The sequence below is a fragment of the Ischnura elegans genome, chromosome 1, assembly GCF_921293095.1.
Source record: "Ischnura elegans chromosome 1, ioIscEleg1.1, whole genome shotgun sequence".
NCBI lineage: Eukaryota > Metazoa > Arthropoda > Insecta > Odonata > Coenagrionidae > Ischnura > Ischnura elegans.
The window spans coordinates 33,671,726-33,960,083 of NC_060246.1; the positions used below are offsets into that span (position 1 = coordinate 33,671,726).

General features: G+C 37.4%; 13 protein-coding genes and 2 long non-coding RNA genes across 17 annotated transcripts; 7 read left to right on the forward strand and 8 right to left on the reverse strand.

Annotated features, from left to right (window-relative positions):
* Positions 1-469: 469 nt before the first annotated feature.
* On the forward strand, positions 470-1,462 carry LOC124174098 (U6 snRNA-associated Sm-like protein LSm2). Its single transcript, XM_046553233.1, has 4 exons — positions 470-658; positions 764-831; positions 935-1,025; positions 1,108-1,462. The coding sequence occupies exons 1-4, from the start codon at positions 656-658 to the stop codon at positions 1,234-1,236; spliced, it is 291 nt and encodes a 96-aa protein (XP_046409189.1). The 5' UTR covers positions 470-655; the 3' UTR covers positions 1,237-1,462.
* A 4,045-nt stretch (positions 1,463-5,507) lies between these two features.
* LOC124158548 (ribosome biogenesis protein SLX9 homolog) lies at positions 5,508-11,827 on the reverse strand. The gene is made up of 3 exons (XM_046533702.1): positions 11,128-11,827; positions 10,845-11,046; positions 5,508-5,642 (listed from the first exon to the last, which is right to left on the reverse strand). Exons 1-3 carry the CDS (start codon positions 11,414-11,416, stop codon positions 5,519-5,521), a joined length of 615 nt encoding a protein of 204 aa, XP_046389658.1. The 5' UTR covers positions 11,417-11,827; the 3' UTR covers positions 5,508-5,518.
* Positions 11,828-12,215: 388 nt separating this feature from the next.
* LOC124158545 (proteasome subunit beta type-1) lies at positions 12,216-19,174 on the forward strand. The gene is made up of 4 exons (XM_046533689.1): positions 12,216-12,453; positions 12,524-12,713; positions 18,584-18,820; positions 18,909-19,174. Exons 1-4 carry the CDS (start codon positions 12,356-12,358, stop codon positions 19,092-19,094), a joined length of 711 nt encoding a protein of 236 aa, XP_046389645.1. The 5' UTR covers positions 12,216-12,355; the 3' UTR covers positions 19,095-19,174.
* A 6,404-nt stretch (positions 19,175-25,578) lies between these two features.
* On the forward strand, positions 25,579-26,963 carry LOC124158563. Its single transcript, XR_006864837.1, has 2 exons — positions 25,579-25,935; positions 26,179-26,963. It is a non-coding gene; the product is annotated as an uncharacterized LOC124158563 (long non-coding RNA).
* A 332-nt stretch (positions 26,964-27,295) lies between these two features.
* On the reverse strand, positions 27,296-28,737 carry LOC124158556 (endothelial differentiation-related factor 1). Its single transcript, XM_046533710.1, has 5 exons — positions 28,561-28,737; positions 28,305-28,356; positions 27,995-28,155; positions 27,704-27,797; positions 27,296-27,614 (listed from the first exon to the last, which is right to left on the reverse strand). The coding sequence occupies exons 1-5, from the start codon at positions 28,636-28,638 to the stop codon at positions 27,550-27,552; spliced, it is 450 nt and encodes a 149-aa protein (XP_046389666.1). The 5' UTR covers positions 28,639-28,737; the 3' UTR covers positions 27,296-27,549.
* Positions 28,738-32,138: 3,401 nt separating this feature from the next.
* On the forward strand, positions 32,139-32,982 carry LOC124174109. The gene is made up of 2 exons (XR_006868863.1): positions 32,139-32,261; positions 32,398-32,982. It is a non-coding gene; the product is annotated as an uncharacterized LOC124174109 (long non-coding RNA).
* Positions 32,983-39,265: 6,283 nt separating this feature from the next.
* LOC124158570 (zinc finger protein on ecdysone puffs) lies at positions 39,266-77,836 on the reverse strand. The gene is made up of 15 exons (XM_046533730.1): positions 77,736-77,836; positions 76,829-77,154; positions 70,622-70,831; positions 69,584-69,873; positions 68,911-68,995; positions 65,207-65,299; positions 65,024-65,125; positions 64,796-64,939; positions 64,376-64,477; positions 64,199-64,280; positions 58,842-59,045; positions 52,553-52,692; positions 46,315-46,398; positions 40,278-40,611; positions 39,266-40,191 (listed from the first exon to the last, which is right to left on the reverse strand). The coding sequence occupies exons 2-15, from the start codon at positions 77,150-77,152 to the stop codon at positions 39,992-39,994; spliced, it is 2,394 nt and encodes a 797-aa protein (XP_046389686.1). The 5' UTR covers positions 77,153-77,154; positions 77,736-77,836; the 3' UTR covers positions 39,266-39,991.
* A 2,779-nt stretch (positions 77,837-80,615) lies between these two features.
* Positions 80,616-137,257, reverse strand: LOC124158577 (TATA-binding protein-associated factor 172). The gene is made up of 30 exons (XM_046533741.1): positions 137,033-137,257; positions 136,784-136,866; positions 136,428-136,669; positions 134,250-134,396; positions 129,255-129,424; positions 126,263-126,547; positions 125,478-125,636; positions 123,273-123,408; positions 122,933-123,069; positions 120,825-121,210; positions 119,967-120,192; positions 116,070-116,968; positions 112,966-113,218; positions 111,353-111,502; positions 111,061-111,177; positions 106,787-107,056; positions 103,159-103,426; positions 101,887-102,176; positions 100,636-100,773; positions 100,380-100,531; positions 99,696-99,837; positions 99,027-99,234; positions 92,728-92,828; positions 92,503-92,649; positions 89,338-89,486; positions 86,723-86,863; positions 84,728-84,890; positions 83,901-84,037; positions 81,426-81,507; positions 80,616-81,323 (listed from the first exon to the last, which is right to left on the reverse strand). Exons 2-30 carry the CDS (start codon positions 136,792-136,794, stop codon positions 81,114-81,116), a joined length of 5,916 nt encoding a protein of 1,971 aa, XP_046389697.1. The 5' UTR covers positions 136,795-136,866; positions 137,033-137,257; the 3' UTR covers positions 80,616-81,113.
* Positions 137,258-137,386: 129 nt separating this feature from the next.
* On the forward strand, positions 137,387-145,973 carry LOC124158612 (nucleolar protein 12). Its single transcript, XM_046533785.1, has 4 exons — positions 137,387-137,830; positions 137,901-138,006; positions 142,132-142,293; positions 145,607-145,973. Exons 1-4 carry the CDS (start codon positions 137,742-137,744, stop codon positions 145,847-145,849), a joined length of 600 nt encoding a protein of 199 aa, XP_046389741.1. The 5' UTR covers positions 137,387-137,741; the 3' UTR covers positions 145,850-145,973.
* Positions 145,433-162,961, reverse strand: LOC124158603 (endonuclease III-like protein 1). Its single transcript, XM_046533774.1, has 4 exons — positions 162,491-162,961; positions 162,239-162,409; positions 158,384-158,543; positions 145,433-146,297 (listed from the first exon to the last, which is right to left on the reverse strand). Exons 1-4 carry the CDS (start codon positions 162,905-162,907, stop codon positions 146,032-146,034), a joined length of 1,014 nt encoding a protein of 337 aa, XP_046389730.1. The 5' UTR covers positions 162,908-162,961; the 3' UTR covers positions 145,433-146,031.
* Positions 162,962-163,034: 73 nt separating this feature from the next.
* On the forward strand, positions 163,035-173,833 carry LOC124158598 (SAC3 domain-containing protein 1). The gene is made up of 7 exons (XM_046533762.1): positions 163,035-163,369; positions 163,455-163,646; positions 167,305-167,466; positions 167,550-167,765; positions 169,176-169,313; positions 169,407-169,596; positions 173,272-173,833. The coding sequence occupies exons 1-7, from the start codon at positions 163,296-163,298 to the stop codon at positions 173,350-173,352; spliced, it is 1,053 nt and encodes a 350-aa protein (XP_046389718.1). The 5' UTR covers positions 163,035-163,295; the 3' UTR covers positions 173,353-173,833.
* LOC124158588 (angiotensin-converting enzyme-like) lies at positions 173,479-197,931 on the reverse strand. The gene is made up of 11 exons (XM_046533750.1): positions 197,482-197,931; positions 181,428-181,536; positions 179,462-179,605; positions 178,787-178,978; positions 178,522-178,619; positions 178,242-178,411; positions 177,369-177,633; positions 176,250-176,353; positions 175,618-175,716; positions 175,128-175,265; positions 173,479-174,138 (listed from the first exon to the last, which is right to left on the reverse strand). The coding sequence occupies exons 1-11, from the start codon at positions 197,836-197,838 to the stop codon at positions 173,775-173,777; spliced, it is 2,040 nt and encodes a 679-aa protein (XP_046389706.1). The 5' UTR covers positions 197,839-197,931; the 3' UTR covers positions 173,479-173,774.
* Positions 197,932-215,716: 17,785 nt separating this feature from the next.
* On the forward strand, positions 215,717-223,155 carry LOC124158621 (probable ribosome production factor 1). Its single transcript, XM_046533798.1, has 7 exons — positions 215,717-215,897; positions 215,981-216,141; positions 216,402-216,626; positions 218,377-218,530; positions 220,537-220,619; positions 222,565-222,746; positions 222,894-223,155. Exons 2-7 carry the CDS (start codon positions 216,028-216,030, stop codon positions 223,066-223,068), a joined length of 933 nt encoding a protein of 310 aa, XP_046389754.1. The 5' UTR covers positions 215,717-215,897; positions 215,981-216,027; the 3' UTR covers positions 223,069-223,155.
* A 1,077-nt stretch (positions 223,156-224,232) lies between these two features.
* Positions 224,233-229,583, reverse strand: LOC124158627 (putative methyltransferase C9orf114). Its single transcript, XM_046533812.1, has 3 exons — positions 229,212-229,583; positions 228,865-229,097; positions 224,233-224,973 (listed from the first exon to the last, which is right to left on the reverse strand). The coding sequence occupies exons 1-3, from the start codon at positions 229,518-229,520 to the stop codon at positions 224,361-224,363; spliced, it is 1,155 nt and encodes a 384-aa protein (XP_046389768.1). The 5' UTR covers positions 229,521-229,583; the 3' UTR covers positions 224,233-224,360.
* Positions 229,584-233,554: 3,971 nt separating this feature from the next.
* LOC124158632 (mitochondrial glycine transporter-like) lies at positions 233,555-241,638 on the reverse strand. 3 transcript variants are annotated; one of them, XM_046533843.1, is made up of 8 exons: positions 241,177-241,638; positions 240,966-241,084; positions 240,798-240,885; positions 240,528-240,713; positions 238,313-238,481; positions 236,744-236,914; positions 234,242-234,334; positions 233,555-233,853 (listed from the first exon to the last, which is right to left on the reverse strand). In XM_046533843.1, the coding sequence occupies exons 1-7, from the start codon at positions 241,225-241,227 to the stop codon at positions 234,282-234,284; spliced, it is 837 nt and encodes a 278-aa protein (XP_046389799.1). In that variant the 5' UTR covers positions 241,228-241,638; the 3' UTR covers positions 233,555-233,853; positions 234,242-234,281. The 3 variants fall into 3 exon arrangements, with proteins under 3 accessions (XP_046389799.1, XP_046389789.1, XP_046389780.1); XM_046533833.1 differs by having other exon boundaries at positions 236,748-236,914; positions 240,798-240,882; positions 241,177-241,631; XM_046533824.1 differs by having other exon boundaries at positions 236,748-236,914; positions 241,177-241,631.
* Positions 241,639-288,358: the final 46,720 nt, after the last annotated feature.

Genomic DNA, 288,358 nt, shown 5'->3' on the forward strand with positions numbered 1-288,358 from the left:
GAAAAACTGCAAGTACAATGAAAAACATATTGAAATATAAGGAATACAAGACACCATAAATTTTCAAAACATGAGAAAAGGTTAGCTAATCACAGGTTGAAATCAAAATGGAATAATGAAGGAAACAGAATTACTCACACTTTCATCACCAAATACATTTCATACCCACGCAATTTAGCAATAACCAAGATCATTGAGACTCGTATCCTTCATCGAACACATTCCAAAATCGTAAGGGACACTGTAAGCAATAAAAAAAGTCTGCAGTTAACACTAATGACTATCAATAAGCCTCAATATCACGTTTGTTTACAGCGAGATTCAATATGGCAGCCCCCAGTTCGTTACTGCTCAGAAAAACAGGCTACACCAGCGCCTCTATGTTGGGTAGGCCGTTGGACCACTGGGGCTCCGGAAAAATCAAAACAAAAGAGGTTTTCCATACGATATATCGCAGTTTTGTCGCCCCCTTGGTTGGAGGCAGTTGGAGGAGTCCTGAGAAGGCGGAACTTCGTGGAGTGAATGTCAAGAGAAGGTTCTTGGTGAAAAGTTTTTGTTTGAAATCGGTTTACCTTGCCATTAAGACAAAAGAATATTTTTGCTATTGAAGTAATTGGTGTTTATAAATCTTGCGAAGAATTCTACTGGAATAGCCATGGTTAGTCCGCGAAGTCTTTGACAGCCTTCGTTCTCCCAGTTGTTTTAAAACTTCTCATAATTGCAAGTGACTAATTAAATTTACGTTATTATTTTTGCTTTGCAGCTTTTCTATTCTTTTTTCAAATCATTGGTAGGCAAGGAAGTGGTGGTGGAGCTAAAGAATGAATTAAGGTAACCACTACTCTTAGCCCTAATGTGATATGTATTTAATGTTGCATGTACCTTTATTTCTGCCGGAACGGTTTTTTAATGTACTATATTTGCTTTGATTCAGTATTTGTGGAACCCTTTACGCTGTCGATCAGTATTTGAACATAAAACTTACGGATGTTAGCGTCACAGACCCAGACAAATATCCTCATATGGTTAGTATTTGCACCATAGCGAAATTCAGTGGGGTTTGACTTTAAAATTAATTTTTAATAAACTTTTCCATTTTTCTTCCAGCTCTCGGTGAAGAATTGTTTCATTAGGGGCTCCGTCGTGAGATATGTGCAACTTCCAGCCGATGATGTAGACACTCAGCTTCTGCAGGATACGGCTCGTAAAGATGCGGCCACGGCTGTACGAACCTGAGATAGCAGCATTAGTGTCTTGCTTATTCATGTGCACTGTTATATCCCAGTAATAATATGCTGCGCGTGTGAGGCCGTCTCACATAGTTGTAACTGGTTGTGAGTTAATGGGTCTCATTCATCCATTCTTGTTTATATGAGATGAATCTGTCGATTTACTTTCCATGAAAGGATTTTTTTTATGTTGATGAATATTTTCAGTTTCTAATAAATTTCAAACGATTTAATTGTTAGATTTTGTTGATGGCACTACGTCATGTATAAAGAGAGCCAACTTTGGCTTAATCTGATGGACATATAATTCATGGTAAGTTAAAACTTAACATCAATCTTTCCACAAACAATTGCGAGTAAGTTTTAATTTACTTTGCTCTACCTCAACATTAAGAACACATCCATTGTAATTCTTTGCTAAAACTTCCGCAGGTGCTCAACATTATGAATAAAAACTTTTGGGCTATGTCGCCGCGTCAATTCTTGGGTAGCCCCAACGTTTCCCGACTGATGCTGGTCGCTTTCTTAAAGGAGAATCCCTTGAGAAAGCGACCAGCTATTAAATTGGGGCCACCCAAGAATTGACGCGGCGACATGGCCCAAAGGTTTTTATTGATAACTACCATTGTACTACAACAGCCATGGGATTGTTATTCCTCACCATAAAAAAATAAAGACATTGCTGCTGACCAAAGGTCACTGTAATTGTAGGTCTACTCAAACCATCCCAGAGTGCCAATGGGTTACTGTAACTGCAGAAAGAGCCACCTCTCCATTTACGATTTAAAGACCAAGATTACTTTTTTCTCATTGAAAATGTTGATTACCCCTCATCTTGAGGGCAGACTAAGTTACAGAGTAACTGCAGAAAGTTTCACTTAGTTGCCCTGGTGTACCTACACGTCTGATAATTGCATGTTTATCTATTAATTTTCTCAGATAGCATTTCATAACAACACTTGATCCATTAATAAATCAATGAAGTGCATAAACAACAATAATACTGAATATTGTAACACCAACATAAACTTTCCTTTGGGCTGCATCCTTGTCACAGTGGAAAAGCTTATTGCCCATTCCAATGACCCTGGTTCCAATGAGCTGCACTGGTGGGAGTGATTCTCAATCTGGTAAGGGTATACATGCCAGGTAGATAGAAGGGTAAAAACAGTGAAAGCCATTCCATGTGGTGGTGTGATGCTGCTGGAGTCAATGTGGGAAGCCAAAGGTGAAGAAGACAGAAATGAATGTTAGAAGTTAAAACAATGACGAGGGCGGGTAAGCTAAAAAATATAGAGAGAAAGAGATAGGAGTATATATTGGTGGGGAAGAAAGTCAGAATATTTGAACATGGAGGTCTCTACAAAATGGTATGATGAGAATTTCAGAATGGTGTGAAAAACTGGCACAGCTCCCTTGTGGCAGATGCAGAACACAATCAAGTGCTTATGCAGAGCAATGTAGGGTTTGAAATTGGCTCTAGGTTTCCATGGTGCTCGATTCTAGATCTGTCAATCTTCCAAGTTTTCCCTGGTTGGTTGTCTGAGGTTGACGGCAGTTTCACCAGGATTCTCCAGGCATCTATATTTGTGATCTAAAGGCCTGTTTACATGGTACATTAACACGTTCGGGTTAATGTCTAAATGTATGAACACCAAAATGCACCATATAACCACCCAACTTGAGCGAATGCATGCACAGAAAATAGAACCTGTTCTAATTTGGTTCATGCATTCGTACATGTTCCGGTCCACAAAAATCATTCACGCAAACGTACATTAGCTCGTACGTGTTAATCTATCGTGTAAACAGGCCTTAAGTCTCTTGACATCTAACTATGTTTCTATCAACCGGGAAAGAATTTGTTAAAACATATGTTTGGGGTATGTGCACCTGGAGCATGCATAGGCATAAGCACTCACCATGTGCTTACTCCTCATCTCGACAAATGAACCTCTTGAGTGTCACCATAGCCATAGGCGGATCCAGGGGGGGGGCACGTGCCCCCCCCAGACCCTCAAAAATATGCAAGATTTTTAATACGGTCCCATTATCATTGCATTCGTTTTGTATTGCGAGGTATCCTTGTGCCCCACCCAGAACAAAATCCTGGATACGGCCTTGCTTGTGACCCTCCCAGAAAAAAATCCTGGATCCGCCCCTGACCATAGCTCTGTGAAAATGTATTGTGTTCATTCAGTGAGTAACGTGGAGACACCACATTTGGTTTTTATTTTTGAAAATTTGCATGGCATTACCTTTGAACAAGGAGGGAAACTTCTTACTTCTGGGTTTCAAGATAGGGACACATTGCTTAATGGCAGCATACAGGAAGACCTCACCTTCTTCAGGTGGGAGATATGAACATACAAACCAGGGAGTGGTTAATGTCCTCTTAGCAGACCCTTAAGGCCGTTTTGCACGGTACATGGAATTGCACAATGTGACGTACGTGCGAAGGCGCAATCAAAATTGCTTAGTGTAAATCGGTGAATTGCTAGAACACATGCGTGGATGCGAGACGGCAAAATAGCCCATTCTAATTTCATTCATGCATTTGCTCAATTCCACGCCATTTAAGAAATTAATGCAGCTCTAACCTGCGGAATTCCGTGCCCTGTGACCAACAGACAGATTCTACCACAATTATTAGCTAAGCTATGATTTATTTCTGTACAGCATGTGAGGGAAAATTTTGCATTTTTTTATCATGTTTGCAACCCTACTGTATGAATTTTGTGTATAGCCGATGGTTAAAATTTTGTGTATGAGTACAATTTCATGTGCTTAAACTTCCTACCAAATTTCAAGCAAGTCTGAGACGATCAGGTTGGGAGCTGTGATGATTTGGCATGGAATGACCCAGAGAATATCTGAAATTGCCAAATTTAGGCACTATATTTACTTTTAAGAGGAAACAAATGGACCACAAGTATATTTGGCCTGGTGCCAAGACAATGAACGAGGTCATTCATTTAGAAAGGACTATGCTGAACAGCTTTCATTGTTTTCATCGCATTGCTCTTGAGACTTTACAAAGTCGTGCTTCTATACTGACTCGCCTATGCAATTTCCACCTATTCTGCCCATGTTTGAATTATGACAATAGGCGAGGGTATTAAAGTATCATATAAGAAAGATTTTGCTTGACTCCCTCCTGATAATCTCACGTGAGAGTGTTCAAAATGTGCATTTACAGTGTAAATACATTAATAAACCCTTCATTTTGTAGGATTTATTAAAAAAAAAACAATTTGTTTAATTATTTTTATTTGAGATTAGTTAAGACTAGTCTTCAAGATTGCTAAGATAGTTGTCTAGAATCACACTTTACACTGTTTCTTGCGCAAAAAATTAAGTGAAACTTGCCAGGACACCCTCTATCCCACACATTAGATTAGGTGAGAATCAGCTTGACTCCGTCCTCCCCTAAATACAGTCCGGCCGTCGAGAGTTGTCCGATGACAGTTCAAAAGGAGGGGCGGAGAACCCTGCGCCTGCACGGTTTGCAGCCAATTGCTGTCCCCCAAACGCACCTCATACCCTCGCCCAGTCATACAACGTTGTCTCATGGATATGAAGCTCTGAAACAAGCCTGAGCCACCAAAACAAGCCCTTTCTGCGAATCGCCAAAACAAAGGAATCTTCCTTTGGGTCCTTCACGCTCGTCGTCCCTTCTGGTTCCTTTCTTAAGGGAACCCTTTTGTTTATGTGTGGTGTGGGCGTTTCCATTTCTTACCTGGCAACCTTGCCCCCTACTCCCTCTAGCTGTCATCGGACAACTCTCGGCGGCCGGACTGTACCTGATGTAATTAATGGATGCCCCCAAAGTACGAGCGATGCAGCGGTCCACTCAGGTTACTCCTCTGGGCTGGAAGAGGGTCGTCTGCTGCTGCCGCCGAAAATGTATTTGGTGCCCACTTTGTCTCTAAAAGTAGTTGATTACTACTTTAAAAGTCAACTTATCCCAGGCCAAGGCAATTAACGATCTATCAACTTTGCAAAGGGTTCGTACAAGAAAGAGTGCATCCAGTCACCAGATTTCTGAACCTACAGGCCTCGACAGTTCTGTAACCGAAACTACTAGACTCGACATTCATGATAGTACTCAAAGCCAACTTGAGTCGAGTACCATTGACTCGACTTGAATTTTCGAGTACTTGCACACCCCCAGCAAAATTAGACATGATATACACTTCCATTCCATTGGATATCCGCAACATTACCTTGTTTTTTGCCGTTTTTATTAAGATGGTACTCTAATATAACAAAATGAAATATAAGTGAGGTCATTTATTTTCTTCAGACATAATTTTCACATGATGAATTATATTCTTATTAACCATTTCCAATGGATTTTCTTGAAATTTAGGGTTTCTCATTAAGCTTCTGAATGTTGCAATATTGGCAAGCCTGAAAAGAAAAAAAATCATAGAGTAGACTGATACATAGTAACTTAGCATTATTTGTTGAGATAAATGGGACAAACCTTCACATAAAATTGTAAAGATAAGCACAAATAAAATATATGAGATTAAAAAATATATGTTCATTCATTTTAGGTAAGAAAATAGAGACTATTAAATATTTAACAATTAATGAACTTAGCATTTCACACTCTTATAAAATAAGCATAATACATAAGAATATGTACTACAATACTTCACAATGTGATACAGTCAATCCGGCTAGAATCAGACACTAGATTAATTATTTATGCATAGGTAGGCATAGTTACAAGTTAAAATATATCATTAAATTTCTTCTTAAATATCGAGCATTAGGCAATGGCTAGTAACTCAGCGAAGTGGCCCTTTGTAGAGAACCATTGGGCACCAAACAATTATGTGCTAACAATTTAATTGACTCCTTTAATAACAAATCTCAATGTAAATCAGATAAACAGAAGAACACTAATGTAATTATTACGTCAATTTGCCAGACAATTAACAGTAAAGACCTAGAGGTGATCAAATCAGATAAAGGCAATAGTACCGTGATCATTGATAGGGAAGATTGCGTGGACAAGTGCCTCTTCTTTCATCCGTGAGAATTCATTCTTGATTGAACACAGTGACCCCATGAAAGTGTTCCAAAAAGAAGTGAAAGAAGCCATCAACGCGTGCCCTGGCATACTCACTCATTGTTATAAACATCACTTGTTACAAATGAATCCAAGGTTATATGGGCTCCCAAAAATCCATAAAACAAATATTCCCATATGACCAGTGGTTTTCGGCGTTGGATCACCAGTACATAAACTTTTGCATAGGATTAATCAACTCTATCGCCTGCTCACAAAGTTTACCCCTAAATTCAGCATATAAAACTATAGTACTTGTCGAAAAAATTAAACTTATCAAGATACCTAGGAATGCCAAACTAATTTCCTTTGACGTAAAAAAACCTTTTCACTTCCATACCCGTGAAGGAAGCCTTAGAAATGGCCATAAATATCCTTAATGATTCACAAGCAAACCCAGTTGCCATACAAGAATTGTCCATTCTTTTGAAGGTATGTGTAAAACAAAATTATGTACTTTCTTTTTAACAATGTATTTTATCAACAAGACAAAGGCCTATCAATTAGGTCTCCTCTTTCCCCATTGCTCACCCAAGTGTTTATGGACAATTTTGAAAGGAAACTTTTTAACTCAATGACTCACTTGTAAAAAACGTATTTTACTGGTTTTTGATATGTTAACGATATTTTATGTTGCTGGACCGGAAACCATCGGCAAGCCAATAATTTTTTAAACCTTTTCAACCAAGTCATAAAAATATTGATTTCACTATGGAGAAACCTACAGACGGAAGGTTAAGTTTGTTTAGATTTACAACTATCTTTATCCAGGGAAAAACACATGTTTAATATCTTTGGAAAACCGACATCTGCAGATATGGTCATCCCGTCTGATTCGTGCCATACTTTCAGTCACAAAATGGCAGCATTCCACTCAATGATTAATAGACTTGTGAACATTCCTCTTTCATGGGAGTCCTTTGCTAAAGAACTGAACCACATCCACCACATTGCCTCGGTTAACAGTTACCATGCGTATCTGATTGAGAGGATACTACGGAATTCACGTATGAAGAAGGCCATCAGAGAAATCACAGACCTTAAGCCAACCTCAAATATCAAGAAGTGGGTGAAACTACCATATGCAGGCAAAGAGTCTTACAAAGTATCTAAGTGCTTCCAGAGAGACCGATTCAAATTCTGTTTTTATTCCCCAGTGACACTAAAAACATTATTTGACAAATCGTTAGACAAATTGGACCATCTTTCAAGATCCAGCATTTATGAAATCAGCTGTGACTCAACATATGTAGGTCAAACAGGCTGGAATTTCAAAGCATGGGCAGTGGAACATAAAAGATGTTTTGAAAAGAAAGATACTAAGTCCCAGTTAGCCACTTATCTCATCAAAAAAAGCCATTCGTGCAATTTCAACCCAAAAATATTGACCTTCAAAGAAAAAGGACGTCGGCTAGATGCACTTTATCTACATCTACATAATACACCGCAAGCCGCCTAAAAGGAGTGTGGCAGGGGGTGTTAGGACACCAGCCGTTTACTCAGAAAAAATGAACTGCTCAAACGAAGTTGGGACTAGCGTTTATTAAAGTCCTTTTTGGTTAGGGGGAAAAACGAATTCCCATATCTATCCGTTCGGCAAAATATCTCTCTTAATTTGTCGCTTCTATCGGACCTGGAAATATAGTGAGGCTCTAATATTATGTTCCCTGTTTCGCTCTTACAGATATCCATTCTCAATTGTTCAAGCAATCTAAGCCAAGCACACAGCCTCTGAGTCTCAAGCGGCTCCCAGTCGAATTTGCTTAACATCTGAGTAACGCTGTCTGCATGCCCGTAGCGGTTTTTGACGAACCTCACAGCCTTCCTTTGTGTTTTGTTCAGTTCGTGGATTAAGTCTTCCTGCACCGGATACCATATGCTCGCTGCATATTCAAGGTGTGGTCGGACAAGTGTGAAATAGCACCTTTCTTTTACTTTCTCATCCGAAAATCTTCTCACAATACGGTTGACGAATCCTAATTTTTTAGTACTATGCTGCAAATATTCCTTATACGTGTTCCCCATGACAGGTTCAAGGTTATCGTAACTCCGAGGTACTTCCCTTTGTCTGAAGCTCTCTCGCATATGACCAAAAGGATTTTGGATTTTCTTCGAGCAATTCACTGAGCACTTTTTACTTGAACTTTCACTTTGCAGTTCACATTGACCATTGTGCAGCAACTTTCTTTAGCTTCAAGTTCCTTCAATTTTTTACATAATATAATGGACTTTCTGTACACATTGTATAGTTTTCTCTGTTTCCTAAGTTCCCTTCTGACATCGTTGTTGTACCAGCATGGTTCCTTATTATTATATTTCAGTTTTTGTGGAATATATTCGTTGATTTCTTGGTGCAGAATATCTAACAAGTGTTTCGACATCTGTGCTTTTGTCCTTTGTACATATGAATCTTTTGTAGGAGTCATTAAGCATCTTGCCAAATTTATTGAAGTTAAGTGGGATATCACCAGGAGAAAACTTAAAGAAAAGATTATCAATAACATCGAGTTCCTAAGTCATTCCCCGCTGTTAGCCCTCCCCTAAAACCTTCAACCGAATCCCAATTCCTTACTTTTCCCAACCGCCTCCTCACTCCCTTCCCCCAACCCCACTCCCATTTCTGCCAACCCAAAACCTTACCCCTCCTTTGTGTATATATAAGACTTCCCGACTGAAACCTTGCATTTGTACCTGATTATAGCGAAGATGATTCGCTGAAACGTGTCGTACGCTAATAAATACTGTGGAAATACACAAAGTTTTTCATTTATCATTATGATTTGTGCATACGTAACCTTCGACCAACTTCTGTCATGCAGTTCAGAAACTACAAATATGCTACATACTTTATGTAATCAGAATAGTGCTTGTTTCCTGCTTCATATATTAGAAAATAGAAATTGACCTGTATTATTACAGGAATACTCCAATACAATGTGTAAGTATTTTGGGAGCAAATTATCAAGTTTAGTTTCAATCTTTATGCGGCAGGCTGCTTTGCCTATTCATTTGCTATTACACAGAGCATAGTTTTCTTAAACAAGCACAAATGCATAAGATTGTACTGGTAGCAATAGTAAATTAATGTGAGTGACATACCAATGTGTGTACAACATAAAATAACCAGTTGGAGAACATTGAAAATAGAGGAATAATAAATCCCATTCCTGCTAAAAATACTTCAACTAACTCTTTAATTCCTGAATTTATCTTCTTCACCCAAAAGCAAATAAAACTCTAAAAACATAAAATTTTATTGGCAATTAGAAAATAATAAGTTTTCATTAGTTGCTTTATTAACAAAATACAAAGTATAAAAAGATCATATGAAAAATAAATAAGAACAAAGGCTCATGTGGTCCAATGAGCCCAGAAAGGTACATATTTATTAGAGATAAAAAATATATGCTCAACTTCAGTGATGATGCACGAGAAAAGTTTTTTTTTGTTACAAGGGAAGAGTCTCAAGTAGTCCTAGAATTGTTCAAACTTTTAAAGGGCACAGTGGAGAATGAGACAGAGAACAAGATCAAATGCCTCTGTACAGATAATGGAGGTGAATATGTGGGTCATACACCAGAGGGGGAGTTAAGGATATGTGGGATTAAACATGAAACTACAATATCATATAATTCCGAGAAGAATGGATGTGCTGAAAGAAAAAACAGAACCATCATAGATAAAGCTAGGTGCATGCTCTCTGGCTGCAATTTACCAGAATATTATTAGTTAGAAGCCCGTAGAGCAGGTGTATAAATGAAAAACAGAGCACCATCCGGAGCAATCGCAACTGCATTACCTTAGGAGAGATAGTCTGAACGAAATATTGAACTTAGTCATCTAAAAGTATTTGGAAGTTTAGCCTATGCTTGTGAGGCTAAAGAGCAAAGAAAGAAGCTGGATGCCACATCCAAAAAGAATTACTTAGTTGGCTATTGTGTATTTATTGGCTGACCCTGACTTAGTGGGAATAATAATCAAAGAATGTAATGTATAGTCTGAATTTAATATAATGGATGCCAATTCCCTTGGAAAGAACTGTATTAAAATACTTGATAGTGATACTGTACATGTATACAATGATAACCAGTTTGCAATAAAAAATGAAAATTTCAGAGACACCAAGGAAATGTAAAGCAAATAGAGGTTAGCATTGTCAATAGGATAGTTGCTAAAGAAAAAAATAATAGTAGATTACATGCCAACAACAAATATTGCAATATGGCAATTGTGATTACAAAGGACTAAACAATGATAAGGATTGAAACTGCATCAATCAATTGAATACTGTGGCTCGTGGAAGCACCTCATTGAATTGAGGGGTGAAGGTGTTGTACTTGTAACCTAAGTTAAGAAATAAATGGCAACAGTAAGTTTTGGCAACCGCTATTGCCTAGTTTTTCTCTGAGCTGAAAGGTGTTCTCATTCTTCCATAAAAATTGTACTGTTCCGAATCCCTAAAAACCTAAATCACAACATAAAAGTTAGCATACCATTCATACTTCTATTCATCATAACATTTAGAAACTCACATCTCATTCTTTCGTCCTGTAGCCTTAGGAGTACTTCGCTTCTTTCGGCATTTTTCTCGGATAATTTCTTCATTAACAGAGCTAGGAATACTAAAATCGGGCAAAGCATCAAGGAGAGGCTTCATATCACCGGTTATAACAGTCTTTTGACGTTTGGCTGCCAATTTTTCCTCCTTTTTCGCGCTGTAGAATGCATCTATCTCTGAAAATTAAACAGAAGTTGAACATATTAACACAAATCTTTTTAGAGATTCCAAATTTTAGGCATAAAACTAGGGCTCACTTTTCATAAATGTTGCGTGTCGTAATTTTCGCTTCAACTTCTTCGCCACTGGGGTATCCGACTTAGCGCTCTTCCAAGACCGAACACTTTTTATATCGACTTCCTCAGATGGAAGTTTAATTTCATCAAGTGAAATACTAATTCCCGAAAAAATAGAATCAGATATAGTGGGTAAGGGCAATTCCGACTCTTCGTTGACATTCAGCGATGATGCAGATTCGACAGCTCGGTCTTTCCCCCCTACCGCTTTCAAGTGAAATTTTCTCCTCTCCCTTTTTAGACGACCCATCAGGAAAATATTTTAAGCACAAGCTCCTATCACCTATAGTCTCCCACGCGCTGTGATTAAAACACAACACACCAATACTAACAAGTGACCCTTTCAAGAATAAAACTATACATCCATCACTACAGGCGTTTCTTCTTAAATGCTTCACATCGCACCAGTGCACCGTGTTACTCTTGTTACGAACGATAACGGCTGATTACAACAAAGGCTAGTTTGTGTTAGATTTCCCTAGAGATCCTCAGAAATGCAACGCTTGAGTTTATAGTACCTAGATTAATGATTAATTTTGTCCCCACACTAACGAAAGAACCTCAATATTTCTATAATAGCTCTAGATTTTCTATCTCCTCGAACGGTAAACACATGGGAAGTCTACATGCATTCCACGATGCATTCCTATGCAAGGAGTGATTCAAAAGACCACATTTCCTTCCGTTGCAGTTCTCTAGATGTCTAGATTGCTTTAGATCCTACAGATTGCTACAGATGTCCTCAACGTTCTCCTAAGCCCCTGGTGCACAGACTAAACATTACCAAATATGTTTCGCGTGCCGTATCCATTCATGTCATATTTGAAAATTATTTTATGGATAATAATGAAGTTTAAGCTCTTTCTTGAAAAAAATAAGACTATTCTATATTCTTAATAACCACATTGACCACATTTAAAAGATCTCATCGATAGCGTAGTGATCGCCATCGTGTTTAAGAAACGGCAGCGGAATAAGTGGGCATTAACCGTTGAAGAACACATTTGACGGTTGAGTATCTTTTGTATACATTCCTGGTCGTGACAGTTGTGAATCGCGTTCCGGTCGAGCTTGTTCCGCCATTGTTTTGTTGCATATTGTGCATTTAGAAGAGTCATCCAAGTCACTGAATTCTAGAGGGACAACGAAGAGATTTTTCTTTCACTTTACCGTTGATCGTGAAGCTGAAATGGCTGTCTATGATGTTAACAATCGTACGCTCCCTGATTATCACACCGTTGCGGGCCCAAAACAATCATATTTCAGCCCATACGCCGATAATGGAGGGTGAGGAACGGATTTGTGGTTATGTTTCACGAAAAATGGACATGGATTTAAATTCTTTTCTTCCCTCTAGGAGTATAGTTGCTGTTGCTGGCGACGATTATGCTATCATTGGATGTGACACTCGCCTCAGTAGCGGATTTTCAATTTATACCCGTGAGCAATCTAAATTGTTTCGCCTCTCGGCAAACACTGTTTTGGGTTGCTCGGGATGTTGGTGTGACACCTTAACTCTCACCCGTGTTCTTGAAGCCCGATTAAAGGTAATATATTGTTCTCCGTCATTTTGAGTTGATATTTACTGTTACGTTTTACTTTCGCCATTCCAGCCTAGTGGTATATTTGATGAGCCTTTACATCGCCCACGGTGTGCATAATCAACCTTTTTACCCTGGTAATTTGTACTGTCGTCGTTATCTCTTCCCTATTCGTAAAAATTATTGCTCTCTACTGGCATGATGGATCTAAAGAGACCCTCTAACCTGAAAGTTTAAGGATTAGCATGCCTCATCAAGATCATGGCATACATGCAACAGACTTAGTTATCAGTGCAATCCCTAAATGCCTAGTTACATGGTAAATTAACGCGTACTAGTTCATGTCTAAATGTATGTACGCTAAAGTGCTCCGTGTAACTACCCAACTTGCATGAATGCTTGAGTAGAAAATATAACCTGTTCTAATTCTATCCATGCATTCGGACACGTTCCGTTTCAGTGAAATAGTTCATGAATCCACAAATTAACTTGTATGTGTTAATATGCCGTGTAAGCAACCCTTAACAAGTGTCAGTAGTGCAGTGCTACCCACGGGGTAAATGCATGGCGCAATATGCAATTGGGGGAGATAGGCTCCCATGAAACAGAAAACCAAGTGTCTTACCTTGTGTGCTATACCCACTAATTCAATTCTGTATTGTAGGCTCAGCTTGAATCTAAACCAACTCATTATGTCAGCGTTCAGTATCGGTTGTACTGTTTAATCTATTTCTATGTCATTTAGGAAGACAAATTTGTATTGTTGATCATAATATCTCTGATCAAAATTTCACTGCCTGGGCGCTTGAACTTTATCCATGGATGTGATTATTATATTGTATTTGTCATTGCGTATCAATGATATATCAGACTTAAGAAATGAATTAGTTTTATTGATTACTACCCACACAATGCACTGCCCATTAAATATATAGTTACACAAGTTGTAAAGTTTATGCAAACAAACACCCTTTAAAATTGACTACTAATTAGGGATGGTCAGATCTGATACCTCAGATCCAAAGTAGCGGAAACATCGGATCTGGATCCAAAATTTTAAATAATAGCTTCAGTAAAAGCAATCATAAGGGTGGAAAGAGTTCCCATTCTCTCTTCGATTGCGCCGTCGCATGTGATTCTTGTCCTACTCATGAACTGGTTTGTTTGAAAGCTCTTGCAGAAGTTACGTAGCAGAATTTAGGTTGTGGAAAATAAAAAAGGCAAAATACGACTGGCACATAGATTGAACAATCATAGGGGGAATCTCAGCGTTGTAGGTTAATAACCTCGTCAAAAGTAACTACTGATTTGTGAATGAAAAACTTTGCTGTTTCTACAATTTAAGTTTCTACAAATTGTAGAAACAGCAAAGTTTTTCATTCACAAATCAGTAAGATGGATTTCTACAACATGAAGGCCTCTACTATTCAGTGCATCAAAAGTAACTACGTCGCAGATTTCAGAAAACTGCCCTTAGCCGTTCATCAGTCCGTGCCTTTGTTATTTTTTTTTGTTTCCGAAATCACACGGGCATTAATCATTGTCTTTTAGGTAAAATATCAAATTACAAGAGAATAATTGAAGCGTGTTTCATCGCTACCCCGTCTCACCAACTACCTGCTTCAATTCGCAGTTTCTAGACGACTAATGTTAAGTGAGTGACTTTCTGGGCCCGGAGATGTCTCGATAGCTTCGACAATTAGATGACAAGCATGAGATTTAAAAAAGAATTAGAACGAACGCGACGCATTCCTGATGATATATCTGTTTATTTTTCAGCTCTAATTGATTGCCACTAAGTTTTCTATTCACAATTAGACTACTAATATGCAACATTGTCCTAACAGCACAATTTTCAAAGAAACAAGTGCAGCATTAACCCCTCAAACAAGTAGAGACGGATTGCAAACGCCAACTGCATATGCCACGTAGCGTGCCCAGCTTCGCTTTGAAGGCAACGATGTCACTGAAGCACGACCGGACTTGTTCGTCCTTGACTCCCTCATTTGTAGCCTCGTTGCATGAAATACGGAGGGAGTGCACTCCTTCCCTTCCACCTCTCCTTTACGTGATGCTGCGGCCCACCCCTTCCTCATGCTGAGTGGTCGAGTACCTCGTTGCAATTGTTGTTCCGGCTCAGAAAATCAATGATCCGAATCCGAAAAAAATCCTTTGCCATTTTGTAATACAAATACAGTGATTCGTGGTCACAAGGAGCTAACGTCTGGAATGGGGGTTAATGTTATCACGAATTATTTTGATTATTTCTAAAAACTTTCGAGGAGGATCTAAAGCACTGCTTAGACTGTTATACACGCTGTTTTCTGGTGACATCCTTAGCCCCACATCAGTCCTAACGTTTACAAGAATATGCCAATTTGCCTCAATGCCTCCTCAGTCCTATCAGTTGCCTCAACTCTCGGTTGGCCTCTGCTAATCCCTGGATTAATTTTCAACCATTGTTGGCTTCGGTAATCAATTCCGAAACTAAATTTCATTAAATTGAGTGTTGTTTGTCACCCTCTCCTCTAACCCTGCCGACATTATAATTTGATTTTCTGACCCTCCCCGAAACCCCACACCGTCCAGCTCTAATTTAGAGATTTTCTCCTCAGTTCAGAGGAGATCGATCCTGTTCATCCAGCATCCTGAATATGCACTGTTTTTAATGTTTGGCCACCAAAATTTATCCAATCCCGCCTGTTTCGTCACTTCTCGACCAAGTCCACTTAAATCTCCATTTCCTCCTTGTCATGTTGATATTCCCTATTCATCCTGTCTAATGCTAAAATATATCCCCGGGTATAACCCTGCCTAACATCCCCTTCCATCCTACCCCTTACTTCATCGAAAATAAGTCTAATCCTTTTATATTCATCTTTCATGGCGCTCAGATCAAAATTTATTACTACCATCCAGGAATGTTCAATTAATATTACATCCCACGGTCTTTCACACAAGATACAACTTGCTAATGGCATCACTTCTTGGCCCCTGATAGGGTCCAAACCACAACCCAACAAACACAACAGCCAAACCAAATAGTTTAGGGGTCCACCATATCCTCTTCTTCCGCCTTCCACCTTATCAGCACCTCCCGCGGGTGTAGATAATGGCAGTGAGAGGGTGCAAAAGGGGGGACCACGTACGGTGAGGGCAACTCGTGACGTCCTCTTCTTGGTCGTAACCTGTGAAGATAACGACAGAGTAGGGGAGGGGGGTCAGTGGGGATGACTTCTTCCGCCCCCAATGGAAAAGCAGTGTCGTCTTGATGAGGGGTGGGGGGCGGGCACCTCTTCTTTCTCTATGGCCACGATTTCCCCTCTCTCCACACCGCTGCCTCCTCCTCCTGTGCCTTGCGTGACCAGTGAATCTCCTCGGCTCTCCACTCACTCGTCCTCCCACTGCATGGGGGTGGTTTACAGCTGATGTCGGTTTTCGCAAAGAAATGTCACCTGGAAGAAATTTCCGTGGCCATCCACGGGGTCGATCAGCAATATTCTGTGCTTTAGGAGGGGGAAAAGGGCCATGATAAGTCTTAACACGACTTGTGTGGAAAATAAGGGTTTGAAATGGAAGTTCAAACAGTATATCGCACTTAGAAGTTACTTTCGACACACGATATGGGAGTTGCGCGGTCTATGAAACTTCTTTACTTGCCCCACTTTCAAGTAAGGGTCACTTAAGAATACGTAGTCACCTTCCTCACATTCCCTCACCTTACCCCTTCCCTTCACAGTTTCCCTCACCGCTAGGCGATCATTTCGGGCTCATTTTTTCCACATTCCCTTCAACGTCTCTCATAGCCCTGTCACACTAGGGTGTTCCTTCCCTGGGCTACTTGCCCTGAAACAATTGATAGGTGATGCCATCTGTTTTCCAAACACCAACTCGTGCGGAGTGAACCCCATGCTCTTGTGTTCACTCGTGTTATATGCCGTACTGCTGCTGCGGTGATAGCGGCGTGAAATGTCTCCTGCATAGAGAGTTGCGTTTTCTCCCCCACCCTACTGGGCAGGCCATTTAGGAAGACGTCTAAAGCCCTCTCATCATCCTCCGACCGCTAGGCTGCCGCTGCAGAAAAATCTTCCTCTTCCTGACACGTATGGCTATTTATGTCGCGGATGCGATCCATGAACTCTTCTATCTGTTCCACTGGGCCTATCTGTATGTTCGCAAACATCTTAAAATTTCCTATTCTTCACCCCCTGTTACCTCTCCAACAGCACCTTTTTTGCTTTGGAGTAGGTCAAGGCTTCCCCCACTCTTGTCTTTGCCCTCAGGAGATCCGCAGCCCCTCCGAGTGTGCCCGTGCTTAGCCTGTCTTCATCATCCCAGCCGCACAGCCTTCCCACCTGTTCTACTTGCAAGAACGCTACAACGTTTTCCCCTGTGACTCCCAAAAAACTTTCAACTGCCGATATCATTGAATATGATTTCCTCGAGTTCTCCCCTGTCCCAGTCATATCTATTGTACGGGCTCTAAAACTTGCATTTTCTTCTTTGAGGGCCTGTAGCTGCGTACAAAGCTCATCCATGGCCTCTTGGAGCTCACAACCTTTCCACAACCCGATAAACTAACGCGGCTTGCCATTGCCACTCACCTTTTCACGTCTGATATTACTGCACTTCCCAATGACATTCAGGATAGCCCACTTCTCGACACCAAATTTAAGCGCTAAGCTTAATAGAAAGGGCCAGGTTCGGAGAAAGAAGAGTGAGATGAGAAGTCTGACATCTGGTTTAACACCTTTAATTCACAGAGCAAAGGTACATTCTCTACCTTAGACACGAGACTCCCCGTGCATTCGCCCTCTAAGAATCTGCCTCTCATGTCGCGTCCGTATCGTCAGGGGCGCAGCGAAGAATTAAGACTAGGGGGGGTTTTAGGCAAAAATAATACTTAGGGGTGCGAGGGACTTGCATACCCGCCAGGGTAAGCAGGAGTTGCGAGGGCCCTCCTTTAGAAAAATTTTAAGAATAATGGTTCAAAATGGAGAGTTTTACGGCCTTCTGATGGGTATTTGATTAATCCTTACACTATTCTATTAGTAATACTGATCCAAATAAGTAAAATGGATAACTTAAAAATTTCTTTGAGCTCTGGGGGGGGGTTTTAACCCCCAAAACCCCCCCCTCGCTGCGCCACTGCGTCTCGTGACCCTCTCAGCATCTTCCTATTGGCTGGAAATGGCAGCATGATTTTGCATTTCATGTACCTTCCCACACCATGATGCTGCAATGTGTTAAACCGCATAGTGTGTTAGAGTCATACACAGAGACCAATCCCACGCGAGAGGTTGCAAGGTGTTAATCGGTGTAGGGTTTTAGAGACATGCACGAAGACAGATCCCACGCTAAGAGGATGCAAGGTGTAAGGGGTTTCAGATACTAGAGGAGAGTTGAGAATAGTTGAAGTAAAGAGAAGTATCCAAAAAATCTTAGGTGGGAGATGGGACAACTTATTTGGCCACATTATGAGACATGATGGCCTGATGAAAACAATTGTTGAATGACAGGTGGGAGGGAAGAAGGGCAAGGACTGCCCCAAGTGAGTTACGTAGGACAGGTCATGAGGGATGTAAAAGAGAAGAACTATATCACTATGAAAAGGCTAGCATGTACGAGAGAGGAATGGAGAGCTGCATCAAACCAATCGTAGGATTTTTAACATATGATGATGAAATGTTTAGGTGTTGAAGTGTATTGTTTTGGAATGAGTGGTAGAGTATTGTTCGGTTAGAAGTATATGTCAATAAATATATTGTGTTCTGAGAATATTCGTGCGATATTATTTCATTTTTTCATCCTCTGCTGCATCTCTCTATTTATATTTATCTTAGATTAAATACATATTTCATTTTAATATATTTCAGATGTATCTCCATGAGCATCACAAGCAGATGTCAACTCCAGCAGTTGCTCAGATGTTATCGACTATGCTGTACTACAAAAGGTTTTTTCCATACTATATTTCCAATATTTTGGCTGGATTGGATGTGGATGGCAAAGGCTGTGTTTATAGCTATGATCCAATTGGCCACTGTGAGCGTACCACTTACCGTGCTGGTGGTTCAGCTGGAGCACTCCTTCAACCATTATTAGACAATCAGGTGAGAAATTCAGATGCTGGATGGTGATAATATTTTACTTGAGTTTGACAATTTAAATTATGAATTTAACATTACCTTGCCTTTACAGATTGGTTTGAAGAATATGGAGAATGTTTCTAGTGATCCAATCCCTCTGGATAGAGCTTTAGCTGTCTTGAAGGATGTTTTTATATCTGCTGCAGAGAGAGATATTTACACTGGAGATAGCATTTTTATCAATATAATAACAAAAGATGGTATTAAGGAAGAGAAGTTCATGTTGAGACAGGATTAAAACCCTAATGATGTAACCTGATGTGTGAAAATGGAAGAATGTCATTTGTGCTTGTCTTAAAAAAAAATTTCTAAAGCTAATTGTTGTGTATGTGTTTTTCATATGATATCTATCTTCTTATCAATTGTGTTCTTGTGTTGGTTTAATTTTGATTTCACTCTTCTGAACTTTATGTTCAGTATTATTTTTCTTTGAAGGGTGATAAATAATATTTTTCTGCCTTTTCCTAGCAAGGCATGGTGCTAGGTTAAGCACCAAGTTAGGCATTGATCAAGAATTTCCTACAAATTTTTCTTATGCGTGTGTGGAATTTTATAAGGAAAGCATATGGGACCACCTTTTTAAGACAGGAAATTGAAGGGGCAGACATGATTTTGATATAATTTTTTCTGTCCTCTCCAAGGGATAGCTCTAGAGGTCTCACGAATGATTGTTTGCCACAGTCTTCTGTGTTTGCTTTTCCTCTTTTATTCATTTTTTCTGTAATAGGAAACTGATCAGAAATCTAAGAACTTTTGGAGTGCTGCATTTCACCTTCAGTGGAATAAGAACTGTAATTTTGAAGGGATAGGAAATTAATTGAAAAAGAAATGATAAAGTTATCCAGAAAAGGATAGTCTGTGCTCTCATTAAGTTAAATAGTGACTAAAATGGTGGATCTAGGACTGATTTATGATTCTGTTTACACACAATTTTTCATTAGGTTGAAGTGAATTGGAGAACAAATAAGACCTTAACTTCATCGCATAGGTAACGTCGTTATTCACAAGACCAAAAATTAATCTCACCCATGAGGAGGGAGTGCTTACATTCAGAAATTTGTGCCTGAAAGTATCTCTTTTATAATGTAGTCCTCACAAGTATCATTCTTACCGGCATTTTACGACTAAATTTCTTTCCTGCAAACAATATGAAATTCTTGGTACACAGTTAATTTTCTAGAGGTGTTAAACAAAAGATCCCGTCTCATTTTGAGCAAAAGAAAATTTAACAGTTCTGTTAAGTGTTGGGAGTATGACATCCTTTAGATATGTGAACAGGGTGTATTGACTTTGTGGAAAATGAATACTGCAGCATCAAGGAATACCCCTTAAGTATGCCCTGATGACCATGGACTCGAAATGTCAGCCGAGATGGAGTTGGAGAACCTGATCCAGTGGAAATCCCGAGTAACCTTCCACAATTCTATACGCCGGGAAAGCCTGCAATCATTCTACACCTTAAGTGTTACACATTATTTTCTAGCCCATCTGTGACCCAGGATTTAATTTTCTTGTTCTGGAAATTTTTCAAACCATAATAACATTTTATTCACTTGCACTTCATGAAATTAATTTTTTTGCTGGCTAAAAGTATCTAAACACGTAGGTTGCTTAAAATGTTTCAGAATTTGAAGAAAAAAGGTTAGGATCCTTTCCAGACAGGAACCTAGTCGAACCCATACTGGGACCTTTATTTTTAAATATATAGTTACCCTCACATTAAACAATACAAAAAACATGCTTATAGAAAAAATGTACCGTATAAGCTTGTGTAAGAGGCGCACCCCTATTTTGAGGATCGAAGCTATAAAGAAAAAAAATTTTGCGACTTTTTTTATCCTATCGTCCGGTGTTGCAGACGTATGCCTGGAATTTCGACAGTTATCGAAATGTCCTCTTTCAGTACTATTTGAAAAAGGAAATTTTGATAACTGCGGCGGCATAAGAGGGAGTAGAAAGAGTTCCGATCCTCTCTTTGCATACGCCATCGCTCTACGTTGCTTGCCCTACTCACGAACAATTTTGTTTAAAAGCTCTCGCAGGAGTATTGCAATAGAATTGCAGCCATGGAAAATTTTAAGCCAAAACACGACAGGCAAATGGCATGAGCTTTCCCAAGAGATTGAACAACAATCGGGGCAATCTCAGCGCCGTAGGTTAATAACCGCGTCGTAGATTTAAGGCCCCTTGCACACACACCGATTTTGGACGGCCGGTAAAATATCACCGGCAAAATGCCGGTTATCTGCCGGCTGTTGTCACTGTGGATCGCCGGCGCCGGCTCAAAAACTTAGCAACGTATCGTTTGAACGGTAAAAATCCGGCGTGTGTGCAAGCATCGCTTCGCCGGTAAAATATCGGCCAATATTTACCGACCGTCCAAAATCGGTGTGTGTGCAAGGGGCCTAACGGAACTACACTCGGCTCTCCATCAGCTAACGCCTCTGCCGTTTTTTTCCTTTCCGAGACTCCACAGGAAAATATCAAGTTACAGGGGAACAATGGAAACGTGTTTCATCCCTACCCCATTCCACCAACTGACCTTTTTCGGTCTACCAGGTTCAATTCCCCGAGTTTCTGGAGGTCAAATGCTACGTGAGTCACCTTCTGAGCTCGAGGATATCTCGATATCTTTCAGCAATTGTATAACACGCACGAGGTTCTAAAAAGAATTAGACCTAACGCGACGTATATCTTACAGCATTTAAGTTTTTTGAGCTCTAATTGATTGACACAAAGATTTATAGCTAAAATAAGGTTATTAATATTCAACATAGTCCAAACAGCACAATTTCGGAAGAAACAAGCGTAGCATAAGCGCATTCAAACAAGACGAGACGGACTGGAAACTCAGGCAACGCAAACTGCGTATATCACATTGCTACGCCTTCGCTTTAAAGGCAACGACGTCACATGCAAGATCGGACGTGTTCTTCCCTTTCTCCTTCGCTCGTAGCTTTAAATACGGAGGGGAGGGAGCCCTCTTCCCCTCGACCTCTCCATCAGCGCTCTTCACTTATAAGCATTTCCGATTTCTTCTATCCACCATTAAGTCCAACAGTGAGCACACTCGTTCGAATTTTTTCAACCGCAGGTTTTGACACCAATATTACTATATGCAGTATAAATGCCGCGGGATGCCCACTCGCGGCAATAAATTTAGCGCGCGCTCCGGAGCGAATCACCCCGCGCGATCTTTTCAATGTTCACCTCTGGGGTACCGACGTGACGGCGCGATGCTTGCAAAAAATTCAAACAGGAGCATTTTAAAAATACGTCACTAAGGGAGAAACTCCCTGCCTGCCGCTTGATTTTGACCCAGGGTTTCAGATGACTGACTCACGCTGAAAACCAAGGCCACTCAGTTCCCCTTGAACTTGCAACCGGTGAAGGGGAGGGGGGGAAGATAAGAAGTTTGTGTAAGAGGCGCACCCCCATTTTCGGCTGCAACATCTGGGAAAAAAGGTGCGCCTCTTACACGAGCTTATACGGTATACGTCAACTCAATGGTAATGGATAAAATGTAGGCAGGATGGATCAAGGAGACTCGGTGCACTAGGTTATTCTTTGAAGAACTGTCCCTGAAGGGCATTGAAAGCAATATTTTCTTATGAATGAAACCTATTTTGTAAATTCTACAGCCACTTTCATTCCATATTGAAATTGAATGATGTTAGAATGTGAAATTTTTTAAGCGTTTCATTATGACAGAATGGCTCTACCATATCTCCACTCAGTTGTCTATGAATTTTTAGTTCACAGCAAGTAGGCCATAGATTTAACTTATGAACATTATAGGGCATAACACTGGCTTAGGCAAGAGCAGGGGTTCGTAAGAGGTAAGGCAGCATATTTTATTGGAATTTTGAGAGGTGGTATGCATTTTGGTGATTTGAAAATAGTCCCATATGTTAGTACCTGCTAACAAATAGTTCAGATGCAGCTTAATACCAGAGTCAAAAGTCGCAACTGAATAGCTATGCATTTTCCTCCATGGGTATTGGTGTACATATCTTCTGATCCTAAGAATGCAAGGCACCTTAGGTCAAAAAGTTTAGTAGTACTGTTTCATTTGAAACTATACAGGATAATTCCAAGAGATGCATGAGGCCCTTGGAGCTTCTTCGCTGTACATGAAGTCAATTCACGTTGGCTCTGAATATTTGTTCAAGAGCAGAATTTAAAAAAAGTTGACTTCACAACTCCTTTTCATTGCAGGATATTCAGATGCATATAGAGGCACTGTACCAATAGTTCTACCGTTTTGTAATTTCAAGAAAACAAGGTTCATAGAATCCTGGAATACCTACCATGGTCTAAAACATTTTCATTTTTGTAGGTTATAGGAGAGGTGAATTTTCTGAATCAGTTTCAATAGCAATAAAATACAGAAAAAATCAGCCTAATTAAGCATCATTCCTTTCTGCCAAGTCACATTTCAGCCCCATTTTCCATACTTGCCTAAGTTGCTGGGGCAATTACCTTTTGTGTGGTTCCGTGGCAGAAATAGCAGTCATCAGAAAAAACATGCCTAATGTGACTTCTTCTCATGACCGACTTCAGAAGAAAACTCACTCATAGCAAAGATTATCATCAAAAAACAATTTCAGTCATTGCATTTTACTTCAATCAGGCATACTGATTAGATATTTGGTTTCTGCGAAGTTTCTCCATATGAGTCTCGGCTTTTGGGCATTCCTCTGCACTGAGTTGTCCATAGGTGACGACAGTTTCTCCAGCCATCCTGCTGGTGACTTCAGGTCAAAAGATTTGATGAAGAACTTCTGACCTGAAGATGCCAGCGTTAATAGTTACAAGCATTACTTGTTGAAATTACTTCCTATTAAAGTAATAACTTTGTTAATTTCGAATGATCAGTTTTGCTGATGAGTAACATCATACATTAAAGTAAGCAGTTTTATGGATGGAATAAGCTGAACCTTATTGTTTTAAAAAGGCAATTGTAAACATCCGTTATTTTTTCCTAGTTCTAAGTGTAAATTCTTAATTTTACAAAATAGATGCAGTCAAAACAGGGCTGTTAGTGAAAAGCATATGTGATAAATAATTTTTTTCACCATGGACACCATATTCGTCCCATTTTATTTTCTCATGTGTTTTAAAAAGTAGCAAGTATTAATGGAAATTTTTAAACAATTGAACTTTCTCTAAAAAAGTACATAAATGAAATTTAGTTTTACTTCTCACTGTTCAAAGAGTTACAATGTATGCTGTGTTGCATATCAAAGGAAAGAGCACATAACATACAGCAAAATGATACCTTTTTCAGCTCCCATGCTCACTTAAGCAGAGAGTTACGGGCAAGGTAAGTAATATTATGAGACAGGTCAATGTAAGTTTTCATGATGTGTCAACTCTGGGTGAATAATCTCCTTAACCTTTTCGCGCCGAGCTCCTTCGCGGGAAGTTGCTTTTGGCTCTACGAAGAGTTTGAGATTTTCTTTTTCGCCCCATACGGAGTTTTTTTTTCGGCTTGGGACTGACCAGGTAGTCGCTTCCTCCCCTTAATGACCTTGCCTAGCGGGGTCCCGGACCCTTTCCGTGGCAACTGAGCAAATATAATCCTCGACCCTTTTCCCGAAGGCAGCCCATCCCGGCGTACTTTTGCGGTCAGTTTATTGTTGCCAGTGCAATTTTAATTTTTTTAATTGTTACTGTTGCATTAAATGTCAGTTCATCAATGTATTCCTTTCATTTTGTAATGCCTGTAGAACTTTTAAACGAAGTTCTACGGTTATTTTTAGGATTTTCAGCAAAACGGCACTATATCATAGCCAAATGAGCTTTTCCGAGAAGAGTGAGGTTATCATCTTCCACGTACATATTTCAGCAGGAGAATACTTACACCAATGAGAGTACTTACAATATGAGAGTAATTACCTGGGTAGAGTAGTTCTTATTCCTGCAATGGTATGGAATGCTTCTCACAACATGTGTCTACGTAAAACATTCCCTATTGGTACATTAAATTTATGAATTTTTAGGATATGCATTAATCAGTATTTATAGCGAAATTTGTTTATAATACCTTCGTATTCAAAGGTTGGTAAGAGGTTATTAAAAATAGCCGCTGTAATTTTGGCTCACGACAAAGAACTGAAAGAATAAAATTTTATTACATTACGAGAGCTTTTTTTCATAGAAGTTAAATCGGATATTCTATTGAATTTCACCGCAAATGTACACTTAGAATGTAGCTAACAGAGTAACGTATATTTTTAGATGTAAATCATTACAATATCGCTCCTATAAACTTGCTAGTAAGTTATAAAAATAACAATTAAACATCTAACCTTAGCGTCTCCAAAAATTGTTCTAGGTGATGATCAACTCCGTTAATATGAACGCTAGAATTCCGTTTAAAATTTGGAACCAATCAGCAGAACATACAGAATGTAATTACTCGCATTGATTTTTAAAAAATGCAACATTTACGTTTTTAGTTATTCCACCTTATAAACAAATAAGTGACCATGAGCACCTTCCTTGAGTGGGACAATGAGAGCCGGAATGGGCCGAGGTAATCCCCACACGGACAATAGGAAAGGGTCAGACCTCTCGCGCCGAGGGACCCTAATGGTGGTTGGGACCCACTTGGCATGCTTGACGAAAAATTCAAGCCTTGAAAAGCCGGCCTTTCTTCTTTAGCATCAGAAAATTCAGGCCGTGAAATCACGCCCTGCGTAGGGAAGAGGTTAACTCCACAGACAGTTTTATAAAATAAGAAAAGTGTGGTATTTATAAGTTAACACGTAACACAGATGGTTGCAACTGTTTTCATGAGGGGCAAATAGGATAAAGTTTAGTGCAAGGTCAGGTGAGTATTTAATATTTTATTAATGCTTAAAGCAAATTTATTTTTTCAAATCAATTAATAGAAATTACGTCTCTGATATTAAAGAGGATATTTTAAATGTTATTACCAAAGGTGCAAAACTGGATTTTGTTGAAGATTATGAAATATGACCTGTTCAATGAACACCCACTAAATAAACTAATACCATAATAACGTTCTCCTCCATTCTGAGTCTCCGTCCCCCCATTAAATATTCAGCCATGTCCACCCCCAGCCCGTTGATTCATACCATCACACACTCCACCTCCACAACTCACGTTCCTACCTTTCTTAAATATTGGTATTCAATTGAATTGTCATGAGAAAAATTGTTGTATTACCTCAAGAAAATGACAAAGGAGTGTTGACTCAAAACCATATTAAGTCAGTGAAAAAACAAAGTGATCGACTTATTTAATTAACCAGCTCCTAGAGTAATTTGAGTTCTTGTCACACTTTTTTGCAGGCATTTTTCAAGTTTATGCAGCCATGTTACAAAATAGTTAGGAGATATAATTGAAACGGCATTTTTGTGAGCCTCAGCACGCCAACTATAAACAAAATTTGATTTAATTAGGAACAAGCCTTTTCATCTAGTGCAAGAAGCCATTTTAATGCTTTATAATACTTTTAAAATAATTCAAGTCTTCAGGCAAGATAGTTTGGAAGTATGTAATACACAATGTCATTTATAATATAAAGGTAACCCACACTTATAAAAAATATTTAGTGGCTCCCATTCCACTTTTAATATCACCATTGGGTAGTAGGAAGCTGTTGGGAATGAAATAACCACTTTTCTATTGAGATTGGCTAAACACAGCAATCAAAACATATGGAGGGAATTTCCCACAGAAGGTCTACATACAGCAATGTCAACAAGTAGGTGATTTCTATGCATATTCATACGTGCAAATTTTAAGTTGCTACGTAATCCAAGATATAAGGCCTGATTTATTCATCTTACATTTCCTTTTTCATCATATGTACAGCAGTTTGCTTCTTTACCAATTGAAGTAACCTAAGAATTGATATTCTATTAAGCTGATTGAAAAGAAATAGTCAATATCGAAATATCCTATTTCTTTCCCCACTCTAGACACTTGTGACTCTTCCTTGGACACATCTTGAATGTGCAATGTAACAGCTTAAAATTCAGAGACAATTTTCACCTCTATAGGACCATCAAATATCCATGGTAATTTAGCAACCTTGCATTGAAAATAAATTTCCTCAATGCTGAAGGGGCAAGTGGCTACAAAAAAATACTACCAATGACCATGATAATATTTCATGCAACATACAGATTAAACTAATTAGAATGAAATGTGCACTTAATATGGTATAAAAACAAGGCCAAAGGTGCATTTATGTATTTTAAAATCAAATATTAGTATACTTTCCAAATTACATAACAAGGATGTGTGAGGAACTGGTATTATGACTTCTCAAATCTTTCTCAATCCTCCTCCACATTAACAAGATTAAAAATATATATAGGAATGTTCATCACATACAAATGACATATTATGAATATCCATGACAAATACTATACATGGCTGTAAGTAAAAAATTGAAACATCTTTGCAATATTGAAGTGGAAATTTATTCATCTTTCAGTGACATTAGGATAAATTTTAACCAAAACTGAAGATAGCCACAAAAATCACGGTTCCTCAAATAAACACCTGGAAGATGATAAACCAATTCATTTCATCAACCAACACCTTCAGAAGTTATTTATTGATCGTAATAACATTTCTCTGAATCAATAAAAAAAAATTTCAAAATGCCCAAAAGAAAAGTGCAAGAATGCTTTGATAGCCCCCTGAGACAACTACTTGACTTTAGTCCCAGGGGGTTGCAAGGTAACACCTCTGTCTTTTCCCCGAAGCTTCATTCCTAAAAAATGAAATTAGTTCACATATAAGCACAAGGATATACACCCAAACGATGAAAGAAGCGACAAGAACTACATAAACACCACTCACCAATTGCTTTCTCTATTTTTCCAATGATATTCTGGTTAGGAATTGCTCGCCCGGCCTCATAATCATTAATCACTTGCGGCTTCTCATTCACCCGCTAGAAATGAAGTTATTATTTAAAAAGGTTGCCAACACATCACCCCTTTATATATATTTAAAACGACTAAAACCAATAATAACAGAGAATATGTACTAAACCAACGCACGTATTAATCAATACGATTATAGCGGTGACTGCAATATCACCACTTCCCTATATAATAAGATGACTTACGATTTGTTACTGACACTTACAGTGGCAAGGTCTTTCTGACTCCAACCCTTCGACTGACGGCCCTGCTGAATCAATTTCCCAACATCAAGAGTAACCTTATCATGCTTCAATTCCTCAGTTTCACGGTCTAGTTTAGCTGTATTTTTTGTCGTCTGGTGCTGCTTATTTTGACCAGCTCCCCCTGATGTCAAACGGAAGGATCAGTTTAATTACCAAATTATTTTGACTTCAAACATCTAGAAAGCCTTGGACAAAAGAAAAATACACACGAAAATATACATTCATTGTAATTAAGTCACAAATTTGCGGGTCAAGAAGGCTGATACCTACATTTCTGCTGCGTATCCACCTGCACACCTTGGCGTCGAGCAGCATTAATGGCCTACAAGTAAAGACAATAATTGTATGGCAACAAATATTTCAAATAACTCAGATTTCATAATTATGAATATCTGAAATACGGACATTATTATCGCACCACGACAATTACATAAATAACATTGAATATACGAAACCAACAACAAACCCAGGTGGAGGTAAGCGTTCAGGCAATATGCAACTCCAAAATATATTATGACCTCGCTACCTGCTCAGTTTTCATCGCCGAAGGCTTCGGAGGCCTTTTCCGAAGAATAGTGAACGTTTCTCTATCGGCGGCAGACATTTTACGGCAGACAGGCGCTCAAAATTTAGTAAATATTAACAGAAAACGGGACTCTTTACAAGCAAGGCTGGAGAAATATCGAGATATCGATTGTTAACAAAAGAGAAACGGCGAAATCGGACTAAACGAGAGGAAGCGGGTCATCCGAAGTGGTAAAGTCACGGCACATTGTTTACTCGATGGTCGTATTCAGCGGACACAGACCGATGAAAAGCTGTCCTACAAATTTTATGGTTCTTTAGTTGTTGAAAGTTCAGTGTTCTTATGGTCTGACAATTTGTTGTGACTGTGTATGACATAATTATGGGACCCGTGATCGCGGGGAGTGACTATAGTCACATAACAGCAGTATCAGGACAGTCTGCACTAGTTTTTACTGGACTTGGGTTTCGCTGAACGCCACCTATGCCTACACTGTGATATTTGGGGCGGTTGAGAAATACATAAATTATTTCTCAATTATACAGACTGAGGGAAATAAAAGTCATTTTAGTATGCGAGTTGACTACCAATCAAGAATCAATAGTTGGACAAAATTTTTATGTACTGAGATTAGGATACTTGACAAGCTTATACCAAGTAGTTGATTCCATGATCAACAATCTAAATGCGTCGATGGAAGTGGAAAAAGGGTAAAATCTGACAGTAAAATATAAAAATGAATTCATTACTTGGTATGACTTCATTATTTCCCTTACTTTCACACAAGCAAGCTGACTATATATTGTCTCGCAACTAATCTTTACGTCTGAACTCAATTTTTTTCCATTCCTGAGACCAAGGGTCATTTGAGTTATGCTTATAATAATAATAATATTTATTACGGGCAAAGGCCCATTTTACAAAATTGCAAAAAATTAAGATAAATATATAAACATAAAGTAATTACATTGGTTCATTCTTACATTAATATTTCCGTACACTTCATTGTTAAAAACAGTACATATAATGGTATCATTGAATGTCAACATTCAAATATATAAACATATAGCAGAGTACATTATTGGTTCATTCTTACTGTACTTCCTACACCTCATTCATAAAAACAGAAATGGTATCGCATTATGTTTGTCAACATTCAAATATATAACAATACAGTAGGTTCATTCTTGCAAAAAAGATTACCACATGCTTCATCTTAAAAAACCGTATCATGTACGTCAAAATACAAAATTTCGTAAACATAAAGAAAGTACATAGGTCCATTCTCACAATAATATTTCTGCATACTTATTCTTAAAAACAGAAACGGTATCATTATGTATATCAACATTAGTTATAATAGAATTGTACAACTGAAGCATCCTTATTATTGGGGAATGGAAAGTGAAATTTCTACTGCAGAATTTTATGTGGAATAACTTAGTGCACCTGGTGGATGGGTATCTGGTGTTAAAAGGTATTAATTCTAATAATGGTGGACAGTAAATGAAGTTATTGCATAATAGGGTAGTTTCCTTCATCAAAGAAAACGAAAGGCATTGATTGCGATTCGTTACCCACCATTAGTGTATTCATAATACACAAATAATTTGGTTTTTGAAATACCGGTTTAGACGAATGGCAAGAGTCAAATTGTATCCTCATTTGAAAAAGGCCAGATTGGCGCCCATGCGATGCCTCTCCACGTGACGTCACAGGGACCTAGTTTCTACACGAGAGGATAGGAGCTATACATTTTCTGAGGTTACCAATGCATGCATGAGGCACAGAGCTGAGGGAAACATGTCTTAATAATCACCTATTAAAACTGGCTAAGGTCGGAAAGTTTTCTTCGTTTGATAAGGTATTAATAAACCTTTTTTAAGCCAAGCGCTACCAGCTTGCAAGGTACTCAGCTACCCGCTAGCATCCTGCGTCCTATCAGCGCTCAGAGCCTCGATCAAGGTCACCTCACAAGGCGGGAGGGGGAACCAGAAATGAGTCGCACGGACTTTTTCCCATCATTCCTACTTACGCGTCGCGTTTCCGCGCGCTTGAAATTTTTCACTTTTCATTTAATCGCGAAAAATAGATATCGTCATTCAAAAATCTAATAGCGTGAAATAAGTACTCCAGGAGTAATAATCTTTCGATTTAGGTAATAAAAAAATAATAGGAAACCACCCTATTTGTACAAGAATATCAATTCTGAGAGCTGACGTCGGACATGTAATGGGTATAAATTCAGTATTTGCATTGTCTCAGTGTATGGCACATCATATGTAGGGAAACCAGCATAAAAATTTACAATTCTAAGAAATTTCTTTTAGACTCTTTCAATACTATCAACCTGATTTTTATAATTTGGGTTCCAGATAATGGAGTTATATTCTAAGATAGGACGAACTAATGATTCATACTAACTTTTTAACATTTGAATATCTTTAAATTCATTTGTAATTCTTGTAATAAGACCCAACATGCGAAAAGACTTTGTGACAACAGAAGAAATATGGTTACTGAAGGACAGTGATTCATGAATAAGAACTCCCAAGTCATTAATTACCATTTTTCTGGGTAGGTATAACTTCATCAAATCATAATTCAATTCATTGTTAAACCCTTTTACTGCCAGCTCATTTCAGGGGGAAGTGTGAAGACTGCCAAGGCTATTTTCCTTAATTTGCAATATTTCATATTTTAAATTATTTCAGCTATTTAATTTTATTATTATCTGCTCAGTGGCAATAAAAGGGTTAACATACATCTTAATCTTTGGTGGTATGATTGGATGTGTCATTTCGAGACATGCGATCCTAATTGCTTTATTCAAGGGGGATAGCAACACTATATTAGCATATTTGCAGTAATTTTAAGAATTTAGTTGTAGATGCTCAAGTTTAGTTGATGTTGTTTAGTTGTAGTTACAGAAAACCATATGATCACACATCCAATATTTCCAGCTATACCCTTAAAATGATGGAAAAAGTGATCCATACCATTTCCACCTTTCCTGAACTTCTTTGTAAAAAATGAACATGTCTTTAATTTTGCTGGAGGCACTGACATTTATTACCACTCCATGAAGGAAGCAACTGAAGTAGTCTTACCACCACTTACCCCAGGGTATTGGAGACCAAACTTGAAGTTATGTTAGCCATGAATGGTGAGGTAACTCAAGTAATCCATCGATTTTAAATTAAAATTTCATTATAATAAACCCCACTACTGATGCTAATGGGCAGAGTTCAGCTTTGCATGTTGAGGGGGCAGCAATCCTACCGGGGGTTTAGGATGTATCGAATACCATTAGCACAGGAGGATCTCCAGCAAATTTTTAAAAATAAGTAGCTGAAAATAGCATTTTGATGACTATCTAAGACTAAAATTTTTTGGCATTCCTTCAGGTTTCATACAAGTTACCATTTCATTTGGGGGGAGGGGGGGCAGATACATAATTAAAAATATTCCTGGACCCCAAGACACAATTTATTATTTGACAAAGCCTATAATATTTTTGAAAGAATGCACATATCATCCTAGGCTGAATAGAGAACAAAGAGATAGAAAAATGTAGGAACTTCAATGGAGATGGAGGGCAACACTGGGACCACACTTAGAAAAGAGTACTGATCCAAGGGCGTATTCAGGATCAAAACTTGGGTGGGGGAGGGAGCAAGCCATGGTTGTTCAAGTTGTAGGTAAGATTTAAGCATGGGAAAGGTGAATGAAATCAACATTTTAAGGAAACTGTGACAGCTCTTTATTAGTTTTTTAAATTATTTGCTTGAAAAAATATTATTTTCCTCGAAGACATCAGCGAATTTTGTTTCTAAGGAGCTGCCCCCTTCTGCCTCTCGCTGGGTACGCCTATGTACTGATCAATAGAAAAGCAGCTCCTACAAATGGTGGGAAAGAAAGGCTATAGCTGTGATTCAGCACACTTTTCTATGATCTGAAGATGCAAGCAGCAGTGCTCACAAAACTCATCATCCAGCAAACATCTTTGCAGGAGGAAACTTAAGATATTTATTTTAAAAATTCCATCGGGCCAGATTGCATAAAAGATTAAATCCCCCTTACCAGCTAAAACTCAGCTCATGCAGATGCTCCTCACCCAGCAGTATAACTCTTTTTGTATAATGGACACTGGAATTCTACTACTTGAATCGTTCCAAAGTCAATTATTTCACCCATATGATTAGATTGCAGATATTTTTATCCATAATGCACTGATTAAGGTAGGTTTATGTGGATTATGGCTCAAACTCAGCATAAGCCCGGTCAACAAGAGAATGGTAATAGTGAAGGCTTTCCCGGGGATCGAATGCTACCTCAAATGTATGTTAACATCTAACTCTCATGGCATTACTCTTTTGTTCCTTTTGTAGTCTTCACTCAATAAAATTGTAATTCAAATCACCTAATCATAATTTCAACCTTTCAAAGTCTAACTAAGCATCAATTACCTAAGTTCATATTTCAGTGGGTACTTCTCTTCAACCTTGGCAGTTGTTGCCTCCATAAAAATCACAAACTGTTCTTGAAATTACAACATATCCTTAATCACACCAATAAACTCATTCAATGCTTTCTTTAGATAAACTTGAGAACAATGCCCTAGGAAGTATTATGCCATCTAATATATGTACATAAATGCCATATGCATTGGTGCATCTATGTATAGTAAATAAATCAGTCATTCTTATTTGTAATAGTTTAAGGTTGGCCCTATTCCATGTCCTGCTAGTTAATGAATTTAAAATTTTGTAGATAAGATTCAGCAAGCATAAATTAGGAGGTAATCTAAAAACCATTGTGCCTTACACAATAACAGTATTTATGTTCTAACTATGAGCACTTAAGTAAAACCATATTAAAGTAATGAGTCTGATACAATCATCTTTGTGTGACAAAATATTTTTAGAAAAGTTAAGGAACCTTAATTTTTAAGCAAATTGATCAAGAAATGTCATAGTTAATTTTGGTTAGCCAGATACTGATACATTTATAAATATGTATGTTAATTTCACCAGTGATTATTATCTATACTCAACCTTGTGCAGAAAAACTCAAGATTTTGTGAACCACAACAAAACAGTTTTAATACTACATAGTGAAACTGTCGGTTCTACAAAAAGCCTATGTTAAATGCACAGCACATTTGAAAATATGAAATGGGAAAAAAAGAAATTTAAAGAAAGCAAAAAACCTGACATCAAAACTATTAAGAATGACATACATATTTGCAATGGGCATTTCTATTATTTGTCTTTCTTTCTCCTGTATCTTACATTAGATGGAAAGAATGGAAGATGGAAATTACCCAGAACAACTGGCAGCACACTGACTAATTTTGAGGAATCGAATCATACTCGTCATATTATTAGTGTCCTGACTGCGTCAACACCTTTGTCACATATGTAGTCCTGTGCACGGCTGCATCAAAGGGGGGTAGGGGACCGACAAACATGAGCCTCCGGCCAAAATAGATGTAAATCTCACAAACAGAATAAAACGGTGATGAATAAGGGGATTCGAAGTGAAGCTGGGTTGTTTTTTGGTTAACACTTAGTTGTCAACATTGACACAAATAAATGGAAAATTGTGTTACCTACTTGCACTTCCAGCTATTATGTTACCTTGAAACAGTGGGCTTTCCACCGCATGGGCCCTGGACCAGCCACATCTGAAATCCAGCCCTGTTCATATGGGGTGCAATTTTGAGGCGTTACAGAATATAACATTGTGAATCACAGGTAGTTGACTGTCCAAATAGGGAAAAGAATACGTAATTACCTTGATTGGTCAACAAGGGACAGGAGGGAACACAAAATAAATTATGCATGTAAACAAGAGAATAGATATCCCAAGTATCTGAAATAAGATATCTTCAGGTCATTTGCGACAGAACAAAATTTGCAATCCTATTTTTGCTTCCAAATAAGAAAAATGCTGTCCGCTTCCCTTAAAAAAAAACTCCATAGAGACAAACTTAAATGCCCTCCCCGGATCCTTTCTTGCTGAGGGTCTTAGGAAGTGGGTGTTCAAGCATTTATGGCAAATCACCCTTGGCCCTCCATCAGCCCGTGACTTTTTTTCGTTTCCGAAATCTCACAGACCATAAATCATTACCTTCTAAGGAAAATATTAAGTTAAAATTTAACAAGAGAACAATTTAAGTGTGTTTCATCTCTACCCCAACTCACCAACAGACCTTTTTCAGCTGTTTTCCCCAGTGAAAGCACTCTTCTGATCAGAAGTTGGTCTTTTTTTGAAATCCCATGAGTGGAATAGCCAGTTGCTTCAGGTGCAGGAGACTAGTAGTAGTTTTCGTATCGGACATGTCAATCACTTTCCACAAGTAATTCCAATCCTTGATCTCCAAACAACTTTAACCCTTCCGAAAAGCCCATGTTTGAAACCTGGTACATATTGAGATAAGCAGTTACATAAGAGGAGTTAAAAGTCACCCTGTATGACCAACACTCTTGAGTTAGTCATTTGGTGGGTGATTCCAGTAGTGAAGCCCAAAGCGTGAAGGGCCCCTTATCTGTGTGAGTCAAGGAGTTGTTGGAGATTGTTTATGAAGTAAATGCCAAGTGGCTATCCCAAAATCCTTTCTCCAAAATAGGGTTATTTATTTCATCAAAGAAAACGAAAGGCATTGATTGCGATTTGTTACCCACCATTAGTGTATTCATAATATACAAATTATTTGGTTTTAGAAATCCCAGTTTAGACGAATGGCAATGTTCAATTTTAACCTCATTTGAAAAAGGCCAGATTGGTGCCCATACGATACAACCCCACGTGACGTCGCAGGGACCAAGTTTCTATACGAGTAGATAGGAGTTTTACATCGTCTGAGATTACCAATGCATGCATGAGGCACAGAGCTCAGGGAAAGGTCTCTTAATAATCGCCTATTAAAACTGCCTATGGTCGGAAAGATTCCTTCATTTGAAAAGGTATTAATAATCCTTATTTAAGCCAAGCACTACCTGCTAGCAGGGTACTCAGCTACCTGCTAGCATCCTGCGTCATATCAGCACTCAAAGCCTCGCCCCAAGGTCACCTCACTTGGTGACAGCGGGAACCAGAACGACGTCACACGGGGTTTTCCCAGCATTCATACGTTGCTGTCGTATTTTCGCACGCTTGAAAATGTTCACTTTTCATTATATCGCAAAAAATAGATATCGTCATTTAAAAATCTAAAAGTGTGAAATTCGTACTCCAAGAGTAATAATCTTTTGATTTAGGCAATACAAAAATCATGGGAAACCACCCTCTTATAAGATTAGCTGCAACTACTAATATTAAATTTAAGAGTCAAATTCACAATCAGTCATTATTTACAGTAATGTATTCGAAGGATTACCTCAGATTCGGAGGATTTGATAATTATGCCAATACGTTAATGTTAGTAGTTGTGAGAATGACATGAAATTCGCAACCGGTGCACTTTGAAAAATATGGAGGGGTGAAATATTGATACTTGTCGGATTGTAAAAATTTGGTGCCTTTTTCCTTCCATTTACCAGTGGTATCATCAAGATAGCTTTAATGACTAATCTATCCTAGTGATTTGTGGGCAAAGAACTTTTTAAAATGTTTTAATTCTCGTTGAATTTTATATGGTTTTTCTCATTACTTGTACACAACAATATATCACGTCCATCAATGCCAACGAACCTTCCGAGAAATAATTTTGTGTTATATCGTGTCGTGAAATATGTTAGTGTAGCCTACATCCAGGTAACTGATCTATACGCTGGAAATAACATTAATCAAGAATGCATCTGCTCCTAAGAATTCTGGATTATCGATATTTTACTGTATTTTACAAAATAGGACAATGTGTGATTTGTATACATTTCAAATTTAACTTGGGGTTCAATAAGGAGATGGTAGATTTTAATACAAGGAGGAACACATTTTACAATAGCTTATGCTTTTAAATCTAATGCAACACAATTTATCGACTTATCAACTAATACCCACCTTAGCAGCAAAATAACTCAGCATCATCTACTTGAAAACCCTCAGTTGAGTTCAAACCTCCTTGGGCCATGAACTAAAACTACAGCCTCATTAAGTGTTAAAATAGGCTTATCGTTAAACATAGAAAAAATGGTCTCACTGAGCATCACTTGAGCATTGATTCTGTTTGAACACAGAGCAGTGTCTGATCTATGGACCTAAGGAGAATATAACCCCCTCCCCATTGGGTCGTAACACATTAGGTAAAATCGAATGAGAAGTATTAGGGGGTTACCACTTTGTACAACAGTGTTACGTTATGTTTACCATCTTTGACAAATTGAAACACAAATTAGCTCATAACTTATTTTCCACGCTTTCTTTTTTCCTTACACACTTTTGATACATTACAATCTAGTGGTAGATCCACATACACGCTAGATCCTATAGCCCCCCCTTGAGTATTCAATTTATACTAGATAGAATTGTAATCTTAGTTCCCTCCCCCCCCTTGTCCCTATCCTGGATACGCCAATGAGCATTAAATTGTTTGTAGATCAGTAGCATTATTTGGTACAGATGTGCGAATAGTAACCACGAATACTCAAATACCTCAAATACTAGAAAGTATTCGATATTCAAGATCTCTAATAATTATGCTGAAAGTAAAATCTCGAATACCTTGAATACTTTGAATTTCGTGCCATACACTGTCGCACACACATCATTGGTAGTTGACTGGGAAAAATGTAGAGAATTATAGTAGTTTAGTGCATGCAGCGCCATTTTAGGCAAGTTGACGAACTACATCAATTTCGTGGATTAGAGCGGTGAAAAGAGTTCGAAGTGGAGAACCGAAAATGATCAGGTAAAAAAATCCGAAAATACCCGGTTTCCCCCACAAGAAGAACCTCAGTGCCGTCGGATAGTAACTAAGTAGCACAATTCCCAAAATTTGCTACCCCCTCCATCCATCAGCCCTTGGCCCCTCCTCCGACGCTTTCCTCCTCTCCGAAATAAAACAAAAGGCCCCAGCTCGCGCAGGGTTCGTATTAGAAAGACCATAAATCAAAAGCTTCAAAAGAAAATATCAAGTTACATGAGAATAATAGAATCGTGTTTCACCCTTCCCTCTTTCTCCCCCACTGACCTTTTTCTGCCTACCTGATTCGAAGTTCCCCATTTCTGAACTCAACATCCTCGCAGCTGAGCTTCTCAGAAGTTGTTGCGGTATTTTTTTTCGAAAACATACGTCAAGTTACAATTTATGAGTTATGCTATAAATCTCTATTGTCAAAGTAACAGACGAAGGGATATTTTCTCAGGATATTTGGTTTCTCCATGATAGCTATTCGAATTCATCTGCTATCTTATGAGAACTTCCAAAGATGGACTGAAAATAATTGAAGAAGAAAATCCGGTGGAGAAGCGCGTGTATTTTGCAAAACGCCTCGGATTGTCTGCTAGCACTTGACAGTAGGAGTGGGGGTAAAGCGAGCTACCTGTTGAAAATAAGAAGTTGGATGAAGCCAAGTATCAGATGAGCGTGCCACTGAAATGGCATTTGGTAGATAGGAATGTATACATCAGACAGAAATCCATCGTAGCAGTGTAAATGCCGAGATGGCATGCAATCATTTTTTCGTGAGGTGGTGTGTCCCCTTAGGATATTTTAAAGAGATGTTAGTTGAATCAACTATATGCCCAAATTGTTTCCATAAAATTAAAATACTCCATTAATCAGCTAAATTCCTGTTTGAATCCTTTATAGGAAATCACAATTACTCGCCAAAATCTTGGCTTTACTGCTGCATACAACCTAGTCAAACATTCCTGCATTGCTTTTTTCGTCCAACCCCTTGAAAAAAAATAAATCGAGGTTCCACTGCATTCCTTCTTATTTATACATTCATAAGGTGAAATAGAAGAAAAAAGGTATGTTTAATATGCTTTGCGCAGTTCTAGTATTCGAGGTACTCGAAATTCAAGCTATGATTTAATATTCGAATTTGATATTAAAGTTCGAGAAATCTGCTATTCGACTCATCTCTATTATTTAGTACTCAAGTAAAATTCAATACATATGTACAGTCTTCAACAAAAATATGCCATGGGCCTTCTTCCTGGGGTACTGGCGAGAAATGAGGGGGGTATTTTCATAAAATGTAGCAACTAGGAAAAAAATAATATGCTATTTAATTACACATCCATATGCACTTTTTTAAATGGCTGAGTTTTAACTGGTTAATATTGACAAAATACTTTTACTTTTACTGAAATAAAATACATCAATGTAATGGAGTATAGCAAATTAAATAATGTACAACATAAGAGCCAATATATTGGCGTGCAGCATCAAAGGGATCAAACTAAGGAGAGTAATTATTGGCAAAAATGTAAAATACTATATCGTAACTCAACATCTGCTTAAAACCAGAGCTTTAGAGAAGAAATTGGCGAATACAATCAGGAAAAATTAATTTTACGGGAAAAGCGCAGACTGCAGGTAAATGCATGGATGATACACAAATTGACCAATAAAACTGACGCCATATCTCCTGGGAAAATACACGTTTCAGAGTGCAAGTGTCTCTCTCAATTACTACAGATAACTGGTTCTCTACTGATTAACTTATGATACATCGATGACACATTCATTACATTAAGGGATGATATTCATTAGAATGCCAAGATTCTAAGAATGATTTGAATAAATAAATTAGATATTCAAGCTAATTTATTGGCATATACAGATAATAAAGATTAAAACAAAATCAGTCAATCACATCAAATCAGCAATTATGAACATCTCATAAATGTTCAACGAATAAAATGAAGTGAGACAAGTACACTTGAAGAATATGCTCAAAATACATTGCAAAGATGCAAGGTAAAAATAAAAAATATTTTCAAAATTTACACCTAATTCTGGTGTAAAAAAAGTGAATACTTAAAATACCAAAGAATATGCAACATGAAGAAGCATAACACCCACTTGACCTGCTAGAGCTCTTAACTGTAAACATAAGGTTAGCTACACTACAGTAATTGAAACATTATGTCAGAAGCTTATTACAGATTGACACACTTCAAAATATGAGGTGTGACATAGATCAGGAATTCAACAACCTGGGCAAAATAAATGAGGCATAGATAATTGTGATTATAAAAAGACATTGTGTGTAGATATTTCTAGTGAATTCTTTCATATGACTGGCATTCTTGAATATGAAACTCTTATTTAGACAAATCTCTTACTCCAATAAATGACTTATGAATTGTATTGCTTCATAATACAGAAATGAATGTTAAACTTCAGAATAAGATTACATATCAGTTTCCTACCCTGAAATTACTGAATGACACTCAAAATGCTATAACATGGAAAGGATTTCTTAAAAAAAATAATGATTAAGAGGAGGTGCTTGCTTTCAGGTGGATAAAGTTACCTCCTCCTCCTGGTACGAGCCCTGAGACTAGCTCTGCGTGCAGTACCTCCCCTCGGGGAACCTCTACCCTTAGGAACAGGCTCCTCTTCCTCTTCATCTTCAGCCTCTACTTTCACTGTACGTTCAACCTTGACTTCCACACACTCCTGAACTTCTTGACTATCCTTCTCCAAATCAATTACTTCGGGCTCTGCAACTACATTAGTTAATAAACAATAGTTATGTTCTCCTCCGAAATGATTTTAGCCAACTCAAGTTAACTCTGACCTCATTTGTACATACCTTGTTCATCAGTTTCACCACCTTCAAGAAGCTCTTCCTCATCTAACTCTGTCTCTTTCACTTCAACAGGAGTTTCACCAACATCATCATCAGAGTCACCATCAGCCTCCAAAGGATCATACTTATCACTACCTTTGGATTTTTTCTCAGCCACAGCATCCTTCGATTCCACAGGAATTTCTGTTATTTCAGCCTCATCAATGGCTCCATTTTCAGTGCACAATTCCTCCTTGATAGAATTCACGGTACTTTCAGGTTGTGGTTCAGATTTGACTTCATCTGGAGTAGCTTGCAGCTTTGCACGTTTAGTATCAGCACCAACTTTACCACCTGACTGAAAAAACAAATATAAAATTTCTAATCAGCTCTCACAATATAAAACAGAGACTTGAGGTTTGTATTCATCAAAACTATCCTGAATTTTAACAGCCTGTCGACTGACAACATTGCCTTTACAACTTTAATACCTACAATAAAGAAATATCAAGCAATCCCTTTTCGTTAAAAAAAAAAATTTAAAACATATTGCTGCAAAGCCAATGGGTCACAACCACCCTCCATCATCACACGATCACAAATCACAAATTTAAGACTTTTCATTATTTAGCAGTATTCACTAATCAGAAAAATCAAAAGCTAGTTAATTAAGGAAAAATAACTTTAACCACACGAGAATATGGAAAATAAAGTTTGTACACACTGAGAAAATTTTAGGGGCAAGGAGAAAAATTAACTGTTTTAAGCTGGAAACTACCCTGAGAGCGAAAACCCACGAAAAATTGTAGATGCATAAATCAGGGATATTTCGAGTCTACAAGTAACTTAACCGATGGAAGTTCGATGCAGACCATGAATATACGCGATGTATACTACCAATGCTAACTGCCCCTGATGCTGGAGATTTGGCAACACAGGAGGCAGTCCGGCATGTTCCAGACAACGTTGTGTATTCTTGTGACTGTTAGCATGAGTTGCCAGCAGTTGTGAGAGCTTTGTTTGTGATGCCTGTAGGTTATATTCAATTTAAAGCAAAATGTCCGACGATAGAGGCTCGGAAGCCCTCATATTTTGTATTATTGATTATAATCTTGATATAATTCTGCCGGCCTAGGTGGCGGCGGGGTAACGTTCTCGCCTGCCAAACAAGAGGTCGCGGGTTCGAGTCCCGCCTGGGTAGGTTTCCCCGGTCCAGGGCATGGTCGTTTGTGTAAGTTTAATTGTTACATTTGTTGAACACCCCGGTGTAAAATGGCCAATGAGAGCTGTATCCGGTGGTTTGATAATAAAATAAAAATAAATAAAATAAATAAAATAATATCGGAGTAAGCGCTTAAAACATAAAACTGGAGCAGTTAAACCAAAAATTTATAAAATGTAAGTAATATTGTTGTAGGAGTCTGAGCCAAGGCCATTGAAGGTGGATACTTTGATTGTAAGTTGATGTTATCGACGGCACCTTATTCATTTATATAATTAGAACAATTTTGGTGCTTTCTAATGTCTGCTATGCTTTGATGTACAATAACATCAATTTCTTCATAGGTACCGGAAAATTCGTCGTTTAGGACTGCTTGTGCTTGTATTATAAGAAGAATACCAGTGAATTTTCCAGTGACTCAACTTTAAGTTGCTGCTTGGAGATTTCTACGAACATCTTTTGAGCCAAAATAGTGTTATTTTCTATGTGACAACTCCTATTAATGTACCGCTGGTAATCACAGAGCCAGTGGTTCAAATGCGCAAAGTTTGACAAGGTTGAGAAACATTGACTAAGAGTTGTAATTATGTGTTCCATCGTGACTGAATTGTAAACAGTGCTATTACACTATCGATAAATGTCTGACAATAATGTAAAAACTGTCAGTGGTGTGTTCACCTCCGTTGTTCACCATAGGTACGACATTTCATGATCAAGCTACAGTAAAAGCTCTTTACATCATAATAGAGGGGACCAAAATTTTGGCAGTTTGATGTTTGATGTATGGAGGTTCACTATAGAGAGGTTTCAGTGATAGGCACCATTTTTTCATATCCTTCGGAAATGAAAGACACTACTGTCTTTTAAACCATAGTATTTGTGTGTTTAAACAAACATGCATGCATCAGTGAACATATATTTATTATTTAATAATTACAGAAAGCGAAAAATTACAGCATATTCAGAGTGTATAAAAAAATAATAAACGTGAAACATTTATCGCTGAAAATGTCATTCAATGTACATACCGCAACTGCATTAATGGTCTCTAGTTGTCTTAATACGATTTGTGGAGGTAGTAAGGCCATCTTGGCGGTGTCTCCTTGGTATGATAAGTGGAGGTTTTTCGAGATAAAGAGGTTCACTATATAAAGGTTTGCCTATAAATTTACATGTAAATCTGACTGGACCATAAGGGTGGTATGAAGTATAGAGGTTTACGATTTAAAGAGGTTCACTACATAGAGGTTTTACTGTATCAAGATCAAAGCTGTGTGTGAACTAAGTGTCGAAACAGGGTCGGTACTTAGGTACTAGTACTCTCAAATCGTTATCATTGAATTTTTCTTAATTGCCAAGCACATTATTTTTCCTTGTAAAAGGGTCTAAATCTGTCTCTTTTTTCATCCAGAGATCCTCTACTTGCTGGCTTTACTGGATTTCCTCTCTTCCAAATACATATTTCCACAAGACAATTTTATGAAACTTGAATCAAAAGCAGCAAAGTTACACTACAAAAATCGTCTTATGAAGCCCTTGTTAAGGGGAAGAATGCAATACAGTAAACTCTTGATTTTACGAAGCAGGATTTTACGAAGTTTTCGATTATACGAAGTGATATTGCGGTCCCGGTGAAAAGCCTATGCTAAATACATGGCGCTATTCGATTATACGAAGTTTCGATTATACGAAATTTTTTGAATTTACGAACCTCGGCTCGGTCCCTAGGAACAAATGGCATTCGTTTATACGAACTACGGCGAAAAATTTGTCAACAAAACTAGTTACGCCGGCGTAAGTAGCTAAAAATCAGCGCTTCCAACTGTGGTCCATCAAAAGTGCGAAATCGTAAATGATAATGCAACTTTGGAGAGAAATGGGTCGCCAAAAACCTCACTGTGGGAATTTAGGGGGAGTAGGAGTACAGTTAAAATATCGCGGCTGACATTATACCACTATTTACGTGCCTGTTCGTAAACATAGCATCGACAATAATTCGTAGTTTAACATGCCAGGAAGGTCGCGCGGAGTATTTCGTACACCCCTAATTAACCCTTTGCACTGCTGTGAACGTACAACGAAGACTACTTGACTACTTTTCGCCGAAGCACTTCGAAGGGTCCCTAATCCGGGACCCTTTCCTCGACGAGCTCACCCTCGCTGGCCCCTGAAACTGGGCTATTTTTTAATGCATTACCTGACGCAACCCTGGGTTTCTAAGGGCAAAGGTGCCATGGGGGGAAAAAGAGTAAAGTGCGTGTTACTGTGGGGCTGTGCGTCAACCAAACGGGCACGGACAAAATAAGCCCGATGTCATTGGGAAATTTGAAAGGCCACGGTGCTTAAAGCATGTAAAATTGGAAGCCCTCCCCGTTTTTTACCATGCAAATAAAAACAGCTGGATGACCCGAGAAATTTTCCAGCAAACGGTTATACGTCTACAGAGAAAAATTGCTGGAGAGAACAGCAAAATTGTTTTAATAATGGATAATGCCACCGTTCATAAATACGTGGAAGATCTAAAATTGGCTAATGTTCGAGTCCTCTTTTCACCCCCGAACTCGACTAGCAAGTCCCAGCCCTTGGACCAAGGCATTATCCAAGATTTTAAAGTCCTGTACCGGAAGAAGCTTGAGCGGTATTACTTGCGATGGATCGGTATGTATACATTCATCTATTTTGCTCATGTGCGTTTGGATATCGATTTAGATATTTTTATTCATGATTATCATTCTTTCAAATCTATTTGCTACTTTTATAAATGGGAACAGAAATTAATAACATCCCGAAATGGACGTTGATTAATGCAATCCGCGCCATAATATCTTTTCGTGTATATATTGGCCTTTGTGAATGAACAACTTAAATATCTTAAGTATTGGGCTCTATTTACCGCCAATTTATATTTCAGGCTTCTCGTAATGAAGACGCACTTCCAAGTCTAACCATGAACTTTCTTCTCACGCGCTTCCCCGTTCTCCCATGCTGGGGTTCTGCCTTTCAAAAGCCTTTGTCCCTTCCCTCCTGCCGCCTTTGACTGATCTTGCTGACACCCACCTTACGCATCCCAAACCCCTCCTTCCCCAGCATTTCCCATTCACTCCCTCCCTAAGGTGACTGAGCTTGTGTGCGTCGCAAAAAAATACATACGGCCCCCAAAAGTAGACTGAGGCAGAGCTGAAGGCCATTTCCCCACCCTTCTTTGTCCTGCCCCCTTCACCAGTCCTTGTGATGACCACACTTCTTCCCTCAGGCAATCCCCATCCCACTCTTATTCACCCCACCCACTGGGAACGTTCCCCGATTGTGGAGAAGGGCATGGTTCATCTTTACCTGCGACGGGGGGAAGTTATTAACCGGAGAGAGGCGGAAGAAGTATCTTCCACTATCGGGAAAATGGTGCCGCGCTTATTATTGTCTCCCTTCTTCTCAGCTGACTTTTCAATTGAAATTAATTTCTTTGGTCTTTCCACACTATATTTATTTACGATTATGGCGCGACTATTTTTTAGTGCTAAAACTAAGAAAATCTTTTCTCTATGTCAATGATCCTTTGCCTAACTTTCAATACGGCGGAGAAAGGAACACGAAAACTAAATGAGGTGACGGTACAGGTTTTTGCGTGTCATTTTTTGGGAATTCACGCTAGCGAACCAATACTTAACCACGTTGAGAAATGATAAAACGTCTCTTGTAGGAAAACAATCAATGTGGATAATAACGTTTCTATCTATATTTCTCCGATACTGTAAGATGTTTCTCCTGTCGTTTTCCGGTTGGAACCTTGCTCCTGTCGGCATAAAAGGAGAGAAACATACTATATGAACAGGTCACCTCACACCCGGTATGAAGAATACAGTCCTGATGAAGAATTAAGTCTTTTATGGCAACGTCTGCGAAGATGATGGAACACAGTAGTCGGACGGAGAACTCAAACAGAATTTACTTCAAATATTCGCCAGAAGATAATCACATCCTACGTTATTTATGATCGTAATTGAATCTCAGTGAAAATAGAGCACATTCTGCTGAAAATACGAAGTAACTCGAAATATTAACTTACGAAGGTTATTTTGGAAACGGGCTAAGACCCTTGTTTTTCTTTTTTTCTCGTCACTGAGCGATAGAGGGCGACATAAATGGCGGTTAGGCCGGCTGCCGCTAAAATTCCGTGGGTGTCAGAAACAAATATCTATCTTTTGCATACTTAATAGTAGCTATTGGCTCCTAACCACAAATTAATTACTGTAAATTCTTATAATAAACATTGCAATTCATTCCTTGATTACGTTTTCTAAACTGGTCGGGAATTTCTTTAGCGATCGTTGATGTTGAAGTATGAACAAGAAATGGGAATTTTATGGTGGTATAATTATTTAACGATTTTTCACATCATAAATCGATAGCAAAAAGCCTTTTCTATGAATTATACCGAGAATAACCACCGAAAACATTTAAATAAGACCTCTAAAGACAAAAAACGGCGGAAGAAACAAAAGCGAAAATTTTTTTCGTGACTTATGAAAAAGGTTTGAATTTACGAAACTCGATTTTACGAAGTGCCAATTTTCCGGTCCCACTGACTTCGTAAAATCAAGAGTTTACTGTATTTAGCTGCAGGGAGTATTCATTGCAGAAACCTGAGATTACTCCCAGCACATTTATGTTAAAATTCACCACTGAACCAACAGGCATTATCAGAGCATACTAAAAAGAACTTTGGCAGATTTTATTATAGTTGCAGTAACTTAGTATGTGCTTGATACAACCAGAAAATTCAGGCAATTAATGCACTAAAATAATATATATATGTATAATTTTATATTAGAGAATACTTACCCTCTTTTCAGCCTGAGATTCATTGTTCTTCTTTTCATTTTCTTCTTTTGCTTCCTTCCTTTCCCTTGCTTCTGCAGCACGAGCCTGTAATTCAATCAAGAAATAAAAGGATATTAATTATTGTAGTAAGTCAACCCATTACACTTGTAAAATAAATTTCAAATTCAGTTATTTTCTGCTCCCATCTAGCTGTGCCCATGCTATCTTCAAAGGCCCAATACTCAAAACACTTCCAGCAGCCTTCCTAGCAGCGAGGCACTGGAGAGAATATGGAAGGGAGCAAGGGAAGAGCGCGTAAGATCATGAAAGTGTGTGTAGTCTTTTCTAGGCAGAAATGTACGAGCTAAGTTATTTTTGCAGTTAGTGTGTGTCTTGTCTTGTTTGGGTCTAATACTAATAACACAGCAGACTGGTTTGCGGGGTACTACTGAATTTTTACCGTTCTGCCATGTTTTTCAAGTTCTGTTGATGGAGAACCACACATTTTTGAGTACTGAATCCAAAAACTGTCTTATTTTTTTACCAGATTGAGTCAGAACTATTTTGAAATTTGCTACATGTTAATTGCTTAACTATCCTATATGGAAGAAAATAGAAAATATAAGATGCACAATTACATGTGGACTAATGTGTAAAATACAATGTAATGTGGACATGTATGATCTTAAGTTTTCCTGGTATAATAGCTGCAGAAAATTTTCTTGAGATTTCCACCGGTTGATGTTCTTCATGTCTCCCAATGTTTCGAGACACAACATTGCTGTTCATCCTCAGGGGATCTTCTGAGAGCCATTCTTCAAAATTTGACATGTGTATTTACACACCCCATCCATGAACAGGAATAACCTGATTGGTTCCTGTGTGTTGTGCTTTTCCCACCATTTTTGTTGCATATAAAGGATTTCATTATTGGTATCCAAGCATTGCTGATTTGGAAACCAGTCTCTCTGTTGATGTTGTTGCCGAGCAGTTTTGTCTCCTTCCATTGTATGGCATGATCCTCACATGTGCACTGCTGGGCACATGGCTACTGGGACTGCCTTGTAAAGGAAGCCACACAGATCCACATCAACCACATGCATGCATGAAATTTGTTCATCATGCAAGTAAGTCTCATTGCATAGGCAATTTTCGCACAAGCCCAAATATATAAGCCAAAACTTTCCTAGTACTACATAAACGTCATCAAATGCTAATTAAAAGTGATTGAATATCGCTTGAAGTCACATGGCCTAAAACGCCTTCTGACGTCACCGTACAGTACAGCATTCACTTCCCTAGGAGAGTAGAGCGATAGAGCCTTGATTGCAAGATATCGCAGCAAAAATCACCATTGAGCTTCATAGTAGTTCCTCAAAGGACAGATTGATTTAAGAAGGCACAATGCTATAGCTTACCTTCGGTCGACTCCCTAATCGCGGCTGATTTCCTGAATAAACAATGATTGCTTCGTCACTACTGTGATGTGTAGAGTGGAAGCAAGCAGGTAATTAACTATGCAATTAATAAAAATAATATTACCAACGTTTTAAAATATTTATTTATTAATTGCCCAGTAAGATTTAATAGATTAATTGCTGGTTGAAAATCTATCTTTTGATCAAGGGCGTACCCAGGATCAAAATAAGGGGAGGCAAGCCATGGTTGTTCAAGTTGTAACATTTAAGCATGGAAAAGGTGAACCAAAATAACATTTTAAGGGAACTATAACAGTGCTTTATTAGTTTTTAAAATAATTTTCTTGAAAAAAAAAATTTGATACATGTTTTAAACCAATATCATTTTTTGTGGGTTTAAAGAAAATTTGTTGAAAACATTCGCTTCAATCCAGTCCTGATTTTCTTTGAACACTTATATGATTTTTGCCTCTGAGGAGGGGGGGGAGGGGGGGGGGGGCAGCTGCCCCTTGCTGGGTATGCCCATGCTTATGTATTTACTTAGTAACCTATCAATCGGAACTTAGATACAATGGAACCGCATTAAAACGAGTACAGGCTATTGCGAGACCCCCGCCATTACAAGGGATAGCCAGCTGAAGCATTGTCAATTGACCTTAAGACTAGCATATAAAAGAAAATAGTTTTTACCAGGCCCTTTAGGTGTAGGCTCTCGCCATAGTGAGAGTTTCCATCCCCCGAATACCTTTACCAGGAGTCCCTAATCTCTGTTATTGCTGACGATCTGTTAGAAATGAAGTTAACATGGAGAGCTTAGTTTCAAATTCATGTAGTAAACTGTCATTTGATAAATAAACAGTTCATTTTTATGAAAATATTGTGACATTAACATTCGCAAATGCTAGATCTTATTTTGTTCCTCTGGCGGCATAAAGCAGTCGACAGCATACTCGCTATTCCGCGAGTTGCGTGAATAGAGAGCATTCGAAGGCAGACACAAACAACTGAAAACTCATGTAACTCGTGTAAACTCAGGCCAAACAAAGCATCAATTCGCTTTAGCAAGTGTTTATTTGAGCACCATGGGGTCTCATTTTATCGAGGTTGCACTGTAGTTTTCCCCAATCAGTCGGAGTTGAGATCTAAATAATCGTTAAAAGGCAATAAAAAAAGTATTTGCTAGACACAGAAATAAGTTTCAAGTACTACTTATGCTGCTTTATTCGAGTTCCTGTTCTGAACTGCAAAAACGAGCCAAAATTTTAGGTTTTGCGTCGACATCCAGCAAACGTTACGGGCATCACAATAGCAAATATTGAGTTTACCTTGGGTTTGGGACTGGCTTGGGATTACCCAATAGGATATTAGGAGGTGAATTTCACTTGATCATGCAAATATTTCATTTCATTAATTGGGAGTATTCGCTAAAGAGGAATTCATTCATTGGGGTTTCTCACTCCTGCGTTTACATTGGCAGTTGGCAGGACCAATAGCATTTGTTCGTTTAATGGAGATTTTCATTCAAAGGGTGTTCCTTAATTGGTTTTACTGTATCCATAACTTTCTGTGTTTATAATACCATATCATCAAAAGTATTATGAGGCCCAACTACATAATTTGGCAAAAAAATGAAAAATATATTCCAATAGTAAGTGGTCTTCTGTTGATCAGTCAGGAGGTGGAAATTAACGGATGACTTCATCAGAAGTTGGGGGAGAGTCACTATTGATCCTGAGGCTATGCAGCATGTAAATTGTGCTCCAAGCATATTTTGCAAGGCCCTTCAAAATCGACATCGACCCCTACTGTTATCAGTGAACACCTGTTCAGTACTGCAGGCAATATTTACGCCAAAAAAAGAATAGATTATTCTAGGGATGAGTCGATTCCAAATGTCGATTCTCGATTCCACCGATTCTCGGGAACGGAATCGGAATCGAGAATCGATCGCCTAAAGTCGATTCCGATTCCATCGATTCCAGGAGGATATATGTTTTGAGCATAGACTATAAGTTTGGGGCATAAAGGCTGCCACACACCTAAGCGGCCGCGGTGTCAGCCTTTCCCGCGCGGAGGATACGCCCGGCACGCGGGTGCTGCGACGAACATGCCTAAGAGGCCTCGGAAACATGAAAATGTCGGCAAGAGTGGCATTATGAATCACATTCGGAGAATTCATCTGGACCACCAATTTTAAAGTATAATAGATCGAAATATATTTTTTTTAATTTCGAATGGTATTGGAAGTCTGATGATAATAAAAACGTGCAGAGAGCGAGTTTTCCTGTGAAAATGTTTCTTATAAATACGCACTGAGAGCGGGTTTTTTATACATGTAACTTTTTTTAGACTCACACGCGTCTGCGTCAATAATAAAAAATTTAGACACATTCGCGTTTGTATAGCCCAGTTTCATCAATGCAACCCTTGAGAAAGTTGATACCTGCTTGGCATAAGCCGCCGCGGCCTCTGGGCAGACTCGGCAGGTTGCCTTCGGCCGCCACCGCGCACCCACCAGGCTGCTCTGGTATGTATAGACGCAATGAACGCTACATTATTGTTTAGCCACCGCGGCTACTGTTATTTTTAGGGATGGTCGGATCGGATACCTCGGACCCAAATATCTGCGGATATTGCCCTTCATCAGATCCAAAGTCGCGGAAGACATCGGATCTGGATCCGAAATTTTAAATAATAGCTTCAGTGAATGCAACGCCCCATCAGGGTGGAAAGAGTTCCGATTCCCTCTTCGAATGCGCCGTCGCATGCGATTCTTGTCCTACTCATGAACCGTTTTGTTTGAAAGCTCTCGCAGAGGTTACGAGTAGAATTTCAGCCGTGGCCAGGATTTTCAGCCAGAAAATAAAAAAGGCAAAATACGACTGGCACATAGTGTGACTCTTCCCAAGAGATTGAACAACCATCGGGGGAATCTCAGCGCCGTAGGATAATAACCACGTCAAAAGTAACTACGTCGCGGATTTCAGAAAACCACCTTCGGCCGTCCATCAGCCCGTGCCTCTATTGTTGTTTTTTCGTATCCAAAATCAAACGGATCATAAATCATTGTCTTCGAAGGAAAATATCAAATCACACGAAAACAATTGAAGCGTGTTTCATCCCTACCTCGTCCCACCAACTGACCTTTTTTGGCCTACCTGCTTCAATTCTCTGTTTCTAGACGAAAAATGCTGGGAGAGTGACTTCTGGGCCCGAAGATATCTTGATAGCTTCGACAATAAGATGACATGCACGAGATTTAAAAAAGAATTAGACCAAACGAGACGCATTCCTGACGATATTTCTGTTTATTTTTCAGCTCTAATTGAATGCCACTCAGTTTTCTATCTACAATTCTACAATTAGACTTTACTGATATGCAACATTGTCCAAACAGCACAATTTTCAAAGAAACAAGTGCAGCATTAACCCCTCAAACAATTAGAGACAGATTGGAAATGCCAACTACATATATCACATAGTGCGCCCGGCTTCGATTTGAAGGCAACGACGTCACTGAAGCAAAATCTGACTCCCAACCGAACCGTGTGTGTGCACTGTGGCGTAAATTATCGCGAAGATATGCTAAATCCACCTCACCATACTGAAGAATTTTTGGGTGAAACACAAGTCCGTATGCGATGAGAAAGTAAAATTCGGGGGAAACGTGCGTAAGGAAAATTTGAATTCAGTCGATGGCAGGGGGGTAGCCAGGAATTTTGTTAAGGGGGGGTCGAAAACCAGGGAGGAAAATTTTTAAACAACAGGGTACAAAGGAGAGGGTTTCAAACTAATTTTAACACCCTTCATAAAAGAAAAAAATTCATTTTGCAAAGATACATTTTTCTTTCATTTTTCATTTTTGTAAATTCATGATTTTTAAATATTTTGTTTCCTTTTATGAAGGAAAGTAATTGTGTTTTTATATTTTGGGGGGTCCTCTCGCTACGCCACTGGTCAGAGGTTCATCCTAAGATTTTTCCTATTTTCATTTCCAAACCCAAGGGTAACAGTTTAGGCCCTGAGTATGTAAAGATGTTTTTAAAAAACAACTTGAAATCCCATAAAATTATTTTTAATTTATAAAAATATTAAAATGTGTATGAAAATCTAAAAATCATTCCATTGATTGTATGTACCCAGAATAAACTTGAATAATGACTTTGTTTAATGACAGGAATTTGAAAATGCCTTTGGATTAAAAAATATCCGATTCAAAAGATCTGGCTCCAAAAATCCTGGATCCGTCCATCCCTAGTTATTTTATTCCATTCAATTCTCAAATTTTAATGATAGCAATGCTACCGATAAATTAAAATCCCACCTGTTAGAAGGAATAAGAATCGATGGAATCGGAATCGAGAATCGGGAATCGATTTGAAGGAATCGGAATTGGAATCGGAATCGAAAAAAAGTGGAATCGACTCATCCCTAGATTATTCCCAGAGAGGGTAAAAATGTTTAATTTTTTAAATCAAAACCTAGAGAAAGAACCAGTGGATGCCTGATGTTCAGTGACATATTGGTCATTCATCCATTCTTTCACAACTTCTTATCGAAACATTGCTACCAAGCAAATAAAATTATGGAGACAATCTTAAGTTTTATCTTACAGAGCTTTCCTGCTAATTAACATCTTCAGTCAAACTATTTTCATTCACTTTTTGGGGTTGTTCATTTAATTTTGCCATTCATCATCATTCATTCTTGAGTTCATCCTTGGTACTGAGTATTGCGAACAGAGAACATATGTGAGAGAACCGGACCAGTACCAAGAACAGAAAATATTCAAGAACTGACTCATCCTTAGCTCCAAGTAAAATAATTATAGTAGCTTTTACCTTGGCTTTCAAAAGGGCTGAGTAATTGCTGAAATGAGATAACGTCCTGCAGTGCAGCTGGAAAGCATGTTCTTCATGAAGAAAAAATCTTCGACATAGACGGCAGTAATAGCCATTCACTTGTTTTAGGAGTTTCTGACCTGCAATGATTGAATTGGTCAGCAGTTAGTACAAAGAAAACAAGAATAAACAATCAAAAACCTAGAAAGGCGAGCAAAAATTATTACAGAATGTAAAAAATTGTTCAACACTTTTCAAATCAATTTGTGTTAATTATGCAAACAGTAATTCCTTATAAAATACTAGAGAATTACATCAACAATTCATAACTCTCCTTACACATAACGTAAACAAAAATATAATATTTCACGGCATAAAGGCACACCAGATAGGGACAGCTATCAGTCTTGCTTTCTTGCACTTAAACTTCATTGAAATAGAAGTTTTTTGGATTTATCCCACAAAGAACTTCACTTGTACGCCATTATGGATATGTATATAGTTTCCTTGGCAAGAAAATACTCCCTCAAAGCTTCTACTTCATAATCAAGCGTTCATTATGTAACGACTGATTGTCACACAGCTGGGAGCTCTGCCACAGCGGCAGTGAGCATTGATGGAGTTGATGGCTTAGATAGCAGATAGCTCATTAACCCTTAACCGGTGATGCACTGTCTTGGAGACCACTGCGTTTTTAAAATTATGAATATTTTCAAAATTACGATTTTAAAATGTCTATAATTCTAGTAGCTTCACATTTTTGTATAATAAGGATCATATAATGATCATACAATATGGGGAAAATGTAGCCATTGATTCTACACTCACACTCTTAAAATTTCACGTTATCATTATTTATTTCTGTAAATTTGCAACTGAATTTGATTTGCAATCTGATAGACCTCATGTCACCAACTAGAAAAAATCACAATACATAATGCTGGAGGATACGATTAACACTAGAACTACCAATGGAGTCATTTTGACTCCTCGCGATTTTTTTGAAAAGCGTGCACTATTTTATTTTCTAGAATATTTTAATTGCTAAGCCTTATTTTGTGACAAAAATGAATAAAAGTCACGGAATTTCAGGTCAGAATCCGGAAAATTTTAGTCAGGACGGAGAAATAAAAATCGCGAGGAGGCAAAATGACTCCATCTAGTGTTAAAAAAGTAGCTAAAAAAATATGTAGTGATTTTGCGAGTACAAGGAGGCACTTTTAGATACACAACGTGGATATTTAAGTACTTGCACCCATGCCTCGCTTAGCACAATTTCGATACAGACAAAATTTGTTCCTCAGGGAAATATCGCAATGCAGTGCAGCCTGATCAAAAAATAAGGTAGAACCTCTACTACAAGGACCTTCGAAAACATGCCCTGATATTTTCATACATTGAAGAGAAATGATGCCTTAGTCAATCTGTGAAAAAATAATTGGGGGTCATCGGCCATTTAGAGCTAATAACTGGATTTGAAAATCGTGATATTCAGCTTAAAATTACATTGCTCTTCTGGCGGAACGCAGTTGTCTCTCATTTCAACATTTTATTTCACAAGATTTTCCCCGATTAGGCTACCTCATAAACAACTCATATGACGATCAAATAATCAGCGAATACAATGCATTTTTTTCAGGTTACCTTTTCGACCATTTAATGCAAATATTTATCATTGAAAAATGATGATGAGCCTCACTTCTGTTTTATAGCCGCCATATTGAAAAAAACTTGGCAACTATGCTCGAGGAGTAAACAAAAACATTGCCTCAAGTTAAGATTGCTGACGATTTGCTATACACAGAAATATGTAATTTATCAGTGCTGGTTGTTAAAGAAATTCCTACAAGCGCCCAAATTTTATTAAACATGCGAGTAATCATGACTGGAATATAATACATCTCTCGAAATTGTAGGCGTATATAAAAGTGAAAATAATAGAATTCATTGCGACAGTTTATCTGTTCTTCAGAATACTACTTCCAATTTTTTTACGTTTATTTAGAAAAACATGAATCGTTTTCAACTTGTAGAAAATAATTATTTAAATAGAGGTTCATTATCTGGTGCATTCTGTATTTCATTATCAATTTAATTGATATTAAAAGTCTAGAAAAGGTCCTCAGGTATATGCATGTACCACGAGACAAGCATATTGCAATTGGGTACCAACTATGTAGTGTTTGGAAATGCAACTTCGCGAACGTATTAATTAATCCAATATTCACCCTTGTAATTCTTTGAAAGTATAAAATAGAATAGAGTAGAGAGTACCTCTATTTTTCACTGTCCAACCAATCTACTTTGATATGTTTTCTAAAGGTCAAATTAGCATAATTTGAAAACGCAACAGTAAATACAACTATTCATGAAGTCATTGCAGGAGGATAAAAATTAGGATGTATACTTATACAATTGGTGACAGCCATAAGTGAGTCTTTAGAAGTTACAATGCCAGCCTTCCAAATTTACTGATACTTAGGTACTAGGAACAAGGATTATTTGATTATCCTGATACTAATGATTTGAATTGCATTTGGGTGATAAATGAAACATTAGTGACTAATTTTCACTAATCAACTCCTTATTAGTAGTATGGATGAGGCTATTAAATGGAAAATCTACAAAGAAATGAAAATTAAAGATATTTGTGTCAGTCATTCAACAGGGACTTCAATCTTCTTAAATCAAGGCATAAACATTTATTATTTTAACAATTATGGACACTTTATTTTGGGAAATATTGCAAAAATGTCTTAAGAAATTAAAAAACAGTAGATTATCGTATCTTTTAAGATTTGAACTTTTATTGCTACTGACGTGTTTTCATCCTCAAAAGCCAATGACAATGAGACCTAATTTAAGTAAGTTTGATGAAAGGATTTGAATTTTCATTTTTGTCTTCAATTCTATCATGTGCTAAAAACTAATACATTCATGAACCTGGATTAATATGGGATAGAGCAAATTAAATCTTAGCAAAGATAATAGATAACATTATCGACATCAAATGAATCTGAAGTTGACAATGATAAAATTGAAGATCAATCATGTTTTACAAAAAAAAACAGGGTTCCCACTCTACCTGAATAATGAAATTCACGGCTTTTTCCAGGTTTTCACGGTTATTTTTCAGGTTTTCACTGTTTTTTTCAGGTTTTCACGGTCTAAATTTCGCTAAATTCACGGTTCGTTAATATGCCAACAATAAGAAAATCACTGGCCGCATATCAACAGAAAATTAACGTACGCGACAAACGCCGTGGATTTTAACGCCGCAATGAAAAGTGATATCTGTTATGACATGATCTATCGTTTGAAAAATTCAGGGCTGACTAAAGGACTAGCCCAACCGCGCTCTTGCCTGGACGCCGAGTACCCTTCGGACCCTCTTCCGTCCGGACACCCGAGGTCCTTTTTTAATTCCTCGCCGAGAGATTGTTTTTTGAGCACGTTGCTATTACTGCACAGTAACCGAATTTCCCCCACCCCAATCTTTCTTATTTAACGGAAAATATTTTATTTAAATTGTTTATAGAATATAATAAATTGATTCTTTCTTATTTAACGGAAAATATTTTATGAAAATTGTTTATAGAACATAATAAATCGAAAAACAATTTCATACACCGTATTAGCACAAATCTAAGACGAACACGATTCTAAGACTACCCTCCTTTTTTGGAACTCCACTAGGGGAAAATGTTTTTTCCTAATGACGATACGATTATAAAATGAATGCGGAAAAACAATCAATGCTTTATTTTTTTGCTACGTTGCCTATGTCCCAGGAAACGCAGGATTTTGGCGAGTAATTAAGATATTCATTAAAGGTTTCAAACAATATTTTAGATAATAACAGGAATAGTAGCACTTTATCACGACACATAGGTCATATTGTTGATTCGACCCATATCTCTTTCAAAATTCTGAAGGAAAACGCCACCTCACTAAAAAAAATGTTTGCTCTCCACTCGGCATTTACACTGCTATTACGGATTTCAGTCTGATGTAAAAATTCTTATCCATCAAACACCATTTTCAGTACACTTATTCACGAGAGCAATGTTCATGTTGTGCCTAAAACAACCGCATTTGCCGGCACAGTGACTGGTTGTGAGATGGATGACGAACGCCAAAAATAGTCTATTACTTGAATTGTTCTTGTCTAATGAATATATTTTTAATATAATTGAGGTAGTGTGTAAAGCGTGAACAATGTTGCGTTAATCGTCAGTGGCACGCCCACCTGGATCTTCGCCTCCATATTTCTACTTGTTTTCTCCAGGTAGCTCACTTTACCCTCACCCCTACCGTCATGCGCTAGCGGACAACCCAAGGCGCTCTGCAATATTCACGTGCATCTAGCCCGGATTCTTTTCTTCGTGTTCAATTATTTTCAGTCCATCTCTTAAAGTTCTCAATAGTTTCTTCGGAGGGGCCAAGGTCCGAAGACGAATAAAATTAAACTAGTGAAAATGAAAACTGACTTTATTAAACCCACATGGAAAATACTCGGTGGTTCGAAGTCCAGCCACCCTGGAAAGTAGGGAACCACTCGTACGAGGTGAAGTTCGGAACTGATGCTATCGCGTACGGGGGTACGCAGAGCATACTGCAGAGGGCGAAGCGTGACCATATGACTGCGCCATGAAATTTTTTACCCTAAAGATACCCATTCTTTTATTCCTCATTACATCTGGTTAAGGAACTATAAATTACTGATACATGCAATGGATCACAACATGTTTTAGGTATAGTTATTTTGTTGTGATGGAAAATATGTGAACAGATTTGTTCTTAATCTTCACAGAAAATAATAGTTTTTATCGAATCTAGAATCTTAACTTGCTAACCACAGAAAAATTGCCTTCCTTTACATTTTAAAATTTTTCCCAAAACTGAGGTCTCAAAATTGGGGGGGGGGACTATATTCGGAGATATACGGTATCGGTGCAGGGGAAGAAAGTAGACTGTGACATCCATGGGCTAGTTTATAGGGGTTTGCTCCTTGACTTATAGGCAACCCTGTGAGATAGTGACTTCCTAGGTGGGCCAATATGATATCACGGCTTGTTTTGCCTGGAGTGTGTTCACCGAATAAACAGAGATTTTGCCATTAATTGGGAGTCTCACCCCAAACTTTAGCGTTCAAATCATTAAATATAGTTAGATAATGGTAAATCAAACAAAATACAGAAGCAATCGAGGAGAAAAACGGCGTTTTTGAACTTTAAAAATCCAGAACGTTTTTTCTGAATTACCCTATTTAGAGACTTTATGTTTGTGAATTTACTTTCTTTCAAAGTAAATATAAATTATTTGAGCTATCGCATGAGTTACTATGCTTACAAAGATTTTTTATATGATCTTGAAATTCCGCGGTGGTGCCAATGTTAAGATGGACGCCGTGCGCTCATATCATTCAAAGATTCATTCAAGCAAATTAGGACATGCTCAAAATTTCATTTGGGTGTGTTCCTTGAATGATGAGAGATGGGCAACATTGTGATTTCATAGGTGAGCCAAGATAACGCAGCTGCTCGTTTTCGTTCTACTGTGTTCACCGAAGGAACAGAGACTGTGTAATTAATTGGGACTCTCACCCCAAAGTTTAGCACTCAAATCATGAAATATACTTTAATAATTGTAAATTAAACAAAATATAGATGCAATTGAGGAGAAAAACGACGTTTTCATTCATTTAATATCCCAAATGTTCTTTCCCAAATTACCCACTTTAGGCAATTGATGTTTGTGAATTTATGTTATCTCAAAGTGCATATTAATTATTTGAGCTATTGCCTGGGTTACCTACTATGCTTCCTATGCTATCTAAGTTTTTATATACGATCTTAAAATTCCGAGGTGGATGCCAAAGGCAAGATGGATGCTGTGCACTCACTCACGGAAATCATTCGAGCAAAATAGAACAGGCCTGAAATTTCATACGAATGATCATTTGAATGCAGGAAATTTCCGTTATACACGGTGAATGATGGTCATTCGAATGATCTTTCAAAAGATCTTTCGCATGATCATTCACCGTGTAAAGCAGCCTTAACGCATGATTTTCCAGTACCAAAGAGCCCTCATCAAATACATTGTTTATTTTCATTCCTTCTATAAAAAAATTCTGATGATTCAGGTGTTTGAGTCTAATTTCTATTGCTATTGTAACTGTTAATCGGTTCTAGGACACTTGATGATGAAAAAATGGCTACGTTTACTATCTTCAAATTCCACTAATCCTAATCATTAAAAAAAAAACTCAAAATACAAGCCTTACCAACTGGGACATCAGGATTATATTTGAGCATCTTGTGAGGAGACTCCGCATTCTGAGGAGTTTCATTCTTATCAGCATCTCCATCATCTGCTTTTTCTTTATCTTCCCTTTCTTCTTTTGCCTTGCCTTTGTCAATTTCAACAATTTCTTCCTCTTCTTCTTCCCTGGTTCTCACAGGGATATCTTTTTCATCAAATTCATCATCTGCAAAGCAATTATTCAAATTACAGTACACATAGGTAAAGGTTTTATTCTGCAATAATTAATTAAAACACTTGATCATGCTAGAGCATTGCGATTCACATCTTAGAGACTTGGCTAACATACTTTCTCTCCTTTTTTTTGTATTTGCAACATATCATAAGAAAAGTATGGATATATTTCATACAATTTTTATAAATATGAAAATTCTGAATTTCTTCAGAACTTTGGCCAAAATCAAAATACAGCAGACTTCCGATTATTCGGCTGTGGTTTATCCACGTTGCGGATTATCCAAGGGTTCACTCTCCTTCGATGTTTTTAGCAATTTTTACAAAAATAAACTCGGACACAAAAGCACCAGGATATTGCATTTTAATGTAAGGTTACACTGGGCTTATTACAGTAAAACTTATATGTAGTGAGCCTCTTTACATCGTAAACCTCCATACTTCATACCACCCCTAAAGTCCCATCTGATTTAATGTAAATTTGTAGGCAAACCTTTATATAGTGAACCTCTTTATCTAGAAAAACCTCCACTTATCATACCAAGGAGACACTGCCAAGATGGCCTAAATACCTCCGCGAATCGTACCGAGACAACTAGAGACCATTAATGCAGCCCCGGTTACGTACATTGAATGACATTTTCAGCGATAAATGTTTTACGTTTATTATTTTTTTTATACACTTTTAATATGCTGTAATTTTCACGTTAACCATTAGTTATGGCCATTTTGTTCAATATGAGAGCATATCTAACAGTAAATTATAAAAAGGTATCCAACTATCCTAATAATTTTAAGTGACAGTTGAATTGAGAGAGATCACATTGTTTTCTCTCGAATCATGGTAAAAATCATGCAATAGCACTCGCTTTCTGTAATTATTAAATAATAAATATATGTTCACTGATGCATGCACGTTTGTTTAAACACATTAATACTATGGTTTAAAAGACAGTAGTGCCTTTCATTTCCGAAGGATATGAAAAAATGGTGCCTATCACTGAAACCTCTCTATTGTGAACCTCAATACATCTAATTGCCCAAATTTTGGTCCCCTCCATTACGATGTAAAGAGGTGTTACTGTATTAGCATTAGAATCTCCTTTGTAAAATGGGATTATTGTAGTTACTTGCTAAGAGGAATTTATCATGTTTACTAGGATGTCTGCTCTAGCATTGCAGACGACATTCTGCGGTGAGAAAAAAACTATTGATTAATTTTAGAAGAATTTTCGATGGTTAACCAATAATTAATTACGAAAAATGTTATCTATGATCTTTAGTTGTATATTTCATATCCCTAATGCGCAATTATACCCGTGGCCTCACGTATGGTTGAATACAGCCCAAGGGAACAGGAGAATTTGTCACACTCGGGCATGTTTAAGTAGTGACTAGTCAAGGTCAAACCAGAGAGGATGGGAATGGTAGAAATAAAGGCAGTGAGGGAAGGGTAAGTAGAGATAACATGAGTCATAGCCAGGCACTCGCCTGCGTAGACAATTTGCCTAAGTCCCGGTTTCCTATAACCACTGCTGCGCAATGGCATGAATGCGCACCCATTGCCCTCACGGGAGTTCCGTGTACCTTTTTTCCAAGCATTGCAGTGTGCAATCGTGCTCAGTGATCACGGATCCGAGACTTGCAGCAGTTGCATCCCAGGACACTTGTGCAAGACGCAACTACGCGTTGGGCCCTGACTGTAGTTTCCGGTGTCGCACAGTAGTTTCAAAGCATTTGTGCTAGCCACTTTTCTGAATCCATGATCTTGCACCACACGGTTTTCGGAAACCAGGTATTATACTGAGCAGTAGGAATGAGTACAATTACATTATTGATGCTAAACCAATCGAGATAGGGAAAAGAAAGCTCTTAATGATCCTGGAAAGCAATCTAAAATAACAGAAAATATGCGTAAATAATAATAGGGTAGTTTCCTTCATCAAAGAAAACGAAAGGCATTGATTGCGATTCGTTACCCACCATTAGTGTATTCAAAATATACAAATTATTTCGTTATAGAAATACCGGTTTAGACGAATGGCAATGGTCCGTTTTTATCCTCATTTGAAAAGGGCCAGATTGGCGCCCATGCGATGCCACTCCACGTGACGTCACAGGGACCTAGTTTCTAAACGAGAAGATAGGAGTTATACAACTGGCTAAGGTCGGAAAGTTTTCTTCGTTTCATAAGGTATTAATAACCCTTATTTAAGCCTAGCGCTACCAGTCAGCAGGGTACTCAGCTACCCGCTAGCAGCCTGCATCGTATCAGTGCTCAGCTTCGCCTCAAGGTCACTTCACAGGGCGGCAGCGGGAACCAGAAATACGTCGCACGGAGAGATTTCCAGACATTCATACTTGCGCGTCGCGTTTTCGCACGCTTGAAAATTTTCACTTTTCATTTAATCGCGAAAAATAGATATCGTCATTTAAAAATCTAAAAGCGTGAAATACGTACTCCAGGATTAGTAATCTTTCGATTTAGGCAATAAAAAAATAATAGGAAACCCTATTGTTTGATTTAATGAAATTTGGAAAATTACAAGAAATTTAGGTAAAAGTTTGCATTATTCGTGCCACCTCTCCCCACCATACGCCCAAACAATCGAGAGTTTGCGGTGGATGATTGATCAACATTGATCCTAACTGTCACCATCAAAATTATCCGAACTGTCACCATCAAAATTAAACTTTGTCTTTAAATGTATATTCTTCTTCACATCCTGATATTATTGAAAGTAAATGCAATGTATCAACAGTTGAACATATTTAGAAGTGTGTAGTTAATTCAAACACATTTTTCACATATCAAGAGGTTTTTTTACCCTTTCACATGTGTCAAGACAGCTAAAATTTCTCCAACCAACTGTTCGAGGAGTATTTAAAATGGCATAATAATGTCTACACGATTGAACAAAGCAGATGCCACCCCAAAGCAGACCTTTATGGTCCTGTGTATCATAAAAATTTTAACTTCTGGTTGCTTCTTCCTTCATCAATTTGCAGAGGAAGGTAATAGGTTCCAACCATAAACCAAATGTAAACTGTGTTCAAATGAAATTCCTTATCTGCGGTAGAATTGGGAGTGGTCAGAAAGAAAATGTCCACAATAATAGAACTTTCATGATAAAGACAGCGTATGTATAGCCAGAATGCAAAGACTTTTCGGTTTTACAGCATTCATAAAATAGTGGCTTACATTACGAAATAGCTCTGAGGTTTTCATTTTATTACCGTATAAGCGCGTGTAAGAGGCGCACCTTTTTTCCCAGACATTGCAGCCGAAAATGGGGGTGCGCCTCTTACACAAACTTTTATTCTCCCCCCCTCCCCTTCCCCGGTCGCAAGTCCAAGGGGAACTGAGTGGCCTTGATTTTCAGCGTGAGTCAGTCATCTGAAACCCTGGGTCAAAATCAAGCGGCAGGCAGGGGAGTTTCTCCCTTAGTGACGTATTTTTAAAATGCTCCTGTTTGAATTTCTTGCAAGCATCGCGCCGTCACGTCGGTACCTCAGAGGTGAACATACAAAAGATCGCGCGGGGTGATTCGCTCCGGAGCGCGCGCTAAATTTACAGCCGCGAGTGGGCATCCCGCGGCATTTATACTGCATATAGTAATCGGTTATCAAACGTAGAGAAACGCGTATTTTTGAAGGACATACCTGGTTAATAGTCAATATCTGACTTGCCGAGTAATTTCCATTACGCTGAGGGCCTGATTTTCCAAAAATCATCTTCGGACGCTAATATGAGGATTTTTGCAACTGGAAATTATATTGGAGTCAAAACCTGCGCTTTCAAAAATTCGAACGAGTGTGTTCATTGTTAGACTAAATTGTGGATGGAAGAAATCAGAAATGCTTATAAGTGAAGAGCGCGGAAGGAGAGGTCCAGGGGAAAGAGCGCGATCCCACCGTCTTCGAAGCAAGCAACGAAATACGGAGGGGAAGGAGCGCGCTCCCTCCCCTCCGTATCTCAAGCTACGAGGCTATGAGCGAAGGAGCACGGGAAGAACACGTCCGATCTTGCACGTGACGTAGTTGCCTTCAAAGCGAAGGGGCGAAGGCGCAGCAATGTGATATATGCAGTTAGCGTTGCCTAAGGTTTCCAGTCCGTCTCGTCTTGTTTGAGTGCGCTTATGCTACGCTTGTTTCTTCCGAAATTGTCCTGTTTGGACTATTTTGAATATTAGTAGCCTTGTTGTAACTATAAATCTTTGTGTCAATCAATTAGAGCTTAAAAAACTTAAATTCTGTCAGATATGCGTCGCGTTAGATCTCTTTCTTTTTTGAACCTCGTGCGTGTCATACAATTATTGAAAGCTATCGAGATATCTTCGGGCTCAGTAAATGACTCCCCCTTGCATTTGGCCTCCATAAACTGGGAGATCGATCAAGGTCAGTTGTGAGACGGGGTAGGGATGAAACACGTTTTCATTGTTCCCCTGTAACTTGATGTTTTCCTATTTTCCTGTGGGGTCTCGGAAAGGAAAAATAAACGGCAGAGGCATTGGCTGATGGAGGGCCGAGTGTGGTTCCGTTAAATCTACGACGTGGTTATTATCCTACGGCGCTGAGATTGCCCCGATTGTTGTCCAAGCTCTGGGGAAGGATCATGCTAAATGCCTGTCGTGTTTTGCCTTAAAATTTTCCACGGCTGCAATTTTATTGCAATACTCCTGCGAGAGCATTTAAACAAAATTGTTCGTGAGTAGGACAAGCATCGTAGAGCGACGGCGTATGCGAAGAGAGGATCGGAACTCTTTCTACTCCCTCTTATACCGCTATTACCGCCGCAGTTATCAAAATTTTCTCTTTCAATTAATATTGAAAGATTCAATTAATATTGAAAGAGGAAAATTCGATAACTGTCAAAATTCCAGGCGCACGTCTGCAACACCGCGCGATAGTATAAAAAAATGCCGCAAAATTTTTTCTTCATAGCTCCGATGCTCAAAATAGGGGTGCGCCTCTTACACGTGTGCGCCTCATACACAAGCTTATACGGTATCACATGCTGATGATTTTCCAAATTAGGTACAAATCACGTATATTACATAAATATTCCATGTTCAACTGACAAGAGTGATATTATAAAAAAATTAAATTAACGGAAACAATTAATTTTAGCTGAATTTGTCTTACCACCGAAATTCTCGGAGTTGACAAGATCTCCAAGATCAAAATCATCATCATCAGATCCCACCTTGCGACTCTCAGCAGCTTTCTGAAATATCAATATATAGAGTTAGCAAAAAAAGAAATTATCCATAGATGTTAAATGGAACTAGTTTCATAACTCACACATTAAATTATAATTACCTTGAGGTGATAAGGGGTTAACCTATGCTTATCCCACTCGACACGAGTGGCAAACTCTTTATTACAAGGTATGCACCTTGGATGCAAGAAAGCTTTCAATTTCTGGAAGAGAATCATAAGGATGAACCACATGCTTTCAAATGTCATTAAATACAATATAAAACCAATGTAAAATATTTAGATATTACATCACAGAAACAAAACATGTAAATTGTGCACATTATCATTTTTTTATAACAGCCCATTGCTTATTTTTAACATTGATTCTTTATTTCAAGATTTCATGGTTTATTTTACTGAAGTAGGTTTTTTTTCCAGCAAAATGTACCATTTTTCACACCAATGAGTTAGCAACGAATAAGGTTTTACTGTTCCTTCAATATTGATTTATTGTACGTAGAGGTAGATATAATATCTTACCTGATGGCGAACAGTTTTCCTGTGAACAAGGAGGTTTCCAAAAAACTGAAGGTCACACATCATGCAGTATTCTCGGCTTGTATTTATTTTCTTTCCTTGCCTTTTCATTCTTTCCAATTCAATCTCCCTCTGTTGCTCAGCAACCTGCATCAAGGTAGAAATGCCATGCAGTTAATAGGAAGGGACAAGAATATATTTTAAAAAACAGAAAAGCATACCACACCATACCTTAAGTTCATGCCTCATTAACTCAACTTTGATTCTATAGCTATCTTCCAGCTTAGTCATCATTAACTGATGAGCCCGGCCCTTTAGATGATTCTCAAAAGACTGAAATAAAGCATGCGAACAGTTACACCAAATATAAAAATTTCAGTATGAACTGAGCAAACAAAAATAGTTGCAACTTACATGCTCATCCCACATATGTTTCTGACAGACGTGACAAAACAGGAGAGACTGAGGAATCCCAATGAATTTTGATGCTCTTGGAGAGTCGTCACCCTTTTTGAACAGAATGCAATAGATTAGTGAAAATTTGAGAAAAGGAAAACTTCTATCACATATTTTAATGTCTGATCAGAAAAAATGAAACCACTTATAACAACATGAATGAAAACAGGAACTTCTCTGGTATATTTAGAAAAAATAATTTACCAATCAGAGCCATTTACTAGGGCAATTTCCTACATTTAATAGGACAACAAAAGGTTAGGGAATTACATATATAACTTCAGATGAGGTCATTACCCTCACTTTCTCGTCTTCTTTCTTCTGCAGTCATCATACTGCATGGGTCATACTGCATACTACATGCATACTGCCATAAATTCCCCCACCCCGGGTCTGTCTTTTAAACTGCTAGTACCTCACTCATCCCTTCTCATGCCCTAATTAAGAATACAAGGAAAATTGATAATTATAGGTGTCCTTACCATTGGTGAATTAGATTTCGTCCGTTGCAATTTAAATAACACATTCGGTTAGAGATTTAAGGCTACCACCATAAAGTCATTGGCCCAATGCAGGAAACTCTCGTTATTACGAAGTTTTTGGGACCAAAGAATCATTGGTAATGATGCCTCTTTTACTAAATATACTGAAAAAACCCACTGTATCTACAGTTCTTGTTTGTTCGCTCTTTAGGTACTGAAATAATCATCCTCTGTAATAGCCTAGGATGGTTATTTATGAAGAATGACAAAAATTTCCCACATGCAAAATAAGGCTAAGTTCATGAAAAATATACATAATAGAACTTATGCAAAAATAAATGAAATGTGACTGAAAGTTGACAATTTTTTTAGTAGGAGAGCAGATGCTAGCAGTAAAATAATACTTGTGATGCAGCAAAAATTTACAAAACTCAACTAATGTCATGTTAGCATTGGTGGGATTAGAGAATAGTCCACTTTGTGAGTATGTTATTGGGGGTAATTGAAGTAGTAATGGCAGAGATGACTCTTTTTATTGAGCTGCATTACCACTCACAGCACACTCCAAAGAGCCACTCGCACAGTGTGACTCAGCACAGCATTTCTGGGTTGTGGGGAGGGGGAAAGAGGGGAGTGGAAGAAAGGGAGGGATTTCTAAAAGAACATTTAAAATGCAACATTTCCTAGATCACAATGTGAAATATTTATTTTAAATCAATCACACATTGCATAATCACAATGCTTAACAACTGATATAACTAAGGAACCATTTCTTCTGATATGTTATATCTTTCATGGAAGACAGATAATATATATTCTGTGATAAGAGAAGATAACAATTTTAAAAATATTGTTGTATCAAAATATTCTCTCCGAAACTACATGATCATGTCAACAATTCATAATTCTTTTCCTTGATTAATCTCAGTCATTTGTTTTAGAACAAATTTTCATTTTTGTCTCTTTATTATTTCCATAAATATGTCATTGACGAAAACTTATTTACGAACATCTTCAGACATTTTTCTTTCACAATGCAAGGAAAATGCAGGAGACAGAATTACGACAAGGTGAAATCCTTCAGAGCAATTCCCAGAAATTGAATTACGAGAATCTTTCAAGCGTTGTAAAAAGGTGAGCAGTGGGCTACCTGTGAAAAGCAAAATGTGCTCCCTTTGACCAGCCGAACATGCCATGAGCCTCACACAGAAAATGTACATGGAGGGAGTAGTGAGCACTGTGAGTCTGACTTTGCCTTGCACAACACCAGCTCACAGTGTGCACAGAGGGAGTTGTGATTCACCAAAGAAGACACACCTCACAGGTCAATCTGCTGAGTCACGTATTTGAACTGACACATGGCAATGCCCATCACTAATATGAAGTGATATTTTACATTCAAAGACAAAAGTTACTTGGAAAATAAAAAATAAGGTTATTATCCCAAAGAAACTTTTTTAGACACTGATGTATTAAGGCACTCCTTCAAAGAAATCTGAAATTAGTTTCTAACTTCGCTTCTCTACATTGCCTCTGATGTAAAATGAAAGTCATTGTCAACGTTATAGCTTATCTGAATGTAACATACCTTATTTAGGGCAAACAAAACGCCATGTTTTATACGAGGAACAGCAGCAAAATTATTTCCATCTTAACTGCTTTCTGGGCACAGCGTATCCTCAGTCCCTGTCTCAGTGTATATCTCCTGTATCTGCATCATTTTTGCATTGTTCAAGATTATCATGAGAGATGTGAAAATCCCATAAGCGATAAATGCAATATTGACACGATGTACGTGAATAAGTGCGACATAGGTGTGATGACTTGACTCTTATGATATTTAAACAGCAAATTTGCCTATTCGATGGCAAAATTTGTAAATATAATGCCAAGTGCTGTTGAAATGCTCTGCCGACACTTACTGCTCATTGGCTGTGACTCAAACTACATGTGGGTGCAGGCAACCTCCACCAGCTCATTGTCGCACGCTTCCACCAGGAACTCGAAGGCACGAAATCGGCAAGTCCACCAACCTATGCAACAGTTGCAGGAAGACAGAAACTCTTCCCTCTCTTCCAAGGATTGGTGTTTTTTCTTCAAACTACCACCTTGACTACGGTTATTTAAACACTACCAAAGATTGTTAGCAATCTATATCTAGCAATAATGACATTTTGTGTTTTGCCTTTCTGCCATTTGCATTTGACATTGAATTGGGTTCCTTCATGGCATCATCATGCAGAGATTGTCATAAAAAATCTGCTCCTGGAAAGTATTCAGTTACATTTAACCTGTCGTATAACCGTCGTACGTGCCACCACCGAAAAAATGTTGTTGGCACCCACGTCTGTCTTAAACTCGCCGATCCGAAAACGCATCACCCTGTTCCTCCACCACCTGACTTACGTTGTTGGCATTTACACAAGGCAGAGCTTGCTGCCTTATGATTTTAGAATAGCATTGTGATGGAGAGCAATAATGGCAAAACTTCGGTGGAGCACAGCAGTGATAATGACGATGTAGATATGGCACAGGTCTGATGGTTTTGGGTGGCAGCACGTTACAGGAGGCCAGTCGACACCGCATTATTATTATTGCATATTGCTGCAAGTAGGCAATTACCTGGTGGCATCATTTGATTTACATACATGATGCATGAACCGGGACACAAGAGAGATCGTTCGGGTATCACCTCAAATGTGGAAGTCTCGCTGGAGACTTGCGTGAGTACTGCCGTGAGACATTGGCAGTGGCGTACCCAGGAATTTTGTTCAGGTTGGGGAGCGGGGGATGCTGCATGAAATCTTTACTTGCAATTACCTCTCAAACCCGGTCTTATGGGGAAGAGAGCCATGACACTTTTCCATATTTTTTGTACAGTTTCAGAAAATAACATCATCATTCAAATAACAACATCACTCTTGTAATCTCACCTTTTTAGAGCCATAATGCCTCATCTGAGATTTTTTAATTATGCTCAAGTGTAAATGCTATTCCCTGCCTAAGTGTGCAATGATGGTGAGTCCCACAAGGTTGAACTGTCCAAATTTAAAGGGTTGCCCTAGATTCTTGCAAAATTGGGTCTGTTACCTGAGATTTCAGAATTGGGACTTTAAGTCTAGGCTAATGTGGTTCATTTATCTGACCAGGGAGACACAAAATTTAACCCTAAGTACTTACTCTCATCTTTCCATCATCATCATCATCCATGGTTTCCATTTTCATGTCTTTTTCCTTCTTTGCCTTCTTCCCATCATCGTCAGCCCTGCAATTAAAGAATCCTTAAACCTGCGATCAAATAGGAATGAAATTCGCAAAAAGAAAATAAAAACTCCTAATACACCACCTAATCAAGTATAATGTTAAAGTATAAGTTGACGATGTAATACTCCCACACATGCATGTTGCTCAGGAACAACAGAGGATGACATTGATGTACCTTTGAAGAATTCCAACAACCATGTTTTTGAGAATACTTGTGAAAAGATAAAACATTTAAGTCTTTTGGAAGGAGTTTCAATCCTGAAACAATTTCATTGCTTCAACTGAAAACTCTTTCAGAAAGAGAATTCATAGAAAGTGAGGCAGTCTCTTTTCCATTCATGAGTAGCTTTTCTTATATGTAAATCATTCAAGAGGCATAATGGCAACTTGATTGTTAAAAATAGACATTCAAGATGGTATCCATTGTATAGAGGAGTTGAAAACAAAAAATTTCCCACATGTTATTTAAGCACAATGAAATCTGGATGTGTATTTGCGACCCACAGGAAAAGTTCAAGAGACATGGCGAAGCTGGAAGTGCTTCATGAACAAGGAGATACTGAAAGAAGGTAGGCCACATCTTTCTTACCTTTCACTTTGATCATCCTTTTTGGTCTTGTCCTCCTCACTAGGTTTACTTTCCTCCTGCTTAGATTCGTTGAGTGCAACAGGAGGAGAAGAAGATGGAGGTTCTTTATCCTCCTTCTTATCCGTCCTACTGGACTTTCCATCAGGGGTGCGGCCCTTGCCTACACCAGAATGCCAATTTCCCTGGCTGCCTGTCTGCTTTCTTTCAGGAGTTTGACCTCCCTTGGAGCCTTGATGCCGACTTTGAGTCGCATGATGAAGGTGAGATGAGTCACGACTACGATTACCCATCTGAGAGGTCCCCATCCAATGGGAAAGATGGGAAAGGTGAGATTGAAATTGAAAAACATAGCAAGTAAGTTGAATGCAGATTTGGAAGGGGATTCCCCCAACCATATGAAGGGTTATGGCTGGTAGTTTCTAGTGTTTCCCCTTATAATTGGCAGCAGTAAAGCCAATGACTTTTGGATGAGCACATCAGTGATTGTACAAGATGGAAGTTTAACATTGCAGCTTACAACAATTTCAGATGTGGTAGGGATCAAGATTAGGATAAATATTGATGCCATCACAGAAAAATAGAAGATACATTACGATTTAAGTCTAGAGAATATTTGAGAATGTGTGCCCTTGTGTATGTTCATAAGACTTCAGTTTTTGTATTCTTTGATGCCTAGTGAAAAATGACAAACTAATGCTCCAGGCGAAGATGAAAATTCATGATTTCAAGTGGTTACTTAGCAAATGTCAGTAAGCCGAACCTTAAAATCAAATTCGTGGACCTCATTTGATGACTTCAGTAGAGGAAAATTGAAATGAAACACCAACAGATCCTTCGATCAGGTGAAGGTATTCAAACAGAATAAGGAAATTTTGAAACAAAGTTAGCCAAATAGGCAGTGTTACTCTCTTAGCTAGCAAACATTTCCAAAATTTGATAAGTAAGATGACGGAAGTCCAATATTATTCAATTAAGTCCACAATCAGCACATCAAGCATTGGTTAATGTGAACAACAATAAGTTGTAAAAAAATCTAACCTTGGAATATGGCTCCTGTCGTCTATTATCCATACGCCGCCTCCTCTGAAGAGGTCCACCACCATCTTGATAACGACCCATTAAGGATGGGGCCATATGTTGCTGGTGATGATGATGTCCCTGCCCCATTCCCATACCCAACTGAGGTAAAGGAGAGGGGGATGATGACCCACCAAGTTGGCCAAGTGAGAAATTCAGTAAAGGAGCAACCTGAGCAATATAAAGAGCATATATTATACTTAGTTGGGTGGCAGAACCAATACACGAATTACTAAAGATCTTAACTGGAAACAATGTGTCGGTCTTTCATTACTAATGAAGTCATAATAAATACCATTTCTGACATAACACTCATACTTTGCATGATCAAACTCAACTGAGTCTGTTTCTCAAAGTTCATTAAAAGCTAGCTCCAAGTTATGAGTAAATTCATGCCAGCCGTGAGTTGTGCATTAGGAAATTCGATGTGATACGCATACATTGGTATGCGTATCATATCATTCTCGTATCTCGTTACTTCCACTGGTACAGGAAAAAGTAGATGAGCATGAAAGAGCCTATATGTTTGTCTGTCCGCTTTTCGTTTACATACGGCTGCACGGATTGCCGCCAAAGTTATTACTTAAATGCATCTCATGCTCCCAAACCCCATAGTGCTACTTTTGGTTGAGATATTGAGAAATTTAAGCACACATGCAGTGAACAGCACTCGCAAGCTCCTACAAAAGTATGTAACAGGTGACTTTAATCACAAGATGTGGAGCAATATTATGGATTGTTCTCTTTTAGCTTTGCAGCATCTTAATCCACAGGATCTTATTCCATCAAAAGCTGCAATGTTAAGGTAAGATGCTGCAATAGGTAGCTCTCAAAAGAGTCACAAGGTGATGAGAGCACTAGATTCTGCATGGGGATGCTGGAGGCTCTTAGAGTCTTGCATGGTACATGTGTCCTAGAATTACATTGTTATGTACTTTGTCTGGATTCCCATTAAATCACAATAACCAAACTCACAATTTCCTCACTTCCAGAAACTTTCCTGTACCCATTTCCGCATTAACGCTTACAGCAAAAAAATGAGATTCATTTCCATTACTTCCACACTGATAGTTGCATGACTCAACCCTAAAACTTTCCTTGACCAAGTGACATGGAGGAACATTCTTGAGCACATAAAAATCGGGCAACCTTAACATCAATGCCAAAATATAAGACTATAATACAAGGCATAGATTAACTCCACCTCATGCATTCCATTAATCAAGGTTGTGAGGAGCGACGAATAATGCCATGGCTTGAGAATTTGAGAGTGAAACATAATGCAATATTACCTGAAGACTTCATTGATAAAATAACCTGCCCGCTTGACATCCAGACACAAATAAGTTACCAGACTAATGCACAAAGGATAGCCAGAGACAAAGAAATATGGTAACTGTCTAATGAGCAAGAGTGCTCCGTAGCATTTATGTTTTAAGAGGCACAGAAAATTACTGAGAGCAAAATTCAAATCTTCCCACAAACTAAAATAAAACAAATTCTGGGCAATATAGAATCTAATAAGGCCACAGTACCATTTGATTACTTCGGAATAGTTTTCAAAGATTGCTGTGATGTCTCCAAGGTAGCGAAATTCTATTTTAATGGGAAAAATACACAGAGGAAAAATCATTCGCCTTGACCGGGATTGGAACCCGGATCCCTCGATTTCCGGCCGAGTGCTTCAGCCAGTTAAGCTACCGAGGCGTCATTCTCCCCTGTGGAAATTTCTATTTTAATATTCTAATGCTATTATTTGCTAATGCTAATGCTTTGGTGGTATGGTGTAGTGTTTATGAGGTTGACTTGATGTTGATGTTTTGAGGGAATTGATTGATGTTTTCAGGGAATTCCACTGAAAATGGATAATTATGCGATAAAAATATCCTCCTGACTGAAAATTGCAGTGAAAACAGTTCTTTCATTAGCTACATATTATTCGTTAAATTCCACTTTGAAAATTACATAACAATTTTGCACTCCAAACGATTCATCGCCACGTTTGCTGAGTAAGACATCAGAGTTAAGTAAACAATATGTTTACAACGTTTAAGTAGGCTAATTGCCCCAGTTTTAGAAAAACCTATGTCTCTCTGAGTACTTTTTTTCAAAGTACAGTATACTCTCGTTACTATGAAGTTCACGGGACTGAAAAACCGCAGGTTCGTAATAACGAAGTTCATATGAAATTTTCTTTTAGGAATATTCAGAAAAAAAATTTATGCGATTAAATTACATGCAAATATATAAAAACAAGAAAAATTAGCTTCAGTTTTTCAATAGAAGAATGCGGCATGACGCAATCGAGGGTTGATATCTTCCCGATTGTAAGTCCTCGATATATGAACTAGATGCGTTCAGAGATCTTGTTCATAAGTTGATAAACCTACAGTCCCACCGCCAAGAATTGTAGGATGACAGGCAGAATGGTCTAGGTCAGAGTAAGGGGCAAGGTTGCCAGGTAAGAAAGGGAAACCCCACGTCACTTGCAAACAAAAGGGCTATGTGAAGAAATGAGCCGGAAGGGACGTCGAGCGTGAAGGACCCAAAGGAAGAATCACTTGTTTTGGTGGATCAGGCTTATTCACACCTAAATTCAAAGCAGATTCAATGATACTTTGTTCAGATTGGGCCCAAAGTGCGAGTTCCTCTATGTCACACCGCGTGGCATCGGCCAAATCGAAACACGCCAAATTCTAAATTTGAAATTTTTGAATGCTCGTATCTCTGAAAGTATGTAAATCGAATGTGAGCAGGAGGAGGACTAACTGTACTTCCAATTTACGAGCGGTTGTGAGTGGGTAACCATTACTCCACAGGAATGAAGCTTATTATATGATGTTGCGTATACACTGAAGAAATAACCTTAATTTACGCTCTTCGGCACAGTATGCGAGAAGAACTTATACGTGGCACGTTCATTAACACTTAGCATAGTGTATATTCACCTAAATGCCGTTGCTTATTCATGTAATTTCGTAATAATGTTCAATTTGTGACCACCGGGACCAGGACTGAGGTTTGTAATTTCGTAAAAATGTTTCTTTTACTATAGCTTGGATAGGCCTTTTTGTCGGGACCAACAATTTGCTTTGTGATAACGAGAACTTCGTAATAACATTGTTCTTATTAACGAGAGTCTACTGTATAGTTTATTTTTTTCATAGCAGTAGATGCAAATTTCATCGTCAATCATGTGACAGATTGATATAGAATAATTGACAGGTTTAAACATACCGGAAGATGCAGCACGGTCTGGAAAAATAGGACATTACTTTTTCATCCCCCTCATCTACTGTGATTTCCATAGTATAATAGTTTGTTCTCACTTTATGTCCTGGTGTCACCTTGGCCCCAACAGTGTAAACGCTCAAATTACTTTTCAGCTGAATGTATCCAATGGCTGAATCACACTATGTCTCTCTTCTAGACCTAAGGAATGCTAAGTAAATCGACGTCAAATAAATTCTGTGATATTTCTCCAAAACATAGTTAAATGAGATACAGACCAAGCTCTAGATCACTAGCAAACGAGATAGCTGATTTCATTTGTCTGACCTTTTAATTTTGCAGCTTCTTAACTCCACGCCGATGGAATATTCATTGCCACAGAAGAAATCTGAGACCAATTTACCTTCGGAATGTTCCCAGAATGCACCTTTACGAAGTCAGAGTCAGCCATTGTGCAATAAGTAAACCGTAAATTCCTAAAAACTATTCAGAACTGTTCTCGACACCCCCTTCAAGTTATGAATCAGCATCGCTGCTATCACTTGTTATCGCCATGGAGCGAATATGCTTGCTCACATTCTGAAGTCACAGGCCGTTTTTGCAGGCAAAAGAATTTTGTAATTTTTGCAAACTTTGAAGCTCTGTAGCAACAATAATAATCAGAATTATAAAGTCATATTTTGCATATGCTAATTACTTAAACTTACCTATCAATACATGTAAAAAAAATTAGTATTTTAATTTTATGAAAGGAACCACTGACCTAATTAGACTAACTTTAATCCTATATAATCCGAGTTTCACTAGTTTATAGAGAACTTTTCAATTTATTTTCTCCCTGATAATCTCAGCAAGAATGTGACCAGATTGAAGGGTTCCATGGGGCAAAATGAAGCTAACTGATTCCAGGAATTCATCATGGATAGAAGTTAGATGATTGTATGATCCATACGATGAATCAACCATCACTAAAATTGATTAATAGGAATAGGAAGCATGAATTTCGCAATAGAAGAGTATCTCAGCAGCTTTTAATACAGCCAAATGTGGAGCTCAACTCCGTGATCAAATTAAAATTTTGACATTCTTACCAACAAGTTATTCCAAGCAAGAAATTATGACTTCCACTCCAAATTCAACCAAAACTTTGATTGACAAATCATGCAGAGGGTTAAAAAACAACAAGGTATATGGGTCAATACTAATGAATACAGTGGACGTTCTATCTCTGATGAGCATAACAAAATTGCTCACTCTTATTATATGGATGAAGACAATGATTGCTCTTCTTTAAGTCCTAATCAGTGAAATATGTTGCCTGTCAACTAGACAAACCAAAGCTATCATGAAAGGACAAAAAACTGAAATTAAGTTATGACTGAACAAATTCTACTCAATGGGGTCCAGTGGATAAATATTTAGCCAGTGGACCTTTTCAGGTGTATGACATCTTGAATTTTAAGCTCATATGTTACAGATTTTAATTAATTTTAACCTCTTAAATATAGAATCGTACCATTATAAGTTAGATAGCGGAATTAGAATTTCATTGGCCAAACTGCTCAGAAGCAGTGGCTGAATATGCCTGGCCTGCTCTTGTCTGTTCCATATATTTTGAGGAAATGGAGGTTCAATAGCTGAGAGTAGGTCATTCACTAGCCTAATTCAGGAGGCAATCAAAGTTACAAATAGCGAAAATACCTTCAATATAGAAGACAGCAAATAACTTAGAGCGGCAGGTAATTAAGGATAAATGGCGATAATGGGAATGGAACGAAGCAGACTATCAAGAAAAGATATCAGCGAGAAAGCAGGAAAAATATCCATGGCCAGAGGATACTTCCAGGGCAGAAGGGGAAAGGTTGTCTGAAAAACAACAATTACACAGCAAAAATTTCAAAGCAGAATGGAGCAGTCAACTACTCTTATCGAAGCCTCCAAGCCAACATTAGTTTTATCTTTACGGAACTTTCTTAGCAGAGTGGTTCCAGGAATGTGCTATAACTTCAGGTGTTGGGAGCCTAACGATGGCCATTCTGGCATTCCATGATTTATGAAGAAAATTTCAGTGGGCACTTCAAGTATTGAAGTCCAGGATTGCCCCAAGAAAGGTGTGTATCACCACAATATTAATGAAATAAAGAGGGAAGATGTTTCAGAGAATTTACTAGAAAATAATGAGGAGCAAGAAGTACTTCATTTCAACTTAACTGGGAAAAGGAGTTTGTTCTTCTAAATGAAGAAAATTCCAATCACTGGTAAAAAAATTAAGATTTCAATATTTACCCGCATGAGATGTGATAGAAAAGGAATTAAGAGTTTCGGTTTTAATTAAGAGAAGTTGTGTCATGACACATCATATGCTTTACTTGCAACTGAGAAAATTGAGGAAAACATGCCTACAGTGAATTTAAGATGAAAAGATTATAAATTTCTGATGGGACTGCATCTATTTCTAGAATAGATTTAAGGAGTATTGAAAGAGTCATAGGTGGTGGTTTAGATGAATTGGAAAAAGAGCCTTGTGACGGAATAGAAGGAATGGTCAATTTTTTTTCCTATTTAACAAGTTGAGAAATTTCAATTCTATGCTTTATTTATATTAATTCTATATTATCTATACTTAACACAATGAGTCCTCTTTGGAGCATATTAAATAATTCTTGCCTGATATCGAACTTCTAGTTTTGCCATAATATGAATTATTTCTTTTCAGACAAAAAAAAGCGTGATTGGGCGGGAGTTGCACCTGTACACGGCACTAACAGCTTTAACGTCAAAAATCTTCGCAGAGAATAACTGGTAATTGCAATTGCTGGACATAATAAATGCCAATTAATTATAGTCGGGAGAGAAAATTCATAAATACACAATGGAAATAAAAATTCATTGACAATGTGGGATTATGAAGCACTAAGTTGTGACAGAAATTTGTACCTGCTGTTGCTGCTGCTGCTGTTGCGATTGGGGTCGTAGAAGAGTAGACAACAAATTGCTTGCAATGGCAAGTTGAGCTTCATGTGTGGACAACTGGGAAAGAAGGCTGGATGCCTGAGGAACAGGAGTTGGGAGAAGTCCTCCCATACGGTTGGGGTTGGACTGTTGATGAGATGATCCACCTAGTCCAACACCACCACCCATGCCAATTCCACCACCCGGCACTAAACCACCTTCCCATGGGCTGACATGTCCTGAAGACCTTCCCCCAAAAGAGGGTCGATTAGTTCTGGGATTCCTCCTCATGCTGTGATGATGGGACATACCTGCAAGGCACATTAATGTTGTGAAATAAAAAGAAAATAATAGAAAATCTACCTGATACATTCTTACACAGTTAGATGACACTTAATCGACAATAATTCAGCTTAAACAAAGGGTAAAATTTCCCGACGACGGTTAACTGTAGATAGTTCCTAGTGCCAACGCCCAAGAATGAAATAGGGTCATATACCAGAATTTCACCCCGTCATGAAATTTCCTACATGAAATTGGAAGTCATGCGCTCTCTAAATTCACAAATTCGGTGAAATACATGACACTCGTAAGAAGTAATGGCACCGGCATCTTGACTTATAAGTGAACGTGTCAAGACATCGTTGTTCATTTCAACTGTCTCGAGAGGGATTAGAATTATTGCTCGAATAACTCACGATATGTTTTAACCACTGAGTTTTCTCAACCGTATTGTAAATTCATGGGTAAGACCACGCCGGTAAGGCAACGATGACGCTCTGACATGATGCCAAATAAACACAATTTATAAAATTCGAGACCTAATAAAGACTATTTCTCTAGTTAAGTGACAGATTGAGAATGTTTTCACTCCGGGCAGAAAACAACTTACCCCTACAGGATCACTTTCTGGTAAATACTATTACTTAGAGACAACAGTTTCCTCGCAAACGCTAAGGTTTTTCAAAATGGCTGACGCACGGTCAACGGTGCTTAGGTGCCGTGCTTGCGTAGGAAATTCTTCAGAGCGTTCAACAGATGGCACCACCAACACATCTATCGCGACGGAAAGCGTGGGCGATACGAAACGAGGTAGGTAACATAACCCCTGATGTAACTTCACTCCCATGTTCACTCCCTTGTCTCCTTCCCCCTTGGAGGAAGGATCCTCCATCTCACATGGTATTTATTACCATAGAGTATATATACAAGAGAGCTCAAGTTGGCTGTGCAATGACCAAAAGCTGATGCGAGTATTGAAACTCTAACTTCAGTATTATTTTGGGAAATTAAATGAAGAATACCAAATTAATACCCAAAATAAAACACATAAAACAAATGATGAAGGATTTTAAACAGAATTTTGCTACTGATCTAGGGGTCCATGTTCAGATCTAGGCAAAGCCTTCTTACTTCCCAACTAAATCCTCAAAGAGCGAGGTGACCAAGGGAAAGGAACAGCCCCCCAACCCTGAATGTGAGATATTCATCTGTCAGTGGCGAAGTCTCATAGGTGAGCTCTATATGCTCACCTATCCAAGCAGCAATGGATCCATATTTTATATATATATTTTTTAAATTATATATTCTTATCACACTGTGTATATCCATACTGTGTAAAGCAACTTATGACAACGTTATTATAATTCCAAAAAAATTTGATTCAAGCAATCTGAGTCTTTATTTAATTTCACCTCTCAGATATGGGAACGCTTCACGATAGTTATGGTAGCCAAGGGGGCCCTCTGCGATTGCTGACCAGCAAACCTGGCCAGACCGCCCCCAATTTTGAGGATGGGTGAAGGATATAAACATGGCAGCTTTGTTGATGGGGGGCATCAGGCTGAGCCTGACATTGTAAATCTACAAGAAGTGTACCGGAAAGAAGGGATCCACATGGTGCAAATAGTTGCAGAGACAAAAGTCTATGTAGTGGTGTCTTTTTTCCACAGATCTTTCTTTGTGTAGTAGGTGTGTCCCAGGATCACACATCCTTCCCCTCTCAAATGAGCCGCAAGTATTATTTTACTTACTTTACATTTATTCCCTGAGGCTCACAATTAGACATTTTACATACTTCCTTAAGGTAAAAAATATGCATCTCAAGTATCCTTTTTAGGTACCTAATACAGCTGCAAAAAACCTTTCAAATTACTTCTTGTTGAAAAAAGTGGCCCCAAACTATTTTTTACGAGTGCACTGCAGTTTCCACAAAATTTTTGCTATAGGGTATCCAAAGACTTCACCAGAACCTATTAATCAGTAGCCAAATACAACAGTCACCAGGCTACCCCGTTTCTAATGCTCAACCTAAGATTTTCTGTAGTAGTAATTTTAGAACATACACATTATTATTTGTTCATACTAAATTAAGGTATTAAACATACTAATAGCCATGACATCACTTCAATCAGCAGAAAAGAAAGTCCACATAATGTTTAATCAATTGGGTGGTTTCCTATTTTTTTAAATTGCCTATGGCTATGGAGTACGTATTTCATGCTTTTAGATTTAAAAAGACGATATCAAATTTTCACGATTAAATAAAAAGTGAAAATTTTCAAGCACGTGAAAATCAATAGCTAAGTAAGAATGCTGGGAAAAGCCCATGTGACGTCATTCTGGTTCCGGCTGGCGCTGGGTGAGGTCACCTTGGTGCGAGGCTATGAGCACTCCTCCGATGCAGGCTGCTAGCTTTGACCAACTTGACAGCTTTTTCAGTGTTACCAACTCCTAAAAAAATTCCCATAAATTCATGATTGATTTCTTTTTCGTGAACTTTAACTATATTTTAATGTTTATTCTGTTACCCGGGGCTGAGACGAATACAAAAATCCAAATATCATTGAAATCAGTACGTCCGTTCTCAAGTTATAAATAGTGTAACTAACATGATTTTCAACTTTGTTTTATACATATAGATTACAAGGATTACTCGAGTGAACTACATATTTAAGAGCTATGCCTGTGGAAAACCAGTTGATAGCCTGCCTCACTGGATCCTTTGGAAAGAAATTAACTAAATTTATCAAGGTTATTCCAATACATGAATATCTAATAATTCTTTACTTATTGATTGAATATGTGCTTCACTCTAAAACAGTGTGTTTTCATCTGTACATATAACAAATGGATACCATAGGTTAGCAACTTTTCATATTTTTCAACAGTTTAAAACCTATATTATGTAATAACATCACAAAAGTAAATAGGTATGTAGCAAATTTCCAGGAGTAACTTTAAACGTCATTGCTGATTAGAACATACTTCTTAAGGTCACATCTTCCAGCAGGAAGAAAAACAGTGAGGTTTTTGGTTGCAGAATTCATTCGAGTTTTCTTTCAAATGATTACCAACAGCCCTTATTGTCAATTATGGTTCATTTATTCTGCTTGAACTTGTGCCTGATTCGTAAAGCCTTTCAAAAAGTAGTATTTGCGGTCTTGAATACTGATGAAAGATTTGCAGAGTTTTTGTTTGTTCTCTTAACACTAGGTTAATTATATACCCAAGTCCTTGTCACTACCCACATCAATGCCAACAACTTTTCATCACAAAACCTCCTCCAACAATATTTTAGCCTACAAAGGGAAATGTAAAAAAAATGAAGAACAAATGTGGTTGAGTTGGAAGAATAGCTGAAATGACAAGGAAAGAACTGAATTATAACCAAGAGTCTTAAATAGAAAAAGCATAAGGATCAATTCAGCTTATTCCTAAGGATTATTAAGAATGAGCTTATATTATTAGGAAAGGAAAATAAAGGAAGTAGTAGGTTACTAATATTTATTTCAAAAACATCAGGGTAAAACAAATGAGTACCACTGGAACATTATGGGAAAATTGTCTAAAATCTAAACATAAAAAAGGAATACTGAAAAATCACAGAATGCACACCATCCCTACTGGTTTGATACACAATGGATGGCTGTGGTAATGCAACATTCACCAGGAACATGGTAGGGAAATGAGGAATAAAATTTCCTCAATTATAATGCTGAGAAGTGACGCCTTGAATGAGTGGAATTGAAAATAATACAGGGGATACTTGTTTTTTTTTTTAAATGAAATTAGCAGAGAAATCATTTATACCAAAGACAATTTATATCAAAAATATTTAAATGGTCTCACCATTTATGGAAAGGCAACACTCAAGGTTGCAATTTACAATAATAAAGTTAAGTTAAACTTTAATTAAAAAAACACAGGATTAAGTGAAATAATCTTGTTGATTATGTAATATAAACTGATGTTTTATGGATTTGTCTGGTTAATTTTTTCTCAATGATTCTATGAAAGATGACAAGTCATATTCTTCTTCATATTGCTTGTCTTCCCACAATTCAGGTAAACTGTCAAGTAAAGACTTAACATTTTGCCCACCAGAGTTGACTGAAAAATTTTTGTCATTCTGAGAGATATTTTTATATCTTTCATTTTCTTCGTTAGGTTTCCCCTTCAGCGAAAATAAATCAAGGAGCTGAAAAAAAATCCTCTCATGAGTCAATAATCCTTTTGTCAAATATGCAATAAATAACAAATTAGAATCAAAAAGGTCGATTTTGTAAAGCTCATTTCTCACCTGGTCAGTACCCATGGTTTCTATTGATGCATTTTCACTGCTGATAACTGTATTTGCTGTCAGCAACTTGAACTTCTGCAGCCTGGAAGAGAAAAAAAACTAATGTATACAATGCATTGCGAATGAACTCATCATCACCATTATTCAACAATCCTAGGTTTGGTTTGATTCGTTCCTTCAGATAATCTTACTACATATATAGGTGCATTTATTTTCCTTATATAATCCTTTGTCACATATTCTACAACTCTAATATTCTTTCATCGGCCTTTCTTCCATTCAGCTACCACTTCAATAACTGTATTCATCAGTACATCATGTATCAGTTCGTATCGACAATGGGGAACTTGCATGATTTGATTTTATTTAACAGGCGGACAGAAAATTATTTTCTGAATTCAACAAAGAAAACCACATGTAAATCTGATATTTCCTTAGTGAGATATTCAATGAGAAATATAATGAATTTTACAGCATGCCAAAAACTCCCTCACCCCCAAGCCACTGCTGAAAATGACGTCATCTTTGCCAACAAATCACATAAAGCAGTCCACCGCTGGGCTAACGGTGCATGAATACGGGTGATTCAAGCGTGCCTACTCAACCCAAAAGTGACTCCACCAATAATTCATAATTGAGTAGGTGATCACTGAATGGTATTCAGTTGATATTTCACATAAATAATGAGAAATACGCAGGTAAGATTGTTTAAATCCCTTGCCTTTGCAGTGCCCGCTCCATACATCCACTCAACTCCCTATAGTTGTAATTAGCCAGCGAGATGAGTTTGAGGTGTATGTATTGTTTAACATCTGGCAGTAGAAATACCTCAACCAAGGTGCTTGATAAACTATTTGTTAGTTTGCCTAAAAACGTAAGATGGAGAGGCCTGTGGCTCCGAGGCCAATCACAGAAATACGGGAGGGTTTTCAAAGAAAACTGCGATTCATCTGTGAAGATAATGTCAACGCAAAAATTGAAATATACGTAAATAATGTGAAAAGCCATCCAACTAGGGATATATCGTTAAAAATATTAAATATTTACTTATTACTATTTAAATGACTTTTTAACGCACAGTTTGGACCCGAATTGGTGGAATTTTCTCTCAGCCTGAAAGTTCAGTCTTGCGGGAAAGAAATAAAAATTTGCTTGCCCGATATTTTTTTGCAAATGAATTAACTATTTTTGGAAAGGCTGTTAACATGGCACTCGTCTCCATTTCTGAGTAATGCACAATGCTGACTTGTATTAACCTGAATAAGCAAAGTAAATTTGCTACAGAGATCGTTTCTGAGTAAGGGGATTTGAGTTACAAGTCTCTTGAAAACCTGATGAAGCTGTGATGAAATGCATTAAAAGGCATGAAACTGTTTAGAACTGTGTTGTAGTGATGGGCACTGTGCGAGTGAGTCAGTTCAGATGTGCGACTTGGCTGATTGAGCTGTGAGGTGAGACAGTCTTATTTGGTGAGTCGCGACTCCCTCCGCACATGACTCTCTCCGTACACACTGTACGCTGAAGTTGTGCGAGGGGAAGTCAGAAACCCAGATCTCACTACTCCCTTAGTGCACACTGCGCATGTTGGAGTCGTGAGCGGTGGGAGTTGCACATGCACACATGACTCCTGCATACATTGTGCGTATTAGAGTGTGAGGCTTATCGCATGTTTGGCGGGTCAAAGGGAGCACATCGTCACCTGTATATTACCTCCCTGACCACCTTCTCCTCCCTTCCCACCACTCTCCTCTTTCCCCCCAAATCCCACGAACGCTTTCGCACTCTGCAAGCGGTCATTGAAGGCGCTGTGAGCGGTGAGGCAGCTCACCAAAAAGAGTCGTTTATGCCATCACTACTGTGTTGAAATCCCAAGTTGCAAGGTTGGGGCTAGTGACTCTGTTGAAACTGAAACATATATAGCCGATGCATCTAAAGACGTGTTGGTATATTGTTCTTGAGGCCAATGCCAGCTATTTCCATCAGTAAATCTTTACCGTACGTACTTTCCAAAGACCCCTTGAATATTATCTACAAGTGTGTCAAGCAATAAATGTTTTGACCTAAACATAAGATTAGATGAAAATGGAATAAACAGAGTGGTACGATCAAAGTGAAAGTTAGGATTATTCGCGTTTTCTGATTATTCATGATGCCTCTCTCCATCATTAGCCCGGATAATCGGGAGTATGCTGTACCTAAAATTCAAACAAACCAAAGGGAATAATACAGAGGAATGGATACAGTGCCTAATTTCAATTCAGATTTTATTTAATATCTAATTGTCAGTGTAAGGATAATATCTAAGTGTGAAATGATCCGTATCTGTACAATATCTGTTCCCTCCACATTGTTTGACCCACAATGATTTTATCACAAAATAAAGAGGGCACTAACAATTAAAAAAAGAATGATAATTTGCTCTCATTAAGGAATTAAAAATATTTCATAAAATAAAATGAAAAACTCCTAACTTACCCCATTATTTTTTCTTCCAATGTTGACCTAGTGATTAGCCTGTAAACATTGACCACTTTCCTCTGGCCAATTCGGTGAGCTCTATCCATAGCCTGCAGATCTTTCATAGGATTCCAGTCATGCTCAACAAATATTACCTGAAGAACAAAAATCAGGAGATAATTAAATGAAGTAGATGATAAAACAGATTTTGGATAATAAACTTATTTCCTTTACATTTCGAATGAATCAATAATATGGGTAAGCAAAAGATTAGAAGGATGTATGTGATCTTCAACAAGAAAATGAGTTGTTATTAAGGAATAGGAAAGCAAAATCAAAACCAAAAATGTACATGAATCAAGTCTGTCTTAATGAATACAGTGAACCTCTCTACCTAGCTGATTGGCAGGAGTTCAAAATATTGGTTCAAGGAGGGCAGTTGTCCATTGCTTAACGATTCAAAAGCTCCAGCATATAACTAAATCGAGTTTCCTCATTCAGAGCGGTAGAGAATATGCTACATTTTCGTACATTCCAATGAATTCCCATGACGGGAAGAGTGAGAGAGACTATATTCACTCAAATATGGTATTAACAGATGCAGACAGGAAACAGTGTCAAGATGGTGAAAGTGGAATGTGTTGCTGGTTACATTAACTTGCCTCTATCATTTTAGTCTGGAATATAAGCAGCTACTGTGATCAGGACCATGAGTTCAAAATCTACAGCTTTTCATATTTTTTTTAAAGAAAGGTTTGTTCCCTATAGATTTTTCAGATATGTTTTAAAATCTGATCAACATGGATACAACCTTCAAGCTCACAGAAAATAATATTAGGACTTACTGTGTCAGCTCCAGTTAGGTTAAGTCCAAGACCTCCAACTTGGGTAGTGAGCAGCAGCACATCAATTGAAGGGTCTGAATTGAAGCGGGCTACAACAGAGTGGCGGACACCTGCTGGAATACTTCCATCCAATCTTAAATATGTCACAGTAGGCATGTGGGTCCTTAAAGTAAGAGCCAATGAAAAAGGCATATGAGATAATTAGTGGAAAATCAAAACAATAAATTCTGATTTTCGGTGCAAGAGTTTCACCCTCCTTCGATGTTTTCCATGAACTGCGTAAAAAAATACAATCAGACGCAAAAACACCAGGATTATCACATTTTAATGCAAGGATACATGAGGCTTGTTATATCGATTAGAATTCCCTTCGTAAAACCTGATAGTTTTCTTCAGCTGCTAAAATGGAATGTTTCACGTTTACTTAGATGACTGCCCTAGTATTGCCAAAGATGATGAGCAGCAGCAAAAAAACTCTTAATTGATTTTAGATTTCTTCAATGGATAGTCAATCATATATGTACTAAGAAAAATGTTATCTACGACCTTTACATGTAGGCATTTTTTATATTGGAAATGCTCAATTACTGCCGCAGCCTTGCATTCAGTTGAATACAGACCATGGGAACTGGAGATTTTGTAGCACTCAGGTATATTTATTCTGTAACCAGTCAAGGTCAAACAAGAGAAGAAGGGAGTAGTGGAAGTGAAGGCAGAGGGGAGTGGAAGCAGAGACAAAGGAAGTTGAGATCATGTGAGTCACTGCCAAGCACTCGCCAGCATAGACTGCTAGCTGGAGTATATGGAGCCAAGGGAATATGAGGACAATGACATGACTGCAGCTACAATGACCCATGCCAGGTGAAGAAAGCTCTCAACAAGTCCTTGAAGCAATTTAAAATACAAGGTTATGTTCATAAAAAATAATATGTACATTATTTCGGGTACAATATATTATATTATTATTAATACGTATTATTTATTATTATTATTTATAGTCGGATTCAAAAGTATTGCAACAAATGGAGCGGTGCCACTTTCGCCACAGTTTGGAAATCGAGATTCCGTATTTTCTATTGTACCAGTGGGAGGGAAATTTGAACAACATTCCCACTTCCCACAATATTTTTATAACAACATCGTTAAAGGGAAATGTATGCGGGATATGGGCAATATTTAATACCACATAAGTTATGCAGCTCCTGCAAGATAATAAATCTACGTCCAGGACATCAATTCACCTCCTTTCGTAAGTTGGCCGATCCTTCGAAGTATATTGTCTTACAATTAACGCTGAAGCTTTTCAATCAGCGATAGCGAACATGATATACATATAAAATATCCGCCGCAATATCACAGCAAATAATGCCACTGAGGGTTTAAATTCAGTTTGATTTAGTGACACTAGAAGACTGGTTCATTCCCTTTTTGTGCCCTAAAATTGAGAGCTGGAAAAATTGTGGCACAAATGATAGTGACAATAATATTCACAATATACAACCAAATTCTGGAAAAAAATCATTGAAATTCATGTGTGGTGGGGTCATGTGAATCCTGGACCCAAAATCTTTTAAGGAAGATTTTCTATAAATATGATTGATAAATTAAATTAAAGAAAAAGTAACTCAATTGCAGATGAGAAAAAAATACAGTAACAACTATCTACTAAAAAGGAAATAGGCAGGTTTATGGTGACCAAGTTCATCAATGCTGATGGTGACTTCATTAAAACTGCCCATAAACTTCACGACGTATGCAGGTCAGTGCATCAACACAGTTATAGATAACCAGCCACCACTGCCTATCACTACTATTTTTTTCAGTTATGGCTATGCTATAATTATGTATGCTAATTACAAAACATTGATGTAAAATGCCAAAGTAGTGATGTCTTCTGGGCATGAAAATAAACAACCTTTCTCCATTAATTAGAATATCAAAGCATTATTATTATTCCGCTCATAAACACAATTTTAACCATTAAAATCAACTTACTTGAACAGGTCATTTTCCAAAATATCCAACATAGCTTTCAGCTGGCAAAAAATGAGGGCTCGATGCTGGTTCACCACCAGGTCTCCTCCAGCAGCACCACTTCCAGGCACAACACCAATGCCACAGTCTTCCAATAATTGCCTATGGAAGTCAATTAAAAGTGAATATGATATTATTGAGATATTAGTCACTAAAAGTAATTTTTGAAGTTGAATAAATACATCATTTTGGAGTTCTAAAAATATTTATATAGTTTTTCCACAAACTGTAAGTGGTACAATCCCTGTGAAGAACAGTGTGGTCAAACTCACACTCAGTCATATGGAAACCTGCCTGCCGGTCCCGGTCAAGGCGAATCATTTTTTCTCTGTGGATCTTTCGCACGATTGTGCATTGCGGGTGACTCCCGAAAAAGTTATCACCGCGGGTAGTACCAGTATACTTTAAAATATGGAAACCTGATGTATTGTCTCAGTTGATTATAGAAGACTTTTGTTATTAATAAGCTTGCAAGACCAAAAATTTGGGGGGTTCACATTAATGAACTACCGATGAACGTATCTTTTCAGAAACACCAAAAACTATAGCCTTTTTAAGAAATAGCCATGAAATACACTGTAGTTTAGCACGATTTTGATGTTGCGATAATATTGATACAATCATAATTATAAATTTAGAATAATTTAAGGCTGATTGATATTATTGGCATTCAGAAAACCCACAATTATCGAAAATGAAAAGAAGACTTCATTGACTTGTCGTACCAAGAAAATACATAAATCAGTGGCAGTCAACGAAGTCTTCTTTCGAATATCAACTTCCACATAGTTGATCATGATAGTAATAATAATAATTTATTTATTTGCCAGACGACAAGTATTGTGCATACATTGTATATGGCACGTCATGAATACAAAATCAAGCTATATACAAAATGGCAGTTTAAATTCAAAGGCAGTTATAAAGATAAATATTCATCAACGGAGTAGAAACATTTGGATAATAAAAAGTTTTCACTCTTAGTTTTGAAAGTCGACAAACTTATAGGAGCTTTTAGGTTCTTCGGAAGCTTGTTGCCTTAGAGTCATTGTTCTAAAGCCACAGATAGCTTTCTTAGTACGTACAAATGGGACATGCAAGTCCCCCTGCTGCCTAGTACCCTGGTTATGAATATCCGAATTTAGCGCAAAGTCCTTAAAGTTTGACTTGGCATATAATAAAACAGAAAGTATGTAGACACAGGGAATAGGTAGCACGCGAAGACATTTAAACTAAGGGCGACATGGTGTTCTACATGGTTTGTTTGCAATCAAACATATAGCTCTTTTTTGGATACCATTGAACGAACCCAAAATTATATACCGTGAAATGCATCCCAATGCATGTAGAGTAAAAATCAAGCACTGCATCATTCCTCGACCAAATTTTCAGTACAGTCGAGCATCCTGCATCTGGCACCGACAGGACTGTCATTCCCTTCTCATTCACTCATTGCACATTGTTCGTCCTGTCCCTATTTACCCAGTCCCATTTCATCAGAAGCAAGGAAATATTTAGACACAGTTTCCCAGGTGCTCTCTTTCATGCAATCTAAGGTCAACCTCAGCATAGGAACTTTATTGAAGGGTGGGGCAGTCCTCTAGGCAATGAGATTTTTACATATGGCAAAAGAGCATGTTATTCCCCTTTATAATGGTATCACCAACAAATTTTTGACAGTGAATATTCGCTGCTTTTGATTTAGGTTGAGGAAAACTGTAATGAGAATATAGTTAAAGAGCAGGAAATTTTTCTATGTGAGAACTGGTAAAACCAGCAACTAGAGGATACCCTCACTAGGAATAAAAAAAAGAGATAAAGTAAGACCCATTCACTACGAAAAATAATAAGTGTTAGGAAGAACAAAAATACAAAATTAAATAATTAATAAATAAAATAAACAAAATAAAATAATAAAATAAATAAATTTACAATACAGCTATAAAATTTTGTGCTTCTGCCCTCCCATAAAATATCCTCAATATCATCCATCAAGATATTTTTTAACATATCCAGCTTCAGATTCACAGCTGTCACTAAATAGACTATAGCCCATTAGAAACCCATTTGTCCTCCGATAGATAGAAGAAAGCCAGTAGAAGAAGTCTTCCTTCACCACTAAAAATGACTAATGAGGCAATATTTATCATTCTAATATAATTATTTCTAAAGCTATCATTGAAATATTGATGCATTTACTTCTGGGTTAATATAAATGCATAAATAAGCCAATTCGTTCACTTTTTGCATCTTAATAACTGGGAAAAGAAGCAATTTTTGCTGGACATCGGGGATAATGAGTTTGTGCTATAATGAGTCATTTTCCACGGATCTTCAGAATTCTTAGTTATATACTTCTACTGTACTACATCTGACTCAATTATGCATAGTGATTGAAGCTGGAATAGTTGATTCAAATATTCAAAACCATTTTATCACAATGCATGATTATTGATGTAGAATAATGACTATTTAATGAACTCATTTGCAGTACATAATCACTACCGAATAACTGGATAAGCAATTCTAAGAGAAAGAAATGATAATGTACCATAGGCATCTTTCACACAACTTACATTAGGGCTGGTAATTTTGCAGCATGATGTACATCAGACAAATTACTCCCACTGCTTCTAAGCTGCTGAGTAATACGGTCATACTCAGGATGTTGTCGATTCAAAACCATTTTTGGATGATTGCAAACATTTTGTAGGTAACGAAGAGCCTAAAAATGAGTTGAACAGGATTGTTAAAGTTAACTCGTTAAATGAGATATAGTCGGTATTAATCATGATAATTTACAAAATACACACACAAAAATATCACAGTATTGATTGTTAACTTCAATCACTAACATTAATTTAAAAAATGATACCAATTAAAGATGAATCATCTCAGAGGCAGTCACATGTTTTGCATTAATCACAAAAACCAACTGCAATGATTGAAATGATTAAGGGTTACATGATAAGGATATCACAAAACAAATACTTACCTCACGTACATATAAAAAAACATAATGGAATTGATAAAAATATCCTTCCAAACACCTCTTAGCAATCATAAATCATTTAATAACATATACACAATTGACATAGAAAAAAAGGTGACAAAACGACCAAGTGATTGTCAATATTTAATCAAGAAATATAATAATGTGAAATAACTAATCATATGAAATCACAACTGAAGTCTAAGATGCACCTCAGTCACAATAAGAGAGAAGAGGGAGTTTAAAAGTAACTTTTTCATACATGTCAAATTAACTCTAAAAAGTATGATCTTAAGCAAAGTACAACAAGACGGCTAAATTAAACTAGATTAAATTTGCAGCAAGAAAGGTTGTCATCATTTTTCTGTAGTATTAATTGTTTAAAAGCTATAGAGGTTATAAAATGAGTTTAAAATGTATCCCAATTTTATTCAATGAACAATGGAGAACTTGCACATTTTTTGGAAAAAATAGCGGAGATAAAGGACGACGAATCTTGCACAACCCAAAAAACCAAAGGGCTAGATAACGCTCAGTTCTCGAGATAAAAATTCTCAAAGTTATCGAAATTCCAACGGCTCAAAAAACAGCATTTGAAAAGGGGAGTGGGTCTGCAGTCACAACTGCCGTTCTGAGGGCTCTGAGGCAGTTTTGCAGCGGCGGCCGCTGTTACAGCCGCTTTCTCGGGGACTCAGGACAGCATCAATGGGGAAAAGGAGGCCTCAATACCACACTGAGAGCTAACTATCTTAACTTTGCTTTTACAGGAACATCTGCGCTGCTTTGATTTCTACAACAGGAGGTTCTACTTTGTTGAATGATGGCATGACTGGTGAAATAATGCACTAATTCCACAATATTTTTTATATAATTTACACAACCAGGTTCGACGCTACCACATCAATCTCTCTTGGGAGGTAGTACCTTGAATAATAACTAGGTAATCTATTCGTGATTGAATTGAATGGCGTGGAATGAGGACACAATGCATTCATCTACATACTATCCCGCAAGCCACCTAAAAGGTGTGTGGCAGGGGGTGTTAGGACACCAGTCATTTGCTAATAAAAAGGATATGCTCTAACGAAATTACGACTGGCATTTATTGAGTCCTTTATGGTTTGGGGGAAAAAGGAATTCGCATATCTATCCATTCGGCAAAATATCTCTCTTAATTTATCGCTTCTGTCGGACCTGGAAATATAGTGGGGTTATAATATTATGTTCTTTGTGTCACTCTTGAGGATATCCATTCTCATTTGTTCAAACAATCTAAGCCTAGTGTGCAGCCTCCAAGTCTCCAGCGGCTCACAGCCTTATTTGATTAACATCTGGGTAATGCTGTCCGTACACCCGTATGTCAGGAAAAATTCTCAGCCACTTCCTATTTTCTTAATTCTAACTTTGAGAAAATGATTGAGTAGGGGATATGCATTTTTATTTGCAACTTATTGCAACTTATCTTACGACTGAAGGATGCATTACCTTGAAGACAATATCCATTCATTAGGGGTAAAGGATTCATATTTTTATCTCATGTTTTCCATTTAAAAAAATACAAATGAAAAAATTCAGAGTGTTAAAAAAACACTTTTTTAAATATTGACCCTTATAGTGCCAGAGGGCTGATTCATCGGCCTGAGGGGTGCCACGGGTCGATCTATCGGCTGTGTTTTTTTACACTCATGCCTTTTATTGTTTGTGCTTCATCTAGCTTTGGTAACTATTATTTAGTATCTGTAATGCTTTAACATACTTGTAAGTATTGGGAGTAAATAAAAAAAAAATAGTTTCTGTGCTTATTAGGCTTCATATAAATTTCTAAGTGTACACCTACAAATTTGCCAAAAAAGTCCAGGCATTCTTCAGCATACCCGGTGATATAGGCTGGCACTAAGAGGGTAAAGTCATTTAAACATTTTTGCACCTCTAAAATAGAAGGAACAGCAACTTTGTAAAGTTTTAAATGCCTATAGAAGTAATAGAAATAGTATAAATAAAATTTTGAAATTTATACCATTGCAAGGGTCTTTTAAAAATCTCTTTTTTTAAATTGTAAGTTTTTTCAATATCTTCATTTGTTAAGGAGATATTAACAAAAAAACTATTTGGCCTTTAATTGACCCCATTTGGGTCATGCGACCATGTAAAAGGCTAATAATTGGTGGGAAAGCATATATCTTCATGTGCCACATGGTGGTATTGGTCGGCTTTCAATCAGATCTGGGGCCGATTTCACCATCTTATTCTACAAGCCACTTTGATTTCATCACTGGGTACATTGAGCCACAATGAACAATCATATCTAATCAGCAAGCAAGTGAGCAATGTGAAATCACAACACAGATTTATTGGTGGTTTAGTGATCACCACAGAGCCAAAGGGAACAAAAAGTGTGAAGCAGTCATGCTGCATACCTTTGCATTCAGTGTGCTCTCTCCAAGTGATCATGGCACCATGAACACCTAATCATCTAATCACTAAGCGACATGCAATTAAATGTGCCCATTCATAACCTCCATGATTCCTTGCAACTGAGCACTTATAATTTCTGGGGAATTTTGAAGAAAAGAGATTTTTGGCCCCTAATTCATTTATTTCAGAGGCCAATATGGTCACATTCAATCCTGATACAAGTTTTACATATAATTTATATATTAGATTATAAACTTGAAAACGGCATAAAATCGAACTTGTGCAACTGCCTCTGAGATAATAAAAGCATACTAGCATAAAATAACATAATTACTTGGAAAATGTGAGTCCTCCCTGAAGAAGCTTTCTTAACACCTGCATTTCCTTCTGACAATGTTTCCTCCAAAGATTGATGAGCATGCGTTCTGGAGAAATCTTCATAGAGTTGAGTTTGTAATGGGCTGAGCTCACAATAGTAGTCCTGAAAATCATATCTTGAGTAAAATATCCTCTCTTTGATTTAATTTGTTACAGAATCTGACTAGCAATTTGTAAATACCTGAGTAATTTTAGGCGGAAGGTCTTGTAAAACATCTTCCTTCATCCGCCGTAGAAGGAAAGGGAGTACTTGTCGATGTAAGGCCTCCATAGCAAGAGCACCTTCAATTAAAATTGTATAATTAGATTCAGAGGTACTTGGTTAGATATGTCATTAAATATTTTTTCAGAGAGACAGACTTGATATCAACTGTAAGATAGGCTGATTACCTCAATAACAGTTTATCAATATTTTTAGATACTAAATTTCAATGCAAACATTATGCAATGGAATATTAAAAATGCACCAATAATAGTAATTTTCCTCTTCTGAATAACAAAGATTTATGGCAAATTAACCTGAAAGATTAATTGATTGAATTTGTTGATTTCACTTCACACATTATTCAGTCATGAGAACTTAATGTTGACAGTTAGAAACTAACTTTTGTTGTATTAAAATGGTTTTGAGAGATTTGTCGCAATATAATATGTATAAAAATATATATGTATAATGAAATACGGGGAGGGGTGTCGCCATCATACACCAACCCTCGTCTACCCCGTGGAGTGACCCATCAGCGACGTACTTCCCAAACCTACTTTCCCTTCCCTTACCCCCTCCCCCATTCCCCCCCCTTTCTCCACCTCCACTCTACCGCCCCTCCAACGCCGTCAAGGGTATAAATTCTATGTACTGATACTTGTAATTGCCAGATGATGATACGGTGTATCGAAACCGGTCACAAATATATTATATTTTGTGGAACAGCGAAGTCTTTTTCTTAATCTTTGTGCATCATGAAGGAGTTCCACCATGTTACACCAACCACCATCGCATTTAATTATGAAATTGTTAACCTGGACATAGCGAAAGCAGCACAAAAGAGGTTTTCAAACCACTTGTGGTACCTGAGTGAGGAGTTGTTGGCCTGGCATTCTTTGACGGATCCTTTTCTAGGTATGGAAAGGAAAACGTGATACTCCATATGAGGACATGTGAGGGAAAATATGATCCAACGAAGAAACATAAAGCAAATTCTATAAACATAAAGACATGACTAAGGTATCTATATCAAATTTTGTCACTACTAATTCGAGAAAGCATTGTACATTACATTGTAAATATGAATTCCAATCTTTGATGCGCACATGCGAGGATGGGATAAACATACAAGAACGATTTGCAAATTATTCGGGATCCTCGAGAGGTATATTATTGTGCAGAGAGTAAATTAGAGAGGCAGAGAGGTAAAACAAATTCAAGGTTTTAAGCCAGTCACGTAGAAGGAAGAGAGCTTTCAAAATTTATTACTAAGTGTGAATTTTCATTGTAGCACAACCCCTAACGTGCGCAAAGACACTTTAATTGCCATATATGGGATGTTAGTGAAAGATTAGAAGTACTCTGAAAATGTATTTTATTTTGGTTGATATCTACTGAAATTCATGACCAGCGTGAAAATAGATTGATCAATTGGATTGGAAATATTGTCATTACAATTAAATTCTTTCTAACGTAAGCACATTTCTTCAGAGGCTAGATCTTGCCAGTGCGGGCGAAGACTTTGTCGAGGGAGAGGATGGGGTGGAGGGGAAGTCTGTAGTAAGTGGTGCGGGCCGTACCTCAGCGGCGCCGCGGTGCGGGGTGGCACCCTGGGGGGGTGGATTGCATTACGATAGACGATATCTCATAAACGCTTAGAGATAGGTCAAAACAAACAGAAAATTGGCCCTATAGGGCTTTACTTTTACGTTTTACATAAGGATAGCACTTTTTCTGCTCCAAAAAACTCAATTGAGGGTCCTCAGTACTTAGGGCCCTGGGGGCACGGGTTGCCGTTAATTTAAAGTAACCAAATTTTAACATGTGAACATAAACTTCATTTGGATCATTTTGAGGCTAGGAAAACATAACTTTTTGCAATTCTGAAAAATAAGGGCCGGCCTACTGTACAAGGAATTTCAGTACTCTTGTTATTACAAAGTTGATGGGAGTAAAAAATGGAAGTTTCTTTTAGGAATCATAAAAAAAACCATTTCTTGTCAAAATTTCTTTTCCCTTCAATCTCCCTAACTTATAACCATGCTGCAAAATAGCTTCAGAGTCAATTGTGTAATATACGGGATTAAATTACATGCAAATGTATAAAAACAAGCACATTCGTTTCATTTTCCCAATAGCAGAATGCGGCATAACACAATTGAGGGTTGATATCTTCCTGAAGGCAGTAAGTCGTCGATATACAAACAAGATGTGTTCCAAGACCTTGCTCGTAACATGATAAACCTATGCAAGGTATCGAAGAGTGCAGTTATCCTGGAGAATGCAACACTGCATCACAGTTGTAAGTTAACACATGATTGTGACGAACTGATCTAGCTGAGCAAGCAATGCAGCTGGAGAGAAAAAAATCATTCTCCACGAGAAAGAAGAACAAGTGAAATGCTGAGTAGTTCCAGACTTCAAATCAGATTCAATGATATTTCATTCAGAATATGCCCAAAGTGCGAGTTCCTCTATGCCACACTGCATTGCATCGGCCAACTCGAAAGGTGCACAATTTGAAATTTTGGGCACGCTTGAATTTTTCAACTGTTCATATCTCTGAAATTTTGTAAATCAAATGCTCATAAGAAGAGGTCTACGTAGAGAAGTACGCCCAATTTACAAGGGGAAATAAGTGGACACCATGATTCTACATGAATGAAGCTTATTACATGATATTGCATGCATACTGAAATATATCCTACTGAAGAAAGAATCATAATTGATGCTTTTGGGCACAGTACTAGAGGAGAACTTAAACGTAGCATAGTGTATCCATCTAAATGCCGTTGCTTATTCGTGGAACTTCATAATAAAGTTTATTTTGTAACCCCTGGGACCAGGACTGACATTCGTAATTTCGTAATAACGTTTCTTATACTATAGATTTGATAGGCCTTTTCGTCAGGACCAACGATTTACTTCGTAACAACAAAGACTTCATAATTATGTTGTTCGTATTAACCAGAGTATAGTTTATTTTTTTATAAATAAGATAATAGTTATTTGTGTGCTTCATACTTAACTTGTTAACTTCTGTATTGCTATTTATTTGACTTGCCTTATTTTGTACACAAACCAACGGGGCTAATAAACATTATTATTATTGCTGATTTATTACTGAGGGACTACAACATGAATAATAATTTCATTTCCATCCCTAATGAGGAACTTGCATGGGTCGTAGATTGCTATAAAAACTATTTTGAATAAGTCAAATGGATACATTAGCTCGCAAAAATACCTTCAGTTTCTCCATTCAACATCAAAAGAAATAAAAAAAATTGCATTTAAAATCGACAAATATTTCTCTGAGCCGACCACTGCGCGAAGACACCCGAGCGTTGCCGAGGCCAGGCGTGACGTCATAGGTGCCTAAACAACCGTAGGGAGTAGGGAAATACGCCAAGCGCATGGTGTAAAATTTGTTTTGAGGGAGTATTTAGCCGCTCATCGTCACTTTATTTTGTTCTGTTATACTTGGGCAAGTTTTCCTATTGCTATTGTGCCTAGATTATTACTTGGGATATTAATAATGTGGCATCGGGATGATGAAGTACAAGCGTTTCACTTCGTATGTTTTAGTGATCAGAAAAATGGATGATAACGTTGCCACTCGTTCGAATAGTACACCTGAAATTCATCTACATCTACATAATACCCCGCAAGCGCCTAAAAGGCGTGTGGCATGGGGTGTTAGGACACCAGCCTTTTTTTAGGACACCAAAAATTGATGCCACGACCCTCATGGAATTTGTTAAGACAAATTATTGCTATACGTCGGCGGCAAATCGAGTTATAAAAGAAACTTGTAATACTGGAGGATAACGATCGCAAGCTGTGCTGTTGACATTAGAGTAAGCTGTGCTGTTGAATTTGGCAACGCCGAATTAACGGAGAAGGTAGTCCTATCCGTCCTACGGTACGAATTCACAGCAAAACAGTCTGCACACAATCCACATGTGAGATCGCGAATCGGTTCCGCTGCCAACACACACACAAGCTACAACATATTTTAATAATATAGGTAAATCCATAAACAATATACTAGCATATACCATAAAAATATAGTGGCAAATAGGCAAATACTCTTATCAAAAACTGGATGTCACTGTCACATTCTTATATTCATCACGTACAACTTACAATAACAGAACTCGTTATGATGAAAACAACTATTTATTCACTGATTTAAACCCTTAAATTAGCCCACACAAGTGACACAGGTGACTTTCCTCAACATTAGTAAACATCAAAATCGTTCTAATTACATACTTAAATGAATGATATGCCGTCGATAACATCAACTTACAATTAACGTATCCCCCTTCCAATGGCCGTGGCTCAGACTCCTACAACGATGTTATTTAGGTATTATAAAAATTTTGGTTTAACTGCTCCAGTTTTATATTTTATGCCCTTACTCAGATATTAATATTATAAATAATGCAAAATATGAGGGCTTCCAAGCCTCCATCGTCGGATATTTATCTTTAAATATAAAATAATCAACACGTCTAACAAACAAAGCTCTCACAACTGCTGGCAACTATTACAAACAATCACAACAATAGCTTCGCGTGATGTTTAGGCACCTTTGACGTCATCGAGGCTTCGTCGGCAGTGGCTTGGGGGGTGAGGGAGTTTTTCCCGCGCTTTGAAATTCGTTATATTTATCATTAAATATCTCGCGAAGGAAAACTCAGATATACATGCGGTTTTCTTTGTTGTATTCAGAAAATAATTTTCTGTCCGCCTGTGAAATAAAAAAATTCATGCAAGTTCCCCATTTCTACAACAGGGAACTTGCATACATTTCAGATATAATCAAGAGCCCCAAGACTATGTATTACATGTTTGCGTATCACGGTGAAAGTTTTTTTATATGTATTTTTTGATGTGGTTTGCAATATTTAATTCATCCAAGTTCAAGAGAATTTTCAAATACAAGAGAGAATTGTTAACCATCAAAAACTGGTCTTCTTGGCTGGCAGTCGAATGTCGTGATCCAAGTCGAGAAACAAGGGTTGAAATTTTTGTTCTACGGCAGCCGAATTATACAAAAATCAAAATACCAAAAAGTTATTTAGTAAAAGAAATATAGAAACAGTATTTATAATACAGTTATCTCTGCACACAAAACACACGGATATATCATTCCATTTAGTATAATCTTATTTTTCCATAATGCTTATCCCGACAGATGGCATGCATGCAGGCTTTTCTTTTTATTTTCTCCTTTGGAATGCAGACGAAAATTTTTCCGGAGACAGCAATACTCTCCTTTTGGATGCAACATTGCTCTTCCAAACCTGCAGCCACGACGTTACTGGGCTTGGATCTAATACTCCCACTGAATTTTGCATCACGGCATAAGATTAGTGGGGGTGGTATATTATAGCCTGCGAAACTCGGGAGACTTCCGGGAGTCATTTTCTAGTATATTATCTGAATTTTAAGTGGAAAAAGTACAAAGCGGTAATAAGTAATTACTGCAGTATATCAGCACACTGTCTATAAATAGTATGCAATTTCCATATTCATTTGAATTCCCACATTCATCTGATGTGTTCTACCACTAAAAAAGAAAAATGTTGAAAAAAAAATGAAACCACACTTCCTACGCTATAAGATAATGAGTAAGTCAAGAAAAACTGCAAAAAATTAGGCTGTAGAAGCCATAAATCCCATAAATGAGCAGCACTTAATACTTGTAGAAATGGTCCACCCGAGCCCGGCATGCACACGGAGCAGAAAGTGCTAAAGTAACAAATGAAATGTTGCACAGCATCATCACATTTCTTTAGGTTATTTCCATGTTATCACAGAGCAGAGTTGAATGTGAAATTTTCCTTATAACATGAGTTAATAAAGTTCTATAGCCAGTACTGTTTGATCATATTAATTTTTCTATCGAGTTTTAAAAAATCACTACTATTCTATTGTTACTCCATGTTTTAAAGGGAGTTTAGGGGAATTAATTATTTCATCAATAGAATTCGTGTACTCTCTAATGTGAAATAGTATAACAGAAACACATTTAATTCTATATTGTCCATAACAATAGGAAATGAATTTGATGATTAGAACTATGGTGCAGTGATTAGCAAGCTATTTGTGGGACTGAATGTCAGACAAATAATTAGGCCCATTTAAGTATATTTGTCTTAGCTTACCCATGGTAATCAGCTCAAATGATCTAATTTTAACATCCATTTAATAAAAATCCAAACACAAATTTTAATCTTAATCCAAAAAGAGAGAAATAATACCTGCTTCCTGTTCCTTGGGAGAACTCTTGGGATCCCGAGAAGCCAAAATAGGTTTGCTATAGCGAGCAGTGAATTGTTTCTCTGTGCCAAGAAATCCTGGCATCAAGAAATCAAATAATGACCAAAGCTCTAAAACATTATTTTGAATTGGAGTACCCGACAGTATGACACGGTGGCTGGCAACTAATTGCTTGATTGCCCTAGAAGACTGTAAAATGAAATATTAATTATCAAATATGTTTTTTCTCAGTAATGCAAAATTCTGACTAATATTCTTTCACTCTGCAAATACATAAAAGATATATCACTGCTCAATCCGTTAAATTGCTAATGATGTTAATAACACAATCCACTAAAAAGTGATAAATCTAAAATAGTATTGTCACCTGAAAAATACTGAGTGACATAGAAAAGATATCCTATAGCTGGTATTTGATTAGAATTCGACACATCCCCTTCAATTTTATGCTAGGTATAATATAAGTACCACATGGCACAAGTACGGGTGTAATTCTAATTTATACACGGTATAATCCAAGATGATAAAAGTGGGATCAAGAGATTATATTTGCATATATTGATTCCAGGTTAGGGAGCATAGATTATATCTATTGCACTAAATTTCGAGGGAGGCATGCATGATTCATACATTATGGCATACATATTTACCTTTGTTTTTCCATTTTTAATAATGTGTCCTTCATCCAATATACAGTAATTCCACTGAATGTCACCAAAGAATTCTATATCTTTTCTTACTATGTCATAAGATGCAACCACCAAGTTGTAACGATTCACTTTTGCTCTTAACCTGCATTATAAAAATTTAAATTTATAACAACCTTTTTGTTTTAAGCACATAAAATCAGTAACATTAACCAAGACAAAATGTCCCCATTAGACTTCATTTTTAATTATGGATCTCAATTTTAAATATGGCTTCTGATGGAAATTATAAAACATAAATACATTGTACAAAAGAGCTAAAAAAATGATTAAAATGCAAAAATAATGATTATCAATATTTCCACAAAATACAAAAAACAGAAGTAATGAGAAATGAAGGTTAGAATTAGTGGCAAGAGATTTTAGAAGCGAGGCCACAATGGACTGACCGACTATTAAGTTCTCTACCCCATGGTTACATATTATCCTTGGGTATCTCTGCATCATTAGAGAAAAACCTGAGGCATGCATTAATCTAATAACTATTGAAAACAAATGAAGGAAAAAATTATTGTAGTTAGTTAATCGAGAGAATAAGAATGAATCCACATACATAATAAGCAAATACTATATCTATACCTCAATAATTTTAAATGAATATCAAATAACAATAATATGTTAACTCACTTCTCTCGTTCAGAAGGAGGTCCTGTATAAGCCAATGGATTAAGATACTTCTTGGATACAAATTTTTCAACTTCATACACCCAATGACCAATTAATGTAGGTGGACAAATGACCAAGGAAGGCAAAGGAACTGAATCAATACTTTTAGTTTTCTGTAGAAAAAGAGTTCATAACATTATATGTCAGATATATCAAGATTTGACAATTAATTTTTATTTTAGAAAAATGAATTAAATTCAATTCTAAATTATTTTACCTTATATTCTTGTTCTCGGAGATAATGGTCACCAGCAAGCATGCAAATAGACTGTAGAGTTTTACCTAACCCCATGTCGTCACAGAGAATGCCATGGAGCCCATATTTGTTGAGGAATGCCAGCCAATTTACTCCAGCCTAAAATCATAAAATGCAATAACTTAAGATAAAAAGAAGTATAACATTCCCATATTGAAATTAAATACTTGAATCAAAATATTATTAAGGATGGCCTAACAAGCATAGAAATTTCAACTTACAACCTCATAACACTGTATCTGTGTTCATAACAACAAAGCTAACGCATACACTGATAGCAAATAGAAAAATGCAGAAATCAAAGGATTTTAAATGTTGCAGTGAAAACTCACCATAATGAATCAAGGCTGGAAAAATGATATTTAGTATTTCCTAGCTTTATTTTTACGCACATATAAGGAAATGCATAAACCTGACTTACATCAATGCATGCCCAAAAATAAAATGAACAATAACTTAAAAGATGCAAAGAAGCCATGTCCCCCAATTAGTTTTAATATAACCATGAAAATTCTCCTGATACCATACTAACACTCTTATATTAAATTGAATATAAACACATTAAAAATAGTATTTCAAAACATATTTTCAAATCAAAATTTCAGAGTAACAAATTCAATTATTTATTGCACTATAATAATTGGTAAGCTATGGATTGAATTCTGGGTCCACAATTTCAAGCAAATACTAAAATATTAAAATTATATGATGGACCTATGATGATACAATGATTATAAAGAATCTGCAGCATTTCTGTACCACAATACTTTTTGTGCCACTTGGACATGTTTTATTTCTTCAAGATTTAAAATTATAAATGGCATTTTAAAATGACAATTATGAATTGATTTTTACACTACATAAATAACAAATTGAATGAATAAAAATTGGTATGATTCTAAAAAAAATAAAGATTGGTAACATCTATAGTCATTCAACAGAAATTAAATTTTGTACATGATAAATTGCCATAAAATCTGCAATACATTTTAAAAGTAACTTCATGAATAAATTCTTCCATAACTGAGATAGTATTGCATGATTTATCACCTCACTCAAAAAATTTTATGATACGATTATTATCACCTACAGAAGAAAAACAAGGAATAATCAAAACAGCCTTCCAAATAATGTCTTCTTTACCTCGTGTCTCAATTTTTGTCGCAATAACAATTATGAAGGGTAAATAATGTGATACCATCAAACACTAACCTGTTGGTATGATCTAAGTTCAGCTTGAATAGGCACAGGAACATTATAATTTTCTATTACACTTGGATTAAAGAGCCGTTGTAAAAAGCTACGCTCTTTATCTCTATGAGCAAGTAGGTCAGCAGGGAATGACGAAATATCATCTTGCTCTTTTGAGCAATCTTTGACGGACTCTTTTGATGACTTAGGTTTATCATCTGGCACACCATCTAATGGCATCAGCTGGACTAGAGTAGCAAAAACATGTGTTGCAGTCATGCGGACTTGTTGATTAGGATCACTCATTCGTCCTAAAAAATAAAAATGACAATTATGCATCAAATGTCAAATAAATCAGTAAAAATACTTTATTAGCTTTTATAGAGACCCAAAAAATTGAAAGCTGTGACTAAACCAGTGGCTAAGCTTAAGGGTAATTTGAGGGATTGAGAATATCTGACATACTTTCAATAAAAAAATTAATTCAGCTTATAAGCTAAACCATTCATTCAGCTAATGTGTCTGAGAGAGGAAAGAAAATGAAATTTCACCAAAATTCCATTTGTATTGAAGTTTTGTAGAGACTTTTGCCAGCTAAAAAGTCTGTCTGCAAGTATGCTCTTCTATGGCCAATTGGAATATCTTCAAACATTCATCTGATGCCACACGCTTACATCAAACACAAGATTCACTGAAAGATTTGTCATTAGAATGATCAATGCTGATAGTGTACATATTGAAGGGCAATGAGCATATTAAAATGGACCCTGAAATTTTGAAAATTTTGTCATAGGAGAATAAAAACAGTAATTTAGATTTTTAAAGTATCATGAGTTAATTTACCATTTAAAATTCCTGAAATTCAACTAAATTTCACAAATAACAACTCATTTACAAACTTTAACAGTTTTAAGCTGCTACCACAGTAGTTTATGCAAAGTAAGGATATTTTAAAAATGAATGTATTTCATTTGGGGAAAAACATAACTCTTCACGTTTTATTTTGACATGTATGTTGGTGAAAATTTTCAGATCTACCACAATTGATAAAAGGTCACATTGCTGGACCAATGAATCCATAAATAAAGAAATAATGGAAAGTGGAATCAGAAAGAGATGATAACTAATCCCCCTCTGTCCTTCTGCTCTTAACCTTCAAATATATATGACTACAAAAGATAAGGCTGGTACAGAAGAGAGAATTACTTTAAGTTACCAGAAGCGAAATAGAATAAGAAAGAATATAGAATACCATTACAATAAATAAGGGTTACACATGAAGAAATTACTTACCCATTAGAGGAACAATTAGTAGCACCACATAAGGAACAACGTTGAATTGAAGAGCTTCCACTAAGCATGCAACTGCTTCCACAGCTCCCTCTCTGTGGCTATCACAATGCATGGCACCAAGGGAAGGCAACACCCTATTTACTAGGGCACTTACAACAGTTCCTGGAGCTAAACAAGCAAAAACTCCAATACATCGGGCTGCCATATGACGGACTGCTCTATATGGATGATGCAGTAGAAAACATAGATGGGGGAGAACTTCCAGAAGCTGATAATATGAAAGACAAATTTGATCACTATTAGAAACAGAGTAAGAAAAATATACGTAAAAAAATAACTAGCATGGATGTGCTCTAGTAAAATTTTTATTTCACAAAAATGTTACTTACGATCTCTACAGTATATTTATCTCATTTGCCTTTAATGATGATGATTTTTTTATTACAAAGCCATCTACACCCCACAACTACAAAATATTTTTTTTTTATGCAACCACATCACCGAGAAATGCATGAATATGAAATCATTATATTGACAACCATTCACATTGACGTTCCCAGAGGGAATTTTTCCAAGTCAATTGATATTATAATTCCCTTAAAATATCACCCACCAATTTCTTATCTTATTTAATTTTACTTCCCATTTTATACAGTGGAACCTCGAACTGTAGTTTTTCAGGGGGATGGATGAAAAAAACGATGAATGCGGGAAAACGATTGATGCGGGAATGTTTGTCCGGGTTGCCTATGTCCCAGGAAACGCTGGATTTTGGCGAATTATGATATTCATTAATCGATTCAAACAAGATTTTAGCTGATTACGGGAATATTATTACTTTATCGAAACACTTAGGTCATATTGTTGATTCGACTTATCTCTCTTTCAAATATCCTAAAGGAACAAGCCGCCTTGATAAAATATGTTTGCACTCCACTCGGAATTTTCACTACTATTATGCATTTCTATTTAATGTAAAAATTCTTATCCATCAAATGCCATTTCAAGTACACGTATTTACGAGAGAAATGTGCGTGTTATGCCTCAAACAACTGATTTCGCCGTCACAGTGATTGGTTATGAGATGGATCAAGAAGGCCAAAAATAGTTTATTATTTGAAATGTTCCTTTCTAGCAATTAAATTTTTAATATGATTGAGACAATGTGGCGTTAATCGTCAGCGGCACGCCCACCCGATCCTCGGCTTCATCCCACTTCTTGTTTTCACCAGGGATCGTGCTCTACCCCCACCCCTGCCGTCTTGTGCTACCGGACATACCGATACACCTCGAGGCGTTCTGCAGTATTCACGTATTTCTAGCCCGGATTCTTTTCTTCATCATCAATTAATTTCAGTCCATCTTTTAAAGTTCTCACTTGTGTCTTCGGAAGGGCCATGGTTCGAAGACGAATAAGAATAAAACTAATTAAAATGAAACCGGACTCCATTGAACCCACACGCAAAACACTCGATAGTTTTAAGTCAACCCACCCCGGAAAGTACGGAACCACTCATACAAGGTGAAGTTCAGCACTAATGCTTTCGCGTACGGCGTAAGCAGAGCTTACTGCAGAGGGTGAAGCATGACCATATGACTGCGCAATGAATTTTTTTATCCTATAGAGAAGGCAACTTACCCACTAATTTCTAACAATAAGTAGCGTAGCTCTAGATGAGCAGATGAATTCAGATTGCTAGTAGAGAGAAACAAAATATCCTGAGAAGACATCGCTTCGTTAGCAACTCAGACAAGTGAGACTTGTGGCATAACTCATAAATTGTAGCCAGACGCCCACATCAAAAAATCGCATCAACTGCCGTGAAGCTCACTATCAGCTGCGAGGATATCGATATTCGCCAGAAATCACCATCGTATTATTCCAAATATTTCCTTGCTTAAAATCCTTGAATAACGTTAGAATTACGTCGTGTTTGGTATCATTCTTTACTGAATTACGTGCACATCACTAATATCTCAATCTAATGAAAGTATAATACCAATAGGGTGGTTTCCTATTATTTTTTTATTGCCTAAATCGAAAGATTATTACTCCTGGAGTACGTATTTCACGCTTTTAGATTTTTAAATGACGATATCTATTTTTCGCGATCAAATGAAAAGTGAAAAATTTCAAGCGCGCGAAAACGCGACGCGTAAGTAGTAATGAAGGGAAAAAGTCCGTACGACGCATTTCTGGTTCCCCCTCCCGCCTGGTAGGTGACCTTGATCGAGGCTCTGAGCGCTGATAGGACGCAGGATGCTAACGGGTAGCTGAGTACCTTCCTGTCTGGTAGCGCATGGCTTAAAAAAGGTTTATTAATACCTTATCAAGCGAAGAAAACTTTCCGACCTTAGCCAGTTTTAATAGGTGATTATTAAGACATGTTTCCCTGAGCTCTGTGACTCATGCATGCATTGGTAGCCTCTGACGATGCATAACTCCTATCCTCTCGTGTAGAAACTAGGTCCCTGTGACGTCACGTGGAGTGGAATCGCATGGGCGCCAATCTGGCCTTTTTCAAATGAGGATAAAATTTGACCCTTGCCATTCGTCTAAACCGGTATTTCAAAAACCAAATAATTTGTGTATTATGAATACACTAATGGTGGGTAACGAATCGCCATCAATGCCTTTTGTTTTCTTTGATGAAGGAAAATACCCTATTACCGAAATTCATTTTTAGACACCTTTTGGGCTAATTGGTGATTCATGCAGCAGTTGACCTCCAGAAGTGGGGATCTTTGAAGCGAGTCGGCTAAAAAAAAGTCAGCGGTCGAGAAAGGGGGAGGCATGAAAAAGGTTTCTTCTGTTCTCGAGTAACTTGATATTTTCTTTTGAAGCTAAGGTCGTCGTAATACGATCCCTGCTCGAGCTGGGACCTTTTTTTATTTTGGAGAAAAGGAAAGCTTCAACCGGGGGGAGGTGAGTGTGAATGGAGGGGGATACCGGATCTTGGGAAATGCGCTAATGTAACTATCCCACGGCACTGTGCTTCTCCCTATCGCATTTCAATCTCCAGGGGAAGATTCAAACTATGTGTCTGTCGTTATTAGCCATAAATAACACGTTGTAAACACTTCGTCTCATTTTTATCAAACGATGAATGCGGGAAAATTATTCGATGGGACCAAGATCTTCAAACGATCAATGCGGGATAACGATACTTCGGGGAACGATAGATGCGGGAAAAAATTACATTGTCTTAATGGAACTTAATTTGGGACCAGGAGCGGCGAACGATGAATGCAGGAAAACGATCAATGCGGGAACGATAAATCGGGGTTCCACTGTAGCTGTTTTCAGAAAAATATTTTCTGACCCTCTTTGAGAAGCACAAATTAGATTGATGAATTTCTTTGTTGTTGGAGGTGACATTAAGAATTTTATTTTTTATTCACAGAAAAATGGCCTAAATTTTTAATATTTAAGAATCACCTAAGCATTAAAAAATTGTTGCAAATTGATTTTTATGGCATTAGATAAATATTACAGTACATACTATAATACATAAGTAATATACTATAATTTGGACTTGATATTATAAAATGAGTAATTTATAATTTAGTATTCATTACATTCAATGGAGAGACATAGACATGAACGTATTACAACTGTGAATCAAACCTTTCCACGAAGAGATGAATGAACTACAGGAGCAGTTATCTCAAGAACTTGCAGGTTGGAAACAATCTCAGATGCAGCAGAATCTGTAATCGTAGAAGGGGCTTCCCACACGAGATCACCTTCTGGTATTTTGACAGAGCACTTAAGCTGATCAACCATAAGACTCCATAATTTTGGCATTTTCTCAGGAAGCTCACTGCCAAAGTGGGAAGCAATGGATTTGAGAGCAAAAACAGCACCTCTTCTTTGTAACTTGTTTTGTTTGACTTCCTAAAGAAAACATGAATGGTTGAATATCACAATTTTGAATTAGATTACTTGCCTCCACAATAGAATACCAAATATGTATCTGAGACCACAATGAAAAAGAAGTTTGCCTCAGCTCTGGGACAATGGCAGCCAGAGAAAACTTTGTATCCCTTTAAGAATAAAGATCAAGCACAGTAAGTAAGAAAACGTTCCAAATTCCACTTTTAAAAAATAAGACAATATTAGAGTCTATATCTTTACTGAAATCCACCATCATAGGGGCTAAATTCATAATTTACTGTCAACCTCCTTATTGCAATGCTGGTAATGGGTGAGGCAGAGAATTTGAGTTCCAGTTGGGAGAGGACTTGGAATTTTGTTGGTTTGCCGTAAATACCAAACGTGTTTTCGCCATTTCAGATAGAAAGGGTCAAATCAAGAAAATTCAATTTTCCACACATATACAGAGCATGTCATCTTTAAACATCCCCTTAGCTCAAAGAAACATCTAATATAGCAGCCTTCCACAGCACAGCAGAGAGAGCATGAACATCCCTATGACCAAAGATGAAAACTGTATAGAAATAGCAATCATTAAGTCGATAGCAATAGCCAATGCTTACCTCAAACCAACTACATGAAGACTTCCATTAAGAAAAGGGAAGCAGCTATGACATGAATATTTTCAGTAAAACCAGAGGTAGCTCATTAATGGCAGAATATCAATTTAAAAGTAGGCATTGAGGTTAAACTTGCAGAGGTACTTCTTTTGCCTCAAGTAAGTTTGGTAATGGGGAAAAAAGACCCTCCGAGCACCTGAAGATAGTCACCATCCCTCCCTCCCCTACCTCACCCCAGACCAACAGTCAAGTTTAAAATTCCCAACCCACCTTCCACCCCCACCATCTCAAATGTTTGCGAGTGTGCAATTTTGTATTTATATTGGTATGGTTAATTTCTTGGTTTAGTCTTGATAATGCTGCAGTGCAGCGAAACATGTCGACTGTAGTTCAATAAATTTTTATGTGGAAAGTGCAAAATTAGAGATGGGTCGAATAGCAGATTTCTCGAACTCGAATATTGAATTCAAATATTAAATAATAGCTCGAATATTCGAATACCTCGAATACTAAACAATGAATTTGGGAATGTTTGACTAGATTGCCTATGCAGCAGGAAACCCAAGATTTTGGGGAGTAATTGTGATTTCCTTTAAAGGATTGAAACAAGAATTAAGCTGACAAATGGAATATTTTAATTTTATGGAAACAATTTGGGGATATAGTTGATTCAACTAACATCTTTCTCAAATATCCTAAGGGGCACACCACCACGCGAAAAAATGATTGCATGCCATCTCGGCATTTACACTGCTACGATGGATTTCTGTCTGATGTATACATTCTTATCTACCAAATGCCATTTCAGTGGCACGCCCAGCTGATACTCAGATTCATCCAACTTCTTATTTTCAATAGGTAGCTCGCTTTACTCCCACTCCTGCTGTCAAGTGCTAGCGGACAATCTTAGGCATTTTGCAAAATACACGTGCTTCTCCAATAGATTTTCTTCTTCTTCAATTATTTTCAGTCCATCTTTGGTAGTTCTCACAAGATAGCAGATGAATTCGAATTGGTAGCAGGGAGAAACCAAGTATCCTGAGAAAATATCCCTTCGTCTGTGACAATAGAGATTTATAGCATAAATCATAAATTGTAACTTGATACAGTAGATTCCGGTTAATTGGGACATATCGGGACTTGTGCACTCTGCCCCAATTAGGCGAACTATCCTGTATATGGGCATAAACAAACGTTCAAATGATAGAAAGAGGACTAAATAATTTTTATAATGCAACATAACTTTATTAAACTATTAACTTGATTAATAAATCAGCGAGTGTAGTTAATTTATTATGATTTTTAAGAATTAAAACAATTTAGTTAAAAATATTTTTCACAGCCTGGGGCGACGCTGAATGAATGTCTTTTACTAAGTCCTATTAAAGAAAAGTCCTATCCTCTTGCGGATAGTACAACAATAAGAGCTTTCAAAATAGGGCAACAATAGGAAAATTTGTGAAAAATAAGAGTAAATCAAAGGGGGAAAATATAAAAAAAATAGCATTCTGAAAACAAAAAATTTTAATTTCCTCGCGAGTATAGTCTATTTCGCCGACTCATGGCCCAATAAAGCGGCATGCTGTCCCAATTAAGCGGAGAATACGGTGGTATATTCCTCTATTGGGTTCCGTTCTTCAAGATCTGCCCCGATTAAGTGGCTGCCCCAAGTAACCGGTGAACCCAATAAATGGAATATGCTTTCGGAAAAAAATACCGCATCAACTTCCCAGAAGCTCAGCTGCAAGGATATCGAGTTTTGCCAAACTGCTAAGTCTCCATCTTATTTCTTCCTCTTTCCGACATTTATTGCCTGGCGTAAAATGCTTAAATAAAGTCAGAAATATGTCGTGTTTGGTCTTATTCTTTAAATTATGCGCACATTACTAATATTTCAATCCAATAAAGGTGTAATATCAATTGCCAAAAGTCATTTTTAGACACCTTTTGGGCCAATAGATGAGTCATGCAGCAGTTGACCTTCAGAAATGGGGCACTTCGAAGCAGGTAAGCAGAAAAAGGTCAGTGGGTGAGAAAAGGGGGGGGGGTGTGAGACACGTTTTTATTGTTCTCATGTAACTTGATATTTTTTTTTTAAGCTAAGGTCTTTGTAATAGGATCCCTGCACGAGCTGGGACCTTTTGTTTGATTTCGGAGAAGAGGAAATCGTCAGAGTTGGTGAGGCGAATGCTGAATAGAGGGGGATAGCGGATCGTGGGAAATGCGCCAACGTTGCTATCCCACGGCACTGAGTTTCTCCCTATGGTAGTTTCATCTCCCGGGGAAGATTCAAACTATGTGCCTGTCGTTATTAGCCACAATTGACACATAGTAAACACTTCGTCTCATTTTTGTCTAACGATGGATGCAGAAAAAGGTCAGTGAGGGAGAAAGAGGGAAGGGTGAAACACGATTCCATTATTTTCCTGTAACTTGATATTTTCTTTTGAAGCTTTTGCTTTATGGTCTTCGTGATACGAACACTGTGCGAGCTGGGGCCTTTTGTTTGATTTCGAAAAGGATGAAAGCATCTGAGTAGGGGCCGAGGGCTGATGGATGGAGGGGGAAACGGATTTTGGGAATTGTGTACGGTAGTTACTATCCCACGGCACTGAGGTTCTCCTGATGGGGGACACGGGATTTTTGGATTTTTCACCCGATCAATTTCGATTCCCCACGTCGAACTCTTTTCACCACTCTAACCCACGAATTTGATGTAGTTCGTCAACTTGCCTGCATGCACTTGCACTGCATGCACTAAAAGACTAGAGTTCTCTAAATTTTTCCGAGTCAACTACCAACGATGCACGTGCGACAATGTATGATGCGAAATTCAAAGTATTCGAGGCATTCGAGATAGCACCTTTAGCATAATTATTAGAGACCTCGAATATCGAATACTTTCTAGTATTCGAGTATTCGCGGACACTATCCGCACATCTCTAATCTATTATGAAGTTCAGATTTAATGGAATGTGTACGGGGCAAAAAATTTCATCCGAATGAAACTGAACTTGGTTGCTGAATCACAAAATCAATTGAGAGGAAGTTGCCATTTTGTATTTTACCTAGAAATTATATATTTTTTGGTGAGAATATCTTTCTACCTTCGAACTCCTAAGATTAGTTTTTTGGTTGGTAATGGCTGTGGGAGCCAACAAAATTCAGCCGGTCACCACTCATCCAACCCTTAACATCCCTCCACTCAAACATGCCAAGACAATAAGCTCCCTAGGTGGGAACTGAGAAATCTGACCGTCTCCACAACAATTTCTACATTTTAGAATATATCATATCATCAAATCATAGCTTTTATCACTACATATTTTCATCAACTATCCTACTCTACTCCAAATATCTGGTGGCTAAAATACCAGGAATCAACTGCACCAATGTATAACTTACCTCTTCATCAGTAGGCATTAAGTCCTCGACAGAAACATCATGAGGAATACTTGGTGGTCGTCCAGGTCCTCTCCCACCAGTAGAATTTGTACGTCGAAAAGCAGCACGCTCTGCAGACTAAATAACATGCACATATTCAAATAAAATTTCAAGATTAAATTGATATAATACTGTTAAATACAACAGACAAGAAATTTAGAGATACTACATCAGAAGATGAAACATGATTAAGTGCCGATAATTTTTAATGTCATTTGCAGTAAATGGCAACACATTTACTGTGGTAACTTACTCTCTGCTGATTGATGAGAGTTAAAATTCCACTGTACTTGTTTTCCAAACTAAAGTTGGTGGGTGTAGTGGTGCGACTACTTCTTCCACTTTCATCTCCCATACTTTCAATACCATTGCCAATACAACCACCTTCCCCTGGAGGACAAGGCTGAAAAGGATTAAGAAAATACTACATTATTTGCATTCTAATGATAGAGATAATTGCCATTTTTTCACCTGAATGCCACTGCTTAGTAATTTTTTTCTGATAAATTTGGCCACTAGGTCACTTTTAAATCAGTAAAATCTTTTCCTGCTAAGGTCTGGAGAATGAGGGATTTCTACCCTGGATTAATAGATTAACAGACTAAACATATTTTGATTATTACTATTTCAGAGAGGAGCCACATTTCCTTTTGTAACCACAAGTTGAGCAACACCCCTATCGCTGCTACTGCAGGAGGCATTGATATTACCATGTCTTACTTACAGGAAATACGATATTTTGGACTAAACCTAGCCAACCTACTTCCAAATTTTCCAACTCACCCCAATCATCTCCAAACATTACTATCAGTAAAAGCAAATGGCAGGGAAGGGGAGAGGTCACAAAGTATTGAGAGTGAGTGGGAGTTCCAGACTCAAAGTGGTAGGGTGAAAGTTGCTGAGGTAATCACGAGTTACAAGAGGTGTACCAGAGCTGAGGGGAGATTTAGTTGAGCATGCATGCATGAACACAAATGGTCATACTTATGTTCTTTAAGTGTAGCTGGTATCATCAGAACATTTATAGTTAAGGATGGGTCTTATACACTTTTTCTCAGTTTTGGTTTGACTTATCGATTTTAGTCCAGGTTTTTAATTTAGTACTTTAAGTAATTTTCTGTATTCAATATGTACACAGTATATAGGCTGCTAATCATGGTGAATGATCTCGCGAATGATAAAGCTGATAGATCATGCTCATGAAATCATTCGCCATGTATAATGGAGAAATTCACGAATGAACCATCATGCATATGATCATTCAGTGAAAATTAGAACACATTCTATTTTGCTCGCATGATCCCACGAATGATGACATGATCATTCACCATGTATGACGGCCTTAAGACGCAGTTAAGGTTAAACAAATATATGAATCATTATATACGAAATGAAGTGCCCGGCATTGTTTGTTTCCAACATAAATAATTGCTTCAGTAGGTAGCTTTAAATTTCATAATTCTGTAATTACATATATAAAACCTAATAATCAGGAAAAAATTTCATATTCCTAATTACAAAATGAATTTGATTTTTACAGAATTATATGTCACTAAGTTTTAGGTAGAATTTCTCTCTTTCGAGGTAACTTGTCACCAATTAACCAGAAATTTATAAAATTGATTGACATTGAAAAAATCTGTGTACTCCCTAGTTTAAGTTAGGGGAGAAATATTAATTAAAAAAATGAAAATAAGAGCATTTCAGTACATATGCAATCACTTGTTACGCTCTAACATTTTTTTCAATTAATTATTAATTATTTAAAGCAAAACCTGCCTAAAGTACATCAACTTGCCTCATTACCCACAAACCAATAACAAAAAAGCTAAAATTACAAAGAGAATACCATTAAAAGAGGATTACCATAATTTTTGGAGTGAACTCTGAATCAGAGCACAATAAAGTGCATAAATTGCTGATAATCTTTGGATTTGGGCACGGGTTTGAGCGTGACAAACACCTATCCACAAGATATGTTAAATGCAAAGCAGCTAATTCTTGCAGAAGATCATTGTCTTCTCGCTTGATGGCTTCCATTAATGGCTTAACTACTGGGTTTAGTTTTTCAGGAAGAACATTAAGCATTGTAACGGCCCCAGAAATAACTGCCTGAGTCCTAAAATAAAAGAAAAGTCTTTAGTCATATGAAAATACAGAAAAATCAAACACAGAATTAACAACCCAGGAATTAAATTTTCTGATATCATTATAAAAAGTGTAAACCAATCACTGATGAAAATATAGAAATCAATACCTGTATAAATTCCTTATGAAAAAAACATGAGATCATGAATTTCATTCACTGAATAAATGAGATTCATATCGTACTGCAAAAACCATTCAGTGCACTGTTTACCTTTTGTGGCTCCACTTTGTGGAACCACGATGAAGGAAAAGAAAATTCACTTTTAACATTACACAATGATACTTTATTACTGACTTTAGTTCAGCCACTGCTGCCATGACACCTTAATAATGACTTGAAAGTCAAAACCATGACCAATAATGAAGTGTCAGCATGGAGTATACCATGCAAATTATATTTTCCTAAACCATGAGGTGCCACAAGGTTGGTTTCCATATTAAATTAATGCTTCAGTAACTTTAAATTTTATGATTCTATAATTATATAAAATGTAATAAACAGGAAATAAATTAGCTCTCAAATGTAATACAAGGGTTGCACCAAAAGTAATGTTCCCAATGAGCTACAATGTTGAGGGAAGGTGCTAGGCTATATCCCACAACAGTGCCATGCGCAGTGGTTCCCCTACTCTTAGAGTCTGCATGTCTGCAATTCACTTTGTCGCTTAGTGTTGGCTTTGCAATCCTCAACAATGGAAGTGTCAATCCCCATTGCTGCCAAGTGTGACATTTGAGCAGTAATATGATTTCTCCATGCAAGGAAGTTTCCGCCCGTGGATATTCATCAGCAACTGCATGAGGATTATGGTGAAGAGTGCATATTCATTCAGTACGTCTGCATGGTGCAGGTCTAAATGGTGCAGAGCTTTTGCTGAGGGTCGCACTTAAGTTCACAATGAAGAATGGAGTGGAAGACTGCCAGTTTCGGATGTAATTGTCCAGAAGATCAACAGTGACCTGCTCAAAAATCATAGGTTCACAGTCCATGAACTTGTTGAATGCATTCCTGAAGCTTCTCACAGCACAATTAAAAGAACTTTTAACAGAAACGTTGGGTTATCGCAAGTTAGCAAGATTAATGCTTCAAGAGCGACGATGAAGTGCGAGCAAAGGTCACATGCTTCCTCAATGGGTTGGCGGGAGAATTCTTCAACTAGGGGATAGAAAAGCTGGAGCACTGTCTTCAGAAGTGTAAAAAAAATGGAGACTACACTGAAAAATAGGCAAAAGTTAAAGCTTTCCAACAATGGGTAAATAAATAACAATTAACATTGTTTTCTATTTTTAAGAAATATGGGAACCTTACCTTTGGTACAACCCTCATATAATTCTATTGCTAAGCCTGATAGTTACATGGCATTTTATATACTGATATAAAATAAAATTTTTACATGATATACTCCAATTGATAAAATGTCCTTGTTTCAGCCACAGAAAATTTATTTAAATAGCTAAAGCACCTATCATCCCAGAAACCCATAAATATAGACACAACAAATGAGTAATATTTCCCTTAGTAAAACCCTGAGGTGGTAATAAATTTACCAGTGGTCCATGATACAAAATTCTTTGGGGAAATATTTGAATTACTGACTGAAATTTTAATAATAACTTAAGCTTTTCCTTAAATTGTGGAACAACAATGATAAACTTGTCTGAAAAAACATAACAAATCAACAAAAAAACTCGGGATAAACAGGAATAAAATTTTATGATATCACTACACAATAAGTTACATCTAGTGCCAATGGCAATATGGCATGATATGAATGAAGATTTCTACCAGGCAAATTTTTTTTTCAAACATCGTATGTAGTAATGTCAGCCTGAAGAGTTTGCCCCCTCAGTTTTAAATTTCCCCTCGTTTTACACAAATTTTAGCAGGTTCTTGGTAAAATCTTGCACGAAAAATTTTTCTCTACTTCATTTCCTTGAATTAGCATTTTTTATTCACAGTACCTTTTCCATAAATAGCAGATCAATTTTCAATGATTTGACTCCATTCAAAAGTTTAGAATTGCTAAAGATGTCAAATTAATATATAAAAAATAATCCGAGTCGGTGGGTGTCATGGCCTGGTTGATTTGAAATGGAATGACCCTATAGTAATCATTGATAGACTGTAATATTTTACTGATGATGTTCACATTCATGTATGTGTTAGTGTATTGTATTTTTATAGAGTATGGTCAATGCAACTTTTTTATAGCTCTAAGAAAAATAAAGTGTTCAACTTAAGAATACTGCATGACACAAGTAACTTTGTACAGTCACGTGCATGGGTGTAAAGTTACATACATCAAGGATGAAATTGACCATGAAAAATTCATTCGACTTAGCCACGATATACAACATATGAGTATACATGAACAGGATATTATGGATACGCTATGAGTATATAATACTAGAATATTATGCATACTGTTTGAGGCAACAAGTGAAAAAGGCCATTAGGTGGTCTGAATTTCATAGGAAGATGAGTCTCCATGGCTGGCAACTGATTTTATTTTCCCTACCGGTTAATAATAAGTACATCATCATACTACTTGATGTTCCCAGAATTAAGATTTTTATATTACAATCCATACTTAAGAAAAAGGACCTCAACTTTTTCTTTCACCAGCCATCAGACTACTTACTCCGTCTTCAACAGCTGCTTGACTAAGACCCAAACCTATCCAAGAATCTTAAGAAAGAGGATTTCCTTTTGCCTTGGTATGAATTCTTGCATTCCACAGAAATTAAAAATCCAAAAACTTTTTTGTTATGGTAAAAAATGTTAGTACTAATGCACTACTACATTATTTTGGTTGAATACTTACGTGACACTAAGTGCCTTGAGATCAGAAGCAGTCTGAGATGCTGCAGTGCTGAGAGTTTTGCGTCTTTCTTCAAGACTTTCATTGACTTTAGGCTTAAGCTTATGACTTAGTAAAACTTGGTGTGTTGCAGGCCCACAGAGGCACTGAATTTGTTCCAAAGTAAGAACATCTGTATTGCCAACAGATGCCCCTCCATCACTTATCCCTACTATATTTAATGATGACATTGAGATTCCATAATGCCTGAGAGTAGCCAAAAAATCTTTAGCTTCTTGGACTAGGCGTGTGAATGATAATGCAATCTCATTAAAGTAAATTGACTCTTGTAAACACTGAAGAAGTCGAGACGAGAGAGACTGGGGACAAGGTGCTGGTGTACTAGGTGGAGGAAGTGATGGGGGGTGAGGCAGTTGCTCTAATCTAGCCCATTCTGCAACTACAAGGGCTGCCACTGTCCTCTGGATTGATGACAATGTCTCTAATGGGGCCAGAACAACCTTGGCATAATACTCAGTGGAATCATTCACAGATATAGCAGTCCCAGGTGCTGGTCTAGTGACATAGCAAGACAGTAACCCCAGCATGCGAGCAGCAGTGCAGCGAGCTCGAACTGCATTATTTTCTCTCACTGCTGGAGCAATAGTTTCATTGCCACCGAGAAAAAGTCTTAACTCAGATTTGATATTGGTGGATGAGTATCGAGTGATGGGAACACCAGTGCCTGTTCTTGAATGCCTCACTGATGTATGGTATGTTCTCACTGTACCGGATATCAGATGAGCAGAATCAAAGGGCAACTTGGATGGTTGCATAGCTAAACACAGCCATGTAGAAACATAAGGACATGCAGCAAGTAGGAGAGTTTCCACTTCACTTTTTGTCACCAGATTTCCCCACACCTGAAATAAAAATAGCGATGAAAGAACAAAGATCTTAAATTAAAAGGCTACTTTACTAAGCAAAAAAGTGCACGAGTAGATGAGGCCCAGTTAAATGAAGCTGTTAATCACTTAATACAATGACTTTTAGCCATACACCAGGGCTAAATGGAGCAGGGATGTCCACCAATCCAAAATGGTCTGACAATGGGAGCATCCAGGGGGAGTGAGCGTTCAAGAATGGAACCACAACAAACAACACTGAATTCACGACCTTCTGCATTATGTCATCCTAACATTCCTCATCAAATGAGGCAACATAGACTATTGACACGCCTCCAATAATGGGTTCTATTTTATCTGTACAAGCTATACAAAGCTGTAAAGAATACTCAAAATTATTCACTGGACACCCTGAATACTTAGGAGCTGATGCATTGAGAGCATAACTCTACTGCCATAGTGCTTCAGAGCTCAATGCCCACATCCACTAGTATCCGAGTAAGGTGGAATGTATGGAATCAAATGTCATATGTTGCAACCTCTTCCAATGAATATTGAGTTTTTAAATTCACTATATTTGGAAGCTCATTGAAATTAAAATTTCGATTATTTTAAAATGGCTGATGTGAGCTTAACTTTCCCTTCTGGCAGTTTGTCATTGTGCCTGCGATACATTTCAGGCAAATTTCTTGATGTAATGAAAATCTAGAGGTTAGCACGAGGGTTTCAAGTGAAAGACATGTGTTTTTGCCAATTGGAATGACGAAAATTGCAAACATACTTGTGTTGATGAGTATGTTAGTAATGGGTTTTGAGTGTTTGATAGAAAGTAAATTCTGCAACAGTTGGAAAGATTGAATCCATAATGGTTGTTATCTGCTGGAAGCACCTAGCCAATGCTCTAAGCAAAAGCAAGAAAAATTCCCAAAGAGTTCGACCTTCCACACAGCAGATTTGCTACTCTCTTCACAAAATAACAATTTAGATAGAAGTTAAATTACGATATAAAAGATGCATTTATTAAGGCAATATTATCCCTTGAAAAAAATAGAAGACCATGAGGCTTTCTCAAATATTATTGATAAGGCTGAGGTCAGCAAATGTTTTTTAGTTATAGGAAAATTCAATCACAAAAAGGGTAGCGAAGCCAAGTGGGCTGAGCACTTGTTTGATGATTGAGGGGCACCAGCTTCAATTACTGTATGAAGCCTTCAGGCTTACCAAATCAAAATCCTCAAAAGGGACAAGGCTCCCAGGCAAAGAAACTGGCCCCCAACCCTGAAGGTGTGATATTCACTGGCATGTGGCTCAGTCAGGGAGAGCTCTAACCATACCAATCCAAACCAACCTTTACATTAAATCACTATGGGAGTGATGTTGTACTGATGTCTATATGATCAAAGCCAAGTATACATTCACAAGTTAAAATTTAGTTAAGGAACTCCAAAAACCTCAAGTAATAAGGACTCAGAATTGAGCTTTTTGAGACTGAAAAATTACCATGTTTCTGAAAACCATGAAATAAATGAACTTGGGAACCAAATTTTTGATCATTCTGACCTAAGTCTTTATTTCTGTGAAACATCAGACCTACCACAATCACATCTAACCCCTTGAGTACAGTCCCACACTGCCATGATACGACTCACATCTTACTTCCACTTCTATAGATTTCCCCCTGCCAATGGAAGGGCAATTAGATCATTAAAATTTTCAATTTGCTCAGAGAAAAGGTTTTATTTAATGATTTCATTTACCGCCTTTGTCACCAACTGGATCTTCATATGGACTGTTTATACGAATTTATGGCCCTTTTTCACTGCTTTGTGAAGTTTTTAAGTAACCCAATTTAGGAGCCCTGGTAATCAAGAAGAAGTTTTCAGGTTGCTCACCAATTAAAATATCCATCAAATGAGACACCTCTGCTAATAGCAGCTTTTCCAATAATGGGATTCATTGAAAAATCATAGAGTTCTCATCAGAAGTATCACAGGAGCCATTTTATTTTAATCTTAATCTTCTTCAATATTCTATATCTTCTGATAATTTGTAAAATTAGCTTATGATCATCATTTGGTGCAAAAAATATGAAAAAATGGTAGTGACCAACATTGGTTGTGAGTGATATAGATAGTGACTGACGATCGACTATTTGTGATTGACTCACCTAAGCGAATAGCTATTGAAATCACTGAAATGACCAACATGGCCCATCACTTCCCATAAAGTCTTTATAAAGGTATCACCCAGGCCCATCTTCACATCCTTTATAGTACACACAAAAAAAAGTACGACACCTATCTTCATTCACTTAGAAAAACTCACTTTCAGACCTCAGTAAAGGCTGTTTTACACAATGAATGATCATTTTAATTAAATTAATTCGCCGTGACCACTTTACACAGTGAATGATTTGGGCAAATTCTGCGCAGAAACGATGCGCACTGGTGCAAAAATCGATAATGCATGTCAATTCTAATGATATCTCCACCTGTTTCTGATCAAATGATTTTATTTAGGGAATCCTCTACCCTCAACAAAGCATAATTGTTTTCACCAAATAACCATTGTTAGCCAGAACATTCTAAAACTCTAGCACATAGGGCATGTGAAAAAGCTTTGTATTTGTAGTTTTGATCCTGTAGTGTTTGCATCAAACTTGGTAACATTTTCTTCAATACTGTTCAGACCGCGACTTAGGTTCATAAGAATGAAAACTTTGCAAAAAAGTTGTTCGGATAATCGAGCCTACTTTAAATCCATTCTATTTTTCATTCAGAGATATCTTCTTTTATGATTCACAGTTTGTGTTAACAAAACACGAAAGAAAAGCTCATGAATTAAATGGATATGGCACCACGCATTTGAAAGACTAAAGGTAAATTTATAGCTAATTCTTCCTATGAACCAGAGGAAATAGGTATACAAGCCCATTATGAAAGTTTGGGCTGTAATGAGCATGGTAAAGCACTTATAAATTGTGAGGTTTATCAAAATAGCAAAGATTACCACTCACCTGTTCCACCATTTCAAGAATAATTTGGGATGGCTCAAGAAGAGCCCGTTCAAACACATGACGCAATGCCTCCTGTAACAGAGGTACATTCCACAATACTCGACTGTGTCCATTCACACCACCAGTAAGTGTGAACAAAGTCTGTAAAGTTGCCTTCCTGACAGACGAAGAACTGTGAGCTAAGAAAGGCCACAGGCGAGGGATGACATCAACTAGGGGCTGTGGACTGTAATAAACCAGATGGTTACTGGTATTAAGAAATAGCAAGAGCAGAATAGTGTTACAATAATAAGAAATAGAACCATTCAGACAATGTGTGCCCTACATCACATACAATTATTTTGAAAATATAAATGGCATTTGATGGCATAAAGTGGAATTCAAGCAACTCATTGCTCAGGCTTCCAGCCATGAGCTCTTTCTTTCCCTTCCAGCTCTCCATTCTACTTCTGACAGTGGTTCCTCGAAATTACATAAAATAAACAATTAAGAATGAAAATTCAAACCAATCCACTGAAATACTAGCTAAATATATGGAGAGTTTTTACATTTTCAATGAATTTTTGACTTTCTTCACAAAACAAATTGCTGACATACAATATAGACAGTTTGTTGCACCTTCATCTGCAATACAGTTAAATATACAGATGAAGAATTGCTTTGCCCCAATAGTATTAAAATGAAAGGTATTCACTGCGGTGACACGGTTTAAACAAATATAAATAAGAGAAAGACCTTGGAAAAACTTTCTATCATAATGTGATGACATCCAACTAGACACTTATAGGTAAAAAAATGGCTATATACAACACTCTGGTTAGGGGTATGTTAGCAATAGAATAAACACTCTTCAATTACCCTAAATGTTTCTCTGAATCAGGCAATGACAATAGGGCAGCAAGAAGTCCCATGAATGAATTGGAGGCTGCTGATGCCAAGTCACGAGAAGCATATACACATTCCTCCATCTCTCTATTTTCTCCACCTGCAGATAATTCATCCATTTCTTCTTCATCAGCTTCTCCTTCCTCCCCTTCATTCTCACCATGGCCACGAGCATGCTGAAGTAGTAAGTCCCACAGACATGACAAAGCCTCAGGTAATTTGTCAGGGAGTTCTGACATAATGGCTGGAGCAACTGGTATCAATGATGCAGCAGCAACAGCACCTACATCCTCAACTGGATCCCTTAGTCCTTTTAGGACTGCAGGAAATACTAATGGTACAAGCTCATTCACCATATCCTACAACAAAAAGAAATTATATCAAGATACATAGTACTAATGTAACAATTAAGAACTCAATTCACAAAGAATGGAGTAATGCAACAATGCTCACAGAAACAGAAATGGATAACAAAATTACAAGAGAAGATATAAACGTTCATGTATACATGACCCATCTATAACAAGTTCACAGGTACTGAAAAGAGACCTGTGGCTCACCTATGGTACTAATTTGAAATGTAGTAAAATAATAGTAGTAGAAAGTTTTCTTTAAATGGCTAAATGTTCAAAACCAAAATTTTTCATAAATTAATGGGTCACAGCCACACAGTAGCAGAAATTCAAAATAGAGAAAGAATTAGTGTATCATATTGCTCACAATGCGACTCATTGAAGCTCGCAGAAATCATCAAAGGAGTGTGAACTCGTGCACAGATAATCCGCTACACGGATGATCAGCAACACGAACAAACTGCACCCGAATAATTGGGAGTCTGCTGTAGTTGGAAAAATACAATGTAGATTTAGCTTTCTCGAAAAACTCGATATCCTTGCAGCTGAGCTTCTCAGCAGTTGATAAGGAATTTTTTTCCGAGATTATAGGGACTAAAAAACTACCAGGTCTATGAAAAGCATGAAATATATTATCTTAAAGACCGAATACACCTATGCCTCGCATATCCCAATTTCCATTAGCACAATCTCGATGTAGTGCAAATTCGTTCCTAGGGGAAACATCGCAACGCAGTGTAGCCTAATCAAAAAACTTTAACGCTCTCATGATAAAACATTAGCACTAAGTACACACGAAATTGCTATCACTTTATGCATATTTATAGCATTGCTTGCCCAAATATTCTTGGCATTGAGGTGTCCATCCTCCCGTTTTCTCTAAATGTATTTTTGTTGCCGTATTTCGCTTTCGCTCTCCTTGCCTTAAGCCCTCCTCCACCTCTGCCTCCCTCATGCGTTAGAGTGGGTGTAAACACTTCCATGACCGAATTAGATGAAAATATTCTGCGCCCAAATTTGCGGTCACCACACATAGTATTGAAGGATAATATGTACCTGGTTATTAGTCAACATCTGTCTTGCCGAGTAATTTCCATTACGCTAAGGGCCTGATTTTTCAAAAATCATCTTCTTGTGAGGATTATTGCAACAGAAAATTATATTGGTGTCAAAATCTGTGGTTTAAAAAATTCGACTGAGTGTGTACATTGTTTGGCTAAATGGCAAATAGAAGAAATCAGAAATGCTTATAAGTGAAAAGCACTGAAGGAGAGATCGAGGGGAAGGAGCGTGCTCCCTCCGTCTTTCAAGCAACGAGGCTATGAGCGAAGGAGCAAGGGAAGAACACGTCCGATCATGCACGTGATGTAGTTGCCTTCAAAGCGAAGGGGCGAAGGCGCAGCGAAGTGAATTGGGAGAATTGAATCTGGTAGACCGAAAAAGGTCAGTTGGTAAGATAGGGTGGGGATGAAACAAGTTTCCATTGTTCGCGTTTAACTTGATTAATGCAGCAAATTTTTTTTCTTTAGCTGCAATGCTCAAAATAGGGGTGCGTCTCTTACACGTGCTTATACGGAAATCACGTGTATCATGCACTGTTTTTTTCGACGAATGCTAAAAGAAACGTCCATACGAACTTCGTTATTATGAACCTCTGGTTTTTTGGTCCCGTGAACTTTGTAATAATGAGAGTCTATTGTACATGACAAAAATGAAAAGTAAACTTACATTTCTTACAGCCAGAAGATATTTCAAGCCAAGAAGAGCACCATGCCTTGCTTCCCATTCTCTTTGAGATAGAAGCTGCAACAAAATTCTTAAGACTCCATGCACTCCCTTATGGTTCATAAGATGAAGCACAGAACCTGAAATGTAAAAAAATTCAATACAGCATAAATAATCCGCAATATAACAACAATGTAATTTCTAAAAAATCACCTTCCACTTTTATCAATTGCACCATATTGCATCAATCCAATTTAAAAATATATTTGCAATAAAAAAATCCATAATGCACATTGAAAGTATAAAATAATTAATCAAAAATAAATACAAATTTTCAACTAACCTAAAGCTTGAGCACAAGTTTCCCTCACGGGTGCTACAACTTGATCAGATACAAAATCACCAAAGCGATCAAGAGCAAGGACGCAAAGCAACCGCAGTCCTGTATCTTCCAGCCACAACCGATGACTTTCTTCCATCTGTAAGAAATACCAATGAAATTCAATACAAGGATTCAAAAGTTGCATGTCTTTATTAAAACAGTGGGGGCAAGTGTTTGAAATTTTGGAAATGCATGACGTTTTTCCCCAAGGACCTAAATTCCTATCATTTGCAAATTAGAGGGTTTGTAAAGGGAGTTTGTATTTGTGTGTTGTGGGTAGCATGCATTTTCCACCAGACAGGTGTGTGATTATCCGCAAATTAGTGTGTATATTTGGGGGTGTGGTAAAGGGTATTTATCAAGATGTGTTCCGGGTTGAGGGCATTTGTCACTGCAGAAGGTCAGAGGTTACCCTCTAAACACCACTCACTTACTAAAGCCAGTATTTCATGAAGATAGAACAATACACCCATGCCTCATAGAGCGCAGTTTCTTTTAGCGCAATTTCGATATTGTGCAAATTCGTTCCTCTGGGAAACATCGCAACGCAGTGTAGCCTAATCAAAAAACTTAAACGCTCTCATGATAAAACGAGAACTTGCACTAAGTACACACGAAATTGCTATCATTTTACGCATATTAATAGTATTGCTTGTCTCAAATCTTCTTTCTGTTTATATATTAATCGAAATCTACTGCTGTGCAATGGCCAAAAGTATTACTCGTCATTGGGTCCAGATAGCCGGCATACGAAGTAATTTATCTCGTCTCCTTAAATGAATGACAATATTTAATTTAGATCATTAATTAAGCGTGGAGCTCGTGGAAATGAGTTTTTTTAAGCAATGTGGTTTGAGACGTAATTTTTGCCATCATAGGTTATTGGGCGACTTGACTTCCAGGTAGAGGGTCTATGCTAAAGCCTTCAAGGTCATAGGTTTTCACGGGGGAGAAATGGAGCAGTGGTCGAATTGCATATGAATGGCATCAACACAGAAAAGGGTCCGCTATAGAGTCTCAATCACAATGGCTTCATTCCCTCCCAGCAGTCGTAGGACCTCTGCGTCTCAGGAATACAGTTCAGCAGTAGAAGGTGATTTCGATAGAGCCATACAGAGTAGTAACCAAGAGAACAATGGCAAAAAATAGGAATGCGGGTAGAAAAATCAAGATGTTACCAAGAAAAACCATAAACCTAGAAGACAAATTGAAAGAGGTCAATTGCTTTGAAAATGCAGAGCATCAAAGCGATATTGCTTGGAAGTTGAAACTCGTGATGCCTTATTCTGAATAAAGACGAAGTTAAAACATCAGTGACCTCAGCAGCACCAACTTCAACCAAGCGGTCACCACATACGGAAAGTTCATTGTGCATCTGTACAAAAAGACAACGGTTGTAATCGCTCCCAGACATTTAGTGAAAGCTCCGGTTGGTTCCAGAATTTTAAACGGCAAGCAGGTATTTTCAGTGCGGCGATATGAGGTGAATCTGCAAGTGTTGATAGCGCAGTCACTACAACATTTTCTGATGAACTCCAAGTTATGATTGAAAGTGGCTCCTTTCCCCCTCAACTTGTTTTCAGTGTTGACGAGACGATATTGTTTTGGAAAAGAATGCAATCTCATTAATTCATTTTCAGGGAAGGAAAACCTAGAAAACCCAGCTGAGTCAGGTTTCAAGGCATTTAAAGACTGTTTCACGTAGCTGCTAATGCCTCGAACGACTTCAAATTAAAATGATTTATCATTCATAAACTCCACTCGCAATGAAACGGCATTCAAAGTAGCATTTGCCTGTCATTTTGATGAGCGACAAAAGGGCCTGGGTAACACAATAATTATTTTTAGACTGGTTTGAAAAATCGTCAACTGCCAGCAATGCGTTACGAACCCAAGAGATAGCAGATGTTATCCCACACATGATTATTGACATGAAAATAAAAATTTAACTGGAAAAATTGGTTATTGAGAGGTGAATTTCACTCGATCGCGCCAAAATTTCACTTTGTTAATCGGGAGTTTTCGTTAAAGAGGAGTTCGTTCATCGGGGGTTTTCACTACTGTGTTTACATAGGCAATTGGCCGGACCAATAGCATTTGCTCGTTGAACGGAGTTCTTTGTTCAACAGGAGGTTTTACTGTAATTTGCAAATGAGCGTGACTTACCTCTTCTTTCTTCATGTCTGCAGCCTTGCCAGCACCATTCCCCTGTAATCGTATCACTTCCCTTAGGGATGTTGCTGCTCCATGCCTCACTTCCCAGCGTGGGCTGAATAGATCCAATGATAGCTGATCACAAAATCCCTCGAATGGCCATTCCACTGCCTATAAAAAAGGAACACAGAATACACAAGGAAACAAATACTAAACATCAACAAGATACCAATTGGATCACTAAATACAGGACACTCTTAATACGGCCAAAAATGTAATTCCAAATCAAAATCATATTATAATATTTATATGTACGGACAAAATTGCACACCCAGTCCTAAGGATTGGGTTGAATAGTTAGGAGAATAGAATAGGAGATAAATGTATTATTCTGATTGAAGATTATTATCATATTATTTGATAAGTTCTCAGCTGCATACCAGAATCAAACCCAAAAAATTCAGGCAAACAGGCTTTAATCCCAATGGCATTAAAAACACTGATACAAATATCAATTTGTAGTATCCACTGATACTTCAAATTGATATTGTAACAAACAGAAATCATTTTTAACCTCCAGCTTCAACATCTGGTCATAGATTAATACTATCAAAATGAATACACTTTGTGAAAATAAACATGTTTAAATGGATATAACATACAACATGAATTTCAGACCTAAATTGTCTAGGAAAAAGTGCATGATAAACATCATTTAATATAAATTTTTAATTTTAATTAAAAGCTTCAATAAGCTATGCTGAAATGAACTATGCACATAATATTAGCTGCCTCACCTCTCCCCAAGAGCCAGTGCTATCAGGAACACTTTCACTGAATCCCATTGGAATCTCATCTATTTTTGAATATTTTCCTCCTTCATCTTCAATCTTAATCTTTTTTTTGTCAGGTTCAGAGCTATCTATCCCATGACAATGTTCTGAAGTACATCCCGCAACATCCTCTGTTGAAGTTATTTCCACTGATTTCTGCTTAGCAAGGAGACGTGCTTTCCTTCGAGCTCTATTTATTTCCCTGGAACTCAACCCAACTTCTTGTTTGATCACATCTACAGCAGCCTTCTAGGTAAGGAAACGAAATGAGACAAAAACAGTGATTAATCCAATGTTTTTCAGTTTTTGTTTCCATTCAGGATTAAAATTAAATGTCACTGTCAGACCAATTTTGAACTCTGAATGTATCAAAGTCAACAACACCTTTGAAAAGTTAGGTAAAAAGGAAACCCAAAACTGCTACACAGCATTACTGATAGTGTAAATATATTTAACAAATGTTAAGAGGACTTCAATGCAAATAATGTACACAATGTATGTACCCAACTGGGGAATTATTGATACACAAATAATCCTGGAATAACAAGAAATTTTATGGAAATTTAATCCTAAAGACCAATGAAAATTTCAACCTGTGAGCAATAATTTACTATAATAAAAAAAAAACTGGACCTACACTTTTAGCATTTGCATGAATCTCCTGTACAGTTTCATAGAACCGTGCAACAGGTATGTCATTTTGTTTCCAGATTACATGACTATTGCATGATTTGCATTATATAAGAAGGCATATCAGAATAGGAGAAAAATGATAACAGGATCGCTTGTAAGAGAGGAAAGACAATGCTAATGAGTCAGATCTTGAATGAAGTGCCTCATGATTAAACAGAGGCCATTTAGGAACTAAAAATGAAGAAATAGGCAGCCAAAATAAACAATAAAAATAGGTGCTAAAAATATTCGATATTGAGCGACCCTGTCAACATTTTCAGGCATTCCAGGGATTATAGAAACAAAAATATTATTAAGGTAGGATGAAACCCAAACTATGGGGGGGATAGATCGCCCCTAGAGCCTCAGAAAATGAGAAGCAAATTTTATAGTATGTTTACTAATGTTTTCCATGCTTTGATGACTTCCCATGGAATTACGAGTGGAACCCAAATTTTAAGAGCCAAAATGATGTAAAATGTCTTTCAAGGCATGTTATGTTTCAAAAATTTCCCCGGATTACCATTGCCTGGGGGGTGGAGGTCGCCCCCCTCCATCGCTCCACAAAGCATATTCCCAGTTATGCCAAAGAAATCCATAATCCCAAAATTAGCAGCAAACTTGATCCTGCCACCACTGATCAGCAAGAAATATTCTGCAGCTTATTACCACCACGTAAAATTCCCAATGCCGAATTAAAATCCCACACAGCACACACAAACGCTTATACATATACATTATGAGTAACCCTCATATGAATCCATGTATTTCCAACCTCAGTTAAGACACTTCTCACTTATACGACGACCTTGGTTACGAAACATATTTTCCCAGTCCAATGAGATAGAATACCTCATTTATATGACTTGTCAGAGAATTGTTCTACAAGAAGATTGTGGCATGCACGATGATTTTAGTCACACGAACGTTATAAACCTATAATCAACATGCCTAATCCATAGGCATTACAAGGTGTTATTGTATAGCTTCCAGTGAAAAAATGATTGATCAATTAAAATGAATAATTAACCATAGTTGCATCTGATAAATATCTGCATCAACTATGTTCAACTATGCCCCTTTGAATTCAAGAATACAGTTTACTTCCCTATTCATACCCCATTATGATTTTAGTTATCTTAAATAACTGAAATGGTATGTAAGATGAGGGAAATTAGTTACGTTGTGGATATCTGCCCCAAAGGCAAGATACACACCTGTGCTGTACACAATGAGTGCAGTTCCTGAATTTCAAATTTCCTGACAATTTCAGGTTTTCCCTGACAATCCCCAGCCTGAACAAGACACAACAGGTGAGGAGAGAAAATACTCAAGAGGATGATTAAGTAATAATAGCATTTGGATGGAGTGAGTACAAGGAAGGGAAGAAATACTTATAATTGATTAGAAGGAATGGTGTAAGGACGAAAAGAATTAGATTGTGGACAGAATGAAAGGGAATAGGCAGCAATGCCAATGGAAGAAGGAAACTTCAACTTGTAGACTTCACTTTCTTCAGCTCCAGCTGTGTCACACATGCAGGTAGATTAGCTCGTCACAATCGTAAGTTAATGGGTAATTGTAATACAGTGTTGCGTTCTCCAGGATAACCACACTCCTCGATGTTGTGCATAGTTTTATCAACTTACGAACAAGGTCTTGGAACACATCATGTTTGTATATCAAGACTTATTAAATTCGGGAAGATATGAACCCTCCATTGCTTCATGCCTCATCTTCGATTGAGATAATGAGACCAATGTGCTTGTTTTTACATATTTGCATTTATTTTAATCGTGTTTATTAGACTTTTGACTCTGAAGCTATTTCACAGTGGAACTATACATACAGGAGATTGAAGAGACAAGAAATTGTGTGAAACCTTGTTATTTTTTTGACGATTCCTAAAAGAAACGTTCATACGAAGTTCGTTATTACAAACCTCCGGTTTTTCGGTCCCATGAACTTTGTAATAACGAGAGTCTACTTCATTATGAATGTATTAATAAAAATTATTCACATTTAGTTTACATATTAAAACAATAACAATTCCCATTTCCTAAAGTATGCAGGCACAGCTTTATTCTTATTATTGATCACTACAGGTACTCACTTAACTGACAATAACACCTTTATGACATGAGTTCCAACAATGCCGGTTTATTCTGCCCTTCTGTCACATAAGTAACTCTTATGGTCAAATAATAACTACAAGGTTTCCTTTTTGTTATGCTCCAATTAGCTCTTTGTCAATACTAAATACACTTTTCCTCCAAAAACTTACTCTTGTAGATTCTTCTGCCCTAGAGAGATTGGAGACTTCTGGTTTCACATGGACAAAATCATCAGTGGTAAGTATGTCCAAGCCTATATCCATTCCAATACGGTTTGGAGCATCAAGACCAAGACGCTCAATCAGCAATTGTCGTTGACGAGCAAGTTTTTCTCGCACATCTAAAGATTTAAATAAAATACACGTAAGACATGATGACAAAAAAATATTAAATTATATTTTCGTCACACATTTAAGTAGCCACATATTAAAATGTACAACCAAAATAAAAATCTTGTTTTCAGGAATTCAATTAATCCTGAATAAATTTCAAACCTACCCAAAACCGGTAGAATAACTCTAGTTACACAAGTCATTAGTGACAACGATTGTATAAACTAGGAATTTAGTGTAAACTATGAATTTGTACTTTAATGCAGAAGGTACAAAATACTTAGTAATGAATTTTAGTAACAATATACTTTCAGTCAAAATCATAGCCATGACTGCCTTATGCAAAGTTATTAGAATTTCTACAGCTTCGATGATATCGTTCCAAGGAACACTTGAAAATGGGATCTCCTTTGGAATTAATTTCTAAGATCGGAGGATTTGATAGTTACCCATAATATGATGCTAGCAGTTGTAAAAATGATATGGACTTTGCAACAGGTACATGCTGAAAAATATGGAGGGGCAAAATGTTCTAGTCGGACGGTCAATTCTTTTTGCCATTTTCCTACCATTTACCAGTGATATCATCACGATTACTTACACGGCTTATCTATTGACGTGATTTTTGGATGAAGTCTTTCAATCATGTTAAGTCATATAATTTATGGATTTGATTGGGTTTTTCTCCTTAGTTTGCCCAACGATGTGTAAGAGTACCTGCTTGCCGTTTTCGCAGCAGCTCGGTTACACTCTTAAAGTAACGGTAGATCTGGATGTAGAGTCATGTGTAGGTGTGGCTCTAATACTCTACACCGCGAACATGTTGCAGCATCTTGGCATGGGACCCGCTCATCGTGGGATGTTGGAAAGGTAATGTAAAATGCTGCTGCCACTTCCAGCCAATAGGAAGACGCCGAGAGGGTCACAAGACGACGCGGGCTCGGTAGGTGACTTGAAGAGCGAAGGGACTTCAGGAGTCTTGCGCTGTGTGTCTGTGGGAATCAATGTATCTGTGGTGTGCATGAATTAAAAGTGTTAAACCAGACGTTTGACTCGTTATCTTTCTGTACCTTCTCCGAACCTGGCCCTTCCATTAACATGTTCACTGCCGCTTCGGTCATGATGACCGAAACACGTATGTCATCTTCATGCCGTATCAGTTATTATGACCGAAGAATGAGTCACTTTTTTGGCCTCTCGTAGCATGCAGTTGGTCATAGCTACTTCAGCTACGTGTGTATGATGTGACTGACACAGCACACGTAGCCTAATGCACAGGAAAACTCAAATGGAAAGGATTCAAGCATTAAAACGAAAGAAAAAAGAAAAACGCTCAGCACAATGGGGGATTTGTCTAAAAATCAGCGGCAGGGAACGTATTAAGTTTAGTGCTTACAGAAGCATCATTTCCGCTGATGCCAACACACATCCCGAAAAAAAATTTTCTTTGTTGTAGTTGCTTACATCCAAGTAACTGATCTATTCACCAGAAATATCGTTAGGTATTCTAGAATACCTCTGATCCCAAGCATTTTGGATTATCTATCTTCTACTGTATCTATCTTTTTCTGGTTAGTTAACTTCTGTTAATCCTTGATTTGGGACATAGAATTGCTGTGGTATCGATGCTCATATGTTGGCCACCTGTAGTTTTATATGAATCCTAAAACTAATGAACCTGAAAATGGAATGGTAAACGATTTCATTTCGTTCCGGTTTGCAGCATTAATTGATCTTGATATTAATAAAATTTAGTTATTTATGCCGAGGATATAATTATTAAATCAAAATAAGGGGTTCTTAGTATACTCTTCTCTTCAAAAGCTCCCTCCTGAAAATGGGATTCCATTAACAAATGCCCCATCTACTGAATATCTTTTATTTTGAGATAATGTTAATGTCTCTCTTTCTGATTCTCTAACCTTCTACTATGCAATGATTAAAATGTTTTGATGATATACCCTGCTTCAGATTAGAGTTTAATGCCCCATGTCTGAAAACAGTGGAAAAAGTCTACGTCCAATGCCAACATTTCTGGAAACTTTTGGCAAATTAATCTATAATTATGGATGGCCGGATTGGATACTTCGGATCCAAATATCTGCGGATATTGCCCTTCATCGGATACTTCAGATCCAAATTCGCTGACGGCATCTGAATCCGAAATTTTAAATTTATGCTCCAGTGAGTGCAGCGTCCCATTCGAGGGGGTGGAAAGAGTTTCGATTCTACCTTCGCATGCACCGTTGCACTGCAATGCTTGGCCTACTCATGAACCATTTTGTTTAAAAGCTCTGGTAGGAGTTATGCAACAGAATTTCGGCCGCGAAAATTATTATGGCAAAATACGACTGGCATATAGTGTGATTCTTACAAAACAAATTCTAGGTGAGTCACTTACTGGACCCGAATATGTCTCCTTAGTTTTCAGCTATTGGATGACGTGTGCAAGATTCAAAAAGTAATGAGACCAAACGCGTCGCATTTCTGGCACATTTAGTTTTTTTTTTAGCTCAAATTGATTGTAACAGTTTTTTTTTTGTTACAACGAGACCATACCAATATTCAACATTGTTCAAGCAGCACAATTTTCAAAGAAATAGGTGTGGCATCAGTACCGTCAAACAAGAAGATCCGGTCTAGCAACAACAACTGTATAGATCACACAGGTTGCCCAGCTTTGCTTTGAAGGCAACGACATCACAAATAGCAAGATCTAACATGTTCGTCCTTGACTCCCTCATTCATTGTGACGTTGCGTGAAAGAAAAAGGGATTGCTCTCCTTCCCCTCCACCTCTCTTTCATGCCCTTGTGCAACCCACCCCTTCCTCTCGCTGAGCAGTCGTCTCGTTCTGTTCCCGCAACTCATTGCACATGACGCTAATGTTTTTCTAAACATTGTTAATTGCGTTGCAGATTGCACAGTTGCAATTTAATTTAATGATATAACGATGAAAATGTCTTTCATTTTATAGAAACATTTTTATTCACATAAAGGGACATTGACATCATGTGTGTGGACTGTGACGTGAAGCGGAAAATCCACAGCAACCGAAATGAAACATTTGCGGGTGATACACAAGTCAGTATGCGATGAGAAAGTGATAAAATTCTGGGGATACTTATGTGAGGAATATAAAAAATCAATCAATGGTTTATCCGAAGATTGAAGCCTATGAAATGCAAGCATAACAGATTACATCCTGAGCGTGTAAAGATTTTATCATTATTAAAAAATAATTTGAAAGCTTATAAAAACGATTTTTAATCAGTAAAAATGTTTAGACGTGCATGTAAATCTAAATAGCATTCCTTTGATTGTATTTACCCAGAAGAAACTTGAATGATTACTTCGTTTTATAGCAGACAATTGAAAATGCACTAGTATCCGAAAATATTCCAACATACAGCTCCAAAAATCAAGGATCCGATCCAGATATAAAAAAATCCCATATCCATTCATCCCTATCTATAACGGTACCAGTGCCTGTTAGCCCTCCATAAATTACCTTTATACACACATTATTATTAATGAGAAACTAACTTTTGCATTTCTTGTGAAACTTAATCTAATTTTTTGATGTAGGAAGAATGATGTTTGTTATAAAAAACAAATACTCCATATTGAAAACTTGTAGTAAAAGCTTATCAAATAATATTTGAATTTATCCAGCAATTTGTAGACAAACTAATTATGTAATGTAAGTCACCTCAGCCTTAGAATTGCCCCACATGATATCTGATGCATATTCTTTGAACGACTCTAAGATCACATTTATATGTTTATGAAAACATGTATGTTTTCATAAATGTTATCTTTATGTTTCATTTTTTGATCTTCATTTGTTGTTTGTTTCAGTTGCTTTTTCGTTCTTTGGTGCTTTGGTTATGCTGGCTCATTGGAGACAATAAGAAACAAAGGATCGTTGTATTTGCGATGGTGGTTGGCGTAACATGGTGAAACTCCTTCATGATGCACAAAGGTTAAGACAAGACTTCGCTGTTTCACAAAATAAAATATATTTGCGACCGGTTTCGATACAGCGTATCATCATCTGGCAATTACAAGTATCAGTATAAATTCAAGGGTATAAATTCTATGTACTAATACTTGTAATTGCCAGATGATGATACGCTGTATCCAAACCGGTCGCAAATATATTTTATTTTGTGAAACAGCGAAGTCTTTTCTTAACCTTTGTGGATCGTTGTATTAAAAGTCATATTGAGATGTAAGGAATAAAGAAACACTCACGTCAAGTGATATGGGAGTTATTATCATCACTTTGATATGTTACATGTTCAATACATATTTCTTGCGACACGAAAAGGCACGCTTACAAAGGATTTCTGTGAGACAGACTTTTTTTGGTCAGAAGGCTCCACCATGGATTTGAAGCCAAAACCCTACAATCAGCAGACTAGTCCTCCACTCACTATGCCACTACAACTGACTATATTAGTTATCAAACAATTGCCATAACATAATCAAATTTTGCTTCAAAATGGGGTCAAGAAGAATTGGCTCACATGCAATGAAGTCTGGCTTTAACAAAGTAAATTATTGGCTCCTTTAGCTTCATTTCAACAAGGCTCCTCAGTATTTATCAGAGAAATGAATGATACGCATTCAGGCACAATGGATGCTTCATCAAGAAAACTATTTTAACCACCACTTCCATGCTCATTTATGAAGATAATGAGTCACTACATTGAGCTAGTTAGAAAACTAGGGAAGTTGAAAGAACAGAGTGACTCAGGCAACGACTATGAGCTTCCCAAAATCGAAGTATCACACCTCCAGCTGATGAGGAATATATCCAAAAACATACCTGGCCCCCGGGAAACTTCTTCTTCTATGTCATACTCTTTTCCTTCAGATCCCATGAGATATGTGCCATTTTGGAGTACTTTACTGATGTCAAAACTTTCAAAGCTCATTCGTCCCGCAAGGGTGGCAGACGGTGGAATACCAGGCTCTGTTCAAACAAGAGTAAATTATACTTTCAATATCTGAAGTAGTACATGAGGGGGTTAGAAGTCAAGGGGTACAAGTGATTCAGATTTTTTAAAATCTGATTTTTCCAAACAGAGTTAGAAACAGAAATTAGGTAAAGAAAACAAACAAGATCAACTAGATATTTAGTTGCGAATTTGATTTTCCACTTGAGGTCAGCACAGAACAAAGACTCACTCCTATCCCCTGGGCACCAAGTTGTTGTCTACTTTGAAAAAGTAAGTGAAAGTGATTCAGAAGTGATATAGCGGAAGTTCATTTCAAATTTGCATATTTCTTTCATCAATTTCTGTAGCCAACTCTGTTTAGAAATAAAATAATTTACACCCTTGGCTCCTCACCACCTCATATCAGCACCCTAAGAAAGATCAAAATGTTGGTATAGCCCCAAAATGCAAGCTCAATTTCTGAACTTTCAATTGTTAGGTTATTTTTTATAGTGTCTCATAGGACTAAAGTGACAAGAATGGACATACAAAACAAATCGTGTGAATGAAAAACAACATCACTAATGTGACCAACATACACGAATGAAAACATTCACTTAACACCTCCCCTTTTTGGTCAGATGAGACAAGATAAAAAAACAAATTAACAATGAATTTAATTGAACCCCAATCACAATTGCAAAAACTACAAATAGAAAGCAAAATAAAAAGTACAGCAACAAAAACTGCTAAGGGAAATGTTACAGTTCACTTGCAACACTCATGGAAAGAATATTGTTCACCAATCCTTAATGGAGTATACTCTAAAAAAGCCCTTCTTTAAGCTACTGTTTTCATGCAAGGGGACATTTAAAACAAAGGATCTTCTTCATCCTGCACCATCTGTTACTCTTCTGCTGCCATTACACCTCCTCCCAAGCCTAGCAAGTGAGTCCAACCCTTTGCACTCCTCTTTCTGGAAGGTCTGTATTTCTGCGTGCACCTCCCCCAACCTCTGGTGCACTGCACTCTCCTCCGCCACACTTGTTGGCCCCCAGTACTATCAGCCGAGATTTCCCCGAGAAAACCAACTGATACACACAAGTTATCCCTAAGGAGGTCATTTCACCTTGCTGACTTGGTCAGGTATACGCACACCTTTATAAACTTCTATTTTCTTTTTCTTAAGAGATATTCCTTGGCTCTCAGTAGCTTCTCACTTTTGCCTTTCATGTCAGTCAGCACAGAAACTTCTGCCATCAGTTGTCATATTTGCCCCCTCAATCTTCTTAAGTTCAGTCAACATGTTCAAATTATCCCTCTCCTACTTCATACGAAACTCTTCGAGTAATCTCTTGCACGAACAAATGGTTGTGCATTCTAAGATCAAATTCTGAACTTTCAATTACATTGTTACTAACGGCTTCCGGGTGCAGCTGCGTGTTGCGCTTTGTCGTGCAAGCTTTCGCGACCGTTGCAGGACGCATCATCAGGCAATGAATGAACCTACGTTCAAAGCTTTTCAATTACATTACATCAATAGAAAAACTAACAAGCGATGATATGATTACCAAGCCAATTAAACAGGCTAAGGTTACTTTTAACAAGTGAAAGTTAATTCTAGCAGAGTAAAGATTCTGATGTACTAAGATGGGAAAAGTCTGTGTTGCTAATTTGTCGGGGAAGGTTGCACCTCCTCCCAAGCCAGCTAGATACTGTTATTATTATAGTATTTGCTTCAACTCCTAGTCTCATATAATTCAATGTCACACCTTCTTCAGAGATAATAATCTTCTCTCCATTCCCACAAATATAGTTGATGAATAAGAAGGGCAGAATTACACCCTATGTACATTTAGTCAAGGAAATATTAAGTTGTCATTCCACACATCACTTTCAAAATGCAAATATAACCAATAAAGCTGAAAAACTATACATAAAAATGTTGCTTTTCACCAGTGGTATGGTATGAGGCGTCAATTCAACAAAGAAAAATTGATTTTATCGGTAAAGGATATTTGCCATAATTGTGAAGCGTTGTTTGGGACAATGTTAAGCATTATTACCTATTTTTGCAGCACAAGGCTGAGGATTCCAAGGCGGTACATTTCGAACGACAGCCTCCACCGCTTGACCTGCAGCGATTCTGGTCTCCCAAGATGAGGAATGAATGTAAGCAGAAATCCGACGCAAAAGATTGTGAAGTTCATGAGGATGCAGCCGTTGAACTTCTCCAAGCTGACGGGCTGCAGCTCGACGCGTAACGGCTGATGAACCATTTTCCAAAAGCGTAAAGAGTCTATCAAGCCTGAAAGTAAATAATAGTCATACCATAATAAACAATGCTGAAGTTACTGAACTATAGTAAACCAGCATCACGGCTTCAATACACATACGAGTATTTTAACAACCGCAAACTTACCTTGACGTCATTTTCGTCACTAATAAATTTTATTCATAAAATATTTTCCAGGATTATTCTGTTAACTCTCGCGTACCAGACTCCTGCATGGTAGAAGTGATAAGTTTCACATAATGTAAGTGCCCACTCCACAGTTCACAAAAAAAACATATTGTACGGTCACAAGTTAAAATATTCCATCGAAAACAGATAAAAAATATACATCACGCCTTGCTTGAATAAAAATTGACCAAAGTAAACTTGTTATACCTTTAAGCAGATGCTGTGCCAATTTCTGTTTTGAACAGCTGGTAACTCACATCAGAAATGTTTTTATTATTGATTACAATCATGATGGCAATTCAGGGGTCATCATCCGATTTCAGAGACTTGCAAGCAATTACATATACGCATTCCAAAAGTAAGTAAATAGAGAGCAAAAAATTTGTACGCGAAGGGGGTATGCATCGTGCCCCTCTCAAATTTATACTGACAGCCATGTTGCTGATGAGTCCAAATTTATGCTTTACTAGCGCTGCCATTGGTGCAAATTATTTTCAATATGGCGGCAATAGGATTTGTGGCCAATCACAGGGCTCTCTCCGCAAGCAGACGACAACGCACTCGGTGCAGGCGGTTAGAGAGAGTGGTGGTTCCTCAGCCATCGCTATACGATGGAGTGTATAGCCTGGATAGCTATAAGCGAAAATTAGCCTGGTACCTCGTTTAAATTACTTCATGGTTCATTGATGCAGTGGTTATGCCTTCTTCAGTATCTGTTTACGTCCGGTGCTTCCTGCGGCATGGCCTCATGGCCGCCACTATGTGACAGGCGAAATGCGTGGTAGCGGGATAGCTGGATAGCTTTGTGGATAGCTGTTAAGTCGGTATTGGGCAGTATAGTTTGTGTGGTGATTGGTGGTGTCGTACTCTATCTTCATTATTCCTTTGACACTGCGAATTTACACTGTGGCCTAGAATGGCTAAAAGTCGCTCTAAATCCCGTAGTACGCGTAATGTTAATCGGAAAACCAAAGTACATTTAGTATTCGATCCAGCCGCGCGTCGGTGAGATATTTAATGTTGACTGTTTTTGTCCCATTTTCTTGAGATATGTTTTAACATGATGTCTCTGTAGGGAATTTCTGACCGGATTTCATTCGAGAAAAATGCAGAGAAAAAAGAAAGCTCAAGAAGAATTCCAGAAGCAGTTGAAAGAAGAGAAGAAGAGATTAAAACAAGAGGTGAGTGCAAACCTCTTCTAAAAGAAATAACTCATGCTCCTGTATGAGATTTTATTGAAGACATTTATATCTTATAGTTAAAGAGCAACCTTATACATACAAATGACGCCTTAACTTACGCACGGGATATGCTTTATCGATGGGGATTGAGACTGCTCGAAAGATAGGCAACTGGCCACAAATTGAAGCACCATCGTGTAGGCGACTGGATTTATTTAGTGATATTTCTCATGGCACCTTAAGACCTTGGCCTTTCGTTTAGTATCAAAATTTACATTTTTATGTAGTAAAAATTACCAGAGATTTTTGTTGAGGAAATATCTTATGACGACGAAAGGGTTGAAGGTGCTAATATGCAATTTCTCTGTTTAGTTTGTGGATAATTAGTTATTATTCTTGTTAACCATACGAAATTGTCTATATTGTGGAAATGCTATGAAATTAATATTAGCTGTAAAATGTGCTAGAGCTGCCGAATGTTACGCATATGAGAGACTGCTTTGGGCCGCTCTTTGACCGTGCCTGTATTGAAACAAGACCATGTGTTTTTCCTTGCGCAGTCTCGGTGCACTGAATATGAATGGTCACTTCAGGAATTGCCGAGCAAAGTTACCTCTTAAAATTTGAGACACACCTGCTTCTGGCTTAGAAGAATGTGATCCTGAAATCGAGTTGTTTGTAGACTAAAAATTAGCAACTAAAAGCGATTGATCCGAAGCATGTATTAACATCGAGTAGCCGGGTATTTGAATTTATTACATATCAGTACTGGTATGTAGCCCACATTATACAGATTGTGAATAGTTATAGTTGAAATTAGGAGGCCTCATATGTTTGTTCCATGTAAGTTTTAACCATTCGAAGATATGCCTGTCAACATCGCATCTGTATTCCGCCGGCTGCCAGATCCTGTGCACCTTTTCTGTTTCCATCTACATAACTTTGTTCCAAGCTTTCTTCTTTGTTTCCTTACAGCTGTTGATCTTCACCTGATCCACCAATTCTTCTCCTTCCTCACTTTTTCTCTCCTTCGATTGACTTCTCAAGTGTCAGGTGATATCAAGGAGGTTGGAATATCTGAAGGCCTTGTTTCCAAGTTTTTAGCGTGGTTAAAGTTCTGCAATCTTAGTTTGAGAATTTTTGGACTTACTGTAAGTCTCTGACTAATATTTTCAGGTGGCTAAGTTTTGTTCTGAAAATGCACTACTTTATGTGAAAAATTCTATGATATTCACAAGTATTTAGCTGGTGATTGTCATCAAAGTTTTCCCATAGCTTGCGATACTTATAGCCACTTTGCTAGTTGGGATATCATTGAAGATATCATTTTTATGGTAATTGTTAGATTTCGATTGGTTATAATAAGATTAAATATCAGTATAAGTGCAGGGAAATGTCTAGTTTACACTCGTAAAATTTTATTTTAAGTTGATCTGGTTGTAGAATATAACTGTGGTGATTGGTAATAATAATCCCTGGCAAAAGACTTTTGAGACATAACTTCGCGAAGCCTACCAATGAAGTAAGAAAAAAAGGCTTACACTGTGCATTACATTGTTTATTTTAATATATTAACAAGTTATGACCAAAAATTTCACCAAATAGTAAGCCTTGATCCGTGAGGGATTGTTAATGTGTTGGCCAAAGTAGGCGTGGCTAATCCTACCGAAATTCCCCCATTCCTGCCGCACTTCGCTCCATGCTTGGAATCAGTGATGCTCCCTCCAGTGTATTTCAACCTCCTTGGTTACTATGGATTTCTGCCTCATTATAGATGACCAAGCCAATTTCCTTTCCGCAAAAGCTATTCATTTCTCCTCTTATCTACCCATCATAGTTTGCCATCCTCCACGCCCAGATTCAAGGAGTTTGAATTCCATTTCTTTCCCTCTAACCTAATTTCCAATTTTCAAGTCCATACATGAAAACACTGCATGAGTGACACTTGGCTAGTCTCTTTCAGAGCTCCAGATCCAGGCTTTTACTACATAGCAAGTTTTTGTTCTGGCAGAAGGCCTCTTGCAATTGCTGTCCTTTCTTTTTTTGTTGTAATATTTCTCCAGCCATCTGTCACCATAGTTACTCGGTAGTGGTAGCTTTTCACCTTTTCCTATAACACCTTTTGTTTCTTCAGGATTCATACTGGTCAGGGATATCAGGGGAGCCAGGACATTGTCATGGAAATTAGGTATTGGTGATTAGATTAGGGAAAGTAATAGTAACGCATAGATCATTGCTTGGTTTGAGTGGCATGGGTGAATTTTTTTGTTTGCATTTCTGCCTGTTTTTGACTGATCACCAAGGTAATTTTTCACGATACTGTAATGGTTCAAAATCGGTCAACCAGCTGAAGGCTGCGAGAACCATACATTAGTAAATCAACCACCTGTCTGACTGCCATGAGGAATAACTTACAGAGAGGAAAGATTTTATTTTTAAGTTTGGTGGATCCCCGATACTGGTAACTCTTTACTTGATGAAATCCCAAGTTCAGCAGAATGAAAATGACAGGTTGACCAGGAAAAAGGATGAGGAAATGTTTGATGGAAAATGTTTTGTTGGGAGCAATCACACCACACGAAGAACAATTCTCTTTCATTTAGCACTCAAACAAGTAATATTGAACATTATAGACATTTTACACGAGATAATTTAACCCAGGTGAATGAAATAATTAAGATTTGATATATGTTAGTAGGCGAGGGTGAGAATGAAAGTTTATATAATTGATTTACGCTGAGTAAAAGGGTGATACAAAAAACATGTGATAATCAACACTTATAATTGCCATTTTGCGGACCCTCCAAAATAATTATTATGGTAAATATTTAAAAATATGAGTGGCTTCTTCTTTCAGCTTATTATGGGAGGTAACATAGTCCACCCCCTTACACTTTGAAATGCACTTGCTTGCAGTTTGACATTGAGTAAGAAACAAGAGGTTTTTGGAGGACGGCACGTCAGCAGTCCAGTTTCTCCTTGGGTTGTTGATGCACCCTCTTTCTGGTATAGCTGGAGTCGTCTGTCCGTAGTATTTCGCTGTTCTGTCCATGATGATCGCACTGGAATCTCCGCTTGTGTTTTGCCCTTTAATATTATTATATTAATATAGTAAGAGCAATGGCGATCAACCGATCAGAAAGAAGCGTAAGGAAGAGAGAAGAGTCCCCTCTTAGATCGTCTGTCACCTTATATATCTGTTGAGCAAGGTGGGGAATCACCTCACACTCGGGACGAGTTTCAGGGCAACACTATGTTACTCCTTTCTATGATTCTCAGTCAACTAAACCAAGACCACTCGCATTTCACGCAAACCAAACATAACTCCACCATTCCATTCACTTACACCTCCCACCGAGACATTGGGTGGAGGGAGAAAGAGAGGGTTAGGTAGAAATTATGAGAGGGATCAGTCAGGTGGGATGGACCTATACCATCACTGTGCGAAGATACCTACTACATACATGTTTGTTATAGTGGAGGTCAAAAATGAATCTAATACAAGAATTTTGTATCCTGTGAAATTTGTTATTAAATTCTTCTGAAAGACCACATAGACTAAGGAGAAATAATCAAAATTAGGGACTGCTTATGCAGTTACTAATACATAATGTCCTAGTGTGAGCTGATAGTACATGTCCCTGGATTTTAAGTTGGTATAAATTTCTATTTATACGAACGGGAATACAATTGATTTGATCATGCAAAGTGAGATTGCTTTTCATAAGAACTCCCTGATTTAAATAAAAAATAAAGTATAATTAAAAATTGTTGAAGGAAAGATAAGATCATGTAAATTGAGAGAGTCAGGATGGAAGTTCATCATAATTTTTTCTTTTATTGCTTAACTCTGAAAGAGATAAAAATAGAAGAATTTTTTTGTTAAAATGGTAATGTTGTTAATAAAATATTAGTAATAGCCCTTCATGAATTTCCATGTTCTCTCTTTTCATGGAAAATTTGTGCTATCAAAAGGTTGATTTTTCAAAAACGATTAAATGTGATGATTCATGTTCTTCATTGTGTTTATCCTTAAAAGTTTTGGTATCTCAACAATGTGGATCATTAAGTTTTTTTACTGTTTATATGCTATAATTTCTTTAAGAATTCAAATGTTTATTTCAGGCGAAAAAAGCATATGCTGATATGATCAGCTCCCATCAACCTAATGTTTCTCCAGTCAAGCCATTTTCTGAAGAGATAAATTTGGAAAGTCACTGTGTTAGCATCAGTGAAATATCAACAGCTGACATAAAGATGAAAAACCACTGGATTGGAGAAAATCAAGTAAGTTAATTGAATGGCAGGTTTACTCATCCATTTTCTATTAATTATCTTTGAATACTGTCATGTATTCTTTGTACTCAGATTCCAGTCGACCGTATTAGCTTGTGTAACTTTGGCTACTTCACTGATTTTTTTATACATATGCATAGAGCTTGAGTACTGTTGTAAATCCTGTCCCCAGGCATTTTACCTTTGAAGAAAACTGAGGACTAATTTAGGTATTGCTGGTTTTTAATGCATAAAAATGACCGAAAACAACATGTACAATGCATATTGGTGGAGCTTTCTAAGTCCCTGACTTTATCTTCAGCAGATTTAGACAGGATGAGTTTGATAGCCATTGTAACTTGGAGGCTGATAAGAAATATGTTTGGAAAGGAGGGAGCTATAAAAGGGGTTAAGCAAGGTACATGTAGAGGTGTGGAGATTGAGGCTTGACTTTGAGAGGGGGCATTGTAGTCACCTTTTTGCACAAGTTGTAGAATGTCAAGTGAGAGTCATGTGTGCGAGGTTGATGGGCAGCAAGGGCGGATCCAGGATTTTTTTCTGGAGGCACAAGGGTCTGACGCCATAACAGTCTTATTTTTGTGATTAAAAATAACATACCACAATTACTCTATGAAATATTCTCTTTATTTTAATATCAAATTAATTTATTAAAATGAAATTAAATAAAGGAGGCATTATAGTATACAAAACTAAACGAACATAATGATAACCATCAGGGGAGGATTCAAGATTTTTTTCCGGGGGTGCACAAGGGTCTGACAGGTCTTCTCAAATTTGAGGTGAAAAACAATATACAACAATTAATGTGGACAATATTCTCTTTATTTTGATATTAAATTGAATAATTGAAGCTCTGTAATACACAAAAAATGAACAATGATAGCAGTAACAAAAATCTTGTCTATTTTTTAAGCGTCTAGGGGGGGCAACGTGTCCCCCTAAATCTTACCATGATGGGCAGTATGAAGCACATTGGTCAGTAATTCTGAGATTGAGTTGGGTAGTTTATTGGCCAGCATAGAATGCTTGGTCGAAGTTGCTATTTAGTTGGTAAATAATGTCAATGGATGGTAGAGAAAACTATTAGAGTTTCGGAAGAAAAGATATTGGATGGATTTTATATGTATGATGCTTGCAAGGAGGGGGGGGGGGTGAATGGTAAGGATTTGTGAAGTGTTGGGTTTCTTTGAAGATATTGCTTAAATGGGGTGGCTCTTATAGGCGATGCATGGGGCAATATATGTGAGGTGGCTTTATGGTTGGAAAAAAGTCTGTGAGGATGTCTTGACTGGAATGTGCACCATGGAAGTAGATCGTCTGGAGAGAGGGAAAGGAGTGCTTTATAAGTATAAGGCATGGTTTTTTGGGAACACAATGTTTGAATGATTTTTTTCTTGAGAGGTTTTTCAGGTTAGCCGTGGCAGAGAGGTGTGTAGTTTGGGCAGTAAATTCTGTAAATCATCTGGGTTATTTCAGATTTTCGAATATAAGAAACTAAGATTAGGGGAAAGATTGAATGTTGTGAGGTGATGGCAGCTGTTTTAGTGGAGGTATTATCATTGTATATTAGTGGTTGCAATGTTAAAGCAGATGTCATTGTTTTGTTGTTGGAAAGGGAGTTTTCAACATCTAAAAAGCTGATGTTAGTGGTGTGAAGGGGAGATGTTAAAGATAGAGGCAAATTCGTCGAGTGAGTAGACAGGGGCTTGGGAAGTTGACAGTGTGAGACCAGTGGAGGAAGATATCTTTCAGGGATAAATCGCTCAGGGATTTGTGGTGTAGGTCATTGGGAAAGAGAGTGGCGGAGAGCATCAAGGCCCTCAGAATTAGGGCAGTGGTATAGCAACTCAGCGACACCTGGAAGCCAATGCTGAGGATGCAATTGGCCCACCAATGACACAAACTGAGCAATCAGAAGAGACCTCATGTTGAGTACCAGGAGTGGATATTAATACCAGATAATTGCATGGACCCAGCATCAGCCCTTAGGATTGGGACTGACTGGGTTCTTGAAATGTTGGCAGCAATGTCAACTATCACCTGGTGGGAAACCCAAGTAGCCTTCAGGAAAGGTTCACTCCTGTTTTTAAAAAAAGATAACTCCCCAGGGACAATTTTTTTTTAATCCAGAGTTGAAAACACCGCTGAGTACCATCTAAGGGCCACAGATGCTTATGCCCGATGCCTGAGTGAGACCTTCTGCAAGAAAGGACCCAAGAAGGACATAAAGATTTTGCTGCTATGAAATCATTTTCAAGTGAAGGGGACTTCATTTTTTGTGTTCAGAAGCAAAAATAACAAAAAATTTGTCCAGCCATGAATAACCTGGATATATTTCTCTTAAGGAATGCCTCCTTAAAGAAATAAGCCACTATGAGAGACAGTGGAGACCCCATGGCCCCTTCATCCCTCTGCCACATACACACATTTTCCGACTGTACCACTCTATGTGATCAAAATCCCTATCCATCTCATTAGGGCCCAGGTTAATAATGCCCCAGCAAGTCACCTATATCACTATCCTAGCGAAGTTATTACCTGAAGACTATGTCACTGCATGTTACCCAGAAGAAAGTCTTACTACTAACCTTTTTGGAGACTTAAAGATGGATGGAGTAAGTGAACTGGTTGATGGAAGTTGGCATGTTGTATGGTCTGATAGGACCATGATTTGAATGGTCCAACTTTGTTTTTCATGGAAAATCCAACACACCCTATAATCATCAGCCCCTTGTAGGGTTGGTCCAAATGTGTATGTATTCTAAAGATAGATCTAAAGAATTTTTAACGTGCAGTTGATAAAACCATGGAATTTCCAGGGAATTTAGATGAGTTTCAAAAGGAATGAGTTTTTCCACGACCAAAAAAAATTTATTAGAAGCAAGATGTAGATACAAGCATTCATCATATTCTAAATAGTGCCATTCTACTGTCTACATTCAATATAAGCTGTATCTTTTTCTAAGATAAGCTCTTACACTCAATAGATGGATAATTTTATGTATTTTATACTTCTCAGCTATCTTTCAATTTACATTTTTATCATTTTGCATTAAGTAATCCTCAAATCTTGGTCAGGTGGTGGACTTGTGACATTTTTGTTCAATTGGATAAATAAAATACTCTTAAATAATTAAGGAGATAGTATTTATTAGGTTATATATTTAAAGTTGCACATAACAGCATTTCATACATGACATGATTGGCTTATTCTTTAATTGAGCTATAAGACATTAATATTTTCCTGAGAATGTCTGTTTCGTGTAATTTAATGTAACCTTGACAAAAAATTTCACAATTTTAGGTGGAGTATGATGAAAAAAATGAAGCAGAATCTGAAAACCCCACTGAAGATGGCAGTAATCAAAAAGTACAAAAATTAGAGGGAAATGTAAAAAAAATTCTTAAAAAGAAAGCAACTTTAAATGCTAAGCAAAGTAAGACTCTCCAGAAGCAAATGCATCTGCAGAATAAGAAGAATATAAAAGATACTAGGAGAAAAAACAGGTTAAAAGCTAAAGTTATGAAAAATAAAAAGAAAAAGTGATGCTTAAAAAATAAAATAAAAATTATATGCACTGCTCACAGTTCTCATTTGCCTATGTTTAATTGGACCTTACACCCTCTTCCCACTTTTAAAAGGCAGATGGGCATATAGTATTACATACTCAGGCAAGGAGTGGTATTCAAGTTAATGCCTAATTTGAATGTACTCGTCACATCGCTTAATCACTTCCTTTTAGGAAAACCTTTCCCCGTTTGACTCTTAACAGAAGCAGATGGGCATATGGAATTATTCAGGCAAGAATTGCAAAGAGGACTTACTGGTTTGCATATAGTTTGCCCAAAACCTACAAGCAAATGGTTCACTTCCTCCCACAGAGAAAATGGTAGCCATGACTCAAGGGCAACTCTAGTTTGTTCAGGTGTTTTTGTGCCTTTTCTTCCAGCCCATTTGAGTCTGTTCGCTATCCTGTGAACATGCGTATCCACTCCTGAAACAAAATAAGCTATATCAGTGAAAATATGATTGGTCTACTTATATAATATGTAAACATTGCTGTTCATTAGTCTCACTAAAACTCTAGAACAGCTGGGCTGATTCAGCTGATTTTTGTTTTACATATATATTTATAGAAGACCAGGAAAAGTTAAAAGGCGAGAATATGATTCCACCGGGCCCATTGGGCCCTGAATTATTTCCATAAGAAATACATATGAAGGTCCTTATTAAGGCTTGCAAAAATTTCTTCTTCAACAAATTTAAATTTGCGATAATGGTCACACATAGTTGTTTTCGGCTTACTGTCCCCTTCCGACCATCAGTATTGTTTGTGTAGTTTGGCATCTCCTTCAAAATAATCACAAAAATAATCATTTGTTGCAGTCATTAAAAAACTCATCTCATTACATATTTTTTCCCAAATGTAGTGGGCGAAAACCTTCTTCTTTTACTTTAGGCTAATTTCATTATTAACCAATAGGGTGGTTTCCTATTACTTTTTTATTGCCTAAATCGAAATATTATTACTCCTGCAGTACGCATTTCACGCTTTTAGATTTTTTAATGATGATATCTATTTTTCGTGATTAAATGAAAAGTGAAAATTTTCAAGCCTGCAAAAATGCGACGGCTAAGTATGAATGCTGGGAAGACTCCGCATCACGTCGTTTGGTTTCTGCTGTCGCATGTGAGGTGACCTTGGGGCGAGGCTTTGAGTGCTGATACGATGCAGGCTGCTAGCAGGTAGCGCTTGGCTTAAATAAGGATTATTAATACCATATCAAACGAAGAAAACTTTACGACCTTGGGTAGTTTTAGTAGGCGATTATTAAGACATGTTTCCCTGAGGTCTGTGCCGCATTGGTAATCTCAGATGATGTAAAACTCCTATCTACTCGTAAAAACTCTTCTCAGGATACCGTGTGGGTAAGATTATATGAGAGCGCCGACGTTTCGAGTACCGACTCGCTACCCATTCTCATGGCTACTGACAGAAAATTTGAAGTGACCGTTTCTGTCAGTAGCCGAGAGAATGGGTAGCGATTCGGTACCCGAAACGTCGGCGCTCTCATATAATCTTACCCACGCTGTATCCCGAGAAGAGTTTATACATGTTGTTTGCCGGGAAAGTGTAAAATCTTACATCCTATCTACTCGTATAGAAACTAGGTCCCTGTGACGTCACGTAGAGTGGCATCGCATGGGTGCCAATCTGGACTTTTTCAAATGCGGTTAAAATTGACCACTGCCATTCGTCTAAACTGGGATTTCTAAAACCAAATAATTTGTATATTATGAATACACTAATGGTGGGTAACACATCACAATCAATGCCTTTCGTTTTCTTTGATGAAGGAAACTACCCTATTATTGATTATGTGGAGACAGTAATTTTTTTATCAAGTTTGATAGAAAACTATTATCAGTGAAGTGTCCAAGATCTTCTTTTATTTACAATGCCAAAGAGAAGACGAACTATAACTATGGTTGTCCAATTCAATGAAATGTGCGATGAGCTTACGTACTGATGGCCAGCGAAAGACTTTAAAATAATACATAGTCATATCAGTACAACAGAAATGTGTTCGAAAGTGACTCATGAAAAAGAAGCAGATATGCAAACACGACACAATGAAATTAAGCAAATCCACATATTCAGAGCTTGAGTTGCATTCAACTATGATTCGAATCAAGATTATTATACCAAAAAATCAGTAACAATTGGGGAAATGAAAGTCATTCGTCAATATTATAAGTACTAACATACAGCAGTGAATCCACTGGATTATTTTCTGCTGGAGGAGAAGTTAAATTGCTATTATTGATGCCATCACCAGATTGATTACACTCACTAGTTTCTGGGATGGGAAATGATTCCAGAAAAAACCTTTTTGCCAACATAAAAAAGTATAACAGTTGGTTTCAAATGCATATTGATGTGACGTTATGTCTGTAAATCTTGCATATTTGTACCATAAGCCCCAGACACAGGGAACTCTGATCATCTATCACTACCTGAATGAGGGAAAGACTCCACAAAACAAGAATAATCAGCAGTCAAAGAAACAATTGTCACAAAATTACGAGTCATTTTCAATCAAAATGTATTCCAAGTAGAAATATTCAAAATCAAAATTATTACAGAAAACTACGATGATAACTAATAATCTGATAAGAAACATTAGAGCAATTCCACGTAAATGTCATACTGAATTGTTAAAGGAAAATAGTGGTTGGAGGCTCTGATATGGATCAAAATGTGTGCTATAAAGTCTAGACTTTCGTTATTAAGTGCTGACACTAGCATGAGTCATGTGTGTCTCTGATAAGAGAAATTTTTTAATGTGCTCACCACAGTTTTTAGCCACATACTAAATTTAATGAGTCATCTATGCGCAAAAACATGTTTCGCTAATTGATTTTTATGGCCAATGTATTAATAAATTTTTTCTATTTTGAGATTCGTTCATTATTTTGAATGATTTTAAGGGTTTTTGCACAAATTTGTTTTGTTTATTTTGAATTAAAGAAGATATTTTGTAAAATTTTTTGGCAATGAATAAATTTATACCAGTAGGGAATCACAAAAATCAGTACGTGACATTTCTGGTCAGTCCGTGACATTTCTGGTCAGTCCGTGACATTTCTGGTCAGTCCATGACATTTCTGGTCACTCCGTGACATTTCTGGTCAGTCCGTGACGATGCTTTTCAAGAGGAATTACTCCTCTGTAAAATCAGTTATTGTAATGGGCTTTGCAGCTTTATGAAATTTGCATTTGGTGTTCTGAGATGTATTTTACTGAAACTCTGATTACTCTTTGTTTCAGAGCAAACCTTAGAGGTTTTACTCTGAGCTGAAAGTTCGTTTCATTTTTGTCAGTCCGTGACTGAATTTTAAGTCACGTAAGTCCTGTATTTTTCAAGACAAAGTAGTGTTTCAACCAAAGTTAAACTTCACACCAATGCGCAGCAATTTGGAAGTTGAAAAAGTTTTGTATGTCAGTCCGTTCGTGTTACGTGTGTTCTTAATAGTTCTAAAACGCATTGTGACAGTCAGTCCCTGACGCGTGGAATCGCCCTTTACCAATACTTTGAAAATCAAAGTACAAATCTGTGTTTGCCTGCCAGCACCAAAATGATTTTTAAGAAATCACTCCCTCAGTCAACCAAAGTGCACGCCAAGACTGCCGATGAGCAAGGGAGCCTGGCAGAGTGGAGGGGGGAATACAGCGATGTCCAAGTTAGTTGCATCAATATAAAACTCCCGGTAGGCACCCGTATTGACTGGGACCTCTGGAAAACGTCTCGTCATCCAAGCAGGGGTTAAGGGGAAACAGTGCACCGCTGGGTTTCCTCTTCTCTATCTCCTGGGTTGGAGACATGGCCTAATGGTGTGATAGCTGGTTGAGGCAAGCCATTGGAATTCTAGGAGGGGAAAGACATAGTAGGATGAGGTGTTGGAGGGAGAGAGAGTTGTGATAGGACAAAGTGGAGTACTTCTCACTCCAAACTGCATTCTTATGCCTCACCACCCACTTCCCCTAGATTGCCAGGTGTACGTATTCCTCCGCTGTACTAGCTGTATAGTCTTGATGTCATCAGGTGGGCTGGGTCGAAGGACAGAGTTCTGACACTTTGAGTCAAAGGGCCTTTGGCAAAAATCCTTAGCTGGATAAGTTCAGAGGAATTTCTGTGGGGGTACACTAAAAAATATGTACCACATTGAGCCGAACAATCTCATGCTCTAAAACAGAAATTTATTTTTGTATAAATGGACAGATGAAGGTGATACGAAGTTCACCGGTGATCTTGTTTCTAATATAAATCTGTCAGGGACAGTGTGCCTTTCAACCATTAATTTTTTATTGTTAAATTAATCTACCCTGTCTATCTTCTCATATTGAACCTCCTCTAATCCACATATTGCTCATTATTCTGCATCCCATCCAAAAAACGCAGAGCTCTTCCTCCATCTCCCTGCTTACGCAGCATCCTTCCCTATGGTATAGTATTGCTTCTACCCTCACTACATTCATACCATATTTAAATTAATATTTTTATAAACAGTATCTTGCAATTAAACGAATCTATAAATTATTTAACAATGCTAGAGTCAACTCCAAAATAGTCCCAACAGAAATTTTCATTGTGCTCTGGCATGAATTTTGCAAAAACATTTTTTGAATGACAAATACGAAATATTAGTAATTTATCATTGTACTTTATAAGCTAATTACAAGCTTTATCTTTTACAGTCTGGAACAATATGCACATCCATATATTTGTATTGTAATCCTATAGTAAGTTTTTCAAATGCATGAGCTTAAGCATTGCATGGGAGAAAAATGTAAAATATTTACATATTTATGCGCAAGTTTCCTCTATAATTCAGTTTTTCTATAGTAAGTTTACCATGAATAACTTTTGAACTAAAGTTCTGGCAATTTTCCTCTAGCATTCGAATTTCACGACCATTTATGATACATTTTGCCTTATCTTTTAGGGACTTCCTCAGAAAATATTATGCTTAAATCTTCTATAGGGGAATCAAGTACAGGGAGAGGCTGAGGGGGCTGTGTGGGGAGGGGAATGGAGGACCAATGGGTTGGGTTAGAAGGAGGAGTATATGGGGGAAATATTGATAACAGGTTCTAAACTACAGCAGATACCTGATTATCCGGGCTGTGGACTATCCATGCACAATTTTCACTCTCGCTCAATTTTTACCACGACCTTTACAAAAAAAATAAAATCGGACGCAAAATCATCGGAATTAATTCATTAACACTAAGATAAACTGGGCTTATTATTTTTGCAAAATCCCCTTCGTAAAATGGAAGCGATCGCGCACTATCTGCATTCATGGGAGCACCGTGTTCCTGTTTTCCAAGCCTCGCAGTGCATGACCGCGCTCCTTGGTCACGGATACACGTGCAGCAGCAGTTGCAACCCGGGCAACTTGTGCGAGACGCGACTATGTGGCGTGGTGCCTGACAGTGTAGTTCCCGATGTCGAGCAGTGGTTTTGAGGCATTTGTGCAAACTACTTTTCTGTGTCCATGATCACACAGCCACCGAGGTGTGGTTTTTAAAACCATGCCTTACATGGAGCATTAATAATACTAATACAACCATGTTATTGCCACTAAAAAGATCACGAACTGGCGAAGAAAGATCTCATTGAGTCCAGGAAGCACTCTAAAATAACAGAATAACTGCATAAATAATAATATATTGACTGTTTTCGGTAAATTATGAACATTGCAAGATATTTAAGTGAAATTTTGGGTTATCCGTGTTTTCTGCTTATTCGTGCCGTCTCTCCCCATCATAAGTCCGGATAATTGGGAGTGTACTGTATTATGGAAAATGCAATACTTGAAGGCCAATAAACAAGAATGACAGACTATACGTGACTGACACTCATAATCCGATCTTCAAATAACAACTTCTTCTAACGACGCTCTTAAACCAAACTAGCTTTCAAACAGAATGTAATGAAAACAAACCCAGGAAATTCCTAATGAATTCTATTGGTGGTACATAAAGCTAATCCTTTCCTGTTAACCCATTTCTTTAGATATTATATCATATTAATTTAAGGCAACATTTGTTTGCAACAGTGTATCAGTAAGCTACATTCAGATGGATGAGTTTCTGAGGTTTAAGGAATAGGAGAGGCATAGTCGTCATCGTGTGGTGATGTCGAGTAGGAGTTCATGGGGGAGGGAGAGGAAAAGGCATAGTTATGCTGGGCAGGGATAACCTGTTGTCAAGGGGTCTCCACATACAGAGGAGGGATAGCAAGCAAAGAATAAGGAGAGAGGGAGTAGTAGGGAGTGCATTATCGCAATATTTTTAGAGAACTTCATGCATCGAGGTCACCAGTGTTTAATTTTGACTGGAACTGCGTTTTAAGGGAATACCTATAGCATTATTTCAAAGGCGGTCCATCTTTTTTATTCTAGGTTAAATATGATTCCTCATAGTAACTTCTATTACAAGTTTATATAATTGAAAGTTTTAGGAGTAAGGGGCATGTGGCTTATATTTGAAAATCAAGTGTGGATTAAATGCACAGGTATACGTTTGGTACATTAATTTTTGGAAATTATGCAGTGCTGATCATGGACAATAGAAGGGATTACACTACTAAATATTTTGTCTGATTTATAAAGCAATGGGTGTAAGAAAGGCTCTCACCAAGTTTTACCATTGAGCGCAGAATAATTTCGCCCATAGAGCAGTTTGAAGTTTCAACTTGAATTCCGCGCCAAAAACGTATTTTTCGGGCGACGGCAAGTTGATGACGTATGAACCTCATGATGTCTGCATTGCTTGCATAAGGAGTGCATTGTCGTATACGTTATTTCGAGTAGAAGTAAATACTAGATAAAACGGAGAATTTTAAATGAGTGGGAGGAAACCTTATGTATATTGTTATGTGCCGAGATGTGAATTTACCTCTCGTTAAACGCCAGAAAAGTATTTTTTGTGGTGCCAAACCACCCAGACCAGGGAAGGTGGTGGTGCAACGCTGCACGGAGACTGCATATTCCTTCAGAAATAGGCTGTTATAGAATGTGTGAGGGCCATTTTAATGTAAATCTCTTCTGATTCTCAAGATTTAGTTTCCACTACTCCTTTTGTTGTCTTTGACCACACACCACAAAAATTTCATATGTGCTTAATTATATACGCACTCAACGGGAAATTTTACTTTTTAATTGCAAATATATCCTTCTGCTTCAATTTATGTTGGATATAATGATTATTTCGTGTGCATTTACTGAATATTTGCTCTGGCTTTCACTCTTTGTTTCTATCTTGCGCATTAAAAGCCAACCACTGCAACGGAAAGGGTCTTCGACGCTAACCAGGTGATGTGTCAAATTGTACAAACTAATACATAATAAACTCAAATTTGAACTCCAGGAACACTACGATATCGAATTACTCACAATAAACAGAAATAAGCACATTTGACTCCCAGTGCCGCCAGGTCTATAAATAGAAGAACAAATAAATGCGATGGTGGTTGGCGTAACATGGTGAAACTCCTTCATGATGCACAAAGGTTAAGCTAAGTCTTTTCTTAACCTTAGAGCAGAAGAACAAATGGTAAATAATAAACACGGATAACTTTGCAAATCTTATTTAAAAAAAACAGAGAAACCGGAGACAAATAATTACTGAATGAATACTAGCAAATAGTTTGAACTATCATTAATCGAAAAAGAATAATTGACAAATAATAAATTCAAATGTGTGACTCCTTTCGCCAGACTTCAAACAATATGTTAATGCTAACGCCAGGATTTTATCCACCATTTTTCTCTTAATTTTAAAAATTCGCATCGGCAATAATATAAGCATAATATCAAATACAGCGAAATAACGATTATAAAAATATGTTAATATGTAGGAAAAGGAGCTGAAAAAATTATGAGATACAGTCCCGACCCCTCAATCTTCACTAACCGAGCCTAAAGCGTTGCTCACTAGGCCACCGCCGTGGCAACCCGTTACATGTCAAAAATCATATACATATGTAATGATAACTTTAACCACTAGGGGTAAAAACCGATGCAAGTATGGAGTAAATGCTCACGAAATAATCATTACACCCTACATAAATAGAAGCGGAAGATAATTTGCAGTATAAAATAATTTTTCCCTTTGTGTGCATGTATATAATCACAAGCGGAATGTCAGCGGAGTGCAGCACATAACTACGAAAGGGGTATAGGATACTAAATTTCCTTGAGAAGTAGAAGTGGTGCCACAAAATTTGTCCTAAAACTTTTGAAAGTGACTGTACAAGTAACTCTGATGTAAATATAAGTGAACTTACGGATATTTTTGTGTAAAAATCCCCATCTCTTAGTTACTCTTTCATTTTGATGGCAATAGGGTGGTTTCCTATTATTTTTTTATTGCCTTAATCGAAAGATTATTACTCCTGGAGTACGTATTTCACGCTTTTAGATTTTTAAATGACAATATATATTTTTCGCGATTAAATGAAAAGTGAAAATTTTCAAGCGCGCGAAAACGCGACGCTCAAGAATGAATGCCGGGAAATATCTCCGTACGTCGTATTTCTGGTTTCCCCTCCCGCCCGGTGAGGTGACCTTGAGGCGAGGCTTAGCGCTGATACGTCGCAGGCTGCCAGCGGGTAGCCGAGTACCTTGCTGATTGGTAGCGCTTGGCTTAAAAAAGGTTTATTAATACCTTATCAAACGAAGAAAACTTTCCGACCTTAGCCAGTTTTAGTAGGCGATTATTAAGACATGTTTCCCTGAGCTCTGTGCCTCATGCATACATTGGTAACCTCAGACGATGTATAACTCCTATCCTCTCGTGTAGAAACTAGGTCCATGTGACGTCACGTGGAGTGGAATCGCATGGGCGCCAATCTGGCCTTTTTCAAATGAGGATAAAATTTGACCCTTGCCGTTCGTCTAAACCGGTATTTCAAAAACCAAATAATTTGTGTATTATGAATACACTAATGGTGGGTAACGAATCGCAATCAATGCCTTTCGTTTTCTTTGATGAAGGAAACTACCCTATTGTTTACCATTTTTCCTAGTACGAAACTGACTTGAACATTTATCAGGAACATAGGGGGACCAAAGCGAGACCTCTGCTTTAAAAAATGCTGTTCCAACGAAATTTGAATGCTAATCCTAAAAGAAAAGGAGAGAACCCCGAATTTCTTCCCTTCAGAAGGCAAGAAAAAAGCTATAGCTATAGCACATTTGTTCATTTATTTCACAATTTACATCGGGAAACTAAAAACCAGTAATAAGTAAAGGGTTTTATGATGATAAGTCCACAAATTAAAACATCCACGATAATTGCCGTGATTATTGTCTCTTTCAAAAGTGTAAAAATTTCATCTTAAGAAGTTTCATTTCAATGAAATGATTCTTTTTGAGACAAAAAATTGTCCAGAGTCCCTGTTAATAATGTCAGTACACTTCTGGTATCTGCCAGAACAAAATTAACATTGTGTTTCGCCATGACCAGAAACTTTTGGCCACTATTTCCACGTAAGCAGTGTGTTTATGGCTTCTTCAAGCATTACTCTTGCGACATTCATGAGGTTCACACGTCACACGGCGTCAGCCAATAGAAATACGTTTCGTGCCGTGGGCGTGGCCGAAGCTCCTAGCGGACTTTCAAAGCTACTTACCTCGGTTAAAAATCGAATTTGAGCTCTAAAATTTGGCATGTGTTTTTCATTCATACCTTTTTGGTTTTAAATAACGAAAACCAATTTTTAATTTTGAGTGTCCCCTCCTATTATAAGCAATTTTGCCTGGAAATGAGGGTGTAGGCCATTTGGAGAGAACTTTTGCAAAAATAATATGAATTGAAATAAAGGCACCTGGATTTTGGGAAAAGTATTTCCTGGAATAAGGACATGGGTGATGCTTCAAAGAGATAGCATGGGCACTGAGAATTATGGCACAGAGGGGGGGGATGGAGATGTTTCAACAACCTGTTTTCAGTGTATTTATGGATGTAAGGGTGTTTAAGAAGAATTGATGTGTCTTTTTTGATTGAAGAACAACATGTTGTGGTAGGAACATTTGAACTTCACACTGATTTGAGGATTGGCTATTTCACTTGACTTAAAAAAATTATTTTGGGTGAGCATCCAGGGAAGAAAAAATATACAGGACCCAAACGGAAATAATTAGCTCCAATCAAAATCCATCCAAATTATTAATATGTCATTGACAGTGTGTTATTTCAATTTACATAGTGCTATTCTTGGGATTGGTGCAAGAACCTTCGAAATTGGTTCAGTTGCTGAATTTCTATGACCATCTAAAGTTTTACAATTCGCCAGCTACTGTTGTCGTCATTGTGGTGTTTGGATCTGTAAAAAAAATACTTAGTGCAAATTTGAGGGTATTGCTGTATCTCAAATTAAAAGTGCTTGTAGGAGTCTGCATCCCATCTGGAAAGAAAGGCTTCCAGATACTCTCCATCACGTATTTGCGTCTGGTTCTGTAGTCCTCATGGCAAATTTTACCACATGTAGAGTGTGTTTGAAGAAGGTACTTGATACCAAAGAGGACTTTCATGTGATACTGAATGCCAAGGGTGGTTTCATATAAAATGCATCGGTGTAACCAAATCCAAGTATTCTCTATATGCTAATAATGTAAATAAAAAATGGTACTGCTAAAGAGTTGATTGTCAATCTACAAACACTAATCCTTCACAACAACTCGTAAATAAAATGGATGATATACTGAAAAAGTTCTCCCAACTCGCAACGAAAGAAGAATTGAAGGGGATTTCTGATGGATTGCAACAGATTAAATCTGATTTACAAAAACTAAGTTCTAAGATAAATTATTTAGAGCCACACATAAAGAAGCTTGAGGGTGAACTTTCTGATTTAAAGAACAATGCTGTTGACAGTGATATGCCTAATGAAAACATCTTAGGGGAAATTAATGACAGAAAAAGGCAGGCACATAACGTAATTTTTCATGGGCTTAGTGAATGCAAATCAACTTTGGCAGTAACTGTGAAAGCACATGACAATGACCTCATCAAACAAATTCAGGACTGCAATCTCGGACCGTCTTTGGATGGAGCCCATTTCTTTAGAATTCGGAAGTCTACTAAGGATATACCTTGACCTATTAAGCTCTGCCTCTTGTTCGAGGCTGAGGCCTTCTCACTCTTGCAAAGTTTCGACTCAAAGAAAGACTGATTATGGCTTAAATGGAATCTCTCTTACCCATGATTGCACTTAAAAAGAGAGACAGTATATTTCTGAGTTGCGGGACAAATGTAACTTAGTAATTATTCTTAATTATACATTATGTTGTTGGCTCTTTTAACTTATTTATTCAACTGCACTGGTGACTAGTCAACAACTTTTTTCTTACCCTTGACAACCCTTTGCTTATTTATAAACTTCAACATTTAATGCTGTTGATTTAAATTAACATTTCGTTAAAATAATTACTATTAACTTCAACAGGGACAATCTTAGAGTCCGTACGGAAACTGGTGAACTGAACCTAACCATGAAATATTTTAATAGAATCCCCAAGAATGTTAAAAAAAAACTAATATCTTCCAATGGCAAGCAATATTTAAATGTATACTTCCAAAATGTAAATGGCATGCGAACCAAACTTCTAGAGCTAAAAAATGCTGTGGCTTGCAACATGTATGATGTACAACTACTTTGTGAAACAAACCTATCTTCAGATATTTTCAGCACTGAATTACAGGCAAACAATAACTACACGAACTTAAGGAAAGATAGAAGCATTCTTTCAAGCAGCAAAACATCTGGTGGGAGACTACTAGTAGCAGTTAAAAACAGTATTCACTCACATGAAATCGTTCAGGATTCATTCATTGAGAATCTCTTCATCTCCTTGCCCAACCACAAATTAGTACTGAATTGTGTCTACATTCCCCCAGGATAACCTGTCTCCACTTGTGATGCTATTGCGAGTTCAATTGCATAATTATCTATATATCTTTTCCACTTATTATTCATTCTTAGTGTTTTGGCACTTGCTATCGACTACAGCACTTGATATCATTACATGTGTTTGACCATTACAAATATATTTTAGAATAACTGTAATCGTCTAAGGATGCTTGCATGTATGTAATGGTTTTTGCCATTGGAATGTAAAATTAAAAATTTAAGAATGACAATAAAATAAGTTAGCTATGTTAATCATGAGTGCAAATTTCATTGGCATGGTGATAGATTCTATGCATATCATCAATGAAATTACTTTCAATCAATTACTTGTGATTTTGTATGTGTTGGATTATAAAAATGAACCAATTCTGTTAAGGAAAGATATTCACTCCCTAGCATCAGAGAAGTGCCAATACTGCACACATATGTAACACATGCATATGCAACGCTTCACCAATGATAAACTACAAACAGCAGACATATATCTATCAATAATTTATTCGTCTTTATTAGACTCGATATTTCGGCAAAAAAATCTGAAATTTCAAGTTAGAAACATGCTTGGCTTTTAGTGGGTTAAGTGGGTGGAACTTACCAATACCAGTCACCTGACCCCAAGCACTTTTCATGCATAGATGGGCCATTTTAGGTCCAACTCCAGGTAACTTGCATAATTCTTCAACAGAAGAGGGTACGTCACTCAAATATTCATCTTTCAAAATTTGAGAAGTTCGTTTGATGTAGTTAACCTTGGACTGAAATACAAACTCTGGAGTATAAGTATATTTTTTCTGTGAGTGTGTGGCTTCCCTAGTAGCACAAGAAATGTTGAGCATATGCTCAGATTATGTCAGGGAAATATGTTTTGCACACAACATTAGCATATGCTGAAAATATGTTCAGCAGATGTTTAAAACCACATGTTTTCAACATATGCTCGAAATATTTCCAGCATATGTTCAGACGATGTGTTGAGCATATTTTCATAGAAATATGCTGCACATGTGTTCAACAAAATATGTTGAGCATATATACGTAGACATATGCTCCACATGTGTTCAACGAAATATGTTGAGCATATATACGTAGACATATGCTCCACATGTGTTCAACGAAATATGTTGATCATATTTTCAAGAAAATATCTATGCGTTCTGAGAAATATTTCGTCGACAAATCAGCGATCAGGATTCGAATACTGCATGCTAGTTTTATAATTAATGTAAAGGAATATATCTAGTTCTAGTTTATTCTAATTCAAGTATATCAATTCATAATTTTAACCAAGGCCCTGATTTTAACACTTTAAAAATAATTGAAGAGCGAGACGCATGCGTCGACGTTGTTGTGTGTGTTCATGTTGCTATGATTTCATTGCTCAAATCGCACGTTGTTTACGTTACTTTATACAAGAGGAGAGAGCCCAGTTACCTCGGAATCATCTAGAAGCATGAAATGTAAGTACATTGGTAGATAAATATATGAAATTACTATTTTACAATTAGTACTAACTGTTCTTGTGTGATATCGTAAAAGTTCTCAATCGCTGTTTATGAACGGATGAATGTATGATATTACTATTTTAGTTCTGACTGTTCTTGTGTGGTATGGTAAAAGTTCTCAATGGCTATTTATGAACTGAATTGTGATCGTAAATGCCGTATTAAGTTATTCCTGCCCAATGTAAATACTTGGATCGAATATGATGCATGTAACCGAGTGAGTGCGAAAATGTTCGATCAAAATCAATCATAGCCACAATAAAATGTGAAGGAAGGAATAAATTCTTGGTCAAGGCTTAGAGCCTGTTCTAATTTCGTTTGTGAATCTATTCATACTCTTTTTTTGTTCATGCTAATATTGTAACAAGGCCATAAAATTATGATAACAGCACCATTTCATGAATGCTAAACTAATCGCTGGATGATGAATTAGCCCTCTCTTTCATGGTATCATTTTGAGGCATAATTAACTAATTTGTAACCAAGTATCATTAACGAACTTATTTTGTGAATAACTGTCGCAGCGAAGTGCTAACAGTAAATATGAGTAGTCTCGACTAGGAATCATGTTAACACAGTTGCACTCTGATGTGAGGGAACGAAACAAAGAATTGGCATGGGTAACCCATGGGGATGGCTCAAAAGGAGTGCATGATACGTACTATCGTTAGTTTTTCCATCAGATTACTAAAAATTTACTTTAGCACTTAGGCGATTCACTCAGAAGTAAGGGGACAAAAATAATCGAGTTTATTTGCAGTATCTACAGTATTCCTGTGGTTCGTGCCTCAAATACTAGCCAAATCTGGCTTATATATATTGCTTGGGTTTCACGGATTTCAAGACATACACCATATGCGCATTGGTATTTATAATTTCATGGACAATTAGAGACCAAAGTCACATAATGTGTATCTTAAGCGATTTTTTATGGAATATAAGGCTCCACATTATAGTGGAATTAAATTTAATGTTGTCAATTGAACCGTTTGTTCTGTTAAACATGATACTCTCAGGTTCATCATAATTTTCTTGCTTTCCATATTTCATTACATATTTTAAGCAATGCAAAATCTGTTAATGAGAAATGTCTGTTTAGTCATGCAAAAAAATGACATTTTTATTTTTTGAAGAACTTCACCCTCTTGCATGGAAATGAATCGGTGTCTTAAAATGTTCATGGCCTCACTAATCTATTAGTATTATCTTCATCTAGCTCTCAATAATTGTATTATGTTGATGGACTTACATGGAAATGTATTGTAGGATTATTGATATTTAAGACCAATGTATATACACTAGCTGACATGAATAACTTTTACATTACATATTGTGTGAACTTATGATGCAATACTTCCCTTACTGCTACTTCCTCTCCTTAGTCTGTCTCATGCAAATTTTAAATTTTGCAACTTAATGTTAATTTACCATTCATGAAAGATGTCAATATTCACCATTTTCAGGTTAAAGAAGTAATAATTTTTTGCTGTTTAGTGCTTGTTTAGTGGATAAATATTGATTTCTGTTTATTTTAATCTACAGATGCTCTCCACTCTTGTCTTATGTTTAGCAGTGCTGATAAATGTGCCTTTCTTGAGTTAACTGGGGAGTGGCTACGATGGTCGTGCTGCCTGAAGAAGACTGAGAGAAATCAAGGAAAAGAATAGGATTGAAATATTTGTTGATAATGTTAAATGCTTATGTTTTTTTATTAGAATAAATCTACTTCATTATCAAATTGCAGAACTATTTCATACTTGATTCTCCTATTATATCCTATGTAATCCATTATCTACCAATTGATTACATATTCCGTAGGAGCTCCATCAAAGGATAAAGTGGCAGTAGACTTTAATAATTACAAATAATTTGGGCTAAAGCATTATAGTGGCTCATGATACCACCTATGTATCAATATTCTTATTAATGTTACTAAAACATGCCTTAGCCCTTTTCCTTGTTCGTTCAATCTTTCGTACGTTGTAATCTAGCAGTGTGGAGTGTAATGCTTTCAGATGCACATGTGCAGTGGAGCTGGTGAGAGCTGTACGATGACAGGGCTAAAGAGGATGTTGAAGGGTTAGACAACATGATAATCAGTACCATCAATGCTTTATTCTGTCGAATGCTTATCATTTATAAATTTTAAATTAACATTGGCGATTTCAAATCCTTGACCAAATTTAGTTGTATTAATGATTAAACATTTTCAATTTAAAGTGCTAATCTGATAACTTGAGTGAATGCAATGTGTAGGTCTGACATCATGCCCTAAGTCCACAGTGAAAGGCAGGAGCGGTAAAAAGGAGAGAATTTGTGCATCTATAGGTATTGCAAGGTTGTAAGGGAATACTTTTCATAAGGGGGATAAATGGATGCAACCTCACCCTAGTGAAAATCTCCATAGGATTTCTTTTTCCTTTAGTAATTTGACAATGGGAAATGATTGTTCCTATAGGAAAATTTTAGGTTCCTATGGGAAAATAAAATTTTCCTGTAGGAACATAAAAATTTCCTATAGAAACAAATGTTTCCCATTGTCAAATTACTATTGGGAAAAAAATCCTGTAGATATTTTCACTAGGGTATGCTGAGCATATTTTGGGAGAATGATGGGCATATGTTAAAAACATATGTTGGGCATAATTGGAAACCATGCTGAGCATATGTTAAAAACATATGTTGAGCATAAGTGGGTAATATGCTGAGCATATGTTAAAAACATATGTTGAGCATGTGTGGAAAACATGCTGAGCATATGTTGAAAACTTGTGTTGAACATATGTTGAGCATATGCCTTGCCGGACATTTACATATGCTCAGCATGTGCTCAAATTATGTTGAACACATCTTACATATGTGTTGAAAATGCCCTGAGCATACTCTGAACACAAATTGTGCTACTAGGGTTATTGCTAGTCTAGTCTAACCTTCGTCTAGTTGCTAACCTTCCAAAATCCAACAGGATATATCAATTTTCCCAGAGTCTCATCATCTGTATTTAGAATACTTTCTACAGTCAACCCGTGACTTCTGAGTCGCTGCATTGCTTGATAAGTGACAGTGTCTTTCGTTTGACTTGAAAGCATCAGAGAAATAAGAACGTGATACCTCACAACCTGCGAAAAAAACGCATAGTTTTGAGCGCGAGAGTTCAAGCTATTCATATGGATAACCCATGCAAATATTAACGGACTCACTTCTGGTCTCGCTGTCTCATCGCTACATTTGTCGCATCCCATGCTGTCCACTGGAGCATCTCTACTTTTACGCATTTCTCGGATGTTGTTTAAAGTTTTTACCCAATTTACGGGCTCTTCAACTCCAACGACAGCCTTCGCTTTAGAAGCTTCATCATGGCTTGATTCAGGATTTTCATACTCTACTTTCAAATGTTGCCTTTTGGGCCCTTTAAAAGTAGCTTTTGTCGATTTCAAAACTTTACACTGACTTGTATCCGGATTTTCGAGCTCCAAATTTGAGTGCTCTCTCTTCTTAGGTTTCGATGAAATTTTGGGGCCTGCTGGTTTAGATTTTTTCATGATTGACCTCTTCAAAAACTCATTACCAATACAGGATGTGTAAGGAATGAAATTACCCGCCAAACACCTTAACATAGATATTGCGCATATCGGATTTGTTGTCGTTTTGTACTCCCTCTCGAAACCCTTCGACCGCTTCGACCACCTACGAATCTCGACCATGGTCGGGTAATATCGATTAGTACTATTGTTGACATCGCTCGAAGTCGAAGATGCGGCGATGCGGCCGAAAATGTTGCAGCTGTTTTAGCTGTTTACTAACATATCACTGATCTGTATTCGTGTAAAGCACGGAATTAATGAAATTTTGGTGCATTGATTTTATGCAATCATGAATGACTTATCCATGGCGTCTACATAATACTGTCTGCATTGAACCTTAGGGTTCAGCGCTTCTTAAATCAACAAAATGTTTTCCTTGTGACGAACGAATTTGTTCAATTCATTTCGAGTTGCGTATAGAATGGATACTCAGAATCTTAAAGCATTCATAAAAGGGACATGCCAGGATATGTGCCCGGAGAGTGAGCGAAGAATGTAAGTGAGGACGGATCAATAAAACGAAATGGTTCAAAAGTGTTATGCACGCAATCTTATATATTTATCTTCCTTTACATGTAAGGCGTGAAAGAGAAAAGCTTTTGCACCCGCTAGAAATTTTGCAGGGAACTCAAGGATTGGAAAAACCTTTGGCTGACCCAACAAGAACTGTTAAGGTCTTCAGTCGTTCTGCAGCTGGCAGAAGAACTTCGTCGCCCCATGACCTTAGGCCGTTACCTGTACTGAAGAAAACACTAGAATTCCTATTTTCGCAGTAAATAACCTTTATTGTTTTGGTATTTCTTGTTATATGCTACTAATTTTAACCTCGTATAGATTCCCTACTGCGGTTGGAACGTTGAATTTGTTCAGATTTGTTTGTACCATTTTTGTCCTGTCATCTATGTTGTTTTTCGGGCAATGTTTGTACTATGTAACGGATTTTAATTTCAAACTCTCTTCTTTAGTCATGCTACTTCGTCATGGATTTCACATTCAACTGGCATGATAATTAGCGTTAATGTCTTCATTTGACTGTAAGCAAGGTTCTTGTTCTCTCATGCACAATTTAACAGGTATGATGAATTAAAAAGTAAACGTTGTTGTATTCCACACAATATATATTAAAATACTGTACATGTTTCGACCGAATCAGGTCATTATCAAGAGTTGAACAAATACACAGACTGCAGTGCGGTATGTACAAGGAGGTTATTTACAACTTCCTTGGGTATATATGTATACTTATGAAGGGTATCACAATCAATGAAAAGGGGGGAGGGGGAGACGGCGGTGAGTGGGTGATTAGGAAGCTATGACAATTGGGAGGGAGGAAGGTCAAGAAAGGTAAGTGAACGGACAAACAGCAGTTGGGTCATAGTCAGCAAATCGTACTATAATTGAGGTGGTGGGGGATCGGTACCGAGTAGAAAGGCGAGGAGTTAGAAGGGAATAGGTCATTTAACAAGTCATTCTTATATACCTTCAGATTTGATAAAATTTCAAAGTTCTCTATTAAATTCATTTTCTTCCCTTAGTCACATTCATATAAAATTTTCGGGGTAAAATCAGAGAAATGATCATTTTCTAATAGACAAATGTACATTGTTGTTACAATTTAAAAAAAGGATTAAAATATTCAGATTAAGTAGGTAGTTACTTTTAGTTTTAAGTTGGGCAAACCAAGGTTAACCTTATTTTTCTACTGGTTTTGCCCCACATAAAACAATTACATCCAGGGATATCAGAATTCAACATAAATTCCACTTTTGGCTTGGAATCACTTTGAATTCGGGTCAATTGTTTGAGTTAGCATGATCTCAAGATTCGCATTGGTTCGGAGGGTAATTTTAAGATTTCAGGTATTTTTCTTAGTGGAAGTTTGTGCTAGGTAAAGGTCCATATCAGCTGGTTTTCTGTGCAAGAAATATTGAAACAGGCCAGCTGTTTTTCAGTCAAAGATCTCTAAAGGAGTGGAACAGTCTCACAAACTGAGATGCTTGTGCAGATGTCTAGGGAGGTGACCCCTTTCAATTAGACAACACCAACTGTTCTCATGAGTTGGTCACAAATTTTACAAGCAATATTAATGGAAACTAGCTACATCATTTTGGGTATTAAAAAGGTTTTCCCCACTATCTAAGACCTAGCGTTTACTGTATGAATATGTTATTTGTGGAGTAATAACAAGTGTGCATGTACATTCAATCAGTAGCGAAGTCAGGACTTCGAAATGGGGGGGGGGGGGGGGCTGGCCGGAGATATCTGGGCCCTTTCAGAGTGTATTGAAAACATCGTTGGGCAAAGGGGGTAATTCGATGTCAGTTTCTCTCTCTTCCTATTGATTGGAATTGCCTCTGTATATTGTGAGTATTATCCAGAAATGTAATTATGTATGTATTTTGATTCGCCAAGAGATTCTACAGGTAACAGTACCGTCAAGGTAAATAATGAATCAGTCCCAAGCTGCCACAGCTTATGACTCACTTTGTTGAAGTGGTTTCTTCTTTAATTTTCCTTCTGAACACATTTAACATTCGGAGAAAGTGTACTCTACATACTTAAGGCAAGTTTTTCAGATGCCCAAATGTGTTATGCTACCATTTGGTTTCTATACTCTTGGTGGCAGTCATCTTCTCTTTTAAATTTAGGCCCTCCAATGATTTTGCAGCTAACATGACCCTCAAGCAATTCATAATCATATTTCATCTCATGAAATTAATTGTATGATGTAGAATTCTCATGCCTCACACATTTTTGGTGTGTGTGTGTGTTCTAGAAACTTCTTGTAAACATTTCCTCATTAAATAAAAATACTTTGTTCAATTCCACACTTTATTTTAAAGAGTATGACCCGGGTTTCTGCATATCATGCTCGGGGTCATACTATTTTTTTTTAAGTGTGGAATAGAACAAAGTATTTTTATTTTATGATGAAGCAGTTCCACAAAGTAACGCCGGAGACCGTGTCGTATGTAAACATTTCCTTTCCATGAACAACATTTTTCATTCCATTTCACAGTTACAAGCTTGAATCCCTTTGTCTCCAGTGTTCTTACTGAGATGAAAGTATTGTCTAGATCTGGAATGAGGTACACTTTCTTCTGCATTATTTGGAAATCTCCAGAGTCTATGCGTAACCTTGGAGTCATGCTTCCTTTTCCTGTCTCCTTCAATTTGGCCCTACTTTTAAATTTTGCACTTCCATGATAATTTTGGTGTCAGGTAACCACTTACTCTTCTATCAGTGTACTTTTAATTTTCCCCTCCTTAATCAAATATTTGGACGATGAGTGCCTTAGTGCTCCAAATGTTAGTTGAGACGTAAGCATCACTTCCAGAAACTTTATTTGGTATTTCTTCAAAATTACTGTGGCTGTCTTTGGGTGAACCAGTATTTGAATCATGCTCTGCTGCCCATGCAGTCTTTTAACTATTGTTATTCTTATTTTCTATTTGGTTTTAGTGGGAATTTTCCTCCTTATGATGCTCTCTTTTATCCTTATATTTGGTTTCATAAGACAGACAGTCTCTGGCATTGTGACATGGTTCTCTACAAGCAAAGCAGAGTTGAAGAAGCAATATATGTGATGACAGGGCAGTGGCTTCATTTAGGTTAACTGTTCCTAACCTCTCAAGTTTCTAATGGGATTCTCTTCTTGTTTCTTCATTTAGTAATCTGGCCATTAGATCAATGGCCGGACTAGATTTCTTTTAGATTTATGGCATCCCCCTGATCTATCATAGTGGTGAATAAGGGCATACCCAGGATCAAAACTGGAGGGGGGCAAGCCACGGTCGTTAAAGTTGTAACACAGAAAAGGTTAAGTATGCCAAAATTTCAAGAAAATCAAGCACTGTATTAGTTTTGAAATTATTTGCTCGAAAAAAAAGTTTTATTTTAATTACATGTATTATACTAATATCACTTTTCTTGGATTTAAAGAAAATTTGTTCAAAACATTCGTTTTCAACTAAATTTACTTTTGCTTCTAGGGGGGCAGATGCCCCCTCTAGCCAGGACAATATCTTTGTCATAGCTTAAACCTTTTTCTTTAATTTAAAATCACAATGTTATTTGCTACATTTCTGCATTTAACCTCTATTTATAACTGCTCTGCCAATTAAAACATTAAGTCAGGAAACTTAAAATTCTGATTGAAAATCAGGGAAATTTAAAATGGGAAGTTGAAGAAGAAAGATATTAACCCTTCATGCATTTTATGAATGAGTAAATATAACTGTTGACTTGGAGTACAAGAAAACTGCTGATATGTAGCTGGGAAGAGAGTAATTTAGATATGTAGTAGTTTAAATAGGGTTTTAAAAACCATAAGCAGTGCAGAGAATCTGTATGAGGGTTAATGAATTGATTTGCTAGCCATACATTAATTTGTATTTTGAACTGAAATTGTTAACTGTTTCTTTTTAAGTGTAAAATTTCGTCGATCTGAAGATTGGGTTCCTGTGTATGATTTTATATTTGATCGTGTACGTGCGGTGAATCAAGATGCTGTCATTCAGGGTATCGATAACTGGGAAGGAATTTATCTATATCAGAGTATAGTCAGGTTTCTGGTGTATTCCAGTTACAGGTGAGAACTATGACTTTGGCTTACTGAAATTCATGTACCATCTTCACTTTGTGGACACTTAACTTGTTAATTTTCTAGTATAGACTCTCCTGTGAGCCAAAATACAGATATGACCCTGTAATTAATTTCAAGCACCTTCAAGAGAGTTTAAAAAAGACTCTCCGTCTCTGTGATGAGCAACATATGATGAAGGAGGACGAAACATGTTTTTTCCCTGAATTTGAAGCATTATACTTGTTGATCAACCTTGGTGACCCTGAAGCAATTGTCAGGGGAATAGAGAGAAAAGCCCACTCCAGGTAAGTTAAGTTTACCTTTTTTTAGTTCTGTGTCCAGTCTATATACAGTCAAAGTATGTTTGTTACTCTGTCCTTGTTTGATTTGACCCTCTCCTCCACATTCATAGATTACTTACATGCTCCCCTATTTTTAATCTGTAGCTCTCAGATTTTCCTTCTCTACGCATGTAGCTATAAAATAAATTTATTTGCTGAAGTTGCTGTCATCGATCGCAAAATTAGTGATCACTCTGACTTCCAAATTCTGTCATTGGATTTAAACTACGTTCATTTGTGGAGCCAAGAGTTGGGACACGAACTTAATCTGAGCAAATACACGGCAGTACATTCTTGCAGAGTTCGTCCAACAATAATCATGTTTATGCTGTGGATGGTATTAACAGAAAGGCAACAGATGGCGTGAAGTGCCTGGGAGTTACGATAACTTTGAACCTATCGTGGGGAACACATATAAGGAATATTCGTGGCAGAGCTCTGAAGAAGTTAAGATTCGTGAAGCATGTTGTGGGAAGATTTTCGGATGAGAAAGTAAAAGAAATGTGCTATATTGCACTCGTCCAACTACACTTTGAATATGCAACGAGCATATGGGATCTGGTGCAGAAAGACCTAGTCCGTGAACTGAATAAAATACAAAGGAAAGCTGTGCAACATGCCAAAAAAAGCTACGGGCGTACAGACTGCAGTAATCAAATTAATTACCCATTAAGAAAATACAGCTGGGAGCTGCCAGAGATTCGGAGGCAAGGTGCTAGGCTTACATTGCTTGAACGATTGAGAATAGATATCTTTAAGAGCAATACAAAGGACATCATCTTAAAACCTCACTATGAGGTCCGACAGAAGTGATGCATTAAGAGAGATATGTTGCCGAACAGGTAGATATGGGAATTCGATTTTCTCCCAAATCATAAAGGAGTTTAATAAATGTTAGGCATAATTTTTTTGAGCATTTGCTTTTCATATGTAAATGGTTGGTGTCCTGACGCTTCCTGTCACAGGCCTTTTTAGGCTGGTAAGCTTGCAGGGTAATGTGTAGATGCAGATGTACAGTAAATTCCCAATTATAAGGGCTAATGATGGGAAGAGGCTGCACAAAAAATCATAAAACATGGGTATTGCTATTTAATGTTTTCGACAGCGATAAGTTTCTTTGCACTAAACCTTGGTCATTATTTGCCAGTGAACTTTATCTGTTGAATTACAGTTTTCTTTCAGCTGGTGCACGTCATCAGCACCAGCAATTTTTTTCTCAGCTGTGATATCCAATTATGTATGTATTTCATTTAGTTGCACATGTATCCTAACTCTACTCCTACTACTCTATGTGTGTACTTGTAAAATTCAAAGCTATTAAAATGAAATGACCTCTCATTTATTTATTTCCCAATTTTTTTTTTTTTTTTTGAGGATGAGAGATTTTGAAACAGCCCTGGAAATGAGTTTGGCATTTTGGCAAGGAAATTATGTTCGGGTGTTAAATTTGCTGAAGGAGCTTCCTTTACTTTTATCCTGTGCTGCTACTTTACACATCCCTGTGGTAAGGAGGTAGGTATAAATTATTTAATCATTTACCTTTTAAGTTGGTGCAATCTCAATCTATCAATATATTTCTTATCCTTACCGTCCTATTATTTTCAGAAAAGCTTTGAAGATAATGAGCATTTCATATAGCAACAAAAATCTTAGCTTTCCATGTGATGATTTGCAGAGAATACTTCACTATTGCAGCAGAGAGCATTTATTGGAAGACTGCACTCATTATAAAATTTGTGTCAAGGATGAACGAGTACAATTTTTGAAAGGATCATTTGATGACAAAGCGGATCTGGTATGTAAAGAAATGTCATGCATACTTCAAATTGTATGTTGCCTTTAGAATTGTGTGTATTTTGGGCGATCATAAAACAAGTCTTTTGTAAAATTCGAAGTTTTACCTATTGCAATATGTAACCTTTCATACCAAATTAACAGATATGTATGTATGTTATTATTTTTATGGTTAAATGGCACTTTAAAGTTGCTCTAAAGCCATCTGTATAGAGACTATACATCCCATAAGACTCATCTTTGTTTTTATGCTATTTCCCTAAGTAGTATCGAGGAGATGAGGGAATTTATTTTCTGCCAAAACTACTCATGGGAATTTCATGATTGTCCAAATATACCACAGAGACAAATGAAGTGCTTGTTTACTCAACAATTAGTTGTGAAATGAAAATTAATGGGAAAAAACAGTGAAAATTCCTTCCATAATGAAGAACACCAAAGTTTTCCACTGTTGGATGGATATGGAGCACTCTCAGAGCCCATGTTTTGGACATCTACACTCTTATAACCACATACCTTTTCTTAAAGTAGATAAAAACTCTAATTACCGTGCAACAAAGGTTTATCTTGTGTGTAGGGATGTGCGAGTACTCAAAGATTCGACTCGAGTTGAGTAATTAGTACTCGACTCAGTGCTTCGAATACCATTATGAATTTTGTGTCGAGTCAAGTAGTTTCAGATACAGAGCTGTTGAGGCCATTACATTCAGAAGTATGCGTACAGAAGGCCCTTGATGGGAGGATGAACTCTCAAACATGCCACTGTGTGGTATCAAACTGTGTATCTCAATAATCACTTTTGTTATAATAATAAAATGTAAACCTAATGACTCAAATAATGATGCATACATTTTAAAATATTAGAAAATCACTGTTAATTAAAGGAAATTCTCACCTCAGGCAATACTGGGCTAAAATTAACACAATCTGTGCTTACCGATTTTTAGAGAAAATGCTCTGTGGCTGATATTTTGGCAAAAATTTGTATTTTTTTATTATTATTTTACCGGAGTGATCTTATGAGTTGTGATACTAGGTAAATGTTTTCAATCTTTTTTTCCATAAGTAACCCTTAATTTGTTAAAAATTTGAAATTAAAATGTTCTAAGTATCCTGTCAAACTTGTGATACCTTTCCGCAACACACTTATATGTTTCCGATATTTCTTTGCTCTTTGTCAGTACTGCAGCGAAATCTCGTTCAGAAGTTATCACTTTCTGGAAAACTCTAATGAAAATAGTAATGCAACTATTATTAATTTTTTAATCTGGAAATGATATGTTTAAATACGATTTTAAATCTTTAATCGCACTAATGTAACTATTGTGAATATTACCAATATTTCCTGCAAAAGTGTTGTTTCTTGTGATGGAAAATGCGACTGAACCTTATGATATTTTCTGGAAAAGATTTTACAATGACACACACAGGTTTATAAATACAAAGGAAAATTTGTATAAACGAAGAATTATTGTATTGAAACGTATTGTTTTACAAATCAGAAATTGACTAGCATATGAAGAAGAATTTTACATTTAATAATTGCTGTACATAAAAAATATAATTTTTTATATAAACAAATTTACTTAGAAAATAAAAGATATGCATTAAAAAAAAACAATTTTGTCCAGCTGTGTAAATAATTTTCAGCATAACAAATTCTTATGATACCCCTGAAAACACTGAAGACACAATCGAAGCTCAGCCAGGCAGATGGGGCAGTAATATGAAGTGTCCTGGCAGACATTCTTCTTGAAACACCCCCTACGCTTCTTCTGTTTTCGTCTTTTCTGTCTTTTGTGTTTGTCATATAATCGGGGAAAATTCCTGATAAGCTCTTAGTTTTGATTGAGGCGGGCTATGATGACTGTCTCCTTAAAGGGGTCGAAGGTTTAGATATTGTCATGAGAGATTCTACAATTTGAATTTGAAAGTCGATGGGAGGAGTTTTCCAAAAATTTTCTGCAAATAAAAAATTAGGGTTCAGTAAAAGTAAGTACGTAAATAAAATAATAAAGTTCAGTTGGTGGATTATAAATTTGTGTACCTTTTGATGGATTTCCTTTCACTGGGAAAGTATGACATCATTTGATCCCATTGATTGATACCACTCATGTAATTGTTGTATTCAACCTCCGCTTGTGGCTTTCTTGGCGTTCTCCCTCATCTTTTCGTGGATTTAATAAGTTTTTGCACTGAATTCAGTGCTGATCATCCGCACCTCCCTCTTATCCTTCCGACTTAGGTTACAGATTTCATCCTCACAAAAGGCCTCCACCACCTCACCTTTCTTTAATTCCTGGTTGTGCACAACAGGAGTGTTTGCCTTAGTGGCCCCCTCACATAAGTTTTCCCGTTTGGATGGAATCTAGAAGTGGCTACACTTTTATAAAAGTTGTCCATATAAAAGGATTGGCTGCAATCAAAATTGTTCTCCGTCAATTTTTCTCCCATCTTCTCCAAATGCCCTTTTCCAGACACTTCTGATTTTGAAGACCTGCAGTGCCAAACCCTTTACTTCCGTCTGCATGTACAACTTTATTGCGTACCTTTGACGCTTTCCCCTTTTATATTCACTAAATCCCAGTCTAGCTTTCCATGGAACCATAGACTCTTCCATACTCCGTAGTGAGGGGGGTCACTACTTTGTCCATTGCTTCATTGAATACATCTATATGGGGCCAAATTTTGAATAATCAGTCCATTAGAAGGGTGTTACAGTCAGAGAGTACCTAGATGGGTTCTCGCTGAAATAAACAGCTTGGAGGATTGACATGAATCTATCATGCGACTTCTGTCTCCTGAAGCAATGCAAGTCATATTTTTGTTAATTACCAGTAAAAATAAAAATAACAAGGGAAAAATATTTCTATTTCTCCTCATAAAACCTATTAAATAAATACATGTTAAATATTGTGTGAAAAGTCATGAAGAAAGTTAAAATATCTTGTAGTAAAGTATCTTACTTCTCCTCGTCAACTGCAAAAGTATCTTTTTTTAATTTCGCTTTGAACATTTGCAAAAGAGGTATAAGAACAATTTAGGGGAGATATTACAGTTTTCCGCGTTACAAAATGGAAGTAATGATGAAATAGGTTGTAAAAACCCATTGCGAAAGGCGTCCTTGCAGAGCAAAACTGGGTAAAATAGAAAAACAGAAAAAATTTGGAAAAATTTTTTTTCGGAGCTTTCCGCACAGTAAAGAGGCGAAGAGTGGTGGCTAGCTCTCTCTCATACCCTCACACCGGTGGATGGCACTCAGGGTGGAATATAATGCAAAAAGGAATCATGATGTAAACCTTATGTCATCAGTCACTTGGTAGTGTCTACCATGACGTAGACGTTACGTCATGAGCATGGAACAAGTTAACTTTTGAAGGGGTCAAATTGGACTCAGGGAGAGTTTTTATGATATGTTTTGTATGCAATGTTTCTATTGGTTTTTTTGTTTGAAGTTATTTCATACATACTTTTACCATCATGGTTACACCATTTGGTGGGAACAGTTAACAAGTGCAAGTACATAATTTGATCTGAGTCTCATAAATTTGAATTTAGATGAATTTAATGGTAATGAAGTCATTGGATGTAAAATGATTTTTGTTGTTTTTATGCATGATTGTATTTTAATTGCAATATCACAGTCACTAAAAAAGTTATTTTTTTTACTTACCAGGTTACTCCCAGGCCTTCAGTGTCCCTTGACCAAAAGCTAAATGTTGTCAACCTTCCTGACTTGTTACTAAATGGAGGATGAGAGATAATTTACTACCAATAACTATAGCAGGTAATATACCTGTATGTCTCTTGTTTTAACTTGGAGATTGTTGGGAAAACATTGTTGAATTTTATCTTTATATTAAATAAAACTTTACTTTTTTAAAAAGACAATTTTTAATGAATTGATGAGAATTACATTTTAAATCATATGTGCCTTTGATCACTAAGAATTTTTGTTGCACATTCTTCTTGGAGGTTATGCTCACATTTAAGAATTTAACTAATCACAGCCACAGATATTGTATTGTCAATGTGTACATTAGGTTTTTACAGCTATACTTATGTAGTGAAATGAAGTGGTAGTTTGTTGGGCTTGAAATTTTTAAGGTCAGGTTTCATGGAATTTTTTTTATCAAACCTGGCCAAAAGAAATTAAGGTGGCTAATTAATCCCAATAACTTAAATCCCCCCTGCAGCGGCAGACCTACGCCTTCTTCCAATCACAAATGCCACGATCACTACAATCACAAAAACAGCCAGCACAGATCCCACTGCAATGGGTATTGTGCTGTCAGTTGGAGGCTTTCCCTCTGTTGTGTCATCCTTCGATAGTGGCTGAGCCTGTGACTCCCTCTCAACTCCGGAATTGACTGGCAAATCTTGCTTTTTGACGCCTTGGGACAGTTTTGCTTCTTCTGAATCCAAGAAATCAGATAATGGTTTGAAGTATTCCAATATTGCAGAGCTTGATAGTTGTCGTTCGGTTGTCATTATTTCCAGTACGTCACTCCAGTGCTTGGCTGCCCCCAGAGAAAGACCACCCCTGTAGAAAGTGAAATGATAAATCATTGTAATAGGTTTCTCAAAGTGATATGCTTCAGGAGCTTGTGCAACTGCTCAGGTAAATATTACATATTATGTACTCTAGGGTGTCCCTCAACAGGTTTTGAGCTCTTAACCCCACCCTCAAATTTTGTTACTATGAAAATATGCTCATGCAAATTTTATTGAGGTTGGAACATTCCTACCCATGCCAAATTCAACAGGAAGTTGGGCAAAAGCATGCCCAGATGTTGTTCTGATTAACATTCAGGAATGCTGCTGTTAGTTCTTCTATTCATAGTTCTCTGTTCTTTCATACATGAATTTGGGTTGCTACTACTTAAAAATTTAGTGTGAATCATCCTCGGAATGTACATTTATATGAGAGGTAATTGTACAAGGTAGAAAAAATGGGAAAAAAGGTACTCTGATAAGTGTAAGTGACAGGAAGTTTTGTCACAGTAGTGAATTAAACTTGAAGCCTGTTAGCACTTGTTTTTTCATTTGTGAGGTTGCATTAGTTTTAGCTAAAGCCTTTCAAATTTTTCAATTAAACCTTGTCCACGGTGGATAATTGACATGCATATTGTTCTGAAAAAATGCTTGTAGGCAGCATACAAGAGAAGATCCTGAAGAGCCACACAATGTGGTGAGCTCAGCTCCCTAGTTTGGGTAGCAAAGACAACTATGTACTTTGGTGTACCAGAAGAGCTTTCCTGTGGATAGTCATTGTAGGGGAGGTTTTGAGAAAGACTCTTCGTCTAGTAAGGCCAGTGCATATCTTTCTAGTAGTTGCAGACCCCCCAAATGTGCAAAGCAAGTTCTTTACTAAGCCACCTCATTGAAAGTGTGGTTGAATTAGGCTGGTCCTCCTCCTCATCAATAAGCTATAATGCCGAAGGTTTTATATAAAAGGAATATTTTTATCCAATAGTTTAAGGATAAGAGAATTTTATTTTTTAAGGTCTTCAAAAATCATGAAAAACTTACTTCATTAGTTCACCAGCAGCAGTAGATTTATAGATGTCACACTTATGTAAGGGCTGATTTCCTGTGGGGTCGTACTCTCCAGCAGCAATGCACAAAGCTTTATGGAATTGGAATTGTAGTACATGAGCCACGAAGTACCTGTTAATAAAGATGGAATTAGGTCATCGTGTTCAAAAATTTATCTTTTCGGGCTTCTCTTGTCTGTCACACAGTAACATGGGTAGAGTTGGGATAGGCAAGGACAGGGAAACAACGCTTTTCATTACTCGTCTGCATATTTTGTATTTGTTATAGTTTTAATAGATAGTATTGCTTTCTGGGAAATATTAGAGATGTATTATTCATGCAAATTCAAGCCAAAATACTAGATAAATTCTTTAATCAGCAATTTTTTTTATTTTCCTTGAAACTATTTTCAAAGTGACAACTGGTGAAGACTAAATAATTTGAGAGCCATTTATGGAGAATATTTTGGTTTTTTTTCACTCACGCTATATACTGAGAGTTAGCTGGTACATGGAATTTTGAACCAGGGTCAAAGTCATCAGTACTTCGGGATACAGGAGCTTTCAGTCTCTGCAGTTCTTTCCTGAAATCAAAGCAGATTTTTTTATTTACCAAGAACTATAACTTTTACGGATTAATGTATGTATGTATGTAATTTCAGATACTCATTCACAAAAATACTTTATCTATTTAGCTAATAACTATAGTATTTAGCATTTGGAATGTAACTTGATCAAACCATGAAATTGAAAATGTGAAAATTGACTTTCCAAACTACTACAAACATTTGTACTGACCCTGGTTTAGACATTAGATGCCATTCACCATAAAGATCCTCGATACCACAATCAGTAAAAATCCAGAATTAGTGTGAAATGTGTAAACTTAAGTATTATTTCTAATTACATTAGCTACGTACTGTAATTGTCACTTTATAAAGTAAGAACATGCAATAATTTGCTTCATCTCCAAAATATGTATTATTTTCCACCTTCAAACAAAAGTAGCATTATCATTGCATTTTCGCTATCTCTTTTATGATTAAGATGTTTAGGTATGTGCAGGCTTATAGTAGGCACAAATTATGTATCGCTCAATAAAATGAAATCTTCATACCTTAGTTTCCACCAGTGATCATTCCATTCATTTGGCTGCACTTTTCCACTAAAAACATCCCATCTCCATGTGTCCAGGGCAAGAGCAAAGGGAAGGAAGACTATCTAAAATCAAAATTGATAGTTTGTATAATATTAATATGTAGATGGATATAATGAAATACGTAGCAGGCATAATTTCTTCTATCCAGTGATTAAAAATTTCAAAAGAAAAATCACCACGCTTAATTACAGTATAGCTAAATCAATATGCCCCTAATTACCTACAATAAAAAATTACTCATTGAAAAAGTATTAAATTAGAAATAGGAAAAAAATAAAATTTAAGTTGAAAGTTACTTTTGTTTCTAAGTGTCAATGAAAGTTACTTTTTTGTTCCTGTAAAGAACTGAATTATTCAATGTGTTCACACTGTTGTTCTATCAATATAATTTATTTTATTAGGAGAGGTGATTTGGGCTTTTGTTGGTCAAAATTTTTCACTTTAAAAAATTCATTATTAATTTATATACCAATTCAAACTTTCCACCAACTCCTCTTTAGAGCTTAGAGATATAAGTGTTAATCGTGACCAGAAGTAGGTGTAAATTGAAGGGGGAGGGGATGTTGGCCCCCTGAGACCTTGTGCAAGTATTTTATGTAAAGGTATTTGCAACTAGTTGATGAACAACTCTGAAACATTTTTGGGATAATTGTAAGTTTTAATAATTTATTCCTCAAACATTGATTCACAATGCTGTGACTGTTATCTGTTGAGATTCAAGAATAACATTCAATATGTTTAAGCTGTAAATATTTTTAACCCATACTTCTTACCTTTGAGGCATGTTCAATACCTTAGCAAGCGTTACGAGAAAATATTCATCTAATGCCTGGAGACAGAAATCCATGCATGTAACTCATCTCACTTCTTGGTGTTGCACCATTTACATTTGGATAAAAGTAATACAATTTTCCGTGTCTTACTGTATAGTTCAGGTTTTATCCCAATGTTTTGCGAGCCATTGAAGGAGGCCTTTCACCATAACAAACTTTAAGTTTTTATTTATTATCTAAAATTCTGTAATTTTGTGTCTAATCCATTGATTAATGGCCCTAATTTAATTTAGTAGTGTTTTACCTTTTGAATAGCAGTTAGCATCAAGGCGTTCACTTCTGACTCTGGGCTATCTACATAGTCTTTCAACAAGCCAATTGCACGCAAATGCTTTGGTGTTGCCACTGAGAGAGCAATAGTGTCCCCTACTGCCTCATGAAATCCTGGGTTGGCTCCAGTTCTTAAGGCATATGGCTGGTCCTTATACAATATAAAGTACATAATGTGGCCCATTTCATGGTGTACTGTTATGAAGTCATCCATGTTGATGCTTGTACACATTTTAATCCTGTGAAAAAGAAATGCACCCAGGTTGAGTAAAAGAACTTTAAAAAACTTAATGTCTTGTGAAATGCTTTTTGAATATCTTCCGAAGTAGGAATAATGTCAAAAGTTTTATTTGTGATAAACCAGGCTGAGTGAAGGAGGAGCAAGGGAAATATTAAGTACGACTGTATATTCTCCGCTAATTGGGAAAGGGCCAAAAGGTAGCGGATGTATACTCTCTAGCCCAAATCCATCATCAAGAAGCTTTAGGGAAGAAAATAATAAATAAATTTGCCCAGTAACTTCCAATCTGAGACCCTCTGCCTATTCTTTCTTGTGATTAGCTTAAGGCTTTGGAGGATAAGGAAAGATTGGCTGGAACCATTGAGTGAGAATTGATATAATTTGCTTAAAAGTGATGCGAGGAGGAAATTGCAAATAAAAAAGAGAGGAAAATTGGATATGTCTGGTTATGGGTCAAACTTTCTTCAATTTAATGAATTCATATTCTAATATTCACACTTAGTCATACTCTGATAGGTTTATTTCCACACACTTCATTTAATTGACTGGAAATTAATGTTTGGAATAATTGGGTATTTACCTCTAGATGATGCTTGTAATACTCACCTAAAATCAGTACGATCACAGAAGTCCCAGGCAGAAGCATGGCAGACAATGTCGCGATCTTTTGGCTTCTCAATCACAGAATTTTTTCCATAAGAAACTTCACTGGAAGGAAGCCCGAGGGATTGATAGAACTCATCTGAAGTTACAAAAATCTTTCTAATATCATATTCCTGCAGGGTATAAAACAAGGAGTTGATGTTGATTTCTTGTCTTACTCATCTTAGTTTAAAAAATTATAATAAAAAATGAAATATGAATTTACTATCTGGAATTGTATTACCTGTTCCTTCAGTGCCTTAGTCACATCTACTGCTGAAGCATTTGGATATGGCCGCAAAATGCTCTCTAAATTGTCCCACTGTTGACCCCACATATTACCTATGGATATGCAAGTGAACTCATCGTAAATTATTCCATGCTGAAATGCCATTATAACTCAACTAAGATAGAGATTTTTACAATGGCATTCCCAACTCCCAAAAGTTATATGAATCAATTTTTAATTCATTAATTAATGGTTCATAAAAGCAAATCCTTCTGCTTGCCTAGTAAATGAGCTGGTATCAGGCCTTCAGAGTCATCCAACTGGTCACCGTACAGTGCCTTTAACTTGCGCAGGGTGTATCGATGTATCTTCAAATAGAGTGGCTCTAACTCAGTCCACAGCCTTTGTACTGTAGCCCTCAAATTCTCATCTTCATAGTCATCTCTCCACATTTCTCCCATGTCTGCAAAACCTGTCAATATACAGAAAAGGGTTGTACTCCGAGGAGGGAAATGACATGGTGCAGTTAATCACTAGTGTAATGTCCTTTGCAAAGTTGGGTAAGGAGTAATGCTCAAAAATTACAATGTGATGCATTGCGGAGAAAAAACTGCATTCCTTAAATCACGATGCCTTGATAGTAGACATCCCCACCTATTTTTTGGGTGGAATAATACTTATGAACAAGTTAACATCCCTTTCATGCTATCGCAGCATTATACATTGTCATTCATGAATGCTGTTGCTCTTGCTAGGATTGGAACCATTCTATTTTTAATTTAAATAGCAATACTGAAGTGATAATGCATAAGTAATAAATAGTTGTAGTTCATATCTATAAGAGATAACTATGCTTTTATCAAAAATGGAAATTCAGTTAGAGATATGTATATAAACAAATTTTTGCCATCATTCAATTTTATTGATGCATATTTCATTTAAATGTGTAGATTACCATTTAGTTTGGCTGCCTGGTTACTCAGTTCCACATAGGATTGATAATCATTTTTCATTTTTGCTCCTGTTGCATCCCTCCATCCTTTCCAGACATGTAAAAGCTCATTATAATCCCTGCTGGAAGCCATTATCTTCTCTAAATCTGAAAAAAAAAATTCATTGTTAATAGCTATGGATTGATGTTTACTGAAAAGTAATAGTCACCTGTTTTTGGTGCAAGGTTATTAGTGCTTCAGAAAGAATTGTGAAATACCATAGAGTCCTTAATATTGCAATTTCAAGCATCAGAATCAAGATAATTATCAGAATTGTCTTCAAAATTTTCTATTGTGTATCAAATTCCTTGACATGTGGGAAAGTATGTGTGAGTGTATGGAGGCCGTGTGATGAAAAATATGTATACATCTTGCATGTAGCCATTGTATAATTTTTTATTATTATTATGAATTAGGTAGGTATTACTTGCTAGTGAAAATATATGTTTAAATAAATCATTAGTAATGAGAAATGAATTAATCGGTGGTTGCTAATTGGTAGGTTGTAACTGAATAGTAATTGGCAAATTCTAATGGCGTCATTTTATGTTTGAGGGGGTCATGGATTGATTGGGACTCTTAAGTAAGGGGAAGAACACAAGTGTGTCCTTCCCTTATTATCAGATGGGAAATCTTGTGCACCACCAGTATCAATGTATCAATATGTGCAGGAAAGCAGTGCCCACTTTGCTATAACTATTGAGATTTTAGTGCCAATTTTCATCATAATCAATGGGTCTTTACCTCATAATAAGGCCACTATCACAGAAAAAATATGGTTACATTGTTGTTCTCTTGGGAAAAACATCTAGGAGAAGATATTTATTAATTTGTAAAATAAATAACCTTTGTATTATTAGTATGTACTTGTTGAATCCTTTTGGTGGGTATTAAAATTATTTCCAAAAAAGTGGTGAAACATGGCACCCTGGCGTCTTGGGAGATTTCGGTGAAGATAATTATTTTATTTTAAATTTACTCTGTAATTGTTACGTAAGATTGTTTTCAAATAATCCTTAACAAAATTGACTCTTTTATGTCAGGCCTATACTTGCGATCTTCATTTAACCCTTTCACTGCTGTTAAATCTTCGAAAACCTTCACCTCACACATAGCGAAAAGGTTAAAATGCAATTCCTGGGGCCATGGAGCAGGTACTTCCAGGATGGGGCGTGGTAAACCTTCTGAAGGGTCGCTAATCCGGAACCCTTTCCCCGACGAGCTCACCCTTGCTGGCCTGTCTCTTGGACCCTCCGAGTGGGGGGCCTCCCTCCCAAAAAGTGACCGCTCTGACAGCAATTCAAAAATCAACCAATCTATCTGATCATCAAAAAATGATTGTTTGCACCGCTTACCTGCCAATCAAACAATCAAGTACTTCTTTGAACCGTGTTTCTGCGATGAAAAATAACGATTTTGATAACTTTCCTAAAAACATGGCTGCGGACCACGGGAAAATGGCCATTTTAGTGTAGTTGACAAAATCTTAATTTTTAATCGCACAGTGCAAAGATGTTTGATTGCTTAATTTGCAGGAGTGTGATGCAAACAATCATTTTTTGATGATCGGATTGATTGATAGATTTTCAAAATGAAGTCAGAACGGTCACTTTTGGGGAGGGAGGCCCCCCTGCTCGGAGGGTGCAAGAGAGGGGCCAGTGAGGGTGAGCTCGTCGAGGGAAGGGTCCTGGATTAGCCACCCTTCGTAGTGCTTTGGCGAAAGTGCTGAGCGCATGGCAGGGAGGAAGAAAAAGTATGTTCACAGCAGCCTACCGTGTGAACGTACCAGGTATGTTCACAGTAGTGAAAGGGTTAATTTGCAAATCTTAAGATATCCCATTGCTGTTGTGAAAATAATCACATATTTAATAATACAGAAACATCATACCACTTATTTATTGAGCCATTTTTATCTTGTTGGGAACCTACCTGGGTCCAGAGGTAGGCCATCCTTAGTAATGTCACAGCTTGGCTTTTTAAATGGACACACCTTAGCAGTGCTGTAAACACCAGTCATGACATTTTCCAATTGCTTGAGCTATAATAGAAATAAATATTATGTATTAGTTTTGCATTTCTTCCAACTTGCACTTAATATTTATAGTTCTTACTCTGAATTCAGATGATGGATGATATGTATTATTTTTTTACACTTTCCTTAGGGTAATTGCTGCATAGTTTCATGTGAGTAATTGATGAACAGATAAAAAGTAATTGGAGTGTATCCATTTGGTTTTCACATGGCAAATTTTGTCATTAGTAATTACTATGTGTGGAAAATTGATATTGTGATATTTTTGCTGGTCAGTTTGATAAGAGATCTTTTTTTAAGGAGTTCATTAAATGCTAATTATTGCAGTGTATTTTAGTTTCAAATTTCTCTCCATTAATCTGCAATTTTCACTTATGAACTTAGGTAATGCTGGGATAATGAGTAGGGGTTTCAGAAAAAGTCAGTGATGTATCTTCACTAAGAAAACAGGTAACCGAAATAAGATATAATTTTTTTCAAATGAAATAAAATACCAGTTTTAATTTTATATCTTCATTAGTTGAAAATATTTGCTCTGTTTCCATATTTTTTGTAATTATACTTTTACTTGAATTACAGCAATGTTCCCCTACTAGGCCATCGTCAAAAAAATATTTCATCTAGTTTCAATAAAGGGAGTGCACTGTGCATCCCAAAAAAATTTATGTAGTTAGAATTCTGAATCCCTTGAGCCCTTCTCTGCTTGCTGCATCTTTTCCCCTTAATTATAAAAACATATCTTCCAAGCCTTTGAATCTTGTGAAAATTCACCCACGTACCCTTTTGCCTCTGAGGCTCTCTTGAATCGAATGGAAAATATTTTATCAATAAAAGTTGTGAAACAGCGACAGGAATTTTGAAAATTACCACAGTGTACTCCTTGAGATCGCCTTCGCTTTCAGTGTATTACTGCCTGCTAGAGGCCAGCCTTACCAACGGTTTCTATAGCATTGATTTTTTCCATGTTATGTTATGTATAACTGCAGTGAACTTTTGAAAAGATGGTTAATGTAAACTAAGGAAAGTGCCCCAACTGTATTGAAGGGCGGATCCAGGATTTTTTTTCTAGGGGGGGCACAGGGGTCTGACAGGCGAACGACTTTCTATAATTCATGGTGAAATATTCATGGTGAAACAAAAACACAGTACTATTCCACAAAATTTATTTTAGCTGTCTACTAGTTTCGACGTTTACACCGTCATTATCAAGACTAACTGAGCAATAGCGTACAACGTCCAGCCTTATTTATCCAACAATAGTGTGAGGGAAGGAGAAGGAGGGGGGAACTAAATGAGGAGGAGCATTGTTGGTTGGATTGGAGAGCCAAAACATAAAGTATAAAAGCTTGGGGGGGGGGGGGGGGGGGGGCAGGCAGATAGAAAGTCAGGTGGTAACGAGGTTAATGGGAAGGGGAGGAGGAAGGATTATCAAGGAAGAAGTCAGATTTTAAAACAGTGGATAAAAAATTAGAACATTTGAATACAGTCATATCATTAAAAATTTCGATGTTACATGCAAGAGTGCATTTGGTGATTTCTAAAATATCCAGTTTTACACTTTTGTCATGTACATGTAAAATTTTAATATTAATATCACTGTTGTGGCCGGATTCGGACAGGTGTTCAGAAAAATGGGAAATGGAGTCTTTCAAACGAGCACTTCTTTTGTGTTCATCAACACGAGTTTTAAGCTTGTGGCCCGTTTGACCGACGTACACACCGTTGCACGGGCATAGACACCACTTTTGTCTTCAGGATGTACTTTGTCCTTAGAGTTAAATATCACTTTACCAAGGGAGGTCGGGGAATAAAAACACACTCGGTATTTGTCTTTGGGTATGAGGTTGTGAACACTGTAACACTTTCTATAACATGAAATTAAAAAAAAGATACAAAAATTATTATTGGAATATTGTTTTTTTCGAATGAAAGTTAGTAATTTGAAATTAAATGATTGAGGCTCCGTAATACACTAAACAAAACGAACATTATAATAATCGTGTAAAAAAATTTGACTAATTTTTAAGTGTCTGGGGGGGCCGTGTCCCCGTGTCTTCTCCCTAAATCCGCCAACGAGTGTATCTTTCCAAATTCTCGAGCCTATATTGACCTCTCCTCTTCTTCCCGCAACAAGGATAACCATCTGTGAAATCTCATTATACCAACAATAGTGGCAGTGTACGCTATTTTTGTCGGTTGGGCATCATGAGACATCTGTGAAGCATGGTCGCCCAGAATCGAACTGGAAGCCGCGTTTACACTCCTGAAGTAGCCCTCTGTGGAACTGGCCTCTAGGCTTTTCCCCTCCCTCCATTTCGGAGGTTCTATTAGTGAGAACTCCATTCTCGGATGCTACGTACAAATCCACTTTTATAGGCACGGGCGTACCTACCTGTTTTGACGGGAGCACCTCCCCCCCCCCTCCCCACCCATAGAAGTAAAAGTAAATTTGGTTTAAAACGAAATTTTTGAAAAATATTCTTTAAATTCAAGGAAACAGATATTACATAGTATAAAACATGTTGCTGTTATAATTGTCTTGAAATTTTGGTTTCTTAACCTTTTCTGTATTATAAACTTAAACGACCACGGCTTGCCCCCCTCTAGTTTTGATCCTGGGTACACCCTTGTTTATATGGGACATGATACTTTCCAGCACTAAGATTCAACCTCACGAACCGAGGTTATTGCAACAGCGGCCTTCAATAATATTGCAGATTGCCGGCGGTAAAGGCGGTTGGCCGAATTTCACCGCGGTAGGAAAAGATTACGTCATATTTTGGCGCGTCGATTGTCAGCTTCGCACGTACCTTCTGAATAGATTGCAGTGCCTTTCGGTTTGACATTGGTTTGACCTTACGACGTAAACGATGCTGGGTCAATTCAAGTACTTCAGTACGCCGGACACGCACAAGTCCGGTCAGGTATTGAAACATCATTGTTATTCCACCTTGATCTAACTTTCTTGACAACTCGCGCTAAGGATATCCCGTTTTCATCTACTGTGACCTAAATATGTCCAGGTTATGGTCGCTGTTATCTCACCTAAGAATTATTATTTGCATCCATGGTTTAATATATTATTATTAATTCGTGCTTCGATATTCTTGCTAATATTATCGGCATCTAAACTGTTTCTATATTGGTGTTCAGTTAATATAATGCTCTTCTTCTTGTTGGCATCCTTAGTTACCGCCATGAGTTGTATCAGCCGATCGCCTCATTGGTGAGTTGTTGGTCAACTATGATGATGTGTACTTGTCAGTGACTCACTTTAAAATGGAATGTATGAATTTTGTTTTGTTTATTTTTTCAGCATTCAGTATAAATTCTGGATCGTGTGATAGCATTGCGAGCCGGCCATCGCGCGATTTTAGCATTTGATGGAATTAATCAAGGGATAGCCGCGGACTAGCCAGCGGTGAACCTTTACGAGTCACGCGTAAATGCACTGACGGAATTGCACGGAATGATGGAGTGTTGCACGTTATTATGATACGTCAAATATGAGAATTTTGAAGAGATAGGTGAGGTACGCCTCAGAATTTCCCAAGGATATCTTACTGCCCTGTTTTAATATTATTGTGATGATTTTAACACATTGGTCGAACTTTTTTTTTTTTAATATATGCGCCTACATGTATAAATATCATGGAAATAAATCATTTTATTTCATTTGCCTCGTAAAATGGCTTTTGCGTTTGCGATTTTCTCAGTCAATTTCCCATTCTCCGAAAATATCTTTCTTTTCATGAACTTGAGCTTGAAATTTGGTCCTATGTAAATATGTGTCTATTGTATTGGGCTCCGCATTACAATCCATCGACATCAATTGTGTCTGTGCCGAAAAATTAGATGATTGAGAAATACAATGAAATATTTCGATATCTTCCGCGTGAACAGCGGTGTAGTATACATGAATTGCCGTGGTAAAAAATTCCCCTGGACCGGGAATCGAACCAGTGACCAGTGAACCTTTGGCTTTCCGGACCACTACGCTATCCAGGCCATGGCATTCCCGTTAGTGGTCTGCGCAGTGGCCCAGAAAGCCAAGGTTCGTGGTTCGATTCCCGGTCCAGGGGAATTTTTTCTAATGGCAATTCATGTATATTGATTTACAAAAATGAAAAAAATAGCAGCTTCATGTAGCAAAGTGATTTCTACAAAAACGCTTAGATTGCATTTTGCAGGTTCAGTCGGAATTATTGTTAATGATGCAATTCTATGATCCCGAAGGTTTTAGAAAACAATTTTTAGTGAAATTTTTTCTTGTAAATTAATGGCAGTTATTATCGGAAAAAAGAGATATGCCAAAAATGGCTCATAAATAGATTAATTGAAAGAAACCGTCAGTTCCGCGCTTTCGGTGAAAAGGAAAAAGCAGTGGCTATTCATGTTTCACTGAGATAAATAACCATAACGAGGTGATGCCTGAACTGACGGCCGTCGTTTGATAACGCTTTTTATCTCCTTCCTATCTTTTATAGCGTAATCTCTTGATCCAATCGCACACGAGATATGATCGCGCCTCGAGGTCATCTAGCATACCGTCCTGAGCTACCTATTATTTTAAATCATTTATCGTATTGATATTTTTGAAGGGGTAACCATATGGGTACACAAGAATAGGACCGGTGCGGTGGTGAAATAGTCCCACCGTGGCTGGAATAATTGACTGGACTTAGAAAATCTTGAAAGTGATTTGAATGATAACATGAAAGTCATTTGAATGTTCCTGAAAATTACAAATTTGTATATCGGATGAGTCACACAGATTCAACTCAATAAAAAATCGTTATCTCTCTGTCTTACTGATAACCTACGCATGAAATTTACTGTGGCTAGCTGCCCAAAAAGTTTTTGATGCCAATCAAACAATTCCAGGGATTGCCTAATAGAAAGGTCTGCGGAAGCCTTAGGGGGCAAGTCAGCTACTCCTATTCTGATTTCTTTTAGGTCTTCAATTTGGGGTTGGTTATTCGCAAACACTGGTCAAGAGACATTCGAGATTCGAGCTTATTTAAGGCTAGTTCCGTGTTTCCGTAGTTTTGCATCAGTCTTTTCTACGGACGGGGACTCACAAATTCGTAAAATGTACATCATTGGAGTAAAAATAGGCAAAAACTGGTAAATATTGATAATGAGATAGAAATTATCCTTATTCTTGTATCATTGGGTGATTTTTTTAATATCTTGAAGAAGGTTGCCGTTCAGAAAAATGCGACTATCGCTGGTAACAATATAGGTATTCAATGATGAAAATGACATTCTTTTGGTAATTGGAGAACACAGGTATCGGAAAACATTTCCGCAGTTGGTTGGAGGCTACCTGCGACCCTTGCAACCAGTGGCGCAGCGAGGGGGGTTTGGGGGATAACATCCCACCCGGGGCTCAGAGAAATTTTTAAGTTAAATCCATTTTACTTAATTGGATTAATATTACTTGTAAAATAGTCTAAGTATTAATGATATATCCCTCAGAAAGCCTTAAAAATCAGTATTTTGAACCATTTATCGTAAAAATGCCATTAATGCCAAAAAAAAATCTAGGGGAGGGCCCTCGCACCTTCCGCTTACCTGGCAGGTTTTCTATTACCCCCAGTATTAGTTGCGCCTAAAACTCCGCAAGCCTGGCTGCGCCGCTGCTTGCAACTTCTCGCCACTCTTTACTCTGTGAACTTTGTCTGACATAGTTTGGCGCAATCAGATATCAATATTTTTTCATAATTTTATCGTTTATTCTTGAAATATAATTTGGATCATTCCACACTGAAATAATGAAGAGCAACGTACATTTTTTTTTATTGGCGGCATAAGTTGAAGTGTTGGAAGCTACCTCAGACCCTTGCAACCAGTGGAGCAGCTTGGAGGGTTTGGGGATAAACCCCCCCCCCAGAGCTCAGAGAAAATTTTAACTTTCTTTTTGAACTAAATTTACTTTTGCCTCGGAGGGGGGGGGGGAGGTGCCTCCTCCTGCCCCCCGCTGTGAACGCCCATGTCATCAGGTGCTTTGAGGTTTATGTTCCTCAATGTTCTACCGCTAGACTGGAAAATTGCTAGCGTTACACCGATATTCAAAAAGGGAAACAAACATGACCCTGGCAACTATCGTCAAATATCATTAACATCGATTATAGGCAAGATACTTGAGCATATCGTCGTTAGTATAATGACTTTCTTGGACAGTCGTAACTTCTTCCATGGCTGTCAGCACGGATTCCGAGAAGGTAGATCATGCGAAACACAGCTCGCGCTTTCTTCACGATGCTCTAAAATCTGGTGAATCGAGAAGACAAGTTGACGCATTATTTCTAGTTTTTAAGAAAGATTTCGACACGGTACTTCAAAAAAAACTTTTATACAAATTACAGTCATGCGGATTAAACGAAACAGTGGTAAACTGGATACGCGACTTTCTTAATGATCGTGGACAATAAGTAGTTCTTGACGGAATCAGCTCTGATGTAGTTAAAGTGACATCAGGTGTTCCACAAGGAAGCGAATCGGCCCACTTTTGTTCATTATATACATTAATGATCTCTGTTCCCGAATTAGCAGCAATATACGTTTATTTGCTGACGACGCTGTCATCTATCGTGAAATTAGTGATCAATCTGACTATGAAATTCTATCATCCGATTTAAACAACGTTTATTTGTGGAGCCAAGAGTGGGGATTCGAACTTACTTTGAGCAAATGCATGTCAGTACATTTTTTGCAGAGTTCGTCCAACTTTAACTATGCTTATGCTGTGAATGGTATTAAGATAAAGGCAACAGACGAAGTGAAGTACCTACGTCGAACCTATCGTGGGGAACACGTATAAGAAATATTTACGGCATAGCCCTAAAGAAATTAGGATTCGTCAAGCGTATTGTGGGAAGGTTTTCGGATGAGAAAGTAATAGAAAGTTGCATTCTTTTTGTGTTTTACGGATCCTCACGTATTTAATTTCATGTTCATAACTTTCGTATTAAAACAAAGGGATTTCGTACAGTAATTGTTGTACGTATCTTGTTTTTAATCTCAAGTATGAGAAGATCGTAGCCAGACATACCCTTGTTCCCCCCCCCCCATAAAAAATCCTGGATCCGCCCTTGGTACTGTCTACTTATTTTGATTTTAATACACTTCAACGCAGTGGCAGATCTATGGGGGGGGGGGGGGCTAACGGTGCTAGGTATACCTCTCCCCTTGGGTATCAATTCACACTAGATAGAATGGAAATTTTGTTCGGATCCCCACTACTGATGGGAGGTTACCCGCTAATTAGCCCCCCCCCCCCTATCCCATATATCCCATGTATCCCATATATATCCCTGTCCCTATCCTGGATCCGCCACTGCAGTACAACACATGTTTCTACTGGCTCGCAGTCATCATCAAGTAGGTACCTGCGAGTCAGTTGGAACACGTGTCGCTGTATTTTGAACTGAAAGAAAGTAGACAGACCGATATCTTTTTATATATTTTTACTCTACTGTTCTACAATTTCTCTCACGAAAAAGTGGATTTGCCACGAAATGATAGGACAATACACTGAAACTCACGGTAAAAAAAAACATCTCCATTATTTGATTTCAGATTCTCAATGGAAAAAGGATGAGAAATTTGGCGATTTTGTGACTGAGAGAGTTTTTGGAGGCATAACCAATCTCTCGGTGTTTGCCAACCTCCTGTTCACTCATTTAACGTATGTTAGGATTAAAGATAATATTCTAGTGAACGGTTGTACCCATGACGAATTAATAATTGACATGAAAGTGGAAAATAGGGTGGTTTCCTTTTATTTTTTTATTGCCTAAATCGAAGGATTATTACTCCTGGAGTACGTATTTCACGCTTTTAGATTTTTTAATGACGATATCTATTTTTCGTGATTAAATCAAAAGTGAAAATTTTCAAGCACGCGTAAACGTGACGGCTAAGTATGAATGCTGGGAAAAGCCCGTATGACGTCATTCTGGTTCCCACTGCCGCAAAGTGAGGCGACCTTGGGGCGAGAAAATGTGTGCCGCTGTGATGCAGGCTGCCATCAGGTAGTAGAGTACCCTGCTAGCTGGTAGCGCTTCACTTAAATAAGGATTATTAATACCTTATCAAACGAAGAAAACTTTCCGACCTTAGCCACTTTTAATAGGAGATTATTAAGACATGCTTCCCTGAGCTCTGTGCCTCATACATGCATTGGTAATCTGACGATGTAAAACTCCTATCTACTCGCAGGGGCGCCGACTTATAAAAAATATTGGGGGGGCCCATATCGGAGGTCTTGCCCCGGGAAGAGGTTAAAATTCAAAGTGTGTCGCAGCACCGAAACACTACCATGATTCAAACCACTTCATTCAGTTAACCTGCTTAACCTTATAGTTATTTGTTTCAACTTGTTGTTAAATTTATTTAAAAGGTAACTATCGTCAAACATGGGAAATAAAAATTACCTATATATTTTTGTGATTTCACAAAGCATAATATAACTTAATTATTTTATTGAATTATTGAGGGGGCTCCGCCCCCCCAAACGAATCTTTGAGGGGGCTCGGGCCCCCTCAAGCCCCATGGAGTCGGCGCCACTGTCTACTCGTATCGAAACTATTTCCTTGTGACGTCACGTGGAGTGGCATCGCATGGGCGCCAATCTGGCCTTTTTCAAATGCGGTTAAAATTCACCGTTGCCATTCGTCTGAACTGGGATTTCTAAAACCAAATAATTTGTATATTATGAATACACTAATGGTGGGTAACGAATCGCAATCAGTGCCTTTCGTTTTCTTTGATGAAGGAAACTACCCAATTAGCAGGAAAAATGGTTCGTAGCCCTCGTGCAAATCTATTTTTATTGTGTAATACTTTTGATAAAAAACGCAGTTTATATTGCATTGTAGGATGTCCATTTGAACTGTTTGTAGGGAATGTTCGAAGAAACAACGTAAATTGCTTAATTTCCGTCCATTCGGCAGAATACTACGTATAACTTTAGGACCTATAAATATTGGTGAAACTGAAAAAAATGCAAGCATGGAAAATTAGTGGAAAAAATGTATCCTTATAATTTGGAAAGCTAAGTCGTGTTTCCAACTTCCGGTGAGCGTTTAAAAAATCAACAAATGAAGTCCTGCTTCGCAAGCGGGCTTTTGATTTTTTATCAGATCCCTTCACAGCACTTCAATAAATCCTTTATATATATATATTAATCGCTAAGAATATTTTTTAATTCTACTTTTATTATATTTCAAGTGAAAAAACGCGTCTACCATTTTCTGAAGTCAGGGCACCCAAGCTTTGTTAAAATATTCCAATAGCATCAGCAGATACTAATTGTGTGAGATAAAAAAACTGAAAGTCGTCGTTTTTTTGGTGAATCTATGCCATGTGTGCAAGCCTGTACTTACCTAGACTACAACAAATATAACATCAAGGGCATCCCATTCGATGGTTGCCAACTATGTTTGAGTATTTAATCAATGTTTGCAGTTACTACTGAGAGGAACATAATTTTATTGCTGGTGAAGTCATCTCGGGTTTTCCACCGGTTGAGTTGCTTGTAGGCCGACGTTTCGATGGCTACGTCTGCCATGGTCCTCATGGCTAGTCGGAACGTCGGCCTACAAACAACTCACCCGGTGGGAAACCCGAGAAGACTTACCAGTGTCATACGCCGGGAAAAAGCAAAATCATGCATAATTTAATAATTATACCACGTATCTGATTTCACTCCATTGTGCGGGACATATCCCGAATCATGCATTAGGTATTTTCTCAAGCAAATGCTTTTCTAAGGTAAGCATTCGTTACATTCTCCAGATTTCATTTAAAGATAAAAAAAAAAAATATTAGGTTCGTTTTACGAAAGCTTTTAAATTAATACTTCGAAGCACTTGCACAACCTTATTAAAATATCCCATGTCAAGCAGATAAAACATCTTAGAAACGCGGGTGCTCAAATTGAATTCACATAAGTACCTATGGAAGAGTGCGAACAATTGAAACAGCGGAAAAGATTGTTTGAATAATTGTGGAGTGCAGTTTGATACTTCTACAGCTTACAGACTGCCAATATTAAAATTACGCCAACGGTACAACAAAGTCTGCGAACAAGAAACTAGGATGTATGCTTCAAATCGTAAGAGCAAGAAAATGAGACATTAAAATATTAAATACGGGGTTTCGAAATTTGACGCCTTCCCCACTCGAATCGATGAGCTACCGCTACACCGATCACATGTGGGCAGGGGCGGCGGTCTGGGGGATTGGGGACCCTCGGCTGGGGCTCATGATGGGGGTATCTTACGGGGGTAATCAGGGGTCCTCTCCCGGAAAATTTAAGGCAATTGCATGCCTGGAAATGAACTTTAATGCTATGCTGGCTGTTAAAAACTGGATAGAATTTAATAAAATATATCAATTTTAGTGAATTTAACTATGGCGAATTTTCTCCTTAAATCTGCACTGAAAACCCAAAAAAATTTTGAAATAACCTTTTCGAATAGAATATTTCGAAGATTTGATCGCTCTAATAATTCCGATGGACAGAATCTCGCTAGCCCTTGCACACTCAATAGCATTCTCTCGTCTGATTGCAACCATATTACTTTTCAAATATTTCCGTAACGGCCATAGGCACTATTAAGTGGATATGTCAGATAACAACGATCGCATGGCATTTTCCTGGATATCGTGTGGGAGAATGGATTATCAATAGGTTAGTTTCCTTCATCAAAGAAAACGAAAGACATTGATTGCGATTCGTTACCCACCATTACTGTATTCATAATATACAAATTATTTCGTTTTGGAAATACCGGTTTAGACGAATGGCAATGGTCCATTTTTATCCTCATTTGAAAACGGCCAGATTGGCGCCCACGCGATGCCACTCCACGTGACGTCACAGGGACCTAGTTGCTATACGAGTAGATAGGAGTTATACATCGTCTGGGGTTACCAATGCATGCATGAGGCGCAGAGCTCAGGGAAACATGTCTTAATAATCACTTATTAAAACTGGCTAAGGTCGGAAAGTTTTCTTCATTTGATAAGGTATTAATAATCCTTATTTAAGCCAAGCGCTACCAGCCAGCAGGGTACTGAGCTACCCGCTAGCAGCCTGCGTCGTATCAGCGCTCAACTCGCCTCGAGGTCACCTCACAGGGCGGCAGCGGGAACCAGAAATACGTCACACGGAGAGATTTCCGGGCATTCATACTTACGCGTCGCGTTTTCGTGCGCTTGAAAAAATTTTCACTTTTCATTTAATCGCGAAAAATAGATATCGTCATGTAAAAATCTAAAAGCGTGAAATACGTACTCCAGGAGTAATAATCTTTCGATTTAGGCAATAAAAAATAATAGGAAACCACCCTATTGCACAGCTGTATTATTAATCTTTTGAATGTCGGTTATTCATCACTGTAAATCAAAGGCGAGGAACAATTTTAGCTAATGATGAATAGCAATAAATATGAGTAATCGGTGATCATTTTCTCTAGGAAAACTTCGCAGGAGTAAAAAATATACATTTTTAACTCTGCACCTATGTGGCGATCCGGCTCAAATTTGATTCACCCCAAAATTGTTAGGTTATTTATGATTGCAGTTCCCCACGCATATTCCATCAAAGGGTTTTGTCGCTATATCTATCTGCCAGTGGCAAGTACTGCTCAGAAATAATTTACTATATCCGAAGTTAACATTTTTTACTACGGTGTAATGTTGTTATCTGTCTCAAATATGTATGCAGCCCCACGCACGGCGCGCAGTGGTCCAAAATCGAAAAAAGGTGGTCGAAATTGTTACCGCTTTTATTCATAGTCACTGTTGTATTATTAAGAAGCGTTTTATAATATTTTTGTCTGCTTAATCCGAATTTGAAGTTATTTTTGTTGTATCTTTGATATTATTGTTTTTATATGGCCAGTTATTCAAGCAATTAAATATTAAAATTGACATTATATTCAATTTTTCATTCAAGGTGTTAATTGATGCGCATCATGATAAATTATATAAACAATTAAAGTTGACTGTTTTTAAAACAACGGTAATATGTTTTCCTATATAATTTTTATCTATTGAGCCTAAAGTTAAGGTTTTTATGCATAATATATGATGCTTTTTATTTTTTAAATTAATTTTCTTAATAATTCAAAATTATAATACAATATGGTCAATGCCCTCAAGGTATATAGATTAAATTCGGATCTGTGACCTTTCCAATCTCTTAACCTTCCATATACATATATACTTTTAGTGAGTATATATATGTGAGACATATCTGCCTGCTTTCTTTCTGTGCCTCTTAATTGCCTTTGTTTGCGTGCTCGTATTTTTCGAATATTTTTCCAGGCGATGCCAGTATTCCGTGAGTGCCACAGTACGGCATGGGAATTAATTTTACAAAAACCAAATTCATAAAACTTCATATGAGGCCTCGAGAGCCAGGAAAATAAGTTTCAACATTGTAATTGTCCCGCTAAAAAAATGTAATTTTTTCTGTATAACATAAGAAATTCTGCGGAAACTTTACGTGAAAAGCTCATCAGAGGGAAAGTATACAAGGATATCAGAAAGATAATAGTGGAGGTATTAGAGGTAATCCTCGTTATCAGTTTTTAATCTATGCTGTCTTTTTCGTCCGCTATAATTTTCTGTGCTATTGTTTACATATGCTCTTATAGATTTGTCATCACTTTTATGCGGTATCTCACAGATATTTGAGTTATCTTAAAAAATCTGACATATGTTGTTTGTGCTAGTGACAATTTAAGATTTAATTAATTGTAACCTAAGTCATACTCTACCATTTTCTCTGTGGTAGCGGTCAAGCCAACGCATCAAACAAAAATGCAAGGGACAAGATGTTTCTAAGGGTAGAATTGGTAATCTCATCTTAATCATGATAGTTGGTATAATTCCCTACCCTGACTTTTCGCGTCACCCGCCACCATCTATTCTAATTTCCGTTGTATTTTCGTCAATTAAACAATTCATTGTCATTACGATAATAGCATTAACAACTAATCTCAGCGCTTTGCCTCTGCTTAACTTAATGCGATGGTTGGAGGAAGGTAGCTGGAACGCATATTGGTTATTTAAAAATCCTTCTACGTATCAAATATACTTTTTGAAACGCCTTGTCACATGCATTCTTGTTTGATACGTTGACTTGACTGCTTCTGCGGTTAAAAAGGACGAGGGTGCAACAAGAACCACATATAAATCGGAAATGTTCATTAGCACGGACAACATGAGTCTGTTTATTTGTGATTCGATATTTATGACAGAAAATTTGAATATATCTTGGATACCACATCAGAGTGATGACAAATCTATATGAGCGTATGAAAATGAACAATAGCACTGAAAATTATAGCGAACGAATATTCATATTTCCATAACTTGAATTGTAGTGTTTCCACGCAGTATTAAATTTACTCAAGAATTCTCGATTATTTTTTTTGCCGCAATTCCTTATTTTATCTCAGAATTATGATGGTACAAACCACCTCAAAATCGAATCTTCTTATTCGCTGGAAAGTCATATAAATATCAGTCAAATAAATCATTTCTTACATACTCGTAGAAAAGGCAAACGTCTCTGTTTCCTTGGTCTATTTTATCAATAGCTTATATTATTTTTGATGTGAAAGTAGATTACCGTGCTGGCGATAAATCAAGGAAAAACTTTTGTGCTGTATTACTTCCCATTAAGGCCGTTTTACACGATGAAAGTTCAATCGCATGATCATGCGAATGAGCGTCATACACTGCGCTAACAGGAAATTTGCCGTCATTCTAAGTAAATTACAGATTTTCTCGGTCCAATGGCTTTGCAGTGCTATGGGCCGAATGCTAATTTCATCGGTGTATCCTCCAGTCTTCATTTCAGAGTACTGACTTATTTTTATCATACAGGAGTGCACGAGATTTTGGAAATAGTTCTTTCAGTTATTAGAATAGAAAAGGACGAAGTGAATATAAGAATACGGGCCAACTACAAGTTCTTATTGTTATCGTGGACAGTGCATTTTTATAAGTTCATTATTCGTTAAATTCGCGTTTCAGACCAAGGTTCCTGTGATAACATTTACATACAAGCTGTGTCTATAATCTTATAAACCATTCTTGAAAAAAGTGGACATTCACGGCATTAAACATTCAACCAATTTCAGCATATGATATGGTCATTCATTTTGGGTTTTTCGGACACACAGTTTTGTGCATTCGACAACCTTAGAGGAAAATTTTCGCGAGCCATTCAACTGATAGGCTAACGGGCAGTGCACCAGGGCCTTCAAGGTTTGGATGCCCCAATGACGCAGAAACGATATAATTTACAAAATTAAAAGCAAAAAATCGTTTATTATAGGCTTGGACTATGAGAGCAAGAGGAGCAAACGAGTACGATAATATGAAATAGGCCATATACCTAGTTGGAAGTGTGTCAACGGGAGTTGTAGTTTGTTCATCAGGCCTGAAGCTACCTAGGCCATTGATATACCTTTTGTTTGGATGGTAAATTAACTGCTGGTGTGAACTCCTTTATATCAGGTATAGTTTGTGGCTAATGTGCCCTATATATTGAAAAGGTCGTGTGGGGTAGCTTGGAAAGAAAACGAGGAGGAGAGTAACGTTGGGCAATTATGTAAATTGCTTTGCCCTAATAAAGCGTAGGTATACAGGACTCACATGTCACTGGAAATACCATCAAGTTTCGTTCAAAGGTCAGAATATAGAAATGTAGGCCATTATCAGATTATGTTCCTAAACTTATTTATTTTACCAAACCATTCCAAAGATTCTTAAAGGAAGCATGTTTAGATATCATATCGCAGTGGACTGCAGGTTATCTCACGCTCGAAGATGTGATTTTCACACATATATCGAGGAAATTTTAAGTTATTTAGACATTTTTAGGTAGCTTTGAGATTAATACGAAGAAGCGCTGTTCAGAATATTATCGGGAGCTGATGCAAATAGTTAGTTTAAATTTCCTCGCGGGTAAAATTACCACAACATTAAGTTATTGATAGAATACCAAACCAGAGATTGGTTTGGTGCAGTTTGGGCTTGAAAAGAGCAGATGAAGATTAAAAGATTTAACAATCGAGAAATATTAGGGATATTAGTACTCACATGCGGAGATGTAGAAACAGAAGGTAAATAACATTTATGTAAACATTTACTTTGAATATTTTTTTACGTGTAACTGGCAAGATCGTATCCAGAAAAATGTTTATGGGTTTCACCTGGGAAGACACTTGGAGGAGATGAGCTCACAATTGTATTTTCAAAGCCTTTCGTGGGGCTAGGTTATGACCGCCTTAACCCCTACTCGCTACAGTCTTGGTTTAACGGTTTAATGTAATTGAATTTTGCAGACTTAATTAATGAGATAGTCTGGTTCTCAATGGATGTGTGATCGGCTGAAGATTACTTTATATTGTTCAAAAAATACGTTCAATGTACTTTAAAATCTCATCGAAGAAATCACCAGATAATAACTGCCTCCGGACAATCGCCATCCGAAGACTACGACATATTGTGTATGATTAGAGTCTTTGATCCGAATAAATCGTTCACAAAATAAGCCTGAGCAGAAGCGTGAAGCAATGTCAATGGTGAAGTAACAGTAGGTAAAACATAATCTGCTAGAATACTTAGCCTATTCCCGTGATTCATATGTGATTAAAATGGAAGAATTCGCGATATTTTCTATCACTATTGAAACTTGGTGAAAATAAGTTGTAATTTATTGTTTACATCAGTAATTTGATGATGATGACGTAAGATGTAATTTATAGTGTACATGTTAAGGAATCATGTTAAAAATGTTAAAAACTGTAGGATCTCATTTAGAAATTAAAAACTATGTTTTTACTGATTGTGAGAGCAACAACTTAACAGAAACTATTCATTGTTTATTATTTAATAGTATTTGCCAGTTTGTCTCACCTTCGCAAGGTCATCGGGTTCAAGTGCTGCTACCCCAAGGACCGCTAGCTTCCTTATTTGCCGCTTCACCGTTTCATTCTTGAAAGTTTCCCACTTAAGCCCTTTAAACCATTTTAGCCACTGTTCCTTCTCGAATGCTGAGAATGTGGCGGTCTCCTTCTGTAAGGCCTTCAGGGTTTCTGGGTTAGAAACATCTGTATTATAGTCCCACTGGGCTTTGTTGAAAATGTTGCAAGCCTTGGACGCGGCTTCCTCGAATTCACCGAAGAGGAACGATGTCAACTGCTCCTCTGTGGGAACCTCTGCCACAGTCAGCGAGAGACCCAAGATGAAAGCCGCAAGCCACTTGAACGACATGGCGCAAACTGGTCAGGGTTTATGCCAGAGCTTCGCTTTTATAGGGGGGCAGATAAAGAATGCGAAGTTGTGAGGAGAGAGCAGGTTTCTAATGTTTCTTCTGTTACACGTACACTCGACAGCTTCCCTCCCACTCGAGGCCCCCCACCGCCCACCCCTTGAGCACTCTCCCCTCTCCTCCTCATACCTGTCCCTTCCTTTCCTCGTTCCCCTCTCCAAGTCTCGTTCTCCCGCTCACGATTCTCCGTGGTCACCTCGGCAGTGCCCTCCCTCCAAGCTAGTACCCCTCCATCATATTATACCATTCCTCCCTCCTCACCCCTCCTATTATCTTACGGCTGTACACACCTCGCTGCCTTCTCAGATTGGTTTGATTTTGAAGCATGCAGTGTCAAGCCGAAGACAAGGGAAGCATTTTTGATGAAAGCACTTAGGATTATTTCCATTGTTCACAGATTTTTTTGTTTGAATCCTTGAAACAGACTGACAGTCGGAATTTTGGAGGCAAAGATGTCGGAAAATACTCTGAAAGTCGGAATAAATCCTCAGCGGCTGAAATGCGGTAAGACTGAGAAGAAGGACATGGGAATTTGTGGAGCAATGTCTGTTTTCTTCGAGGTTGACTATCGCGATAGCCCAAATATTTTTTGCGAGTCTTAACTTTCCCAATTCGTATCCTTTTCGATAGTGGGAGGAGGTGACTGAACGCCGCCACTTGTGGAGAGGGCGGAAGGTGACCGACTTGAGGTCAATGACCATCTCACGAGCGAAAAGCCCACCAACGACCAGGGTTCAACAACTTATATGAACTACAAAAAGTAAAAAAAATGCTCGACGTGCGGCGGGTGATTCTCTCCTGCTCCCTTTGGAACTCACCTCGCCGTATTTTTATCGGCGTCTTACGTTCTCATCATCCATTCCGGTCGCTTAACGTCTTCGCATCTGCTTCGTTATTCCGTACCACTCGGTTGCCATCGCTCCGTTCTAGCTACTTTGTTATGAATGATGTCCTAGGTTCTGAGCATATGTATTCCCGTCTCACCCGAATAATCCATTGGTATTTACTTATAATTCAAAGTGAGTATCTTTTCAACTATTTTCGAAGAATGGAATATGGTGTGTGATTTGAAACAATTTGGAGGTATTTACTTTCATCGCTATGCCTTTGAGAGTATTTAGAATATTGCATTTAAATACGGCCAGCGGTACTCCTTTTCTCTCTTATGATCTCATCACGCCATATTTTTGTCGAGGTCTTGCCTTGACATGATCGTTTCGGGTTGTGCGACGCCTTAGGATCTTACTCTCTCTACAATTCCTTAAATGGTGGAAGAATAAGGGAAGGGTAAGGAAGGAGAAAGAAGAGACGAATGGTTTAAAAGAGGAGGGAATATTTTTAACTTTACAGGTTGACCTTACCTTTCATCATATGACCATTTATCAAAGTCGTTTGACTAAACATTTTTTCAAAGTCCACAGTGTCGAGGAATAATCGCGAAATAATGATCTTAAAATTTCTGAGGGTATAAAAGGTTTACTGAAATGGGCTGTGAACATTCCACGGAAATAGGCAAGATATTGTGGTTATGCGAAATAAGGAAACTTTAAGGTCAGTACAATAAAAATATACAAGCAATAGTTTAACATACTTACCATACATATATTCTCTAAACTCCAATCTAGTAATGCTCAAATGACCCCGTGCGCCTCAATTGAATTTGTTGAAATCTGATTGGGAATGTTGTTCCTTGTAATTATGAAGGATTTTCAGGACAGAGATATCACGTGCTAACGAACAAGAAACAGTAGGCATACTAAGGTATATTATCAACGGAACCAAATATGCATAATTTGAAGCTAAGTTAACTTTATAAGGGTAAAAAAACAAGCACTCACTTTCTTTGATTAATCGCTTTCTGAGTGAATAGTGGACCACCATTATCTTCTGACGGAGCCAAGATGTTGCTTCATTTTAACCTTCCTAGGGAACAATGAGAGACTAAAGAATAATGCGGCAGTCATCCTTTCAATGAAAAATTTGGAGAAGAGGACTCAGAAATTGTGATGAATCGAAGGAGAAAATGGAGGCGTCTGATTAGGGTTGAATGGGATACATGCAGAGGGGGTTAAAGCAAAAAAAGCCTGCCAAAATACCGGAATAAATCATTCACATTTTAAAGCATCGATGTGAAGTCAATATCTTTTCTATTTAATTAATAAAAATTTTCAACTCGTTAAATTTGAATAAAAATATTGATATTTTGTAATGTGGGAATTTTCAGAAATTATTCAAACGTAGCTATTACAGTGAAGGCATATCATGAAGAGTTGGTTCCTTATAAGAAAATCTGCTTGTAATGTTTTTTTTTCTAAATAATGTAGAGCTAAATGTATTTTTTTAAACTGGCGCTTATTTTGTTAGTTGTTGATTTGCTTTTAATATGACCGATTTTTTAAAATATGACCAATTTTCTCCTTTATTGATCTTTTATGATTGAAGTAGTTTCCTACGTTTGCCGATTCTCAGATATTTGCTCAAGTAGTTAAATGAAAGTACACGACGCAAGAGATCTGGCATCATCTTCACCACTTTGTTTTTTTCGTGGCACAGCAAGTTGGGAGGTTCTCGCCCTCTTTTAGCGTCATACGCGTGGTCATAATATTAATTAATTAATGCGATGTGACGAAATGATGAAGTTAGGATTAATTAGTCCGCTCTGCCATATCTATGCCGCATAGCTATGCCCTGGATAGTGAAAACCCCGCGGGATTCGAACCCTTAAGGTCTGCAAGCTAGGATAATACCATCAGCTTAAAACAGGAATGTCTTGCGAGAATTTTTCAATTCGTTGTAAGATTTAGAATTTTTTTACTTTAAAATACCCTCTTGACATTTTTAGTCCTTCATTGTTTTTAACACTGTGAAGTGATCATAGAAGCCGCGTGCCGTGAGGCAGAAATAAATATGGTTCCCACTCTCCGGCCTCTTTCTACCGTGGATATTTTCTTCTGCACCTTGATTCATTTGTTTTATAGAGATATTTGCAAAAAGCACACGTAAAAATTGCAACAGGAATTTTAAAAAGATGTCATTCTGAAACTAGTCGAAACATGGTAGGCTGAGTTGGCTGAGGCCGTTGGACAGCCTCCATTCGTTTTTCTGTCGTAGAAGACCTCAAACGTTTACTGTGCGATGGCTCATCGACAGAATTTAGACTAGACAATATTTACATAACGTGCTTCAGGAAGAAGTGTCCGAGCGCTGCAAGATACCGTCCAATTCTGGGTTCACACACTAACCATCATTTGGATGGAAAAGGGGGACACAAAACAGAAATCTCTCTAATTGTGATGGGGAAAACGACGAAGCCTACATTGTCACTCATTCTCCAAATATGTTTGTGCTTTGGATAGCATCCGGATGTTTAAGTGTGAAAGCAGTAGAAGAGTGTATTATCTGAGAGGACTAGCAATGTGAGATGAATAGTGAAGTTCGATTACTGTAGCCGTTCATACAAAGAGTTATAAAAAAAACTATCTCGTGTTATCATGCAAGGAAGGTGTCGGTTCAACTTTTTCATTTATACGAAAATTATGTGTGAGTACTTTAAATAGAGTATTAATAGTATTCTATTATTAGGGTATTATTGGTAATATTTTGTGGGTAGTATACGAAGAAGCTCAATAGATAGGCTGCCAATTATGACTTGTTCACGGATTTACATAAGATTCTCTTTGATGCGGTAGTCAATATGCCAAGTAATAGGAGAATCACATGGCCATGAAATTATTAGTTAATCTTCTTGTGCCTTCGATTATAGGAACTTCCTTCTCTAAGAATTTTTACTCATACTATGAAATTGAATTGCTTTCAATTGTTTCGAAAGGGTCAACACTTCAAGCCTTCAGTAAAGAATTATTTTCTTTACAGAGCTATAATGAGCAGACATTCATGTTAGAATACTCTTAAGCAATTTAAAATACTAATTTGTCATTTTTCACTACTTATCAGAATACCTGTTTTAATTAATGTAAGAAATTGTATCTCTAATTTAATTTTCCAACGAGATAATTTAGCTTGCCCCTGGGATGTATGTGGTAAGGAAACATTTTCGTGAATATTTTCCCAGCTTTTTTTCAATTTCAGCCCAGAGAAGGACAGTTACAGAAATAAAAGTTTCATCCAATTGACTCCGAAATTTTACTAACTGGCATATTCGAAGAACATTCCTATATCCCTCAGTGGTTTCCTATTATTTTTTTATTGCCTAAATCGAAGGATTATCACTCCTGGAGTACGTATTTCACGCTGTTAGATTTTTAAATGACGATATCTATTTTTCGTGATTAAATGAAAAGTGAAAATTTTCAAGCGCGCGAAAACGCGACGGGTAAGTATGAATGCTGGGAAAACTCCGTGTGACGTCGTTCTGGGGCCGTATTCTGTATTTCGTCGGTGCCGCACCGGTCGGTTTCCCTTTCAAGCCCACCGACTGGACATCAAACCGTACCGACAACGGATTCCGCACCGACGACGACACTTTCAGCGATTCTGTAAGGTCGTCGGTTTCAAACCAGTCGGTACGGTTCCCCTTCCTTCCCAAACAGGGAAAATCCGAATATATCCGAAGTTTCACGTGTCTCCACCAATGAAAGAGGGGTAAAAACAAGTGAAGACTCATTGGCACAGTTTGTTGTCGTCATTCTCAATCTTTTTATTTGCGGAAATTACGACTTATTGCTAGATTAAGATCATGAACATGCATGTTCATGATTAAGATAAACGATATTGGATAAGTTGTTAACAATGCTTATATAATGTGTGGTAGTAATGCTGTACCTACAGAATCGAAGGAAACAATATTAAAACATCACAATAAAGTTTGTATGTGATGGAGATTGTTGTTGCTGGAATGAATTATTGAAACTATCCTTGAGATCGTAGTTTCTTTTAAATATTGGTTCCGTATAATGCTATTTATTCATGATTTGGTAATATAGTTATCATTAAGTAAGTTCCGTATAAATGTTATCAACGGAAGGTTATGCCATTGGCACCGTAGCAGACGAAAATAGCATACCATGGAACGTGAACGTAGGATTCAAATGCAAATGTAATATTAGAGGAACAAGTTAGGAAATTGTTATAAAAATATGGATCTGGGTGCAATTAAAAGAAGTGTAATGACGAGGAAGTAAATAAATTGTGATTGGGTGAAATACATATGTATAAGTTGCGCATTCCAAGTGAGAGAAAATGATAATATTGCGGTAAACCTCATACTTATTAACAAATATCTTCTTTTATCGTCAAGGGAATCAATGGCTGACGATGAAATGAAATATAGTTGCCCGTTACAAATGAAAGAAACTGATACCGTTGTGGCAAACTTCATACTTAAATAAAAAGATCTTATTTCTATGCCGAGAGAAACGCCAAATTGATGATTGAGTGAAATAACAGTCGCCTATTCAGAGTAATATAAAGTGATAACATTGCGGTAAAACTCATATTTAATCAAAAATATCTTTTTTATGTCAAAGGAGCAAATAAATGATGATAGAGAGAAATAAAGCCTATTACAAGCGAGTGAAAGTGCGGTAACATAAATGAGAGAAAGTCATTATATGTTAGCAAACCTCATTTTTATTAACCATTATCTTATATTTCTGTCAAGGTAATTAATATAGATGATGACACAGTGAATTATAGAGGCGTATTCGAAGGGGCAGAAAAAGATAACATTGGAGAAAACCTCATTATTTACTCGGTGATGAGGTAAAAACAAAATAAAACGTACAATGCGCACCGGGGAATTCATGAAACCCACTAGTCGGTGGCCGTACCGACACCTCTATGCTGCGTCGGTGCCGCACCGACCGGGTTCGTACAGAATCGCACGACTTCTTACCGGGAGTCGGTGTGACGTCGCACCCGACGAATCGGTGCCGCACCGATCGGTTTGGAGTTACAGAATACGGCCCCTGGTTCCCGCTGCCGCGAGTGAGGTGACCTTGGTGTGAGGCTTTGAGCGCTGATACGACGCAGGATGCTATAGCAGGTAGCAGAGTACCCTGCTAGGTGGTAGCGCTTGGCTTAAATAAGGATTATTAATACCTTATCAAACGAAGAAAACTTTCCGACCTTAGCCAGTTTTAATAGGTGATTATTAAGACATGTTTCCCTGAGCTCTGTGCCTCATGCATGCATTGGTAATCTCAGACCATGTAAAACTCCTATCTACTCGTATAGAAACTAGGTCCCTGTGACGTCACGTGTAGTGACATTGCATGGGCGCCAATCTGGCCTTTTTCAAATGCGGTTAAAATTGACCGTTGCCACCCGTCTGAACTGGGATTTCTAAAACCAAATAATTTGTATATTATGAATACACTAATGGTGGGTAACGAATCACAATCAATGCCTTTCGGTTTCTTTGATGAAGGAAACTACCCTATTGCATTCCCTGACAGTACTATGTAGAAATAGTATGCAACTGAGTAATATGCTTCACTTGACTCTGCTGCGTATATTTGAAGTGAAATTGCATTATTAAATTAAATTTGATGGTGATTGTAAATATTATGTGCTGCGATTCTAAATACTTATGACACAATTAGAAATTTTCATCTCTAACTTCTGTCAAAGTGCGAAGAAAAGGCATGCTTAACAATATTTCAAGCAACTTTAGGGCGATGTGCAAACTCTAGCTTATGAGTATAGGTGAAGATGCGCGCAGATTTTTCCACCTCCTGTTAGAGATATTTTCTCTGGTTATGCTTTTCCTTTATTCGTCCGTTTTCTAAGAGTTACAGCTGCATTATTGCTTATGTATCCGTTGAAAAATATTTGTGAGATATAACATTCGTTTTCCGACCTTTGTTGAAAACTTTTTGCGGAATTTTTTTGGATCTTCTTCTATTTTAAGTCTATTGCCAGTTAGCCCCAACAAACTGCGTGTCGATTACTTCACACGGAATACTCCTATGGATACATTTGGCAAAATTTTTCCATGCAAACATTACTAATAAAACAATCTCATAAATCGAAGTTCAATCGAAGTTCGGGAAAGTACTTGTGAGTTTAGGGAAAATGATTTTGAAATACGTTACATTTAGCATTTTTTTCGTTCCCTTTTTGTGTTTTCCAAAACTTCCGCGATTCCCTATCCCGGGTCCCTTCAAACTAGGGCGGTACCCTCTAATGGAATGGTTCCTTCATTGATCCTAAAAAATTATGTTTGGATCTGAAAGAGGGTATTAGTCGTCCTTTGAAATATTGGCAGCGATGAAAGAATTGAAACCGCAAGAGTCCCTGAGTTGCTACTATTTTACTATTGTTAGAACTTGTTTTCGTGGACCGTTAAACGATATCACGACGCTCATTCTTCAAAAATTTTAGTATTCGCGCTGTATCTTCAGTCCTGATTTTTAAACCAGTTTCTGCTACTATATTTAGCATTCTGATCAAATCCAATTCCTTATTAAATTCTAGTCCCCTAAAATGAACCTCATCATAGTAACAGCTTTTATCAAATTACTGTCATCTCCTTTTCTAAATAATTTAATCTTGCAATCGTTATTATAGTTGTTAGAGTCATTGTGAGCTATGATCCAGCGGCTTGTAGCTTCCAATTCCAATGTAGCTTCAAGAAGTAGCGTCTTTGATGTTGAGTGGATAATATCGTCATCGAGGCACGAGTTCAGTGAACCAAGACCATCAAGGTGAACTCCACCATGGCGACGCGATGTCAACCTTTTCAATGTGATATCGTGGATCCTCCTCCTTCATCTTCCATGGTATTACTTCATAGTTTAGTTTTCATTAATTGATACTCATTCTCTTCATTTTAATTGACACATTATTTCGCATTTTCCATGATAAGCGATCAATTTTGCAAATGATGAAACTTATTTGGCACAGAATAAGGGTTTATAAGAAGATCCGTACTCTCCCATTGGTCCGGAACTCAAGGTGGGCCCGGAGAACGAAGGTCATGGCAAGGTGGAGGTGAAGGCCCGAGAGAGGCTATCTCTGGATGGGGGATGGCTTGTTCCCCGCCCAGCGGGCGCTGCCTCTCCCCCTTAGAATGCCGTCGACTTTCGCCAACGCCGGTGATGAAATAAGCTTTCAGACTGAAATTAGTGCCAGAAAAACAACTCCAGGCCTAAATTACTGAAACATATGTAAATTGGAATTTCTTTTTCGTTTGTCCCAGTATTACTGTATGTTCGGTGATTACGTTTATCTATTCCCTATTCCATTGAAATTCACACTGCATTAAAAACCCACCCTTATTTAGTTGAAGCCATCGTTTTAGATATGATTGTCTTCGTATAAGCGAAAAATTTATTACGTAGCCGTTCGATCATTTTCCTGATTTACCTCGCAAACAAGGGAGATAGGAAAAAAATATTACCTCGATATCACCTTCGACTATAGCCTTTACTCAACCTGCTGACACCGCATCACTCACGTACCGTCAACTTCCTCTAACAGCTACGGGGAAATGACATATGTTACAACGTAATTCAGAGGTTGCTGTCTTCCGACAAACTCAGGTCAAACTCATTGTGGATTTTGGGCGTTTGCTTGTCAATTTACATCTATTTAACAAAAGGATATTCAACTGCGTCTTCATTTAAATTTGATGGGGATGAAATAGCTCCCCATTGCTTCCTTGCTTCTTAGGCGAAAGTCCTCTTATGTGATCTTAACATATTGCTGTGTCCGCAATAACGTTTGAATAGTCGCGATTAGAATTGTAATGGGCGACAATCTAACTTGAAATGTATTATGTTGGAATGTTGAGACGTTTCGATTGCAATGCATGCGTGTTAACATATGATCCCAGTCAGTGACGGCGCTAGCAGGTGCGGGGCTAGGGGCGAACCTTCAGTGCGGGGCCCTTCACTTAAAATATTAAACTCTATACCCCATCTACAAACTCGAGCATTTTGAATCCCTACCACTCTCTGGCTAAGTATGTGTTCCCCTCCCAAATTTAGACTTCGTAATTACGCCGTTATGATACCATCACGCCTTTGAGTTCAAAATAGTATAATACAAATTAAATTTATAATTATATTTATTCATAAAATTATAACGTAAAATAAACATAAAAAGCGCGCTTTTTACTTTAAATTACTGCATTATTATTCCTTTTTCATAATATTATTTTTTGTCTTGCACGGACTTAACAATACAGTAATAGTTGAAATTGCGTTTTCAAACTATCGTATATTTTAATTTTTTTTTCACGAACGCGGGGCCCCCCAAAGCGCGGGGCCCGGGGCAGTCGCCCCGGTCTCCCCGCCCTAAGGCCGGCTCTGATCCCAGTCACCCAATCATAGGGAATTTGTAAAAAGGCGAATGCTTGCTGTCAATGTTTCGTAATAAAAGGGTGTAGATTCGTGATTCGGTGGCCTCTGATATGAAAATTTTGCCAGACCTGTACATTTTCGTTGCGAAATATGATACTTGTATAGGGGATGTTAATAAAAATCATTAGTTATCCCATTCATAGGCGTCAGCATTTATTTCCGAACGTTGGAAAATAATTACATCAACCACTAACTCGCCTAAGTTTCTTGTGTAATGGCTTGAATTGAAATCTATGAGTATCAATGGGCTCGTTCTCAAACTGCACCATTTCGACTCTGTTAGAGTTTGAATATTATTAGGTCCATTTTTGTCCGCTCTTCGATCCAAGAATGTACAATACGAACTACTTCTCGAGTTATCAGAATGTTGAAGTTCTTGTCCATATCTTAGAAAGGGGTGTGAACAGCTGTTGGCGTCACTTGCCTCTGGCATAGCCTCTCGTCACTTTCCGTCCACTCACCAGGGGTAAAATATCCATTCCGTTGTGTATTAGCCAACGAATTACATGCTGTGGAGAGTCTCAAATAGCATAGGTATATTTTCATGTGTGCGGCAGCTGTTTTGAAGCGACAACGAAAGCACGCATTTGAACCATGCGGGACATTCGAAATGAAAAAGACTTTTTTTCGACGGAAATGTGCACTTTCATTCAGCAAACAATCGATCAATTCGAAAATATTGGTCAGAAATAACAACCATATTGTATCCATTTGTGAAATACTACACATATTATCGTCTGATTCTTGAATAAGACTTACAGTTACAAGTAATTTCCTTCTTATGAAGGGAAGAGAGGGATTTTTGTTATGTCCGAGGTATTTTTTGTTATGTCCAAGATACATGGGCGTACCCAGCGAGGGGCATTACAGTTTCCTTAAAATTTTGATTTCATTCACCTTTTCCATGCTTAAATCTTACCTACAACTTGAACAACCATGGCTTGCCCTCCCCCCCTAATTTTGATCCTGGGTACGCCCTTGCCAAGATATTTGTAGATAGAGAATAACTAAAATTGTAAAATGCATTAATTAAGTTAGGCTGGAAATACTTTCCTAAACGAAGAACAACGCGTGAGCTCAGATTACTAAGCAGATATGAGGTTAAATATTTAAGTTGTTTTGCATTATTTTTGAAGGGATCAAGAGAGGATGATAAAAGAAATTGACAGCAAGATTCGAGGATTTAGTAAGTCATTATTCTCAAGGATTAAGGGGGGGACAATACTAAGTGAATTCGAAGTGGATTGACTTTTTTCAGATTATGCATTATTATTCATGGCGTCATATGCACGGCAAAGAAGAATTTCAATTCCTTACGTGCCATCCGCTCTTCAGCCCCCTTCGCCCCCTTCAGCTCAGTCTGGGTCCTGAAATGTTCTCCAGCCGATTTTCCCTGCTCCCTCAACTCTGCCTTGTTCGGATGGTGGGATCTTGTAAATCAGTGTATTTTACTGAATGAAATGACATCCAAAGAAGGCGACACGAATATCGGTCTAATGCAAATATTTTGCCGCCTAGTAACAATAGTTATTAAGTATATTTCTGCTCGATGACTTCGTAAAGGGCGTTTTTTTCAATACATACAATGGTATCAATGGGAATGGTAAATCAGATTTTACTTCATAAAATGGTATGTTTTGCAACCAGAGAACCAGGCAAGTAGCCAGGCTTTGTGGTCTTCAGCCCTCCCTAAATTTTTCCCCTTTCGGTGACTACCCGCCATGCATCCGCCTGGGAGACCACTATTCTTAAGGGCACCTATTCCTATACACTCCATTTTTACAAATAGTTGCATAGCATAATTTCTGTCGGTAGCGGACGAAGAAATTTACCTTTCAGCATTATGAAGATGTCCTGACCTATTTAGAGGTATGATTTTCCGATGCGTGTAAACTGACAACCAATATCAGTTTAGGCAACCAGCATACCTCCCAGGCATCACCAAAAGCAAAACATCTGGCAACCTGCCTTTTAGGGAGCAAAATAATGTTATTTAATAATTTTTAAGGGGTTACGGGTGGTGGAGGAGTTCAATCAGTTTCAGCTTTCCTCAGAAGATATGGAGATATTATTTTAAATTTTACCCTTCGATGCACAGATGCCTATAGGGAGATATGAAAAAATGCGTCCTCATTTTCGGCCAAACATTGGCTGCATTTTATTTAAAATCATATGGACTGGACTGGAAATTTTCGCAATGACAAAAGAACAATTCGCAAGCACATCCAATTTGATTTAAAATTTCGATAGTATGTTTATAGAAGGTCTAGTCTATATGATTTCAAATGATAAAACACCAAACATAACAAAAATCTCGGAACGAAAAAGAAAATTTAAGAATATCCTACTAGAAAATCAACTATAACCTAATGAAATTGATGTATATTGTAATAATTGACTACCGTATACATGTTATTGTTATGTGTTATGTTAATATCCTTTCCTCTACTCAACTATATCCGTTTAAGCAAGCAACTCCTGGCGAGACATATGGCTAAGGAGGACTTAAATCGTTTACATTGTGTAAACAAATCTGTAGCGAAAGTTTGGCCGAAGGTGAGAACATATTTTTTTCATACCTATATTTAAGGATCTGTGCACCAGAGGGCAAAATTACAAAATATTTCCTCATTTTAGGAATTTTCACGCGGAAGAATTGGAACTGATTGAACTCTATTCACCTCCCCTACCCTGTTCCCACATTTTTCATGGTCCGATAATATTCGCATGCTTCTGACTTTTCGTGTTTTTTTTCTTTTCTTGCTTTTAAACTATTTCTAATCTTCATGAAAATTCATTCTGAGATAAGCATATGTATGCAGGACCTTCCCCGGCGCCTCACTGACCTGCTCTCCGCCTCTTTTTCCCTTCCTATTCCCCTCCATCTGACAATACCGGCACGGCGAAGATAAAACGAAGCAAGAGTAAGAAAGGATGAATTGTCATGAAGATTAGAAATAGCTTAAAGGTAGGAAAAACGGAAACATGATAAGTCAAATGAATCCGAATATAATAGGAGCATGAATCAGTGGCGGATACACATGGGGGCGCGGGGGGGGGGGGGGGGGGGGGGGGGGCAGCGCCCTCTCCTTGCGGGGCCGCCCGCATTGCCGAACTTAGCATAAACACTTTTTACCTTTTTTACAACGTAAGATGGCATTGTTTTGCATATGTGTGTAATCAGTTAAAATAAAATTTTCTTCGACTTTGCCTGTGCCTTGATGATTATTTTATTACAATAAAAGTAAAGGTAGCTTAAGATATGTTTTGCGCCTCCCCCTTGAGTTTTTTCTGTATCCGCTCCTGGCATGAATAGTATAAGAACAGGGTGGGTACTCCACTGTAAAACCAGGAAAGTCTTGGAAAGCCAGAGAAACGAATATTTGAAGTAAGATTCAAATGGTGAATTATCTTCAACATTTTAGGTAGGTATATATTTTCAATATTAGCCGATATAAGGGGAGACTATTAGTTATGAGACAGTACTTGTATGTATGTATATACTAGTATGTATCAAGAATTGAAAAATCAAACCGACATGTTATACCGGAGCTTAAAAAATTGGATCGATATAAGTATAGGAGTACCATGAAGAAATGCTTTGTGCATTTATTTTACGGAAGCACTTGATGGAGTGAACAAAGGGTAGCTGATGAATATATTTGCGGGCGTGGTATTTGCTGAAGAATTGAGTGGAGATCTCCGTCAAACCAATCTTAGAATTGTTGACCAGTGATGATGATGATATTTTCAATTATTTCATCCTACGCTTTTTAAAACGATATGGTTTTACGGACACGCTGTTATTTAATGAATACAGAGCTGGCTCAATCTAAAGTCTCATTAAAAAATTAATTATTTAGTTCTGAGGTTATGCGTAACTCACAAAGTTTTTTGGATATTTTCAAATACGTTGGTTCGAACTGCTCGACCTGCCTGCATTAAAAATTATGGACAAGAGCTGAGCTGTGAACCGCCCAGCGGTGTTTAAAAGTCATGAACCGGTTCACGGCTCAAAAATAAAAGTGCGATGGTCGCGCGGCGGTGCACCGTTTTAATAGATTGAAGAGTGTTTTTTTTTTAACTGAAACTGGTTTATTTACTTAACAGTTGCGTTAAGACGGAAAATATCACTAGTCCCATTATTAGTTTTGACATCTACAAGTATTTTTCCAAATTTTATCCAACTTGTATTTGAAGAAATATATTTCCGTGGTGAGAATTATGATTAATAACGCAAAGTGGGCGTATTTTGGAGAAAATAATTTGTATATGAGGCCTAAATTCCTATTCGTAAGGAACTGACAGGGCAACTAAATTCATGAATCTTCCGGATCCGAATCTACCTTGTGAACGTCGATGAAATGAAATTAATTCGCACGAGAAATTAATCGCTGGACCTCTTGTACCTCTGGTGATCAGTCTTTTTTGTACGTGACATGCTAGTAATGCTCTTAAGGCATTTTAAGAGTCGATTTTTCTAGTGTCCCAGTTTAGAACCGAATCTCAGGTACCAACACCAGTTTAGAACCAAGGTGGCTTGTTTGGAACCACTTGCACAGGGCACCGTTTCACAATGACTATCCCGGTGCGCCAGGCTTTTTATCATCAGTATTAAATTTATAGAATCCTTAGAAAATTTCTAATGGGAGAGAGGTGATAAAAATTAAAAATTATTAATCATACGCGTACTTGTTAGGCGCAGTTGCCGATAGACATTACTAATGATTTTTAGCCAACTTTTTTTTAGCTCCGCTATGACATTTCGGTTTGATTTTTCGATTATTGACACCTAAATATTGTCTAATAGCTAGTAGTCTTCGATATACAAGCCTGAAAAAAAATTTCCCTCTCCGCATGCATTATCGAAATTGAGCGTGTATATACAGTACACTTAGGTGCTCTTCTTTTACGGAAAATGAATTATTCCATTATATAAAATATTCCGGCATCGTGCCATTTCTGCAAATTCTACGCTCTTGACCAAGCAAAATTTGTCTTAAATTTTATCCAATGTTATCCGCATGCAAGGGTACATCGTCCTCTCCCTGTGCTTTACCTTCATCTTGACATCTCTTAGAGCTCTCTTAATTTCGGCGTCAAGAACTTTATAGTTTAGGAAGACTAATGAACTCTTGCCACAATTTAATGATAGCTTTTCTATTTCAACTGAGCTAGACCCATATCGTACTCGTATTCCTTTCCCAACTCTGATGGTTTTACCCTCTCACCATCCCTGTTTTAACTTCCCAGCCTTTCTCCTCATCCTCTCTCTTTCTCATAATATTTCTGTATCACTATCTCACTAATTCGTCTCTGATAAGTCGTGGTATGTCCTCCTTTTAACTATATTTTCTATATGTAAATTTTTCTCCCTATGTTTGGGCTGGTGCGACATTTATAGCATGATTTTAATCCTATGAATTTTAATTTCAATGAATATATAAATAGATTTATCAATAAATAGATGACTTTATTGGAATGAAATTTTTACATTCCACAAGGAGAGGAACGGATGCACATGGACCCGGTTTCTATATTTATCGCCATCATCAGATAAGACCCTATGATGATGGTAACGCTGGTTTTGATATAAAATTCACCAATTTTATTTTTTTAGGTTGAGATAGTGTTTGAAAAATAAAGAGACGTTCATTTTTTGCGTTTTTTGATCCTACACGTCGAGACGCCTATTACTCGAACGCTTCGCCCCCAGAATTCAACGGCCTAAACCCTCTCGCATCACGAATTCATGTCTAGCTCGGCAAAGAGGGGAAATGGAGGGCTATACTATATTCCAGGAAACATAATTACAGATACTCTTACATTGCATTTTCCACAATTTTTTTTAAGCCCTGAGCCAGGTTTCGACATTATGCCCTGTCATTATTAAAGGTTTGAGAATGTCCGTTTCACTACGTCTCAGCTGCTCCTCAGTCTTGTGCATGGGTTTTGTGTGGGTCGTTATTTTTTTACACTCTTGTTAGCTATTCCTCATTTCCTTCAGAGAGATGTTCTCCATGGAGTAAATGAACCGACACTATAATCGCGTCACCAAATTATGAAAAGTAAACAACAAATGTCGCGTTTTTTATTATTTCAAACTTATGAGAGAATAGCTTGATGACAAATGTGTGTAACTAATCTCTCCAGGGATGCCGACTTACGAAAAATATTGGGCTAAACCGGGGATCTTGCCCCGGGAAATTTTATAAGTAGTGAGTTTTAAGTTTTTTGAGCATTATAGGAGAGTCGTATGATCAACATTAGAACCCTGATAACTCGAATCTCAATATCTGGGCACTCCGGGGAAAATCGACAAGTCTGACACATTTTTTCCCTCACGCCGAAACCGAATTTTTGAGGGGGCTCGGGCCCCCTCAGGCCCCACGGAGTCGGCGCCACTGAGTCTCTCTACTTTTTTTTACCGAATTCGTTTATAGAATTGCAATTTGGATTATGTGTAAAATGCCCCAAACCTGCATTGAATGCTTTATTTTTTACTGTGCTTCCTTTTGTTACCTATTAAGGAAATCCTCTAATTCTTGACCCTATTCTTGTGTGCTTTGTGACACTCTGACACAGTTTTAGTTATTTACAATTAGATTTTGTTTTCGGTTGAACAATTTTTCTCCGCTAAATGCTCACTCTCGTTATTTCTCGCTCTAGAACACATATTCGAAAATCTCATTTATATCTTTCCTTTCCACTGCATTCCGTTCCCTCATCATTGTGATTCATCAGATAAAATTTCTCTAGATGCTCATGAGCCATGTGCCTTTGATGGTGAAGCACCGTAAGTTTGTATCATAGCCAGAGTTGGGCAGTATTTTCAATACGAGTATTTTTAAATACATATTTGAAATTAATTTGTTATTTGTATTTGGTATTTAAAATACGCGACCTGAATCTTATATTTTGTATTTCAAATACAGATTTTTGGTATTTTCCCATTCTAAAATAAAACATACATTTGTAAAATACTTTTTAACTAGCCATAATAACACCTCTGTAACATTGTGCTTCAGAGATTACTTTATAAGTAACTGAACGAATGAACTCATGAGTCAAAGGATTTATACTCTTTATCGGCTAAGGTGTTACCTCAGAGTCATTAAGGAGTAGATGTAGGTAGCCAAGTCGGGCAGAAAATATAGAGATGTACCAAGTCCATCCAAAATTTGCCTCCATTCTGTATTTCTCGTAACCATCCCTGAATCACGCGATGATTTTTTCCGTCTAACGGTAAGGTTGCTTATTCCCTTTCCCTACTGAGCATCAAAGACGGTGACCTCAGTCTTCTTCAAGAGACGCAAATCCTTCCCCTAGGACTCATTCGTTAACACTTCTACGGAACTGGAGCCCCTCTTATTGTTAGAGCAAGCTATTTTATGGTAGACCCCGGTTAATCACCCTTTCACCATTCTGATCTGATGAAATCATCCCATCACCTTTCTCCCCTTCCTTGCTGAAGATCACGTAAAGAAAAGACAGCAGCAGTCCATTCTCTCATTGGTAAATTTGGGTTATCCCACTGAAACGACTGGAAAAATAATTGTGAGAGCCCTTTTTTCTGTGTCCCTATATGTTTTAAAATCTAGTTATTTATTTATTTATGTCATCATTAGAATCGTTTTCTTCATTTTTGCAACAATCCGTAACGTGATAATTCAGGTTATATTTTTTAATATCCCTTAGTTTCTATACAAATTTATTTTGTATTTTAAAAGGTATTTAAAATACTATTTTGTAGTTTTTTTTCAAATACTTAAGTCGAAGGTATTTTGTATTTTGAATTTCAAATAAATTCGGAGCGGTATTTTGTATTTCAAATACTCTTTGGCCTGTATTTTTCCCAGCCCTGATCATAGCAGATGTTACCGGGTAATAAACTTTTACCTCCACAGCCAATTGTTATCGTAAACTGATCAATGAATTAATTGGTAAGAAACCAGTTCCTGTTGAAAACTTATATAGCTCTAGTAATCTTTGTAAATTGCCATGAGAATAAAATCCCCTGGACCGGGTATCAAACTGCGGACTTTTGGCTTTGCGGGCCACTGCGCAGACAACAACACTTTTTTCTCGCGGCAACTCGTGTAAATTTCATAGCCGTTCGCTGCAGGCTCTACATTTTACACAGCTCTATCACTGGTAGAGCTTTATCAGTAACCAGCATCTTTTACCTTTTACTGGTAGAAACTGACCTGTGTATTAACACAACTCTTTCTTGAGAGATCACTTTTGCTTAATGTAGAGATAAAGCAGATGTAATTACGAAAGTTGGAGTTATTCTCTCACTTTTGAGGAAATTTTAGTAGTATTACAAAGCCTCCCACTCAAGAAATTTCAAATGTCAGACATATCGCGAATAAGATGTCGTTTGATCACCTGGCATCCATTCTGAACCAAAATTTGTAGATTTTAAAAGTAGCGGGGTGAAGGCGTCGACGTGACGCGGTGACGCCATGTTTATGAGAATTTTGATGATTTTGATCGTTCTTTGTTATTTATGAAAGACTCGCATGTGGTCTTCACCGGGCAACACGATTTACATGCCTGAAAATAAATATCTATTTGAGAAAGGAAAGTGAATGTTATATTAATCGTGGATTATTGTTACAGTCGAAGGAATTTTGTTTTTCCTCTGCAGGAACAGAGGTCTTGACGCGAAGGTAATATATATTTGCTATTCACCTTTCTCTGTATACTTCGAAAAAAGGTGCTTACTTTTTGTTGTATATCTATTTTCCTTCAGATATTTCCCCGGAACACTCTTACACTAGTTAAAAAGGACAAATAGCCATGGAAGGCGAGAAAAGTGAAGAAATCCCGTCGATACCAAGCCATGTCAGTGACATTAAAAATAAAACTGTTCGAAGGAGGCAAATTGAGCAGTACAAGAGATTGAAAAGCAAGGTAACATTTTATCTCTTGTTTATTAATAGCTGAAACTTCTTTATCATTGCCAGCTTAGTTTTCTTGGCTGAGTCGTATCGTGTCTTCAAGTGTGAAATGAAAGATACACTGCAAATTATGCTGATAATACTTCATTCATAGCAGTAACTCATATCTGTACGACGAATGTTCAAATTTTCAAATGAAGTATACTTTTGGTATAACTCTTGGGTCCTTCCAGAACTTAAGTTTTACCTGTCGTATTTGTTTGTGTGTGTCAGATGATGAAAGAGAAGAAGAAGAAAATGAAGGCGGAAGGTGCTCCCAAACAAACCCCGAAAACGATCGAAAGCATGAGGGAAAAGGATGAAACTTCTATAGTAGCAATGGAAGGTGAAGCTAGTGAAGAAGTGGCCTTGGATGTTGCTCACGATGACTTGAGTGAATATTATGCGAAGACATATGAACCCAAGGTGTTGATAACTTTTTCTGACAATCCAGAGAAGGTAAGTAAGTTTCTGGATCTATACAAAACTTACATGTCCCAACATTTTACACCACCAAGTCATATCATAAATTTTATCATGAACACCAAAAACAAAATAATTTTGTTCCTTAAATTCAGTTTCAAGGCTTAACTTAAACATACCCTGCTCTTCAGAGGCAGTAGAAATTACTCTACCATTTTGCTTCATTAGATTTTAAGTAATTTAAATTACTTAAAATAGCATTCACACATACTTTTATAAGCTGATCAATGCTAAAAAAATTAGAAGTTATATTTAGAGCACATGCTTACATCATTATCCACCTTTGTAGCTCCAGGTATATTTAAAAAAGTAGATTTCTGCTCTTAACTTCACTTTTGATAGGAAACTCTCTTTGTTGGCATAAATTACTTTCACAACACATATTTCACTGTAATATGTAAGTATATCTCTGCTCATTACAATAGGAGATATGATAGCTCTCCTCCTCGATCAAGTAGTCTGGTCTGGTAGTAAGGCAAATTTTTGACTGCTGTAGGCCTTTCTTTTTTCTCATCACAGTCTTCTTTAAAGCAAACTCAAGTTTTTTTCCTTTTACCGCCTCAATGATTTATATCTGTAAGCTTTCTGATGACTAGGCTTTTTTGATTGCTAACAAAACTTGTGTTCTGTGCATTTCTTTCCGATGAATGCCTTCTGATATGAGCCTTTTGGTGGAGAATGCTCCCGTTGCAACAGCTGACCCTTGATGTAGTCAATGATAAACTTTTGAGGAAAAATGTGGAGCATCATGTTCAAATGTCGAAACTCATTTGCAAAACCCCTCAACATTGCTTCAAGGCTGTCCTCAGTTTTACCTCCTGCTGTGTTTTCCTCTATGGCTGCTCAAATAAGGATGGGCATGTACCTCTCTGTTGAATTTCAGAGCTGTCGCTTTATTGCAAACAACTGCTCGAACAATATGCATTATGAGATTCTTTTCAAAACAATGCAACAAAATGTGGTGGATTTTGTCCACACAAATAGAGCTATCAACAACAGCTCTGCATCATGTCAGGAATGGCCATGCATGATGGATGCCAGTATTTTGAAACCATCAAATGATTCTATGCTAATGGTTGTATCGAGGGTTCCCACTCAACCTTGAAAACCTTAAAACCGTGAATAAGCCGTTAATTTCGTCCTAAAGCCTCTCTCAATCTTGATTTTACGATTGTAGAATTAAGATTGACGGATTAAAAGGAAAGATATTTCGATCATATTTCAAGGCCAGTCATGCGCAGACATGGCCACGATTTTATCTGGACAAGTTTTTTTTTTGACGCAATTATTGGTCTGTGTGCCATGATGACACATTGACCTTAAGCCTGTACTAAAGCGGGAAGACTGGTAACCAAAGTGTTTATTAAACTTGTAAAAATTCAGACACTTTTTAACTGCTGTGGCACCCTGGTCCCTCTATATTCCCACTCACAACCTTTAGCCGGAGCTATGAATTTTGCAAACGATATGTGACGTCAGGAGAGAGAGCACTTTTATTGCTGCGTTGGCATTCACAGTGTCTATCGCGTTTGTTAAATTTGTAGTTAACGTGCGGCTGATGATTGTTACGTGATCAATATTTCTGCCTAAAATGGTTTATCTACAAACAGTGAATGTGAAGACATTTAGACCGTGAAAAAAACGTGAATTTTATAATTTAGATCGAGTGGGAACCCTGTGTATAGAAATTTATTGTCTCTCACTATATTTGTTGAATTTGTTACAGAAAGCAAGAGTCTTTGGGCGTGAACTCACAAGAATTATACCAAATTCTATATCACGATATAGAAATAGATCTGGGATTAAAAAAATGGTTAAAAGTTGTATTGCCAGAGGATTTACTGATATAGTGGTCATTAATGAAGATATGAAGAAACCAAGTATCCTTTTTGAGCTCTAATTTTATGTTATTTATTTTTCTGTTTATTATTGGGTATTTAATAACCTGGAGTGTGTTAATTGAGTGACATTTATTAAGTTAATTTTTGCCCCAACTGTAGATAGGAAAATAAGTAAACTTTTATTCAATAGTTACATTAAAATTATGGCTTTATTGATATTCCTTTTTTTTATTATGTTGCCTGGAACTTTACATGTTCGTATATATATCTGTACCTCAGAGGTAAAGGACAATATGTTTCGTATTTGCAAACGGACAGAGTGTCCTTCACCTCCGAGGCACAGATGCTAGAGGTGACCCTAGAAATCATCGATAAAATCCAAAGAATGATACTGGACGATCGACGGATGAAAGTGTGTGAGATGACTGATGCTGCATGCTTCTCAAATGAGCATTTACATCACGTTTTACGTGAATATTTGTTCATGATAAAGCTAGTGTGCCACAATTGCCCACATTGGGGATAAGCACAACACTATGAACACTTCAAAGGAGTGTTTGGTGATGTTCAGACGCAATACGAGCGAGTTTTTTTTTTCGCTCTTTCATAACTGTGAACAAAACATAAGCCATCAAAATACAGCAGAGAGCAAAGAATAATCAAGACCATTGCTTACTATGGGTGAACGTACACCAAAAAAGGCTATGGTGGGTCTGTCGGCTAACAAGGTCATGGCCACAGTTTTTGGGATGCATGCGGTGTTATTCACATATATTATTTTGAAAAGGTTAAATCAATCACCTGCAAATGTCATTCAGAGATTTTGAACAGAGTCGATATTGATTTGAAGGAAAAATGACCACATATGAATGAGAAAAAAGATCTGTGCCGTCCCGGCAATGCAAAGGTGCACATTTTTTAGTCACTATGGCAAAAATTCATCAATTTTGCTACGAAATGCTGACCCACCCAGCATGTTCTCCAGATTTCAGACCCTGCTAAAACTTTCTGTTTCCAATTATGAAGAAATGGCTAGGTGGTAAGAGATTTTGGTCAAATGAAGAGGTTTTGACTGAAACGAATGCCTATTTTGAGGGCCTTGATAAATGCTATAATTTAGAAGAAATTAAAATATTGGAAAAACATTGAGCCAAATTCATCGGGCTAAAAGGAGGGCATGCAGAGGTAAAAACACTTTCTTGTTGAAAAAATAATTTTATTCCATAAGTCATGGACTTAACAAACCACCCTCATAACAGATGGTTAGCCATCTGCCCGATTAATATCCAATATAAGATGATAATGATATTGATACTCTTCTGCTTTCCATTCTACTTTCCTCAATATGTATGAAATTAAAATCTTAAGGCCTGTTTACACGATACATTAACAGGTACGTGTTAATATCTGTTAGCATGAATGATTTTTGTGGACCGGAACGAACATGTACGAATGCATGAACCAAATTAGAACCGGTTCTATTTTCTGTACATGCATTAGCACAAGTTGGGTGGTTACACGGTGCATTTCGGTGTTCATACATTTAGACATTAACCCGTACATGTACTGTGTAAACAGGCCTTGAGAAATTTTCAATTTTATATTCAAAGCAAAGATGAGTATCCAAGGCAATACTTTAGTTAATGTTAGTAAACCAGGCCAGGTTAGTCTTCATAAAAATTCTATATAAAACTTTTTTCTCTAGGAACTACATATTACATATTTTTCTATAATTTACACAATTCATTCATTCATGGTCATTTAGTTGGTTAATTTATGTAGCTTTTTGGATCTAACTTGAAAAATCCATTTAGAGCATGGAACTCAAAAGATATCAGATTGATTCTTATATGACCTGTGATTATACTTATTGGAAAGCTTTATTAATGTAGCCTTAACAACCTGGAAATATATGTACTTATGTGAATTTTATACTTTGTGGACACCATAGGAATACCATAACCAGGTAATGGTGAGATAATTTAAGTTACAATGGAAAAAACTATATTTTGTTTCTGTTTCCTGTTATTCCTTAACTATTTTAGATGGTCTACTTGTGATTCATCTTCCAAATGGGCCAACAGCCAATTTTCGCCTCAGTAATGTGAAGATTACCAAAGATTTGAAGGTATTTGCAATGAATTAAACTCTAGGAGTGGGAAATAATCCAATTGTTTTCTATCAATTTCATTGTAGTGTATTATGTTTAAGTATAATTTTAATGCATTTTATTGGTAGATTTTTTTAGCCTACTATTGGTGGTCAAAGTTTTGGAGCAAAATGTTGTGCTGTAAACTCTCTGTTGCCATGTTGTGACATCACTACATACTAAGTTCATCGCTCTTTTGATGGCAGGGTGCCATAGATGTTGCCTAGGCTTTTTTAACCATAGCTCATAACTGTAACCTCATGCATAGATCTAAGCGCAGTAAAAATTCTGGCATGTAGACCAGCAAATTGTGCAAACACTTGTAAATTGCATGAATGAGAGCAAGGTTGATGCAAGTATTTGGATCAGCCTATAATAAACAACATTTTTAGCTGGGAGTTAAAAGTGGACCAAAATGTCACGGAGTTGAGTTGTAATATTGAACTCAATTAGGGTGCCAAAAATTTGTCTTCATCTACCTCTTTCAACTCTTTTGTGTCATTCCATCCTTCTCCACATTCCTTGCTCTCTGCTCAAAAGTCTCCCTTATCACATCAGAAATGAGGAGATTTCATGAATGTACTTTAACTCTGTCCAATTGCGGAGTCTTTGAGACTCTCTCCTTAATCTCCTCATTTCAACAAGGCATTCGAGCCTAAATGTCACAGCAGTGTCAACCAAACAGTGCTTTCATTCCTTGATGGGATTTAAATATTTTTCCTAACTTGGGCATTAAATTTCTCCCAGCTTATGATGTTTCCAAAATTAATATTGTGCCAGGAAGAATATTTATAGGCCAGATGATGATACGCTGTATCGAAACCGGTCGCAAATATATTTTATTTTGTGAAACAGCTAAGTCTTTTCTTAACCTATGTGTAGAGGTCCGTGAAAGTGGTTTTATTTTTTGCTAAAATTCGTTTTAAAACCATGTGATTTCGGTGTTATAGAAAATCTTGGCGGTGTTATTTTAATGCAACAATTTTCCCATGTTTATGGGCGTTTTATTATTTTATGCTACATGTTTCATGTATACTTATACTTTTATTAAGCATTTTACATAACCTTTAACACATTTTTAACTGTACAAAATTTCTGACAAAATTAAATGAAAGAAATGGTTCAACTTATACGTGCGGACTGCACGTGGTTCAAAACATCGATTTTTATTTTGCTTGATGCTAATGGTCGTAGTTAATTTTTTTGGATGAACTTTCTAAAACGTTTAATGTAATTCAACGTAAATATCTCGAGGTAACTCGGTGATCCTTTTTTTATAATCCTACAAGAACACAAAATTTCGACGAAAAACAGGGTCCGCCATTTTGTATCGTATCCGCCACAAATAATACAAATGAGTTATGAAAGTTGCCAAGAATTAACAATAATAAACCACATTACAATATTGTAAATTTTTGTTTCTATTGAATAACTACAGAAGGTGTGGCATTAGTTTTAACATGCTGAATTTTGATAAAAATTCAATGAGGGCAATTTTTGCAAAATTTGTTCCACTTTGAGGCCAAGTAATTTGTTTAAAAAAATTGCCAATGAAAAACGGCATGCGTCAAAATTTGCACTAATGTATGTAATTTTTTCGCTAATCCACCTTAAATCGCAAATAACGCGAAATTTCGTTTTAATTGACCGATTTCGTGTTATTTCGCATTATTTCGCGATATCGCGTCTCGCGAAATTCACGGACCTCTACGGCTATGTGCATCATAATATTTATGATGTCCTGACGTGAGGTAATTGTTGTAATTATAATTGGAAGATAAGGATATGTACCCACTAACTTTGAAAAAATCACATTCTTATTTTGGCATATGATTAATGTACAATGTGAACACTTTTTTCATTGATATCAGTATAATTTTATGCTGTATGGTGTCATAATGTATGTCTCTCTAATTATTTGCAGAAAAGTCACAAAGAAATTTCCGAGCATAGGCCCGAGGTCATATTAAATAATTTCAATACTAGGCTAGGTCACACTGTTGGACGTATGCTTGGGGCATTGTTTCATTATGACCCTGAGTTCAAGGGAAGGAGAGCGGTGACATTCCATAACCAGCGGGACTACATATTTTTTCGCCATCACAGGTAATGTAATTTGTGTAACTTGTTGTACATTGATTACTTCTCGGCTGTTATGAAGCTTATCAATTAAGTTTATTAGTACCTATATAGGCTCTACTCTTTCTACATAACAATTTGTTTTGCTGAAATTTTTGAGTGTTTGTATTACAGGTATGAATTCAAAAATTCTGAAAAAGTTAAACTCAGGGAGCTGGGTCCACGTTTTACGCTGAAGCTTAGGTATCTGCAGCAAGGAACCTTTGATTCCAAGCATGGAGAGTATGAGTGGATAATTACTGGTAGGAGGCATGAAATGGAGACTAGTCGGAGGAAATTTTTCTTGTGATACCATTGGCTTAGTTCTAATTGTATCAAAGAAAATCTTGTTTGTATTGAAGAACTGTTTTATAAATAAATTAATTGGACTTTTGAATATTCTAAATTTTTCATGTTCACGAGACAAAAACTTTGGAGCAACAACAGGACAAAAAAATCAGTTTAAAACAAAATAACGTGGTTATTAAAACATGTTTATAAACTTTATTTTGTAGTTTATACTTTCAAAAATAAGACAGAAAGGAGTGAAAGTGCTTTTAATTGTCTTGCATTTGCATTCCCGGTTCGCATTTTTGCTTCGGTTCCCAGGCAAGAAAAAAAGACATGGTAGATGATGATATCTATAACTTGTAGAGGAGACAATTAGGTTTGACTTGTTTGTCGAATGATGCCTTATGTTGTTTAAATGCATCCAAAAAGAGCTTACAGCTGAGGTTGTTTTCTTTTTTTTGCACTGGGATATCCTGTTAGGTATACACCAGGAATAGGATACACATGGACCACTCAGCTCAACAAAATCCCTCATTTTAGTGCCACCTTAGGCTGTACTCATAATAATGGATTTCTACTACAAAAATGAGTGATTAAATATTTTAATGCTTTTGTTTTCTGTGCAGTTATTGGTATCTTACAATGCCAGAAACTTCATCAAATTCTACTGCATACATGGCAAGAAAACCTGAAAAATGTCCTATTCTGACCTGAATATCCTTATGGTGCAGTCGGTAAAATCCTCATCTTAGAATTTAGTGTCTTACATGCTTAGTAATAATCAGCTTCAATAATTTTTGTCAGAATCACCAAATATTAGAGATGAATGGATAAATAAAAGTTCATATAATTAATCCATTTGAATACTGAAATTTTATTTACTTTAAGCTGTTAAAATCCTTTTAAATATGTGAGATGAGTGGAATCCAGATGCATCAAAATATTGAATAATTGAGACGTGGAGTTCTAGGGGTGAAAGCACTAAATATTTTGTTGAAAAGAAGCTGTATATTTAGTTATTAGTTTGATATATGCTCATCATAAAGTATACTCTCAGCTATGCACCATTCTGTTTAAGGGATGAATACAATGCCTTACCTTGAGTATACCCTTGAGTGAAGCATTCTTTGCAATTTTCTGGAGGAAAAAAATGTGAAGCTGTTCTTTATGCAACTTAAATTCTTTGTGGACTTATATAAGTTTAATTCATACTTCCCTCGTAATTACATGCACATCAGTATTAAAATACAACACCTTGTTTAAGGATAATTGCCAATAGAAGTATCATCAAACATGTAGATGGATTTTATTTTAAGATTCAGAGGAGGCACCCAATGTAAAACTACCACTTTTGAAAACAACTTTGGGTGTAAGCACTGACAAACTTATTAGAATTGCTTCTTCAGTTCTGATTGTCCTTGAACCTTGTTTTGGGCATGTATTGAGATAATAATCACACAAATTAGTCATATCATTAGCAACACTTTTATACAGCTGACCACCATTGTTTTCAACAGCCATTTCCAAGCCCTGGAGTCCTCCAAATAAGATTAGTATATGATCTGAAGAAGGAAGTTGTGCTGGTATATCTTTAGAACCCTTATCTGATGTTCCAATAATCAAATCATACATTCCCTGAAATGGGCAGTCTGAAAGTGCTGCACTCATTGAATTAGCTATTCGAACATGGTATCCCCAATATTGGTCTAAATGTGCTCTTGGTTGCCAGGGAGGTACCACCTCCCCTCTAAGTTTGTGACTGTGCCCAGTTGAGGTTTCGTCTTCATATTCATCGCAGTTCAACTTCACCGTCACTCTTGTACCTGGCTGCAATACCTGGTTTATTTGGACATCCTTCTCCAAACCCACATTTACCATCGAGCCCCGGCCTGGCTTTACTGGCCTCCTGGCCACGATTCCTTCCCTGTAGAATAAAGCAAGGTATGAGCTCAGCAATAACAAATAATAAAAAATGATTCTTTCAAATGAAAAATTCATTAAAATAACTTATGGGAAAGTTGAAGACTACTACAGGTAAAAAAACTACTCTAAAAAAAAAGTTTCATCAAAGATGATAGTTATAGGAGTAGAGAAAATGAAGTTCAATTAACCCTTCCCCTACTAATGACGAAAATATGTGGCAGGACGTTTCTTGACCCGGGAGACGAAAGCCACAAATTTTACATTTCCTTATTCTCCCCTTTTTATGACAGTCACAGGTTTGCAAAGTCTTAGTTTCGGGACCCAACAAAGTGGGACTTGGGCCATACACACATAATCAGGGAGCAGATACCCGGACCCATCGTCTTATATTACCTCTCTTTGTGGTAAGAGACTGCAGTCATTCCATTGTTCATCCAGTGAGTTTTCAAATAAATATTTGTTCCCCTTTCAAAAAATATAAACTAAGAATTAAATTCTTTTTCTTTTGAGCAGCGTTTACAATTTTTAAATAAAATTCTACGATAAATGTTAACTTATATCTCGATTTCAGCATAAACATCAACATGGACATTATTGCTGCATTAAATTCGTGAATACTGATGGTAGAGCTTCGTTCAACATTTGACAATTCTCAGAATAAAACGAGGAATACAATTCGAAGTCTGCAATTTACTTTCAAGCAAAAATTATCCATATGGCTAATTCATATAAACGAAGCATGGCTGACCATGAACCAATGCTGCTGGTAGGGTTATAAACCCTGAAAGGAGGGAGCCCAACTGCCCTATAATGCGGAGTCCCCGCAAGGGAGGGTCGAAAAAGGTTGTTACTGAGAGCGCATGATTATCAGCGAGACCCTTCTTAACGAATGTCCAGCAAAAATGCTCCGTATGGAGAGGATGGAAGAGTCTCTTGGGGCTCACTACAGCAGTCATGCTAAGGCAAGAACTCCACCATCTCGAAAGGGTTAAGAATGAAATTCAGGATATCGTAAAACTAAAAGGAGACACTTTTAAGATGCTAGAAATTGAAATGCGATGGCAGACTTTCCCAGAAATAAAATAAATATGTATTGGGATTATTGTCTCAATGAAGGTAATGGCACTATTTTCCCTATATGTATTAGAAATTATGGAAACCTATACGAGGGCTGTCCAGAAAGTAACAGACGTTTTGAAATAAAAACATATAGTGGAAATAACAATTTTTAATCATATATATTTTGAAGCTAAACTGTTTGGCTATTAAATCCATAATCACCATTTGAACTAAGGCATTTATCATAACATTGTTCAAGCTTTTCAATACCCTCTCTGTATTAATCTGCCGCCTGCGAGTTCAACCACTGGTTTAGGTACACTGACATGCGGTTCAGCATCAGTGCCATATCGTTGCTCAGCGAGCCACTTCTTCATCGATGGGTAAAGGTGGTAGTCTCTCAGCTCCAAATTTGGGCTGTATGGTGGGTTATTGAAAACTTCCCATCCAAAATCATCCAAGAGCTCCTGGGTTCGAATTGCTATTTGTGGATGAGCGTTGCCATGGGGAAACTTAGCTGAGTGATCATTCCTTGAAATCGCAAATATGGCAATAAATTTCAATTGGTTGGTGATTTTTCGTCATCAAAAAACTTATCACAGCTCGAACTTGACCACTGGTGGGATTTTAAATTGCAGCCCTCATTTTAACACTACACCGTATACAAACTACGAGAGTTGTACCAATAGTAAGGTTCCCAATGAGCTACAATGTTGAGGAAAGGTGCTAGGCTAAATCCCACAACTGTGCTGTGTGCAGTGGTTCCCCTACTCTCGAGTCCGCCTGTCCGTGATTCACTGAGTCGCTTATTATTGGCTCTGCAACTGTCAACAATGGAAGTGTTGATCCCCGTTCCCGCTAAGTGTGAGGATCGAGCAGTAATCCAATTTCAAGGTCAAAGGAAAGGTGAAAATGTGTTCCAATCCCAGGAAGTTACCGCCCATGGAGATTCATTGGCAACTGACTGAAGTTAACGGTGAAGAGTGCATGCCCGTTCAGCACGTCTGCAAATGGTGCAGGGCTTTTGCTGAGGGTCGCACAGAAGTTCACGATGAAGAACGGAGTGGAAGACAGCCGCACAATTGAAAGAACTTTAACAGAAACGTTGGGTTATTGCAAGATGTGTCTTCAACAATGTGAGGGGGGAGGCAACAAGGAGAAGTTGTTGGAGTCTATCGTCACGGGAGATGAAACATGGGTGTTCCACTACACCCCCGAAACAAAACACTTGCAAACGATAATGAAGTCCGAGCAGAGGTCACACGCTTCCTCAACAGGTTGGCAGGAGACTTCTTCAACTTAGGGACACAAAAGCTGGAGCACCATCTTCAAAAGTGTGTCGAAAAAAATGGAGGCTACGTTGAAACATAGGCATAAGTGGAAGCTTTTCAACGATGTGAAAATCAATAACAATTAACCAAGTTTGGAGAAATACATATGCTCTCCCAACCAATGGAGAAATACATATGTTCTCATCTCTTAATCATATGTTAGAGGAAATAATAACTTGGGATCAAACAGAAAAGTGATTGTTTATTTTTTAAGCCCATAAGCGTATGGATTTTGGAAATGAATATCTCTTAACCATTGAAAGCTCTTTTAAAAGAAATAATTGGTAGACTGAGCTAAGAGGACAGTTAATACTCTCTTCCATTGGCGCACCCAGAATCAAAACTAGGGGGGAGCAAAACTAGCTGTGGTCGTTCAAGTGGTAACTTTTTTGCAAAGAAAATTTCAGGAAATTATGACAGCAATTTATTAGTTTTTATAATTATTTGCTTGAAAAAATAATGATTTTTATTTTAGTTCCATGTTTTATACTAATATCATTTTTCTTCAAAAGGAAAATTTTTTCATAAGTTTTGTTTTGAACTAAATTTATTTTCCCTTCTAGGGGGGGTGGGGGGTAGTTGCCCGGGGCAACTACCCCCAACGCAGGGGCGGGCAACTTGCCCGCCCCTGCCCCCTGCTGGGTACGCCTATGCTCTCTTCCTCTCAGTATCAGCATAAATAGAGAAGTCAAAAGCAGTGGCCAAGAAACGGAGAAGAGAGGTAGGCAGTCAGATGATCAGGCAAGAAAGAAATCCTCCCCTGATTCTGCTCATGTGGAAAGAATGTTCAGGGAAGAGAACTGACAGGACAAAACTGACAAGTTACTCATCCAAAATTAAGGCCTGTTCACATGATACTTTAACATGTGCATGTTAACGTCTGTTTGCATGAATGATTTTTGTGGACTGGAACAGAACATGTGTGAATCCATGAACCAAATTAGAACACGTTCTATTTTCTGTTCGGGCATTCACAAAAGTCAGGTGGTTACACAGTGGATTTTTGTGCTCATTCACACGTTAAAACATTTAGGCATTAACTTGTATGGGTTAATGTACCATGTAAAGAGGCCTTTCGACCAGGCGAAGCCAGATTGTGCTAGCGAAAGCAATGGATGAGCTTTTGAATGACAATATGGTTCTCTCTACACAATATGTAGGTACATACGTAGTTCTACATAAGTACTTTGAAAATTTGGACTTTTAAGGAGTAGACTGTTCTTTAAGAGAATAATGTGTACAAAGACAAGCTATTGTCCAAAATTAATGTTGCAACTTGTGCTAATAGTTTCTCAATGACAGAGTAAAATCCTTATAAACTTAAAAGCCGACAGTAAATGTGGACCATCGGTTTTTTCCAGGGAACACAGGATATTGAACAGACTGTGAAGCAGAATATTTTCTATATTCTACATATCACGTATCAAAATTACATAGAAATAATTTGCACGCCTTTGCTCCGGTTAAATACTATATCTACCATTTCTCGTATAAAATAGTACCTGTAGATAGTTTTATCTTTTTGCCGAAAGTGGTGAGGGGCATCAAGTGGATTTAAAATTCCAGCAAATTGAAGGTCCTTGTGCAATGGGAAGAGATGCTTCCTAAGGTACTGAGGGCACTCTAGATATTGCAGTATCCGAGCTAGCTGCAGGCAGCACGGTCTGGCTTCATTCTGGGGCTCGTTGTCGCTATGAGAACTCTCTTCTTCTCCCAAGTCATCATATACAACGACCTGAAACAAGAAAAATTAGAGATTGGAGAGCCAGTGCAAAAAATCTTTCTACATCATCGTGGTATCTATAGGAGAACAATAACCTTAAAACGATTCTAAGGAAATTTTTCTTACCTCATCAACTTGAAAGATGCATGCCGCTCTAGCAATTTGGCCAGCCAAATACGTCCTCAATTCAGGGGATTGTGCGTTGTCTAAAATCGAGCCGGGCACTGCAATACTCAATGTACTTCGCCGTTTATAACTATCAGGGCCTACGTCCGAACTTCCCTCACTTTTTATTTTTTTCAATGCAGGACCGGTTTCTACGTCATTCGATTCATTTAATGATTTGCTGAGAGACTTCATTAATTTTTCCTCCTTCCATTTCTTTTTTGCAAGCTTCCTTTCCCTTGCAGACTTAATTTCCTTTTCGTCATTCATCACTGAGTTAACCCCAACAGGGCCACAAGGGTTTGTTTACCCTCGCTGGCAGTCGGTCCAATTCGGTCCGTACTACAAATACAAAACGCCGATTATAATCGATTCCAACATGGACGCAAGGAACGATTTTACCAAAGGAGCAAATGCGGGCGGGAGATTCGAAGGGTTGAGGATTCGCTCCTCAAACCCGCTGTGAAGTTATGGCATGGACCTTTTTCCAAGATTATGGTTTTTATAATAAAGGTCGGTAGCGATTGGTACGGTTGGCAATTCGGTGCATGCCGATTGGAAGTTGTGGATATCTCATTGTCATATCATGCAATGAGTACGAATTTTTGGGGTAACTTCCTGAGTGTTTTTTTTAGGTGTTAGAGATTAATCAATTGTTGTTCTGCTTAAAAAATATACACTCATTTAATTTAAAAAAATAAATCTGAAGTGATGAAAATTAAAGAAAATATGTAGTTACTATATGTGGGAGTAGTTTGACCCAAGTCTTTTCAAAAAACTCTACAGCCGTCGTTGTTACGCACATAAGGTAATGAAAATAAGCATTCCTATCAAGCTGGTGGATCACGATTCCCTTCCCAAAATTGATCTCACAGGATTTTTTATTGTTTACAATCTTCGCTCTAGTGTGGAATTCCTAGCCCAAATGAGTGGTTCTCCCTGAAGAAATTAATGAACTGGAACTCATCATCTAATGTCACCAGCTCATATAAGAAGTGGATAGCAATATTCATGCTTCTATTACTTTTAACCTCTAAAGGCCTGTTTACACGATACATTAACACGTACGAGTTAATGTACGTTTGCGTGAATGATTTTTGTGGACCGGAACAGAACATGTACGAATGCATGAACCAAATTAGAACAGGTTCTATTTTCTGTGCATGCATTTGCACAAGTTGGGTGGTTACACGGTGCATTTTGGCGTTCATTCTTGCGTTCATACATTTAGACATTAACCCGTACGTGTTAATGTGCGGTGTAAACAGGCCTTAATAGAATGGCTGAAAAATGATTTTTATCCATTGTAACCACCCATTCCATCCACCAAATTCTTTTAATGTATGGTAATTTTTGTTTTCATTGGGCAACCCCATTCTGCTGGGATTATAGTCCACGAAGTAAAACCTCCCATATATGTCTGTTTCTATCAATCCTTTCCTGCACTCTGACAATTAAGCCTTTCACTGCTGTTCAATCTCCAAAAACCTTTTCCTCACATGCAGCAAAAAGGTTAAAATGCGTTTTGTTGGGCCATGGAGCAGGTACTTCCAGGATGGGCGTGGTACACCCTGGAAGGGGGGGGCCTTCCTCTGAAAAAGTGACCGCTCTGACTGCAATTTGAAAATCAATGAATCAATGCGATCATCAAAAAATGATTGTTTGCACCGCACTCCTGCCAATCAAGTACGTCTTTGAACCGTGTTTCTGCGATGAAAAATAACAGTTTTATTAACTTTGCTAAAAATGTGGCTGCGGACCACCGGAAATTGGACATTTTAGCAAAGTTAACAAAATCGTTGTTTCTCATCAAAGAAACACGGTTCAAAGACGTACTTGATTGCCTGATTGGCAGGAGTGCGATGCAATCATTTTTTGATGATCGCATTGGTTGATAGATTTTCAAAATGCAGTCAGAGCCAGCGAGGAAAGGGTCCTGGATTAGGGACCCTTCGAAGTGCTTCGGCGAAAGTGCATGGCTGGGAGGAAGAAAAAGTACGTTCACAGCAGCCTGCCATGCGTACGTACCAGTTACGTTGACAGCAGTGAAAGGGTTAAGCGGTAATGTCATTGGCAATGTTTTAAGTTGTGATTATATTTCATGGACTGAAATTGAAATATAATTGGCTTTTATGTTATTGCCTTTCTTTTATTAATATTTTTCTAATTTTTAATTATCAATTTCATTTCATTGACCAATAACCAGATTATTGACCCCTTTTTCCGCTTCCCTTGCTCAGAATGTAATCTCTTTTTCCTATCACTTAATAAAACCTCTAAAAACTTGCCTCTCATTTCTCTATAAATAAGTAGCAATACCCACTTCTTTATTGAGTAACTTTTCAATTTTCACTTTGTTGTTATATTATGTTTTTTCAATCATTATGAATAGAGTAAACAACTCCACCATTTGAAATACAAAAAGAAATCTTCCAACGACGACCACCTGCAATAGGATTCAAGCTCTTTCAAGATGGAGAAAGCTTAATTGGACATTAAAATTATCATCTCTCAAAGACAAGATATTCTAGGAATCCCTTCCTTCTAGACCTGATTCTACCACAATATAGATAGGGCTCTCAAGGCCCCTGCCAACTTTTTACATTGCATCTCCATGTATTTCTTGGTTCTACCGACTAGTTAATATTTTCACTTACTAGGCGTTAGGTGTACCATCCAGATGGTAATTTCCTACCACGAAGGAAATTACAATTTTTCTGAAATTGCCATTTATGGATTGGCTGGTTATTTCTCTGAATCAATTGCACAATTGAGTAGATAGGTACATCAGTCAACTGGGAAAGGAAATACTCCAATGCCCATAATGAGAGGACCTCGTCGCAGGTACAAGCAAAACAATGCGTTGCTATGCTGGATGACATCACTCAACTTTTGTTGAAGTGAAGCTCAAATCCTCATTTGCATTGAAAAGGGAATCTTGGATTCCGAAACCCGTACGCTTCTCCTGTCCAGGTGGCATTTCCATCACTCAATTCTTCCGGAGTACAGCCCACGGAGTAAGTGTTGTGTGTGTGAGATTACTTAACGGAAGCAGCCTTAGCAAGCCCCCCCCAAACGTTCCCTCAGAGTTGAGCGAGTGATTGTGTGTCTGATTACTCAACAGAAGCAGCCTTAGTGAGGCCCCCCTAAACCCCCGCAAAGGTTCCTTAAGAGTTGAGAAAGTGATTGTGAAGTGTTTACGATGGAGAGGCTGGTGTTGGTCACTGATGAGAATCTTCCCGTTACAGCATACCAACACAATGTTTTGTTTGTACCTGCGACGAGGTCCCCTCATTATGACCATTGCAGTTTTTCCTTTCCCAGTTGACCTTGAGACCGTAGCACTCACCCTTTTTACTCAGGCACATCAGAATTAAATTTGTGACAAAATTAATTTTTGAAAAAATACACTTGATACCGCTTATGTATTTTTGCCAAGGTAGGGTACGGACAGTCATAATAAAAAAGTAAAGCCTTTGGTAGGAATTGATGCACAGGCTTCACAGCTAACTATTGACCTTAAGCCGCCATATTTAAATTGCCAGTGGTTCAATTTCCCCTTCACTGCTGGATTTAATACTAATTCTGCATCCCATAACAATTAATGTACCCATAAGGGCATGCCAGACACCCAGTGGAGCTTTTCCCCGTGCCTGCACAGGCATATTAGGCATTTAAAGGCTAATTGAAGAATGTATCTGATTGATAAGAACCATCCTTCTAATCCAGAAATGAAAAAGATTGAATCTAGGTTGAATTTTCTGTGACAAATGGTGTTGAGTGATATGTGCTGCCTCCAGTCATCTCAACAATCTGAATTCTTTGCTTCTATAACAAATACAATAATTAGAATTTTTGCAACATGTTGTTGTGCATACAGCACCTACAAGTCCACAAGAAACCTTTGTTACGCAAAAGAAGACTTTTTTCATTTATCTATGCATGATATGATCCCTGGTGATTAGAATTTGTGTTCAGGGACTAATTTCAATGAATTTAACCAAGAATAACTCTTGCAGAGATTGGCCTTATTTGGAGATCTCCTAAAAAATTAAGGGCACAGATAACAGCTTGATTGCTTAGTTAAGTCATGTATGTTTATTTTTTGCTTAGCTGATTTCATGAGTTCTTTCTTTGCGGCCTGGTTTAAGTGCCTTGGAATCACTGAGTTTGTGAGAATTATAGTGAATTTGTCTCAGACCGAGAAGAGACAGGTCAGGATATTTGAAGATCTGTAAGGAAAGGTGCTGCTAGAGTCATCAAATTCTAGCATTTATAGGGAACTAAAAAGTAATAAACAGGAGTAAAAAGTGGAAAATTTTAAATTATAATACTGTTTTCCAAAATTTAACATATAGGAACATATTCCCTCTTCAGGTATACATCGCACAAAAATATAAGCAATGTTGCTATTTTGAGCAAGAAAATCATATACAATTTGAAATCTTCAACTGTATAAAAAGTCTTCACATAGCAATGGCAAGGTCAATTCTTATATTTGTTGCATATCATACTGATTGATAAAAATTATATCATGTGTAAAGGAGGTCCTTGAGACTTCACTGGTCCATGAGATTCACTTAAGCCCCATACTCTTTGTGACCTGAAATTAAAAATATGATCAGCATTAAAGACTTACTGTATATCAGTGGCATAACTATGGGGGGATGAGGAAATAGATCCCCCACAAAGCCTCAGAGAAACAAAAAAATATTTAAAACTATTGCCTAGTTTTGACACGTAATAACTACATCTGCTTAAAGTTAAATTTTAGTTCCAAAATGATGTAAAATGTATTTCCAGGCATGTCATTTTTCAAAACTTTTACGAAATTTTGCCTGGGGGGGGGGGGGGGGGAGAAGGGTCCCATCCCATCCCCCCAGGCATATTCCTAGTTACTGCTGTATATAATAATATTAAATTTAATTTTGCATTTACGCACCAATCACAAATACTAACTATGTGAAAAAGCCCTTTAATGTTTGATTTACCTGTTCATAAATTGTCCATGCCATTGCTGCCATCAAAGTCCTACGCAACATTCTTGGAGCTAGGCCTTTGAAGTAACCTTTCATTCCATATTTCTGAAACATAAGATGTCACCATGAAATAAATACACCAAAATGTGCATTGAACCATAACACTACCTCACCAATATGAACATTAAAACATACATACATACTGAAAGGATCCAACTTTTGTACTGTCCACATATAGAGGGTAGCATTTAAAGAGTTTAAATAATCATGTCCTTTAAATTGGATACTAAAGAAGTTTGGTAAAATAAAAAATATTACTAAGCCACTGAAATATCTGCTACTATCTAGCTACTGTACCACACTTGATGAAATAATGAAAAAATAAAACCTTCATAAATAGTTCAATAATGTGCAAATATTTCAAAGACTTCAATGATAATTAGCTTTCATTTTATGCCAGCTTTGAATATAAATTACAGAATAGTTAAAAGCTGACATCTATATTGAAATATAAAACGTAGGAATTAAAAAATTGGTATGTTGCCCTCTGCTGAAAATCCAAGGAGAAATGAAGCAAATCATGGTATGAGTGCACGGCTGATATTAGAGAAGTTGAGGATAATTGAATGGGATTCACATGGAAAAACATAAATGAAGAGCAAGCTCAGTGCATGGTACACTTAATTAATTTTTCCAGATTTATATTTTACCTTTTAAAACTGCTTTTACGAAGTGATTTACATCTACCTCAGTCAACATCTATAGGAATATGATTTGAGCTCGCATTGCTATTTATTTTATGTCATTACTTCACTACTCCTTTTTTGTTTTTGATTAGTTATCGACTTTGTATAGCATGAATTTCCTTTATGCCATTTTTCCTTTTATGTTTAGCAGCAGGGAGTAATTCATAAGCTTCCAACAAGGTAGTCCAAAGGTATAGGTATATACGTATACTTTGCCAAATATGTCTTGCTTAAATACAAAGAATTGAGCATTCACCAGTCTTTTTTCCAATACACAATTTTTTTCTGCTTCCTGCCTTTAAAAGTACAATGAACGTTAGGGATGTGCGAGTAGCACTTTTTGACTTCGAGTTGAGTATCGAGTCGATTTGAAAATACTCTTTAGTATAGAGTCGAGTCTGGTAATTCTTAACCAAGCAATACAGCAAAGCATGTTCCAACATATGTATTCTCATTTTTTTCAATCCCCTTGCAAATTTTTGATTTCGAATGCTTACCTTGTTGTAAAAAGGAAAAGATAACGAGGAATGCTGATGGTAATTGAGTCACAATTAGGATATGAATGAAAATTAATACTAACCAGTTCCATAAGCACAATTGAAATGAATTATCCTCAAGTAATATGTCGTCAAAGTATGTATCCAAACTGCTCGGAAGAACCCTCAACAAAGATATTTGTACAATAGGGTGGTTTCCTATTATTTTTTTATTGCCTGAATCGAAATATCATTACTCCTGGAGTACGTATTTCGCGCTTTTAGATTTTTAAATGACGATATCTATTTTTTGCGATTAAACGAAAAGTGAAAATTTTCAAGCGCGCAAAAACGCGACGCGTGAGTAGGGAAGTCCGTGCGACGCATTTCTGGTTCCCCCTCTCTCCTTGTGAAGTGACCTTGATCGAGGCTCTGAGCGCTGATAGGACGCAGGATGCTAGCGGATAGCTGAGTACCTTGCTGAATGGTAGCGCTTGGCTTAAAAAAGGTTTATTAATACCTTATCAAACGAAGAAAACTTTCCGACCTTAGCCAGTTTTAATAGGTGATTATTAAGACATGTTTCCCTGAGCTCTGTGCCTCATGCATACATTGGTTACCTCAGACGATGTATAACTCCTATCCTCTCGTGTAGAAACTAGGTCCCTGTGACGTCACGCGGAGTGGAATCGCATGGGCGCCAATCTGGCCTTTTTCAAATGAGGATAAAATTTGACCCTTGCCATTCGTCTAAACCGGTATTTCTAAAACCAAATAATTTGTGTATTATGAATACACTAATGGTGGGTAACGAACCGCAATCAATGCCTATCGTTTTCTTTGATGAGGGAAACTACCCTATTGTAATTAAGATTGAATATGTAAATATATCATGTGATATTTGATTCTTTCAAATTCTCTTGCAGAAAAGCCAATTGTTCTACATGCTCAGGTAGCAGGTTTTGACATCTCTAAGTTACAGTACTACTGCCTGCAGAAAAATGTCTTTCGCAACACACATTTGTAGCTAGACAAATACTTTCTTTCCAAAGTGTCAAGGATTTAAAGGAGTAAAGCGGTGAATTGCTAAAACACATGCGAGAATGCATGAACGTGAGATGGCAACATAGCCCGTTCTAATTTCGTACATGAATTCGTGCAATTCCATGCCATTTTATAAATTAATGCAGTCCTAACATGTGCAATTCCATGCCCTGTAAATGGCCATCAGACTGCTGCAAATAAAATACCTACCATGGACAAAATAATCCTAGCATTTGGTGATAAACTACTTACTTTGTGGACATAGAAAATCACATCAATAATTCCATTGAACTTCTCAGGATATAGCTGCATTTTGGTCTTCAGTACATCAGCAGGTTGCGTAACAAATGAGGCAAGTAAACCAGCCACAATGCCACAAGAGAAATGAATAGGAGCATTGGCTTTGGAGTCCATCCAATCTGTTGATAAGGAGGAAATATTTATGTCACATATTTAGTACAACTACCTAGCCTTCTGAATGTGAGTACCCATATGTAAATTTATACTCATCCAACCAAAAAACATTACAAATTCTGAGAGACACTAAGAGATTTTTCATATTTTCGTACATGAATTTGTGCAATGCCAGCCCATTTTAGAAATTAATGCAGTCCTAACATGTGCAAATCCATGCCCTGAGTAAAATGACCATATTCTGAATGGAAGTGTTATAATATCAGTGGGCAGGATTCCACACCTCATACTTGCCTGGTTTACAATTCTGAATGGAGCTGAGCAATACATAGCTCAGGAAAATAATCAGGAAATATAGCATGTGATATTTCAAAGATCCACCTTCTCCAGTATGAAAACCTTATGGAATAGTTTTGTAGCCAATGAGAAATTAGCTTATGTAAAGGTTAAAGCAGATTCTTTTATGTAATATTCCTTCCTACCAATTTTAAATGGCAAAATTTCGCTTTTTAAATAATAACATACATTCATATCATATAATGTGCGCCATAATTATATCACTCACATTCTCAGATCACAACTATTGACACTGCCAAGGACTTGAGTGTGTAATAATTTAAGATTATTATTTATGTATTGTTTTCTAAGAAATTCCGTTCAGTTTCTATTATTTATTTGGCTGAATACAGAAAATTGCTGTAAATTGCAAATGACTTTTAACTACAAGTGATTACAAGATTTTCAACATCACATCAAGTGGTATTGTACTCCTTGTCAGGCTGCCCATAATAACTTATTCTCCATTTTAAATTAGACAGGAAAAAGAGGACTTTAAAATTAAGACAAAAACATATAACTTACTGCAAAAAAAAACAGAACTTCATCAGAAGGTTTGACCCTTTCAACTTAGCTCAGTACTTTTTTAACCCTTTCGAGACAGCGGAGTTTTCGTCTTAGCATGACTGCTGTACTGAGCCCCAAGAGATTCTTTTTTCTCGTAGTACGGAGCATTTTTGGAGGGCATTCGTTAAGAAGGGACTCGCTGAACCTGAAAGGGGCTTTCGTTATCCTGGCTAGGAAAATCTCACACGTAAACACGTCGTCTCCCGGGTCAGGAAACGTCCACACGTATATATACGTGTATAGTAGGGAAAAGGTTAACCACAAAATAGTTTTCATGCAAGTTTTATTAGCAAATTATTAATAATTAAAAACCAAATACCTTGAAATACAGTTTTTCAGGTAAGCAAAATATACGAAACATTAGGCTTGCCATAGGATTCCAATTGGCAGTTTATGACCAAACGAATGGCATGAGAATAAAAAACACCAATGTAATAGCACTTGCCAATCGATATCTGCTCCAGTAAAAATTCACTAAGTTTTAAACAGAAGATAATTACCTTCAGGAACAGCTGCCTTCGCCTGCGTGTAGAACATCAGATACAATCCAGAAAATGGTGCATCACGGAAAAGGGTAGGAAGTAAACCACAGCTCAAACCTCTGACTCCTTCGTTGCGGTAAATTGTTCTGAATGCTTGTATGACACCACCATACTGATAGACTCCACTCTGTAATCATATACATTCACCATATTCTATTATATAATGGAATTTATTTTCTTCTGATTAAGATCAAGTTAAGTTTACTCTTAATATCTTAAACACAACACAATTCCAAACAAGTTATAAATTAATTTCAAGCTTCACTTATACAAAAATTCTTAGGTAAAAATACTATAAAGTTTAACAAACTGGTTTATAAAATACAAAAAAATTACAATTGGAAAGGCAACCAAAGCAATAAATCTCTGACTAAAATTTATGATGGCATGGCCTGTTTTCTTCAATGTATGAAACAAAATGAGCCTATTGAGCTTAAAACCATGTTAACTGTATCTCATGACAGCCTTGCAAGAAGGCGTCATCAAGTTTTATTCAACGGACTTTCACAAGACAAAATACGTTGAAGATGGGGTAAAACATAACATGTCTTTAAGCCTAATGAGCTTAACCAATAGTAATAACAAGAATAAACACAACTTAATAATTTCAAATCACATTTTGTTATGTGAGCAATTAAGGGTGTGTGGGCTAAAATTGCTCAAGATTAATTCTAATTCATTACCAAAGACTCCCTAAGAATAACAGAGGAATGAGTATTTTGGTTAATTCCATATTGCAGTATATATCCTTTGATTCTTAAGCCATGATTACATGATAAATTAACAAGTTCCAGCTAATGTCTAAATGTATGACCGTGCAAATGAACACGAAAATGCACCACATAACCACTCAACTTGTGTGAATGCATGAATGGAAAATAGAACCTGTTCTAATTTGGACCATGCTTTTGTATATATCCAGTACGGTCCACAAAAATCATATACATGCAAACAGACATTAATTCAAGCACGTTCATGTACCGTGTAACCAGGCCTTTACACACCTCACTAGGTGGAATCCTGGGAAGCTTATGGCCACCAATGTTTGATTGTGAAACTGCAACCAATTACAGATCCAAGTTTTCTTAACCCTTCAAGATTAGAAGATAGGCAGAGTAGCTTTTCAAGAATGCTTAAGACGGCATTACATGTGATGCTGAATTTGATGGTGTGATACAGACTAAAAAGATTCATACTGGCAAGAATTGGTTACCTAATCAGTAGTAAGAAACCACTGCTTTATTGCACTGCTCAGCTTAGATCTTCCAAGCTTAATACATGGTACATGCAACATAACCATGGGTAGGGTATTAGTAGTTAGCTGGGAAGTGGGTTTTCAGATGAGAATACAGTATAAACAGTACCACTGCAGGGAATTGATAGAATTTCCATAAGAATAAGATCCTCAGAGTAGGAAGAGAGGTTCAGAATAGGTTGTAAGGGAGGAGAGAATCCTGCTACCAAAATCTGCTCCTTAGTAGGAATTTAGTGTGCAGCGATAAAACAACCAATGGAGTGCAGCACTAACATGTAATCATTAAAGCAACTGTGTATGTATCAGGTATCATCCGAAATTTTTTTTACCACACACAATGCCAATCCCAACAGAGGAGGCAACTCCACTAAAATGACTCTGTGAACTTCTTCATCATCCAAGTATCTACAGCCTGACTCACATTAACCTGTTATCCCCTTCTACTGGAAGAACAATAGAGGAAGGAAGGGAACCTACAACCAGAAATAAATTCAACACTCAATGACAACAATAAAATGCAAAAAGATAGGCATCAAATTCCCCAATACCAAAAGAAAGGCTTGGCTACTTGGCTCACCTGTTTCAGCCCTGAATGAATGCAAAAGACTTAGCTGATGATTGAGGCCAAGAGAGAAGAAGTAAATTTATTTGAACGAAAGGAGAGGGCTTTTCGATACATCGCCATTAGGAAATGTAGCTTTTTCAGCGCAAATGTAACTTTTCATCTAGGGGAACCACATTACTTCAAGAAATTTCAGCGAAACCTCCCCCAAACACTTACTACATGATAGGTAGAACACATAACAATAATTGAATAATATATGACTAATCCACTATATCAATAACTAAACATATGCAATAATAACTAGGTAAACGACACCAATTTTCTAGATCTAGTAGGTATAAGCGCAGTCATACCTCAAAACGAGTCTTGATAACGGTCATTGGAATCAGACAAATTCCACTGATAGATCTAGCAGCCATTCCTAATGCAACAGCTTCTAAGGGGCCCGGTTCGCTTCCATTTCCCTTGCTGGTGAGCGAGCGAAGCCAGTGAAGAGAGGAGAAGTAAAGACCTACCCCTGGAATCACTCGAGCTATCGACTGTAATAAGAAAGGAAATGAACGTCATTTACGGTAATAAACATATACACGTATATAAGGGTACCTTTTGATTAAGCTTCTTACCGGAGTCATCCCTTTCCACAATCCTGGAAGGTGATCTTTTTCCAAAATTTTGCCAAATATGGTAATCATGGATGTTTGGTTTGCCCTGCTGAAGATAAATGATTCGTTAGAACCATGAATCTGGTAAAAGATCTCAACGTTTTGAAATAATAACATAACGGTACATACCCAATGGAAGTGTTAACAGGAGCCTGAAGTCTTGTTTTCACCAAATCAAGAGGTTGAAACACGATGGTGGAGAAGGTCCCAGAGAAGGATCCAGCAAGGAATGACTTTACTAAAGGATACTGTGTAAAGTTTTCACATAAATATAATGAATACCATTTTCACTTGGGTGTTAATACTTATAAATTATAGGAGATAATTTGTGGATACTTACATTAGCAACTAAATCCATGGCGAAGGAACTCTCGTAGGAGCTGTCGTTCATGAAGGTATAACTTATGAGGGGAACAATATAACAATAATACTCTTTTTGTACGTAATAAATCAATCGAAAGAATAACAAGGTATGTGCTATTCGTCTTTGTTCGTATCAGAATAATCTGAATAGTAAATTGGGTTGATGCGATATTGCAGACTCATCACCATCATAATTACAAACAGGCAGTAACTCATACACGAAAACTTGATTTAAGGGATTGACACGTTACTTAGAGAAGTGAAGCACAACGGTAATTTTGCGGGATCATCCAACGCTGCCACTGATATCCAAACCTCACAACAACCAAACCAACTTTGGTGATAGAATCACGATCAGTGCACTGCGCACGACGATTTTGTTACTTCGCCAGTAATTCCCGACCAATCAAGAGGCTCGGCCTCAAGGGCTTATGTCGCAATTTCGAAGGCAGTTCGAAGAGCTACGCTCCGTCGCTCCGTGCTCGCTGTGTCGACACTCGACACGGCGGGCACGGCCATCAGAAAATGGGATAATTGTAATGCGTAGATACAAATTATATCTGCTGATAAAAATATTTGGAGATTATTATTGCGAATATTTACGATCATTATTATAGCATGTAGCTATAGAAAAGAATAGTTTGTCAGTTGTTTATTTGAAGCGGTCATTTAAATGGGCAAAGCTTGTGGATCCGTCATTTGGGTTCAAAGTTAGCAGAAATAAAACGTGTATTTTCCATCGATATCTTATTTTGTAATCGTATTACACGCAGTGGCGGATACGGAAAAAACGCTACGGGGCGCAAAAGGTATCTTGAGCTACCTTTAATTATAACACAATAAAAAATAATCAAGTCACACGCAAAGTTAAAGAGAGTTATCTTTTAACTGATTTCACAGATAGGTAGGAAAGGTACAACTGTGGTTCTGTAATTTTCAGCAATGCGGGTGGGGACGCAAGGGGAGGGGACGCGCACCCTCTGTGTCATCCATATGTATTCCCCACTGATTCCACGTTGGGTTAATATATAAAATCCTCGTAAAAAACTCCATTATTACGGTCAAATTCATAGATATTAAGTCGATACTTGTTTTTGGCATCTCAAAGAAATTTTATAGGTGTGTGGCAGTATTATAATTCATAAAATATTAATTGCAATTATGATTAGTATTCCATTTATTCCACAGTTGAAAACACACGTCAGCATTATTAGAAATCAGGATCTTTCATTTGGATATACTTTTAGCTGAACATGGCATTTAGAATTAACAAATTATTTACTGACCCTTAAATGCGAGGCTGTGGTTGGAAATTTTTTTCGGGGGGGGGGGGGGAGGGGGGGGAGGGGAAAGGATTCACTTCGGTGGTGGTTTACTCTTATAATTACCTCCGACGAATTTAGAGTGTAGGGGTTTGAACCCCTATAGGCCCCCACTCGCAACAGCCTTGATTTATTAGTTTTGTCGCGGTTTTAAATGCTTAGGATTACTTTATACTTCGCATGTCTCGAATCGTTCTCAATTTGTTAAATTAAATGACAGGCCTCGCGCGGTCAATTCTCAGTTTAATCCAATGTTATTTCATAATAATAATTACTATCCACAATTACGAAATGTAAATATTACCCGAAATATATTATTTTACTACATAAGTATTCAAATTTGATCTGCGTTGAATTTAAGTTCTTTATACCGACACTAAAATTTACTACTTTGGCCACTTTTCTGTACATTCACATCTTTAAAAACATTTTGCCCTTGAAACATAAATAATTAAACTCTTAACCGTAATTTACATCTATTTTAGGGTGAGGGCAAACATAATGAGGAATTTTACTGCATTGACACCTGTGTTAATCAGAAGGAATCTGAAAAAGCTTCCATGCTGCATTTTCGGTTAGAATAATCCGGGTAATCGTTAAATGAAATAAATACTCATTAGCTCTGATTCTGACCCATTCAGTTTTTCAATGTTATATACCACCAGTCATCAACTCTTCACCTATGAGCCTCGAACTTTCCGGCATTAGATATATTTGTAGTCGCTCAGAAATGCAATATTATACAGGGTTATCACAAAAGAATTATGCGGTCATTTCAGTAATTCATGGGAAGATATTAGGGATGGGGTGGCGCAGATTTTTTAGAAGCTGTATTATCCCTTCTTAGGTGCCTTGAGGAGGGAACCTCAAGTGCCGCACGCCGTCCGTCGGATGAGACGTTAAGACGTGGTCCCCTTGGCGCCTTTCGCTAGGAGCACGCTTATGCCGACGCCGGATTTCTCTCTTGTCAAGTGACAAAGGTCGCATATATTGAAATTTAATAATTATGCAAAAAACTCTTTGAGACGTTAAATTCGAAAAATAAAATCATAAGCTGTAAGGACCCTGATTCCATTTTCGTTGAAACCATCTTTAAAATAGCATTATTCTTTTACGATAACCCTATGCGTAAAGTATTAAATATTTTACTTTGATTGCGATAACATATTGCTCATGCTTATTTTTTTAAACTCTTCTGTCATTATATTTCCATCAACATATGCTCAAGAACTTCCCTTTCCCAATCCTACAAATCTAAGCAGCGGCGTAGCCAGGAATTTTTTTTTCGGGGGGGGGGGGGGGGGGGGGGGTCCAAAACCAGGGGGGAAAGAAAAAAAACGGGGTACTAATTAATGGATTTTAAACTAATTTTAAAACTTTTCATAATCGAAAAAACTTCATTTGTTAAAGAAAAATCTTTTAAATTCTGGAATTTTCAATATTTTATTTTATGAAAGAAAATAATTGTGTTTATATATTTCGGGGGCGGGGGGGGGGGGGTCCGGACCCCTGGCTAAGCCACTGACGCTAAGCCAAGGCTTTCCTCTCACAAGTCCTTGTCAGTCACCAAGATATTCGAAAAAGACTTATGCATACAAACTTATACTTATTCCTCACCAAGATATTTGAAAAGGAATTATGGATTAAACGTTTCATACAAAAACTGATTATGTAGACTCTTAGGTACATTTTCCTGGATCATAAAATAAAAAAAATATAAAGCGGCAATTGTCTAACTACGTTTTCAAACGGCGAGTTGTAGCCGCAGCCAGGAAGAAATGGTGGGGGGGGGGGTTTAGGTGCAACTAATACCGGGGTGTGAGGGGGTATGGAATACCCACCAGGATAAGCGGTTGGTGCGAAAGTAATAAATTGCGGAATTTTAAGATAAATGGTTCAAAAGGGTGATTTTTACGGCTTTCTGAGGGATATCTTATTAATCCTTACACTATTCAATTAGTAATGTCAATCCAATTAATTAATTTATGGATTTATGAAATAAATGGATTTAACTTAAAAATTTCTCTGAGCTCTGGGGGGGGGGGGGGGTTATCCCCCAAAATTCCCCCCCCCTCGTTGCGCCACTGTTAAGAACCATTCATTGCGTAGCTTTTAGCGTCATGCGGTGAAATTCGACGTCATACCCTACTGGCTCTTTTTCAAGATTGATCGACAACTTGGGTGTGGCAGAAAAAAGGGGGAAGGGAAAGAACTCTCAACTCTTACGGCGCGGCGCCTTTCGGTCTAGCCGTCGTCAAGTCGATGTCACTGATATGGATTTGCCTCGTGCACGCATCGATGCAGAAATGGAGTTCTTTTGAACTGTGGTCGGCAATTTGCTGCCAGTGTTCCGGCCCAAAATGTATCCTGCATCCCGTTCAACTGTTCCTGCTCTCACTTTTCAGTGTGTTGACCCGAAGATTGTTTATCTAGTAGGGCGGAGTTCACCATAGGCTAAGCCAAATGTGTGTGAATTTCACACATTCAGGGCAGAGGGGATAATTATTTTCCCTTGATCAAGTACTTTATTTCAGCCGTAACGCGGCACCTCTCAGGGAAAATTGGGTCGTGTAAAAAATGTTTTATTTTTTGTATTTGGTAAAGCATGATTCCTCATCGTAACTTATATTACATTTTAATCGAAAGTTTAAGGGTCACCCCTATATTTGAAAATCACGTGGATTAAATGTGTTGATATGCGTTCCGGTATCTAAAATTTTAGAAACTAAGCACTGCCTGGATCACTTCGTACTTCGAGGGTTTTCGCTCTAAGTTGTAGTTTGTTGCATTTTTTGTAAGCTTCCACAGGCTTCACTTGAATTTGAATCCGGGACCCTTTCATTAGAAGACAAACGCTCTATCTGCTGAACCACCGCGGTCCTTAGCTGACCTATTACCCAGCCATATTACTCTGAGAATTAAAATAGTAAGAATTTCCATTGCAATTTTATATTTTTGTGCATTACTTATTTCATGTATATATCTTGCGAAAATACATGTATTATTAAAAATGTATAATTAAAAAACAGGTATTTCTGTAAAATGTGAATTCCAAATTCTTAGGAATGTATGTCATTTCCATGGCAGAAGACAGAAAACGTTAAATAGCTATGTTTCTATGGTATCCGATGCGTAAAATGTACAGATTTATAGTTTTAACGAGTTTTGAATGTTATGCCTATTTCCAGTGGAATGGCGAATTATGCGACCGCACGTAAAACGTGTCATGTCATCATGTCATGAAGATCCTATTTTATGATCCAGGACTGCACATATAACGATTTACATACGCAACCCATATCTCCATCTCTGCTCTATCGTCAGTTAAATTTTCCAAGCGCGTGTTTCAGCCCGGGACATTGATTCAGTGCTAAAATTTATTTGAATTTAAATATTCCCATTTACAAGGTATGAAAAGTACCTTTTGAGTGCAGTCTGCATAAAAATTTTAGAATGATAGCATATATATGAAAGACCTTCGTCAGTTTTCTCTTGATCTAAGACCTCGCGGAAGTTGTATTTCTAATGCTGTGGATGTTTACGCTTAATGAGGGCGCCTTTCTGCAGTTGGCATACCTGTATAATTTGTTAACCAGATATAATATTGGCCAAGATTGATTGTAAGAGGTGCTGGAGATAACGGGGTGAAATTCTTAGACCTGAGGATACCAAATGAGGAGGTGGGGCCATAGCCTATCTATACCTACCGATACTTATCTACCGATTCGATCGATGGATTTTTCTTCCTCATAGGAAAATCCACTAGGATTGGTAGAAAATTAATTGCATATGTATGCTTGGTTTCGCTAATAGTAGGGCCTCCTTCGCTTCTATAGCGTTGGGGTGTGTTTCCCTCGTCCCCTCCCTTCCGCTCCTATCCCCTCCCAGAGGCGTCGGCGGGCTCCCATCGCGGCGGCGCCTCTATCCTTTTTCCTACCTCTCCAGCCCCTCCCCAGGTGATCGGGCGTAGAAGCCACGGGCTTGGTTCCTGGCCCCGGTGCGTTGTACCTTTAACCCTAATACGGGCAACATATTTTTCTGACGTAATCGGGCAAGGTGAGTCCAATGGACTCTTTTAACTTTAGCTTTTAATTTAAACTATTGAAAACAGTGAAAAAATATTACTTTTCACATCAATTTGTACATATTGTGCACCTTAGAATCATATAACATAAAATTTATTGTTATTTGTTTAACAAAAGTTTTACATTACTTATTAATTTCATACATAGTCAAAAAGCGAGTACAGTAGACTCTTTTGACTAATTGTTTCTGTTTTCACTACATAAAACACCAAATATTCATCGTTACATGTACATAGTGATAATTTTACATTATTTTGACAATTCAAACCAAATATTTGTAAAATGCACATTACTTTTTACATTTCGTGCAAACAGACTCACCTTGCCCGAATTTGTGGGAATTCAGGGAAAAAAAATATTTCTAAGTTACTTTGATTCCGAAAGAAGTTTAAATTACTCTAATTTATAGGAAATATACCATTAGAAGAAGTAAAAAATTTACAACATGCTGACATTTCAATAGCATAATAAAATTATCAAAAATGTGATGCGATGAGTCCAAGAGACTCACGTTGCCCGTATTAGGGTTAAGAGGGTTCTCCTAGAACCCTCATAGTCTCAGCCTATCTATACCCGTTGCAACCGCCGCTATCAAGTGTCTATTAGAATTCTAGTTCCGTCCATTCTAAGTTGACCCTTGTGCTTTCGGTGTGATAAGGTACACTGCTAATTAAGATCGGGATAATTAATGTCATCATTCTCCCGTAGGTATAAAATTACGCAATATTTCTTAAGTGGCGAAAGTAAAAAAATCAAAATCTGACCCTTCACCAAGAAAGGGACGATACTGACATAAATCCATTAATATTGAGTGCAGATTTATGTGCTTGGCCTATTTAATGGAGAGAATGTCGGTCATGGAAAAATTTAACTGGGGCAATTGAAAAAGCGATTGTGGGTGGAATCAAGTAGCCGCAATTTGGTTGCCATCAATGGATTTTGACGGGAAAATTTTGAATTAATCTTAAAATCTCATGCGCTTATGCATGGTGGGTTTAGCTTAGTCAACGTCCAAAATCTCTCCGATATTTTCTGAATTTAAGACACAAGAAACATCCTTTAAATAGCACACTACACTTACTACATACACACCCTACATAGCACACTTACCATCAGTTGTGGCATTTATTACGAATTTTTGGACATTTGTGTCTCGAAAATGATTTATCGCGTTTGAAATGAATTTTACAAAATTAAAACTAGTGTATTTGTCCAGTAACTGATGTGTTGAAATACTTTTCATAATTTATATTGATTTAATTGTGTGTTTAAAAATATAGTTTCAGCATATCATCCATTGAGGTGTTTATCAATATTTGATTTCCAGTATACAGTACATAGTCTTCCCCCTAAACATCCTCCTTTTTGAGAAAATGAATTAAGGAAATTATCTCACAAGGGAAAGAAATTAGCGCTTAATTTCCTACTGACAGATTGAGAGGGAAGAAAATAGTTCTTAGCCCCGTACTTTGAAAATGCCAGAAAGGAATAACATTTCCTTTTCAATCGTTTCATTACGAGTTATTTCCCGCCGAGAGCCTTCACCTACGCTACTTCTCCCTCTCCTCTCTGGATTAATCGTCCAGGAAATGAAGCTCATAAAAGTGCAAAACCTTTCAATTTTTTCAAACTGAATCGATTTGCACAAAAATTTGGGATTAGACTAATTATACCCCCTACTTCAAAATCTATATTATGCCGAAGGGCGCTTTTTATTTTTTAGAGGTGAAAACTACTCCTAAAAACTAAAACTCATAAAATTATACTTTAAAGCTAAATACGGGTAAAATTTAGTTTAAATTATTTGTAGAATTATTTTTTTATGCTTGGAAAATAATTTTAAGGTGTTTCAATCCATAATAATCAACCCTTATTAGGGATTAATTTAAAACAGAATTTTCAAACTGAATCGATTTGGTTAAAAATTTGTGATTATACTAACCATACCCCCTTCAAAAAATTTTTTCAAACCGAATGGATTTGCATAAAAATTTGGGATTAGACCAATCATATTTTTTAGGGGTGAAAACTACCCCTAAAAGCTAAAACTTATAATATTATGTTTAAAAGCTAAACACGGGTAAATTTTAGTTAAAATGTTTTGTATAATTATTTTTTTATGTTTTGAAAATAATTTTAGAATATTTCAACCCTTATTGGGGTTAATGTAAAAAAATTATTTACCCTAAAAATATAAATTATTTATCACATTGTATCTTCTCATTCACTTTCTTACTCCTTTTATCATATATTTACTTTTTTCTCCGATGATATTAATCACAGCAGAGCACGGTCTCAGCAGAGGAAAGATATAACAATAGGATAAACAGAACAAACCTCGTCATGGTAACATAAACAAATAAATGTACATTTATTATGCTCTGAATTGTGGATTTCGAATTTTCGGAAAATAAATTTGATTGGTATTTCAAACACAGCTCCTTTATTTTTGATGATAGAAAGTTCATTTAAATAGTGTTTTGTAGGTTTTTTAAAATAACTACGAGGTCACATGAGTTAAATTATTTTTGAGTCCTTAATTTTGAAAGGGAAGGGATATAAGGGTTTAAATAAGGTGGAGCTCCTTTGTAAATAGAGATTTTAATTATCAATATCTCACCAAATATTTATTGTACAGAAAATTTAAACACACCAAAATATTTGGAAATAAAGAAGCTACAATTAATTACTGTAGCATTTTGTTCATATCTCCAGTTTTTTTGGAGTTATTTTGAAAAAAAAGAGCATTTTTAACGAAATTGTAGAAAATGGCTTTTCACTTTTACCTCCAATTTTTTCAAAACTTAGAATTGTAAATTAAACAAACTTCTAGGATCAATTAACAATACTTAAATAAAGAGAAATTCTGAAGAGCATTGATCAATTTCGACTAGTGTGGTAATAAGGAGTTGTTTTCACTGATTTTTTCGTAGAAAAAAGTAGGGACTGATCTTATTTTTAATCATAACTCGCTCAAATTTCATGATAAACATTTTTTTTTCGTTTTTAGAAAGTTTAAAAAAATACTTTTAAATAGATTGTATAAATTTTCCTCGAAAAATAAAGTTTTCCCGCTATTTGGTATTGAATCTTTCAAATTTAGCGTATGACAAACAAAAGATAACCATCAACAAGTTGTAGCTCGGTCTGAATTGGTCATATAGGAAATATAAAATAAGATTTTTATTTAATTTTTTACAAGCTACAGTTTTGTAAATAACAATTTCCTGATAAAATTATTACTTTTCCAGTTATTAGCCTTTAACCGATTAAAATCGTTGATTTTTTCGTCAAAAAACTGTTGCTTTCAATCGCGAATAACTCGAAAAACATTAATTTGACGCAAAAAATGTAAATAACATTTTATTCTTACAATTTATTTTTCTATCGACTCCTTTGGTCACAATATAATAAAAATTTTCCATCCCCGAGATGGGGTGGAAACCACCCCCAGGGTATAAGCGCCCGGCGGCATGATACAGATTTTGATTCTTGGTATATTCCCTACTTATTGTGAAAATTTAAAGAAAATCGATTCAGTTTGAAAAAATTGCAAGCCAAAATGCTTCATTTCCTGGACTAAAAGCTAATTTTAAACTTTGTAAGGACCTTAGCCTAAAGGCCGTTTTACATGGGGCACGGAATTGCGCTGGTGAGAGCTGCATTAATTTCTAAAATGGCGTGGAATTGCGCGAATGCATGAACGAAATTAGAACAGGGGCTATTTTGCCGTCTCGCATTCACGCATTCTCGCATGTGTTCTAGCAATTCACCGCTTTACACGACGTAATTTTGATTGCGCCTTCGCACGTACGTCAGATTGCGCAATTCCGTGTACCGTGTAAAATGGCCTTAAGATTAAAAGGGATGGGTGTATAATCATTTCTCGAAAATCCAATAAATTTAATCAGAAAAAATAAAATAAATCAATTTCCTACCTAATTCTATATCTTGCACTTTGTTTAAGTCTGAACCTCACTCCCTAGATAATTATCTGCCCTCTTGATTCTAGTCTTAATCGGTTGGTTGCAACGCCAACTATAACAATTTAAAACCCAAGCCTGAAAAAGGAATATCTCCGGATTAATCGAAGGTAATCGCTGCGCAGCTATTACTCGTTGTGGTGTTCTTTGTTATTAAGTCGTACGGTGATTTGCTGTATGTCAGCAGTAGCCAGTGAAAACTTATAACATGAACTAATAGCACTCTATGGTTGAAACTTCTCTAATTGCCATGGGACGAATCGCGTCTGTTAGCCATGCGATTAGCATGCTGCATGATGGAATGATAAGGAAATGGCTATATAATGACCGAATATATTTGGATACAGTGGCTGAGCCAAGTGCTGGACGTAGGTGAGGGGAGATGCCTCGTGGAGGCTTGACTTCGCTGAATCTCAGGTGGCTTCCTGCCTCGATGGAGAGGTAGTTGGTTAACCGGGAGAGATAGGGAATGATCGCGAGAGAGAAGAGTTCATGGCTGTCTGCGTCGAGAGTGGACTAAAAAAATGCCATTCTTTCCCCTTCTTATTTATATTTCGATGCAGGAAATAGTCTCATCGCATTAGGGGTGCCGAGTTATAAAAAATATAAAAAGTTTGGGTGATCCATATCGGGGGTATTGCCCCGGGAAATTTTATCAATACTGAGTTTTGAATTTTTTAAAAGTATTTAAGAAAAGTCATATGATCAACATTAGAACCCTGAAAACTCGACTCTCAATAACTGGACACTCTTGGGAAAATCGATATGCCTGACACTTTTTTTCCTTACCCCCTTAACGAGTTTTTGAGGGGACTCGGGCCCCCTCAGGCCCCATGGAGTCGGCGCCTCTGCATCGCATCCATTCTTATCACCGATTGGAAAATTTTCAAGTTTGTGCCTTTAAATCAGATATTTGTAGGAATTACATCTTAGAGGAATTAATTCACCTCCTAAATGAATAGTTATCTCTGTTTCGACGCTGCCTATCGCGCCGCCACTTTTTCTCCGATGACAGATACAATACTTTTGATCAGGGGCGCAGCTAGGAATTACGACTGGGGGGGTTTAGGTGCAACTATTACCGGGTGTGTGGGGGTATGGAATACCCACCAGGATAAGCGGTAGGTGCGAAATTAATAAATTGCGGAATTTTAAGGTAAATGATTAAAAATGGCGAGTTTTACGGCTTTTAAGGGACATTTTATTAACCCTTAAACTATTCTATTAGTAATATCAATTCAATAAAGTAAAATGGATTAAACTTAAACATTTCTCTGAGCTCTGGGGGGGGGGGGGGGTTTATTCCCCAAAACCCCCCCCCCTCGCTGCGCCAATGCTTTTGATATATTATTATATAATGCTTTGAGTACAGATCTGTGACGGATTAGTTCCGTCTTCATCAACTCTCTCCCTTTACTTTATACTACTTTGTTTTCAATCATAATTAGTCGTCCAATGTTTTCAGGCAACGTTGTTGACAAAGGGTTGTCCTTCCTTGCAACAACCGATGTCAGTGGAAAAGTGAGGTGTAGGTCAATGCGAGAAAAAATCTATATAGTAAATAGTGTCTATAGCCTATTCACTCACCTTAGGTGTAGGTGTGATCTGGGTAGCAGAAATGGTGGATTATTGGCAGGGGCGGTCTGGCTAAGGTCGGCAAGTCGGCATTCGCCGAGGGCCCCGAGCTTAGGGGGCCCCACAACTCTTGCGTCTATCGTGAAGCGTATATGAAGGGTGCAGTAATAAAAAGTCTCAGATTACTCGAACCAATACTTTTTTTTGCAAATCATAAACTTTGATTTTTTCATAAATTACTTTATTTAAAACAAACTCAGGGCCTGTTTTTTAATAGTTTATAATAGGGTTGTCACGGAAACTAAGGGGGGTGCGGAGTCCCATATGCGGCGTCACTCCCCGATTCACCCTACAGCGGTGGAAAAAAATTAACGCGAATCTCATCGGCGCCTGAATGCGGCCATAACAGGAAATATTTGGATAAAATTCTTCCAAAATTTTTACATTTTCTGTTATAATTGAACCAGGATTTTTCAAACTACATACCCCTTGTACAAAACAAATTCAATCTCATGCGTCGCAGTATGACAACACGTAAAGACCCTGCAAGTAATTCCTCCTCTAATTTTTCGAAGTTTGGTTTCACCTACGTCTCCCCAAAAATAGAGTTTATTCTAGTTGAAGGATATCTGTGAATCAGATCACAGCCGACATTTTGGACATTGAAAATTCTAAGAATACAATCGTTCCGGTGGGGAAGTGGGATAAGTATCGCGCTTTGAACCAGAGGTTATATGGATCTAATCTTGGTGACAAATGATTAGGTGCTGCACACGCACTTCGGACTTTTTCTGAAATTAGAAACTTCGCAGAAGCTCGTGTGAGGCAGAAAGAATGTCGCACAGCACTTGAATTCTTAAACGATAAGTAATTTTTTGAAATTTTACTCTTACCTTGCATAATCATTTGGGCAGTTGACTGCTGAGTGAATTTTGACTACTATTTCCGCATCGTCCAACGATGTTTAACTGCACTGTAATAAGATAAAAAAGCGCAATAAAAAAGAACTATTTCTGTTTTCTATCGTTTACAGCGACAGGCAGCGCGTAGACAGTCGCAATCGTTGCGGAAGGCGTAAATTCGAGTAATACGATAGAGGACTTAGGCTGCTATTCTTGATGTGATAACACCGCGCCATTCGCCAAGCTCGTTGTAAATGACGTAGGTACCTATAATTCATGAATATTCCGACTCACGCAATTGCAAGACGGTGTTCTGAACGGAGTAATCTTGGCTGCGATTCCACCGGAAGTCGTAATTCTCAACATTTATTGCAGCACGGGGCAATTCAGTGTTCTGGACGTTTGATCGCGCTCGGCGAGGTCGGAATATTATTCCACGGTTTCCAAAACCGGGCAATATGCATTGCGCCCCGTCAGTGGCGTAATTAGGAATATGCTTTGGGGAGGGGGGGTATAGAGAGATCTGGGGAGGCAACCCTCCTTCAGGTGTCGGGGGGTCCGGGAAAAGTTTTGAAAATTTTGGCTCATCTCAATGACTAATATGACTTACTGCCATGATATTAATAAATGGTGTTTAACTTTAAGCAGATGCAGCTATTATATGTCAGAAGTAGACAATATTTTTCTACCTCTACCCTATTATCCCCCCACTGCGCCCCGTAATACCGTACGCATTGCGACTGTTAATTGACTTTCAAAGCTTATTATGTATTAACCAAATTTAAGGCTTGAAAAATGAATTAATCGCTAAAATTGAAATGAAATCGATTTGATTATGATTAAAAAATCGTAGCAGACGTGATGAATATTTTTCTATCTAGGAGAATAGGGAAATTGCATACTTTTTATAGACAGTATGCTGATATACTACAGTAAACACTTAGTACCACAATATACTTTTTTCCGCTTAAAATTCAGTTTATACACTAGAGAATGACTCCCAAAAATCTCCCGAGTTTCGCCACAACTCTCACGCCGTGACGTCATAATTCAGTAGGAGCCCAAGATCCAAGCCCAGAAACGTCGTAGCTGCATGTTTGGAAGTGCCATGTTGCATTTAAAGGAGAACATGGCTGAAATAAGGAAAAATTACAAGTGGTGCATTGTTCCTCTGTGCAATAACACCCCAGAAAATTTTTTTGTCTGCATTCCCACGGAGGAAATTAGAAGAAAATCCGCGATGCATGCCGTCTGTCGGGATGAGCGGTACGGAAAAATAAGAGTATAATAAACAGAATGATAAACCAGTGTGCTATGTGAGCGAAGATAACTTTAATATAAATAATATATCCATATTTCATCGACTGAATAACTTGAAACTGAGATTTTTCTATAGTTTGGCCGCCGTAGAATAAAAACTCAACTTCTAAACAAAAATCGAGATACTTGTTTCTCGATGGGTACGATGGACTCGAATTATTTATGGCACTTGTTCAATTTCAGTTACGGGAGGATATAGAAAATTCCATGATGTTTAAAATCAAGGGAGGAAATATGAAAATAAAGAGCAACGTTGATCCTCATGCATTCGACTGCCAGCCAAGGAGACAGCGTTTTCTTCAACAGAAGAAATAGCTGTATTCTTGGCTGTATACTGTTGGCGTCAAAATGATGTGCCGCTTTTTCAACTTCATGAACTTTGTAACTCAACCTAGGGAAAACTACTACGTCTACAAAACTCATCTACCACAATAATTTACACTCATCAGTGCAGATTAATAAAATGGCTTTTGGGCATTTTTAGAACTTATATTTTGTTATAAATTAATGAAAATATTCAAACATTATCTTGTCCCATAGTTTTCCCCGAAAGAAAAAATAAAACTGATAGAAACACTTTCAATTTATTTGTAATTTTTTTGTGATCCATAATCTAAGAAAATATTGATATTTGTGAATGTTAATCAACTCTTTAATGGTATAATATGTTGCCAAACGGGGCCGCGCCGGGTAAACAAGCAGCTGCTGTGAAATTGTATAGGAGACGCATTATAAGGGAAGTTGTAGATGGAAAAAGAATGGAATCCAGAGGTGGTCACAAGAGGAATGTTCCGCGGCCCTTGATTTGGAAACTATGGAGATAAGAAGAAGAAAGGTGTGGATCAGCAATTTCCATTTAGTTGGTTGTCAGAATAAACCAAGGATCCATTTAAAGGTTGTCAGGCCATCGTAAAAAGTAGGACTGATGTGCACCACAGGGGAAACAGGGTGTTTGAGGGAAAGTCAAACCCAAAGTTGCCCAAAGAATGTGCAGTTCTTTCATATGTTGCTCTTTCCCCAGTTAAAACCAAATAGAAATTGGATTGGGATGATATTTACACCACGGGTTCCATTGATAGTGAGAGTGCAGGTGATCACGGTCATCGTCGAAGGTCATCCCTCTAGGATTTCCGATACGGAATTTTTAAGTGACAACCGATCGCAATGACGATGAGCTCGTCTTTAGAGTAGGTTTCAGATATATCGTGAGAAAGCTCCCAAAGGTATTTTTAAGTTGAAAGTATCATTTACAGCTTCGAGGTGGAAAATAAGTTCACCATTAGGCTCTCTACCGGACTGCCAAAAGAATACACATTTCACATGAGTATACGCTTTCGCCAATATTACATGCAAGTCTCACTTTGTTATGAACTATAAAACATTTCAGATGTACATCAGATACCTTTCCATTTCTCGGCATCGAATTTCGGCGCCTATGAAGTCTACAGTTTCACTAAAATACCCTGGTATCATGATAGAATCAGTAACAGGAAGCTTGCTAGGATCAGCCTAAGAATATCCATATTCCTTCATATTTCCGCAATCTATCGCTTTCAATGAAGAAAAAATAGATCAAATAATATCCCTGAAGTCACAATGAACAACTGCGATACGTCTGCACCTCAATAAATGAATCATAACCACGCCGTCGCTTGTATTCAAGTATACAAACTCTACTATGGCCGTGCCGCCGTGCCTCCTCGTACTGAATTATGACGTCACTTTTCTACCAGCCAATAATCGGGCGTTTTCGATTTTCACTTGTATTTGAAAATTCTCGTGAACTTTGATGCATTAAATATCTCAAACCACGTCATAAAATAATTTAAAAACTTTAACCGTGGCATGAAAACAAATATTTTTATATAATTTTTGCGTTCTTGATTATATCTGAAATATATGCAAGTTCCCTATTGTATAGAAATTTAATCTCGATCTTAATATGCGGCGCTTGATTAACAGTACATAAATAATAACATTTAATGCAGAACATTACTACGAATAGTAACATGTTTCCGCAACACATTCATATTTACTGCACATGATTTTATTGCAATACTTTACTCGCGACGAAATGAGCCTCAATGTAGTCTCTCACGTCAATTCTTGAATTTTTCCAAGCTTGTGTTAACTCACTGACACAGGTTCTCGCCAAATAAAGTAATAATTAAAGCTTTAAATGAAAATTATCAAGCCAGAATAGATAAGAAGCATAGAAGCCAGATATCTAACAGGAGTATAAGTGTTATGTGGGTTGCCTACATTGATATATTTTTTGTCGTCGCTTCGGACATATCGGAAAACCATACGCTCCATACAATTATGTATTTATTTTTATGATGCTGAAAGATAAATTCACCGATGGTTATTGGAAGTCATTACGAAATGTAACTACATAATTTGAATATCGAGGGTTAAAGGAGTCTCTGGGCTAGTGGTCTCCTCAGCAGATGTACCACGCGGGTAGTCGCCGCGAGGGAAATCCACCTCAGTCTAGAGAAATACACAATCGCTGTTTAGCTGAGATAACTGGGGTGCCCAAACCGACATTAGCTCGGTTGCTGCAGCAACAGGATAAACTGAGAGAAGAGTGGAGCCACAATAAAAAGCAAGAGCCTCCCCTGAAACGCAAACGTCAAGGTAAGGATACAGATGTCGAGTACGCTTTAAATCAATCGTTCTCCATGGTGATTGAACGAGGGCTTTGCGTCAGCGGTCTGATGTTAAAAAAGAAGTCGGAGGAACTAGCTTTGAAACTTGGTGATGACCATTTTATGGCAATGCATGGTTGGCTGTCTCCATTGGAGACCAGAAACTACATGGAATTCAATAGAGCTAACGGGGACATAGATTGTGTTGATGTTGTGAATTTAGGAAAGTGGAAATTGAACAAACTGCACAGGTTACTCCAGGGCATTGTGCGGGTGACATTAACAATGCCGATGAAACAGGACAGTGTTTACAAGCAGCACCAAATGGATCTCTGATTTACTATTAGGTCGGATTAACGGGCTCCAAAAATGCGATGGATTGCATGTTCGCACTGTTTTGTATTGTCCAAATGTTTTTGGAACTGATAAGAAAATTTCTGGATATCGGGAAAAGTGCTAAGCCGCGATGCTTTCAAGGATTAAGAATACGGTGTTTACCTGCGATGTACCCCGCAAATAGCAATTTATGGATGAATGCGAGCTTATTAACGCACGTGTTGATAAGTTGGAATAAAAGATTAACACGAAAACTAAGAAAGGTTCTTCTTGTTCATGATAATTGTACGGCGCATCCTAATTGCTCAAGTGAGTTAAAAATATTCAGCCGCAATTTCTTCCCTCATCAAGTCCAACCAATGGATATGGGGATTGTGAGAAATTTGAAAACACCATATCGTGGGATATTAGTGAATTATATTCTAGAATCTATTGGTAGACATCATCATCCACCGCCCACAAAGTAAATGCAAAGGTATAGAATTCTAATGGTGATTATGTTCCTGGCGGAAAGCAGGCGAGAAGTCACCTGTCAAACAATTAAAAATTGTATTTTTTTCATTGCGGTTTCAAACAATCCTACGCAAAAATTCCTGAAGAATCAGAAAGTGAATTCAACTGGTAACTGCACCCAGTAAAAAACCATGTAGTTCGATATTATCGACTGCTATGGTACCAATAAAAACAATGAAGATGATATTGTTGAAACTATATTATCCAGGCAACAACACGAAGCTTAAGGATGATTGGATGAGGATAATAATGGAGATGTATTCGTACCTGAGCGTAGCTGAGTAATATCTCAGGATGCATGAAAATTCATTGAGGGCTTACGAATCTTCTTCATGCAAGAACGTAGAAAAGGTAGCCCAGTGTCATCATTGGATGTCTGTGCCGACTTTGTTCGTACGGCAAAGATGAAGAGAATGCTTTAGAGTACATTAGACGAATTCCTCTGCTTAGGACATAAGATTTGAACAATAAATAATCAAAATTTTGTGAGTAATTGTAATATTTAAGGATCTAGTATTCTTAACTTCTCTAAGCTTAACTCTGAATTTTTCCTCAATCGTACTTTGTAAAATGAATTCATCCGTAGCGTGACCTGTGGCTGTGAAAAATATTTTCTGCTAACGCCAACAAAATTCTTGAAAAATATTAATTAGTTAATCTAGCTGATTTATGTAACCAATTAATAGTTTAATAATTTAATAAACGTCTCTCATTCGTACAATTTTTCTGCACACATACGAGGTACCTTGTCTAATTTGGGCAGCCGCTTAGTTGGGAAAAAGTGCGTCAGTCCCGAGATGTCCCTATTAGTGGCGGATGTATGAGACTAAGGGACCTACAGCCCCTCCCATTGGGTCGAAATACACACTGGATAAAATCGAAATTTTTGGGGGTTGCCACTTGTACCTAAGTATTTCGTTATGTATTCCTATGTATTTACTTACTTTAGCGAATTGAAATACAAATCATCTCTAAACTTGGGGCCTACATTACAAGCTTTTGGTATGTTACAATCCAGTGGTAGATCCAGATAGGGACCAGGGGGATGGCCCCATCCTTGTGTACCCAATTTACCCTAGATAGAATGGTAATTTTGTTTGGACCCCCACTACTGCTGGAAGGTTACCCCCCATTTAGCCCTAACCTTGTCCCAATCCTGGACCCTCTCCTCGTAACCTTGATCTACTCCTTTGGGGGAAAATTAGCTTATTTATTATCTCAATATATATAGATTCTGTAAAACTATTCTGATTTTGGCTGAGATTAGTTTTTTTCAAGTACCTATCATCGAGGGAATCCTCTCAAATGAAATTATGGAGGAATGGAGGAAGGCATTCTTTGCACCAAATTATGAGCGTGTCACGGAGTTAAAATCATTCGACTGGATCTAGACTCAGTACAGGATCTCTCTAATTTGCGCCTAAAGGTTATACAGTTCACAGCTTTTCCTTGAATTATGGATTTAATGTGGGATATTCACGTTTGAGACTAGATCAACCTTTTTTTTCACTGCGGAATATTGCACCTGGTGTACTTGTATGGGACGCCAAGACGTTGAGCTGGATGGTCTCCAAATACTGAACTAACCATCCAGGTACCTCAAGTTTGAGATCAGATCAAGCTTTTTTTCTTAGTATCATCTAATACTATCTACAAGAGCAGTTGACCTTAACTTGTAACCAGCGTGTAGAAGCAGGAGAACGAACGTTAGTAATGAATATGAATTAGTGAGAGGCCCAAAATTCTTCGCGATACACGTATAGCATTAACAACCCATGGAAAGGGCGGAGGGGTCAGCTTCCCTGTATGCCCTCCATCCTTGTAATCGACTACATATATACTTGAAATTGGTTTTCTTATGGATAAGAGTTCGAAGAGACCACCATGCTTACTTGGAAGAAAAAACTGTAGAGGAAACCGCGAGGAAACGGCACACAAAGATTTATTGCTTGAATTGCTCTCTTGTTTTCAATATATATATTCAGCGAACCAAATCTTTCGAGCACAATAAAAGAATGCAGGCATCAATAAACGAATTTCCTTGCGGCAAACTTCCACCCATGAATGTTAAGCGCTTCTTGAGCTTGGAAGAAGGTGAGGTTTTTCTTAGTGTTTTACTCCCAAAATATGCTTAAATCTTTTACGAACAACAGCAGGTCATTGTCCTTGAAGTAAACAGCGTCCTGAAGACAGAGAGCGAGTAGGTCCGAAAGTCTGCAGTGGAAAGAATAATCGGTTCCTTGGCGAAATAACTTCGTACAGATCATCATGAGGCAAGACTGAAATTCTCTGGTTAAGTCAAGGAGACTTCCTCTGGTTATTAGGAAATCAAGTGTCTACCGCCATGGTCTGCGTATGAATAAATATTTCATATGGACGAAATCATGTCATTGATTAATGCCTGCTGTGCCTATCCTCTCCAATAATGATGGCGCATTAGCCCAAAAATAGGAAGTTCTTACACCCCTAATACAGAAGTAACTAACAGGTACACAACTTGGTAGTTTTTCCCACCAAAAAACTTACTAACCCACTTGAAGACCCTTTAACTTCAACACAGATCCAGTACAACATCTTTTTTGTACGTATTGCTATAATCTTCCGACAAGTTATGACATTAGTGTGAATGGGCGAAAATGTGAATATTAAACCATATTTCAAATCCCCCAACATTTGTGATTACCTCACATGACGTAGGCACAACTTGTTGTGTCTGATATCTCCCTGTGGATTGCCCGATATTTTTCACAGTGAGTCATTAATTTAGCTACATTCAGCAATGGTAAGTTATCTTGGCATTATATAATAAAGTGACTCGAGAGAGAAACTCCATTTCCGGTGTCATTTCATCGTCCTGTAAAGACAAAAATTATAATAACGTGCGGCAGCAGAATCTAGATGTTTCACCGTCTTTCTGGAGCCACTTGCCTTTGGTCTATGCCTCGCATTTATCTTTACGTAACTGCTGGTGAGCTTGATATATCCCACTTCAGTATGACTTCGTGGTCCGTCCGAAAACTTCGCCAGCGATAAGCCAGCGGGGTACTATTTATTTTGTTTATCTCCGGGGAAGAATGTGTCCCGAAGGTATTTTGTTCCGTTAGACCGAGGATGAGGCCGACTGCCTTAGGGTTGACTCTGCCAAGTTATTTTGACCTAATAATAGAATATCGCTCGCGAGATGTTCTCGTAGAGAAAAGAGGAAAACCGCGCCCCCGCAAAGTACGTTTTTCAAAATCACGTATCGTGGAAATCAAGAGAAGTCACTGTTTTTCTCCCGTGAGTATTTTTCATTTTCGACATTGGTAGATGTTGTGAATAGAAAATAGAATTTCACCCCTCAAGGATGTGCTTTGCGCGGTCATGTGACCTTCGAATGGCTGTCTCTTGTTGAGTTTCCACGTTCCTCTCATGTTGATTCTACGTATAAGTAAATATCGCAGCCGTTTCTCAACAGATATGCTTCAAGACTTTGTACCCTAGGATATACTTTGTTGGCATATACATTCGTTTTGGTGAAATTAGATCACAATAACTTGAAAAAGGGCGTACATAAGAAGCGAAGGAAGACCTCCTCCCGATTTTTGGTAAAAATTTAAGAATCGTCGTCAGTATCAGTTCAATGAATCAGGTGCGATGACATGGCCACGCCATGCTGTAATACTCCATCATACATGTATATATTTATTAATATTATTCGCTTGTATTTCATTGCTAAATGTCATAGGGTGTCCTAATTTAAAATGAAATGATCTAGGCCTCCCAAGTATCATTGATCTATCATCTTACATCATGGCTTGGCACAATAGGGTAGTTTCCTTCATCAAAGAAAACGAAAGGCATTGATTGCGATTCGTTACCCACCATTAGTGTATTCATAATATACAAATTATTTGGTTTTAGAAATACCAGTTTAGACGAATGGCAATGGTCAATTTTATCCTCATTTGAAAAAAGCCAGATTGGCGCCCATGCGATGCCACTCCACGTGACGTCACAGGGACCTAGTTTCTATACGACTAGATAGGAGTTTTACATCGTCTGAGGTTGCCAATGCGTGCATGAAGCACAGAGCTCAGGGAAATATGTCTTAATAATCACCTATTAAAACTGGCTAAGGTCGGAATTTTCCTCGTTTGGTAAGGGCTAATAATCCTTATTTAAGCCAAGCACTACCAGCTAGCATGGTACTCTGCTACCTGCTAGCATACTGGGTCGTATCAACGCTCAGAGCCTCGCCCCAAGGTCACCTCACTTGCGGCAGCGGGAACCAGAACGACGTCACATAGTTTTCCCGGCATTCATACTTACCCGTCGCGTTTTCGCGCGCTTGAAAACTTTCACTTTTCATTTAATCGCGAAAAATAGATTTCGTCATTTAAAAATCTAAAAGCGTGAAATACGTACTCAAGAAGTAATAATCTTTCGATTTAGGCAATAAAAAAATAATAGGAAACCACCCTATTGATTCAATAACGCGCGGAAAAAAGAGAGGGGCAAACCCTGAGGGCCGACATTGGTAACTGAATTTGACGAATATAACTAAAGTGCCCAGAAACCATAATACTTACATGGAAACTATACAATGATCTTGGAATCCCTAATATTACGATCTATCATGTTAAATTATAGCTTAGCACTACTGGCTCGAAGACGCGCGGAAGAAAGAGAGAGGCTGAAATCGTTAGCTGAATTTTACGAATATTACAAAAGTGCCCTGAAAAGCTATCTAGTCACTATATTATGCTTTCCATTGGGACTGCGAGTTGCTAATGGTAGTCGCATAAGGAGAAATATAAATAGGGCCCTATTTGTAAGCCTCTCCCGAAATAAGCAGTAAAAATTACTTTTCTTGATTTCTACAAAATGTGATTTTGAAATTATACACCTCCCCCACTGACGTGACTCTTTATGAGCTATTATATTTATTGGTCGTAGATATGTGTTCATAAAATGTTGGTCTGTTGGCTCCTCATGATTCCGAAATCGTCAGGAAACTACTTAAAATTGATTTACTAATAATTAATGTATCTTTGTAACGTATAACACATTTCTAGATAAAATTATTTTTTAATTTTGTTTAATGTTTAGTGTACAGTTTGGTCCTGCTTTAATGCAAGTTGAATATGAATGAGCAAGTGAAAGGGAAGAGGTGGGTATGCTTCAATATTACTTGCTCGCGGCGAAATCGATTAGTGAGATCGGTTTCTGGACTATAACTGTTATACTATCTTTACGCTGTGATTAGTGTTTTTGACTCTTCTTTTTCTAACGGCTTTGTTTCTGGTGAACCTATTTTATTTTACGAGCTGCTTCTTTAATGCATGGATTAGACATAGAATTAATGGCTTGAGTTCTTACATGGACTCATTCGAATAGTAAGGCAGAAAATGTCGAAAAGACACGTTCGCAGAACTATATACTCGAGGTCATTAGATTAGGAATTTCGATGGAAAAAAGGCCAGCGGGCATCAAGAAGGGAAGTATTGGAGGATAGTAATTAAGACGGGAATCAAATGGAAGTTGAGATATGTCCTCGTTGATTGTTGGTTAAATGCGAAAAGAAACACGCGCTGGATATACTTTTTTGAATCGATATAAATTTTATTAATTTCAAATGTAAATGAGTGGATTTTGAAGACTACACTGTGTTAAATTAGTACTCCATAAAATCCTTCACAGTCGTCATTGCCATGGGAGAATATTTTTTTCTCTCCCTTACGATCAGAGGTATAGAGCCTAGTTATCTCTTTGTTGACCCTTATTTGTTACCTTTTTAGAAATCTATGGTGGCAATTGGGTAGCTAATTGGACTATTAACATCAAATCACAGTGCACACGTTGAAAATTCCAACAACATACTGCCTCATCAAGTAACTCTTCTGAGTTTCCGATGTCTTTCCTTCTCCTAAAATTGATACATTTGAATTGCGTTCTATGAACAAATGTAAAGAAACTTAAATACAATAAAAAGAATATGAGAGAAAAATATTTAAAACCTAACAAAATGATAATAAAATTGATGTTTGAAATTAAAAGAAAATTACTCGAAAAGGAAAGAAAAGAAAAAAAAGTTTTAAATTATTAATCGCAAATATTATTATGTGTTAAAGTGCTGATGTACTCAATGTCTCAAATATTTAAATAGCGTTATCATCTAGTATGGAAGTTTCTGCCTACACAAACAGCACACTACACGTAAAACACTAACAAATCCGCACTAAAGTCTATCATTGTAATATTGACTGGTTGTGGGTTACCGGGACAGCGGAAACGAGCCTTTGGCTCGTCACATAATGTGATGCATGAATGTCACAGTAAGCAACAAGCTTTTCGGTCGACAATATCATGGCCACTTCAGTGGCGCCGACTCCATGGGGCCTGAGGGGGCCCGAGCCCCCTCAAAAATTCGTTGTGGGTGTGAGGAAAAAATGTGTCAGACTTGTCGATTTTCCCCGGAATGTCCAGATATCGAGATTAGAGTTATCAGGGTTCTAATGTTGATCATATGACTCTTCTAAAATGCTTAAAAAACTTAAAACTCATTACTTATAAAATTTCCCGGGGAAAAATCTGCGGTTTGGGCCCCCCCCAATATTTTTTGTAAGTCGGCGTCCCTGGGCCACTTCCTCCATGAATCCTCCTCGTGAAGATTTCAGCCCTTGGGAATAATGCCCGATCAGTAGAGGAGAATTTCCCTCGCCAATCTCTCAGCCGAATGCCGTTTTAGAATGGTTAAGGTCAATCGCGGGCTATCGCTTCTCTCTGCTGGGGGTTACGAGATAAAGAGGCCTGACTGTTCGCTGGAGAAGGTGGGGGCGTCTCGCGGCAGTTAGCAGCGATGACGCAGCCTTTACCCCCCGTGTGGTGTCACTGACTTGACCCGCGGCCAATCACATCATTCGCTCACCATTTGACGCGGACAGCCCGTCTTGCGAAATCGCTTTCTAGCGCGATCCACGTGACGTATGCACGTGCTAGCAGATGGGTTTCAAACAAATTTGGCGGTCCTAACGTCCAAAGATGTTGTTTAATTTCAATCATTTTGAATCGCATCCATGAAGTTCAATTTAATTCAAGCTTTATGACGTTTCACATTATTTGATACATAATTTTGTGGTACTTTATTATTTGGCATTACCGATCATCTGCACTTAATTACCGTGGAAATATGAAGCGAGTGTGAGAATATCCCATGAAATAAAGTATTTTTTTCAGGCTTGATTTGGTGCAAGTCCAATATATCAATAAATCTGACCCGCAAATACCCCCCTTACCACCCATGTCGATACGAAATGCATTTGAACCGGTTTGGTGATAATGATTTTTCTTGAAATATTTCATTCAGTTTCGTTCATTTTCCAGAAAATCATAACTAACAATAAAACAATTGGAAGATTCATCCTCTAGAACTTCCTAGTAAATCATATGTTTCAAGGTTTCTTTTCGTATGGTTATGACCGTGGCCGGAAAACCGCAGCTCGCGACCAAGGACATAGTAAAGTGGCGAGTCACTTGCTGCTCTCCTGTTCCTTAAGTGGAGTTTTTCTAAAATACACCACATTCAGACGCGAACGTACAATTGCGCGATTAGTGGCCTATACGCTTATAAATGTTTAGTCTAATTAAAAGGACTCTCAAAGTAAGTGTATCTTTGGACTGTTAATATTTGACTTCCTCTATTGACTAATGGGCATGCTTATCACGGGATTATAATTTAAATTACATTAAAAATGCTCGTAGGGTTTGACAACCGCCCATTCCTTGTCAGTAAGCGAGTTCTTTCTTTCTCCTCTACATTATCCTAAGTAGTTCAGGTAATCGTTCATTCATATGTGTGAGTACATACTTTGAGATGTATTGTTAGTGCTGTAAAGTAGGAAACCTTTTTTGGCCATTGAAATGTTCGGTAGACCTTATCGACAACTCCAAAGGCATTTGGTGTTACACAATGCTCTCAGTTCAAAGTACTTCATCATTGTTTCGTTCCTCACATAACGCTGGGGATTACGTAATTTGAAATTCAAGAATCAATTTATTACTGATAATTGGAAATCTTTATGACTATGTAGAGGACAGAAAGTGAATGGAAAAATTATACGTCGTAGAATACAGAAAGTCTATGCGTCGTAATGATCCGTAATTCGTCATAAATGTCGGTATTTACCTAATAATGGTCTCATCCTTAAACATTATTGGTAAGTCAAACTAAAAACTTTTTGCGTACCTTAGTACCTCGTTGCTCTAATTTATACCCGTAACTTATTTAGTTCCGCGTCTCTGCTTATGATGTAACATTACCATAGATTACGAGTATGATTTCATCCTCTTCATCAACGCGAATCCACTGAGTAGACTTGACAAATTGCTTATTCTATGAAATGCAATGGCGTGATGAAATGAGGTATGCGTAAGGTCATCGGGAGGGAATTCTGAAAACAAAACCCAAATAGGGATCAAGGCCAACCCATAGATTAGGAGTCCAGCCTTGCCCGGGTCAATGTATGCTATTTTGTTAATTTTTCACCAAACCATTTCAAGTTTATATACGGAAGTAAATAAAAAAATTCAGATAAGGCTATGCTTGTCTTCATATCTTACGGGGCAGAAAATCGAATATATTGCAATGTAAAAGTAATAGCCTCAACTCTGCCTAAACGGGCTTGAAAAAACATCAGTGTCTGATTTTGAGTGATGAGTCGTGTTAACGCCTAGGAGTAGTAGAGTCTACAACCTACAGTACAGAGTAATTTCTAGATCTCATACTTGCCCCTTTGAAATGGCCCTTACGCGTTATACCCAGTTTCAAATCTGAGTAGTATACTTTTAAGCTTTATACTTCACCTTTGAAAGTACATTTATTCATACTAAATTATTTTTATCCCCAGTTTATTTGGGTTGGATGAAGACAAAGCATGATTATACGCTAAATCAGAGTTTTATTCAATTATAAAATGTCTTAATTATTGGGCATGCGATTGGTTTTTTTCTAAATGCCTTACTCTGAAAAATACATCTAATTACATTAAAATATCTAATCCACATGGTACCCCGAAAGGTATCTCTGGTATTCTTGTCTGGTCGCGAATTTTTGAACCATCATGCAATATAATACTTTTACAAGGGGAATTTACAACTTTTTGTGTTGAATAATGCCCGTGTAAATTTGTGTGCTACTCAGATGCAAAGATGGACCTTTTGATAGTGAATAGTGGTAGTAATTGACTTTTAAGAAATCTCAACTCGGAATTTACTTTGAAACAGTACTTAACTAAACGTATATTGGCCATAAAAAAATATAAAAGCGCTTCTAATTCTTTTGACTATAGGCTCAAAAAAGCAATCGCCTTTTATTGGTTACACGGATTTTATTACTATTTTTGATATTACAGCGTGGAATTACTCCAGAGTAAAGAACTGCCATAGAATGACTGTTGCATAGCTATTAATTAGGATATGTTTATCCTCAACCTCTCTGAAGTAAAAATTCTTAATAGTTACCATTTGGCAAATTTTCTTAAGAAAATGGAGTTAATTTACGTTGCCTGAAGAACTTCTGAATTAAACCGGAGGTAAACTCAGAAGAGGACAAATATGCGGTGATTCTGACGCTAACAGTCTTCGGAGACTCACTTCGTGACAGACGGTTTTCTTGAAGAGCTCCGAAGTTCGACATTATAAATTCATGCAGTTCATAGAATGTTAAGTTTTTGTGAGGTTGTGGACTGGGTGAGGCTTTCTCTTTCTCGCGTTGATGGGACATGGCAAGGCCTTTGTCAGCATTGTTTTCGTAGGGCAGAGAAGAAGGAGGTTAAATTTTGAATGGGGTACGTATTTTTGGGGAGAGTTGGGGTATGTTTTTTTGGTAATATATTTTTTTAGAGTTACAGTTAGTTGAAGCGATGCACTTAGAACGGGAAGCAGACTTGGAGGTGGAATTAAAAAAGTAATAACCGTAATTACCTAAGGAGAAGGTGTTGGTCATCAGCATTTATAAAGTAATCGTAAGCGACTAAAACAATCATTAGACATTGATGCGTAGTTTTCCGCGGCGTTGTCTAGATGATGTCTCCATGTTTCTGAGTTTCACCGCGTGGATTTTTCTTTGTGACGACAGTTTCTCCGGTATTCCAACCGGCGTCTTCAGGTCGATGAAACCCAGAAACATGGAGAAATCATTAGACATGTTTAGTCAATGAAAGAATGGCTCTAATAAAATACGGTCTAAAAGGCAGCCTTAATATGGCTTACATGATGCGTAAGGAAGAATTAGATATGTTGCCCTTTTTTCAAAAGCCTAACCAGGATTTTGTCGGTTTTCCGTTTCATTGACGTGAGATGAACCTTAATAAAGCCCTCTGCATAAGTTCCCCGCACTTCTTGATCTAGCGAGTGCATACGTCCTCATACTCAGCGTGGCTGTGTACGTTTACGAGCTGATAACTCATGAAGGGTGAAAATTGCAGAAATACCGTGGAAGGTTATTCAAGGTTGGGAGTCCTATATATGCTTCACATTTCGTCATTGCTATGTGTGTATCACTCTGGGGATTCCTCAGTTGGTATAGAAGTTTGACAACCTTCCACTTGGTTTGTAGTGGTATATATATTTAGGATATGGGTGTATCGTTCAGTGTCGGTAGGCGAAGAAGGAATGAATACACAGGAATCCGATGCGTCGTATGACTCCTCCCATTACTATTTTCTTCAATTATATCCTTATAGGCAAGAATGGTGGAGTGATGAAGAAAGCTACGAGGGCCACCTCATACCTATCGATGTTTAATTTTTGTGTCACATTATTCCCTGAGGTGTCGTTAATTTATCATATATTCAATCAGATGGTGGACTGTAATAGTGGAATGTGGATTATGAGCAGTCTGTAAGTATTGCAACATTATGAGGCGATAATGAAGACAGTGACGAGTACTTTTAGGTAATATTTATTTTTATGACAAATACGCATTCAAAGCATGAATTTTTTCTCATGCATTAAACTCACTCCTTGGCAAAAGTTAAGTGTTAATTAAAGTATGCATTTTTGATAAAAATCATTTTATCCTGCGAATGACGGACACATTATCCAGGTTTATTTGTGATTCATATGCTGATTATTATCGTGATAAAATTATTTGGAGAAAAATTGAAAGTGGATTCATAGGATTACATATGGAGTGTCCAAGTCATACGCCAACGTATCTTTTCGTGGTCTCTCATCAAGGGGGATGAATAAAATTACCCCTTAGTCTTGATAAGAATAATTTGTTGACTTCGTTAGATTCAATTCCAATTATAAACGATTTTTGAAGGGTAAGTTAAATCTGCAGATTTGAATTGATCTCGCCGAGGTGATATCTCTTGGTAAATGGGTGAAGACCTGTTAGTGGAAAAATGTTTAGTATATATTTCTTCATGTGATAGCACAAGATTTCGTGCATCCCTTCCGTTCCATTCTGGTTTAATGTAGAGGTTGAGTTTCGGATTCCTTCCCGTAGGTAGATGCAACGAACATCGGAGTGTAACCGTTTTGTTACAATTATCCTAGGATTTTTCAACTTCGTGAATTCTACAGAATTTCTTATTACTTGACCGATTTCAACTGACTTATCGTCATCACCAGGATGACATGATATTTTGGATTTCGGAAATCAGAGGACTCATGTCCATTTTCAATATGATATGAGAACCGGCATTTCTATTACTTTTAACTTACTCTTTCTCTTGCAGAGGCCCGGAACTAGGGCGGGGTATGGAAGGGCACGTGCCCCGGGCGGCAAAATAAAAAAAAAACGAATTTGAAATTTCTGCGTAATTCCAATTGAGTTACAATACTAATAAATTATTTGTATTATTCAGGTTAAGTATATTGTATATATGGATTATGAGTGTTTTTCTATGTAGATGTAATTTATTATTAAATTGTCCTTGTCCTTTTTCTATTCCATGTTCCTTTCCCTTTCTTTCCTTACCTGTGAATTTATGTGCATAATTTATTATTAATATGTATATAAGTGTATGTACAGTCGGATTCAAAAGTATTGCAACAAATGGAGCGGCGCCACTTTCGCCGCAGTTTTGAAATCGAGTTTCGCTATTTTCTGTTGCACCAGTGGGAGGGAAATTTGAACAACATTCCCACTTCCCGCAATATTTTTATAATATCATTAAAGGGAAATGTATGCGGGATATATGCAGTGTTTATTACCACATAAATTGTGCAGCTCATGCTAGATAATAAATCTACGTCCAGAACGTCACTTTACTTCCTCTCGGTAGTTTGGCCGAACCGTCGAAGTATATTGTCTTACAATTAACGCTGAAGGTTTTCGATCAGCGATAGCGAACAAAACATACACATGAAATATCCGCCTCATATCACAGCAAATAATGCCACTGAGTGTTAAAATTCAGTTTGATTTAGTGACACTAGAAGACTGGTTCATTCCCTTTCCTGACAAAGCTCGCAATGAATCCCCTTCGGAGTCAACGAGTGAGATGAACTAGTGGTTAAGGAGAAGACTTACTACGGTAGTAATCCGAAGTCGGTGTTTCGAACCTCTCTGCAAAATTTTTTTCTGTTACATGGTATGGCAGTAGCAATTTTTTAAATCCACTTTAACGCATATTAACTTAATTAAACACTGCTGTCTTTATAAAATTTTTAATGGGCAAAATTCTTTTTTGCTCCGCAGATATCATAATTCATTTTTACCGAAATATCAATGCGCCTAGTGAACAATGAACTAATGGTTAAGGGGAAGACTTACTACGGTAGTAATCCGAAGTCGGTGTTTCGAACCTTTCTGCAATAATTTCTCTTCAGTTACATGGTATGGCAGTAACAATTTTTAAAATCCACTTTAACGCATATTAACTTAATTAAACACTGCTGTCGTTATAAAATTTTTAATGGAGAATATTCTCTTTTTGCTTTCCGCAGATATCATAATTCGTTTTTACCGAAATATCAATGCACCAATAATATGGAAAATATTTCAGTCAGGTAAACTGCTTCATCAAGTCTTTTTTCGTATTACCCGAATATTCTATCGTGACCTCGTGACCTTGACGAACACTCAGTGACCACGCGGGTAAGATTATAATTGAGCTCCGACGTTTCGGGTACCGACTCGCTACCCATTCTCACGGCTACTGTACTGTACTTGTAGCCGTGAGAATGGGTAGCGAGTCGGTACCCGAAACGTCGGAGCTCTATTATAATCTTACCCGCGCGGTATCCCGAGAAGATTTTTCAAAAGTTGTTCGCCGGGAAAGTGTTAAATCATATATACTTAGTGACCATGTGAGATTGCTCTTGCTGCACTCAAATATATGCATATAATACTGGATCTTACTGCATCTGGTTTTTGGGGTAGATACCTTACCCTACTAAGAAGTGACAACATATAAATATAACTAATAACTTACCATCATAGGTGGATCTAGAGGGGGGAACGGGGGCTCATGCCCCCCCAGACCCTTAAAAAATATGCAATATTTTTAATACGGTCCCATTATCATTGCCTTCACTTTGTATTACGAAGCATCCTTGTGCCCCCTAAAACGAAATCCTGGATACGGTCGTGCTTGCGCCCCCCCCCCCCCCAAGAAACAAATCCTGGATCCGCCCCTGCTTACCATTATATGCATATACATCAGGAAATTCCTCTATGAGGTGTACAACACAAAAATGTCCCAGGTTGGGTCATTTCCTTTTCCCTCCATCTTACTGTCTTACAGTGTTATACATAAAAAAAAACAATGCAAATTAGCTAGGCAAATGAGGCTCTAATTTTCATAGTTGAACTTACCTGGCAGATCGCTGCTGAGTTCTCAGTCAGCCACATAGCCAGAAAGGTATGAAGAGTTTGGGTATTATGTGGCTTGCCTACACTGATACTCTTTTGTCATCACTTTGAAGGAATCAGACGACGATCGATACACTCATTACAAACTCTTCAGCTACTTAAAGGATGAAATAATTTTTCAGCATTATAACAATTCATTGATTACTGGAAGCTATGATTTGATACCAAAGAATTGAACCTATTTGCATACCAAAGAATGATTTAAAATATTTTTATGCCATTGCCCAATGTAATTGCACCTTGATGGATGCTTTCTTAATATGTTCACTTTATTTAGGCTAATTATCAACTGACGAATGTAAAATATTTGCATGTAGCCACATAATTTGAAAATTGGAGTACTGGAGGGCTTGTGGTCTTCTCAGCAGATGCGTTGCAGGCAGTCACCTACAGGGGAAAAATATGGGGGATGTTTATGCCCCCAAAACACCCCTATGGTCATAAAAAATTATGTACATTATTAAAAACAATTTACACTGATCAAGCATTACCAGTACTATTACACTTATTCACAAAACCACATTCATCCATTGTTATCCAATCCATTGTTAAAGCCCTACCTAACTAAATACCTCAACATGCACGCCTGAATTAATCTAACGCCATAATATGGACTCATAGTCACGATGTCCGAAGGCCTGCCTAGTCCGAGTTATGTATGATCGACAGCATTATATAATTAAAATATAACCCATATTCTCCTGTTCCAAATCTAAACTGTAACGGGAAATTATATGTTCCTAATCTTTTTTCGTAACAATGTCATATTATCATTACCAAAAATGGATTAACAATGTTAACAAATTGCCTATTTGCATACCAAAGAATGATTTAAATTATTTTTATGCAATTGCCCAATGTAATTGCACCTTGATGGATGCTTTCTTAATATGTTCACTTTATTTAGGTTAATTATCAACTGACGAATGTAAAATTTTGTCAATAACTTAACGGCATTCCATTTTACTGTACCAGCACTTTAATTTTCACAAAAATTACATGTAAAATGTTTTATTTTATGTCATCAATCACGAAGACATTAAAATATTTCATTTTTACAAAATCTCCTAAAGCCCGTATGACACTTGCCAATTTATTGGCCAATATATCGGCGCGCAATATTGGTTAAAATATTGGGCTTTAGGCATCGTATGACACGTACCAATATTTACACCAATATTGGCCGTTATGGTGCTCTAATACCCCACTAGAGAACGCCACATAACACAAAATGACAAAAGAGCATCTCAAGACGCAGATTGATTGCCAATGAGCTACAGAATGGGAGGTGGCATAATAATTGTAAATTTAATAACTATTTCGAGGGGCTGCAAAGATATTTTCGAATTGCTCGAAATTTCATTCGGGTGAGTTCCTTGAATGATGAGAGATAGGAAATATTGTGATCTCATAGGTGAGCCAAGATAACGTAGCGGCTCGTTTTGGCTGGAATATGTCCATCGAATAAACAAAGATTGTGTCATCAATTGGGACTTTCACCCAAAACTTTAGCGCTCAAATCATGAAAAATAGTTTAATAATTGTAATTTAAACAAAATATAGACGCAATCGAGGAGAATCACGACGTTTTTATTCATTAAATATCCGAAATGTTATTTCCGAATTACCCACTTTAGACAGTTGATGTTTGTGAATTTATGTTCTTTCAAGGTACATATTAATTATTTGAGCTATTCCATGGATTGCTATGCTTCTAAAGTTTTTATATATGATATTAAAATTCCGAGGTGAGATGTTTTGCAAAGAGCTTCTAGATTTGGCCACTAGGAGTCGACAAGACTGAGTTCTGATTGGAGATTGGCCTCGAGAAAATAGAACCCGTTCTAAAATCTAGATTGGCCAAGAAATTGTGCCCAATATTGTGAAACGGAGATTGGGCTAGAAATTGGTGTGTGTCAGTGGGTCCACAATCCAATATCCAATGGATTGGCCAATAAATTGGGAAGTGTCATACGGGCTTAAGTAACATAGTCAAAGATATATAGAAAATAGTTTTATTGTCTTTACATGTACAAAGTGGTAGGGAGAAATTACATGCACAGCACTTAATAGCATTTAAATTATTAAATTAATAATTTCAAATGCTATTAAAATAATATCATTTTAAAAATCGAGGCATAATATCAACAACAATAATACAAATCTACCTTAGCAATGGGTACAATTTATTCTGGTCAGGGTGTTACTTACAATTAATTATATTTTCATGGTCTCAATATACGAAGACCTGTCTATTCTGAATCATTTCCTATCAACTGTAAGATGCAATATTAAATCCCTACTTTCCTGCCTCAAGTCTAAACTTTAGCTGGAAAAAAATACATGCATCAGGTACAAAAAAAAAGGCTCTGTACAATATTATCGAAAAACATCACAAAAACAGTAACGCAAATAGCACTAAGCACTGGAATAAAGATCACAGCAACATATACATTATATTCAATGGTTTCACATATTTAAATACAAATCACAAATGCACCAACTGTTTTAGCCAGGAATAAGTCATATTTGCATGTTATCAAATAACCTTTACAATTTGCAACTCATGCGGAAAAACCACAAACTTTGGAAGAAAAAATATTCCATCACATTCCCAATAAGGGTACAATTTTGTAAGCATTTGGTGCAAATTAATGACTTATCCCTGTTACACCCCCTCCCCACGATGAGGGAACAGTTTGGATTTGAGGGGGGCATGCACTACACTACGACCAAAATTAATAAGAATAAAAAAACTACACAAAATATAATTAGAAATTCAAAACAATCAAGCACTACTACTACTAATATCATTCATTCATTCATAAACCACATTCCATTCACTCATTCATAAAATCACATTCCATTCACTCATTCATCAAACCACATTCCACTCTCACATTCATAAAATCACATTCCATTCACTCATTCATAAAATCACATTCATCCATTCACACAGCCCTGCCTACCTAAATACTGCTTTATACGCCTGAATTAATTAAACGCCTAAATACGGAATCGTGGCCACGATATACGAAGACCTGCCTAACCTGAAGTTTTTCTAATCGACGCTAAGACGCAATATAAAATCCCTACTCTCCTGCCGCAAATCCTAAATATAGCTGGAAAAAATACATGCATTAATAAAAATATAACAAGCACCCTGTACAATAATTTCAACAAAAAATGCAAAAAAACAACTATCTTCAGGCTTGGTGTCTTCTTTCTTCCTATCTTCTTTCTTCCTTTCTTCACGATAAAATCTTCAAGTATCTAGTTGTCGTAGCTGTAACCTTCAGGTGTCCATTTCATGGACCTCCACAGTTGTCTCCAAAAGCAATCGCTGTCTTTGTCCACAAGGTTGACCTGTGGTAACAGAACAAAAATTCTCATAATCCAACGAAAGGGAGACCTAAAAAGTTAACTCTCAGCTCAGAAATATAATTTCGACGAAGACGTTCATAAAATATTATCTTTTTAAGTGTCTAAAAATTTTTAGAGTTAAAAAATGCAAGAGTGGATAATTCCAAAATATTTGATGCTTATCTAATCGGCGATATTTCAAAGTATTTTCATTATTGTTTAAACATTAAAAGATATGATTGGGCAATATTTAAAAAATTCCCGGAAATAATTACAGTGAACGAGCTGAGTGTGTTATTTATATAACTTTTTTTTAAAGACTTACTTGGACTTCATGGGTATTACTAATAACTGATAGCAATATATACCATCCTGCATATGTACTATTATATGAATTGGAAAACAATAATGAAATTATAAAAACCAATACGATAAAATTATTTAAAAAGACGAAAACAGAAGTTACAAATATGACATCCATATTTAAGGACACCACACCTATCCAGGAGGATGTATTTTAATGATTTCTTGTAGGATGCAATTTAATAATGAAGTCTTCTAATACGAAAGAAATAATATAAGTTAATTCTCAAGACATACAAAGAGCCAGAGGTCAAAGTATCACGTCAGAAACAAAACAGCCGAAAAAATGAAAAATATATACTGATTTTTCCGACACCATTGGCTTAATAAATATCAATAGCAAGGAAAAACGCGTCACCGGAAATGAAGCACCCAAAATTAAACAAAAAAGAGTATCAATCATTGTAACATTATTGTTGTGACTTTTTTTGAAATATGTCACTAATACTCGTTTAATTCACGGAAAAATTCAGAGAGGTAGAAAATATGACCGAAATCTCATATTTCCCTCAGGTAGAGTCTCCGAGGAAGTAATTGCTTGAGCGCGCACGACGGTTGCTGAGTTACCAAAGGCAAGACCAATATGGAAACCTCGACCTGCACATTACAATGAGAAAATTAAACAGCAAAGTAAATACTTATGATAGATTCACGAAAATCCCCATAACTTTCCTTCATTCGAATTATTTAATTTAATGGAAATGAAGTTTCAAATCGAAATATATGAAATCAAACGCTATCGTCGTCGTCAACCAATCAATGCCTTGAGATTCAGCGCGGGATTAAAGTTTTGTGAATGTTGCAAAATAGCGCGAGATATTAATTTTGGGTGCGGTTTAATTAAATATTTTCGCGTTGAAAAAGTGAAAATATTTATTTTCTCACGCAATCATTACTTTTATCATCGAGGTTCCTGAATGTAAAAGTTAAAATGTACCTATGTGATCACTAAATAATGGTTCTGAACTGAACTCAAAAATTGGAAGAGGAATGAATGAAATCTTACCGTCTGCCTGCGGCGACGAGCTGTATTCTTTCGATCTCTTTGCACGTGCTTTCATCGAGGCCTCGAGTAGTCAACTCACACACGATCCAATCCAACGAACTCTGAAATTGAAGAAAAAAACGAACACTCATAAAGAGACAGCAATGTCCTAGAAAATCGGCTTCACGGCCGAGTCAATCAATAAATTTTCTTATGGATCACGGACGTTACAGAGTGAATAGGCTCACTTTTTAATTAGATTTAAAAAACTTCGAGTGAAAAATAAAATTTCCCGTATTGCAGAGGAAATTAAAATAATATTCAATTAATTAATAATACTTATTATTATTATTGTATAATTCCAATTAAATGGAACTGTATCTTTGTTTAAATAGGAAAAATTAAGGATTGATTTTGAAGTGGGTAACTTTTCACAGGACAAAAAAAGTTAAATAATTCTGATTCAGAATGAAAAATCATGATGGAAAATAAAATTTGTAATGAATAAACAGATAATTAGAAACTAATTATGAATAAAAGTTATTCGGACTGCATTATAATGTGAAAATATTTTGCGGAGCCTGTTAAGGGAGGTGATATTTTGACTCAAAAACATTTGTAAAGAAGATACGTTGATGTGTGATTTTGAGTCATCCAGAAAAATGTTGGCACAAAAAAATATGCCCGTTGCAATATTTTTTTCACAACTTTTCAATTCAATTCAAAGTTAATATAGGTCAGTGCAATATCACTTCCAGTTACTAAGTACCGAATACAAGTTTCAAACTGAGTAGTAATGACTAAATTGAGGAGGACATTAAGTTTATTTGTTAATTTTGATGGTATTATGGGCAAATTAGAAATTCAGTATAAGCATGATCACAATTAAGTTCCGTTAATGAATGCATAATTGAACATTTTCAAGCAACTCGTTAATTTAAAAATTTATATGGGAAAAACAAATTTGAATGAATATTATGAGATCATACCGCTCCTTATCTGCTGCAACTCATGTAGAGCCGCGAGAAGCCGGCTCGGTAAGGTGCACCATCCCATCTTCTTCCTAGTGTCTTCTTTCTCCTTATCAGCATGTCCAGCGATGACTCGCGCCTAAGGAGAGAGCGGGTTAGTGCATGCACAAATAAATAACCCTTCCGAGGATTTGCACCACTCCAAAGCAGCACACAAGAACGTGACAATGGCATTGATAGGAAATCATAAATTTCCTACCTAGCCACAGCCACATTCCTGCATGACGCAATAGAATATGTAATGCAAAACCACGGCACAAAAAACTAAAACTAACGCACGGAAAAATCGCCTAGCCTACGCAAATAAAATTCAACGGCCAGAAGGGCCCAAAGCTAAGATGTCGTCTTCTTCTGGTCTCGCGATGCCATCCTCTTCTGCCTTCTCTTCTTCCGATGAATCTTCATTCTTCTCTTCACATCCAGCGATGGCTTGCGGACCTAGGGAGAGAGCGGGTTAGTGCATACACAAATAAATAACCCTTCCGAGGATTGCATCACTCCAAAGCAGCAAACAAGAACGTGACAATGGCATCGATAGGAAATCGTAAATTTCCTACCTAGCCACAACCACATTCCTGAATGACGCAATGGAGTATGTAATGCAAAACCACGGCACAAAAAACTAAAACTAACGCACGGAAAAATCGCCTAGCCTTACGCAAATTTTTATTCATTGGCCGGAAGGGCCCAAAACTAAGCCGCAAATATCGCACACGTCTTCTTACGATGCTTCTCTTCTTTCTTCTGTGAATACTTGCGTCTTCAATCTTCTCTTCTTCGTGCATTCTTCACTCTTCCTTCCTTGAAGTCCAGCGATGGCTTGAATCTGTGAAGAGGTAAGATTAGTGCATGCACAAACAAATAAATAATTAAATATCACTAACATGCAAGCCCTAACGCGACGCAACGTAAAAATACTCGCAGCACACGCAAATATAACTAATCACACGCAGAAAAATATCACACGAAATCACACGATAGATAAAAAAAGCACACGCAATCCGATTCTTGCCGTTCTTCGAGCTCAATTTGATGTCTTCAATCTTCATGGCTGGAAGGGAAAGAGTTACAGACATGTTACAATTAAGTACAAAAAACACTCAGTTCAGGCGAGGGCAATGTCCACTCATTCCCGATACACACACACATTATCTTCCCTCTTCATTCTTCGAGGCCCCCTGCGATGTCTTCAATCTTCGGGGCCTCAGCTACGTCTTCTTTCTTCATTCTTCACTCCTGCAATAAATGGTTTTAGTACAAAACCCACCCAAATACCTTAAAAAAAACTACACACAAAAATACCCACATGGATTTCCTGCCTACGAATGCATTCTTTGTCTCCTATGACCGGTCTCATTCGTAGTAAATAACTTAAGTGCACTTTCTTGTACCTTTGTTTCAGCGCTGTTTCGAAACCTTTTTCAACTTGCTCCTTCGAGCCGTTACCTTTCGTGTACTGTTGTTACCTAGAGCACGTGCTTTGATAATCGAGGGTGAATTCATGTTCCACCAGGAGTCTCTCATAACTCCAGTTGTGTGGTTCAGGTCGGCCCTAATTTACCATTTGACGTTCAAGATAACCTGATGTAAACCTGATGAAATTATACGGCAATGCACAGCGTCCGAGGATAACTGCACTCTTCCCAGCCTTCAACTCAAGTTGATGAATGGTGTTATAATTCTTCAATATTCATTCTGAAATTGAAAAAGCAAAAATGTGGATTAAAAATTGAGTCAAAAATCTCCGAATAACATTAAAGGAATTAGCATTGGATGTCCCGCGAGGCCATCGTCTTCTTCTCCTCTTCATCCTTCCAGCTCCACCCTTCATTCTTCCCCTCACGTCCGGGGATGGCTTGCACCTAAGGAGAGAGCAAAAAATTAAATTAAATTCGGGGGTTAGTTTATTAAATATGGGTCACTCCACCTTAATTCATCAAGCGTTTGTCCCTAAGAGACTCAGATTTTGATATCTGTATGGGTCTACATCAACCTCAAACTAAATACCCTGAGATCTTTTTTTAATGTGGTTTTAACACGCTATCGATTTTTTCCATAAAAATTACCTTAAATCGCATAAATCCCACAATTTAACTATCAAATTGTAGTAGAGCCATTAATTATTGCTTATTTTACAGCTAAGTCCTTTCGGAAGTCACTCTGAGTAAAATATTTATAAAGTGCACTTCCCTATTATTGTTATATTTAAATAGTTTAAAACATTTTAATCAACTTTTCTCAAATAATCCATCTCAGAATTGGCCCAAGCATTTATTATTTAGAATGCAGGCTCATTCATATCATTAGAATTACAATAACTAAATTTAAATTAACTCTTGAATGATATTTTTTGAAAATATTTAACCGTTTACTTTTTCTCCCGTGCGGCTTTCCGATTACTTTTAATACCAGTCTATGGACGTGTACTCATAGACTGGTAGTCTATATCATAGTAGCATGACCTACAGCTTCAACTATAAACTATCAACCATGAATTCATCAAAATCTGAGACTCTACGGGACATGCTTTTTTGGAATTGAGGTGGAATGACTCTGTATTGAATGAGCTATTATGCCCGTCTGTCTATAAAAATCGTGGAAATGGATGCTAAAACCATAGAGTAAGTATATCTATATATATACTTACTCTATGCTAAAACTAAGGCTACTCATTTAAAAAGAAGGTCACCCAAAAAATTCTCTAGAAATTCACATATTTGTTCAATGACTTTTAAACAACAGGCTATTTTTTAGGGAGCTTGCTAAATTGATATTGAATAGGGTAGGTATATTAAAATCTCTCGCAAACAGATTAAATCATTATACTTTAACGTGAAATTCTTCATATCCACTTGATGTTAGCAGTGAAAGATTTGTATAAATATGTATACTGACTTAGAAATATATATATAACTTTAATTATTATAATAGCAACACTAGAAAATTCGTAGAATAAACAGTACCAAAGAAATACATAGCAAACAAACATTTTGGGAAATATTACATCGTATCAACTATTTTGTTTCAAAGAATAGACAGGCAACAAAATTTAAAGTTATTGACCACACGATGGTAATATAATAAAAGTTGAAAAAGATTATTTAACTATATTGGATTTGTAGAAATTGAAATTCATAGTTGCTTTGTTCTACCGGAATCACGTTTTAACTTTATCAATTTTATTTTGGATACGCTAATTTTGGATAAATTAGTACGGAAGCTCATTTTTAATCAATAATCAGAGTCAATATTTATATAAAAATTTCCTTCTCTCTTCACATAAATCGTTGAAATTGATACTGGAAACAAAGGAGGGTGTCAAGTGAACCTTATTTCTATAGTTCACGGGTTATCTTAATGGTAAAATGAAAAATCAATAACTTAAAACCATGACACATAACCATGCGTTATTATCGCGACAGAATTTAATGCGTATTTTCAGTGTATATACGTTAATCTAACCTTCATTCGTTATATTTATTAAAAAAACAATGTTTTATAATTTTTTATGAAAACAATTACGTGATACTTGCAAGTACCCTGGTCCTGGTCCCCCACGTGAGATTGGGTGAGAATCGGCTTGACCCCCTCGCACCTCCTAAACGCCATATCTAATGAACCCTTTTGCTACTAACTATGTAAATATTCGCCCGGACGGTTTTTGACACGGAAGAGGAAATCAGCAAATTTTCGTCTCATATTTTCCGACGCAGGCGAAGGAATGTCGCAAATATCCGTTTCGTTGCCCTTTTATGCCGGCCGCAGCTAGGCGAAGTCTTATCGGGACCCAACAAAGCGGGGACATAGGCCGTACCCTCGAAATCCGGGAAAAGGTACCCCGACACCTCGTCTTCTATCACCCCTTTTTTTGGTAAGGGATAGCGATCATTCAGTCAGTTTTTGTAATAACCATTTGTTCCTTTCTCAAAAAAATATAAACTAATAATTGAATTCTTTGTCTTTTAAGGAGAGTTTACAATTTTTAAATGAAATATTACCGTAATTATTAACTTATATCTCAAATTCAATATAAACATCAACATAGAAATTGTTGATGCATTAAATCCGTTAATTGGGACGATATAGCTCCGTTCATCAGTTGTCAATGCACAGAAAAAACCAAGGAATTGAATTCGAAGTCTGCAACATACGGGCAAACAACAATTATCCATGTAGCTAACTCACAAAAACTAATCATGAGTTGACCCGGAACCAATTCCGCTGCTAGGGCTATCATCCCGGAAAGGAGGAAGACCAACTATTCTTTGAGTCCGAGATAATGCGGAGTCCCCGCCAGGAAAAGTCGGAAAAGGTTGGCGCTGAGAGAGTGTGATTATCCGTGAGACCCTTCTTAACCAATGTCCTGCAAAAATGGCCCATACAGAGGGGACGGAAGGGACCCTTGGGGCTCAGTCCAACAGTCATGCTAAGGGAACAACACCACTGTGACGAAAGGGTTAATGGATACCCCCAAAGATGTAATATCCGTTTTTGAATTGGCTTGTATGATACTGAGTAAATATATAGCTGACAGACGAAAGTGGTATTTTGCTTGCATATTGAAAAAATAAGGAAATAAAATCCTTTCAGGTTATTAGGAAGGTGGAGTAGTAAACCAAAGAAGCACTATTTTACATTAACGTCCGAAAAATATGGTTCTGTTGTGCCTACAAGTCAAGGGGAAAGTGAAGGGTCTATCAATTTATAAAGAGAGGAACTTTGAGAATGATATGATATTCGGTTCTCTTATTTTCCACCTGTATAAAGGCTTTAGTATCGAGTACGGACACGTAAAAGATAAGCGTGAAAACTCCATCTGCGAAAAGATTATGAAGTATGAAATGCTGAAGATTGAATAAATATATTATAATTTTTCAAACGTTTCAACTTCAGTGGTGAATAATATGAATAAAAAATAATAAAAAGCACGGTCTTATCCTGTAACTCATGTCATAAAGGATTAGCCTCATTCACTGAATCGAATCACGTACTAGCTTTCTGTACGAGAGAGACTATTTCTACACTTAATCAGCTTCTTTGCTTATTTATGCTTCATGTGACATTTTTTCCGATGCCCTCTGAAGGTCTAGTTAAATTAGTGCCAACGAGAGTGCGATATGTATCCCGATGTCAAATGCTAACTCAGCATAATATCCAGCCAGCATTGTGCGAAAAATCCAAGGAGAAAAAAATCATTCGCCAGGATTCGAACCCGGATCCCCCCGAATGATTTTTTTTCTCAGTGGATTTTAGCACAATTTGTGCATTGTGGGTGACTCTCGTAAAGCTACCACCGTGGCTAGTCCCGGTATACTTATAAAAAAAGAAACACTTATCCAGCCAGCAAACTGAAAAGGTGCTTGGCAGGGTTGGCTTATCACAAGCATGTAAGCTACCTTCCGTAAATGTTTACGAAACATAATAGCAATGGAAGAGGAGTTTGGTCCGTGATTTCAAATGAAACTATTGTTGAGCATGTAATTTACTGCGTTCCTTGGGTCCTAACTTCCTTTCTTCGCAAGATTTATTGCTCACGGACACTATAAAATTAATCTGAATTTATTAATTGGCGGTATGCAAAGAACTCGAATCAATTTTGTCATGTGGCAATGTTCCAACAAATATTCCAGTATTTTTCCTGGGCAATGATGAGTACTTCCCGATTCCCAATGAAATTATTCGAATGATAGAGATTTATATTATTGTATCAGCGTTAAATTAAGGAGCCCCTTTTCATTTTTTCCATAAAAACCAGCACAAACTAATATTTCACTTTTCTACAGACAAATAATGATTGAAAAGCTAATTTTAATCAAACAGAATCACTACTACTATGTAGTTTTCCCATAATTGTTCTCAGTGCATAACATATGACGTTATTTTACTCAACTTTCTTCTCTTCGGCAACCATTATTATCCACTGTATTGTGAAATTCTTTAGAACTAATATCATCTCCTTCGGACACCGCAAAGTAAAAGTTTCAATATTTCTGACTCTCGACAAGAGGGCAGGTGAAAAATTCTAACGAAATGAAAAAGGAAGATAACATGCGTTCTTGTCAGCGTAAAGAAAAGTATTAACTCGAAAGCACACAGTATAATTATGAGCGCATTTGTAAAAATTTATACACTGACGCATTTTATCATTAATTAGTCGTTACTCGCCATCTGGGCGTTATTTAGACGGTGCGTTAACCTTTTGCAGAACTTATCCTCAGCATAATTTAAATTATTTAAAAATTGTTTTGATCACCTAAATCTACATCTACACACTAACCAGGAAGCCGCCTCAATAGGCTCTAACGAAATGCGAACCAGCATTTAGTAAAGTCCTTTATTGTCGACGGGGGAAAAACTAATTCCCATACCTATCCGTTCGGCAAAATATCTCTCTCAATTTATCGTTTCGGTCAGACCTGGAAATGTGGTGGGGCTCTGATATGATGTTCTCCGTTTTCGCTTCGAAAGACATCCACCGTCAATTGCTCAAGCATTCCAAGTCTAACGCGCAGCCTCAGAATCTACAGCGGTTCCCAACCTAATTCGTTTTACATCTGTGTAACACTTTATGTACGCCCGAAGCGGGTTTATCACGAATTGTGCAGCTTTCCTTTGTATTTTATTAATTTCACGAATTAAGTCTTTCTACAGCGGATCCCATACGCTCGCTGCATATTCAAGTTGTGGCCTGGCGAGTGCGAAATAACACCTCTCTTTTAACTTCTCATCCGAAAATCCACCCGCTAAACGCTTGACGAATCCCAGCTTCTTCAGGGCTCCGACAAAAATATTTCTTAAGGCCAGTTTACACGGTACATTAACACGTACGGGTCTAAATGTATGAACAAGAGAATAAACGCCAAAATGCACCGTGTAACAACCCAACTTTTGCGAATGGATGCACAGGAAATAGAACCGGTTCTAATTTGGTTCATGCATTCATACGTGTTCCGTTCCGATCCACAAAAATCATTCATGGAAACAAACATTAACTCGTACGTGTTAATGTATCGTGTAAACAGGCCATTATATGCGTTCCCCAAGATAGGGTCGAGGTTATGGTAACTCCCAGATACCTTACTTCATCTGTCCCCATAATGTTAAAAACATCCACAGAAAATACGTGGAGATAGTAGGGCGACCCGAGCAAAAAATACACCGTCGTGCATTTGATCAGATTAATTTCGAGTCCCCTCTTTTGGCTCCACACATGGACGTTGTTTAAATTCGTTGATGGAATTTAAAAGCCAGAGTGATCACTAATATGGCGGGATGGATGGCAACGTCGCGACGTTGCCATCTTCACTTCCTTTGTAGCCATCATGTTAATACCAACTAATATGCAAAAAATGCACCGACATGAATTTGCTCAAATTAAGTTCGAGTCCCCGCTCTTGGCTTCACAATTGAACGTTCTTTAAATTCGTTTATAGAATTTCATTGTCAGAGTGATCACTAATTTCGCGATAGATGACGGCGTCGTTAGCAAATAAGCGTATTTTACTGCTAATGCTAGGGCATAGGTCATTTATGTATATGCCTAATAAACAAAACCTTCCTAGTGGGGCACCTAATGCCACTTCAACCACATCAGAGCTAATTCTTGTAACTAACGATTACTCAGAAAGTCGCGCATCCAGTTTACCACTGTTTCATCTAATCCGCATTTCTGTAAATAGTATATGAGTAAATTTTGAGGTACCGTGTCAAATGCTTTGTTAAAATCTAAGAATAAAGTGTAATCATGTCTTTTCGATTCGACAGATTGAAGGACATCGTGAAGAAAGAGCGCGAGCTGTGTTTCCGGAAGCCGTGTATAAATAAAACATTTTCTCAGTAATAAGGTATAAGGATGGATTAAATCGAAATCCCTCCGTGAAGGAATTCAGGGCAAATTTTTGGCAGGTGGCTCCTCAAGTTAATTGAAGCCTCCTGACTCATCTAGTTATGACAACTATAATATTTCACACAAACATTTTATTTTCGCTTCATATGTTTTCTTATGGCGTATACCCCTGCCTCTCCTTCCCGTACTTCATTTATAGTTAAAGGGTTCCTAGAGCCCGTCCATATTACGATAGGTTTACTTACATTTAACTAAGTCATCAACAATGTATTCACAACAGTGTATCAGCATTCCACGCCTACTTGAATACCTTATAAAAACTTTAACAACTGTCATATAAAGCCTAAATAAGGTTTTAAAAAGGAGTACTGATATCCGCATAAATAATCTGTTATAAAGTAGGACTCAACAACAGCTGTCAGCTCAGAGTTCTCAACGCGACTAAAGTTAACAGAAGAATAACCAGACCGAAAACATTTTGCAGTACAAGACTTCGGAGCCTCTGATGAGCTCAGTTATACTCCCAGAACTTTTCCGTAACAACTGCGCACAGTACAGACGTACTCGGCGACGGAGCCACGTAGTAGTAGTAAGAGACAAACGGTGAGTCCAAATGTGAATCTAAAGATAGGCAAAACCTCGCCACGGAGCCCGAAAGAAAACACTGCGTCGGCCCAACGTGAGTGTGGACGTGGGTTACCGCAGTACATTCCATCCGCTAATCTTAATTCTGATTGGGCTTATGCTAATTGAGTTTGACTCCAGATTCGGTGGCTAGGTCGCGTCCACCTTCGTCCTCGTCGGCTCTTGGTTGCTTACGAGTGAGGGATACAGGTCGCTCTATGTGCCAACCTCTCAAGTTTTCACCGACCCGGCCCCATCAGTTAAGTAGGAATTCTGGGTGTCTACATACTTTGGAAAACGATAGTACTTGCATTCTAAGTATGAGGCAATAATGGAAAACTTTCCGAGAAGTAATCGCGCGATAACCAAATGAATCCTAATGTAAACCACCTCTAACATTTTCTTTGCAATGTATAGGGCCATCTTACGATTATTCGCGAGTGTATTGGAAATTTTGTGGCTTGGCTACGTATATGACGGCGTTGATAGAAATTCCTATTATCAATAAAAATCGTAAATTACTCTCACTGTAGCTTTCATTTTCTTAAAAATGTATCAATGTGTGATGTTAGCTGTGATATCTATTTTTCGAAATTGAATTCAAAATGGTGTAGCTTATCTACACACATGACGATGTTGATTTAAATACCTATTCTATATATCAATCGCTGATTGATAATAATCGTGAAATATTTCAAATTCGTGTCGTTATGGCGTGTTGTGAGATTTGGACGTTGACAGCAGCAGAGGAAGTCAAGAGTGGAAGCATTCGAAATGTGGTCTACCGGAGAATGATAAAGATAAAGTTGATGAAGCGAATATGTGCACATATTCGCAAGAAGAGTTCATCATACAGACAACCTAAATTCCGGACTTGCGGCATGTCACGATATAAAAAAGGTTTTGGGGAAGGAAGTGGAGTTAGGTAGCAGTCAGGGGAGTACATATAAGAAAAAAAACTCACTTCCGTTCAGTAAGTCAAATTTCTTCTTTTTCACGATTTCCCACTTCTCGGCCGCATCCCTTTTTCTTGGAACCGAATAATTTTAATATCGAAAATTTGATGTATGTTTTTGTGCCATTGGGCGCTTTGAAAAGTTGGGTCACGGTTCTCCAAACACCTTTTGCGTTCGGACACATGAGTAAATAAGTTCCTCCTAGTGTGGCCGATATGCACCCCCTCAAGTGAGTCACATTATAGTTTGTACTTGCCGCTGAGCCCGAAAGAAAACACTCCGACGGCCCAACGTGTGCGTGAGTTTCCTCAGTGCATTGAATCCGCCTGGGTTTTTGCCCCGGGAGTTCGACTCCCATTTCACTAGCCAGGCTGCATCCGCGTCCGACCTCGTCGGCGACGTAAAGGCAAAGGAAGCAGCTTGCATTGAGTGCCAACCCTGTAAGTGGTCACCGACTCTGCCCCATCAATGAAATGGGACTGGTGGGTGTCTGCATATTATTGAAAACGATAATACTTGTTTACATTAATGAAACCCTTTGTGCTGGTAGAAAGGTGGGGTGGCGCAGAATGATAAGCACTGTAAGTATCTTTGGATTCGTGGAGGTGAAATTTATTTGAGAAAAGCGGAAAAGAAGCCAGAAATTGTAGTTAGCATCAGGGATGATGTAAAACATCTTTGATCATTGCTTTTGTGATTCATAATTCAATGTTATAGAAGGTATGCCTAGAATATAAGCCTATTTTATGGATATAAATATTACTGTAAATGCGTTTAATGGAATGAATTCCCTATTGATCGTTCATCAGAATATCCGAAGTGCTAGACGCAATTTTAATTTACTACTTTCACATTTAAACAGCATGTAACAATTACCCGATATTATAGCTTTGAATGAAATATGAATACAATCTGATTAAATTAAAGTATATACAGTGAGTGGGTAGGTACTATTCTTATGGAAATTGTAATACTTCTGAAAGAGCTAGAGGTGTGTTAGCGTTTATAAGACATGACATAACAACCGTACTGAGGCCTTGTCATATAAGCCCTACTTATTGATTGTTGATCAATGTTTCATGCAAGTTTTGATTATTTGATCTCTTTGTCGTCTACAGGGACAAAAAATTTCTATTGATCAATTTGTTATAGATTTTTAACCCTAATCAAGGGGTATATGTGAAAAATTAGTACTGGTCGGTGATATGAATGCTCAGTTACTAATGCCCAGCTGCGATTCCAAGCTGTTTACAAATCTCATGAGTTAATGTGGCTTGACTAGCTTAATCAATGAAGCAACCAGAATAGGGTGGTTTCCTATTATTTTTTTATTGCCTTAATCGAAAGATTATTACTCCTGGAGTACGTATTTCACGCTTTTAGATTTTTAAATGATAATATCTATTTTTCGCGATTTAATGAAAAGTGAAAATTTTC

Bases quoted from the DNA above. Each gene is read 5' to 3' on its own strand.
- LOC124174098 (XM_046553233.1), top strand. The intron at 832-934 runs GTAACCACTACT...GCTTTGATTCAG, and splicing joins GAGCTAAAGAATGAATTAAG to TATTTGTGGAACCCTTTACG. The intron at 1,026-1,107 runs GTTAGTATTTGC...TTTTTCTTCCAG, and splicing joins CAGACAAATATCCTCATATG to CTCTCGGTGAAGAATTGTTT.
- LOC124158548 (XM_046533702.1), bottom strand. From the start codon at position 11,416: ATGGGTCGTCTAAAAAGGGAGAGGAGAAAATTTCACTTGAAAGCGGTA. The intron at 11,047-11,127 runs GTGAGCCCTAGT...TTTAATTTTCAG, and splicing joins ACACGCAACATTTATGAAAA to AGATAGATGCATTCTACAGC. The intron at 5,643-10,844 runs GTGAGTTTCTAA...TTTTCTTTTCAG, and splicing joins ACAGGACGAAAGAATGAGAT to GCTTGCCAATATTGCAACAT.
- LOC124158545 (XM_046533689.1), top strand. From the start codon at position 12,356: ATGGCTGTCTATGATGTTAACAATCGTACGCTCCCTGATTATCACACC. The intron at 12,714-18,583 runs GTAATATATTGT...AATATATTTCAG, and splicing joins TTCTTGAAGCCCGATTAAAG to ATGTATCTCCATGAGCATCA. The intron at 18,821-18,908 runs GTGAGAAATTCA...TTGCCTTTACAG, and splicing joins AACCATTATTAGACAATCAG to ATTGGTTTGAAGAATATGGA.
- LOC124158556 (XM_046533710.1), bottom strand. From the start codon at position 28,638: ATGTCTGCCGCCGATAGAGAAACGTTCACTATTCTTCGGAAAAGGCCT. The intron at 28,357-28,560 runs GTAGCGAGGTCA...CTTTACTTGTAG, and splicing joins CGGCGATGAAAACTGAGCAG to GCCATTAATGCTGCTCGACG. The intron at 27,615-27,703 runs GTGAGTGGTGTT...TTCATTTTTTAG, and splicing joins AAAAATAGAGAAAGCAATTG to GAATGAAGCTTCGGGGAAAA.
- LOC124158570 (XM_046533730.1), bottom strand. From the start codon at position 77,152: ATGTCCCATCATCACAGCATGAGGAGGAATCCCAGAACTAATCGACCC. The intron at 69,874-70,621 runs GTTAGATTTTTT...GGGACCTCTCAG, and splicing joins GACAGGAGCCATATTCCAAG to ATGGGTAATCGTAGTCGTGA. The intron at 64,478-64,795 runs GTAAGATATTAT...ATTCTCTTCCAG, and splicing joins GGAAAACTGTTCGCCATCAG to AAATTGAAAGCTTTCTTGCA.
- LOC124158577 (XM_046533741.1), bottom strand. The intron at 121,211-122,932 runs GTAAGTTTACTT...TTTTTGTTGTAG, and splicing joins ATCTTCTGGCTGTAAGAAAT to GATATGGTGAATGAGCTTGT. The intron at 113,219-116,069 runs GTAAGTATTCAA...CTTTTATTTTAG, and splicing joins CTCAAGGCACTTAGTGTCAC to GACTCAGGCAGTTATTTCTG.
- LOC124158612 (XM_046533785.1), top strand. From the start codon at position 137,742: ATGGCTAAAAGTCGCTCTAAATCCCGTAGTACGCGTAATGTTAATCGG. The intron at 137,831-137,900 runs GTGAGATATTTA...ATGTCTCTGTAG, and splicing joins TTCGATCCAGCCGCGCGTCG to GGAATTTCTGACCGGATTTC. The intron at 142,294-145,606 runs GTAAGTTAATTG...TCACAATTTTAG, and splicing joins ACTGGATTGGAGAAAATCAA to GTGGAGTATGATGAAAAAAA.
- LOC124158603 (XM_046533774.1), bottom strand. From the start codon at position 162,907: ATGTTAAGGTGTTTGGCGGGTAATTTCATTCCTTACACATCCTGTATT. The intron at 158,544-162,238 runs GTTAGCAACTAG...TTTGTATTTCAG, and splicing joins ATCCTGTTGGATTTTGGAAG to TCCAAGGTTAACTACATCAA. The intron at 146,298-158,383 runs GTAAGTTCCACC...ATTTTGTTTCAG, and splicing joins GGGTCAGGTGACTGGTATTG to GAGTGGATACGCATGTTCAC.
- LOC124158598 (XM_046533762.1), top strand. From the start codon at position 163,296: ATGGATACTCAGAATCTTAAAGCATTCATAAAAGGGACATGCCAGGAT. The intron at 163,647-167,304 runs GTAAATAACCTT...TTTCTTTTTAAG, and splicing joins CTAGAATTCCTATTTTCGCA to TGTAAAATTTCGTCGATCTG. The intron at 169,314-169,406 runs GTAGGTATAAAT...TATTATTTTCAG, and splicing joins CACATCCCTGTGGTAAGGAG to AAAAGCTTTGAAGATAATGA.
- LOC124158588 (XM_046533750.1), bottom strand. From the start codon at position 197,838: ATGTCGTTCAAGTGGCTTGCGGCTTTCATCTTGGGTCTCTCGCTGACT. The intron at 181,537-197,481 runs GTGAGACAAACT...TTTCTATTATAG, and splicing joins AACCCGATGACCTTGCGAAG to CTCAAGCAATTGGAAAATGT. The intron at 178,979-179,461 runs GTAATCTACACA...GTATATTGACAG, and splicing joins CCAGGCAGCCAAACTAAATG to GTTTTGCAGACATGGGAGAA.
- LOC124158621 (XM_046533798.1), top strand. From the start codon at position 216,028: ATGGAAGGCGAGAAAAGTGAAGAAATCCCGTCGATACCAAGCCATGTC. The intron at 216,627-218,376 runs GTAAGTAAGTTT...AATTTGTTACAG, and splicing joins TTTCTGACAATCCAGAGAAG to AAAGCAAGAGTCTTTGGGCG. The intron at 220,620-222,564 runs GTATTTGCAATG...AATTATTTGCAG, and splicing joins AGATTACCAAAGATTTGAAG to AAAAGTCACAAAGAAATTTC.
- LOC124158627 (XM_046533812.1), bottom strand. From the start codon at position 229,520: ATGAATGACGAAAAGGAAATTAAGTCTGCAAGGGAAAGGAAGCTTGCA. The intron at 229,098-229,211 runs GTAAGAAAAATT...TTCTTGTTTCAG, and splicing joins GCATCTTTCAAGTTGATGAG to GTCGTTGTATATGATGACTT. The intron at 224,974-228,864 runs GTACTATTTTAT...TTTATTCTACAG, and splicing joins AAAGATAAAACTATCTACAG to GGAAGGAATCGTGGCCAGGA.
- LOC124158632 (XM_046533824.1), bottom strand. From the start codon at position 241,227: ATGAACGACAGCTCCTACGAGAGTTCCTTCGCCATGGATTTAGTTGCT. The intron at 240,886-240,965 runs GTATGTACCGTT...ATTTATCTTCAG, and splicing joins CCTGTTAACACTTCCATTGG to CAGGGCAAACCAAACATCCA. The intron at 238,482-240,527 runs GTATGACTGCGC...ATATGATTACAG, and splicing joins TTATCAAGACTCGTTTTGAG to AGTGGAGTCTATCAGTATGG.